General features: G+C 44.4%; 3 protein-coding genes and 1 long non-coding RNA gene across 19 annotated transcripts in view; 2 read left to right on the top strand and 2 right to left on the bottom strand.

Moving 5' to 3' along the window:
- The first annotated feature begins 747 nt into the window (after positions 1-747).
- On the top strand, positions 748-15,996 carry LOC130368032 (uncharacterized). 2 transcript variants are annotated; one of them, XR_008892263.1, is made up of 3 exons: positions 748-4,341; positions 8,739-8,834; positions 15,797-15,996. It is a non-coding gene; the product is annotated as an uncharacterized LOC130368032 (long non-coding RNA). The 2 variants fall into 2 exon arrangements; XR_008892262.1 differs by lacking the exon at positions 15,797-15,996 and adding an exon at positions 9,961-10,179.
- A 62,801-nt stretch (positions 15,997-78,797) lies between these two features.
- AEBP1 (AE binding protein 1) lies at positions 78,798-163,924 on the top strand. Of its 4 annotated transcripts, XM_056571212.1 has the most exons (22): positions 78,798-78,832; positions 79,938-80,021; positions 125,576-125,894; positions 126,690-127,490; positions 129,604-129,669; positions 129,847-129,930; positions 135,665-135,739; positions 137,327-137,398; positions 138,764-138,817; positions 138,965-139,030; positions 139,144-139,253; positions 139,585-139,724; positions 144,764-144,848; positions 148,808-148,952; positions 152,277-152,365; positions 154,877-155,000; positions 155,237-155,433; positions 157,186-157,365; positions 157,455-157,845; positions 158,033-158,172; positions 161,839-161,938; positions 163,218-163,924. In XM_056571212.1, the coding sequence occupies exons 3-22, from the start codon at positions 125,618-125,620 to the stop codon at positions 163,760-163,762; spliced, it is 3,741 nt and encodes a 1,246-aa protein (XP_056427187.1). In that variant the 5' UTR covers positions 78,798-78,832; positions 79,938-80,021; positions 125,576-125,617; the 3' UTR covers positions 163,763-163,924. The 4 variants fall into 4 exon arrangements, with proteins under 4 accessions (XP_056427187.1, XP_056427186.1, XP_056427188.1 ...); XM_056571211.1 differs by lacking the exons at positions 78,798-78,832; positions 79,938-80,021 and adding an exon at positions 81,295-81,454; XM_056571213.1 differs by lacking the exons at positions 78,798-78,832; positions 79,938-80,021 and adding an exon at positions 118,388-118,722 and having other exon boundaries at positions 126,693-127,490.
- A 3,196-nt stretch (positions 163,925-167,120) lies between these two features.
- On the bottom strand, positions 167,121-201,560 carry POLD2 (DNA polymerase delta 2, accessory subunit). The gene is made up of 11 exons (XM_056571214.1): positions 201,441-201,560; positions 195,687-195,915; positions 194,024-194,145; positions 184,501-184,624; positions 184,059-184,173; positions 181,407-181,605; positions 176,457-176,537; positions 175,224-175,381; positions 175,023-175,150; positions 168,088-168,189; positions 167,121-167,371 (listed from the first exon to the last, which is right to left on the bottom strand). The coding sequence occupies exons 1-11, from the start codon at positions 201,441-201,443 to the stop codon at positions 167,229-167,231; spliced, it is 1,404 nt and encodes a 467-aa protein (XP_056427189.1). The 5' UTR covers positions 201,444-201,560; the 3' UTR covers positions 167,121-167,228.
- Positions 201,561-241,933: 40,373 nt separating this feature from the next.
- Positions 241,934-288,358, bottom strand: part of GCK (glucokinase) — an 81,755-nt gene continuing 35,330 nt past the window's right edge. For 2 of the 12 annotated variants that reach the window (XM_056571217.1, XM_056571216.1), the window contains 10 exons: positions 276,310-276,543; positions 263,387-263,549; positions 254,532-254,686; positions 254,103-254,222; positions 253,736-253,831; positions 250,547-250,646; positions 246,526-246,709; positions 245,933-246,088; positions 244,455-244,688; positions 241,940-242,985 (listed from right to left, as the gene is read on the bottom strand). In XM_056571217.1, the coding sequence (XP_056427192.1) occupies positions 242,841-242,985; positions 244,455-244,688; positions 245,933-246,088; positions 246,526-246,709; positions 250,547-250,646; positions 253,736-253,831; positions 254,103-254,222; positions 254,532-254,686; positions 263,387-263,549; positions 276,310-276,354 (1,398 nt within the window). In that variant the 5' untranslated portion in view covers positions 276,355-276,543 and the 3' untranslated portion in view covers positions 241,940-242,840. The other 10 variants (XM_056571222.1, XM_056571218.1, XM_056571221.1 and 7 more) reach the window with 10 other exon arrangements.

Genomic DNA, 288,358 nt, shown 5'->3' on the forward strand with positions numbered 1-288,358 from the left:
TCAATTTTTTTAAATTATAAGATATATATATATATATATATATATCTATGTGTATATTAGAGAGAGAAAATAAAGTTCAATTTCTGTAATGGGGAACAGCTCTGATCTTTAAATAGACTGCGATTCCAAGACCAGTTCTAGAATTTTCCACCTTTTGTGATGATGATGATGATGATGATGATGATCCGCTCGCTTATATTCATGTCTGAGCCGTGAATATTCTTGGGAACTTCCATGCACATCTGGCTTACATCTCACTGGCCACCAGCAACCTGTAGATAAATGTTTGCTCGTCTGTGGAGGATTCCCATGGTTATCCTTGAGGAGTCCCTAGGGACCAGTTCCTAAAATGCTTCCTTCTCTGCAATGTGAATGTTTGGTGACCAGTTGACCTAGATCTACAGACCTGAAGCTTATAGTGGATTGTTGTTGTTTTAAACTAAACCACTCTAAATTTCCAAGTTGATGATCTTCTTATACCTTTATGTAAAAATATCTTTTTATTTTTTTATTTTTTTTTCACCAGTCCTTTTTTCTAATACAGAGCTCCAGATCCCCTGCATAGGTGTAGATTTAAAATATTCTATTCTGTATGCTGCAGCCACCCCTAAGAGGAAGCTTCCTGTATCTTGACAGGGCCATTGTTCAGACTTGCAGGGTCTTAAGCTTAGGACTAGTCCGGTGTTTCCCAACCAGGGTGCCTCCAGCTGTGGTAAAACTACAACTCCCAGCATGCCCGGACAGCCAAAGGCTGTCCGGGCATGCTGGAAGTTGTAGTTTTGCCACAGCTGGAGACACCCTGGTTGGGAAACACTGGACTAGGACTTGCTGTACCTTACAGATGGTGATTATCCACATTACAAATTCCAGGTTCTGGCACCACACCTATTTTTTTTTTTTTTCATGCACAAATAAAAAAGTGAAAGGTCACCTACCGTCATTTGCTTTCATCCATAAAGGTGGGGACTAAAGCGTTCCAAGGAGGGATAAGTAGCCTGGGTCCTGTAAAAGATATCGTGGAGGAGGGAAACAGGGCTTTCCAGGCGGTCAGATCTTCTGCGATCAGACACTTAACCTCTATGTGGCTACAGTTTAAAGGGGTACTGCACTGGAAAAAAATAAAATTTAAAATCAACTGGTGCCAGAAAGTTAAACAGATTTGTAAATTACTTCTATAAAAAAAAACTTAATCTTTCCAGTACTTATCAGCTGTTGTATGATCCACAGGAAGTTCTTTTCTTCTTGAATTTCTTTTCTGTCTGACCACAGGGCTCTCTGCTGACACCTCTGTCCTTTTTAGGAACTGTCCAGAGTAGTAACATATCCCCAGAGAAAACATCTCCATCTCCGGACAGTTCCTGACACGAACAGAGGTGTCAGCAGAGAGCATTGTGGTCAGACTGGAAAGAAACAAATTTCTCTGTAGTATATCTGTAGCATACAACAGCTCAGTACTGGAAGGGTTAAGATTTTTAAAGTAATTTACAGTAATTTACAAAACTGTTTACATTTATGGCAACAGTTGATTTGAAAAAAATAAATAAAAATCTCCACCGAAGTTCCCCTTTTAATTAATTAATTTATTTTTATATAAAGTTTGATGACTATCCCCTTTTTTAAAGTGTTCCTGTCATTTAACAAAAGTTTTGACATGTCACAGACACACGTCAAATGTTTTGATGGGTGTTCAGACCCCACCCCCACGATCATTTGAATGAGCAATCTGTTCTGCTAGACGGCTCCATTATAAGTCTGTGGAGCAGGGGTCTCAAACTCAAATTACCGGGGGCCACTGGAGGTAGCGGGTGGGTGAGGCTGGGCCGCATGCACCCCTCACTTATAATGCCCCCATCATGCGCCCCTCACATATAATGCCCCCATCATGCGCCCTTCACTTATAATGCCCCCATCATGCGCCCCTCACTTATAATGCCCCCATCATGCGCCCCTCACTTATAATGCCCCCATCATGCGCCCCTCACTTATAATGCCCCCATCATGCGCCCCTCACTTATAATGCCCCCATCATGCGCCCCTCACTTATAATGCCCCCATCATGCGCCCCTTACTTATAATGCCCCCATCATGCGCCCCTCACATATAATGACCCCATCATGCCTCCAGCATCATGCCTCCAGCCAGGCCCCATATAGATATGACCCCCATCTGGTAGGGCACCCCAGTAGGTACATAGGCCCCCATATAGATATGACCCCCATCTGGTAGGGCACCCCAGTAGGTACATAGGCCCCCATATAGATATGACCCCCATCAGGTAGGGCTCCCAAGTTGGTATAGAGACCCCAGATAGATATGATCCCCATCACTGATGTGGGTAATATCTATCTGGGGGCCTGTCTACCTACTGGGGAGCCCTACCTGATGATCAGGTAGGGGTTTCCAATAGATGTACAGGCCCCCAGATAGATGTTACCCCTGGCAGGTAGGGCTCCTATTTAAACAATTATGCCCCCTAAGAAGATAGGTTAGCCCCTGGTGATAAGCAGGTCCTCCCTTATTAGGCAAGTAATTAGGCAAATTAAATAGGCACTGTCAGATACAAAAACTTTTGATATGTTGTAAAGCATGTATAACCAATAAGTTTTGCAATTGCTTTCTTTAGAAAATTTTCAGTATTTCATACAGAAAAGTCCAGTCAAACAACTGCCCCCCCCCGCCTGCTTGGACACATACTAGTCCTGTTGTGTCCATGAGTCATCACCCATGTCATGGACACACTTCCTTGATTGACAGCTGTGAGCGCAGGGCTCAGAGCTGGAGGAAAAATCCTCCCACTGTCATCTTGTGTCCCGCTACTGTCCGTAAGGACAAGCTGGGGGTTGTAGTTTTGCTAATGCTAGGGGAGATGTGAGCAGACAGCATACTGAGGGAGGGGGCGGAGACCTGCACAGTGAGGCCACGCCCCCTCCCTTTGAGAGGAATTCAGACTAGTGAGCTAAATTGTAATAAAAAAATAAATAAAGGTTCTAGACACATAAAAATTAGATGCACAAGGTCAGGATTAGGTTCTGAGTGATATATAAAAAAAAATTAGTTTTTTTTGTTGGATCTGACGGGTACGCTTTAAGTTTCACAGCTACAGTATTTACATCTCCCTGCTGCAGCCTATAACGAGCCTTCTTTGCAGGGATACGCGCGTTTGGTGACTTCATCACATGCGCCGCTCAGGACTTCAGCAAGCCGGCGTCCTGCGCTGCGATGACGTCACCAATCGCGCACATCCCTCCAGGCTACATCTCCCTGCTGTTCTAGGCTGCAGCAGGGAGATATAGGTAGAGTAGCAGTGTGTGCTGACATATGTGAAGTTTTCCAGCATTTAGCGCTGCTTGCCCGAAGCAGGGCTAAATGCCTGAAGAAATCACCTGCCCGGCGCCCGGGCTGCAAAATTTAGTTGCAGGCCGGGAGTTTGAGACCCCTGCTGTGTAACCAGGACAGAGATAACAGCAAGCCAGTGAAGCACAGGGGTGTATGCTTCTCCCCGCTCATTCTAATGATCTCTAAGGGTCTGAACCCCCACTGATCGAATCCTTTGACATGTCAAAAGTTTTTTTTTTTTTTTTTTGACAGGGACACTTTTCGAGTCTTTATTTTATGTCTCTGTCTATGCAGGGGATTTGGAGCTTTGTCAGAAAAAATTAAGCTCTGACTGCTATGAAGATCTATTATATTTGATGCGCAGGATTTGAAGCTGCAGATTTCAATGCAAACTAAATAACTGAGCACCGCTTCAAATCTGCAGCATAAAATCTTCACATCAAATATGCGCAGGATACTGTACGTGTGAATAGACCCTAAAGGTGGACAGTCATTTTAAGGTGCATTTAAAAAAAGGTATTAGTTGCAGATGACATGTTGATACAATGTTAGATCAATCTCTAATTCGTAGGGCTCTGACTATCCCTAGAATAAGGGAGCGGCAAAGTCTATCCCAGTCTTTTCCAAACTATATATCTCCAGCTGTTGCAAAACTACAACTCCCAGCATGCCCGGACAGCCTTTGGCTGTCCGGGCATGTTGGGAGTTGTAGTTTTGCAACAGCTGAAGGCACCCTGGTTGGGAAGCACTGCTATAGCCCTTGCAGAGGCTGCTACCTCACCGATCCATCTCATAGCCCTGCATAGACGTTTGGGAAAGCTGGATGACAAGCTCTGGGATAATTATAACCACAGCCAACTCATTTGTCACCCAACTTTTCCAGACAGATGAAAAATTCTATTTTTATTTATCTCTTGCCCTGTCTATGGCAGCTATTCCAGATCCACTTTTCTATGCGTCCCGATGATGCCAGTAATGTCCAGCAGCAGCCGCCGCTCACCACAGGTAACCCGCACCTTCATTTGAATGTTTCGTGAGCCCATTTAGCCTGCATGGTCACCCACCAGCCATTGCATCGGGCACAGTTTGCCTTTTTATGGGCAGTTTAGCACTTTAAAGGCATCAGCAGCCATTTGGTTTTAGTCCACATAAATGGCCTATTAATATGAGGAATAATGTAGTGAATACATAATATGTGAATAGACTGGGAAGGGATAGATTTTTATTTTTTAATAATTTATTTATTTTTGTAAACGTAAGTGTAACCAAGGGGGTTCCGCCATGTGTATCTGGTGCGAGAGCGTTATACGGTTTAACCCAACACTCCATTATAATATCCTGTATTTATATATCAACCACAGCTTAAAGGGGTTAGCCAGAAAAAAACTTTTTTATATATATATATCAACTGGCTCCAGAAAGTTAAACAGATTTGTAAATTACTTCTATTAAAAAATCTTAATTCTTTCAGTACTTATGAGCTTCTGAAGTTAAGGTTGTTCTTTTCTAAGTTCTCTCTGATGACATGTGTCTTGGCGACCGCCCAGTTTAGAAGCAAATCCCCATAGCAAACCTCTTCTAAACTGGGCGGTTCCCGAGACACGTGTCATCAGAGAGCACTTAGACAGAAAAGAACAACCTAAACTTCAGAAGCTCATAAGTACTGAAAGGATTAAGATTTTTTAATAGAAGTAATTTACAAATCTGTTTAACTTTCTGGAGCCAGTTGAGATAGATATATATATATATATATATATATATATATATATATATATATATATTATTAAAAAAAAGTTTTTCCCTGGATAACCCCTTTAATAACATTCAACTACAGCAGTGTTTCCCCACCAGGGTGCCTCCAGCTGCTCCAGAGGCTGTCCGGGCATGCTGGGAGTTGTAGTTTTGCAACAGCTGGAGGCACACTGGTGGGGAAACACTGATCTACAGTGAAGCCTCTTTGAGAACACCACCGAAAGTGCATTGAAAAGGGGTCTTGTATGGGGTGGTCTTCTCAAAGAGGTGGTTTTTGGATAGGTTTTACTGCACATGATACAACCTGATGGTAGTTTTTCCTTCATATTTGCGACACACTTGGCTATATCCTTTTGGTGTAATTTTGTGACCTACGTTATAGGGTGAGTGCTACAAAAAAATCTGGAACAATCTGTATTTGTATATTAGCGATAAAATATAAATGCAGACTCTATTACAGGATATAGGTGTATAATAGTGTACGGTGGCATTCATGAGTTAAAGCTATTGTCCTCTGTTGTCTTCCACTTAAAGGGGTAGTCCAGTGGTGAAAAACTTATCCCCTATCCTAAGGATAGGGGATAAGTTTGAGATCGCGGGGGGTCCGACCGCTGGGGCCCCCTGCGATCTCTCTGTACGGGGCCCCGGCTCTCCGCCGAGATAGCGGGTGTCGACCCCCGCACGAGGCGGCGGCCGACACGCCCCCTCAATACATCTCTATGGCAGAGCCGGAGATTGCCGAAGGCAGCGCTTCGGCTCTGCCATAGAGTTGTATTGAGGGGGCGTGTCGGCCACTGCCTCGTGCGGAGGTCGACATGCCCCCTTCCCTCGGGCTGTCGGGGCTCCGTACAGGAGATCGCGGGGGGCCCCAGCGGTCGGACCCCCCGCGATCTGCAACTTATCCCCTATCCTTAGGATAGGGGATAAGTTGCTCACCACTGAATCACCACTGGACTACTCCTTTAAGGCACTCCGGGGTTTTTCAATTTTGCCGTAAATTAAGATTTCTGTATTAATTTGTATTTTGGGAATAACATTTTTGTAGTCCCTTTGCATCAGGGGTTTTCCAGGGTTATTTTATTTCAATGGGAGCTGAATACACAATGTACGGAACCAAAGCTTCCAGCTTCCGTACGTAATTTACTTCCAGCGCTGCGGCTCACCGTAACAGCTGATCAGCACCGGTGCCAGGTGTCAGCAACCAGCCATTGATGGACTCTGCTGTAGATGGTCCATTAAGATTTTTTTTCCCCTGGAAAACCCCTTTACGATAGGGTCACACGTGCCATATTTTGCTGCGTATTTTTCCTACCCATTGGAGTCGATGGGTAGCAAAATCAGCTGCAGAAAATATGCAGCAAATACAGAACGTGTGACCCTACCCTTAGGGTACGTTCACACACACACAGGATCTGCTGCATATTTTCTGCATCTGATTTTGCTACTCAATGGGTAACAAAATCGGCAGCAAGAAATATGCAGCAGATCCTGTTCATTAGGGTACGATCACTTGTATATAATCTGCTGGAGAAATTTTGCAGAGACTGGGATAGACTTTGTCAACGTCACGTTCCGGATCGATCACAATATCGCTCAATACTTTCATCGTCATTTGGTGGAGATGATATAATCCTATTGCACTTGGGTAGCTTTAAAGGAAATCTGTCAGTAGTGTCACCCGCACTATACATGTCACACAGGCTTGTAGTGCGGGTGATGCTGATTAAAACCGTATTCACATTGTGTAGATTCGCCCAGCCGTTCCGCCACAAATTGTGTTTGTCTATATATGCTAATGAGGTCCTTGGGGTATGGGCGGAGCTCTGATCCGAGCTTCGGGCACCCTGATGTCATCTTCGCTGGGCAACCTCAGCGCCCGGCTCATCAATATTCATAAACCCCTGCTCCTTCGGCCGTGTTATAGTACTGCGCATGCGCCGCTTACTGTGCAACGACATCTGCAGCTGTGAAGCAGAGGGGAACGCCGCTTCCGGGAGGACACACTAAGCGGCGCATGCGCAGTACTATAACATGGCCGAAGGAGCAGGGAGGGGGTTTATGAGTATTGATGAGCCGGGCGCATCGGCGCACGGCGAAGATGACGACAGGGTGCCCGAAGCTCGGATTAGGGCTTCGTCCATGCCCCAAGGACCTCATTAGCATATGCAGTAGTCCCTCAAGTTACAATATTAATTGGTTCCAGGACGACCATTGTATGTTGAAACCATCGTATGTTGAGACCAGAACTCTATGGAAACCTGGTAATTGGTTCTGAAGCCCCAAAATGTCATCCAAAAATAGGAAAAAAGTGAGGATTAAAGAAAAATAAGTAAATAACTAATAGAGATAAAGCAAATCCTTACATATAAAAGTAAGAAAGATCTGCTGGGAGCTGTAATCACTGTCTATTTCAGTGTTTTCCTAAAAGGGTGCCTTCAGCTGTTGCAAAACTACAACTCCCAGCATGCCCGGACAGCCAAAGGCTGTCCGGGCATGCTGGGAGTTGTAGTTTTGCAACAGCTGTAGGTACTCTCGTTGAGAAACACTGGTCTATGTAGAGGACAGAAGCTTCTTCAGGGTCCTGTACAGTACACGCAATGTCCTAAAAAAGTTAAATGGAGCCGCCCTCACCTGGTGTCCAAGCAGCTAACCATGGCATAGGTGAAAAGTAGTACAGAACATGTAATTCCTTCTTGTACTGTAGGGGGCGCTACCAGGCAGCCAGTCAGTGATGCACTTTAGGAATACAGGGGTTTCACCAGTGAAATATCCATTCTGATTGGTCGGTTCTTCCAGCCATTGACATGTTTTGTAGATTCCATAGCATTGTATGTTGAGTCTGGTTTCAAGTTACAATGGTCCAGAAAAGACCATTGTATGTTGAAACTATTGTATGTTGAGGCCATTGTAAGTTGAGGGATCACTGTATAGAAAAACGCAATTTGTGGCGGAACAGCTGAGCGAATCTACACAATGGGGGGGGGGGAGATTTATCAAAACCTGTCCAGAGGAAAAGTTGCTGTTGCCCATAGCAACCAATCAGATCGCTTCTTTCATTTTGCAGAGGCCTTTTCAAAAATGAAAGTAGTGATCTGGTTGCTATGGGCAACTGGACAACATTTCCTCTGCACAGGTTTTGATAAATCTTCCCCCAATGTGAGTACCGCTTTACAGCATCACCCGCACTACAAGCGAACAGGTTTAGTGCGGGTGACACTACTGACAGGTTTCCTTTTTAAAGGGCTGTAGTCATGAAGTTTATTCCATATTTTGGTCTAATAATCTGTGAGGCTCGGCTCGGCACTACATACCCATCCTCCAAAGAGTCTCGGCAGCTAGAAGCCAGCGGACGTCTGCCGTGTCCATGGACCTCGTGTGTGATACGGCTGATAGGCACACTGTGGATGACTGTGAATGAATGGTAGATACAATATTTTGGATATTTTGAGAATAAAATTTTTTGGAATTTTAGATGAGCCGTTGGGAAAAAAAAATTAGAGAAAATAATTTTCACGCTATGGACGTCATGTGTATGATCTTGCTGTATGTGTACTATTCTACATGGGAATGTGATGCTGTGTACTATGTGCATGTGCAACAATAAATCTGTGCATGATATTTTACACTTTTGTCTATTGTGTTTAATGCAGCACGTCTGCTAAGGTGGCCTCCAAAACTGATCCTGACTAGATGAAGACAGAAAAACTCTCTCTGGGGAAGTACTTTCATAACCTAGCCCGTAAAAGGTAGTGTAACTTTAGCTTAAAGGGTACCTTTCATCAAAAAAATCTTTTGATATATTATAGATTAATGTATGCAGAATAACTTTACAATAGCATGTTATTAAAAAATATGCTTCTTTCTATTTAATTTTCCACTTTGAAAAAATGACCACTAGGGGTCTCCCTACCAGTCCTTTTTTTTTATAGATTTCAGACTCATGCAGGAGTCCTAAATCTCAAACTGCAGCTGGAACACAGACAAACTCAGCACTGCTCACTGCCAGGGAGCAGTGCTGTGCTTGACTGTGTCCCGACTGCAGTCTGAGATTTAGGACTCCTGCATGAGTCTGAAATCTATAAAAAAAAAGGACTGGTAGGGAGACCCCTAGTGGTCATTTTTTCAAAGTGGAAAATTAAATAGAAAGAAGCATATTTTTTAATAACATGCTACTGGAAAGTTATTCTGCATACATTAATCTATAATATATCAAAAGATTTTTTGATGAAAGGTACCTTTTTTATTTATTTATTTTTTTTAGATCAACTTGTGCCAGAAACTTAAACAGATTTGTGAATTACTTCTATTTAAAAACTTAAAGGGATTATCCAGGAAAAAAACGTGTGTGTGTGTATATATATATATATATATATATATATATATAATATATATATATCAACTGGCTCCAGAAAGTTAAACAGATTTGTATATTACTTCTATTAAAAAATCATAATCCTTTCAGTACTTATGAGCTGCTGAAGTTGAGTTGTTCTTTTCTGTCTAAGTGCTCTCTGATGACATGTGTCTCGGGAACCGCCCAGTTTAGAAGCAAATCCCCATAGCAAACCTCTTCTACTCTGTGCAGTTCCCGAGACAAGCAGAGATGTCAGCAGAGAGCACTGTTGCCAGACAGAAAACAACAACTCCACTTCAGCAGCTGATAATTATTGAAAGGATTAAGATTTTTTTAATAGAACTAATTTATAAATCGGTTTAACTTTCTGGAGCCAGTTTATATTTTTACATTTTTTTTTTTCCTGGAATACCCGTTAAATTTTATTGATTTACAAAATGACCTCCCTGAGGACAGATTACCAGAACGCAGCCCTGCAATAGACAATTTTTTGACACCTAAACTTTCATTCTATCCAGTAAATTCCAGATGTGATGCCATGGACACTTTTCAATTGAGAGTTGAGGAAGATCTTAAGAATTTAAACTCCCAAAACCCTCTGAAATATAATCTCAATCGGGCACAAAGACAAGCCCTCCATGAATTAACTAACAACACCAACATCGAAATATGTCATGCTAATAAGGGAGGAGCCGTGGTTATATTAGATAAAAAATTGTATGAAAAACTAATTCTGGATTTACTTCAACCTACCACCACATATAAACCACTTACCTCCAACCCGACTGAACAAGTCATTGAAACATTGAACCAATTGTTGGAGTGAGATTAGGAGTTATCAACCAAAAACAATATGAATACTTAACACCACAAAGTGTCCTATATTTCATGGTTTCCCCAAAATTCACAAATAGTGAAAATAGGGTACTTGCTTGATCACATTTTACAACCCTTGGTAACCCGGGCCCTAGGATTTATTAAAGGGTTACTCTGGCCCTGAGACATGTTATCCCCTATCCAAATGATAGGGGATAAGATGTCTCACCACGGGGGTCCCAGCTCGGTGCCAGCTCACAAACAGCCGGGTGGTGACCACGGGGCCAGAGTATCGTGACGTCACGCCCCCTCCCATAGACTTGCATAGCGGGGGGTGACTTCACGATACTCCGACCCCGTGGTCGCCACCCGGCTATTTGTGAGCTGGCACCGCAGCATGCAACCCAAACAGGTGGGTGGCGAATACAAGATTGCGGGGATCCCCAGCGGCGGGACCCCCGCGGTGAGACAACTTATCGCCTATCCTTTGGATAAGGGGATAAGATGTCTCAGGGCTGGAGTACCCCTTTAAAGATACTAAAACACTCCATGAAGCAGTTAAATCTATACCCTGGGAGAGTAACCACAAATGGATGTCATGTGATGTGACAGTTCTATATATATGTATACCACATCACAAAGCATTAGAATCAGTTCAGTATCACATGTCTAAACTGAAATTATTCATCCACTCTTCAGCAGTATATCCTTCAAGTGTTGCATTTTGTTTTGACCCACACCTTTTTTTTTTTTTTCATTTATTGGGCATTTTTGTTTGCAATTACTCGGTTGCCCTATGGGGGCCAAATTTTCCCCTTCCCTTGCAAACCTGTTTATGTCCCACTGGGAGGAGGTCCACCTGTATGCGACTGTCAATCCTTACCACCCTATGCTCCAGTGGTACGGCCGCTATATAGACGACCTCCTCCTAGTGTGGACAGGTACCGAATCAGAGGCTTCATTGTTTCATTAATCCATCAACCACAACGCCTTTAACCTTAAATTTACATATAGTTTGCATGGTAACACCATAAACTTCCTTGATGTCACGGTGGTAAGCTTGTGGGGGTGTAGGGTATATGGGGTGTAGCTGTGCAGTAATGAAAGGGTGTAGGTTTAACCCTAAACACTCGTGACGCCAGGGTGTGGTGTTCCTCTGTATATACTTGTCCTATCGCCACCCGTCCCAAGAGCGATAGGGAGGGATAATAAATGATTGTCCACAACCGGAGGTTTCAGAAAACTGTCGGAACTTTTACTGCAGGTTTTATGCAGAATTAAACAGGCACAGTCTTTGTACAATCAGAGTCTCTTAGGATCCTGACAGTTGGTTGGGACCTTGTGAGTTTTAAGCTCAGGTGATTTATATGCGCTGTTCCGCTGCATTTAGGGGATTGAGTTTAGGTCCAGCAGTCACGCAGGGAGTTGTATTTTAATTCACGATTTGTTAAGTTGCGGTATTATCATGCTTCGGCCTGGCCTGGTCTTGTCTTTGAAAGTTGCACGGATCTCTCCTCTCTGCTAGTCCGGAACCCAAGAGAGCGAGGATTGGCTGGCAGCTCCCTTATATGGGCAGGGGCTGGCCTTGAGCTCATTGGTCCATACCATCTGTCAGTCACTTTACACAAGGGATTATGGTCTAAACATGTGACCACATACGTGACCTAGGAAGGTCCTTTAACATGCCCTAAGAGAATTAACATTAGTCACATGACCGAAGGTCCTGCAACACTATATACACTATTAAATATACACATACAAACATTGCAAAATTAAAGAAGGAAGAGGTGACTAGGGGCTATCCCACCAGGAGAACGCTACCGGAACAAAGTAACTCTGGCTTTGGGGACCAGCATACAAGGTACGGTATACTATACGGTACCGGGACACCACATCACTCTCACTGGAGACATTCATACTCATGCCATCCATACAACCATGTACCGCAAATTCACATCCGGAAACACAATACTCCATGCTACCAGTTGTTGTCACCCACACCACACTGTGAGAAATGTACCCATAGGTGAATACGTTAGTGCCGGCCGCGCCTCTTCCTCTCTGGACATCTATAACACCACTGTCAAGGATATTGATAACAGACATAGAATTCGAGGACACCAACCATCTGTTGTAACCAGAGCTAAAGCCATTGCGAATAGGAAAAGTAGAGATCGATATTTACGTACCACTGTGAATAAGACACCACCTAATGAACTAACACAAAAATTTACGTTCTCCACACCCTATTCCCCACAGTTGTTTAAAGATATTTACAATATTCTACAAAGCCCCCTTGCCAGTACTACACCAAGACGGTACAGTAGCTAAAATTCTTCAGCCAGGAGTCAGATTTGTAGCCAGAAGGGCGAAGTCCCTTAGAAACCAATTATCTCCCAGTGACTATAGAGACACAACAAGCACCACAACCTGGCTATCTACCACCGGCTTTTATAAATGTAATCCGTCTCGATGTCCTATGTGCAAATTTGTGGCCACAACTCAAACTTTCACCTCCTCTGTTAATCAACGAACCTTCCAAATGAAATCTCTCATCAGCTGTAATACCAGTCATGTCATGTATCTGGCAACTTGTCAAAAATGTCACCTACAATATGCGGGTTGCACAATCAGAAAGCTGAAGACCCGCATAGCAGAACATTTGAGGGGAAGTTTACCCTCATATTCCTTCAACAGTACCCGCACATCGTCTGGACTAAGCAAACATATCCGTGAAGTCCATGGGGGAGAGTGTTCAGATATAACTATATGTGGTATAGAGAAAGTACAGCAACCCTGCCGCGGTGGGGATTGGTCACGCCTGGTGCACTCACGGGAGGCATTTTGGATTTTGTCCTTGGACTCCCGTGCACCCGGCAGACTCAATTTCCGAAATGACCTAATGTGTGTGTGTGTGTGCGTGTATATATATATATATATATATATATATATATATATATATATATATATATATATATATATATTAATACAAAAAATGTCTGTGATTCAGTTAATTACATGTGTACATCAAGGAGACGATGAAAGAAAGGATGCACTCACCCGGAAATCTTGATAGCAGAATACCTTTATTCAGGAATTGGTACAACACATAGGCGGGTAGGTGCAGAGGAGCAACCTCGCAGCGACAGGGTGTTTCCTGCGCACAAGGCGCACTTCTTCGGTAATCGGTACAACACGTAGGCGGGTAGGTGCAGAGGAGCAACCTCGCAGCAACAGTCTGTTTCCTGCGCACAAGGCGCACTTCTTCAGGAATCGGTACAACACATAGGCGGGTAGACGCAGAAGAGCAACCTCGCAGCGACAGGCTGTTTCCTGCACACATGGCGCACTTCTTCAGGAATTGGTACAACACATAGGCGGGTAGGCGCATAGGAGCAACCTCGCAGCAACAGGGTGTTTCCTGCGCACAAGGCGCACTTCTTCGGGAATCGGTACAACACGTAGGCGGGTAGGTGCAGAGGAGCAACCTCGCAGCGACAGGCTGTTTCCTGCGCACAAGGTGCACTTCTTCAGGAATCGGTACAACACATAGGCGGGTAGACGCAGAAGAGCAACCTCGCAGCGACAGGCTGTTTCCTGCACACATGGCGCACTTCTTCAGGAATTGGTGCAACACATAGGCGGGTAGGCGCAGAGGAGCAACCTCGCAGCAACAGGGTGTTTCCTGCGCACAAGGCACACTTCTTCGGGAATCGGTACAACACATAGGCGGGTAGGTGCAGAGGAGCAACCTCGCAGCAACAGGCTGTTTCCTGCGCACAAGGCGCACTTCTTCAGGAATCGGTACAACACATAGGCGGGTAGACGCAGAAGAGCAACCTCGCAGGGACAGGCTGTTTCCTGCACACATGGCGCACTTCTTCAGGAATTGGTACAACACATAGGCGGGTAGGCGCAGAGGAGCAACCTCGCAGCAACAGGGTGTTTCCTGCGCACAAGGCGCACTTCTTCGGGAATCGGTACAACACGTAGGCGGGTAGGTGCAGAGGAGCAACCTCGCAGCGACAGGCTGTTTCCTGCGCACAAGGTGCACTTCTTCAGGAATCGGTACAACACATAGGCGGGTAGACGCAGAAGAGCAACCTCGCAGCGACAGGCTGTTTCCTGCACACATGGCGCACTTCTTCAGGAATTGGTGCAACACATAGGCGGGTAGGCGCAGAGGAGCAACCTCGCAGCAACAGGGTGTTTCCTGCGCACAAGGCACACTTCTTCGGGAATCGGTACAACACGTAGGCGGGTAGGTGCAGAGGAGCAACCTCGCAGCGACAGGCTGTTTCCTGCACACAAAGCGCACTTCTTCGGGCTGCCGAATCGTCAGCCCGAAGAAGTGCGCCTTGTGTGCAGGAAACAGCCTGTCTCTGCGAGGTTGCTCCTCTGCGCCTACCCGCCTATGTGTTATACCGATTCCTGAATAAAGGTATTCTGCTACCAAGATTCCCGGGTGAGTGCATTCTTTCTTTCCTCGTCTCCTTGATGTACATTTGTATCTATTTGCTATCGGATTGCACCCCCGGGCACCACATGAACTGTGTGAACTGTAACGGACGAATCCGTTTTGTGTAGTCGAGTTGGACAGCAGTGTTGGACTGCACTTTCTGCATATCCCAGTTAATTACATGTCCTTTTCCTTTTAGTTTATAGATTATATACTTATCAATAATTCATTTCTTTTTGTTCCCATCGTAATTTTTTTATTAGCTTGAACAACATTTTCCTCAGATCCACTAGATGTTTTATTTATTTTGCGTAGTATCCCATCAATGTATAGACACATTTTTTCAAATTTTTTTCGTACCATACGTAAGTGTAACTAATGTAAACAGTCCTTCTCTTCAGGTATGGTGTTGTTCCCACATCATATCTATAGCATTTAATTTAGTAGGCATAATTGCCAAAAGTATTACATACTCGGGTTGTTCGTTCATTTCCCCTTTTTGACTACATAATATATGCTATAGTGTTACTTTAAAGGAGTAGTCCAGTAGTGAACAAGTGGTGAATAACTTATCCCCTATCCTAAGGATAGGGGATAAGTTGCAGATCGCGGGGGGTCCGACCGCTGGGGCCCCCCGCGATCTCCTGTACGGGGCCCCGACAGCCCGCGCGAAGGGGGCGTGTCGACCCCCCGCACGAAGCGGCAGCCGACACGCCCCCTCAATACAACTCTATGGCAGAGACGAAGTGCTGCCTTCGGCAATCTCCGGCTCTGCCTTAGCGATGTATTGAGGGGGCGTGTCAGCCGCCGCTTCGTGCGGGGGTCGACACCCGCTATCTGGCCGGAGAGCCTGACCCCCGTACAGAGAGATCGCAGGGGGCCCCACTGATCTCAAACTTATCCCCTATCCTTAGGATAGGGGATAAGTTTTTCACCACTGGACTACCCCTTTAATATACATCTGTTATTAAGATACCTAATATGCCATGAGTTACACTTATAGTAACCACTTATCAAGGTATATAATCTCTTGCTTTGGCTTATCTTGCTGTATTTTATCCTCTCCCTCTGTTAAACAGCCAGTTATTTTACGATCATCACTAGGCATTCTATATGTACCGGATGGCATCATTCACACCATGCGATCTTTCGGAAGCCCCGGCTTTGTTGAGAAACACCTTTATTTTCTTAATTATTCAGCAGCTTCATCTGTTGTATCTAAGTATTCATGTGCACCTATTATCTCCCATGTGCACGTATAGATATACGTTTCACTGTAATAAATGAGCACACAAACTACTTTAATCGAAGGCCGCTCCCTAGTCATTGATATCTCCTGTGCTGAATTTACACATATGTTAATGCAGTATATATGTACATTTTTTGATCCTGGATTTTTACTGTATTCTACAGGTCTTTCATGCCGTCATTTCATTCTGCACTTTTGAAGCATATTGTACCTGTATTAGTGCGGTTACATACCACATAAATACCCTTTTGTATACTACCGCACACACACTGCTCACACTATGCTTTCTGCTTTTACCTTTTCAAATGTGGTTGTTTAGGAGAGTCCTTGTCCAGCCCGCGCTTTATTGGTGATCCTATGTCCAGCTCACGGTTTACTAATGACTCTCTCCACTACCGGAACTGTCGTCACATGCCAGTTCAATCAGATGGGATAACTCTGGCATTTGCCATATTCACCCAGGATATATAAGTGAGCACAGTCTCATTATTAATTGCCATGACTAAGGGCTTCAGTTAACCCCGAAAAGCATCGGTGTGCTTGTTTTTATCTCTGGATTCCGCATGTTTTAAGAGATTCCATTAAAGGGGTACTCCCATGGAAAACTTTTTTTTTTTTTTTTAAATCAACTGGTGCCAGAAAGTTAAACAGATTTGTAAATCAAAAAAAATTGGACGTGGAGTGGCTCCTGTTATGCTTATACCAATATAGACCTGGGCAACCCAAAATTGGCACCTATACCCAAGGTGCAAAAGGATAATGAAAATTAAACCAGAAAAAATTGGGGCTCAAAGGTCAAGGATAGTGGACACAATTGGTTGGTAAGTATAAAATATTAAGAGTTTATTAATGATCTAATATGATATAGTTAAATAGTGGTACCAGTGATTCACAGGGCCCTTGTGGTGTCATGTATACACTAAATGCATTAGTTCCATATTTTTATGCATTAGTTCCAAATCTTATATATATATATATTTTTTATATATGCATTAGTTCCATATTTTTATATACATTAGTTCCTTATCTCTATACATTAGTTCCAAGATTTTATTATTTTCAATATTTTAATATCTAATATTCAGTATCTATATATAGTCTCCAGTATAACTAATTGTAAGAGATGCTGCTAGATTAATTTCATGATGTATTGATTATTTATATTTAATACTTAGTATTTATTATACCCTATTTATTTATTGTCTTATATTTTTGGACTATTTGTTTAATTTAATCTCATCAGTTTGCTATTTATACTATTTTTATATAAATCTCACTTTTATAATATATTCTGAGTACTGATATCTCATTAGATATGTAAAAAAAAAAACTTGAGTTCATTCATGCTTTTATTTTATTTACTACTATGTTGACACTGGAAGTGACGAGTCTGGTAGAGGAGGAGTTAAACATATATAGTATCGCAACAGAACCCTATACCTTTTATATACAATATTGCTGCTGAAGAAAAAACTGAGAGTTTTGAAACGCGTCAAGCACCCCTGTAAAGGACATTGGGACCACCTTAATACCATCTTTTGCCCTGTTACCACGCTGAATTAAACAGAGGCATATACCGGCTACCCAGCCTGTCACACGCGCACCTTGCTGCCACGAGGACGCCGCCGGCATCTGCACTTACCCAGCCATTGAAGCGCTGTAGGACCATGATTGAAGACCCACCGTTACCTGATGCTGCAGGACCGAGACCGGAGGCCCATCGCCACCTAATACTGCCACTTTGGGAGACGGCCGAATCTCCGGCAGTGTTATCTCACGCTTGAGAGGTCACCTGGAAGATGGCGGACATCTAGAGGCGATCCCCGCTGTATTCCTTGCAGCAGCACCGGAGTGGTGAGAAGCAAAGTATCCATGATCATTATTACACAAGTGCTGGGTGTACGTCATTGTTCTATAGGCTGCAACATTATATTAGCTCTATGCTACTGCTTTAGAGACTGTATCCATGCCGATGATATACCTACTGAATGACATTGAACACAGTAGCCATCATCGGGCATTATCTGCTATTACATAATTAAGGACAAGCAGACTGTTACTACGGTAATCAGTAATTACTAATATCAGTTATAAAGCCTTCAATACTATCTTACCTTCCTGTATTGTGATTTTGGATCATTGCTGCGGACTATATGAACATTTCTGATTTTTAGGCAGCTCAACACTACCCAGGAGGACCTAATATTAATACTATTTTTAATTTCTATTTTTATATTTGGTATTTTAGTGATGGTCACATCTTTTTATTGAATTATTGTATTTATATTTAGTGTATACGTGATACCACAAGGGCCCTGTGAATCACTGGTACCACTATTTAACTATATCATATTAGATAATTAATAAACTCTTAATATTTTATACTTACCTACCAATTGTGTCCACTATCCTTGACCTTTGAGCCCCAATTTTTTCTGGTTTAGATTTATAAATCACTTCTATTAAAAAATCTTAACCCTTCCAGTACTTTTTAGGGGCTTTATACTAAAGAGAAATCCAAAAAAGAAATGCATTTCCTCTGATGCCATGACCACCGTGCTCTCTGCTGACCTCTGCTGTCCATTTTAGGAACTGTACAGAGTAGGAGAAAATCCCCATAGCAAACATATGCTGCTCTGGACAGTTCCTAAAATGGACAGCAGAGGTCAGCAGAGAGCACTGTGGTCATGACATCAGAGGAAATGCATTTCTTTTTTGGATTTCTCTTTAGTATACAGCCCCTAAAAAGTACTGGAAGGATTAAGATTTTTTAAGAGAAGTGATTTACAAATCTGTTTAACTTTCTGGCACCAGCTAATTATAAAAAAAAAAAAAAAAAAGTTTTCCACGGGAGTTTACTGTTAGAGAGAGCCTGTGAGTCCTGGTTGCCCCATCCACACACAGTGATTGACAAATTTCCCTGTACAAAGACTCAGGTAAGCAGGATCATTGATACAACTTTTTACATATATAGGCCATGTCCGCATGGCCGAAAATGGACGGACATTCCGCACATTTGAATGTTTCGGCGGGCGCTAGGACTGCTTGGAAATGCGCTGTTTCATAGACTGCGAAGCATTTTGGAGTGGAATCCACAGATAGAATAGACCTGTCTATTTGGGATTTACATAGAAGAAACATCTGCCACAGAAATTCTGCCGTGTGCACAGTGCTGCAGAATCCCACTGAAATCAATAAGACTGCTGCAGCCCATTTTCCGAGCGGAATGTTCCCACAGGATTCCACCGTGTGGACGTAGCCAAATACTGAATCAAATCATAGAAAGCTACATATCCCAGAGCTTAACCTTTTTTTTTATCCTCTTTTTATTGACGCCTTCAGATAGGGTCCTCCAGATAAGATCTTATGTACACAAAGTTGTTTCTATGGAAATAACCTTAAAATCTGTTGTGTGACTTTTTTTCCTTCCTTCTGACCAGTCATCGCTATAACCAGTCGTATTGCTGACTATCCATTCAAAGGACTTATGTCATCTCTGGGGTATACCGGGTTTATACATCTTATCCCCATGAAGATGCATGATCTCAGGGGTCCCGCCGCTAGGGACCCCTGTGATCTTGGTGCAGCCCCCGGCATATTTGTTTCGGGTGCTGCCTCCGAGACGGGGACCTGATGTCACGGCCATGCCCCCTAGTGACATCACGCCCCTCCATTCATGTCTATGGGAGGGGGCGTGATGGCCATCACGCCCCCTCCCATAGACCTGAATGGAGGGGGCATGGCCATGACATCACGTCCTCGTCTCAAAGGCAGCGCCCAGCACAAATATGCAGGGGGCTGCAACAAGATCGCAGGGGTCCCCAGTGGCGGGACCCTGTCTGTGCTCATGCATTTTATCCTTTAGATAGGGGATAAGATGTATAAAGCCTGAATACCCCTTTAAAGGATTTTCCCATTGTAGCAAATATGAGTCACAAATCTGAGCCGATTGGAAGATCTGGAAACATTACTGTGTATGGTACAAATTCTTCATAGTTCTACCCAGACTTAGAACATTTTCACAGAAAGTGTATCCATCATGGATATTACCATAACCAGACAATCCTGTCAGATGTTCCTCTAACAGAAAGGGTAATATTAGCTGTGTAAAACCTCAGGCCACAGACAGTCGGCCTCCGTCATGCTCTGCGGCTGAGGTTTTCTGTGTCTGACCATAATCTTGTGAAATATTCCATAAGTGCATCTGACTTTATCATTGACTCTGCATAAACCATCTAAGTTCTTTTTTTTTTTCTATTGCTGTGAGTGTAAATACTTGGCTCGGTTGTATGGGTCTCAGTTAATGGGCTTTCCAGATTTAAGGTACTAATTTCAAACAGTAATGTTCCACTAGTAGTTTTTTGGATCTTTTCTCCGGGAACCCTACTCACTCGTGTATAACCAGGGTCACTGGTGATCACCTATAAATCCTAAAGCACCAGCAATTGCTGCAGAATCTGTAGCGTTATAAAAATAAATGTTGTTATAACATCATTAAAGCTTAAAGTATACCTGCACTTTACGTTGCCTTTTCCAGGCCTCAGGAAAGAGGGAATCCTGTTTTCCTATATCTCTATAGCATAGGCTTAAGATGCAGCAGCATAGAGGACATAATAGAGCAGTACTGATCAGTCTAAACTATGAATCCAGCACTGCAGTGAGGTTTATCACTGACTAGAGCTTTAAAGGGGTACTCCGGCGAAAAACATCTTATCCCCTATCCAAAGGCGATCGTGAGGGATGAGCATAAGATGTTTTTCACCGGAGTACCCCTTTAAGCTAAGCCTTCATGTGTGTCTCTACTTTTGCCTTACTCTGCAGCTAACCTCATCCCCCCCCTCCATAGACTTGTATGGGCAGCATGTAACTATGTCTCTTGGTAAACTGATAGCCTGTCTTCTTTCCGGATAGACCTAAGCTCTTTTCCAGAGTGGATAATAAGTTTTTAACGGAGAGCAGGAAAGGAACCTAATAAGGCTATTAAAATGAATGGCACCTGCTGCTCTCCATTACAGTATCTGTTTTTGGCGGGATGCCAACAGATACCTCTGAGGAACCCAGCATAAAAGATCAGCATACAAATGAACACCTTCACAGGACACTAGCAAGCTGGAACCTTAAAGGGGAACTCTAGTACATAAGTACTTATCCCCTAGGGACCACAGGGACCTCATTTGATCTCCTGCCTGGCTCTACCCATGCACGGAGCAACCTCCGCTCCATACACAGATGACTGTCGACCACGGCACAACGTGGTGGCCAACACGCCCCTCCATATATCTCTATGAGAGAGCCGGAGATACACGATCGGTCGGACCCCCACGATCAGACACTAATCCCCTATCCTGTGGATAGGCGATAAGTACTTATGTACCGGTGATCCGCCTTAATGCTCTGGCAGGGTGTGGCTAGTGAAGCTGTCTGATGTACCATGTGATCAGCAAGGATTATGGTTGCACGCTGGGCCTTTAAGCGGCGGGAAGTAAACTAACGTGCACCCTATGGGCAGAGCCGGAAATAAGCGGCATCAGGCCAGGACTTGCAGCGCTAATACAGATGCATCCGTTTCATGTTAAACCGGCCTTAGTAGAACTTAAAGGACAGATCGGACTCCGACATCAAGCTTCACAGGGCTTTTGTTTGTAGTCTGCAGTGATGGGCAGGCATTGTTCAGCACAGGTGCTGCAGACAGATAACTGTAGTAAATTTTTAATCAAGACTGCGCACTTTTTGATGCACTGGAACAATGAAAATAAGGAAACTCTTTTTGCAATGAAGTTGCCTGTGTGAGTAGTGACTAGTTCCTTTCCCCAATAAAATATGAGAACTTTTATCCTCTGATCGGTGTCTTCTCCGAGGAGCGTCCGGCCTTACACATCTCTGCTGCACATGTGGTATTTCATTTTACTATGTTTCACCGCCAGACATACAAAAGCCTCCAGTGTTCGGCTGGGTTAATGGGAATGACATATGTTGTGTAGCTCCAGGACTCACACATATATGAGGTGAAGGTGAAACAGGGCCAGGACTCCTCTGTGTCAGATTTCATTAGGATTAATTCATTTAGAATGTATTATGACAACTGGGAACACAATCAACCTCGTTAGCAGTGTTTTCTAAACCTTGTGTCTCCAGCTGTTGTGAAACTACAACTCCCAGCAGGCCCAGACAGCCGAAGGCTGTCTGGGCCTGCTGGGAGTTGTAGTTTTGCAACAGCTGGAGGCACCCTGGGTGGGAAACACTGCCATAGACAGTCAAGAGTCCTAATGGCAGTACACATGACCACCTCTGGCTTCACATGGGCCTGCCAGACCAGTAGTCTCCAAACTGCGGACCTATAGATGTTGCAAAACTACAACTCCCAGCATGCCCAGACAGCTGATGGCAATGCATTCAGCGCGGAATTCTGACGAAAGAATGAATGTGTTCATTCTTTCGGCAGAGTCCGGAATTTAAATTTTCATGGTGGAATTGTCCGACGCGAAAATTCTGCAGCGTGCACTGTGCACCAAAATCCCATCCGACCTCAAAATACCTCCAGTATTAGGAATTGACATTTATATTGCTTATTAAACTTAAATGAACACTGTCAGATATAAAAGCGTTTTATATGTTTATGTACATTTTGGCAAAATAATAGTTTTTCTAATATACTTCTTAAAAAAAAATTTCACATTTTATTAAAGAAAACTACCTTTGAAAATCCCACCACTAGGAGTCCCCATAGCTCTTGGGACACTGATGAGTCTCACAGCAGCATGAGTGTGTCCAAGGGTCATGAACACGAGATGGCTGATTGACAAGGCTGCAGGAGGAACACAGCCTGCAGCAACACTGCTGTAACAGAGTTTTACCAAACATGTGCCTCCAGCTATTGCAAAACTACAACTCCAAGCATGCCTGGACAGTCCAAGGATGTCTGAGCATGCTGGGAGTTGTAGTTTTGCAAAGGTATAGGAATACAGCTGAAGGCAACACTGCTGCAAAAAAGCGTTATCCAAACACTGTACCTTCAACTATTCCGAAACTACAAGTCCCAGCATTACAGGACTGGCAAAGGATGACACACATGAATGACATAGGAAGATATACACTCCCCATATTGTCTTTGGTGGTAGAGTACAGGTGATCTCTAATAATCATTGTGTGTGTGTGTGTGTGTGTTCAGCAAAATCCAGAGAGGAAAGGTCTGCCAGGTTGTGAGTCAGCAGAGTGAGAGAGGGAGAGGAGTCATCACAGTGCAGGCAAGAGAAGGGCATGCCCCTCCCTTTGACAAGATGGAAAAGACAGTGAGCAGTGTTAATATGATATTTTTAGTGAAATATTGGTAAGGGTGGGTTCACACCACGTTTTGTACTTACGGTTCCCGTATATGGTTGAGAGGAGGGGGGGGCTTAATTGCGGCGCCCGCACTCAGCCGTATTTGGGAACCGTATTTAATGCATGTCTATGAGCCGACCGGAGTGAACCGCAGCCACCGGTCAGCTGCGTTTTCGGCCGTATGCGGTTTCCCGACTGCAGGCAAAAACATGGTTGACCGCGTTTTTGCCTACGGTCGGGAAACCGCATACGGCCGAAAACACAGCCGACCGGAGGCTGCGGTTCACTCCGGTTGGCTCATAGACATGCATTAAATACGGTTCCCCTATACGGCTGAGTGCGGGCGCCGCGATTAAGCCCCGCCCCCTCCTCCCAGCCGTATATGGGAACCGTAAGTACAAAACATGTACTAGAGACATAAAAATTACCTGTACTTGATCAGGACTAGGTACTGAGTAACATAAAACAGTTTTGTCATTTTTGTGGGATCTGACAGGTACGCTTATTATTAGAGGATATGGCTGCTTATTAATATATCCCCTGTGCTTTACACTGCAGCACTGTTCACACTGTCTGAGCTGAGCGGGAAGTAAGTGCATAACAAGAGGATTTCAAAAAGGCTATATGAGGGCCCGTGCACACTATGGAAATTCAGCAAGGAATATTCTCACTGCATTCCGTCAGCAGATCAGGGTTAATCTTGCGCTGAATTTGCAGAAATTAACTCCTGCAATTCAAAGTCCCATTGGCTGATGGGCTTTTCAGGGAGGATTCCACAAAAAGAATGAACATGCAAACCTGATTTGTGTCGGCGGTTCTGCTATAGTGTGCACTGAACAGCACAATCCTATTGAAATGAATGGGGTTTTGATGCAAGCGAATTAATTCAGAGAGCAAAATCCGTGTGTGCATGTGTCCTAATATAGATGCAAGTCATGGTCGACTGTCTAATGACTCAAACTGAAAGCATCGTATGGATTAATAATGTTATTACCTGGGCTGGGTGCAATTGCTGATCATGGGGGATCCGTCTGTTGGGACCCTGCGATCTCTAGAAAAGGGCCCGACTCACCTTCCAGTCCCCACCTTTTAAGATGAACTGGTGGCTACACAAAGGTGGGGGGGTCCAGAGCGCTTAGGGAGGTGAGATGGGTCCTGTTCTGGGGTTCATGGGGGTTCCAGCAGTTGGATCCACCAGCGATCAGCAACTCATCCCCTATTCACAGGATAGGACATAACCTTTTGCAAACTAGAGTTCCCCCAGACATCTTATCCCATATTCAAAGGATAAGATGTCTGATCGCGGGGGTCCCCACGATCTCTGCTGGCGCACCCCAGACATCCAGTGCACAGAGCGAACTTCGCTCTGTGCCGGATGACTGGCGATGCGGGGCGGAGGCTTGCCACGGTCACACCCCACTCGTGAGGCCATGGTCACACCCCAATTGTGACACCACGGTCATGCTCCGCTCGTGATGTGACGGCCATGCCCCTCAATGCAAGTCTATGGGAGGGGCGTGGCCGTGACGTCATGAGCGGGGCGCACCCGTGATGCCACGAGCCTTCGGCGCTGCACCTGACACTCTAAACTAACACCAGATGCAGCAGGGAGATCAGACATCTTATCCCCTATCCTTTGGATAAGGCATAATGGGGGAGATTTATCAAAACCTGTTCAGAGGAAAAGTTGCCCATAGCAACCAATCAGCTCGCTTCTTTCATTTTTAACAAGGCCTCTGCAAAATGAAAGAAGCGATCTGATTGGTTACTATGAGAAACTGGGCAACTTTTTTTTTGCACAGATTTTGATAAATTTCCTCCATTATGTCTAGGAGCAGAGTACCCCTTTAAGCCAGGTTCACATTTATTTATTTTTTCATCTGTATTGCTTAAAACTAATGGAAATGCATTTGAAAAGCCGGATGCGCTTTTGCTGCAAATTATCGTGGATTTTCAATGCAGCTTTTGCCAATTTTAACAGGGGAAACTTTTTGATATATCACTAACCGCATGGAAAAACCGCAGCGTTTTGCGATAGAAACACATTCTGTTTTTCCCCCCCTGACCACATGACAATATAAACTTCCTACCAGTGGAGCAGATTGTGTATTTCTTTATCGGTCTGGCCTCGGATCGCCTGTATCTCCTACACATTTGCTGATCTTAAAGGGGTATTCCAGGAAAAAACTTTTTTTTTATATATATCAACTGGCTCCAGAAAGTTATACAGATTTGTAAATTACTTCTATTAAAAAAATCTTAATCCTTTCAGTACTTATGAGCTTCTGAAGTTAAGGTTGTTCTTTTCTGTCTAAGTCCTCTCTGATGACACGTGTCTCGGGAACCGCCCAGTTTAGAAGCAAATCCCTATAGCAAACCTCTTCTAACTGGGCGGTTCCCGAGACACGTGTCATCAGAGAGCACTTAGACAGAAAAGAACAACCTTTACTTCAGAAGCTCATAAGTACTGAAAGGATTAAGATTTTTTAATAGAAGTAATTTACAAATCTGTTTAACTTTCTGCAGCCAGTTGATATATAAAAGTTTTTTTTCCTGGATAACCCCTTTAAGATGGTGTTATAGAAGACTGGTGTCTATGGTTTTGTTTGTTTGCTGCAGTTTTATGAAGGAGCCACGTGGGGGTGTTTAAGTACAAAAAACATCTCTTTCCTGCGTTCTGTAGTGAAAGTCTTTGCCTTTAATGTTCTTCACGAATAACATTGTGCACATGTCAGACTCCTCGGATCTGATTCTTGTTAACCCCTGCAGAGTTCATTGCACTTCCCTTACAAAAACTGACTTTATGACTAACATCCCATTCCAGGCAGAGTCATTGGAGACTAAGAAATCAACTATTTTTAATCTTTATTTGTAGCAGATCTTTTTGCCTTCTTTATTGTCTTTTCGCTGTTTTCACTTAATACGTGTAGTAAAAATTCGGCTCTGTACAGTGTAGTTTTGAGTGGTAGTGTTGCAACAGCTGGAGGCACCCTTGTCAGGAAACACTGTCATAGACGGTCAAGAGTCCTAATGGCAGTTCACATGACCACCATTTGCTTAAAATGAGCTTGCCAGATCAGTAATTTCCAAACTGCGGACCTCTAGATGTTGCAAAACTACAACTCCTAGCATGCCCAGACAGCCTTTGGCTGTCTGGGCATGCTGGGAGTTGTAGTTTTTCAACAGCTGGAGACACAAGGTTTAGAAATCATCATCAAGCATGTTATCTGCTATAATAGACCTTATTATGGTATTCATTACTTCTATTTAAAAATATTTAACCTTCCAGTACTTATAGGCTGCTGTATGCTCCTGAGGAAGTCCTTTTCTTTTTGAATTTCTCTTCAGTCTGACCACAGGGCTCTCTGCTGACACCTCTGTCCATGTCAGGAACTGTTCAGAGGGGGAGAGGTTTGCTATGGGGATTTGCTCCTACTCTGGACAGTTCCTGACATGGACAGAGGTGTCAGCAGAGAGCACTGGGGTCAGACAGAAAAGAACAACTCAACTTCCTCTGTAGCATACAGCAGCTGATAAGTACTGGAAGAATTAATATTTTTTAATAGAAGTCATTTACAAATCTGTTAGACTTTCTGCCACCAGTTGATTTAAAAAAAAAATGTTCCCACAGGAGTACCCCTTTAAGGACGTCCCCTTCTAAATCCATAGGCATTAAAGGGGTGTCCAGGCCAAATTTTTTTTATCTTCTATCAATTGGTGTCTGCTGTGTGTGTGTGTGTGGGGGGGGGGGGGATGTCTAACTACTAAGATATCTCCCCCCCCCCCCCCCCCCCCAAGTACAGGGACCAGTCTCTGATACTAGATATGTTGTTTGTATTTTTAGTTTAGATTTTTATTTAAAATGGGAAAAAGGGGGGTGATTTAGCGTTTTTATTGGAGGAGGTAGGGGTTAAGGTCTTTTTTATAAGTAATCACATGATTGTTTATACAGTTACCATTGTATTGCAATGAACAGTTAGTTTCATAATTGTACCTGTACGTCCTGGTTAGCCAAGTTAGCCAAGGGCATGCCGGTACGCCCTGTGTCCTCTTACTTCTTTATAAAATATTAATCCTTTCAAGACTTATCAGCTCCTGTATACTACAGAGGAAGTTGTATAGTTCTTTCCAGTTTGACCACAGTGCTCTCTGCTGCCACCTCTGTCCATGTAAGGAACTGTCCAGAGCATGAGCAACTGTCCAGACCATATCAAACTTATTCTGCACAGAAGATACATTTTTCTCCTGTGGCGAACCCTATAGAAAAGTTCAGAAGGCTATTGTTCATATACAGTATGGAAGATTGCTTGCTGGCACCTGTATTGGGTCTATAGAGGGTTTATGAACCCAATTAGTATATGCACGGAGAATGTGCACACTGAGCATGGTGTGAACAGAGCCTAACATTTTGCCTTCCAGAATGGAGAACAGCTGTCAGGGCATGCTGGGAGTTGTAGTTTTACAACATCTGGAGGTCCACAGTTTGGAGACCATAGGCTATGTTCACATCACATTTTCCCTGTATGCTTAGGGTTGATTACAATGGGTCATTTTTATCATTAGTTCATCTCAGTTTACATCAGTGGTGAAATGGTGAAAGCCCTTTTTTTTTTATTTATTTATTTATTTTTTTACATCCAAAAAATCCACAAATGGAACTCATAGGTTAGTTCAAAATGTTATACTGAAGTGTATGGTGACAGATGCAGATGGAAGAGTATGCTGTTCGCATCCATTATTTTGTCTGTTTAACAAACTAATCATGCTCAGAAGAAGGGGAAAGCGATCCAGCCAGGCCAGATCATGTTTTCTGCATCCCAGCCATCCAAAACTGGCAGAAAGAAGTGTGCGAGAGGTGTGTGGCATCTGTGGCTGCTGCAATAACCCATTATTGGACCCCAAATCTGTTTAAAAAAAGGTAAGTGCAATTGTTTTAAGATACAAGTTGGTTTGTGAGTGTATATATCTCCTACAGAAGGTGCATGTATGGTGGTGTGGTTATATGGTGGGGGTTCTTCTGGTAACTTAGTGGTAACCTTACTCTGGTGAACTTATGGCTCATTCACATCGCCATCGGGCTCCATTATAAAGAGCTCCATTGGAATCACAGGAGTTAAGCAGAGGGGAAAAAAAAGTGCATGTAGTCAGTTGTGCTCCGACCCGTTTGGGGCCGTTCGGCACAAAAAAATGAGCTGAACATACCCGTAACGGGATGAGCGATAACAGCAATGTGAACCTAGCCTTAGGCCGAATTAACATTATTGTTCAGCGCCAATCAGTAGTGGTCCACTAGCCAAATCCTTTCAAATTACAGGAGCTGAGCAGAGAAAAAAATTCTGCATGTCCTAATTTTTTCTCCACTCAACTCCTGTGAAACAACAGACTCGGAATCAGAAACCTAACAGACCCCATTTAAAGTAAGTGGGACCTCTAGGCACCTGGCGGTTTCCATTGTGCTCCAACCCATTCAGGGTCCATGCATCCAAAAAAAAAGCAGTGTGAACGTAGCCTCAGCCTAAAACGTGTGGTATGCTGTGCTTTTGTGACATATATGTTCAGAGAATGGACCGAATCTAGTCACTAGTTGACTACATTAATCCAGTAATTGCAATAGGCCCACGAGGTTTATTCCCCCAAGAGTATGGGGAAAATGTGAAGTAAAAATTGCCTTATAGATGACATTGGGCTTGAATGAGAAAAACATATTTTGAAAGAGAATATATTAAATAAAATAAAAAACTGCATTTGTGACATGAAGCGGCAGCCAACTATGTCTGGAAGTCTCCTCAGTATTATTCCTCATATCCGCAGCTTTCTGCTCTCCAGGATAAGATGTTACAGTCGGCCATGGAAGCCAGGTCACATTTTGGATCTACGATGTTCAGTGTAATGAGAATCAGATTGTGGAGATGCTGAGTCTTGTACAATGTTATTGTTATGTGGCGTTGGCAGATGTTATACCCAAGGGGCAGATGTTATTAACCCATTCTTGTCATGACGCCAGGGTGTGGTTTAGCCTTAACCACCCGAAGGTAATACCGCTGGTCCTGGGCTAGGCATGGGGGGCAATGAAGACACTGACGCCAAGTTACGGACAATGGAAGCCTTACTGAGGGTAGACAGGTGATACAGTCTATGCAGTACAGCCAATATTCCAAGGAGGTGACCAGTGACACAAGGGGACCATGCAGGCTTGATGGGACTTGCAGTCGTTAGACAGACTTTGGTGCAGGCCACCGTGACTAAACAGTAGACTTGACTTGATGACTGACTATTAGATGACTTTGGCTGACTTACAATTGACAGGGGGCTGCAGACTTTAGGCTTGAGGCCTCCAATGCTCCGGACACACACAGGAGTAATGTAGGAAAAGACTGGGCACTGGGTCTGTTATATCTAGTGAGGCCAGCACTGGCTTAGGCTACACACAGACATAGACTATAGTAGAGACTGCGGCTGTCTGGGTATACTGCCATTCATAGTTCTTCAACAGCTGGAGAGCCATGGGTTGGGGACCACTGGTGTAAGGGGGTTATAAGGGCGGGAAATGCAGCCGATCCCAGGAGTATGTAGGTCGTTTTATGGGGATCATGATAATTAAAACCCTACTATTTATAAGAATTGCTAATTTTTTTTAACCTTATGCTCCACCCCCCCAATTTACGGCATTTGAATCTGATAATATGGCCCTCTTTATCACACTCTAAAAGAATAGAGACTGCAGATCAGACATCCATGAACTAATACGGACCCAGACCAGACCGACCTAAACAAATAAAGACCATATCAATACACAACCCAGACCAACCCCCCTTAAAAAATACACAACCCAGACAAACCCCCCTTAAAAAATACAGACCCCAGACCAAACCACCTAAAGAAATACAGACCTTAGAAATACACAATGACAACTTACCTCTCCTTAAAGAAGATGTCCAGCGATCCCAAACTAGACAGGAAGGGGAACTAGGACAAAATAATCCCCCGAAAAGAATTGAGTTCATTTCATGTGCGCGGCCACTGCTTTATTTATACTTTTCTTGAATTTAGCACTTGAAAACGTTCAGCGGCCCCATTGACATTAAAAGGAGCTGTGACCGGAAAAGATTTTGTTCCCATTCTCTAGATCACTGGGGGGGTCCTAGTGTTCAGACCCTCACCAATCTGCTTGTTATCCAATATTCTATGGATATCTTAAATGGGAATGCCCCTTTAATACCCCTCTGATACAGACCCCAGTCTACACGTGTAGATACCTTCTCCCTGTTCCTACAGCCTTCTTCACTTGTGGACTCAAGCAATGATCAGACATTAAGGGAGAGGCGAGTACCGTATTTTTCGTCCTATAGGACGCACCGGCGTATAAGACGCACCCAATTTTTAGGGGCAAAATCTAAAAAAATTAAGATTTTTAACCCAATAGTGGTCTTCAACCTGCGGACCTCCAGATGTTGCAAAACTAGAACTCCCAGCATGCCCGGACAGCTGTTGGCTGGAGGTCCGCAGATTGAAGACCACTGCATAGGAGGTAATACTCACGTGTCCCCGCCGCTCCGGACCCGTCACCGCTGCCCTGGATGTCGCTCCATCGCTGTCGCCGTGTCCCCGTCGCTCTGGAACGTCTCTGCTGCCGGCCGGGTATCCTCGATCTCCGTCGCCGCCATCACATCGTTACGCATGCCGACGCACGTACGCGACGACGTGATGACGAGGAAGGAGAGCGCCGGCCATACAGGGGATTCCTGAACGGAGAAGACACCAAGGAGGTAGGTAAGGTCCCTCCCAGTGTCCTGTAAGCACTAACCCGGCTATTCAGTCGGGCTGTTCGGGACCGGCACGGTGAAATAGCGGCGGTCCCGAACAGCCCGACTGAACAGTCGGGTTAGTGTCACTTTCCCTTCAGACGCGGCGGTCAGCTTTGAAGGGTTAATACAGGGCATCACCGCAATCGGTGATGTCTTGTATTAGCCGCAGGTCCCGGCCGTTGATGGCCGCAGGGACCACCGCGATAGGGGTGTATTCGCCGTATAAGATGCACCGACTTTTTCCCCCCAGTTTTGGGGAAGAAAAAGTGCGTCTTATACGGCGAAAAATACGGTATAATATACACAAGACTTACCAGCTCTTCACGTAGTCAGGGTGATCTACCCTTTTGCTAGAGCCTCCAGTATATGGGAGAGTTGACAAGTTCAGTATGTTACTATTAAATGGGCACTGTCAGAATCCAAAACTTTTTATATGTTTTACATCTTGGTAAAACAACCTTTCTAATATACCGTATTTATCAGCGTATAACACGCACTTTTTAGGCAAAAATTTTTAGCCTAAAGTCTGTGTGCGTGTTATACGCCGATATACCCCCAGGAAAGGCAGGGGAGAGAGGCCGTCGCTGCCCGCTTCTCTCCCCCTGTCTTTCCTGGGGTCTAGAGCGCTGCTGTCGGCCCTTCTCTCCCCCTGGCTATCGGCGCCGCTGCCCGTTCTGTCCCCCTGACTATCGGTGCCGATAGCCAGGGGGAGAGAAGCGGTGCCGACAGCCAGGGGGAGAGAAGGGGCAGCGGCACCCATTGCCGGCGCCGCTGCCCCGTTGCCTCCCCCCATCCCCGGTGGCATAATTACCTGAGTCGGGTCCGCGCTGTTGCAGGCCTCCGGCGTGCGTCCCCGGCGTCATTACTATGCGCTGAACGGCGCAGCGCATGACGTCAGTGCGCCGCGCCGTGCATAGCAACGACGCAGGGGACGCACGCCGGAGGCCTGCAGCAGCGCGGACCCGACTCAGGTAATTATGCCACCGGGGATGGGGTAAGGCAACGGGGCAGCGGCGCCGGCAATGGGTGCCGCTGCCCCTTCTCTCCCCCTGGCTGTCGGCGCCGCTTCTCTCCCCCTGGCTATCGGCGCCGGCAATGGGGCACCGGCACCGATAGTCAGGGGGACAGAACGGGCAGCGGCGCCGATAGCCAGGGGGTGAGAAGGGCCAACAGCAGCGCTCTAGACCCCAGGAAAGGCAGGGGGAGAGAAGCGGGCAGCGACGGCCTCTCTCCCCCTGCCTTTCCTGGGGGTATATCGGGGTATACACACGCACACACGCACCCTCATTTTACCATGGATATTTGGGTAAAAAACTTTTTTTACCCAAATATCCTTGGTAAAATGAGGGTGCGTGTTATAGGCCGGTGCGTGGTATACCCCGATAAATACGGTACTTCATAAAAAAATGCATCTTATTTTTATAGAAATCATGGCTTATAAAAAGACCACTAGGGGTCATCATAGCATTCAGAACATAATCATATCCGGCTGCAGCATCATCTTCGTCCCAGCTAAAGCACAGGCAGGGACAAAGTCCAGTAAGTGAGGACGGGACTAGCACTCCTCTGTGCTCACTCCTGTCCTATCAGACTGCAGCATGAAAACAGAGAGGAGGGGGTTACAGAGCAGCCTGCAGAGATTGGACGAAGAGACCCAGAACAGCAGACTCAGGGAGGAAGTGAATGATGGTGAGTTAGGATGGGCTCAGTGCTTGTCTGGGACACACCCCTTCATAAGCAGTGGATGTCAGAATGAGTGGGCAGCAGAATGGAGGGACTTGTGAACCAAATACAGACGCTAGACACATAAAAAGACATGGGTTTTTTTTTCCGGTTGTGGTCTGATTGTTTAGACCCAAACTGAAGGCCATAATAAACAGGGAGAGGAGTGCACCACTGAGCCACAAGACTGACAGACTCCCATTGACTTACATTGTAAGTTTGTCTCACTTAGTGTGTTCTTTTCTTGGCTCATTCTAACAGTTGGTTAGGGTGATTACTCAAACCTCAACCGATCAAAACGTTTTGACATTTTTCTACAACATGTGAATAGTTTTTTAAAGTGACAGTGCCCATTTAAAAGGGGTTATCTTGGGAGCAGAAAAAGTATTACTTGTTCAGCTCCCCAGCACTCATGTTATGCTTGTGGTGGCCCAGTATGGGAGATGTTGCCCTGTACCGTTGCTGTCCTGTCAGGCAGCCTCCTTCAGTGTCCCCAGGGCCCCTTGCACCTGTTTCCCCCCTGTACATATGTTCTGCAGTGTATTATAAAATGTGTTGTATCTTTAAGAAGTTATGTCATGTGATTGATTGTTACCCAGGAGGTACCAGTGACCAGGTGATCCCAAGAGTGACCTATTAGCTCCCTGCTAGTCTCCCCCATATAAGCCCTGGGTGGAGCTTCTCTCTCTTTGAGCTCTGCTCTTCTGCTAAGCTGAGGTCCAGTGCAGTCATGTCTAGTGTGTGTGTCCAGAGTGTTGGAGGCCTCAAAGTCCAGTCCTGCAGCCACCATCAAGTCAAGTAAGCTAAAGTCACAGCTTTATGAGTAAAGTCATGACTAGGGGATAGGCTATACCGCTGTGACCCCAGTAAACCCCTTCTCAAATATACTCATACACCAGGTTGGTAGAAAAAGGCCACAGCAGCCCACTTTATTAAATAACATTTTTAACCATATAAATAACCGTGATAACATTTATAATAATTAGGTAAACATTACCCATAACTTTTTAACAGTGCAAGAAAAATAGTACAATGAAAACAATCCTACAACCACTATCCCAGAGGGAGAGGGACTTGAAGGCAGAATAATCTTCAGTCTCTTACATTACCCTTGACCGTATCTCACCTGACCCCAGGGCACCTCTTTCGGAGACCATTTTTACCTTTGTGACCGCCCCCGCAGAAATTTCCCACCACCGGCTGGGTACCGCCCCAGCTTCACCATCCTAATCTCTCCAACTCTTCTCCAGATGTCTCCCAATGCCTCCAAGTCCCCCTCCAGCCCCTGCCGCTGCGACAAAGGAACAAACCCCTCCTCCTCCAAATTAAAAGGGCGGGCGGGCAACTTCCTAGCCCTACTCTGCACTGACTAACCGCTTCCTGCCTGTGTTACTTCCTTTCCCTAAGCCACCCCCCTTTAATCCCTAGCTAACCTTTACTTGCTCTAACCTCCCCTGGTCATGGGCCCCTCCTCTCCCATGCTGTCCGATCCAGGGCTTCTGTCCCTGTCATCTGTCAAGTCAGCATGGTCTGCATTCCTTAGTCCAGTCTTACTACAAGTCCTAGCAAGCCCTTAAGGTCTCTGCGTCACAGGTCACCTCCTTGGGCGCTGGCTGAACTGTATAGACTTTACCATCTGTCTACCCTCAGTAAAGCTATCGTTGTCTGTAACTTGGCATCAGAGTCTTTATTGCCCCCTTGCTTAGCCCAGGATCCAGCAGTATACCTTCGAGTGGTTTTAGGCTAAACCACGCTCTGGCGTCACGAATACAAGGAATTAATGCTCTCTGCCCCTAGGGTATCAACATCTGCCCTCATCACACCCCGCTACCACAACTTTTTGCGTTTTACGAACAGGATACGTGTGTGTGTGCCTTATGCCACAAGTCCTCCCCTAGTCTGAACTGTGTCCAATATTGTCTGCAAAAACCGCATGCCGATGCAATTTAAGTCTGTGCCAGAAAGTGTATGGGACTTTGCAAATGAAAAGTGGTTTACTTGTGGCGCTTGTAAAATAGAGGTGGAGGTGAAGAAAAGACTGTTATATGCTACTGTGAACTATACAGAGGTAGTATCTGGAAGGGTTAAGTTGGTCCAGTGTTTCCCGCGTGCACGAGCAGTCGCAGCTCCGCCCCTTCATTAGCCAGTGGTGACACCTCTTCAATCAAGCGAGGAGGAACCAAAGAGCGTTAGACACCAGGGGAAGGGGACATGAGAAGGGGAGGAAAAGAGGGCCAAGCAGAGGTATAGGGAGGCAATCCAGTATCGCCCAACTATATCACACGTATAACATGGGGCCATGACCTACATCAGTAAAATATACAGTCTAAAACAAGAGTCGTGTTAGCAAAGCATCCCTGGAGGATCGAAATTCAGTGGCAGGGAACAGGGTATCGGTGGAGGAACACCAGACACCCCACACATGAGTGAATTTACCCGGGCAGTTCCTGTTTTTATATACCATACGTTCATACGGTAGCATAGTATTTATCAACTTTTTCCATGTAGACAGTGTGGGGGGCCTGGGATCCATCCACCTCAGTGCAATGGCTTTACGAGCCATAAAGAGGGAACCACGTAGCATTATCCTAGTATAATGCGGCCAGTGCTCTTCATCCATCACCCCAAACAAGCAAATAAGAGGTTCTCGTGGTACCGGTCTATCCAATAGTGAGGACATAAAGGACAGAACCTCCGTCCAGAAGGAACTAATATAAGGGCATGACCAAATGAGATGCCAAAAGTCAGCTCTAGGAGAGTGACATCTATGACACCAGTCGTTGAGTGTCCTACCCATACGAAACAACCTGATGGGTGTCAAATAAGAATTATGTATAATGTATAGTTGGGTAATTTTGTTATTAGCCGCAGGGGACACTAGAGTGTGAGATATCTGAATATCTTGCCAGTGCTCCTCTGTAAGACCTGGAATATGAGACCTCCAATACCCCTCAGCAACAAGAGGCAACCGATTGTGTTTCTGTTCAAGTATGTGGGAATAAAGGGCTGAGATCAGACCACTAGGGCCCTGGGATTTTAAGACCCCAATCAGTGGGTAATGGGAAATTTTGGTGACAGACGGAGGGAATTGGGTCAGGAGAGCATGACGCAACTGCAGGTATTTATAAAAAGATGTCCTAGGTAAGTCAAACGTGTCCTGTAACTGTGCAAAAGATAGGAGTGTATTGTCAGAGTAGACATGTCCAAGTTTCCTAATCCCATGAGCTTTCCAAAAAGTCGGGTCCAAGTCAGTCGTCAGTTCAGTCAAGTAAGTAGCGTCCCAGAAAGGTAGGTCTACTGCTACGTCAGTAAAAAAAACATAGTTGCTTAACTGTCCTCCACACCTGGGAGGCCAAGCGGTGTAAAGGCAGTAACCGCTGACCCCCAGTAGATGGAGCGTCCAACCACGCTCTCATATGGGTCTGATGGATATACGAGGCCAAGTGATGTTCAGAATTGGGGAGCGGTTCCGCCCGAACCCAGGATCGGAGCAACCTCAGCTGGCCGGCTAAATAATACACCTGAAAGTCCGGGAGGGCATAGCCCGCCCGAGCCCTCATGCGCTGAAGGGTAGTCAATTTCAGTTTGGAACGGGAATTACCCCATATAAAGGGGGGGAGGAGAGAATGTAAAGACTTAAAGAAGGACATTGGGATAGGGGCAGCAGCGTGCTCTAGAACATACAAGCATTTAGGGAGTATAATCATTTTAAGTAAATTAATCCGGCCAGGGACCAAGAGAGGCAAAGAACTCCAAACCCTAAGCTTATCTTTAATCATGGCCATAAGAGGATAGGAGTTTAACGTATAGTCATTAGACATGTCCCGGTGAACAATAATGCCCAGGTACTTAAACCGTTCGACCACCTGAAGGCCCGCAAAAACGGCGGGCCACCCAGGGGGCCGAAGGGGAAGCACGAAGGACTTGGACCAGTTAATCCTTAGTCCAGAGAAGTCGCCAAACCTATCTATGATCGCAATGGCCGCAGGAAGAGAGGACCGCGGCTCGTCCAAGAAGAGTACCATATTGTCGGCGTACAAACCAATGCGGTCCTCCCTTCCCCCATATGCAATACCTTTAACCCCAGGGTCCTGTCTCAATAGTATAGGCAAAGGTTCCGCCGCGACCGCATACAGCAGTGGGGAGAGGGGACAACCCTGTCGAGTGCCCCTCCCTAAAACAAAAAAGGGTGAGCAAATCCCATTCACACAAACCTGGGCTCTAGGATTGGTATATAGTATCTGAATCCATCGAATGAACCTATCTCCGAAACCAAAATGGTGTAATACAGTCAGGAGATAAGGCCACTCGACTGAATCAAAGGCCTTGGCCGCGTCCAGCGAGGCCAAGGCCCAATCCATATCCAGAGCTGTACCTAACTGCACCGCTGTCTGTACTCTAATATTATCCGTAGTGGATCTCCCTAGCATAAAGCCAGATTGATCTTCATGTATAATAGTGCGGATCATCTTGTTCAAACGCAGAGCCAGAATTTTAGTAAGGATTTTATAATCTACGTTGAGCAATGAGATAGGTCTATAAGACCCACAATCCAACGGGTCCTTGTCAGGTTTCAGGAGAACCACAATAGTGGCCTCACGTAAGGAGTCCGGCAAGGACCCGGTGACATACGCCTCCTCGTACATAGACTGTAGGCTCCGAACAATCTGGGGGAGATATTTGACATACACCTCCAGGGGAAAACCGTCCGGTCCGGCCGCCTTACCCTTAGTCATACTAGCAACTGCCTCTTCTATGTCAACAACTGTAATATCCCTGTCTAACTCAGTCCTGTCCTCCGCCGCCAGTTTGAGGAAAGTAATGTGGGAAAGAAAGTCAGTCAGTTCGTCAGTCGAGTACGTCGCCCTAGTATTATACAAGTCACCATAAAATTCAGCGAATCTAGCAGCTATATCGTCAGACTTAATGAGAACTGTGCCCGTCGGTGAAAGAACCCTAAGGACAGATGGAGGGGCCCTGTCCTGTCTGACAAGATGAGCCAACAATTTGCCAGACTGGTTGCCATGCTCGAAGTAGAACTGCCTGGAAAAGAACAGTTTACGATTCATTCTCTCTGTGAGATGGAGCATATAATCTCTGCCCGCAGCAAGCCAAGCCTCCTTATGGGCATCAGTGGAGTCCCCCACATATCTGGCCTCCAGTCTGGCGCACTGCGCGGCCAGTTCCTCCTCCCTCATGGTAGCTTCCCTTTTCAAATAGGAGATAGAGGATCTGAGACAGCCCCGTAGGTATGCCTTAAGAGTGTCCCACAAGGTCCCAGAGTCAGTGTCTGCGTCATGAGAGCCCAAAAATACCTGCAGTTGGTCGGGAATCCGATCAACCGGATCCAACAGGCGCAACCAGAAAGGGTGCACTTTCCATCTCCTATGGGGGGGAAATAGAAGGTAAAAAGAATAGTTAGTAGCATAGGGGAGTGGTCCGATATAGCTCTAACACCATAGGAGATATCGGATACCAGTCCTGCCAAGGCCGGGGTCCCATATGCATGGTCAATACGGGATAAGGAGTTGCGTCCTATGGTAAAACATGAGTATACTCTTGCTGTGGGGTGACGTGATCTGTATAAATCCAACCATCCCACCTCCTGCATTAGGGCCGAAAAAGGGCCAGAACTCCCACGAAGGGAGCCCTGTAAACCCAAATGACGGTCCAACGCAGCATCTGGAAGCAAATTAAAGTCACCCATACATAAACATTTGACACCCGGGTATGCAGCAGTGAAACTAAATGCTATGTGGAAGACCTCCATAGTAGCCGGAGGGGGGTTGTATATGCCTAGAATCACAATAGGATCATTATTTATATATGCATGAACAAAAACATATCTACCCTGTGAATCAATTTTAGTAGTAATGGGTTCCCATCTAAGGGAACGGTGAACAAGCAGGGAGACACCCCGTGAGAAGGACGTGTGGCAGGAGTGAGCCTGCCACTGAACCCACGGCCTTCCCAGGAGGTGACACCGCGACGGAACTAATTGCGTTTCTTGAAGACACAGAACAGATGGTTGAAACTTTCGTACATGTGAAAATATAAGAACACGCTTTTTAGGAGCCCCCATACCCCGGACATTCCATGACATCACCCGATAATTAGCCATCATTAGGAAAAAACAATATTAAGCACACATCCCCCCCCCTCCCCCCCAAACAACACAGAGTCTAGAGTCCCCCTGAGACATAAAGTAGAAAAAAAAGGTCGTGCGGACCCAAAAGAAAAGGAAAAAAATAAAAAAACATAACGCAAAAACATAAGAAAAAAAACATAACCAAGAGAACTGAAGTCCCATTCTCCTCCGACAGTGGTTAAACAGAACACAGTCCAGCAATCAGCAAGTCCTGTGATCCGGTAAAAGTACCAGTGCACTGATGGTATTAGGTGGCTCTATATAAGGGGATGAACCCGAGATGTTGAAAAAGAAATGGTCCCTCACCCCACCACAGGACAGCGTCAAAAAAAAATCCCCACCAGCATCCGACCAGCAGGATACCTCCAACAACGAGCAGTAAGGACATAGAACTTGTAAAGCAAGTAGGCAAATACTTAAGCATTCAGGCGCGGCGAGGCTCCTCTCCTCCTGCGCAGCCAGTCCAGGGCCTCCGCTGGGTCATTAAAGAACAGTGCCCGGTCACCCTCAGCAACTCTCAAACGGGCTGGATAGGCCATAGAATACGGAACCTGCAATTCACGTAGCCTTGCTTTCACTGTGGCAAATGTAGCCCTTTTCTTCTGTAGCTCGGCGGAAAAGTCCGGGAAGAAGGACACCTTCGCATTTTCATATGTAATCTCCCCAAGTTGTCTCGCTTGGCATAGTAGTAGTAGATCCCGATCATTACAGCTCAATATGCGTGCCAGGAATGGTCTCGGCGGTGCTCCAGGCGGCGGTGCCCGTGCCGGGACCCGGTGCGCCCTCTCCACGGTGAATGCGATGGAAAATGGAGCATTAGGGAACAGGTCACGGAACCAACGCTCCGCAAACATAGCTGGGGCCTGACCTTCCGCCCTCTCCGGGAGCCCGATAATGCGCACGTTATTTCTTCTCAACCTGTTCTCCAGGTCATCGTTTTTCTGTCGGCACAGAGTAAGTTGGGTCTCCATGGCGGTGATAGAGGCGGGGACGGGTGACACAGTATCTTCCAAGGTGGATATGCGGTCTTCGGCCTGGATCAGGCGGTTACACACATTCTGCAGATCGTGACGCAGCAGACCCACATCCACCTTCACCTCCTCCAGCTTTCCAGTGAGGGTCGTTTGGCAAGATGCTATCGCCTGAAGGAGTTGATCCGACACCTGCTTCAAGGTGAGTACTGTCTCCAGCTCCGCTGACTCCTCCACCCCAGGAGGGCCTTCCTCCAACTCCGGCTCAGCTGCTGCACATACCGCCTCGCCGGCGCCATCTTGGGCAGGGCCTCTTGCAAACTCCTGTAGCCACTCCACTGCCGATTTGTCCCGAGTCCGGTTCTGGTCAGTACGGTTAGTTCGCACCATGATGCTTTATCACCCCCGTGGCAGGTGAGAGGGTCAGGAGTACGGTCAGGATAATAAATCTCGGGTTCCAAGCGGGAGCTACCGCTACATGCGACCGCTCAGTCCGCTGTCTTGGCCCCCACCTTATTCTTCTTAAAGCGACAGCGCACTCAAAGCTCAACAAAATGTCAGAACCCAGCTCTCCAGCTCAACCAGGCGACAGCGCTGCTTCATCTCCAGCAGCCAGGATCTTGCCAGCTCTACCTGCAGTCAGCATCAACAATCCTGGTGTTCCAGTGTCTGCACTGGTATTCATGGGGAACCCTTTCCTCCCTACCTACAATGGAGACCCCTTCACCTTGAGGGATTTCAAAGAGAGGATCCAGAGTTTGTCTTTTACTCTTTCCCTCCTACTCAATAGGTGCAATTGCTCACAGGACAACTCCAGGGACCAGCATTGGAGGAAGTCCGCATCTGGCCAGCCTTCCTGTAGAGCAGATCTTTGAAGGACTGTACCAGGTATTTGAGTCACATTGTCCATCAGAGGTACGTCTCCGGCTGTATGAAAGGTGACAAAAGCCAGGTGAGACCTTGAAAGCATATGCTATAGCCCTACAGAATGCCCTAGAGACTGTCCAAAAACTAGTTTGTATAACTCCCGAGCAGGGCAAAAAGGTGTTAATGGACAGATTTATCGATGGGGCTCAAAATAAGTTGGACAAAGCCCAGCTGAGAATGTTCGCGGTCCAAAACCCCAACATGTCATTCCCCGCTTTCAAAAGACTGGCTATCCAAGTAATTTGAGTCCGGGACTGAGTTAGAGGAAGCTTGTGCGCCCCTTACACCTGTCCCAGAGCCACTAGGGGCGGTAGCCAGACCTACCACCACTGTCACCAGCCCCCGCCCCAGTGTCCTCTACTTTGCCAATCACCGCAGACTCAGATTTACAGAGTGTTAGGCAGGACATTGAACAACTGACTAAGGCTGTGAAGGAGCTTGCCACCTGGGCTGCTCCACCTGACCGTGAACCGCCCCTGCCTAGAAAACCTGTCCCTGCTCCCCGCAATTTCCATTACCACAATCCTCCGTCCATAAAACCCTCGGGGATTCAAAGACTCTTTTACCCTTACTGTAACAAATCCGGAAATTGGAAAATGCAGTGCTGGGATTTCCCCTGAGGTCGCGGACTGGTCCTCAGGAAAACAGTCATCAGGTCCAATCCCCAAACAACCTAAGTCAGTCCCTTTATGTCACCTCCTGCCCCTATGTAAAAATGGTTGTAGAAGGTGTACTGTTGGAGGCAGTGATAGATACAGGGTCACAAGTGTCTACTATACCTAAAAGTGTTTTCTATCAGTCTTGGGATGCTAGTTTATTGTGTGAGTCTGATGATGTTAACTGCAGAGTAGTTTCGGGTAATGGGCAACCAGTCCCCAGACATGGATACTGGGAGCCAACCATTCAGTTGGGAAAGCATGTACTTACTGGGCAGGGAATGATTGTAACTAATGTGACAGATAAGGGGTCTGCTGAGTTTATCTTGGGGATGAACATTATGAAGAATTGTTTTGCTGAAGTGTTAGATGCCTTGCATGCCTCTCTTCCCCATTTGTCCCCTTCAGGCCAGCGGGCTGCACAGCACCACTTGAAAGTCCTGCAGGCGGAGCATAAGTTTGCCAACAAGCAAGGTGAAATCTGCAGAGTACGAGTTCAAGACATCAGGTCGGTGACCTTACAACCCAACACGGAGACCATCATCTGGTGTCGTGCATGTCCCGTAGTGAAGAATAGGGACTATCCAGCCTTACAATACAGAAATTTAGGTGCACTACTGTGGTAGATGTATACAATGACATTGACTAATCCCTCAACACTGATGTTAAAATTAAGACATTCGCCAGTATATCCTTATATTAAGGACACACCAGAGCCCGCACACCAATGCCAAGGTTTCTCAGATGGCACGGGACCTAACGCTAACCTACCTGTGTGTGAAAAGCAAAAACCAGGGGCCAATGGGCAATTACAGCAGCACTAGGCCGACATGTAGCCTGCTCCCAGTTCCCTCCAGCGTGACTGAGCACACATACAATGGGAGGAGGGAGAGAGGCTACAAGCCCCACCCAAGTTTGCTGATTTAGGTGCATGGCCACACAGGTGCAACCCTAATGCTGCCCCTAGCAACGGACTACAAGGGCAGGATCTGCTCCCCCAGTATAAATGCACTATCAAGCCTTGTTGGAACCTGTTACGCCGAGCGCTCCGGGTCCCCGCTCCTCCCCGGAGCGCTCGCTACACTCCTCTCACTGCAGCGCTCCGGTCGGTTCCACGGACCCGGGGCGCTGCGATACCGCCTCTGGCCGGGATGCGATTCGCGATGCGGGTAACGCCCGCTCGCGATGCGCACCCCGGCTCCCGTACCTGACTCGCTCTCCGTCAGTTCTGTCCCGGCGCGCGCGGCCCCGCTCCCTAGGGCGCGCGCGCGCCGGGTCTTTGCGATTTAAAGGGCCACTGCGCCGCTGATTGGCGCAGTGGTTCCAATTAGTGTTTACACCTGTGCACTTCCCTATATCACCTCACTTCCCCTTCACTCCCTCGCCGGATCTTGTTGCCTTAGTGCCAGTGAAAGCGTTTCCTTGTGTGTTCCTAGCCTGTGTTCCAGACCTCCTGCCGTTGCCCCTGACTACGATCCTTGCTGCCTGCCCCGACCTTCTGCTACGTCCGACCTTGCTTCTGTCTACTCCCTTGTACCGCGCCTATCTTCAGCAGCCAGAGAGGTTGAGCCGTTGCTAGGGGATACGACCTGGTCACTACCGCCGCAGCAAGACCATCCCGCTTTGCGGCGGGCTCTGGTGAAAACCAGTAGTGACTTAGAACCGATCCTCTAGCACGGTCCACGCCAATCCCTCTCTGGCACAGAGGATCCACTACCTGCCAGCCGGCATCGTGACAGTAGATCCGGCCATGGATCCCGCTGAAGTTCCTCTGCCAGTTGTCGCTGACCTCACCACGGTGGTCGCCCAGCAGTCACAACAGATTGCGCAACAAGGCCAACAGCTGTCTCAACTGACTGTTATGCTACAACAGTTACTACCACAGCTCCAGCAACCATCTCCTCCGCCAGCTCCTGTACCTCCCCCGCAGCGAGTGGCCGCTTCTGGACTACGACTATCCTTGCCGGATAAATTTGATGGGGACTCTAAGTTTTGCCGTGGCTTCCTTTCCCAATGTTCATTACACTTGGAGATGATGTCGGACCAGTTCCCCACTGAAAGGTCTAAGGTGGCTTTCGTAGTCAGCCTGCTGTCTGGAAAAGCCCTGGCTTGGGCCACACCGCTCTGGGACCGCAATGACCCCGTCACTGCCTCTGTACACTCCTTCTTCTCGGAAATTCGAAGTGTCTTTGAGGAACCTGCCCGAGCCTCTTCTGCTGAGACTGCCCTGTTGAACCTGGTCCAGGGTAATTCTTCCGTTGGCGAGTATGCCGTACAATTCCGTACTCTTGCTTCTGAATTATCCTGGAACAATGAGGCCCTCTGCGCGACCTTTAAAAAAGGCCTATCCAGCAACATTAAAGATGTTCTGGCCGCACGAGAAATGCCTGCTAATCTTCATGAACTTATTCACCTAGCCACTCGCATTGACATGCGTTTTTCCGAAAGGCGTCAGGAGCTCCGCCAAGATATGGACTCTGTTCGCACGAGGCGTTTCTTCTCCTCGGCTCCTCTCTCCTCTGGTTCCCTGCAATCTGTTCCTGTGCCTCCCGCCGTGGAGGCTATGCAGGTCGACCGGTCTCGCCTGACATCTCAAGAGAGGACACGACGCCGCATGGAGAACCTCTGCCTGTACTGTGCTAGTACCGAACACTTCCTGAGGGATTGTCCTATCCGCCCTCCCCGCCTGGAAAGACGTACCCTGACTCCGCACAAAGGTGAGACAATCCTTGATGTCCACTCTGCTTCTCCACGTCTTACTGTGCCTGTGCGGATGTCTGCCTCTGCCTTCTCCTTCTCTTCTGTGGCCTTCTTGGACTCTGGATCTGCAGGAAATTTTATTTTGGCCTCTCTCGTCAACAGGTTCAACATCCCAGTGACCAGTCTCACCAGACCCCTTTACATCAATTGTATAAACAATGAAAGATTGGACTGTTCCATACGTTTCCGCACGGAGCCCCTTCTAATGAGCATCGGATCTCATCACGAGAGGATTGAACTTTTGGTCCTCCCCAATTGCACCTCGGAAATTCTCCTTGGACTTCCCTGGCTTCAACTTCATTCCCCAACCCTGGATTGGTCCACTGGGGAGATCAAGAGTTGGGGGCCCTCTTGTTCCAAGGACTGTCTAAAACCGGTTCCCAGTAACCCTTGCCGTAACTCTCTGCTTCCTCCAGTAACCGGTCTCCCTAAGGCCTATATGGACTTCGCGGATGTTTTCTGCAAAAAACAAGCAGAGACTCTACGTCCTTGCATTGACTACCGCGGACTTAATAAAATCACGGTTAAGAACCGCTACCCCTTACCCCTCATCTCTGAACTCTTTGATCGCCTCCAAGGTGCCCACATCTTTACTAAATTGGACTTAAGAGGCGCCTATAACCTCATCCGCATCAGAGAGGGGGATGAGTGGAAAACAGCATTTAACACCAGAGATGGACACTTTGAGTATCTGGTCATGCCCTTTGGCCTATGCAACGCCCCTGCTGTCTTCCAAGACTTTGTTAATGAAATTTTTCGTGATCTGTTATACTCCTGTGTTGTTGTATATCTTGATGATATCCTAATTTTTTCGGCCAATCTAGAAGAACACCGCCAGCATGTCCGTATGGTTCTTCAGAGACTTCGTGACAATCAACTCTATGCTAAAATTGAGAAATGTCTGTTTGAATGCCAATCTCTTCCTTTTCTAGGATACTTGGTCTCTGGCCAGGGACTACAAATGGATCCAGATAAACTCTCTGCCGTCTTAGATTGGCCACGCCCCTCCGGACTCCGTGCCATCCAACGTTTTTTGGGGTTCGCCAATTATTACAGGCAATTTATTCCACATTTTTCTACCATTGTGGCTCCTATTGTGGCTTTAACCAAAAAAAATGCCGATCCCAAGTCTTGGCCTCCTCAAGCGGAAGACGCCTTTAAACGACTCAAGTCTGCCTTCTCTTCGGCTCCCGTGCTCTCCAGACCTGACCCATCTAAACCCTTCCTATTGGAGGTTGATGCCTCCTCAGTGGGAGCTGGAGCTGTCCTTCTACAAAAAAACTCTTCCGGGCATGCTGTTACTTGTGGGTTTTTTTCTAGGACCTTCTCTCCGGCGGAGAGGAACTACTCCATCGGGGATCGAGAGCTTCTAGCCATTAAATTAGCACTTGAGGAATGGAGGCATCTGCTGGAGGGATCAAGATTTCCAGTTATTATTTACACCGATCACAAGAACCTCTCATACCTCGAGTCTGCCCAACGGCTGAATCCTCGTCAGGCCAGGTGGTCTCTGTTCTTTGCCCGATTTAATTTTGAAATTCACTTTCGGCCTGCTGATAAGAACATTAGGGCCGATGCTCTCTCTCGTTCCTCAGATGCTTCTGAAATTGAACTCTCTCCTCAACACATCATTCCTCCTGACTGCCTGATTTCCACTTCTCCAGCCTCCATCAGGCAAACTCCTCCAGGAAAGACCTTTGTTTCTCCACGCCAACGCCTCGGAATCCTCAAATGGGGTCACTCCTCCCATCTCGCAGGTCATGCGGGCATCAAGAAATCTGTGCAACTCATCTCTCGCTTCTATTGGTGGCCGACTCTAGAGACTGATGTGGTGGACTTTGTGCGAGCCTGCACTATCTGTGCCCGGGATAAGACTCCTCGCCAGAAGCCCGCTGGTTTTCTTCTTCCTCTGCCTGTTCCCGAACAACCTTGGTCTCTGATTGGTATGGATTTTATTACTGACTTACCCCCATCCCATGGCAACACTGTTATTTGGGTGGTCGTTGATCGATTCTCCAAAATGGCACATTTCATCCCTCTTCCTGGTCTTCCTTCAGCGCCTCAGTTGGCTAAACAATTTTTTGTACACATTTTTCGTCTTCACGGGTTGCCTACGCAGATCGTCTCGGATAGAGGCGTCCAATTTGTGTCTAAATTCTGGAGGGCTCTCTGTAAACAACTCAAGATTAAATTAAATTTTTCTTCTGCATACCATCCTCAATCCAATGGACAAGTAGAAAGAATTAACCAGATCTTGGGTGACTATTTACGACATTTTGTTTCCTCCCGCCAGGATGACTGGGCAGATCTTCTACCTTGGGCCGAATTCTCGTATAATTTCAGAATCTCTGAATCTTCCTCCAAATCCCCGTTTTTCGTGGTGTACGGCCGTCACCCTCTTCCCCCCCTCCCTACCCCCTTGCCCTCTGGTCTGCCCGCTGTGGATGAAATTTCTCGTGATCTTTCCATCATATGGAGAGAGACCCAAAATTCTCTCTTACAGGCTTCTTCACGCATGAAGAGATTCGCGGATAAGAAAAGAAGAGCTCCTCCCATTTTTTCCCCTGGAGACAAGGTATGGCTCTCCGCCAAATATGTCCGCTTCCGTGTCCCTAGCTATAAGTTGGGACCACGCTATCTTGGTCCTTTCAAGATTTTGCGCCAGATTAATCCTGTCTCTTACAAACTTCTTCTTCCTCCTTCTCTTCGTATTCCTAATGCCTTTCATGTTTCTCTTCTTAAACCACTTATCATTAACCGTTTCTCTCCCAAATCTGTTCCCCCCTCTCCTGTCTCCGGCTCCTCGGACATCTTCTCCGTCAAAGAAATTTTAGCATCTAAAAAGGTCAGAGGGAAAACCTTCTTTTTAGTGGATTGGGAGGGTTGTGGTCCTGAAGAGAGGTCCTGGGAACCTGAGGACAATATCCTGGACAAAAGTCTGGTCCTCAGGTTCTCAGGCTCCAAGAAGAGGGGGAGACCCAAGGGGGGGGGTACTGTTACGCCGAGCGCTCCGGGTCCCCGCTCCTCCCCGGAGCGCTCGCTACACTCCTCTCACTGCAGCGCTCCGGTCGGTTCCACGGACCCGGGGCGCTGCGATACCGCCTCTGGCCGGGATGCGATTCGCGATGCGGGTAACGCCCGCTCGCGATGCGCACCCCGGCTCCCGTACCTGACTCGCTCTCCGTCAGTTCTGTCCCGGCGCGCGCGGCCCCGCTCCCTAGGGCGCGCGCGCGCCGGGTCTTTGCGATTTAAAGGGCCACTGCGCCGCTGATTGGCGCAGTGGTTCCAATTAGTGTTTACACCTGTGCACTTCCCTATATCACCTCACTTCCCCTTCACTCCCTCGCCGGATCTTGTTGCCTTAGTGCCAGTGAAAGCGTTTCCTTGTGTGTTCCTAGCCTGTGTTCCAGACCTCCTGCCGTTGCCCCTGACTACGATCCTTGCTGCCTGCCCCGACCTTCTGCTACGTCCGACCTTGCTTCTGTCTACTCCCTTGTACCGCGCCTATCTTCAGCAGCCAGAGAGGTTGAGCCGTTGCTAGGGGATACGACCTGGTCACTACCGCCGCAGCAAGACCATCCCGCTTTGCGGCGGGCTCTGGTGAAAACCAGTAGTGACTTAGAACCGATCCTCTAGCACGGTCCACGCCAATCCCTCTCTGGCACAGAGGATCCACTACCTGCCAGCCGGCATCGTGACAGAACCTATGCAATTGGAAGATCATCGTCTTGTTCGAGCTGCGAGAAGCCTTGTCACTGTCACCAACGGGAAAGTCTTGGTGCAGTTAGTAAACCTGTCTGATTCTGCTACTGTCTTGCCCAAATACACTCCTGTTGCACAGCTGTACCTCCTAGAGTTGAAAGACATTGTGACAGAATGTCTGGTGTAGTGATGAGCGGCAGGGGCCATATTCGAATTCGCGATATTTTGCGAATATATTGACGATTATTCGTCCTATGTTCATGAAATTCGCATATTCGCTATGTTCATTAACTTTTTTCTCCATGCTAAAATTCGCATGGAAAATTCGCAGAAAAACTCACATGTGGAAAAAAAATTAAAAACACGAATATTCGTCATTACGAATATATAGCACTATATTCTAAATATTCGTGAAATCGCAAAGTGACAATATTCGCAATAAAAATTTGCATTACGAATATTTGTGCTCAACACTAGTCTGGTGGCCCGACAGCATGCAACTCAAGTGGCTGAAGGATCCGGTACAAGTCCTCCCGAGCCCTGGTGGGCGTAACTCCAAGTTGGAGATGATACTACCCCAAGGGACCAAGTCAGCAGAATCATTAAAGGGGTATTACAGGCAAAAACTTTTTTTTATATATCAACTGGCTCCGGAAAGTTAAACAGATTTGTAAATTACTTCTATTAAAAAATCTTAATCCTTCCAATAGTTATAAGCTTCTGAAGTTTTCTGTCTAACTGCTCAATGATGATTACACATCCCGGGAGCTGTGCATGATGGGAGAATATCCCCATAGGAGCTGGACAGCTCCCGGGACGTCAGTCATCAGAAAGCAGTTAGACAGAAAACAGCAACTCAACTTCAGAAGCTAATAACTACTGGAAGGATTAAGAATTTTTAAATAGAAGTAATTTACAAATCTGCTTAACTTTCCGGAGCCAGTTGATATATAAAAAAAAGTTTTTGCCTGGAATACCCCTTTAATGTTGCCAAGAGGTATTATGAGGCTTTTAGCAAGCACCCAACAGGCTTCGGGCAGACTTCAATGATCCAGCACCGTATCCTCAAAGGTGACAGCCCACCTATCAAGGAAAGACACGCCTGGCATGTATCAGACTGTCAAGAAGGTGCTGGCCGGCATGAAAGAGGCAGACGTGATCCAAGAGGGTCAGAGCCACTGGGCGGAACACCTTGTCCTTGTCAAGAAAAAGGACAGAACCACATACTCCTATGTGTCTACTACAGTAAATTGAACAATGTCACACACAAGGACGCTTATCCATTGCCAAGGATCAAGGAGTCACTCTCTGCCCTCGGGTCAGCTGCTTACTTCTCCACCCTAGACTTAACCAGTGCATACCGTTTGGTCTGTGCAACACCCCTGCTACATTCCAGCATTTGATGGAAAGGGGCCTGGGCCATCTCAATTTTCAATGTGTCCTATTGTACCAAGACGATGTCATTGTGTATTCCAAGTCCTACCAGGAACACCTCAGTCATCTGTCAGACGTCTTCCAAGTCCTGATCAAGTATGGGCTGAAGATCAAGCCGTCAAAGTGTCATCTGCTTAAACCTCAGCTTCACTACGTGGGTCATGTTGTCAGTGCCGAGGTAGTCCAGCCCAATCCTGAAAAGAACTGGCCTACCCCACGCACAGTGAAAGATGTCAGGAGCTTCCTGGGATTTGCCGTCTACTATCACCGCTTCATTCCCCACTTTGCCCAGATTGCAGAACCCCTCACAGCACTCTTATGGGGTATGGCGAAGGAGAACTACAATGGAAGACTACTTATTGAATAGGCCAAAGAGCAAGATACAGCATTCCGAGCTCTTAAACGTCTGCTGACAGAACCACCCATCTTGGCGTATCTAGACTACAGTCAGCCGTTTCGGCTATATACTGATGCCAGTTTTGAGGGTCTGGGAGCTGTCCTGTCCCAGGTCCAAGAGGGGCAAGAGAGATTGGTTGCTTATGCCAGTCGTGACCTGCGAGGGGCAGAGAAGAACTATTCAAATTACAGCTCATTCAAGTTGGAACTTCTCGCCATGGTATGGGCCACGACCGAAAAGTTCAAAGACTATTTGGCTGCCACACCATTTACTGTCTGCACGGATAATAACCTGTTGGCCCACCAAAACACTGCTAAGTTGAGTGCCATCGAACAGTGTTGGGCTTCAAGATTAGCCAATTACAGTTTCACCATCAAGTGCAGAAGCGGCAAGTCGAATATCAATGCCGACGTACTGTCTAGGATGACCCTCGACGAAAAAAACCCTTTCAAGCATGTGGTAAGATGTGGAGATGCCCCCATTATACCAATGGTTCATGAACCAGAAGTTTACAAGAACCCATAAGTTAGACTCTATCTGGGGGACAGAACTGTACACTGTGACAGCCATACCCTATCCAGATTCTGATGTGTACAAAGTACAAAAGCATGGATATGAGCTGCAAGTTGTTCACTGAAACCGGATCAAGTTTTGTCTAAAAGAAGATCTGCCAGTGCTCCCAGCACCATCTCTTCCAGCCGTCAGACCTGCGAGAGAGTATGTCCCAGATGAAGGGATCCATCCATCTATGGATTTCCCCATGTTTTCTCCTAGTCAGTCTGCGATCTTCTTTGTCTCACCAACCCCGGGGCCGGTCCAACGGACTCTAATCTTCACATCAGTCCCAGTCTTGTCACCGTTTGCTCCAGCTTATACCCCCGTCTCTAGAGTGCCAGCCCTGTCACCAGTCTCTCCACCAATGCTTTATCTATCTGTCTAACATTTTCTGTCCTTGTGGCCAGAGGGTTCCACTGAAATTAAATGTAAGACACATGTAGAGGCAGAGTACATTATGCAGAGGTAAAATGGTTATATAGTATCACACTACATGTTGAGTTCTGGGGAGGAGTGTTAAGAAACGAGCCCCAGCAGCCAAAGCATTGGGTAGATGGCCTCCGGCAGCCCAATCTGCAAACTTGTGTGTATTATGGTCTAAAATGTGTTCCTAGAGGAGTTACAAAGCTCGTAAATCCCACGTGTTTACCAAGCCAAAGAGCATGAATTGACATTTACAGTGCTACATGGACTAATTTCTACCTTGTTCTTTAACCTGTCCTATAATGACCCAGGAACTGTCACTAGGCCCCAGTGGCCACTTCAGTCTTTGCACTCCAGGACTGGGCGTCGAGGACGACTGTATTTAAGAGGGGGAGTTTGTGGTAGCCCAGTACGGGAGATATTGCCCCACCCTTGCTGCCCTGTCAGGCAGCCTCCTTCAGTGTCCCCAGGGCCCCTTGCACCTGTTTCCCCCTGTACATATGTTCTGCAATGTATTATATTATAAAATGTGTTGTATCTTTAAGAAGTTATGTCATGTGATTGTTACCCAGGAGGTACCAGTGACCAGGTGATCCCAAGAGTAACCTATGGGCTCCCTGCTAGTCTCCCCCATATAAGCCCTGGGTTGAGCTAGCTTGCTCTTCCCTCTTAGCTCTTGTTTCCTGCTGAGGTCCAGTGCAGTCGCCTAGTGTGTGTGTTGTGATGACTCGCTCTTGCAGACAGGTGCGGTTGCAGTATAGAGGCAAGGAAGCAGTATTTTTCAGTTCTTATTCACACTTGGCACACAACAAAACAGTTTTTAAATGTAGAACAAAGGAAAACATAACAAAAATCCACCTGTATTCCATGCCATGCGGCATCAAGCAAGCCTTTTCCAGGTCTCCAGGCAGGCTGTTCACCAGCATCCAAACTTGGAGCAAACACAGGGAAGAACTCCACCTTCAGCTCTCACTGGCAGTGTAAGCTGCAACTAGCAAATCCCCCTCAGCTGGGGAAAAAGATTGCCTTTAATGCCAACAAAAAGCAGCCTGGATTGTGGGGAATGACCCCTACCCTGCACTTGGTCTTTCCCAGTAAGAGCCGTCCCGGATTGGCCTTCCAGCCATACTACGGCCATAGTGTCAGCACAGCAGCCGCAGCACAGACTCTGAATAAATACCGGCTCTTACTTCACCAAAGCCAGGAGCCTTGGTGACACATATCGCCCATCCACCACGATACCTTTCAACTTCTCACAGTGTCCCGAGTGCTGGAAGCCTTAAAGTCAAGTCCTGCAGCCACCATCAATTCAAGTAAGCTAAAGTCGCAGCTTTATGAATCAAGTTAGTCCCTGTCATCTGTCAAGTCAGTGTGGTCTGCATTCAATTGTCCAGTCCTACTACAAGTCCCAGCAAGCCCTTAAGGTCTCTGCATCACTGGTCACCTCCTTGGACCCTGGCTGAACTGTATAGACTTTACTATCTGTCTACCCTCAGTAAAGCTATCGTTGGCGTTGGAGTCTTTTACTGCCCCTGTGCCTAGCCCAGGAGCCAGCGGTATGTATACCTTTGGGTGGTTTTAGGCTAAACCACACCCTGGCATCACAAATACAAGGGGTTAATGCTATCTGCCCCTAGGGTAACAAAATCTGCCCTCATCACACCATGCTACCACATGCACATCTCAGAATGATACCTTCTGAGACAAGAGGGTGCGGGTGCCAAGTTGTGATCATCTCATTCGGGAATAGTTTTGACCATACCTGATGATCGCAACTTGGTAGTAAGCGTTACAGAGCTGAGCAGGTAATAACTTTTCTCTTCTGGACAACCACTTTAAATGCTTTTTATTTTATGTGACATAGTATAGTTGATCCAATTCACGCACTTACACATTTACTCTGAATGACTCAAAGAGTGGTCTGCTACACTTCCAAATCCTGCAAAGTAAATGTATACATGCAGGATATGGACCAAATGCAGCAACTTGTTGACAATGTTTAGTCCATTTAAACCCAGTGGGCTTGCTGTCAATGCATAACTGGATTACGTTGGCATCTTTTTTGACCATGCAGCTTCACGGACCTCCTGCAGGCTTTACCGGAAAGCACTAAGAGGTGCTCAATTCCCACTCGAAAAGCAGAAACAATCCAACCACATATAGAAAAGTAAGGGAGGTACTAACTGTAACTTTGATTCAATCCATGGGGCAATTCCTTTATTTTTGGTGCATAAAATCAAAACATGGAGAGGACACTAGATACAAAGAAACAGGTGCGGTTACAACCGTTTCACGCCCCTCCGGGGTGCTGTAACCACATCTGTTTCCTCTTGTCTAGCGTCCCCATCACGTTTTAATTTTAAGCACCAAAAATAAAGCAATTCCTCCACGGACTGAATCAATGTAACAGTGCCTCCCTTAATTTTTTCTATATGTGGCCTAACTTTGTTGAGGAAACAGCAGTGGCCATAGATGCATGTAAAGATTAATATCTATAAAAGTAAATATTTCCAGGATAGGGCCTTGAAGGAATACTTTCTTGTTTCCTGTCTACTATAAAAAGAAGTGATCCGTAGAGCTGACATTCTACATGCCCTTACATTGTCTTTATTATATGCATGAACAGATGACACAGCCGCACTACAGACGTCCTCCTTTCTTCTTCGAGGTGGAGTACTGAGTCTAGCAGAGAACATCTGCGGGAGACTTTGCACACTTGTGGCTCAGTTTCCATCTCTCCAGACACAGACACACTGTTTAGGAATGTTAACCCTGTCAGAATGAAAGTGACGCGTCCTGCTGACTTATGCTCCATGGACTAATCCTATAGAGTAATGATTGACAACTGGGGTAGGCGACCCGCAGATCTGAATTATTGTATATACCTGTCCCAGTTTGTCAGACAGAAATTACAGATCAGATAAAACTGGGGATGAAGAATGATTATGGCGGTGAGAAGTCACACATGGATGTAGCCATACAATAGTCATATAACATGATATTTGTGAATTCAATTAATGGTTTACAAGAAGCCACAATGAAGTTTAAGTTGGGTATAATGAAAGAATTATTTTATTATTTGTACGGTGTAATGAAATAACATGTTTGCCAAATGGAGAATGTTAAAGGGGTATTCAGGCTTTAGACATTTTATCCCCTATCCAAAGGATAGGGGATAAGATGTCTGATTGTGGGGGGCCCGCCGCTGGGATCCCCCGTGATCTCCCTACAGCACCCGCATTATGTGCAGAGCTGCATCTCCAAGCTCAGAAACTGGAAGTTTTCTGGACTGGAGATGTGACATAACGCCACGCCCCCTTCATGACGTCATGCCCCCTCCATTCATGTCTATGGGAGGGGACGTAACTGCATCACACAGTTCCTCCATATAGACATGATGACATCATACAGTTCCTCCATATCTACATGATGACATCACACAGTTCCTCCATATAGACATGATGACATCATACAGTTCCTCCATATCTACATGATGACATCACACAGTTCCTCCATATAGACATGATGACATCATACAGTTCCTCCATATCTACATGATGACATCACACAGTTCCTTCATATGGACATGATGACATCATACAGTTCCTTCATATGGAAATGATGACATCACACAGTTCCTTCATATACACATGATGACATCACACAGTTCTCCATATCTACATGATGACATCACACAGTTCCTCCATATAGACATGATGACATCACACAGTTCCTCCACATGGACATGATGACATAACACAGTTCCTCCATATGGACATAATGACATCACACAGTTCCTCCATATAGACCTGATGACATCACACAGTTACTTCATATGGACATGATGACATCACACAGTTCCTCCATATAGACATGATGACATCACACAGTTCCTCCATATAGACATGATGACATCACACAGTTCCTCCACATGGACATGATGACATCACACAGTTCCTCCATATAGACATGATGACATCACACAGTTCCTCCATATGGACATGATGACATCACACAGTTCCTCCATATAGACGTGATGACATCACATAGTTCCTCCACATGGACATGATGACATCAAGCAGTTGCTGCAGATTTGTCGAATCCATGATGCTGAACTCCTGTTTCCCCACATCCCAGTGGTGATCCATAGGATGAGATCTGGTGACTGTGGAGGCCATTGGAGTCCAGTGACCTCATTGTCCTGTATGAGATGATGTGATCTGGGGCATGGTGCATTATCCTGCTGGAAGTAGCCATCTAAAGATGTGTCCTTTGTGGGATGGACATGGTCAGTAACAATACTCAGGTAGGGGCCCTAGGTGTGCCAATAAAATGTCCCCCACACCATTACACCACCAGCCTGAACACCGCTGACACAAGGCAGGATGGATCCATGCTTCATGTTGTTTACACCATATTCTGCCAGCTGAAATAGAGTCTCCTCAAACCAGACAATGGGGAGAGGAAAGACCAGACAATGTCCAGAGGAAAAGTTGCTAAGGTGTCCATAGCAACCAATCAGATCACTTCTTTCATTTTTTACAAGGCCTCTGAAAAAGATTTGATTGGTTGCTATGGGTAAATCAGCAACTTTTCCTCTGGACAGGTTTTAACCCCTTAACGACGCAGGACGTAATTGTGCGTCCTGGTGAGCTAGAACTTAACGCACCAGGACGTACATTTACGTCCTATGCATAACCGTGAACGATGCTCGCGTCATGCGCGGCAGGTCCCTGCTGCTGATAGCAGCCAGGGACCCGCCCATAATGGCGGACATCCGTGGTCACGCGGATGTCCACCATTAACCCCTCAGATACCGTGATCAATACAGATCACAGCATCTGCAGCATCGCGGTCACTAAAATGGATGATCCGATCACCCGCATCGCTGCCGCGGCGATCGGATCATCCAGCATGGCAGCCAGAGGTCCCCTCACTTGCCTCCACTGCTTTCCATGGGTCTTCTGCTCTGGTCTGCGATCGAGCAGAACAGAGCCGAAAATGACCGATAATAGTGATCAGTGCTATGTCCTATGCATAGCACTGAACATTATTAGCAATCGAAAAATTGCTATAAATAGTCCCCTATGGGGACTATTAAAGTGTAAAAATAAAAGTGAAAAAAGGAAAAAGAATTGTGAAAACCCCCCTCCCCCAATAAAAACGTAAATTGTCCCATTTTCCCTATTTCCCCCCCAAAAAGTGTAAAAAAAATATTTTATATACATATTTGGTATCGCCGTGTGTGTAAATGTCCCAACTATTAAAATAAAATGTTAGTGATACCGTACGGTGAACGGCGTGAACGTAAAAAAAAAAAAAGAAGTCCAAAATAGCTGCTTTTTTTTTATAACATTTTATTTAAAAATTTTATTAAAAAAGTATTATGTTTTATATGAGCAAATATGGTATCAATAAAAATTACAGACAGCGCAAAAATCATGGTGCAAAAAATGAGCCCTCATACCGCCGCTTATACGGAAAAATGAAAAAGTTATAGGTCTTCAAAATAGGGGGATTTTAAACGTACTAATTTATTTAAACAGTTTGCGATTTTTTTAAAGCGCAACAGTAATAGAAAAGTATGTTATCATGGGTATCATTTTAATTATATTGACCCAATGAATAAAGAACACATGTCATTTTTACAGTACATTGTACGGCATGAAAATGAATCCTTCCAAAATTTGCAATTTGCGTTTTTCTTTTTAATTTCCCCACACAAATAGTATTTTTTTGGTTGCGCCATACATTTTATGGTAAAGTGAGTGATGGCATTACAATGGACAACTGGTCGCGCAAAAAACAAGTCCTCAAAAACGTAAAAAGGCCCAAATGGGCTGAGTCCTTAAGGGGTTAATAAATCTCTCCCCCCCCCCCCCCTCTTTCAGTCTTCCATTGTCCAATTTTGATGACCTGTATAAATTGTAGCCTCAGTTTCCTGTTCTAAGGCTAGGTTCACATCACAATTTAACCATCCGATTATCGGACCGTAAAATCGGACGAAATCAGATTGCAAAAAATCCTATACAATCGTATGTCAAAATTTCATTGCTATCCGATTTTAAAATCGTTTCCAAAAATCATACAGATGAAAATTCCATCCGATTTCAAATAAAAATCTGATCCTGTTTTTAAAATTAATATGTATGGCAATGGCAAGAAAGTGAAGTGTATGTGTTTTGAAGTCTACTGCGCATGCGTACAAAAAAATTCTGATAAAATCGCACAGTCACACGATTCCATGCGGTTTACATAGACATCAATAATTTAAAAAATCGGACACGATTTCGATCAGATCTAGAATCTGGATGAAAAATCGTGGTCAACCACGATTTTACCTGTGATCTTAAATCCTGGAAAATCGGATGCGGATCAAAACTTATGCATTTGTTATCTATCATTAATGAATGGAAGTCAATGGATACGACTTGACATGCAGATTTGTACGATTTCAAAGTTAAAAATCGTGAGAAGTAGAATGGTAAAATCGCGATGTGAATGCACCCTTAGCTGCTCTCTATGGGGGAGATTTATCAAAACCTGTGCAGAGGAAAACTTACCCAGTTGCCCATAGCAACCAATCAGCTTGCTGCTTTCATTTTTATGAAGGCCTGTGAAAAATGAAAGAAGGGATCTGATTGGTTGCTATGGGCAACTGGGCAAGTTTGCCTCTGCACAGGTTTTGATAAATCTCCCACTATATATTTTAAAAGACAACTAAAAACCACTCAGTGTTATAAGCAGCTTAAATTGCGGAGGGGTAATCCAGTGAAAAACTATTTTTTTCATATCCACTGGCTCAAGAAAGTTAAACAGATTTGTAAATTACTTCTATTAAATAATCGTAATCCTTCCAGTACTTATCAACTGCTGTATACTACAGAGGAAGCTGAGTTTTCTTTTCTGTATGATCACAGTTCTCTCTGCTGACACCTCTGTCTGTCTCAGGAACTGCACAGAGAAGGAGAGGTTTGCTATGGGGATTTGCTCCTACTCTGGACAGTTCTTGACATGGACAGAGGTGTCAGCAGAGAGCACTGTGGGCAGACTGGAAAGAAAACTCAATTTTATATGTAGTATACATCAGCTGATAAGTACTGGAAAGATTAAGATTTTTTTTACCCACTTAGGGACCCAGGACGTACAGGTATGCCCTGGTATTTAAGGACCCAGGGCATATGCCCGTGGGAATTTTGGTCCCCACCGCGGACCGGGACCGGGATGACTGTGGATATCTATCAGCAGGCATGCTGTGCAAACCCCTGGGACCCCCCCATGTTGGCGATCAACGCAAATCGCCGGTCAATTCAGATCGGCGATTTGCAGCGATTCTGGGTCAATTGGGTCTCTGGTGACCCGGAAAAAAGGGTGAATGGGGCTGTCGGAGACAACCCAATTCACCCTTACCCAGCAGGAGTGAGGTGGCACAGGTGCACCTCATGGTAACGTGATTGATCGGTTGGAACCACTGACCAGTCACTGGCCTGCTGGGCAGTGGCCGGGGTGGCGATTTGGGCTGGCGGGGGTCTCTTACCTCTCCCAGGATACAGCAGGAGGTGAGGCTTGTTCACCTCCTGCTGTTGCTTAGCAATAACTCTCAGCATGCACAGCCAAAGGGCATGCTGGGAGTTGTAGGTTTGCAACAGCTGGAGTTCGAACTACAACTCCCAGCATGCCCTTTGGTAGTCTGTGCATGCTGGGGGTTCTATGAAAAAGTGTGCATCCAGCTGTTGCATAACTACAACTCCCAGCATGCACAGACTACCAAAGGGCATGCTGGGAGTGGTAGCAGTGTGCCTCCAGCTGTTGCAATACTACAACCCTCAGCAAGCTGAGTGTTGCAGTTTTGCAACAGCTGGAGACACATTGGTTGTGAAACAGAGTTTGTGTCCTAACTCAGTGCTTCGCAACCAGTGTGCCTCCAGCTGTTGCAAAACTACAACTCCCAGCATGCACTGAGAGACTGTACAGGGTACATTCACACGGGCGGATTTACAGCGAGTTTTCTGCGGCAAGTTTGAGAAGCAGCAAATTTTCCATCGCAGCTCAAACTCACTGTAAACCGCCGCCCATGTGAATGTACCCTAAAAACACTACACTACACAATATAAAAAGCAAAACACTACATATACACACCCCTTACACAGTCCCCCCCCCCCCCCCAAATAAAAAAATAATTCTTGTACGGCAGTGTTTCCAAAACGGAGCCTCCAGCTGTTGAAAAACAACAACTCCCAGTATTGCCGGACAGCCACTGACTGTCAAGGCATGCTAGGAGTTTTGCTACGGCTGGAGGCACCTTGTTTGGGAAACACTGCTGTAGAGTATTTTGGTGGCGGATGCATATCCCCAAAATAGGCCTCAAATGTGCATGGCGCTCTGTCACTTTGGAGCTCTGTCGTATTTCAAGGCAACAGTTTAGTGCCACATATGGGGTATTTCCGTACTCAGGAGAAATTTTGGGGGGCTTTTTCTCCTTTTACCCCTTATGAAAAGGTAAAGTTGGGGTCTACATGCTGGTGTTGCCCCATACTTTTAATTTTCACAAGGAGTAAAAGGAAAAAAAGACCCCCAACATTTAATGCAATTTCTCCTGAGTACAGAACTACCCCATATGTGGGTGTAAAGTGCTCTGCGGGCACACAACATGGCTCAGAAGTGAGAGCGTGCCATGTACATTTGAAGTCTAAATTGGTGATTTGCACAGGGGTGGCTGATTTTACAGCGGTTCTGACATAAATGCAAAACAATAAATACCCACATGTGACCCCATTTTGGAAACTACACCCCTCACAGAATGTAACAAGGGGTATAGTGAGCCTTAACACCCCACAGGTGTTTGACCAATTTTTGTTAAAGTTGGATGTAAAAATGAAAATACATTTTTTTTTTACTAAAATGCTGGTGTTACCCCACATTTTCATTTTCACAAGGGAGAATAGGAAAAATGCCCCCCAAAATGTAAAGTGCGGGTGAACTACAATGCTCAGAGGAGAAGGAGCGCCATTGGGCTTTTGGAGAGAGAATGTGTCCGAAATTTAAGGCCATGTGTGTTTACAAAGCCCCCATGGTGCCAGAACAGTGGACCCCCCCCCCCCCAAATGTGACCCCATTTTGGAAACTACACCCCTCACAGAATTTAATAAGGGGTGCAGTGAGCATTTACCACCCACAGGTGTCTGACAGATCTTTGGAACAGTGGTCCGTGAAAATGAAAAATTTAATTTTTCATTTGCACAGCCCATTGTTCCAAAGAGATTTTGAGTTCACCATGACCACCTCCTCCGGGAGAGAATTCCACAGTCTCACTGCTCTTACAGTAAAGAACCCCCATCTGTGCTGGTGTAGAAACCTTCTTTCCTCTAGACGTCGAGATGCCCTCTTGTTATATATACAGTCCTGGTTATGAATAGATCATGTGAGAGATCTCTGTACGGCCCCCTTATATATTTATACATAGTTATTAGGTCTCCCCTAAGCCTTCTTTTTTCAAACCCAAATAACCCTAATTCTGATAATCTTTCTGGGTACTGTAGTCCTCCCATTCCCCGTATTATTTTGGTTGCCCTTCTTTGAACCCTCTCCAGCTCCACTATATCTTTCTTGTACACTGGTGCCCAGTACTGTACACAGTATTCTATGTGTGGTCTGACTAGTGATTTGTACAGCGGTAGAATTATTTATGATTTTATTTGCCTTGGCAGCAGCTGCCCGACACTGGTCTCTACAGCTAAATTTACTGTTAACTAAGACCCCTAAGTCCTTTTCCATGTTAGCTGTTCCCAGTGTTTTTCCATTTAATACATAATCTCAGCCCGGATTTTTCTTCCCCATGTGCATTACCTTACATTTATAAGTGTTGAACCTCATCTGCCACTTCCCAGCTCAAACCTCCAACCTATCCAGATCAATTTGTAACAGTTCCCTGTCCTCTATTGTGTTTACCACTTTACAGAGTTTGGTATCATCTGCTAAGATTGTTACTTTACTATTCAACCCTTCTACAAGGTCATTAATAAATATATTATGGAAGCAAATTATTAAACTATTAAACTTAACCCCTTCATGACCCATCACGTACATTTGAGTCGCGGTTGCATGTGCCTTGGGGCGCTGTAAAGAAAATGTACGTCATGCGGTTATGAAGCAAGGTCACAAGCTGAGTTTGCTTTATAGATGGGTGAGTGATGGCTGCAATAACTCTCAATGCCATGATCAATAGTTATTGCGGCATTTGAGAAGTGCATTCACAGGAGCAGTGCCTGTAAGGTGTCCGATTAGCACCCCTGCAGCATTTTAGCTGGGTGCTGATTGGTTACCACAACTGCTGATACAGTCTGTCTCAGGCAGGCTGTACTAGCAGAGCACCAATCTAACTGACCAGTGCATGGTAATAGCATTGCATTGATCAGTATAAGCAATCTAATGATTGCCTCTAAAAGTCCCCTATGGGCACTTAAAAAGTGTAAAAAATAAATAAAATAAAAAAGCATGAAAATTTAAAACAATTTATAAAAAAAATCATATCTAGTATCTCTCTATCAATGGATGTAATGGTTATTTCAAGAAGTTTTGAGGATTTCTTGCAAAATATGATTCAGCACAGACTGGTAACTTGCTGTTGATATCCTAGATCCCTATAATGTCTAGAAAATAATAGGTTAAACCTGATGAACCTTTGTGGTTCCTGAAACTATGAGAGTGCAGGGGGCATGTAAGTGGGATATGACATCTCCTGTATGTACTGCGCCGCAGGGCTGGTGTAAATAGGTTCTTTTATTAAATTCCTGAACAGCGGGAGAAGTCGGTGTGTACAGTAGCGTACCCAGGCTTACTGGCACTACATTACTATCGGAGTCCTAGGGCACAGCTTAACCCTATTATCAGCGGCTGGCCTTTGTGAACTACAAAGGAATGTCATTTCCAAGAAGACTTTGGATATGAAATGACGAACATCAAGTATAAATGTATCTGACCATGGAGTTAGTAGCTAATTCCAAAAAACAGCAAGTTATGGAACAGTATGGAGATTCAATGGAGTGTAGACTTGAACTGACAGATGCTTTGACTAGATTCTTGCCCAGTGTTTCCCAACCAGAGTGCCCCCAGCTGTTGCAAAGTTACAACTCCCAGAATGCCCGGACAGCCAACGGCTGTCCGGGCATGCGGGGAGTTGTAGTTTTGCAACAGCTGGAGGAACCCTAGTTGGGAAACACTGATCTAGCCTGAGGTCGAAGCAGAGGTATAACAGAGGCCATGTTGGACGCTGTGGCATCTACCCTGTTTCCCCGAAAATACACCCTACCCCGAAAATAAGCCCTAGCTGGAATATAAGCCCTACCCCGAAAATAAGACCTAGGGCCAGGGGTACTCAACTGGCGGACCGTGGATGCCTGTAATGTGATGCGGACCCCCTGCCCCCCCCCCCCCTTTGGCTGGTCCCTTGGCAAGTTAAATGAGCCCGGGCAGGGACGCTGTCGCTTTAAAATGCCTGCGCGTATGCACGCCCGACGTCACGGATGTGTCCCTGCCCGGCTGCTACCAGTAAGCAGTAGAAGGAGATCCAGCCGCCGCCGCCGAGAGCTGCAGCTTCAGTTGCGGACGCTATGAAGATGGGGAAGTGCTGGTTTATTATGGCAGAGGGGTGGGGGGCACTCTAAGAGTGTGGAGGTTGATGCGGGAAGAGGGGGCTGTATCAGTGTGGAGGGTGGGGGGCTGCAGGAGGGGGGGGCTGTGGGAGGATGGAGGGCTGTATAGCAGTGTGGAGGATGGGGGCTGTGGGAGGATGGGGGGTGCGGCATCCTCCACACTGCTACAGCCCCTCATCCTCTACACTGCTACAGCCCTCATCCCCCCACAGCCCCCCATAAATAAGCCCTACCCTGAAAGGAGGGGGGGGGCTGTGGGAGGATGGAGGGCTGTATAGCAGTGTGGAGGATGGGGGCTGTGGGAGGATGGGGGGTGCGGCATCCTCCACACTGCTACAGCCCCTCATCCTCTACACTGCTACAGCCCTCATCCCCCCACAGCCCCCCATAAATAAGCCCTACCCTGAAAATAAGCCCTAGTGTGTTTTTTTGAGACTAAAATTAATATAAGACCCGGTCTTATTTTCGGAGAAACACAATAGGAAAAAAAAGAATAATGCATTTATCATACATATGTTACACTGAAAAAAAAATGGGAAAGGAAAGCTAATTGTTCATTGTTTGAGAGCCTGGTCAAAAAAAAACTACCCACTCCCAGGTGCCTCCTTATACTGACATTAAAATTGAACCCACTTATCTGAACATGGCCTCAACAGAGATGAGCGAATCAATTCAGAACAAATTGGGTTTGGTCCCAGTTCTACACAAAAAGTTGGATTTATTAGATTACGTACTTTTTGTGATTGTTTGCAGCCAGTTCACTAGTACAATGAGTGGCCTGGAGGTGAGTTATGAGGTTGTATGCCCTGTAGCTCCCACTCACTACATTCGTTGGGAATGTGTACCACCACTCAGTGTATTGTACAGGAGAAGGGACTTCTGCCTTTGACAGGAGTCCCTGCTTCTGTACCCACTTGTGTGGGCAATTGGGGGACTTCTGAAATCAGAAATTCTCCCAATTCCCCAAATAAGTTGGACCCTCCTTTGCCTTCATTCTTAGTCACATACTTTCTACAAGGTGCTGGACACATTCCTCAGAGATTTCTGTCCATATGGACATGATGACATCATACAGTTCCTCCATTTAGACATGATATCATACAGTTCCTCCCTATAGACATAATTACATCACACAGTTCCTCCATATAGACATAATGACATCACACAGTTCCTTCATATAGACATGATGACAGCACACAGTTCCTTCATATAGACATGATGACATCACACAGTTCCTCCATATAGACATGATGACATCATACAGTTCCTCCATATAGACATGATGACATCACACAGTTCCTCCATATAGACATGATGATATCATACAGTTCCTCCACATAGACATGATGACATCAGACAGTTCCTCCATATAGACATAATGACATCACACAGTTCATCCATATTGGCATGATGACATCACACAGTTCCTCCATATAGATATGATGATATCACACAGTTCCTCCATAAAGACATGATGACATCACACAGTTCCTCCATATAGATATGATGATATCACACAGTTCCTCCATATGGACATGATGACATCATACAGTTCCTCCATATAGACATGATGACATCACACAGTTCCTTCATATGGACATGATGACATCACACAGTTCCTTCATATGGACATGATGACATCACACAGTTCCTCCATATGGACATGATGACATCACACAGTTCCTCTATATGGACATGATGACATCACACCGTTCCTCCATATAGACATGATGACATCGCACAGTTCCTCCATATGGACATGATGACATCGCACAGTCCCTCCATACGGACATCATGACATCACACAGTTCCTCCATATGGACATGATAACATCACACAGTTCCTCCATATAGACATGATGACATCACACAGTTCCTCTATATGGACATGATGACATCACACAGTTCCTCTATATGGACATGATGACATCACACCGTTCCTCCATATAGACATGATGACATCGCACAGTTCCTCCATATGGACATGATGACATCACACAGTTCCTCCATATGGACATGATGACATCGCACAGTCCCTCCATACGGACATGATGACATCACACAGTTGCTGCAGATTTTTCGTCTGCACATCCATGATGAATCTCTTGTTCCACCACATCCCAGCAGTGATCTATTAGATTGAGATCTGGTGACTGTGGAAGCCAATTTTGATAAGTCTGTGTGAATTGTAGCCTCAGTTTTCTGCTCATAGCTGACAGAAGAGGCACCTGGTGTGGTCTACTGTTGCTGTATCCCATCTGCTTCAAGATTGTTGTGCGTACAGAGATGGTATTTTGCAGACCTTGATTGTAACAAATGGATATATATATATATTTTTTTTTAACATTCAATCGCTTTTATTAGAAAGACACTGCATATACAGTCACAACCATGATGGGCATACACAAAACGCCAAGTGCAGTAAACGAAGTGAGAACAGTAAACATGTACAACAACAAATGGATATTTTTAAGTTACTGTTGCCTTACTGTCATCTTGAACCAGTCTGCCAATTCCCCTCTGATATCAAAAAGGCATTTTTATCTACACAACTGCCACTCACTAGATATTTTAAATTTTTCAGTCTATTTTCTGTAAACTCCAGAGATGGTTGTGCATGACAATCCAAGTAGATTAACAGTTTCTGAAATACTCAGACCAGCCCATCTGGCACTAACAACCATGCCACATTCAAAATCCCTAAATTTCCCTTTCTTCCTCATGCTAATTCTCTGTTCCATTTTACCTGAGCTTGATTCAATATAAAAGTTGAGCTCTGATTGGTTGTTTTGGGCAGATTACAGATTAGTAAATCTGGGCTGATGTGTTTTTTCAGTAGGAAGAAGGAAAAATCCATAAAGCAGTCAGCCCCTGAAGCCCAGTCTGTCTCTTGCCCATGTATGGTCACTATATGACCAGTTTTACATGTTGACCTTAAAGGGGTTATCCAAGAAAAAACTTTTTTTTATATATCAACTGGCTTCAGAAAGTTAAACAGATTTGTAAATTACTTCTATTAAAAAATCTTTATCCTTTCAGTACTTATGAGCTTCTGAAGTTAAGGTTGTTCTTTTCTGTCTAAGTGCTCTCTGATGACATGTGTCTCGGGAAACGCCCAGTTTAGAAGCAAATCCCCATAGCAAACCTCTTCTAAACTGGGCGGTTCCCGAGACACGTGTCATCAGAGAGCACTTAGACAGAAAAGAACAACCTTAACTTCAGAAGCTCATAAGTACTGAAAGGATTCATATTTTTTAATAGAAGTAATTTACAAATCTGTTTAACTTTCTGGAGCCAGTTGAAATATAAAAAAAGTTTTTTCCTGGAATACCCCTTTAAGGGTTCATTTTATTGAAATATATAAACACTTATTAGATGATTATTGCTCAAATACAGTTATACAATGCAAACATCTGAATGTCTAAAAACAGGGACAAAAACTTGATTTTAAAAAGAGGAGGATTCCTAGCCTGTTAGTTAATAGTGGTGATTTAAGAGAGTATAATATACCCATAATTTAATGCTACTTAAATACATCCAAATTTCTTCAGATGGGTGTGAAAGATCCATATTACCTAGTTCCCTGTACACAGCTATAGAGTAACATGACAAAATGATTTTGCATACAGCCAACACTAGGGGGAGCTCACGGCTTAGGTTATTGTACATCACCCATTGAACTTAATAATAAATCTGTATGCAGTAAGAGGCAGCAGAAATAACATATGATTTTAGTTTTCATTTAGCTTCTCAGGATATGCTCAGAGGAGATGTTTCTGAGTTCTAGTAAACACCCCTAATTAATATATTAACAATCGTACACTGCGTAAATATTATAAAGAGGCCAATAGAAAATTTGATATATTCTCTGATGGGCTGGGGTAGTGAAGGGGTTAATGAAATATAGATTCCCTTGTGGTTTCAGACTGATCATATATATTTCCTTCTTTGCTTTTGCTGATCATATAGGCCAGTGCAGAGCAGGAGACAGGACAGTGCTACTATAAAAGCAGCCATACAGTTCTCTCTGCCTGGAACTGACAGTGTTTTTCTGCTCCACCTTTAGGTTACATCTGGGGGTCTTGTCTTTCGGGTTAGAACCCATGGACCTGGCAGTTGCCAAGTTCGCTGTCCCCTAAAGCCATCCCTGCTTGCTCCACAAATGATGCTGGGCTGTGATGTTGCTGAATCCCAAAGTAGTATCCCTTGTGCTGGCACCATTCTCTGGTGTAATTCTGAACTCCTTCTACCCCAGTAAGCTTTACAATGGTGAAAAGTTATGCAAGTTTGTCTGTTCATGAAGCTTTTGCTCCAAGGTTGTTTTGACTTTGCTATCTCTGAGGGACATGAGCGTCTTGCTGTTCCATCTGGCTCCAGAACAATTGCTTATGACCAAGCTTTAGTGCCTGTCCTGGTGGCAGTGCTGTTTACAGTCCATTAGGCTCTCTGGGTGAGTCTGGGGCTCAGACGCTGCCCGGGACCCTGTGTGTAGCAATCACCCCCCTCCTCCCTAGCTATGAGCAGAGCCGCTGACTCAGGCTTGGCACCAGCACCCCATCAGGAAATAAGCGGAGGAGAGGGAGAGCAACAAAGGGGAATAGAGGGAGGAGAGACGGAGAGGGTGATGGGGAGACCATACAGGGGGAGACATAGATCACAGAATCAAAAGGATGAGAGGCTGCGGAATAAAAAGAGGAAGAGGGAAATTACACTACGAATAGGAAGAACAATTTCTGAATTTACAAGTTTATATAGGGTGAGCTGTACATACTGTCCTCCGCTGAGTCTTCCAGTACAAACTAAGTACATTTATCAGTCCTACGCTGTTTTCTGCTTAACTACTTTGTCTAAAAGCCTAAACCAAGGCAGATTGGCTTATTGTTGCCCCAATTGGCACCCAGCACCTATGGCATATGCCCTACCAGGCCCCTCTTTGGTATACTTAATCACTGAAAATTTGTAATGTAAGTCTGCCACCATATACGTGTCCCAGAAACTAAACATACAGACTTAAAACGTACCTTTTATTAGTTTACCTAAGGTGACAACCTCCAACACTTCCAAAGGATTAAAGAAAAAAAACCAAATGGAAGCTCACAACATACCATCATACACAATATGTACGTTCGATACAGCAAGTAACACAGTGCGTACTAATTAATAATTGGTGTACACAAGTACAGACCTGGTATCTAAAGACTGCCTGTGGCTCAAAAAGGGACCCAAGATTGGGACAACAGGGTGGAAGGAATGGAACCTAATATACCCTACACTCATCCCTACTCTAGGCCCTAGAACCTAGGTGGAATTGTTGTCCTAATAAGGACGTTCCTGCTTCAGAACCTCCCCACCAATTGTGCAAGTTCTCCCATTTAAAAAGATGAGAGAGGCCTGTAATTTTCATCATAGGTATACCTCAGCTATGAGAGATATAATGAGAAAAAAATATCATATCAACATTGTCTGATTTTTAAAGAATTTATTTGCAAATTATGGTGGAAAATAAGTATTTGGTCAAAAACAAAAGTTCATCCTAATACTTTGTTATATACCCTTGGTTGGCAATGACAGAGGTCAAACGTTTTCTGTTAAGTCTTCATAAGGTTTTCACACACTATTGCTGGTATTTTGGCCCATTCCTCCATGCAGATCTCCTCTAATGCAGTGATGTTTTGGGGATGTCGCTGGGCAACATGTACTTTCAACTCCCTCCAAAGGTTTTCTATGGGGTTGAGATCTGGAGACTGGCTAGGCCACTCCAAGCCTTTAAATGCTTCTTACAAAGCCACTCCTTCGTTGCATTGGGCATTCCCCTTGCAGACTCTGTACAGGAGTGTACTCCACAACCTACCCGCTCTTCAGAAAATGCATAGCTGGAGGAGATAATCCCTTTGTACTGCCCTCCTGTTCACTAGAAGGATGCCCCCATCGAGGCAACCCATAAGGGTGCCAAACCCCTTAACTTTATCAAATTTGATTACTGTTGCGCAGTGGCACTCTAGGGGTGGCTCACCCTCTGGGGGGTGTTCTAACTTTTTTATGTACAGGGCCTCCAACTTTTTGGTATCTTGCTGCTGCTTCTGTTGCACCTCGAACGGCAGCCGCTTCGGCCCATATCTCTCCATACTTTGCACCCTCAGTTCCTCCAGAATGCCGGCCATCTCAACGTCTCTCTTAGCTCTTTCGGACTGGGCCGGAGAAACTGAGGGAAGGGACTTCCCTGACAGGGGAAGAAGATACTCCCTCATGTACTGAATCAAGTTAGGCTCGTCGCCAAATAGCCACTTAGGTAGCGGTGGTGACTGGGGACGTGCTGGGAGCTGCTGGACCTGGGGCACCGGCTCTGGACCAGGGGTAGATCGAGGGGTAAAGAAAGCGGCCTCGGCCGGAGTACTCACTTCTGACTCCTCTGTGTCAATCTCCGCCCAGGATCCCCAGGTCTGGTGGTGGGGTGACAGCCTCACCGGTGATGGTTCTCGTGACGACTTTGGCGTACCTTCCACCGGGGTTTCAGCCCACTCTCCATCATCCTCTGGCAATGGCCACATTCAGGTGGATGTCTTCGGCCCTGATGGAGAGCTTATGCAGGCGATCCACTAACTCTTTGAGCACTTGTGCCGCGGCCGTGGCAATCTGCCGGTCCTCTGGTGCCATCTTTGGACTCTCCGCACTAGTGGACTACTGCATCTCCGCCATCTTCTTACTCTCAGCCAGCACTTCCACAGAACAGAAGAGGTGAGGCTCTGCATCGCATCTTATACCGGGCTTATACCGCCGTCCGGAACTTTGTCATCAGCGAGGCATAGGACCGGAAGTGACTCAGCGGTGCATCCTCTTCTTCCATTGACCAGACATTTTCGTGCGCTTCTCTACCAGCAGATTAACCCTTTCAGGTACAACGGCAGACATTTTGGCGCAGAACATTGCTTTATTAAGGATCTTGCACATAATGTTTATGACTTCAGAGTTATTTTCAACAACAGATAATGGACTCCTTTTCATCTCCCCCACTATTTTACTAGCACCTTTAGTAAAACACATTGCAATTAGAACAGTCACGTACACTTTTCTGGCGCAAACTTTTTCGTATCGGCATACAATTTTTCTCGGACACAGTTCAGACTAGGGGGGAGGACTTGTGGCTTTGTGGATTTGAGGCACACACCCAAATCCTGTTTGTGATGCCAAAGATTGTAGTGAGCCACGGGGTGTGAGGTGAGGTGTAAGGGGCAGATGGTATTAACCCCTTCGTGTTTGTGACGCGAGGGCGTGGTTTGCCTATGTAACCACCCGAAGGTAGAACCGCTAGTCCTAGGTTAGGCAGGGCAAATAATAGTTCAAGGCCAGGTTAAGGTTAACGGTAACTTTTACTTAGACAGGTATTACAGTCTATACAGTTTGGCCAGGATCCCAGAGAGGTGACCAGTAACACAGGGGACCTCGCAGCTTGCTGGGACTTGCAGTTACTGGAGAGACTATAGGTGCAGGCCACCCAGACTACAATTGACTTGACTGAAGATGATGACAGCAGATAAAGATGACTTGACTTACTGACTTGTGGCTGCAATTTAGGTTGAGAGGTTGAGTCCTCCAGATATACTGGACACTGAACCTGAGACATCTGGACTGGACTTGACCTCAGCAGAAAGTGAAACACGAGAGAGATTGTAGTACCTCCCCCTCTTATAAAGGGGGGCTGAGCAAGGAGCCCATAGGCCAACTGCGGGTCACCTGGTGCTCTCTGGGTAACAGACATATGACTTAGACATGTGACAAACATTCTCTTGTTTCTAACAATCATGTGACCCACTTCAAAGGTCCTTTGCAATTAATATACAACCTATTCACATTATGGGGGAACACTGCAGAAGAGCCCTGAGGACATACAAGGACTCAACCTGACAGGACTGTAGGAACATTTCTTGTACTGGGACACAGACAACAAGATCAAACAGGAGCCAATAATACAGGTAACGGGTGGAGGACAGAGGAGACTCTCAAAGAAGAAGTTACAGGTCTGTGAGAGCCAGAAATCTTGCTTGTTTGTAGGTGACCAAATACTTATTTTCCACCATAATTTGCAAATAAATTCTTTAAAAATCAGACAATGTGATTTTATGGATTTTCTTCTCATTCTGACTCTCATAGTTGAGGTATACCTATGATGAACATTACAGGCTTTTAAGTGGGAGAAGTTGCACAATTGGTGGCTGAAAAATTACTTTTTCTCCCCCACTGTATTAGATAAAAATGCATCGCCCCCCCCCCATACAGTAGTCAATTGTGCCTATAATATTTTAACCCTCCATAGATGTTCTTGTTGCCTTTCTTCTGACCACTTTAAAATGAAATAGTTTTTTATCTCTTCTCCTCCTCACGTTCAGTCAGATTATAATTTTTCCACAGGATAGTGAACAGGAGAGGTAAGTGCTGCAATACTCAGCTTATTATTGAAGTATACAGCCAAACTATTACATAAAGCGCAGGAAACTACTCAGGAATTTGGCATCATGAATAACAATAAAGTAAAATTATTGAGCAATATTAAGTGTTTTGCAATAAGGAAACATAGAATGTGTGGGCAGATAAGAACCATTTGGCCCATCTTAGTCTGCCCAACATTCTGAATAGCCCCTGGCCCTATCTCATATGAAGGATAGCCTTACACCTATCCCATGCACGCTTAAACTCCTGATCTTGTAGATTTGTTTAAAGAGAATATTACAAGGGTCAATCATTTATGTGGCCTTCTGCTCTTACCATTTGTCGGCCATATATCCTCTGTTATCGTGGCAATACCAAGTAATCCCCCACACATTATCGCTGGCCCTACTACACAGCCTGTTTGTCCGATAATTGCTGCATGTAATAGGGTCCTAAGTGTTTAGTCTTCCTGCAGCACCTCCACAGGAGAAACTTAGCATTACACTGGGTCTATTTACATCATTAAGCTGTCTGTGTAATGAGAGGACAGGTCCTCCAGAATGTGAAACACTGTGTGGGAGATTTATCAAAACCAGTGCAGAGAAAAGTTGCCCAGTTGCCCATAGCAACCAGTGAGATCGCTTCTTTAATTTTTCAGAGGCCTTGTTAAAAATGAAAGAAGTGATCTGATTGGTTGCTATGGGCAACTGGACAACTTTTCCTCTGGACAGGTTTAGATAAATCTCCCCCTCTGTAACCACTCTCCAGTCTGACCAAGAGATGAAGATTACGTTCTATGGCCTCCAAATTCCCTTATAGGGTACATCAAAATGGATTTTTTTAATCTAGACAACCCCTTCGAGTAGTGATAAATCCATCTCTACTGTTGTCATGCTACTAGGCAAATCAGGTCATTAAATAGTTTAAGAAACCTAGTTTGGCCATATAGGTTGTTACCATTGGCATTACTTTAGCTATAGCAGCTGCTATGAGGTTTAGAGGGCCCAGTCAGATGCAAGAACAGGGGTAACTTTTATAGGGAATAACAGGGGTGGCTTTCTGCAATCTAGCCCTACTATGTAGATTCTCTTATACATGGCGCTATTATCCGTACCTTAAATAATTGCTATTATGCGGTTGTTTCCGTTTCCTGACATTATGTGTTGGGGGCTCATAAATCATAGTTATGTCACCCAGCTCTCCCAAAAACAGAAATAACTAAAACTCTGAAATTCCTGACCATTTTCATTTGAGTGAAAACATATAATATGCGGAATTCTATGCAGAACTGCAAGACATCCATATGTACCTGAATTTTTCCCCCAACTTTATATCCTGTTTAAAATAGCTCGCTCAGCAATCCTAACATATGGTCCACATTGACTGGTAATTCCTCATAGATGTGCCCTGCTGAAAATGTAATAAGAGACATAAACATGGGGATGTAAAGGTCGGCCTATGCTTCTAAATCCACACAATTTACTAAGATTGATGCCTTAAAATAATCGAGCTGAAATCTTACAGACGTAATGATGTGGAGTGTACGATGAAGCTTTACATCTGCTGGATCTGGGGGAGGTGACGATATACATTATATGTAGAGGTCTATGTAACTGCGGTTACCATCAGCGTCTCCCCCAATATAAGTAGATATTTGGCAGGCACTCTGCTGTTGCCATGTGATTTTATTTCTAGGATAGGGTCCATGCAGGGTTAATACATAAAAAAGAAACTATTGACATTACCACATAGACTATTGTTCTTGAAACATGGCATACATTCATACTCCAGGCAGGGAGTACTTCTGACATAATAATGCAGATGTATAAAACAGTGAGGACAAAGGATCATTAGCTGTGCCCATTCCATTATCCTCCATATGGGAGGCTGCACCCTTTGTCCCACCATTTACTAGGTGGGTATGTCAGCTGGAGGCCTATCGAAGACCTCCAGGGCTGGCATCACAAAGACCCTGATAAACTGTGTCTTAAAGGGGTACTCCTGGGAACTAAACTAATAGTCCATCCTTTCCATCCCATAAATCTATTTAATTGTTTAAATATCATTCATTAGCTATATAGAGTAGTTTCCCCTCTTTGATTGTCACTTAGATGAATGAAGTGAGGGAATTAAATCATCCAGCCATCCATTCTGTCTCTGTCCAAACCAAATCCCTTATTGAAAGCAGCTTCCACCCTCCTGAATGACACAGACAATGTGGTTTATCCACTGATGAGTCATGCTCTCTTTAGTGCTGAGAACTGGGAGGTGTGTGCAGCCTCAGCCAATCAGACACTGATCCTCTCTCTGCTGCTCAGAGCAGGAGGGTGGGGGCTGCTCTCAAAGAGTGAGCTGGCTGGCAGAGCAGATCTGCAATGATTGCTGGGAGATGTAGGCAAGGAGAGAGAAGAATGGCAAAGAATATCAAGCAGCCAGAGAAGACAACAGATGACATAGGAGCCACGCATATCAGTCAGGATTGTTTACAGGGAACATAACCAGGTAGTGAGATGGCCATGGAGCTCTTTTTTTATATATTTACTTCCCTGGAGTACCCCTTTAAGCTAACCATACATTTTAAATAAATGTTGGCCAAACAATTAGCTTCACTGACAGCGATCTCTCCAGATCCCTACATACATTGCATTATCTTCTCATCTTTAAATAATGAAAGAGGAGAAAGCTGAACTTAGACACCTCTAGTGGCTTATTTCTCTGAGAACAAAAGGACTTATTATGCCCAACCATTTTCTCCCTCCAGCATTGTTGGTTGGAAGAGTTGAAAGGCCCCCAAACACATGAGCTATTTGGCCAAACCAATCCAAAAGTGTTGGGTTAAGCCGACTTTAGCCTAATGTATATGACCAACTATAGCCAAGGCATAAGAAGTGCCTGTCAGTTTCCCTTACATAGTTATTCCAATGCAAAAAAAAAGTTAAAATCATTAGTAAAAGTTCCCTATTTAGAATTTTTTTTTTTAATTTGATAAAGTTTAGTGAAAATGAAAATTGTCTTTGTTCAGGCTTACTTATTGCTTACATTTGAAGTCTACAGTGGGAGGATTTACTTACGTATTCCTCTGACCAAAAGCTGGGATGTATGCCACTGTACAGCCATGCAGTAATATATATCTCCCATGGGAACCCAATATGTATAAAGCTCAGCATATGTTTTTTACTATATGCCTTTGCATGGAACAACATGGTCTACAATGCTATTTCATACAGTAGAGAAAGGTATATTCAGGGCTCAAGTCCTGCAGGAACGCATGGGAACTGAGTTCCTGCACTTCTTCCACAGCACCCTTGGGAACTCACCCAAGATTTCCACTCAAGGGCTGGTTCTGCAGGAACTTGGGTGAGTTCCCACACTTTTTTCACAGGACTTGATCCCTGGGTATAGTCACACACTTTTGGAAGATGTCAGGTGTATGGTGCCCTCTTACTATGAGTTGAGACTTGGTACTAGGAAAAGAATGTAGTTATGATACAGGCAGGCTGAAGGTGGTAGTCCTTTATCTGATATGTCACATGGCAGGGTGGTGTGGTAGCCCAGCACGGGAGATGTTGCCCCGTACACATGCTGTCCTGTCAGGCAGCCTCCTTCAGTGTCCCCAGGGCCCCTTGCACCTGTTTCCCCCCTGTACATATGTTCTGCGGTGTATTGTATTATAAAATGTGTTGTATCTTTAAGAGTTATGTCATGTGATTGTTACCCAGGAGGTACCAGTGACCAGGTGACCCCAAGAGTGACCTATGGGCTCCCTGCTAGTCTACCCCATATAAGCCCTGGGTGGAGCTTCTCTCTCTTGGAGCTTCTCTCTCTTGCTTCCTGCTAAGGTCCAGTGCAGTCGCCTAGTATGTGTGTCCAGAGTGGTGGAGACCTCAAAGTCCAGTCCTGCAGCCACCATCAATTCAAGTAAACTAAAGTCACAGCTTTATGAGTCAAGTCAAGTCAGTCCTTGTCATCTGTCAAGTCAGCGTGGTCTGCATTCAATTGTCCAGTCCTACTACAAGTCCCAGCAAGCCCTTAAGATCTCTGCATCACTGGTCACCTCCTTGGGCCCTGGCTGAACTGTATAGACTTTACCATCTGTCTACCCTCAGTAAAGTTACCGTTGTCCGTAACTTGGCGTCAGAGTCTTTATTGCCCCCTTGCCTAGCCCAGGATCCAGCAGTATACCTTCGGGTGGTTTTAGGCTAAACCATGCCCTGACATCACGAAAACAAGGGGTTAATGCCATCTGCCCCTAGGGTAACAACATCTGCCCTCATCACACCCAGCTACCACAGTGGTGTAGCTAACCCTATGTTCCCTGTGATCCCACAAGTATTTTTTTGCCGAGAAAGCTCTTCCCATATGCAAAGTACAAGAATGAGATCTCTGGATGCTAGGATTCCTTAAAACAATGTGTATAACTTTACTTAAAGGGGTTGTGCAGCCAAAAGTAAGTTATTTCCTCTCCACATGATAGGGGATAAGTGTCTGATCGCGGGGGGCCGTACCCCCACGATCTCCTAAATGGGCTTCGGCTCTCTGAGCGGAGTACGTGCAGGGGACAGCACGAGATCCATTCATTCTCTGTGGGAGCGCCAAAGAGACCCGAGTGGTGTAGTCGGACATCTCCAGCACTCTTTGATGTACGTGTAATGTCTAAGACAGATTTATGTGCACTTTGGTTCTCAAGTTCTCTGTCCTATATTACTAGACAACTGATGAGGATCTAAACAGGTTGGTTTACTGTGGTGCAAAATGTAGACTTCACTTTACTCACTCAGCAGTGTTCCTGTGACATGAGACCTGTGAGGACATATCCAAGGAAGTCCTGATACGGCAGACAGGCAGCACTAACTACAACCATAGACTGACAAAGAGATTAGTGTAATTCAGAGAGGCCCTTGTTCATCTTTCTCCTCTCTAAGGAAGGCAAAGTTCTAACGTTTGGAAATGTGGAATCTTGTAGAATGTTTTCCTTACACCGTAAACACGAACAGGAGTAGGAGCAAGGACTTTATTGTAGAGAAGACTTTACCTAGGTATAAAACACGTGGCCTAGGTTCAGGTATGCCTATCTGTAGCAAACCTAGAAGACTAGTTCTAACAGGTTTAGTCTTCTCCTGGGACAGATGTGTTGGACTGGGGATTTCTTCAGCAATGACTGGCTAGGAGTATCATGTGACCAAAGCACTAGTCTTCTGTATACAGTCGCATACAAATGCTAACCCTTTACACTCTGTGATAGCTCAGTATATGCATTCTAACAAAGTGCAATGCAGATAAACACATCTGAAAAACCCTAGTACCCCATACCTTATACATAATTAATGCATAAATCAAACCTTTGGAAACCTTTTTTTAGGATTGTACCCTGGAGCAATGGTACTGGAACACTACATGTGCTCAGCAGAATAAAAAATTCCATGAAAAAGTACCAAATAAACTTTTGTCACCAACTAAACTTTTCTAAACTAACTCAGGCTATGTTTGCTAACTTAACTATTGCTAACACCCCTCCCACCCTTAAAAAAAATTCAGAGCTTTAAAAAGTTGTGTTTAATACCTTTATTCTTGCTCACATAGTGCAACAGGAGAAAGTTGGTGTTTCCCAGCAGGCATGACATCACTGAAGCCTGCTGGGGGACCACTTCCGCCATCACATCGTTGCAGTGCTAGAAGACCTCAAGCTCTATGCATGTTTCAGTGCAGAGAAACACTTCCTGAGTTTGGTCTCCTGCCAGGCCGGGAGGAGACCAAACTCAATGTATTATTGTGGCAGGGACCAGAACAGAGCCACCTAGTGGCCATTTTTTCGATTTCATTTTAAACATATTCATGTTGATAATTTTAAAAGCAAGTGAATGGGAAAGTGTCTGCAAATTACACAAGGAATATTTAAATATTGAATGTAAAAAGGTACTCTTTAAATATTGAATGAAAAATATTTGGCATTGTAATGGTGAATGTTATTTTTCAAAGCAAAAAAAAAATGTATGGCTGTCGAAATGAGATGAGGCAAAACATCTGTGGTTTTAATGCTAAAGCTGGCTATGTCTGCAATGGGTTAACACCGCCAGTTCCACCAGGACAAACACATTCCTGTATTTTAACCTTTGCGAGCAGAATCGAATCAGTTCAGAGACAGAAGTTGACTTGTATACATATGCATTCTGTAGACCAGTGGTCTCAAACTGTGGCCCTCCAGATGTTGCAAAACTTCAACTCCCAGCCGTTGGCTGGGAGTTGAAGTTTTGCAACATCTGGAGGGCCACAGTTTGAGACCACTACTACAGGCCACTGCACACATACAGGTCTGTAGAAAGCATGGTATTTGAGATCTATAGGATGATGATTTATGACAAGGCCTGGCCTGGATGTGTCATGGAAATACCACATGGCTTTAGTTAAACATGTGTAACCTATTTTTTCCACTGAAGTCACCTGGAATTGTGTTTATATCCTGCACACTCAGGGTTTCCTGAATCGCTTTGTAGAGGGATGGGAATGTCTGTCTTGACATAGCTGGCTGCGGGAGCTGAGAGAAAGACGGAACCAGTCTGAGTCCCCGCAGCCTTTCAGTGTAATGGATCGTAGGCTATAAATGTCTCTTACACCATATGTTTAGAGCTATGGGGGGAGATTTATCAAAACCTGTCCAGAGGAAAAGTTGTCCAGTTGCTCATAGCAACCAATCAGATCGCTTCTTTCATTTTGCAGGGGCCTTGTCAAAAATGAAAGAAGCGATCTGATTGGTTGCTATGGGCAACTGGGCAACTTTTCCTCTGGACAGGTTTTGATAAATCTCCCCCATAAGGTATTACTTGGACAATAATCCCCCCCAGTGATGCAAAATGGTTGTGAAAATTGCATTCTGACTGGTAGACGTATCATAGGTTAAGCTGCCCGGGTGTAATGGTGTGTATTAGTCGTATGAGGTATGGATCTGTAATGCCAGGACCTTATCTGTGTCAGAATGGATGTACCAGCTATATACAGCTTACTGAACCACTCAGGAGCCAAGGGTATACCTATCAATGGGGCAGCCATATACCATTGCATGCCACTTGTAGTGTTTCTATTGATGTAGTAGAAGGGTTATGGGCAGTGGTATATATAGGAGGAAAGATCAAAATGGTGGGCCCATTAACCAAACCATTGTGGGCCTATAAACCAAACAGTGCAGTTCTTTGGTTAGAGAATGAGTCTAGTCAGGGCTGGGCACCCCCTTTTACCAAGAAGCCTTTAGCAGCTGCATGGTCTGTCTGTATGGTCCAAAAATCCTTGGCCATTATGCCTCCTCAGCTAGGTCTTGAGTGCGACTGCAACCACTATAGTCTCTGGTCAGGTCATTTATCTGCTATAAAGCCCATGGAGGGAGTAAGCAAGCTTAGGCTGCATTCACACTACCTTTGCAGCCTATGGCTGCCGGATCCGGCTGGGAAATTTCAAAACCGGGGGCTTCCTTATCCAAGCCGGACCGGTGACAAAACCCATTTACTTTAATGAGCCGACCGGAGTCAGACAGTGACTCCGGCCGGCTCATTTTTGCCCTATATCTGGTATTGTGACCGAACCTAAAACCGTGGTATCCTACCGTTTTAGGTCTGTCACAAAACCGGATATGGGGCAAAAATCATCCGACCAGAGTCACTGTCTGACTCCAGTCGGCTCATTAAAGTGAATGTTTTTTTTTTTGGCACCGGTCCGGCTGGGATACTGGGATACTGAGAGCTCCCGGTTATGAAATTTCCCAGCTGTAGGCTGCAAAGGTAGTGTGAATGCAGCCTTACACAGGCCTAGTCCCATCAGAATGGGCTGTATAAGCCAGTACTAATATTAGCTATAGATACCAAATCTTGCCCGTGTCCCGAACAGGCCACACTTCTAGATGGACCGATGAGCACAGTGATTCGGAACACAAATTTTTGGAACAAAACTGTTGGTCTCAACAGTTCTCTACAGGAAACCCTTATTGGTGGGTAAATGTATTTGAATTTTTACAATGATAGTATTTTATTTGATACGGTTAAAGTATCACACAAAATGTTGCATCCACTCCTGTTAATCTAAGTGTTCTGAAATATAAAATGTGAGATCAAACAAAGGTTGGGGTGAGAGGTATCTGGGTCCCTGGATATTAAAACTATTAGCCCCTTTCCAACCACTATAGTCATAATACACCTAATTTTCATGATTTTTATTGGCCCTGTATTAACCTAATGCCCAGAGAGTAAACCTACCCTTGTAATAAATTCTAAGTTTTACATTGGGTTGTGAAAAGCTACTTACTGTATCTTCTGTGCAGACGATTGTTTCGTAGGCATTCAGATATAGTAAGGCTACGAAAACTAAATAAAACCCAATCTGTCAATGGCATACAGTTCCTTCTCTCCTTAAAGGGTACTCCACTGGAAAACATTTTTCTTTAAATCAACTGGTGCCAGAAAGTTAAACAGATTTGTAAATTACTTGTATTTAAAAATCTTAATCCTTCCACTACTTATCAACTGCTGTATGCTCCACAGGAAGTTCTTAATTTTTTTTATTTCCTTTCTGTCTGACCTCAGTGCTCTCTGCTGACATCTCTGTCCATGTCAGGAACTGTCCAGAGCAGGATAGGTTTGCTATGGGGATTTGCTCCTACTCTGGACAGTTCCTAAAATGGACAGAGGTGTCAGTAGAGAGCACTGTGGTCTCACAGAAAGGAAATCGAAAAATAAAAGAACTTCCTGTTGAGAAAATAACAGCTGATAAGTACTGGAAGAATTACAATTTGTTTAATAGAAGTAGTTTACAAATCTGTTTAACTTTCTGGCAATAGTTGATTTTAAAAAAAAATTTCCAACGAAGTACCCCTTAAAGAAGTCTCATTCATACTAGACCTATGCAATTTTGGATAAAAGTTACGTCAATTCACCTTGCAAATGTCTCAGCTGTTCTGCTTTCAATGATTCCAAAAGCTAAGTTGAGATCAGCTGCTATAGGTAAATAAGAGAGATATTTTCTCTGACAGTTTTCATAAATCTGCCCCAATAAAGGAGCTTTAAAAGGTTTTTATTTATTTATTTATTTTTTATTAGAAATATTCCCCGATCACCTGAAAAGTGGAAAAACTTGACAGCAAATTTTTACATTCTCTACAGCAATCCAACAGGAGAAATGAGGTATTACATAATTTCCAATGAAATCAATGTGCTGTTTGTATAATGCAGAATGTGCAGGGTCCTCCAAATTACAATTTTTGAAGCCACTCTGGACTCTGGGTAATAGACCACTGTCCTCTACAGGTCCCTGAATTAGAGGCTTAAAATACTATAGTTATCTGAAAAAGGTGTATTGAGCCTGACAACTCCTTTAATACAGATCATTCATAGGTGAGTAGAACATTCACCTCCATGTCTTGTGGAGCTTACAATCCAATTTGACCTTTTGTACTTTTTCTAGCGAGTGTTGTGCAATTCAGCAGGAAGATAGTGGCGTATGAATAATGTTTGTCCTGCTGCCGGAGCCTTTGGCCTTTCTTGTCCCATCACGAGGTCTCATCTCATTCCAATGTGTTTATCATTTTGTGCTCAGCCAAGAAAAATTCTCCTCATGTTATCCACATTGTGGCTGATGGTTTTCAGAAAATGTTTTTAAGTGGTGACCAGATGGGTAGGACAAAATCTTCAAGACGTCCGCCAGTGTTTAACCCTCTCAACTCTAACTATGATGAATGTGAAAGTAAGAGTCCGGTTCCAGAGATGAAAGGGTTAATATAGTAAGATAGAGCGCAGACCTGAAAGACAACATTAATAATATGTTGGCGTTAAGGTTAAGTAAGGGTGATCTGTACAGTTGAAAGGAGGGATTGATGATAAATAATCTGCTATAAGATGGGGTTAATGAAGAGTTTCTGTTGTTGTGTCACACATAGTCAGTGACTAACTACCCTAAAGGTATAATAGAAATAATTTATGACAGGATAGACGGCAGAAGTATAGGGCATGATAATATCAAGTCTAAATGTTCTGCATTGATGGAAACAGAAATAAAAGAGGCAATTCACTGTGAGACAGTCTTTAGAGTGGAAGTCACATGTAATGGTAAATAAGTTCCCGTGAATTTGGTAGGAGGTGGGACTGCTTAGCCTAGGTAGAAAAAAGAGAAGTCCTTAGCACAGTGCCTGGCACTTGCTTTGGTGTCTGGTGTGCATGTGCATTTGGAGGGATCTGTTCTAGCGATCCCCTTCACCCTTGCGGCCATTGCCCCTGCGTCAGCCTCAACGGTGTATTCTGTGAGTCTGGTGCTCTTGCTCCAGTCTTTCAGTCCGTGAGTTTTCGACTCAGTATTGTGTTTGAGCGCATGAGGTGTGCATGGTCTTTTTGTTAGTTCTGTGAGTGTCTTTTTTTTTTTTTTTCCTCTTTTCCCCCTATTCTTCTTGTCTTTTTCTCTTAGGTCTCTCGATCCCGTGGCTTCTTTCATGATGCAGCTGATCTCCTGGAATGTCAAAGGTTTAAGGTCGCCCAATAAAAGAACGCAAATCCTTCGTCATCTGAAACGTCTACACCCAGATGTTGCCTTGCTACAGGAAACTCACCTGTCCGCATCGGATATGGTTCATATGGCCAGACTTTGGGTTGGGGACATGATTGGGGCCCCTGTGGTGGGCGCGAAGGCAGGTATTATAGTAGTCTTAATAGGAACTTTGGGGGAGTTGTGGTGGACAAGGAGGTGCAATACCCCTAATGGAGATAACAAGAAATTTTTTCAAGCCCTGGAGACCCGTATAGCCAATAAAATCTTCGGTGGGGATATGAATGCTGTGGCACTGGAAGATCGGAAAGGCGGGGGATTGATCGGTCCGTTGCAAGGCAGAGTGACAAAATCTATTCTACGTTTCTTGACTCCTCAGGCCTCCGGGATTCCTGGAGGTTAATGCACCCAGACAGCAGAGACTGTACCCATTACTCTCACAGTCATTCCTCTTGGTCTCGTATAGATTACTTTCTTACCTCCCCAGAGTTGTTAGCCCGTGTAGATGGATTGTAGATTCCTGACCTGATTATCGCCAATCACTCCCCATCTCTCTTTCCTTGACCAATATTTACCCAAAAGGGACAGATTTTCAATGGCGCTTCCCAGTGTATACGTCGAAAGACGACAACTTTGTTGTCTCTCTGTGAAGTGGGTGGACGGAGCATTAAAAATGGCGCTCCTCGGCCTAGGCGGTAACAGGTTGGTGTTATTTAGGCTGGGGAGGGCCAGTAACAATGGTTTTCACCCACCCTTGTAACGTCAGGCTGTTGCTGCTTGGTTGGTATCTGGTTGATACTGAAAATAGGGGGAACCCTATGTGTTTTTATTTATTTATTTATTTAAAAAAACGTGTGTGGTTCCCCCATTTTTTCATTATCAGCCAGATACCAACCAAGCAGCAACAGCCTAAAGTTACCAGGGTGGGCAAGAACCATTGTTACTGGCCCTCCCCAGCCTAAATAATGCCAGCCTGTTACCGACCAGGCCCAGGAGCGCCATTTTTGATGCTTCGATCCTGTTGTTACCAGCTCTTCCCGGCACCCCTGTGGCGGTGGGTAACGGGAAGCAATAATTGGGGGTTAGTGTCAGCTGATTTTGGGGCTAATGCTAAGCCCTGGCTTAGTAATGGATTCTGTCAACAAGACGGCTTCCACTACTAAGCCTGAAAATTCAATTATAAAAAACACAACACATTGAAAAAAATCTTTTATTTAATAAAAAACACTCCCCCACAGCCCTTGTTAACCCTTTTATTGTCATCGCAATCCGCCAAATCTGACGTAGTCCTCCGCATTCACGTATCTAAAATGAGAAGAAAACAAAAACAAATAAACTACAACCATTTCTGTGATTTCTATACTATCAAAAAGCTGGTGTGAATTTTTTATGTAAACTGGACTCTCACCCCTTTGAAAATATCATGTAAAGCAGACAATATATGTGGACACGCCCACTTTTACAAAACTGACGTGAACAGTGTAAACCGCAGCACAAATCTCTTTGAAAATGTGGTCGATACTTTTCCCGCCAACATTTTTTCGGTGCAAAATTCTTTGAGAATCTCCCCCTCTGTGTACTTTATAAAGATTTATGATTTTACTATTGTGCAGAGTTTTGATCGGCACACACTGCTGCTCCAGCACTTCTAGCTATGTGAGCAATGTACAGTGGGAAAATGCCACAGCTCTGTGAAGTGCAGTTCTGTGAGGCAGAGAAGGAGTGCACGGTAGAGCGAGGGGGGGGGGGCATTTCTATATTTGCACAAAATTTATCAAAGGACGCGCACAACTTTTAAAGGGGTAGATTTGTGTCTACAATAGACACCTAATGATAAATCTCCCCCATACTGGCTAATGTCTCAATTTTACATCAGTTTTGAGGGTAGCCAATTTCATTGTTTGCATCTACCACAGTAGTGCACCTATATTCTTGTAGTCTTGTATTATTCTATATGTTATACATCCACATCTATTTATCTGGTGTAGGATGCCATTGTGGTACTTGTGGTCGTCTGCAGGCATCCTCCATTGTATGCATATTATGCTGGGGATTGCCCATAGCAACGGACCACAAGTGCAGGATCTCTCCCTCAGCATAAATGCACAACTGCTTTGGGGTTAAGCACCTCCAGCCATCGAGACCATGTTTTTGTAGTTGTCAATAAAGACCTTCTCTACGCTGTCCTAGCTCTTTGGAAGGCTTGTGAAATCACTGTTCTGGGGTATCCCCGCGCCCTGAATCTTTGTGTGAGATCACAGGATTGTTCACTAAAATCTTGATTCCTACTACAATTTCTTTTGACACAAACAAATTGTCCAGTTGGTATGCCTCTGAGGGTGTGGTGGGGATGAAAAGATGAAAAATACAACAGGCTGTTTGTTACGTAGCTTTCCAAAACAGATTAGTTTCTAGGTGTCCATCAACTATGTTCAACTGGAGATCCAAAAAATCAATCGAAATTGAAGAAATGTTATACGTTAAGATTATATTCAAATTATTCTGGTTCAGGGAGGAAATAAATTGAATACATTCCTCCCTAGAACCCTTCCAGAAAAGCAAAATATCGTCGATAAACCTAAACCAACTCAAAACGTGTGAAATACGGCGATGGATACACGTGTGCCCCCTCCCACCAACCCAAAAAATGGTTGGCATGGGAGGGGGAACAACGCGCACCCATCGCCTTACCAGATACCTGTAAATAAAACTGTCCATCAAAAATTAAAAAAAATTGTGGCGAAGAACAAAATCCAATAACTTAACGAAAAATGAATCAAAGTTCGCATCTCCATGTACGTTTTTTCCCAGGAAGTGAGTCACGGCTTGAATCCCATCCTTGTGGGCGATATTCGAATATAATGATTCTACATCGTATGTTACTAGTAGGACATCCTTTGGAATCGTCATATCTTGAACGGTCTGTTTCAGGTGCATGGAGTCACAGATATAAGAGGGTAATGTAGTCACCAATGGCTGTAATGAAAATCAATGAATGTGCTAGCCTTCTCACACATGCTACCTATTCCTGAGATAAAAGGCCAACCCGGTGGGTCCGTAAAATTTTTATGGACCTTCAGTAGCATGTAATATGTTGCTATACGTGGATCTTTTACCTTTAGAAATTCCTGTTCCTTCTTCGTGATTATATCGAATTCTGTCACTGCATCCAATGTATGCCAGAACTTCTTCTGAAAGTAATTTGTGGGGTCCGAGGGCAATCTTTGGTGATATTTCTGGTTACTGAGTTGTCTCATTACCTCCCTGGTGTATAAGTCTATCGGCGACAAAACTACGTTTCCGCCCTTATCGGCCTCCTTGATCAGGAAGTCCTGTTTTTTAGATCCTTGATTGTCTTAGATTCTTCTTTTGCAAAAATTTTTCCTGTGACAGAATTAGAAGGAAGAAACAAGTATAGCCCTCTTCATGGTCTGAAAGAATGCTTGAACAGCAGGAAAAAGGGAGAATGGTGGAGCGGTCTTGGAAGGTATTCTACAAGGGCATAGTTTAGTTGTAGACATACCTGTTTCACTCTCTTGTAGTAGATCCATCAGGTCTTGTACGACTATTCGGTCGTCTCGTTCAAAGTTTGCCAATACAGAGGGTAGCAGTTTAAGAATGAGTTTTCTGCAAAATAAATTTGTTAGCTCAAACTTATCAAGTATATTCATAGGCGAAAATGATAATCCCCTACTAAGTACTGACTTTTCCATCTCGGTGAGGACATGCATTGAAAGATTTATTATCTGTAACTGATCTTTCTGTTCTTGAGGATAATGGAGATTATCCACATTCCCCTCTCGATCAGTTACTTTCCTCTTATATTTGGGATTGACGTCTGGTCCTCCATCTGTGTCGCTTGCTTCCATGGATTAAAAATCACTACTGCTTGCTTCCTGATTGGTGGCTTGTTCCTGATTAGTATCAGGGTTATTCCTCCTCAAAGATCTATGATTCCCTGTGTGTCTCCATCTGTAAACATCCTGTCTATCATAATCGCCTTGATCCCTGTTAAATGTGATCCTCTTACCATCCATAACCTTCCTCTCGAATGTATCCATCATGTTTTTAAGTTTTTCCTGAAAAGGTAATACCAATTTCTCCCTGTCAAAAGTCAATAATTGTTTCTCAAATTCCATTTAATTTCGCTTTGGTGCTAATCAAAAACTCTCTATCATGGGTAATCAACATATCCATCAGTTTAACAGAGCATCTAGCAAGGCCGGCCTCCCAGGTCTCTTTAAATCCTGTTGCCACCTCCCATGTTGGAAAAATTTGAACTCTCAGTCCCCTGGGAAACAGGCCCAACCTAGCATACTCTTCCAGACTTTTGATATTCCACCATATGCGTGTAATTTGTTTCTGTGTTTCCGTGATTTCCCTGGTTAATTGTGAAAATCCTTATTGGTAATCCCATCGTCATTCGGGCTAATCCCGGCCCCAACCTGAGTACTCCAAATGGCCTCTCTATCTTCCATCATGTTACTACTGAAATAGTACACTTGATCATTTCTATTATCAAATCAATAACACAATTTGTAATTGCTCCTTCCAAATTGGTAAACTATAATATAAAATAGTAACCAACATCAAAAATTTTTTCAATATGACAAGAACATACCAATATTGGGAGCTCAACCCCCAAGACACCCAAGGGACATATATCGCTTTTTAATTAGCACACATAAATTTCACATAGCATGTTCCGCAGCTGGGTGCGTGACTTCCGTGGTCTGGGCCATGTATGTGGGCCATGTAGTTTAATGGCGCGCAGGCGGGTCTGGGCCGTGGTGGTCAGGCGCGCAGGTGGGGTTCCTTCTTTACACTTTTGGTCATATATTATTTATCACACACTTTATTTACATGTAGTAAGCACATAGTCACAGTAGAAGTCCCATTGGCAGGTGGTCGTGGGGTCACACATAATAATGCATACACATCCATATACACATACAGAGATGGGATGGGTACTGGTTGATCACAATAATGTAGTGGGGTGGGGTCCCCCTGTGGTTAGCTTTAATATAATTTATATATGTATTTCTTTTTTATTATAATTAGCGTAATTCTTTCATCTATTTTGGATTCCTTCCTGATCTACTGATTTTCTAGTTCTCTTACTTCTGATTATGTTTGATGTATCCTTGTTATATTGTTATGTAGTGACAACAATGACCGGCTCAGATTAGGGTAGCCATGGATATAACAAGTATATTAAAACAGCATCCCTACACCAACAGATGAGTACTATTAGAAATAAAAGTAAAAGTATGAGAAATATGAAAAAAGGATGATATTAATGTAAGGCGACAGGAAAATGGCTGGTGCTTAACCATGGATTCCCGTTGATCATAACAAGGAAGAAAGAGTGGCCCTCTTAAAAGAGCATCTTTGGGTACACCAAGTGAGATTGGACACTGTATTAAATGCTATGGAGATAAAACTGGAACTTTTGGAAGATGGCATTCAGGATTTGAAGTTACAGTGACTCTATATGGACATCTAAGCTATTGGAGCGATCTCAAGATAATTGCTCTTGTCAACGGACCTGATATACATGCCCTATTTAGATATGGGGTGCGTCGAAAGGGAGAATTTCTGTAGGTTATTATGATATTATGCTAAGACCATTCAGACTGATGTACTGACTATTAGAAATTGTGAATACTTTAATAATGAGTATATAGGATATAAAGATATTGGCACAATGTAAATATGGTCATGATTGTATTATTGCTATTTTGTAGATAGGAGGTATGACCTTGCAGGTGTGGTTGCTTACGATACGTCCCATGTTGATAGTACAATCCAGCTTCTGGCTTATTCTATCCTATGGTACTGTTACTATTTTAAGTAGTTGTCTAACATAGAATATAACCCATGGTACTGTTTACTATTTGAAGTTGCTGTCTGGTATAGAGTTAGAGGTATAAAGGTATAAGAAAGTGATATGCGGCACATTAAGAAATAAGATGATAGTATAATTGGAGTGGCAATACTGAATTATGTATTGTGTATAAATCCCACGTGAATTTGGTGGGTGATATAGAATGGGAATAAATAGCGAATAAGTAAAGTATAAATAAAAATAACTATCCACTAATAATAAAAAACATTAGAGATATTATAAACATAAATAAGTAAAATATAGAAAAGTAAAATACTGATAAAAAGTTAAATATTAGAATACAACAAATAAAATAATAAAAAATACAAATAAAAAGAATTAAAAACAATAAATAGTAATGTTAATAGTAATAATAAAATAATTTAGATGATATGGTACAATTTCATAGGTACAGGTGTTATATATACATTTGGGGATATGTGTTATATCTGATATGTCTTGGTACAGAGTGCTATTATTATTGTGATACAGTATTGTCATGATTTGGCATATAGAGTTGTTACATAGCATACACTGGTAGTTATTTGTGTTTAATTGGTGATAATTAGACCTCTATGTGACTATTATTCTTCTTCTCTGCTGTAACAGTCAGATACCATGGGTGATAGTCTCTTTTGGGTAATGAATAACATACTGAGGTGCCAATATGTTGTATGTGATGAACAGCACATGAATTGCTAATCTATTTATATTCTATATTTGGTGCGGTTATCACATGCAGCAGGGGACAACAGCAGTAGTACGGTGCGCATGCGTATGGTACAGTACTGCTTATGGATTGGGGTGATGGACGACATCGTGAAGTGCGGGCGCATGCTCTGTTTATTCAGTCGGGGATGAGAGGCTCGCAAGATGCGTGTCACATGACATAGTCATGCATCAAGTGATGCACGGACAAGCCCAGTGCATGCGCAGTGTGGTCTTTGGATCGGAGCGCAAACCGGAAGCCAGAGCAGAAGCGCTCCGCAGGGCGGAAGTACTCTGTATACAGCGCTCACCGCCATACATGGGACGCCCCTCTACCACTTTCAGGAAGTGAGCAGGTTGTTGCAATCAGCTTATACTCACTATGTCTCCTGTCCATCTGCTCCATCTTTGCAGGCGTGGAAGGAAGCCAAGGCCCCCTTTGACCTCTGGTCAGAACGCAAATGTAGGCTTCTCTCTCTAGATTTAAGGCGGAACTGTTTCGTTATGGGAACAAGTCCGGCCGCCTCCTTGCACACCTGGCCAAAGGACTGCGACCTCCCTAATGCTTCCCTGCCTTGAGGGATGAGGCAGGGATGCTGCATTCTGACCCCAAAGTAGTTAACTCCTTATTCTGTGACTTCTATATGTCCTTCTATTCATCCTCCCCAGCGGACATGACCTGTGGAAAGAAAAAAGGAGAGACCAGAGGGAGGCGCCTCGTGTGATACCGTATGGGAGTGGAATATTACAGCAGTATGTGGTCAAAATGAATGACCCCTAGGTAGTGGCTGCTCACCTGAGAGCAAGTCAGAACTTGCATATCAACCCACAGTGGGGTTACAAAAATTCACGGAGTACTGGAACCGCTGCTAAGCCGGAGGTCACAGGAAAAGGAGGAAGACCAATCCTGATAGAGCTTGTGATGTGGAAGATGAGAAAAAGACCTCTAAAGGCGCTGCAGACTCCAATGGAATTAAACCGAAGCCAGAGATGTAGCAATGGTACAAAACACTGGGAGGTTTATTGCAATAAATAAAACAATAAAGTGGATTACGCGTTTCGGGGGAGCCACCCCCTTCTTCAGATCAGAATACATGCAGTGAGATATGCAGAGTTTAAATATGTACAAAATGGGCGCCAACCACTTAAGTGGGAGGAGCCAAACATGTTTATGTCACATGATGCAAAAAACAGAATATAATAAATGAATCTAAGAAAAACATCCAGTACACATTTAACAGTTGTATCAGACCGTTGTAAACATAAAATTACAAGAGCCATCTTAATAATACAATAAAAAATGTAAAACAAGCATACAGAACATAGATCTCCGTTGGCAGTGTCCGGACCGTCAAAGGTAAACATCCGGCGCATGCTGGATGAGCCGATGCTGATACCAGATGTAAACATCCGGACTATGCCGCGGTCCGGATGCTGTCACAGACGCCACCCCCTTACACGCACCAGTATTGTTGATAAACAGATACTGTGGTCACGGGCATCGGGCCGGACGTCATAGGACCAGAAACAGCCAACGGATACAAGGGCCACATACGCGTTACTATGAGACGATCGTCACGTGACCAGAATGAACAGATAGGTGTTCAGAGACAACGGAATTGACCGATGTTGAGCTGTCAGAGGTAATTTGGAAGAAGGTAAGATAATGTAGTGAAAATAATGGAAGTGCAAAGATGCATAAAATCAATATGTAGTGAATGGAGGAAAATAGGCTACTAGACATATATGCCATATCAATGGGGAAATTGAAAAATTCAAAATATGCGCAAATGTAGTATATAGACATCCGTGTGTGAATGAATGAATCATGTAGTGCTCACACCAATTTTTCTGGTGTAGCGCCCACATGGAATACTAGACTGTGGTACTCATAGGGTTAGAATAAGCAAAAAAGCCCAATTAAAAAGAAATATATTAAACAAGGTAAAAAATGGAAGCCAAATAGAGACAAACATATATCCCTACGTATGGATGATATATGTCCTAGCGTTATAAAACCATAATAGAAAAATATATATAAAAATATAAAAATATATAGATATATAATATCCCTTAGTGCGGATTATTATAAGCATAAGGTGATATATAAAACTGAACATGTCCGATCTGAGATAAGAAGATGTATGAAAAATATTTATAAGATATTTAAAATATTTAAAATATTTAAAAAATAGTAATAATAAATATACACAGTGATTGAACATCAAGCAGGTATCAAAGCCGTTGCACATTTCATCTCCAATGACCCCAATATGCCCGCGGCCCAAGTAGATTTTATTCTACAAGGGCTAAATTTCATTTTAACACATAATTATTTTGAATTTCTGGGCCAGCTGTACATGCAACATACAGGCACTGCCATGGGGTCAAAGGTAGCCCCCAGCTTCGCAAATCTATTTGTGGGGCTATTTGAGGAACTTTTTGTTTACACACACCCTTTGTTTATTAACTGTATATACTATCGGAGATATATCGACGATATATTCATAATCTGGAAGGGCGATAGGTCTGCACTGGATGAGTATCTTTCGTATCTTAATACCAATGACTGGTCTTTACGGTTTACACAGTCAGTTTACACCAATCATGCTGAGTTTCTAGATGTTTTGGTTTCCCATGATGACACGTCAATTTTTACAAAAACATACTTCAAGTCAGTTGACAGCAATAGTTACCTCAATTTTGATAGTAGCCATTTCAAAAAATGGCTGGTTAATGTACCTTTTGGGCAATTTAAAAGAATAAGGAGAAATTGCACAAGGGAGGAGGATTTTATCTCCCAGAGTAACATCTTAAAAACCAGGTTCAAAGCGAAAGGCTATCCTACCTCCCTTGTGCAATCTTCTTTCAGTAGAGCTCTCTCTCTCGACCAAGCTAAATGTCTACTTCCCAAGGCGGATGTTGCATCTACTAGCATCACTAATCGTTCTACAAATTTCATAACTACTTACAGTAGAGACCAAGACATCAGAAAGATTCTAACCAAGCATTGGTCCATCTTAACCGCAGACCCCTATCTCAACAGCCTTCTTCCATCTAAACCTCCCATCACATTTCGTAGAGCTCGTACCTTGCGTAATCTGATAGCTCCCAGTAAGCTGAAATCCCAGATTACATGTTCCTCCACCTTTCTTGACACTACAGGGAGCTACCGCTGCGGTATGGCACGGTGTAAATGCTGTTCCAATATTGCACATAAATGCAAAACCTTTACCTCCACTACTACGGGGGACACTTTCCCTATAAAATCACTGTTAAACTGTGGATCTCAATACATTGTATATGTATTGCAGTGCTCTTGTGGCTTGCAATACGTGGGAAGGACGATCAGATGTTTTAGGGAACGCCTCAACAAACATCGGAGCAATACAGCTCATGGTTTTCTCCTACACAGTGTTTCTCGACATCTGACTGAGAAACACAGTGGGGATTTCAACTGTATTCTGGCTACCCCCATTGAACAGATTACAAAGAGTGTGAACCAGAGATTCAATACGTTAAGGAGGAGGGAAAATTTCTGGATTCACACCCTGGGCACCCTAACACCCAGGGGTCTGAACGAAATGATAGAATGTAATCTGTAATACGCTATATTAAGAATATTTATTATTACTATTTTTTAAATATTTTAAATATTTTAAATATCTTATAAATATTTTTCATACATCTTCTTATCTCAGATCGGACATGTTCAGTTTTATATATCACCTTGTGCTTATAATAATCCGCACTAAGGGATATTATATATCTATATATTTTTATATTTTTATATATATTTTTCTATTATGGTTTTATAACGCTAGGACATATATCATCCATACGTAGGGATATATGTTTGTCTCTATTTGGCTTCCATTTTTTACCTTGTTTAATATATTTCTTTTTAATTGGGCTTTTTTGCTTATTCTAACCCTATGAGTACCACAGTCTAGTATTCCATGTGGGCGCTACACCAGAAAAATTGGTGTGAGCACTACATGATTCATTCATTCACACACGGATGTCTATATACTACATTTGCGCATATTTTGAATTTTTCAATTTCCCCATTGATATGGCATATATGTCTAGTAGCCTATTTTCCTCCATTCACTACATATTGATTTTATGCATCTTTGCACTTCCATTATTTTCACTACATTATCTTACCTTCTTCCAAATTACCTCTGACAGCTCAACATCGGTCAATTCCGTTGTCTCTGAACACCTATCTGTTCATTCTGGTCACGTGACGATCGTCTCATAGTAACGCGTATGTGGCCCTTGTATCCGTTGGCTGTTTCTGGTCCTATGACATCCGGCCCGATGCCCGTGACCACAGTATCTGTTTATCAACAATACTGGTGCGTGTAAGGGGGTGGCGTCTGTGACAGCATCCGGACCGCGGCATAGTCCGGATGTTTACATCTGGTATCAGCATCGGCTCATCCAGCATGCGCCGGATGTTTACCTTTGACGGTCCAGACACTGCCAACGGAGATCTATGTTCTGTATGCTTGTTTTACATTTTTTATTGTATTATTAAGATGGCTCTTGTAATTTTATGTTTACAACGGTCTGATACAACTGTTAAATGTGTACTGGATGTTTTTCTTAGATTCATTTATTATATTCTGTTTTTTGCATCATGTGACATAAACATGTTTGGCTCCTCCCACTTAAGTGGTTGGCGCCCATTTTGTACATATTTAAACTCTGCATATCTCACTGCATGTATTCTGATCTGAAGAAGGGGGTGGCTCCCCCGAAACGCGTAATCCACTTTATTGTTTTATTTATTGCAATAAACCTCCCAGTGTTTTGTACCATTGCTACATCTCTGGCTTCGGTTTAATTCCATTGGAGTCTGCAGCGCCTTTAGAGGTCTTTTTCTCATCTTCCACATCCCCAGCGGACATGGCATTGTGTAGATCGTTTCTGGAGTCAGGTCCGGTTGCCCTCCTTATCTGCTGAACAATGTGCTGCTCTGAATGCAGACTACTCAGAAGCTGAAATCAAGCAGGACACAAAACGTCTTCATAATGCGAAGGCCCGGATGGGTTCTCGAGGGACTTTTTTAAAGTACTGGCTGACTAGATCTTGACTCCTTTAATGTCCTACTACAATCGACTACTGCATTCGGGTACACTACACCTGCACGCCAATGTGGCCACTATTAAGCTCCTGCTGAAACCAAAGACCCCCTCCTCCCTCAATCTTACCATCCTATTTCTCTCATCAATCAGGACCTTAAACTAGCGTCTAAAATTCTGGCGGGCCGCCTAAGTGCGTTCCTTCCCTCTCTCATATTTTACAGACAACTCAGCCCATTGGGACTGAGTGAAAAGTCCACTTGTTAGCCCTCACTGCAAAATAGTAATACTTAACTTTTATTAACTTATATTTAATAAACGTGAGCTGAAAAATGTGGTATACAAACCCAGCATTACTTGCGCTTCCTATATTTTCTCTCTCCTTTTGGAGTACTCCCTCTCTCTGACCTCTGCCCTGCCGAGTCTTCTAGGCCCTGTAGCATATTTGAGTATATGCAGTTGAAACATTTCTACTCCTCTGTTTCTCGTTCTACCCGCCTACATCGGGACCTCGCTCCTTTCGAAACCTTGTGCCTCACTCCTCCTGTTCCTCCTCATACCATTGGTCTTCTTTACCAGTTATTACTAACCCGCTATTCCTCTTCCTTACCCTCATTTTGCTCCGCTTGGAGACTGAACTCAATAAACAATTTACCCCAGCACAATGGAAGAAATGTTTTCTTCTCACACACAAATCTGTCCTTGCTAACAAGGCCCAAGAGACTAATTATAAAATCCCGCTGGTACCGCACCCCGGTGATGCTGCACGGTTGGTATCCCTCAGTTTCTGAGTCATGTTGGCGTTGTGATTGGCACCTTATCCCATATTTGGTGGGCTTGTCCTTCCCTGTGCCCTTTCTGGGAGGTGGTACACAACACTGCCCGTTAGGTCACCGGTGTCTCTATACCGGATTCCCCTGAAGCGTCCTTGTTGTTTATGTTTGATGTCTCCTCTTCTTCTTATAAGAAGTCTCTCTTGTGCTATCTTCTGCCAGCTGCAAAATCAGTAATTCCTCGTAAATGGAGATTGACTGACTCTCCCACAGTAGGTGAATGGGTGGCGGAAATTAATCATCTACAACGTATGGAGGAATTGATTGCTTTGTCCCCTGCAGAGGGTGAACGCTATAACAAGACCTGGTTTGACTGGCTGTCTTTCCAAACTACCCCAGAATACTGCACTCTCCTGGCCTCTGGGAACCCCGTGGCATCCTAACCGTTCTCCCCCCTTTCTCCCTGTTGTGTCTTTGCCCTCTGTTGTCTAGTGATGTGGTTTCTAATGCTCCCACTGTCATCTGCCTACTTTCCCTTTCTTAGGTTCTTTATTTTCTTACCCCTATTTTGATGTGCTATGTAGTGGTTGAGTCCACTCTTTCACTTCTCTGTCTTTTCTATTGACAGGTGCTTACTCCTCTGTCATTTTTGCAGTATTGACATGTTTGTTGATAGCACCAATATCCTACTCCATGTGATACTATATTCAGCTTACTGTGCCTAAAGGCTGACCTGTCGATTATGGTTTTGTTATCATTACTTGAATTGAGTTGTCGCTCTCTTTGCTGTATTTGATTATTTTTGTTGTTGTTTATTTCTCTACTCAAAACAATAAAACTTTAAATTTGGGGGGGAAAAAAACAGCATCACATGCACTGTACTGTGATTATTGTATCATCGTCCAGCTGGACTGTTATTATGATCATAAACAACACACCTGCAGTGTGTGTTGTTAGCAGTGCTGATGCTGTTTGTTAAAATCATTCACATGGCCCCCCCTAACATGTTTCGTCACAGGTGTGACATCTTCAGAGGTTATGGGGCAATGACACTGAAAAACGCCACTCTCATAGGCCCATCGCAGGTTGGCGTTGTACGTAATCTGTTGGCCATTGCGAATATACACAAGGTACTGACAGTTTCGGACAGGGTGCAGCATTACCCCCAGCCAGGAGAATCGCCCATGTTACTGGAAGCCTTCTTGACGCCGAGAAGGCTTTTGACAATGTCCGGTGGGACTGGCTGGGGATGGTGTTGGACAAAGTGGGGATAGTTTGTCATTTCCATACCTTTTTAGGGGGTTTGTACTCCTCCCCTTGAGCACAGGTTCATACCTTCGGCTACCTTCCCCCCCCCTTCCCCTCTTTTTAAAGGAATGAGACAGGGGTGCCCCCTATCCCCCCTCCTTTTTAATCTGGCCCTGGAACCTCTTGCGAGGTACTTGGAGGGCTCCGATCTGTTCCGTGGTGTTTTGATTCAGCGAACGGCAGTCAAATTGAGCCTCTTTGCTGATGGCATCTTGATTTTTCTGGCTGACCCGAGAGCCCACTATGGTCCTCTGATGTCCACACCATCCCATTTTGGTTTATTCTCTGGGTACAAGATAAACCAACTCAAAAGTGAGGCTCTTTCCTTGGGTCCTGCTCGGCCATCCTCTCATTGGACGGCTATTGGTATCCCTGCTATGATTATTAAACCGCACATTACTTACTTAGGGATTAACATAGGTAAGACACCGTCCATAAGCTTTCCTTGTTTGCATTTACTTGTTTTATATGGGCCGGTAGATGCCTCAGAATCGCAGTTCAGAAATTAATTTTATGTAAGGCGGACGGAGGAGTTGGATTTCCCAACATCCGCTGTTATAACTTGGCCTGTATCTTCAGGCACGTTATGGACTGGCTCCATGAACCTAGCTTTCACTCTAACTATGACACAGAAGCAGATCTGGTCTTCCCATGGAAGCTTGTTTGCACACCCGATGTCCATGTCTCTTGATCCACATAAAGCGCTCTTTAGCTGTTAGGGATACTGTCTTGACCTGGAAAGCAGTCCACAAAGCTTTTGGTCTTTCCTTTCTTCTGTCTGAGCGCCTTGAACTCTGGGGACATCCTGAATTCCCTCAGGGATGGGAAAATAGTCTGTTTGAGAGTTGGCGCCTGAGGGGGATTCAAGTGGCGAAACAGCTTATACATGCGGAGGAGAAATGTTGGTTTCACCCACAAATTGTTAATGACCTTCTATATACCGCCCTCTCATTTCCTTTTAGGTGTCTCAGCTTCTCTCCTTCTGCAGGTCACGCCTTTGCGACCCTTCTTCTGAGGTGTCCCTTTGAAGATGTCGTAGGTCTTCAACCCCGGAAGGTGACATTGTGGTACCTCTACAGCTGTTTTAGTGGTTACTTCCTTAAGGTATCCAAGTGGGAGGTGTTTGCCAAATGGGAATCTGGAAGGTTGGGCTAAGGTCCGAGCTAATGTTATCAATGAACGCTGGAGCGAAACCTTTTTCAAACTGATGCACTTTGATTAACTGGGGTTCAATCTCCCGGCCTCCCCGGTGTTTCCTGATAAAATTACATCCTGCCCCAAATGTTCTAGCCCAGATTTCTTCCACGGAATTTGGGGATGCCCAAGAACTCGGGTGTTTTGGGGCGGAATAGTAGCTTATATTGCCAGGTACTAGAAAGTGCAGGTCCCCATGACTCCTCAGGCTCTTCTTTTCCAAGAAGAGCCTGAAGAGCCATGGCCGCTGGGCTGCGCTGTGTTCCTTGCTTCCTTCATGTTATTCTGTTGTTGCTTCCTTCATGTTATTCTGTTGGTAGCGAAACACATTCTTCTCAGAGAATGGATCCAACCCTGTATACCGGTAGTGGCTGACGTGGTTGAGGAGTTGAAATCCTTCTTAGAGGTTAACAGGTTGGACACGGACAGGCATAGGGAGAGAAATGCGAGGAAGTTCTTTGCCAAATGGCGGACGTTTATGGTTGCCCACTATGTTAGGTCACAAATAGAGGCTTTTGTTTTACCATTTAGACATACTGAATAGTATTGCCTAGCGTCAACACCTTAGGCCCATTACGCCTTTCAGATGGTGTGGGATGAAGCGGGAATCCCGCTCAGTAGCATGGTGGAGGGAAATAACGGGATCAAGTCTACCCTTCTATGGTTCTTCTTTTCTTCTGATTTCTTTATTTTTATGTTTCCTCTTATTTTCTTTATTTTTACTTTTCTTAGTAGTATTGTTTTTTTTCCGTCTGGCTGAGTGTGTATGTTTGTGTGGAGTGGAGGGAAGGGAGAGGAACTAAGTTGTTGACCATGCTGCTTTCCTTACGTATTGGTTAATGTCTGAGGCACCTTGGGTACTGCGTTACCCACTTCTGCCTATTATGTTTTTGGCATTTTTGAAATGCTTACTGTATTGCCATTTCTTATTATAAAATTGTGAAAATTAATAAACAAAGTTATAAAAATAAACAAAAAACTACATTTTCCAGCAGTCCTCACTGTGAGACCAGTAGAAAGGGGGCATGGCCTGTCATTATGCTGTAAGAAGGGGGCGTGGCTTGACAAGCTAAAATAGAAAGGAGTGGCTTTGTTGGATTATAGTAGGAATGGGGTATGGCTTGTCGATATGGGGGGGGGGGACACTGCAGGGAGGCTGCCTGACATGGCAGCAAGGGTGCGGGGTAACAACTCCCGTACTGGGCCACCACACACTCCCCCTCTTAAATACAGCCATCCTCGGCGCCCAGTCCTGGAGCGTGGACGACTGGAAGTGGCCACTGGAGCCTAGACTGACAGTTACTAGGGCATTATTGTTGGATGTCCTTCACAGGTCTGAATAAAAAGAACTGAAACGAGTCCACGTAGCATTTTTGTAAAAACGTCCATACATGCTCCTTTCAATAACGGGACATAAACATGTGGGATTCATTACCCTTATAACTACACTTTTATCACATTTAATATACTTGAGTCGGATCAGGCTACCTGAGGCTCTCTACCTGATGCCTTAGCTACTGGGGCCCCTCGGCACTAACCACTTCTCCCCAGAACTCTATACATGTTTTTATATAACATACCAGTGTTACCTTTATATGCAGCAACTCTGTCGCTCTACATGCTTTATTTATATTTTCAGGGGAACCCTCTGGCCACGAGAGTACCCTGTACTTGTGGACAGGAAAAATGTTAGACAGGTGAATTATGGACTGGAAATGTACATGTTAGATACAGTCCTAACTAGGCATTTGACTAGCTTATATAATACATTATGTAAACTGACTGAATTAGACTAGGTGTTATACTAACAACTTTGTACACAGCATTACCATTATTCCTTATACCTAGCTGGTAGTTGTCCTTGCGTCGACCTTTGAGATCTGTGCAACACAACCTCTGGAGAATCTGGAACTCTTGAGATTTTTGGAGCTCTTGGGACTACTGGAGCTGCGGCTGGCTCTCCCTCAGTGAACTCAGGAGCTTGTATTAGTTCAGGACTGGCTGGACTCAGAGTCGCTGGCAGCTGTGCTGGAGAGGATGGAGACAGGGTTGGCACTCTGGAGACGGCTGTATAGGCTGGAGCCAACGATGACAATACTGGTGTGGAGACTAATGTGGGTTGAACCAGCCCCAGGGTTGGTGAGGCACAGAAGATCGCACACTGATTTGGAGAAAACATGGGGAAATCCATAGATGGGTGGATTCCGTCACCAGAGACATACTCTTTCGCAGACCTGACAGTTGGAGGAGGCGGCGCTGGGAGCATTGGTGGATCTTCTTTGAGACATAACTTGATTCGATTCCGGTGAATGACTTGTGGCTCATACCCAGGTTTTTGCACTTCGTAGACATGAGACTCAGGATAGGGTATGGCTGATTACCATGTACAGTTCTGTCTACCAGATAGAATCTAGCTAGTTTGTCCTAGGAAACTTCCGTAGCCAGACTTTATCGCCCAATTGAAGTGGTTTGGCAGAGGCATGACGGTTATAGTCCTCTTGTTGTTGAGCCTCGCCTATCTTTTTGCTGACAATTTCTTTGGCTTCTTAGATCCTTCTCTGGTGGTCAGAGACCCATTCTAGGTAGGCTTGCGGAGAGTTGTTGAACGGGGCCTGGAGCCCAAATGTCCAGTCTTTAGGCAGCTGCCCATGTCGACCGATCATCAAGTAGAAAGGGGTATACCCCGTAGAACAATGGACTGTGTTGTTATTTATCTCCATTAATTTGGGCAGCAATCGGGGCCACTCTTCGTGTCTTGACACAGAGGCTGCTCCCAACATGTGAATAAAAACTTGATTGATGCGCTCACAGACCCCGTTCCCTTAAGGATGGTAAGCAGTAATCCGGAGTTTCTTACAGGCATGGAATTGACATAAGTCTTGGAAGAGTTGGGCCTCAAAGGCCGTTCCTCGGTCCGTTAGGACAGAGTCCGGACACCTAAGGGTTTGCACCCAATTGGAGTAGAACATCTGGGCCGCTGTCTTGGCTGTGAGATCTATGACGAGTACAACGACAACCCATTTAGAGTAATGATCCACCATGGTGAGCATAAGTATACCCGGATCGGGTAGGAGACAATTGGACGTGGTCTAGCACCAACTGCTTGGGCCTTTCAGTCTGGATGGAATGGAGGGGTGCTCTTGCGTCTTTGCGCACATTCTTGGTGACGTTACAGACTGCACATTCACTGCACCATTTCTCAATGTCACTCCGCATTTCGATCCAACAGAATCTTTGCCTGACAGTAGCTTCGGTCTTATGGACTCCAAAGTGTCCCGACTGGTCATGGTATGCGTTGAGGACCATCGCCGAGTCTCTTCGGGGAACCAGAATATGATTAAGTCAATCACCATAGACCGGATCCAAAGAATTTCGGTACAACAGTCCTTTGTGCACAAACAGTCGTTTCCTCTGTCACCACAGACGTTTCAACTCGTAGTCACACTGGGCCCGGCGTACACGGGTTGGCACTTTTTTTGCCGGAAGGTAGTCCAACAGATCCCCCATGACTTGACTTTCTTCTTGAAGAGTCTTCCAGGTGTATAGGTCTTCCTTAACCTTTTCGGACCTGGGTTCACCGTCCATGAGGGCGGTCAAAACATTCTGGTTTGTGAACCGCTGATAAAATGGGGGCATCTCCACGTCTTCCCACACGTCTTCGACAGGTGGTTCTTCGCCAGGAGTCATCAGAGACAGTAAATCGGCATTGACATTTGACTTGCCGCTTCTGTACTTGATTGTTAAACTGTAATTGGCTAGTCTTGAAGCCCATCGCTGTTCAATGGCTCCCAACTTGGCAGTGTTCAGGTGGGCCAACGGTTTATTGTCCGTGTAGACAGTAAATGGCGTGGCAGCCAAATAGTCTTTGAATTTTTTGGTCACGGCCCACACCAGAGTGGGAAGTTCCAACTTGAATGAGCTGTAATTGGCATTGTTCTTCTCTGCTCCCTGCAGGTTGCGACTGGCATAGGCAATTACTTGCTATTGTCCTTCCTGGACTTGGGACAGGACAGCTCCCAGACCCTCAAAACTGCCATCAGTATACAGCCAAAACGGCTGACTAGTCTGGATAGGCCAAGATGGTTGGCTCCATCAGCAGACGTTTCACCGTACCCCGAAAGTGGGGAAAGAAGCGGCGATAGTAGCTGGCAAATGCCAGGAAGCTCCTGACATTTTTCACCATGCACGGGGTAGGCCAGTTCTTCACAGCTTCCACCTTTTCAGGATTGGGCTGGACCCCTTCTGCACTGACAGCATGACCGAAGAAATGGACCTGAGGCTTCAGCAGGTGACACTTGGACGGTTTAATCATTAATCCATGCTTGATTAAGACTTGGAAGATGTCTGACAGATGACTGAGGTGTTCCTGGTAGGACTTGCAAGTTTATATGGAAAGAAAAAACAGACAGTGGTGGTGCTATCCTTGTGCTGTTACCAAGGGCAACGCAATAACAGTTTTCACTTTGTAAATTGCCCACGTACCTAGACGTGTTGGGCTCAGAGCTCAACACCTTTTTGCGCATAAACAGGAGTAGTTGCGTGGCAGCCAGGACCCGGTTTCGTAGACGCACGGAGTTTGCAGAGAAGAATAGGTTCCGTTGGAATGCTCGAACGGAGAGGTAAAAACGGGCTTTCCTAAGGGCACACACCGCTTAGGTAAGTTAAAACCACGGACATCAATAGTAAAATAATAAAAGCAGCTTTATTGACATATAAATGAAGTGTTTCGAGAGCGGAGCTCTCTTTATCAAGTCATGTACGTATTACTTGATGAAGAGAACTGCGCTCACGAAACGCGTTGTCTATATGTAAATAAAGCCGCTTTTATTATTTTACTATTGATGTCCGCGGTTTTAACTTACCGTAGCGGTGTGAGCCCTTAGGAAAACCTGTTTTTACCTCTCCGTTCGAGCATTCCAACGGAACCTAGTCTTCTCCTTGTAGGACTTTGAATACACAATGACATCGTCCAGGTACAATATGACACTTTGAAAATTCAGATGGCCCAGGCACCTTTCCATCAGACACTGGAACGTAGTAGGGGCATTGCACAGCCCAAACGGCATACTTTTAAACTCAAACAGTCCCATGGGTGTCACGAAGACGGGCTTCTCCCGATCCTCCATAGGCCATGGACACTTGCCAATATCTGCTGGTTAAATCCAGGGTGGTGAAGTAAGCAATTGACCCAAGGGCTGTGAGTGACTCCTCGATCCTTGGCAAAGGATAAGCGTTGTTATGTGTGACATTGTTCAGTTTCCTGTAATCAACACAGAAGCGGATTGTTCTGTCTTTCTTCTTGACCAGTGGCACCGCCCAGGGGCTCTGACTTTCTTGAATCATGTGTGCCTCTTTCATATTGGCCAGCATCTTCTTGACAGTCATATACATGCCTGGCGTGACCGGACGGTGTCTTTCCTTGACAGGTGGGCTATCACCTGTGAGGATTCGGTGCTGGATCATTGAAGTATTTCACAACAAATGCCCAGGAGGTGGTGCTGGGGTAATAATATACAAAAAATCCAAACCCCACACCTGGAAGAAATTCCAGGTGGGGGTGCAAGACCCCTTTACAGTGCACCCTCCCTTTTAAAACTTCACTTTTATTGAATTGCTTTTAAAAGTTCACAAATATCAAAATAATGAGGGAAAAGAGGTGGTTTTAAAAACCCAGCAGTTGTTGCCCTACTGTATTGATTATATATTGACATCAAACTGATTGTCTGTATATGGCCCTGAACCTGCAGTATTACAGGGCCACTAGACGAGGACATTGCTGATATTAAAACATATAGAACCTGCCTCCCCTCCTGCACTAACAGAGTCCCATACACTTTCTGGCGCAAATTTTATTTGCATCTGCATACTGAGTGACAGAGGGTACAGTCTATACAGTTCAGCCAGGCCCACGGAGGTGACCAGTGACTTCAGAGACCTTAAGGGCTTGGTTTTGGACAATTTAGTGCAGGCCATGTTGACTTGACAATAGATGACAGTGACTGACTTGACTTGACTTGACTGGAGACAGACTATGCTGTGACTTTATCTTACTTGTAGGCTTGTAGCTTGTGGCTGCAGACTTGACTTGAGGCTCCTATGACTCCAGACTCTTAGGCTCGGCTGCACCTCAGCAAAGACTCAGGAACTAAGAGAGAGAAGAGACTCCTACCAGGGCTTTTATGGGGGAGACTCTCGTGGGGTTCCATTGGTCACCCTTAAAGGGGTACTCCGCCCCTGGCATCTTATCCCCTATCCAAAGGATAGGGGATAAGATGTTAGATCGCCGCGGTCCCGCTGCTGGGGACCCCGGGGATCGCCGCTGCGGCACCCCGCCATCATTACTGCACAGAGCGAGTTCGCTCTGTGCGTAATGATGGGCGATACAGGGGCTGGAGCAGCGTGATGTCATGGCTCCGCCCCTCATGACATCACGGCCCGTCCCCTTAATGCAAGTCTATGGCAGGGGGCGTGACGGCCGCCACGCCCCCTCCCATAGACTTGTAATGACGGGGGCGGGCCGTGACGTCACGAGGGGCGGAGCCGTGACGTAACGATGCTTCGGACCCTGTATTGCCCGACATTACGTGCAGAGCGATCTCGCTCTGCGCAGTAATGATAGCGCGTGCCGCAGCAGCGATCCTCGGGGTCCCCAGCAGCGGGACCCCGGCGATCTGACATCTTATCCCCTATCCTTTGGATAGGGGATAAGATGTCTAGGGGCAGAGTACCCCTTTAAGTCACCTGGTCACTGATGCCTCCTGGGTAACAATCACATGACAACTCACATGACAAACAGTCTTAAAGTGACAACGCTTTCTTCACACATTACACAATATATTACATGGTGAACATATGTACATGGGGGGGGGGCAAATGCAAGGGGGGCCCAGGGGACACTGAAGGGAGGCTGCCTGACAGGGCAGCAAGGGTACGGGGTAACAACTTTGGTACTGGTACACCACCGATGGAACAAGGGGTTAATGACAAGATGCTCTGCAAGGAGAGCATGTGCGATTGTGAAACAAATTCGTAGCAATTTACTCTAATGACTTCCAATACTGATGAGAAATAGCCGGTCTCTTCATATTTGACTGTGGCGATACTCTGCAGGCCTTCAGGGAGTAACGTAACATTGATTGGACCGATGTGTGTTATTGCATATAACAAAGCATTGCCAGGTGCAGTCATGTGACCTAGGGCTTGAGTTATGTTTTTCTATTATTATCCTGTAGGGGCTCCCCATGGACTACTCTACACTTACGCCGCACTCTGAAGAGTCATTGTGTAAGCTGTTTACGATCCTGATCCTAATTAAAATAAGGGCTTATATCAAGCGCCAGTAAAATAATGCCCCCCCCCCAACACATTTCCTGTCTCCTGACCCTCTCCCCCCGCCATCCACTGTGAAATGGAAGCCTCCCACTCCTTTTGCAAACACTCAGTTATTATCATAGGCGCTTAGCGGACATATGGAAGATCACAGCCTGGCGGGGTGGGTGGGTTGTTGGGGGGGACTTCAAAGATGTGGAAACTTAGCTTGTGGCTCCTGCTTATCACTTACGGCAGAATTGCCCCCCCTGTGCAGTATAAAGCAAGTGCATCTATATATAATACTGAATGACAATGTAATGTCCATTTTATAGTCATGCACCAGCACAGATGTAAATGCTTACATATGGAGAATAATGTCTACATTTCACTTCTTGGTATATGTCAGTCGACTCTCTGCTCAGCGGGTGGCGGTCCAGATGTTAAACCAGTGTTTTTCATCCAGTGTGCCTCCAGCTGTTGCAAAACTACAACTCCCAGCATGCCAAAGGCTGTCCGGGCATGCTGAGAGTTGTAGTTTTGCAACAGCTGGAGGCATACTAGTTGGGAAACACTGTGTTAAAGTGTACTTGTCATATCACAGAAAAACAATAATACGTCTAGCTTTTGTATTGGGCTAACAAATCCCTCTGTTCTGCTGCTCACTCATTCTGACATCCACTGTTCAGGAAGGAGCGTGCCAGAGGCAAGAACTGAGGCCACCCTCACTCGCTATGCATTCACTTCCTCCCTGAGTCTGCTGTGATGTGCTGGGTCTCTTCATCCAATCACCCCAGGCTGCTCTGTAACCCCATCCTCTCTGTTTCCATGCTGCAGTCTGACAGCATGAAGTGAGCACAGAGGAGTGCTAGTCCCACCCTCACTTCCTAGACTTTGTCCATGCATGTGCTTAAGCTGGGTCAAAGATGATGCTGCAGCTGAACAGGATTATGTTCTGGATGGTATGGGGACTCCTAGTGTTTTTTTTTTTTGTAAGTCATATTTTGTAATATATGTTTATTTCCCCTTTCCATTACTTGAAGAGATGGGTGCCATCAGGGGCATAGATTTGGGGTGAAGAAGTAGAAGTCACAACCAGGACCGGTGACTGAGGGGGTCCAAAGATACCAATACTATACATGGCACCAGGTAGGAGGTTTCCCTGTTGCAAATTTTGCATTGAGGTTTACAGATAGACCACTGGGTACTATAGACCTGCTATTGTAATGAACAGGAGCTCCTGTGCAGCGCTAGCCCAATGGGAAATTGGGACCCAACTAGGCTAGGGACCAATCTTTCCAGTTAAGAAAAAGTTTTCCTTCAAATACAGCGCCACACCTGTCCTCAGGTTGTGTGTGGTATTACAACTCTGTCCCATTTACTTATATGGAACTAAGCAGCAATACTACACACAAACTGAAGACAAGAGTGGAGCTGTTTCAGGAAAAAAATCAGCTATGGGTTTGTAATCCTGAGAAGAAAAAAAAACTTTAAGGACCTGTGACGGACTGCCTCCGCCAAAAGTGACTTCTCCTTCCGGATGACAAGCCCCCAGCATATCACAGGCAATATCACCAGGCAGAGCTAGAGATTATTGCATCCTTGTACCCAAAGAACCAGGCAACACCAGTCTTCAGGTATAAACTCAGAACTCTTTATTGTGGAACAAGTGTCTTCTTTTATAGGAAGGACATCACAGGGGGAAGGGTCAGTAAAGACAATACAGGTGACAGGGAGTCTGGGAGATAATCCAATAAAGGTGGTTAGCTCCCCATATACAGTGCCTTGAGTGCAAAAGTTGGAGGTGTGCAGAAGTGGGACTGTGTGCAAAAAGGAGGAGCATGTGTAGAATTAGTGTATCGTACAAAAGGTGAACTGTGTGCAAAAAGTGGACCGTGTACAAAATGTGAACCATGTGCAAAAGGTGTATTGTGTAAAGGAGGTGGACAGTGTGCAAAAGGTAGACCATGTGAAAAAAGGTGTATTGTGCACAGAAAGTGGGCCGTGTGCAGAAAGTGTATGAAAACATTAAATAAAAGTATTTTAACTCTGAGCTTTAAGTCACTGGACAACATAAACTGAGGGGTACAAATAGTGATGTCCTAAAGTCCATCCAAGTAGGTAGGGTGACTCTAGGATCCGTCACAGGACCATATCTGTATTAGAAGTTCTAAAAACCATTTTCCAATATATTTTCTCTGTCAACTCCTTGTTCATGTCTCTGCTTGCAGTCATTCAGAAGAAACTTTCACATAATGAAGTGAATATAAGGTACAAAAAAAATAAGTATAATATAATGCAAACCCACGGAGGGGACCCAAAAGTGGTCAGCTTTGTGGTGATTGAGCTGTTGCGACCCCCCCTAAGGGGAGGGGACTGGGACAAATTGATTTTGCGGAAGGAGACCCAATGGATCTTCCGCCTGCAGACTCAGTTTCCCAAAGGTCTCAACGAACAATTGAGCAATGCATGTTATGTATAATATGTCCCTGACATTGTCCCCGTAGTCCTACCTATCCACTACATGGTCCCCCCATTTATCTACCCCTATTGCTACATTCATACCCAGCATATCTCCGCTATTATCCACATACAGCCACGTTTTTAGATTTGCATTGCATCAAATTCTATTCCTCTAACCATCATTACCTATGTTTTCACTTTCACTACTGACTTAGTGACTAATATTCTCTCCGTAAATATACCTACCTAAAAATACCTATGTATTATTGTTTACATTGAGTTGCTTTCTGTGTGATTGACGTGACTTATCATATTGCCCTATAGCCCCTGATGAACCCAGTGACCTGGGGGAAACGCGTTGGGCGGGCTGACTATCTTATCTAGCATAGCGGCTGACCAAGGGGTAGACCGGGGCAGGGGTAGTCCTTTTGAGGACGAGTGCCCCGACAGTTCTCTGAGCGAGCAGGTTGAGTGGGCAGTACATCTTCCCTGTTAGGGTGTAATTAGGGCCACAGCCCCATCCTACCTGGTCTCCATCAACACCCTTGTCACCCCACATTGTCATCTACTCGGGCCATTGGTTTGATTGACTCTGACTGCTGTCGCATGTTATGGCTTCTGAGCCCCTGTTGACAATTTTTCGTTGTGTTTGTGTCAGTGGGGATACTGTTTTTTATTAGCACTAATAAATGTTATGTTTTATAATGTCTTTACCCCTTCTGTGAACTGATAATATAATGCAGCAGACTATTCTGCATGTCAAAAAGCACAAATCAGGACCTAAAACTAGTGTGAACATAGCTTTAAAGTCTCCCTGTCATTTAAAGGGGTAGTCCGGAGCTCCAGCATTCTGGCATGCCCCTCTATTTATGTCTATTCATGTACATTTGGCAAAACATTAACCTTTTTTATATACAATATAAAATGTTATATAGAAATCATGTCTTAAAAAGAGACCACTAGGGGTCCCCATACCATCCAGAACACAATCCTGTCCGACTGCAGCATCATCTTTGTCCCAGCTGAAGCACGGGCTGGGACAAAGTCCAGTAAGTGAGGGCGGGACTAGCACTCCTCTGTGCTCACTCCTGTCCTATCAGACTGCAGCATGAAAACAGAGAGGAGGAGGTTACAGAGCAGCTTGCAGTGATTGGAGAAGAGATCCAGCACAGCACAGCAGACTCGGGGAGGAAGTTAATGCATGGTGAGTGAGGGCAGGCTCAGTGCTTGCCTCGGACATGCTCCTTCCTAAGCATGACTGAGCAGCAGAACAGATGCTATACGCATTAAAAATACATGTAAAGTATCTGCATGACCTAGTGAGTAACATATAGAAGCATTATTTTATTTGTGATATGACAGGTACGGTTTAATGAGGCTTTCCATGAGCCAGTATACAAGCTGCGCCCAAGCAACATGTATTACAATGGAGTGCCTGTGTGTAAGGCAGGGGTTATCCTTGATCTGAACCTAGCCTAAAAGTACTTGAGCCAGCAACAACCAGCCAGAAAAAAAATCATCTTTTTTCGTCCCTTGCTGGGATCAGCAGCCATATTAAAGGGGATGTTCACAATGAGACAATCCCTTTAAATGAATAAAATTCTGCTTGCCGGCAGCCACAAGGAAGCTTACTCTATAAATATTTAATCCCATTACACGCAGTAATAAATCTATATGTAGTAAGCTCTTAGGCTCCCCTTAGTGGTAGCAACCAGAATTTTATCATGAAAAATTAATTGGGATAAATGCTTATATTTTATTTCTTTTAAAAAGAAGTTTAATCTGTAGTGGACTTCCTGGTGAAGGATATTGCCATAACTAACGTATGAAGGATTGGTTGTTTATAACCTCCTTTAGGGCATGTGCAAAAATGTCTGCTATAGAGCAGGGGAGCGAAGACTGCTGATATCACCTGGGTATGCACTGCAGTGCCCAACAGAGGGGTGCCAGGTCATAGAGACCCAATTCTTTCCTAGGTAAGTGTAGTATTGATCTACGGCAGTGTTTCCCAACCAGGGTGCCTCCAGCTGTTGCAAAACTACAACTCCCAACATGCCCGGACAGCCAAAGGCTGTCCGGGCATGCTGGGAGTTGTAGTTTTGCAACAGCTGGAGGCATCCTGGTTGGAAAACACTGATCTAAGGTCTGGAGGTGGCAAATACAAGGCACAGAACAAGTTCTGCACTCCTCATCAATAATGGCTCAATAAGTTAGGAATCAGTTGGACTAAACGTAGGTCACGCTAGAAGTCTTCAAGATCTGGATATAGTTGACAGATGAACACTAAGTTTGGATGAGAGCAGGTCAATGCCTGAGTCAAAATCATGCTCAACATTAAAGGTCATGATCAACAACAACCCTAACCTGGTCCACCAAGAATCAAGGGTTACAAAACTATCATAATAAAGCCTTTTGGCTTTGCACCTCTTTTGGAGTCATTGTAATACACAGCACCCTTTAAAATCAATGAGCTACCATATAATAGATGCTGGGGTTGAGTCCACTAAATCTGGATCTGCGTTTGACTCTTCTTTCTGGGTCTCTGAAGGATTCCTGAATAGAGACCCCCCCTCCCCTGGACATCTGTCGTGGTCTTGGGTATTGCGGTGATAGTGTAGGGTATATTGGTGTTAACCCTTAATTGTCGTGACGCCAGGGTGAGGTTTCCTCCATGTAATGGTCCTACCGCCAACCGTCCCACAAACAGCAGGGAGAAATAACGGAATGTCCACAGCAGATTTTATGTAACTTTTCTGTATATTTTATGCAACGGCATGGAACATAACAGTCTTTTGAGAGAGAGAACCGTGGTACAGGTTCCTCACAGGTTTGCTGGGACTCCGGGATCGATGAGCTTTGATGCTAGCCACTGTGCTACTATTGTTAGGAGATTTGAGTTTCTAGTAGTCACACAGGATTCAGTAGTTTGAACTTTGATAACTCACGGTTTTGTGGCTGCTGGACTTTAGGCTTGAGGCCTAGCTTGAATTGATGCTGATGAGATGATGAGATGTGCTTTCTTTAAGTGCCAGGAACAAGAGACTAGAGTCTAGTGGCTGCAGCCCCTTATATATTAAGGGGTGGGACAAAGCTCATTGTTCAGCAGAACCTGTCAGTCCTGACCCAGTAAACTCTGGGTATCACATGACCCAAAGGTCCTTAAACCATAGTACAATTTAATTAAAAGCACATGACCTAAGGTCATATACAGAAGTATTCCTATATAACATCTTAAATATATATATATATATATATGTATATATATATTTATATATATATATATATATATATATATATATATATATATATATGTATACATTAAATACCATTTATATGAGGCGACTAGGGGTTAGCCCTACAGGAGAGCCCTATTGACAAAGAGGGACTCTGACTGAGGGGACTTTAGACAAAGGGACAGAACCAGGTCCTGTACCGGGACACCACTCATCCATATGATCTAAAAGGGAATTAGGTCATTAACTTATAGAACAAGCATATCTATTACATTATAGAGGTACTACAGTGGAAAAAATGTCTTCAAATCAACGGGTGCCATAAAGTTATACAGATTTGTAAATGATTTCAACATAAAAATCTTAATCCTTTCAGTACTTATCAGCTGCTGTATACTACAGAGAAGGTTGTGTAGTTATTTTTAGTCTGACCACAGTGCTCTCTGCTGACTCCTCTGTCCATGTCAGTAACTCTCCAGAGCAGGAGCAAATCCCCATAGCAAACCTCTCCTGCTCTGGACAGTTCCTGACATGGTCAGAGGTGTCAGCAGAGAGCACTGTGTTCAGACAGAAAATAAATTAAAAAAGAAAAGAACTGCATGTGGAGCATACAGCAGCTGATAAGTACTGGAAGGATTAAGATTTTTAAATAGAAGTAATTTACAAATCTGTGTAACTTTCTAGCACCAGTTGATTAAAAAATATATATTTCACCGGAGTACCCCTTTAAATGTCTTGAATAGAAAGATTACATGGAAAAAAATGGGCAATGGGCATGATGATGGATAGTAAAATCATTTGTGAAGGAAAGAGCACACATTCCAGGTGCAACCAGGCATCTAAATGATAAAAGACACAAGGTATTGGGATGTAGCACCAATGGACATAGCCGATAAACCACAGGTCAACAGCAAAGGAGGTGCTACTTGGGGAAATGAGACAATACAAGAGAAGAGAGTCGAGTTTAGCCAATTTAGGAGAATTACGGGGTGAATGTATTTTCTCATCATAATCTATATGCAGAGTAGCCAACATGGCAGACCAGTCCGCTCATCCCATTCACCAGTGAGCACCTTCTTTCCTTCATATTACCGCTGCAGACAAACGGACAAGTAAAGGAGCTCTCCATTGTGATGGTCCAACCAGCCTACTGGAACCCTACCACCAGGAATTGGGAAACCCTGAGATTTAGGTGAAAGAACATACCGTATTTTTCGTCCTATAGGACGCACCGGCGTATAAGACGCACCCAATTTATAGGTGCAAAATCTAAAAAAATAAAGATTTTGAACCCAATAGTGGTCTTCAACCTGCGGACCTCCAGATGTTGCAAAACTACAACTCCCAGCATGCCCGGACAGCCGTTGGCTGTCCGTGCATGCTGGGAGTTGTAGTTTTGCAACATCTGGAGGTCCGCAGATTGAAGACCACTGCATAGGAGGTAATACTCACGTGTCCCCGCCGCTCCGGACCCGTCACCGCTGCCCTGGATGTCGCTCCATCGCTGTCCCCGTCGCTCTGGAACGTCTCTGCTGCCGGCCGGGTATCCTCGCTCTCCGTCGCCGCCATCACGTCGTTACGCACGCCGACGCACGTACGCGACGACGTGATGACGAGGAAGGAGAGCGCTGGCCATACAGGGGATCCCTGAACGGAGAAGACACCGAGGAGGCAGGTAAGGTCCCTCCCGGTGTCCTGTAAGCACTAACCCGGCTATTCAGTCGGGCTGTTCGGGACCGTCGCGGTGAAATCGCGGCGGTCCCGAACTGTCCGACCGAACAGCCGGGTTAGTGTCACTTCCCCTTCAGACGCGGCAGTCAGCTTTGATCGCCGCATCTGAAGGGTTAATACAGGGCATCACCGCGATCGGTGATGTCCTGTATTAGCCGCGGGTCCCGGCCGTTGATGGCCACAGGGACCGCCGCGATAGGGGTGTATTCGCCGTATAAGACGCACCGACTTTTTCCCCCCAGTTTTGGGGAAGAAAAAGTGCGTCTTATACGGCGAAAAATACGGTATGCAGTGTTTGTCAGTATTCACTTCAGGCAAAATCACTGCTAGAATGCAGGCCGATTTTGTGTGTGTATATATATATATATATATATATATATATGTATATTTGTAGAAAATTTGGAGGGCACTGCTCTGTTACTTATTGTACTTTTATATTAAATATCGGAGTATGGTTAGCGGTGTCAGTGGCCGTTGCTGTTTGAATAGTTTTTGACTGCCGTGGTGCTGAGTGTCAAAGTATACAGTGACCACCCGACCTACGATGGCCCCGACATACGATAATTTCAACGTGCGATGGCCTCTCAGAGGCCATCGCATGTTGAAGGCAGCATCAACATACGATGCTTTTGTATGTTGGGGCCATCGCATAAACGGCTATCCTGCAGCGCAGACTGCTTCAGCTGCCACCGGATAGCCGTATACGGTGCCCCGTGTGCTCCATTGATGGTCTCCTACCTGTCCTCGAGGCTCCGGACCGTCCTCTTCGGGATTCCCTGCATCGCCGGCGCTCTCCATCGTCGTCATCATGTCACCGCTGTTACGCCGAGTGCTCCGGGTCCCCGCTCCTCCCCGGAGCGCTCGCTACACTCTCCCCGCTGCAGCGCTCCGGTCAGATCCACTGACCCGGGGCGCTGCAATTCCGCTTCCAGCCGGGATGCGATTCGCGATGCGGGTAGCGCCCGCTCGCGATGCGCACCCCGGCTCCCGTACCTGACTCGCTCTCCCTCGGTCCTGTCCCGGCGCGCGCGGCCCCGCTCCCTAGGGCGCGCGCGCGCCGGGTCTTTGCGATTTAAAGGGCCACTGCGCCGCTGATTGGCGCAGTGATTCCAATTAGTGTCTTCACCTGTGCACTTCCCTATATCACCTCACTTCCCCTGCACTTCCTTGCCGGATCTTGTTGCCATCGTGCCAGTGAAAGCGTTTCCTTGTGTGTTCCTAGCCTGTGTTCCAGACCTCCTGCCGTTGCCCCTGACTACGATCCTTGCTGCCTGCCCCGACCTTCTGCTACGTCCGACCTTGCTTCTGTCTACTCCCTTGTACCGCGCCTATCTTCAGCAGCCAGAGAGGTGAGCCGTTGCTAGTGGATACGACCTGGTCACTACCGCCGCAGCAAGACCATCCCGCTTTGCGGCGGGCTCTGGTGAAAACCAGTAGTGACTTAGAACCGATCCACTAGCACGGTCCACGCCAATCCCTCTCTGGCACAGAGGATCCACTACCTGCCAGCCGGCATCGTGACAGTAGATCCGGCCATGGATCCCGCTGAAGTTCCTCTGCCAGTTGTCGCTGACCTTACCACGGTGGTCGCCCAGCAGTCACAACAGATAGCGCAACAAGGCCAACAGCTGTCTCAACTGACCATTTTGCTACAGCAGTTACTACCACAGCTTCAGCAGTCATCTCCTCCGCCAGCTCCTGCACCTCCTCCGCAGCGAGTGGCCGCTCCTGGTCTACGCCTATCCTTGCCGGATAAATTTGATGGGGACTCTAAGTTTTGCCGTGGCTTTCTTTCCCAATGTTCCCTGCATCTGGAGATGATGTCGGACCTGTTTCCCACTGAAAGGTCTAAGGTGGCTTTCGTAGTCAGCCTTCTGTCTGGAAAAGCCCTGTCTTGGGCCACACCGCTCTGGGACCGCAATGACCCCGTCACTGCCTCTGTACACTCCTTCTTCTCGGAAATCCGAAGTGTCTTTGAGGAACCTGCCCGAGCCTCTTCTGCTGAGACTGCCCTGTTGAACCTGGTCCAGGGTAATTCTTCCGTTGGCGAGTATGCCGTACAATTCCGTACTCTTGCTTCAGAATTATCCTGGAATAATGAGGCCCTCTGCGCGACCTTTAAAAAAGGCCTATCCAGCAACATTAAAGATGTTCTGGCCGCACGAGAAATTCCTGCTAATCTACATGAACTTATTCACCTAGCCACTCGCATTGACATGCGTTTTTCCGAAAGGCGTCAGGAGCTCCGCCAAGATATGGACTCTGTTCGCACGAGGCGTTTCTTCTCCTCGGCTCCTCTCTCCTCTGGTCCCCTGCAATCCGTTCCTGTGCCTCCCGCCGTGGAGGCTATGCAGGTCGACCGGTCTCGCCTGACACCTCAAGAGAGGACACGACGCCGCATGGAGAACCTCTGCCTGTACTGTGCTAGTACCGAACACTTCCTGAGGGATTGTCCTATCCGTCCTCCCCGCCTGGAAAGACGTACGCTGACTCCGCACAAAGGTGAGACAGTCCTTGATGTCTACTCTGCTTCTCCACGTCTTACTGTGCCTGTGCGGATGTCTGCCTCTGCCTTCTCCTTCTCTACTGTGGCCTTCTTGGACTCTGGATCTGCAGGAAATTTTATTTTGGCCTCTCTCGTCAACAGGTTCAACATCCCAGTGACCAGTCTCGCCAGACCCCTTTACATCAATTGTGTAAACAATGAAAGATTGGACTGTACCATACGTTTCCGCACGGAGCCCCTTCTAATGAGCATCGGATCTCATCACGAGAGGATTGAACTTTTGGTCCTCCCCAATTGCACCTCGGAAATTCTCCTTGGACTTCCCTGGCTTCAACTTCATTCCCCAACCCTGGATTGGTCCACTGGGGAGATCAAGAGTTGGGGGCCCTCTTGTTCCAAGGACTGTCTAAAACCGGTTCCCAGTAACCCTTGCCGTGACTCTGTGGTTCCTCCAGTAACCGGTCTCCCTAAGGCCTATATGGACTTCGCGGATGTTTTCTGCAAAAAACAAGCTGAGACTCTACCTCCTCACAGGCCTTATGATTGTCCTATCGACCTCCTCCCGGGCACTACTCCACCCCGGGGCAGAATTTATCCTCTCTCTGCCCCAGAGACTCTTGCCATGTCTGAATACGTCCAGGAAAATTTAAAAAAGGGCTTTATCCGTAAATCCTCCTCTCCTGCCGGAGCCGGATTTTTCTTTGTGTCCAAAAAAGATGGCTCCCTACGTCCTTGCATTGACTACCGCGGTCTTAATAAAATCACGGTTAAGAACCGCTACCCCCTACCCCTCATCTCTGAACTCTTTGATCGCCTCCAAGGTGCCCACATCTTTACTAAACTGGACTTAAGAGGTGCCTATAACCTCATCCGCATCAGAGAGGGGGATGAGTGGAAAACGGCATTTAACACCAGAGATGGACACTTTGAGTATCTGGTCATGCCCTTTGGCCTGTGCAACGCCCCTGCTGTCTTCCAAGACTTTGTTAATGAAATTTTTCGTGATCTGTTATACTCCTGTGTTGTTGTATATCTGGACGATATCCTAATTTTTTCTGCCAATCTAGAAGAACACCGCCAGCATGTCCGTATGGTTCTTCAGAGACTTCGTGACAATCAACTCTATGCCAAAATTGAGAAATGTCTGTTTGAATGCCAATCTCTTCCTTTTCTAGGATATTTGGTCTCTGGCCAGGGACTACAAATGGATCCAGACAAACTCTCTGCCGTCTTAGATTGGCCACGCCCCTCCGGACTCCGTGCTATCCAACGCTTTTTGGGGTTCGCCAATTATTACAGGCAATTTATTCCACATTTTTCTACCGTTGTGGCTCCTATCGTGGCTTTAACCAAAAAAAATGCCGATCCCAAGTCTTGGCCTCCTCAAGCGGAAGACGCCTTTAAACGACTCAAGTCTGCCTTTTCTTCGGCTCCCGTGCTCTCCAGACCTGACCCTTCCAAACCCTTCCTATTGGAGGTTGATGCCTCCTCAGTGGGAGCTGGAGCTGTTCTTCTACAAAAAAATTCTTCCGGGCATGCTGTCACTTGTGGTTTTTTTTCTAGGACCTTCTCTCCGGCGGAGAGGAACTACTCCATCGGGGATCGAGAGCTTCTAGCCATTAAATTAGCACTTGAGGAATGGAGGCATCTGCTGGAGGGATCAAGATTTCCAGTTATTATTTACACCGACCACAAGAACCTCTCCTACCTCCAGTCTGCCCAACGGCTGAATCCTCGCCAGGCCCGGTGGTCTCTGTTCTTTGCCCGATTTAATTTTGAGATTCACTTTCGTCCTGCCGATAAGAACATTAGGGCCGATGCTCTCTCTCGTTCCTCGGATGCCTCAGAAGTTGAACTCTCTCCGCAACACATCATTCCACCTGACTGCCTGATCTCCACTTCTCCAGCCTCCATCAGGCAAACTCCTCCAGGAAAGACCTTTGTTTCTCCACGCCAACGCCTCGGAATCCTCAAATGGGGTCACTCCTCCCATCTCGCAGGTCATGTGGGCATCAAGAAATCTGTGCAACTCATCTCCCGCTTCTATTGGTGGCCGACTCTGGAGACGGATGTTGTGGACTTTGTGCGAGCCTGCACTATCTGTGCCCGGGATAAGACTCCTCGCCAGAAGCCCGCTGGTTTTCTTCATCCCCTGCCTGTCCCCGAACAGCCTTGGTCTCTGATTGGTATGGATTTTATTACTGATTTACCCCCTTCCCGTGGCAACACTGTTATTTGGGTGGTCGTTGATCGATTCTCCAAAATGACACATTTCATCCCTCTTCCTGGTCTTCCTTCAGCGCCTCAGTTGGCTAAACAATTTTTTGTACACATTTTTCGTCTTCACGGGTTGCCTACGCAGATCGTCTCGGATAGAGGCGTCCAATTCGTGTCTAAATTCTGGAGGGCTCTCTGTAAACAACTCAAGATTAAATTAAATTTTTCTTCTGCATATCATCCCCAGTCCAATGGACAAGTAGAAAGAATTAACCAGGTCTTGGGTGATTATTTGCGACATTTTGTTTCCTCCCGCCAGGATGACTGGGCAGATCTCCTTCCATGGGCCGAATTCTCGTATAACTTCAGAGTCTCTGAATCTTCCTCCAAATCCCCATTTTTCGTGGTGTACGGCCGTCACCCTCTTCCCCCCCTCCCTACCCCCTTGCCCTCTGGTCTGCCCGCTGTGGATGAAATTTCTCGTGACCTTTCCATCATATGGAGAGAGACCCAAAATTCTCTCTTACAGGCTTCATCACGCATGAAGAAGTTCGCGGATAAGAAAAGAAGAGCTCCTCCCGTTTTTTCCCCTGGAGACAAGGTATGGCTCTCCGCTAAATATGTCCGCTTCCGTGTCCCTAGCTACAAGTTGGGACCACGCTATCTTGGTCCTTTCAAAATTTTGTGTCAAATTAATCCTGTCTCTTACAAACTTCTTCTTCCTCCTTCTCTTCGTATCCCTAATGCCTTTCACGTCTCTCTTCTTAAACCACTCATCCTCAACCGTTTTTCTCCCAAATCTGTTCCTCCCACTCCTGTTTCCGGCTCCTCGGACATCTTCTCTGTCAAAGAGATCTTAGCTTCTAAAAAGGTCAGAGGGAAAACTTTTTTTTTAGTGGACTGGGAGGGTTGTGGTCCTGAAGAGAGATCCTGGGAACCTGAGGACAACATCCTAGACAAAAGTCTGCTCCTCAGGTTCTCAGGCTCTAAGAAGAGGGGGAGACCCAAGGGGGGGGTACTGTTACGCCGAGCGCTCCGGGTCCCCGCTCCTCCCCGGAGCGCTCGCTACACTCTCCCCGCTGCAGCGCTCCGGTCAGATCCACTGACCCGGGGCGCTGCAATTCCGCTTCCAGCCGGGATGCGATTCGCGATGCGGGTAGCGCCCGCTCGCGATGCGCACCCCGGCTCCCGTACCTGACTCGCTCTCCCTCGGTCCTGTCCCGGCGCGCGCGGCCCCGCTCCCTAGGGCGCGCGCGCGCCGGGTCTTTGCGATTTAAAGGGCCACTGCGCCGCTGATTGGCGCAGTGATTCCAATTAGTGTCTTCACCTGTGCACTTCCCTATATCACCTCACTTCCCCTGCACTTCCTTGCCGGATCTTGTTGCCATCGTGCCAGTGAAAGCGTTTCCTTGTGTGTTCCTAGCCTGTGTTCCAGACCTCCTGCCGTTGCCCCTGACTACGATCCTTGCTGCCTGCCCCGACCTTCTGCTACGTCCGACCTTGCTTCTGTCTACTCCCTTGTACCGCGCCTATCTTCAGCAGCCAGAGAGGTGAGCCGTTGCTAGTGGATACGACCTGGTCACTACCGCCGCAGCAAGACCATCCCGCTTTGCGGCGGGCTCTGGTGAAAACCAGTAGTGACTTAGAACCGATCCACTAGCACGGTCCACGCCAATCCCTCTCTGGCACAGAGGATCCACTACCTGCCAGCCGGCATCGTGACAACCGCGCACGCCGTCCCGCCATCCAATAGGAGCAGCGTGCGTAGTGACGTGATGGCGAGGATCCCGGGGAAGCAGAGACGTCCGGAACATCGCGGACACCACGGGGACGCGGCGACAGCAATGGAGGGCGACATCCAGGGCAACGTTGACAAGCTGTGACGGTCCGGAGCGGCAGGGACAGGTGAGTACAACTTCCTATACTTTACATTGCACAGATCCCTCAACATATGATGGTTTCAACAAACGATGGTTCATTTGGAAAGGATTACCATCGTATGTTGAGGGACCACTGTACTAGTATTCATGTACAATAACGAAAAGAGAGTTCACTCGCACTCACCGGTTCTGTGGTAGTCTGTGTTTCGGATATTTCCGTAGTGCTGGGAGACGACTGGATGAGGGTGCTCAGAGGCTAACAGCCGTTTCGGCTGTTAGCCTCTGCGCACCCTCATCCAGTCGTCTCCCAGCACTACGCAAATATCCGAAACACAGACTACCACAGGACCGGTGAGTGCGACTGAACTCTCTTTTCGTTAATATATATATATATATATATATCCATTTTATGTTGTTAAAAGAGAAAATGCAGGCAGATTTTGTATATTTATATATATATATATATATATATATATATATATATATATATATACATACATTTTATGTTGTTAAAAGAGAAAACTATTACATATACTGTCATTCCCAGCACATATAACCGTATCTCTTGCACTCTTCAGTATTTTTCAGCAGCTTCTTCCCGTCCATTCCACTTTTAATCTTTTTTATTTTCCACCCCTGTCTTGTAGGAACATTGATGTGTGGTGCTGGGAGGGTTAAGGATTTTAGAGGGGAGGCAGGGTGGAGAGGGGCTGGATTCAATTTCCTTCCAGCAGATGTCAGGTACAGACGGAGAGGGTCAGAGGAGTTGGGATAACGGCACAAAGAATTTGGATAAAAGATCAATCCTTGGAACCGTGTTTTATAAAGCCACCCGCAGATGCTACAGTGTCTTGTTGTCCCTGAACTCTGGTGGGTCTGGACAGTCTCTGCATCCTTCGCCATCAGACTCTGGTGACCATAGTACCTACAGGACCTGTGGGACAGGGACTATATAATCCTTCTAACTGTGGTGGGACCTGACCTGGGGCTTCTTGCCAGTGACCATCTCCTATTTCGCATCCTGAGGGATCACTGGATCCTTTGTAGAGGTAGGTGGACCAGTCATTCAAAAGGTAACCTTACAACTGAGGTTATGCACTGTCATATGGGGATCTGGTAATATAGCGAAATTTACAATACTTCCAAGTGTCACTTATTTGAAGAAACAGTTTTCTCTTCTAGAATCAATAGATCTGTATATTGTATTCCTGTCATTTTGTGTATACAGCAAATTTCTATGGTGATGTGTCAAGTGAGGACTTATTGAAGATGGAAATATAGTTTCTTTACAATGAACCCCAAAGATGATGTCAGATTTAGAAAACCCACTTTCAAGAACTCTTTTAGGGAACCCTATTCGATAGAGGAGATCCTGATATAAAGTGGAAAGTAGCTAGAGTACCCAGCACTTACATACTTTGCTTGATTTTAATTGTAGCTATGTAATACTAAATTTCGCCTGTGGTGGCACTGCAGGAAAATTGAACACTTGCTTAGATCACAGATGATCACTATGATCAGCTGATTGTCAGATCTTTACCTTTGAGGCTAAGCTCTCAGAACATGTGTTACACAGTTTTTGCTACTTTATCAATGAAAAAGTGGAAACAGATCACAGAGAGGAAAAGAAATAGACTATTACTTTTCCTCCTTCAATCTCTGAGATCCATTTTAACATTAGAACCTTAACCTGGTAAACTTGTACTTTGTCAGTCATTTTGGGCTCCTATGGATATATGAAGAAAAAAAAATTAAATACTCACCTCTCCTCCATGTACCTGCTTTACTCCTGGCTTCAGAGTATACGAGAATAGCACAATTACATTGGTCAGCACAGTTTAAGAAGTCAGACTAATGCTTTCCCTATACTGCCACTGCAGACTATTGGTAGTTTTAACATCAACATTGCTTGCTAAAGTACAGTCATGACTGCTAAAAGCCTGAGACCCTTACCACCCTTGACTTTTATGCCCTTATGTTTGACTCTACCTCTTTTCTTTTGTTTGTATTGTGGATTTGGTCACCATTCTTGGTTACCAGGAACTGGAGCTTTCTGGTTTCCAGTGAGAAGAATGAGTTTGGTGTCAGTGTGGGCCCTGGCAGAACCTGACACCAACATAGGATTAGTCTTGTGGTGTTGAGTGCTTTACCCCGAGGAGCTAGTAAGATGTTATAAAGAGATGGTAACAGGAAGTGTGGGGAGTGTGTGGCTCTGACCACGTGTGTAGACAGTGAAACCTGCTGCGTGTGCTGTAATAGTAGTAAGTTCAATATAGGGATATGTCGGCACTTCCGTGGAATCTGCGGTGGTGCACGAGGTAGGGTAAAGCCACAGGTAGAAGAAAGATGATACCCAGCACTCACCAGTAATGCACAGTGAAGATTTATTATGCCATAGTGTAGTACAAGGAAGAGTTTCAGTGTGGAAGCCTTCCTGAGCTGTCTGCCTATGGCAAAATAAATCTTCACTGTGCATTACTGGTGAGTGCTGGGTATCATCTTTCTTCTACCTGTAATAGTAGTAGGCCCCATCCAGCCCAAGCAAGAAGGATTAAAAAGAGAGACTGCTGAGATAAAATGATCATAAAAAGAGAACATATGCTGTTGATCCTGATGAGACTCATTGACTTTGAGTGTGTGAGTTAGTGAAACATGGGGTTAAACCCTTGATTTGTCAAAGATTCAACATTTGAGTGTCCAGAATGAAGTTATATGAGTTATCTTTTGTAACTTGGCAAGTGTTCTGCATTTTTTTATGCTTCTGTTACATTTCAACTTAAATGCACGCACGTGCTGTCCTAAAATAGATGGTGCAGTCGAATGTGTAGATTTGGGCTAAAACTATCATTGCCATCTTGGGCCTGGGACCATTTTCCTTGTAGCAGCATCAACATCAAGTTGCACATTTGAGGCCATAGGACGTAGTGGTTAATGAAACGGAGTTGCAAAGCAGCCAAAAGGAATTCATGCAAGTGCCGAGCAGTCTCACCTTTAAAGTGATTGGTGTACTCCCCAAGTGGTGTCAAGGCAGGGTAGGCTGCAGGAGTGGTTAGTCCCTTAGAAACCCAAAGTGGCATAGTAGGGCAGCCTGCCTAGCTTACGGTAACCATGGCGCAACCTGGTGGGAACTATTGCAGAGGTTGAGATCCCCAACCCTGGTTAGGGACCGCACTGTAAAGTTGTGCCACGTGTTTCCAATAAAACTGTTAATCTGCAACGTCTGTGTTGTACCGAGGAGGCCTTTTTACAAGCTGCTACTGCGTTTCTATAGAGAAAAGAATGCCAGAGCTGATATAGCTATTTAGCTTTGCTGTTGTATGTAAAGTGATGGTCACATGGAAAATGTAATTTGAAGCTGTATTCTGTCACTATGCATGTAAATTTATGCTCTATTTCCTGTAAGCATTTGGCACATTTTTTTTTTAGAAAAGACCCCCATATAGTAGTATGCTATAGAGCTCTGTGACCATAGACGACAGTGTTCATGTCTTCACTGAGTTCTGTGACCCCTTTGTGTTGTAGCCTTCAGCTCACTCACCACTCCATGAGACCCATATGACACATCGTAATGTCAGTACAAATGGAAATCCCCTTATGGTCCTTGCCAAGAGGCCTCTCTGAACTCATATGAAATTCTATCATGTATTCAGTATGCAGGCATTGTTATAATGACTTTACATTATGCTGCTAGTTAGGAATTATCTGGGTTATTTAAATTATTCTATATTTTCCCCCCCTTTTTTCAACAATTTCAACCCAGAGTAGTGAGTCAAATGGGTTCTCAATGAGTAAAATATACAGTCTATTGAACTGCTATGCACCTACAACTCTGGTATCAATAATGGAATCCCCTCACTTCATGGCTGTTCAACCACATTTTTTCTTTGTAGTGGATACATAAACCATAAATATGACACAAAACAGCTGAACATCTTGGCTTTATGAAAGTTTTCTACAAGAAATAGTAGGAAATTCGTTTATTAATGGCATATGTTTTTCCAAGTACAGGAATATTTTGGAATTATCAACCAAAAAAAAATCCCCATTGTTACCTTGTTGCCCCTCCTTGGGTTTGATACACAATAAACTGGAGAATACACTGGAGAACCAATTGCCATATCACGTGCCATTGGCATGTGTGCCAGTTGTGCCCCCAAAATACCCCACAACAATCCACCCCTCCCCCAAGGGCAGTTGTCTTGGTTGCGATGCCTTCAGGGACCAGCCGCATTATATAATCTGGGCACTTGTTATTGTTTGCTGGTTTACTATTGTGTTTGGCATCCATTGTTATGTCTGCATAGAATGACATAACTCCTCTAAATGTGTTACTTAGGGGAAACTACTTAGAGGAAATTAACACTTACTTAGGGTATGTTCACACTGTGGAAATTCCGCGAGGGGAGATTCCATCAGGTGGCCTCTGCCGAAGATACTTCAGCGATAGGAACGTGGGTCACTGCGCTGTCACCATTGATGGCTATGCAGTACTCGCGGAATTCCGCGCAAAGAATGAACATGTTCTTTCTTTGCGCAGAACAATTTCAGCGGCGGAATTGTCCACCACTGAAATTCCACAGTGTGAACAGGTCTCACAGAAGACCCATTCACACTGATGATAATGTTCACAGCGTTGAAATCCTCTGGAATTTCACAGTGTGAACATACCCTTAGAGGAAATTAACACTATAATTGATGAAATGTTGTCCTTTATTGTATTGCTGAAAAATGTTGAGTAAAAACATAAAAAAACAAACAAACAATAGTCTACATCAAGCTGGTCACAACTTTTTCAAAGCAGTTCTTAATTCAGCTACTTCTGCATTGACTGCTGAGATGAGATGATGATCTTCCCTTTTCCTTTACCTTACATATTACCCCATACCATCAATGAGTAGGGAAATGCGATTTTATTTTATTCTTTTTTCAGGTGTCATCTTGATATGTTTTAATAGACCGAAACTAGATAGAAATTGTAACACTATCTCCTTGGCCAAACACCTAAATAGAAGGTGAATATCATTGAATATCACTTTCATCCAATCCTCCACACTCCATGATCGCTTCTCTTCAGCCTCTGTAACTTCTGTGTTCTTCTATTTAGGTGTTTGTGTTGGTTTTTACTTAGCCTTTTCGTATATAAATCCTATTACATTCAGATGATTTCTTATGGTGCTGTCACAAACATTAGCCCTTATTTACTATGAGTGTTGTGTAGGTTTCTTTGTGGGTTTTAATTCCCTGCAATTTTTTTTCCACGGTATTTACTAAGGTTTCCCTACATTTTCCACTTTCTCTACATTTTGCTTTTTACACCTGCTCTAATCTGTCAGGTTTTCCTCAGCTCAAATCCACCTCATTTTCTGTGGAAACCTTAGTAAATATGTTAAGTTTTTGTGAAAATGTCGGGAACACGCCCCTTTTCGGTGATCACTCACCCTTTCCTGACAGGCACATCCCTTTTTCAGGTTTTCTTAGTAAAAGAGTCAGTCGGGTTCTTTTCAAATCTGGTGCAAATCCTGGTGCAGACAGAATTTCTGGCGCACAACCCGACAAAACATGTCGGGTTTGGAATAGTAACTGAGGGCCATTGACTTTTGTTTCATCCCATTAATTCTTACTTTTTTGTTTTTTTTGTTAAGCATTTTGTATTATCAAGAAATATTGCTTTGAGTTTTCTATACTGATTCTTTTACATCTTCCTTGGTCTACCCATATGTTTTTCTTTGATAACTTTCCCCCTTTCTTTATAAATGGGTCACACAGCTGACTGGGAACAACCAACATCTTTTGCCTTATTCTATGTTAGTTTCTCTAGAACACTCTCTTGTTGGGTTCATGTCTTCTTTAAATTGCCGAAATCCTACACCTCAGTAAGGCCTGTAAGCACTTTTCACTTTAACTGCAGACTAACTTTAACCTAAGCCGATTCCAAAACTTTTACTCTACATATTTTTTTCCTCTACTTGATCTTCAATAACATATGCCATTAATTCAGATCATTTACATTTGAGGGATGTTTTATAAAGTCAGACTGTACAACTATTAAACAAACACTGTTTTGTGTATTTGCTACAATAAAGTAAAAAACTGAGCGACCATCCCTTTAGATAAGTCTATCATTTTTGCCTGTGTGAAAAAACACAGAAGTACGCATATACAGAATGTAAGCACATTGGAGGAGTCTTATCAAAACTGATGCAAAGAAAAAGCAACTAAACTGTATCTATCAATTAAATATGGGCCCATAATATATGAGAGTCAAAAGCTGATTTTTTCTATCCGCCTTTCGCCATTGTACTTGAGAATGTACATTAATAGCATTTACCACCATGTCTGTTTGGAGGAATGCCCAAAGGGCCCTTAAGTGCGTAGCATGACATGTCATTAGAGCTTTATTAAGTGAGAGGCACTCACTTGAATGGACATTTGCTGCAATACTACACTTAATGTTTGGTCAGGAGTGGTGCAGTAGAGAACAAAAGTCATATGAAAGTGCCCGACACCCATGATGAGATGTTGATGCCATTGTGAAATACACTGACCCCCCCCCGACCTACGATGGCCCTGACATACGATCATTTCAACATACGATGGCCTCTCAGAGGCCATCGCATGTTGAAGGCAGCATCAACATACAATGCTTTTGTATGTCGGGGCCATCGCATAAATGGCTATCCGGCAGCACAGACTGCTTCAGCTGCCACCGAATAGCCATTTACGGTGCCCCGAGTGGTCCGCTGACGATCACTTACCTGTCCTCAGGGCTCTGGCGTGTCCTCTTCGGGATCCCCCTGCATCGTCGGCGCTCTCCATCGTCATCATCACGTTGCTGTGCACGCCGTCCCATCATCCAATAGGAGCGGCGTGCGCAGCGACGTGATGATGGTGATGGAGAGCAAGGATTCCGGGGAAGCAGAGGCCTTGCCGGAGCGTCGGGGACACCCCGGGGACGCGGCGACAGAGATGGTAGGCGACATCCAGGGCGGCATCGGTGACGGTCCGGAGCGGCGGGGACACGTGAGTATACCCTCCAATACCAGTGGTCTTCAATGCAGACCTCCAGATGTGGCAAAACTACAACTCCCAGCATGCCCGGACAGCCGTTGGCTATCCAGGCATGCTGGGTGTTGTAGTTTTGCAAAATCTGGAGGTCCGCAGGTTGTAGACCACTGTCCTATACTTTACATTGAACGGATTCCTCAACATACGATGGTTTCAACAAACGATGGTCCATTTGGAACGCATTACCATTGTATGTTGAGGGACCACTGTACCATTAAGGTGTGCGATGGAATAAGATTTAATTTAGGTAGTAAAGAATGATGCATTACTTGATGCCTGCTGAGATTACTGGATGTCTGTGCAACGCATGGAGGAGATAGGCCCTCTAGGGAATAAGAACACTATGCAGACATCCCTTTAGTTGACATATTTGCACACAGCAGACAGGATTCTATTGTGGAGGTCTTGGCTAAAGTGTACCTGTCACTTTAATAAACTTTTGACATGTCCGTGAGTTTTGATCAGTCTGGGTCTGAGTGTTAAGACCCCCACCGATTGCTAGAATGAGTTAGGAGAGAAAGGGCGCAGCAGAATGCTTCTCTCTCCAATCTCTGTCTATGGGACTCAGATGGTCCCTTGGACTTGCATTGTGAGACTGTGTCTGGTCACATGGTACAGAGCCAGAAGAGAACGTGCTTAGCACACACTTCTCCCGGTTCTATCTAGCAATTGGTCTTAGTCTGTACACACAGACCCCGACCGTTCTCTGACATATTCAAAGTTTCTTTAAATGATAGTGTCCATTTAAGATGACATGATGACATGATGCTTATTACAGATAAGAATTATCACAACTCAAGAAATCACTCAAATATCTAATATATTTTTTCTTTATAGGCTTCCTCCTGTTCTAGACCTTTTGCCTGCTGGGAGTGAGAGATGTGGAAGAGTGGAACATCCTTAGTGATTCTGTCCCTGCTCCTGCCGCTGCTACCCTCCCTAGGCCAAGCACAGTCAGTTCTCACTGATGATGAAATAGAAGACTTCCTGGAAGGGTTCCTCAGGGAGTTGGTCCCTGAAGAAGATGATGATGATAAAGCAGAACCCAGAAGGGAGGAAGATGAGGGGGGATTTGGAATCACTAGAAGTGGAGGCTACGAGGAAGAAGAAGAAACCCAAATAGGAAAAAAGCCAAAAGCACCTAAAGGAGGTGGAGGTGAGGAGCAAAAGTCAAAGAAACTGTTGGGCAAGGGTTCTCGAGCGATCTTTTTAGACATTGACCCATAAAATGTTTAACCCACTTTACTTTATTAGACACCCACCCATAATATATAGAAGTCCCTGCATGACCAAGGTTATCTTTGTCAGTAAGAAAAGAATAAACTATTACGAAATCAGAAAATCATTCCTGGACAATTACTTTTCTTCCTGAAGATATGACTCAGCCGGCTTCTACTCATATGTATAACAGCTTACAGAGCTGAAATCATTAAACCTCTGATTCATGGGGTTATTAGTTTTGTCTTATTTTCATTCAGTCTAAACTTGATGGATCTACAACAGTGTCTTATAGGGTTGGAGATCCCTCAACATCGCATTGCCACTCAAAGCAAATTACATCAAGGTATCCGAGCATTTGTTGTGTTTGGTTTTTCTCTATTTTACAGTATTGCGCCTGTGAAAACATACATATGGTACTAGGTTTCCCTCAACCCGTACAGGCACTGTGCACACAGCTCTGCTATGTGCATGATCCCTTAATGGAGGAAGTGGCAATCCTCTGAAAGGTGTTTCCCATTATTGTAAGGCAAGGGTAAGACAATGACTTCTTTGATGTGATGCCAAATTTCATCTTGACTTCTTGCATGAGGCTACTTTTATGCTATTTGAAACACATGACTTACTATTTTCTTAGTATTATGTTGAGACTTTTTTATTTTATACATTTTGTGGCTATAAACATTGGGATCACTCTTCATAGCTGCTTCATACTTTGATTTTTTTTTCACAGCAGACCCAGCTGTCAAAGCTAAAGAAAAACAAAAGAAAGAGAAAGCCCCAAAACCCACCAAAAAACCCAAAGAGAAGCCACCTAAGAAGGAAAAACCACCTAAACCAACTAAGAAACCTAAAGAGCCTAAAGAAAAGAAGCCAAAACCAACCAAAAAACCTAAGCCACCCAAACCCACAAAGAAGACACCAAGTAAGAAACAAGACCGGCGTCCAGAGGTAGATGAAGAAGAGGACAGGAAGAAGAAAACCAAAGAAGAAGAAGAAGAGAGATTCCAAACACCCCAAGTCCCTGATGAAGAAGAAGACAGCTATAGGACACCAGTTAGAGAAGGAGATGAACGATATAGACAACCACAGACTCCTGAAGAAGATAGATTTGGCTATAGAAGACCTCAAATTACAGAGGGAGAAGAAGCGGAGGACAGATATAAGCCACCTCGAGTCACTGACGATAAGCCACCTAGAGTCACTGACGATAAGCCACCTAGAGTCACTGACGATTATGATGAGGAAAGATACAGAAGACCCTATGTCAAAGAGGGAGGAGAGGAAGAGAGGTACAGAGCAGAAGTCCCAGAGGAGTATGATGAGGAAAGATACAGAGAACCAGATATTACAAGAGAAGGGGACAGGTACAAAACACCAGAAGTGACAAAGGAAGTAGAAGATCCTTATAGAACACCTGATGTTACTGATCAGGAAAGGTATAGAAAGCCCCCTGAGGAGGAAGAAAGGTACGGAAGACCACCAGTGACCGGCACAAAACCACACACTGGAGAAGAAGACGTATGGTCAGAAGGTAGATTTGTCAAAAATGTGATATATTAATAACATTTTAGTTAGGAGTAAAGACAAACATAGAACTTGTCTTTATTTGACCTAGTATTCACTAATGGGGACTTCTAGGCCTAGAAAACCATGGATGAACCACATCTATTCATGGGTTATATGAGGTATTACATTTCTGCGCTTCAATGGAGCTGAGCTGTGTTTGTTATTTTTATCATTAAAGAAAAATAAATAAAAAATGATCTAGCAATAGATGTGATAGACAGAGGTGTCCAAGGTCTACAACAGAGCCCCCTTCTACCAGGTACCCTATTGGTTTTGACGGTATCTCTTTATGTGGCTGGGGACCCTTGGGTCCCCTCAAGTTCCTAGGCCTGGGTGTGATCTCTATCTCTGCACTCTCTATAAGTCATCTTTTGATAATTGAATTATTAATTTGGGCGGCCATCAAAAAGTTGGTCATGGAGTTTTTTTGACCAGAGTTTTTTTTATCCAAGATTACCATTTTTGTGACTTTTTTTTTTAAGTGGGTTTTAATCTTGATGTTTTTATGTCTACATTTTTATTATGACAAGTTGTAATTCTTTCATCATGTGACTCAATGATTTCTATTGAAGAAATGGGGGGAGGGGGGGATTATTTATTTATTTTTTGCTCCCATTGACTTCTATGGGAGAGAAACGCCAAGATTTTGCCCCCATAAAAAAGGCCATAGTCTCAACAGGCAGAGATTTTGGATATCTGCCACTGAGCCCAAAACTGCAGTGGAATGCCAATCTTGCCATCGCATTTTTTCACTAAAGAAATTTTTGGCGTGTTTTGGAAAAAATTATTAATAAAAATTAAAACTTAGTATAAGGCTATGTTCACATGGCGAAATGTCTTCCAATCTCTGCCGTGTCCCACTTTCTATTGCTGGGGATCAAAATGTCAGATTGTGACAATCACTGGCCACAGCAGTGTTCCACCTCAGCCAGTGATTGGCTGAGCAGCAATGTGATGAATTGACCATAGCCTCCGTCTGTGCTGCGCTATACTTCCTAGTGCTGAGGGTCAATACGTCTCATTGGCGCTCAGTCAATCACTGACTGAGGTGGGACATTTCTGTGGTCAGTGATTGGCTGAGCCGCAATCTAATGTATTGACTAGGAAGTGGAGCATGGCAGAGACCAGGAGCAGCAATAAGTAGGCTTTTTTTTTTTTTTTAAAAGAAAAAACAAACAAGTTTCATGCAAAGTACCACATAATTAAATGTTTAAAGATATTTTAAAGGGGTATTCCCATGAACTACACTTATCCAAAGAATGGGTAAGGTGTCTGATTACCGGTGGCTCCAGCAGTTGACTGTCTCTACCAGTTGAATAGAGCAGTAGTGCACATACCTGACTGTCTCTCCATTTAAACAGGGGACACAGAACATCAATTTTTGTGATCAGTGAGGGTCCCAGACACTTATCACCTATTCTGTGTAGGTGTTGTTCTTCAGAAAACCCCTTAATATCCTTTCTTCGAGTGTTGGGGTAATATAGAACAGGCTTCGGAGCTAAGCCTGCTTCATATGAGGTGGGTGATGGCTGTTTTTTTACAGCTGGCACCTGCCAGTCCCAGAGATAACTCAGATCTCGGATGTTTAAGCCCCTAGATCAGACATAGGCAACCTTCGGTACTGCCAATGTTTTTGACTACATCTTCCTTGATGCTTTGACAGCAGTTTAGCATCATGGGTGATGTAGTCCAAAACATCTGCAGTGCTGAAGGTTGCATATGCCTCCCCCAGATGCTGGCATCTAGGTGGTTAGATGCTTTGTTCAGCTCCTGTCTGGTTCTGATTGCCCTGCATAAAGTGCAACTAACTAGTATGCAGTAAGTATAACTAGTATGCAGCAAGCTTCCAAGCTCCCCCTAGTGGTGGCTGCAAGGAACCAAAATGTTATGTTTTTAATCTGTCAATGCAGGGGGTTTGGAGCTCTGTATCAGAAAATAATATATCTTTAACCACTATAAGCTAAACTAAATAGGTCTTCAATTAGAGACACCTGTAACGCATATAAAAGGAAATAGCTATCTAAACCTGACAATTTACTAGACCTCTATGACCATAAGGTTTGTTATTTTCCCATCAGGTGTTGAAGAGGAGACTCCAACAGAAGATTACAATGAACACCTGGAGAGGGAGGACTATGATGACTGTACGGTCAATTTACCCCTTTGTGTTTTGTTCTGTTTGCTGTTTATAGCTACCCATCCATTCATTACTATATTTATTACTATAACCTATTACTATACCTTTTTTGCTTTTGTCAGCTTTTTATTGAATGTTTGTTTTTGCTTCCTTTACAATAAAATATTTTTTTTCTTCCATGCAGATGGGAACAACAGACGTCAAGAGAAGCCTCCAAAAGTACCTAAGCGTCCAGAGCGCCCTGTAGTCTATGAGAAACCTGCACCCAGTAAGAACTCTCTCATTTGTGTCCTCACTCGTTCTATACATGTCTAACTTGCCTTTTAATAATTATAAACATATGCAGCAAAACATAGTTTGTCTTCTAGCACAACTCATCTAGATAACACAATACTTTAGCTTTTGTTTTATATATTCAGAATTTAAGGATGCAACAAAGCTCTCACTATACAAGTGGCTTACTACAGGCCACTCAACAAAACTGGCAATTCTTCCAGGAGAGGCAAACAAACCTCAAGTTCCTTACAGCCTCTCAGGGCAGCCTGACTCTCAGCTAGTCTTCACTAGCTAGTGATGAGCTGTCTCCAGCACCTGTGCTGCTCTGGGCTAGTCTGAAAAACCTGAAAAGGCCCAGGAAGTAGAATGAAAGACCCCACTACTAACCTGCCTTTCATCATATAAAAATGTAGGCCCAAAAATTGGACTAAAAAAAAAGTCCCTAGCAAGCTAAATCTTGTCAGGAATTTATGTATTTGATTCCCCATAACTCACCCTGCTCCTGGATGAGATATAGGCTTCCTTGATCCTGGTGTCTATCTATGGCAGGTACCTTTGGGAAATATAATAACCCCGACCATCATTTCTGCTACTGTCTCACGCTATATAGTAAGCTTAGACATTGAAACTGAGGTCAATCTACTCATTCTGGACACATCTAACTTCTAACCTTGTAGGGAGTAAACTAGAACTTGTTCAGTCATGAGAAGAATGCATATAACTGTGTAAGGAACTATTTGAAATTTTGTTCATCTTTTTTATGAGCTTTATGGCTGATCTTATCCATGTGGTGAACCCGTATTATAAACTTTCCAATCTTGGGGAAGAAGGGAACTACTACCCATCTACTTATCTAAGATTATATAGCTGCAAGGAAAATAGTACACAGCAGTCTAGGTGTCTCAGCAGTGGGACACCCTGGGATCTGCCTTTTGTCCAGGAATCCCTGTTACAAATTGGCACTGCCCAAAGTACACAACCCTTTAAAGGGGTACTCTGCCCCTAGACATCTCATCCCCTATCGAAAGGATAGGGGATAAGATGCCTGATGACGGCAGTCCCGCCGCTGGGGACGCCTGCGATCTCCCTGCTGCATGCGCCGTTTGTTTAGAACGTCTGGTGCAGCGCTGGAGGCTTGTGATGTCATGGCCATGCCCCCTCAATGACAGTCTATGGGAGGGGGCATGACGGCCATCACACCCCCTCCCATAGACTTGCATTGAGGGGGCATGACCGTTACGTCACGAGCCTCCGCCCCCCCCCAACGCCAGTCATCCGGCATGGAGCGGTTTGCTATATGCACCGGATGTCTGGGGTGCTGCAGCCGAGATCGCGGGGGTCCCCAGACCAGACATCTTATCCCCTATCCTTTGGCCGAGTAGCCCTTTAAGTAATAAGATAAATATAACATTAAACAAAAGGGGAAAAAAAAATTTTAAGTCTTGCATTTCATATGCCAGTCTAAATAAAAAGGTAAACTGGAGTAAGATGCCCCAAATGTAGGCACAGGCTTCCTAATAAATGTGGTGCACCTACCTACTAGATTCTGCAAAGGGGCAAAATGGTGCTGTACTCAGTAAAAGAAAAAAATATAAGTAATATATATTCTTTAGCACAGCTCCAATAAATACAAGAACTTTGCACTCTTCATATGATTACAAGAATTTGAGGATGCCAAGGGAAACATAATGTAAGTTTGGCTTACTAGGGCAGATATAGATAAAGTACTTGAAGGACGTTAAGGAACTCTTAGCAAACAGCGGAGAACCCGCTCAGTATCTGCAGTTATGCCAGTATCCCAGACTAATGGGAATCTAATCTCAGTAATGACGGAGAATTTCACTTCTGACCTGAATATTCCATCCTTGGTGCCAGAAAGAAATTCTCCAACTTTTAATGAGCAAAAAATATTTCCAATGCAGAGAAAGTTGCAGTAAACTGTGTTTTCACATCCCCTATAGCGGGCACATGATCTAGCCCACCACCAGTGAAGATGAGTTGGTTTGAGGCTTCTGCTGTCAGCTGGTGACCTGCAAGGATTTCTTTTGATTTTAAAGAAGCCCTTTTTTATTTTTAAATAGTACAGCACAGGCTATTTTTAGAGAAAAATTTTTGTATGCCTTGTGCTTACCTGTTTTAGGTGATGTAGCAAGCATGGGTTTCAGCCACATTGATTCCAACTTTATTGATTTCCCCTATATTCACAATTGAGGTGTTCTATCAAGAGTTGAAGTCTTCGGGAATGTTCACGTGTTGCATTGCTAATGCATTTTTACCACATTTAAGCCCTGTTTTTTTTTTTAACAGCAATTTGTGAACACAGTCTCAGGGGAGGCGTATAACTACCATATAGCCTGATCCCATAGAGATAGCAGCAGCAGTATACAGATCTGGGTGAAGAGGGGTCTGTGAGCAGTCTGGAGGGATCTGATAGGTGATGATGTCATCTTATAGTTTACAGGAAGTCAGCTAACTCATGAAAGACCCCTTCCTCTGACCAAATCAATACTGTGATTTTCTGGGGGCCAGGCTCATGATTACATGATCGGTCTGGTCTTCTTCCTGCTTCCATCACACTGCGGTAAGCGTATCGCCACCCGCGGCGATGTCTCGCCTCAGCCGGTGATAGGCTGAGTGCAGTGTCATGTAAGCAGTCTGGCCCCCGCCATTTCCCTGCTTCCCAAGCTCCTTACATGGCAATGCGCTCAGCATATCACTGGCCAAGACATCGCTGCGGTGGCGATACGTCAGTGATATGCAGAGCATAGTGCACACGGAAGAAGACCGAAAGCAGCGCAATGTGGGAATTGGGGAACGGAGGAAGGTGAGTTAAGGCTTGTTTTTGGTTTTTTTCCAGCCTGGACACAATAGGATAAAGAAAATCAGCGCTGGAATATTCCTTTCACTTATTCTCTATCCATTTCTATGGGAGCACCAAAAAGACCTGACTACAGCACTCGGGTATCATCAGTGCTCCCATAGAAATTAATGGAGCATGTGCTGTCTACCGGTAGACGACATGCGCTCCTCACTGAGAGTCCTGTCCTGGAGATGGCGCGTGCTCTGGGGCATCGGTTGGACACCCCGCGATCAGCTACTTAATTAAATTAAGTAAATTTCCGAAGGAGTACTCCTTTAAACCATCATAAGGAGAAAAATCTGTAAAACTAATCAGACATTTTCGCTAAATTATATTATAGCTCATTGCCATTCAAGTAAATGGAGCTAATTTGCAATGCCAGACACACCCCAGGGACAATAGTGACACCATTTTTTTTTTATGTTTTTTCGATTTCAGAAACCAATTTAATCACAAACTTCCACAGATGTTATTATGGGCTTCTAAGTTGTTATTTTAAAGCATTCACTTGATATCTGCATTCTATATAGGCAATAAGAGCCAGGCTTGGCCTAGATCAACGTTTTCCAACCAGGTTGCCTCCAGCTGTTGCAAAACTACAACTCCCAGTATGCCTGGACAGCCGAAGGCTGGCAATTGTAGTTTTGCAACAGCTGGAGGCAACCTGGTTGGGAAACACTGGCCTAGACTTTTATTTCATATGGAATGATATACTATTGAATTTTCTTTAGTTATTCTAACATCCTTCCATCCTTCTTATGAGCAACATTCTAAAATGGTCTGAATGTAAAGAAAAAAATCAAAGATTCTATTAAGTAGATAAAAAAAGTTAGAAGGCCCTTTGTTTAGGACCCTCATCTATAAAGCATGAGGCCTAAACCCTATTGATCATCCGTGGGGCATCCTCAAATAGAAGGTGGGGAGCACAAGGTCTCTAACATCCACCAGCTCCATGATGTCGTCATAGAGGAAGAGGACTCCAGTGATAACCTGTAAAACTCTTGTGAACTCCATGTCCAAGAGGCTTAAAGGGGTACTCCGCTGAAAACATCCCGTATCCAAAGGGGACCCCCGCGATCTCCGCTGCGGCACCCCAGTCATCTGGTGCACGGAGCGAACTCCGGTCCGTGCCCGATGACTGGCGAACATGGCCACCACACCCCCTCCATTCGTACATTCGTACATACATGCCGTCACGCCCCCTCCCATAGACATGAATGGAGGGGTGTGGTGTCACCTTATGAACACAAAAGCTCCAAGCTTCCGTGTTCCGGACGCCGCTGCTGTTGGCCCGGAGATCGCGGGGTTCCCCAGCGGCAGGACCCCAGGTATTAGACATCTTATAAGAGAATGCAAGATTCAGCTCACCTCTCCCAGATTGGTGCTCGGACCCATGCCCGGCCAGGCACACTCCACGGGACAAACAAAAGCAGGTGGTCCAGCACGTCAAAGAATGCAGCTTTATTTAAGATAACAGCACACGTACAGGTAGATGTCAAACGCGTTTCGAGCGCATGTGCCCTTCCTCGGTGGTCACCGGGGGTCCCCTATCCCAATTTGGACATTCCCACTTAGAGGTATACTTATTTTTGTTTCCAAGGTTTAGACATTAAAGGGGTACTCCCATGCCCCAGCGTTCTGAACATCCTGTTCAGAAGCTTGGAGTGGCAGGCCGCAGTTGTGAAGTCACACCACGCCCCCTTCGTGATGTCACACCAAGTCCCCTCCATTCATGTATATGGGAGGGGGCGTGATGGCCATCACACCCCCTCCCATGGACATGAATGGAGGGGGCATGGTGTGATGTCACAAAAGGGGCGTGGCGTGACGTCACGACCGCGGTCGCCCACTCCAAGCTTCCTAACAGGATGTTCAGAAAGCTGGGGCACGGGAGTACCCCTATAATGTCTGTGTGTTGAGTTATTTTGAGGGAACACAAAATTAAATATGTACTGTCAGATGCAATAACTTTTAATATGTTATAAAGCATGCAAAAACAATATGTTTTGCAATTGCTTTCATCTGAAAATTTTCAGTATTTCATACTGAAATAGAAGGTAAAAAAACTGGCCACTAGGGGTCACCAGGCCACTAGGGGTCCTCCTGCAGTGTGCAATGGTCATCGACATGTCATGGACACCATGAGTGATTGATAGGGCTGCAGGCAGGTCCAGAGCTGCTGTGCTTGCTCCCAACCCTCTGTGAGTCACAGCAGAGTGATGGAGGGGGAGGAGTCATCACAGTGAGGAGAAGAGAGGAACACGCCCCATGCCTCTGCATGGACAGAAACCTCACTGAGCAATGACTGCAGGTAAATGAGGTACTGAGCAACATATAACAGTTTTTTTTTTGGGGGGGCGGGGGGGGGGGTCTGACACTCACTTCTTTATATTGTAGCAGAGTGTCATTAGCAATGTTGTCAAATGAAAAGATGGAATAAAATATTTACAAAAACGTGAAGCGTGGATTCACTTATGGGAGATACTGTACAAAGATTGACTCTTGCTTTGGATCATTGACTTCAATGAAAAGAGTGTAATGCTTTTTCTTTCTCCTGTGGTGGCGCTGTATTGAACACTTGCTGCTGATTTCACACATAGATTAAGGCCTATTGCTGATGGTCTCAGCAAAGAGATCCCTTCTGATCAACTTACCAGGGAAGATTAGCAAATTGTTACTGTGATAAGTTAGCAACTGCCACCATCTTGTTCCAAAAATGTCTATTTTATTACTTTAACTGAAACATATTAGATATATAAATTTTTGAACACCTGTCTACTGACAGTTTGCCAAATAACCACAATTTGCTGTATACGCCAGACAGTCAAGCTGAATTATTTTAATCTGTGATTTTTTTTCCCCATAGAGAAGCCAGTAGTTGTCACTCCTCCACCAATTCCTGAATACCCGGACCCCAGACCAGGAATTAACTACGACGACTGTAAGTATGATAGAAATTGAGTTATGGACTCTTTTTTGTACAATATTTTCTATGGTGTTTGTACAGCTTTACAACCATTTTTAAAATAGTCTTAAAGGCTATAGACAGCTCTGCATTTATCGTTGATTTGTTTATAGAATGCAAAAGGAAACAAGTTTTCTAAATAGTCTTCAACAAAAATTATTATTCATATACGTGCTTTTCTATGTTAGAGAGAGCCACAGAGAGGATGAGAAAGTTATACACCAAAAGAGTGGACAGGGGGGAGAGAATCCTTGGGGGACAGCTCACACAGTCTGAGGAGAGAGTAGAGCATACAAAAGGCAGTTTGCAGAGAAAAATCATATAGGTTGTGTTTAAGAATAGAGAAAGAACTGAGCTCACACAGCAAGCTACAGAGGTGGTAGGTGCATAAGTAAGCAACATTTTAATAAAGACCTATTGGCTAAAAGTTTTTAGCACCAAAACAAATACAAAACAAAAAACAAAAACATGCTTCTCAACGGTGTCCATAGGCATTCATAAGAAATCTACTGTTGTTTTATGAATGCTGCTGCTATACATACATATATGCTTACATGACCAAAGACTACAAATAACCTTTATCTGATCCAGGATTTTCACTAACTCACACAGTGAAAGAGCAAAGTTAGGAGTGCAATATAAGAAGGTGACCGATGCTGAAACTGAAAGTTTATTCTTCTCAAGCCACGTTCCGGCTATGTTTTTGCCGCATACGACTTAGAGTAGATATAACATTGTTTTATAGCCTTAAGATATCACTCACTATATTCTTCATAAAATTGGCTGTATACTGCATGTTTAGCGTAGAGTTTTGTTTTACTTTACATATGTTGTCCTTGTTGTTATAGATTAGGACTTTAAAGAGGATCAAATCATTTGACAATGAAATGCACCTCTTTGACATAGGGACAACGACTACTACTGCACCATAACACTGCCAATCATTGGCCCTTCTACTGTATTAGGGCCTAGGATTACTAGTGTTATGGAGTTAGGGTGCCAAAACTAGTATAAAGCCCATGGGAAGGATAACAAACAATAACCCTAAAGACTTTGTTACATTTGTTAATACGTGCAACTCAAGAGGATGTGTCATAGTCTCCTGCGCCTCTCATGTTAGAGACATTTGTTCAATCATAAGAAAATATAGGAATAATTTGGTGCCTACAAGTCACTAGGTCCTAATATATTTCTTGGAAACATTCTCCAGTCATGTTCTGTCCACCATGACACATCTTCTCTGTTCTCATCATTTATTTCTATTGCTCTGCTCTATTTTATGACTAAAATGGTGACAGCCTATGTTCAAAGGTTGAAACAGAGGTACTCTGATAATAAGTACCCTAGATGTGTAGGTTATACTATTTGTCCACGAGACACATCCTAAACAGCAGGTTCAGAGGGTGACAATAATAATGGGGCTCCCATGGGTGACCTAGATTAAACACTACAGGAGATGTTTCATGACTATTAGAAAAGATCAGACTGCAGCGTCCTTACTAAATGAGTCCTCGGACTTGTCAACACCTGTAGAATACACCTCACTTCTGTTTATCTGTGCAGATGATTATACGGTGTTCCTGAAGCCACCAGACAAGGAGGATGAGTGGACAGATGAAGACAAATACCCGACAAGTAAGTATTTTATGTTCCTGCACCATGTCTGTAGTTCTGTATGAGTGTAGGGGCACCATGTCTAACAGCCATACAGATTTGGGGCTCATGTAAAGGGCTTTATTACAACTCCATACAACCTAGAGATGTGCAATATGTCACCCATAGTGTATGGACCCTTACTGTATGTTTTATGTCAGATTGTGATCACATATGTACGTAGGTATTGCTTCTAGAAGGGGATATCTATACATGTACGGCATTCTACAGAGTATATACTACAATGCACAGTTTTCACTGCAAAGAGTGAATGTTACCGAAGTAACCAAAGTGTGAAAAAGATTTATGACAATAGTGATCGATTAGTTAACATGGCATACATTTTTATTTAGCGGATGTAAAATCTAACTTTTCAGCAGATATGGTGACTTTGTGGTTTTACTACATGTTTTTTTACTACACAAATTTGTGTCTGACCAATAGTAGTCATTCAATTACTTGTTCAATTAAAATGTTATTTTAGTTCTACAATATTTGTTTGCTGTTACTTTGAGGACAATTGTTAGCATAAATATAATGTTCACATAGTCTTACAGACATAATCTATAAGAGGAAACTACAAAGGGAAAGTAGGTTGCATTTGTTAGATCCGTTTAAAAGAAGTCCAACTTTATTTCAACATTCTTAGGCCTCGTTCACATTCCCATCGGACTCCTTTGGCAATCCAGTCAGAACGACGGGGGTTTAGTGGAGGAAAAAAATAGGTCAAGTACTACTTTTTTTTCTGCTAAATTCCTGTAAAATTACCGGATCACCATTGGACCCCATGCAAGTAAATGGGGTCCATAGGGACCCAGTAGTAGCCCTTTGCATCCGACCCGTTTCAGGGTCCAATCGGTTTAAAAAAAATAAAAAATTGCCGGGTCTATGTGAACGGCCATAAGAACCAAGTCTTAAAAACATGGCCAAAGGGTAGTGGAGGGAATCCATGGGGACTAGCTGGCGGAGAGGCTGACGGCGGATACCTACGAATGCAGACAACCACAAAACGGACATCAGCCTCTCCCCCAGCTAGTCAGACTACTGCTGACCACAAATTCTCTATCTCCCCCTTGGACATGATTTTAAGAATGTTGGACTACTTTTATACAGATCGGATGAGTGCAACCTACTTTCTCTTTGTAGTTTTCATGTTATGAAGTTTGCACATTCAGGTCTGAAATCCCCGGTCTTTTTCTGCTTGTCCTAAACCACACACGGTAAACCACCTATATTTTTGTAACAGTGCCTGCCTCAGCTTCTCTTAGCCCAGTGTTATAATCTATAAGAGTATGTGAGGGTATGATATATATAGTGGATTATATGCACCATGTTTTATGTCTACAGAGACAACTAGCAAAGAGGAACGTGAGAAAGAGGAGGAGGAGAGAAATCGGAAAGGTGAGGAGAACTTACTGTATATATCAGGTCTTCATTTTTAGAATCGGGGAACTTTTAGACTTGTGTCCACATTTCGTCCTACCTACCGATGCAGGCTGAAGTTCAGATTGGCATATATAAATTAATATTATCTATTTCCTATGTTAGACAAGAAGAAGACCCAGGAAACTTGGGATTCGGAAGAGGAGGAAGAACTTCCAAAGGAGAGAAGAAGTATGTACAAATTTTTTAATGCAGAACTGAATCTTGTAAAAAAAAAAACTCGAAACACATTAGGTTCCTCAAGTAAATTATTTTCCCATAGTAACTTTTCCCTCTTATCGCAGAGTGTCCTCCCCTTGGTCTGGAATCCCATCGGATAGATGATGATCAGATGCTTGCTTCCTCTATGTTGCGCCATGGGCTGCACGCTCAAAGAGGTCGTCTTAACATGCAAGTATGTACAAGATAGGAGAAGGATTAAGTCATTCAATAAGTGTCTGCTGCATTGATATATACTTTCCATCATCAGCAAAACAGGAATAATCTTTAGGCCTGGGCTATACTATCCAGTTGCAGCTTTAGTCCAAAGCAATGCGTTGAGTTGGATGGAGTACAGCTGTCACTCAATAATAATAATAATCATACAATAAAATCAATCTTGTAGCCTTAAAAAAAATCTGCAGTGTAGCCCTGGCCTTAGGTGTGCAGTAATAAAATTTATAAGTGTCTGTTATAATAGATATACAGTAGGTCAATACATATTTTACAACTTGTCTTATCTTTAGGCAGGCGCCAATGAAGATGACTTCTTTGATGGTGCCTGGTGTGCCGAGGATGATGGCCGATCACAGTGGTTGGAGGTGGACACTAGAAGAAGCACATTATTCACTGGTGTTATAACCCAAGGACGGGACTCTGTCCTACAGTGAGTACTTTTCTTAAATAGAAAACCTCTCCCAGAATGATCTATTTCATTTATTTGGTCCCCAAAATGTGGGGTCACATTTCTGGCTGTTTGAGCCAAGTTTTATCTGTAAAATTTCAGTGAGTCCATATGACTACAAAATATAAGACCTTAGGCGGTCTCTATGCCACCATAGGGTACCACAGACTTCTATTGGTGCTGTATTTTCATATAGTACATAAGACTCAAATTTTGTATGGACCCAATATACAGCTGTGTTCAGAAGGCCTTAGGCTCTGTTAAAATCATAATACTTGGAAGCCATAATGCTGTGCTGGATCTGTCTCATGACTGACACCAGTGGTGCTTGACAGTCTCCACTGACTTTTAATGGGGTCTGTCGGGTTCCACATACCATGGGGCAAAAAAGTATTTAGTCAGTCACCAATTGTGCACGCTCTCCAACTTAAAAAGATGAGAGAGGCCTGTAATTTTCATCATAGGTATACCTCAACTATGAGAGACATAATGAGAAAAAAAAATCTATAAAATCACATTGTCTGATTTTTAAAGAATTTATTTGCAAATTATGGTGGAAATAAGTATTTGGTCATCTACAAATAAACAAGATTTCTGGCTCTCACAGACCTGTAACTTCTTTAAGAGTCTCCTCTGTCCTCCACTCATTACCTGTATTAATGGCACCTGTTTGAACTTGTTATCAGTATAAAAGACACCTGTCCACAACCTCAAACAGTCACACTCCAAACTCCACTATAACCAAGACCAAAGAGCTGTCGAAGGACACCAGAAACAAAATTGTAGACCTGCACCAAAATTGTAGACCTGCTGGGAAGACTGAATCTGCAATAGGCAAGCAGTTTTGTGTGAAGAAATCAACTGTGGGAGCAATTATTAGAAAATGGAAGACATACAAGACCACTGATAATCTCCCTCGATCTGGGGCTCAACGCAAGATCTCACCCCGTGGTGTCAAAATGATCATGTGTGAACGGTGATCATGAGAACGGTGAGCAAAAATCCCAGAACCACATAGGGGGATCTAGTGAATGACCTGCAGAGAGGTTGGACCAAAGTAACAAAGGCTACCATCAGTAACACACTACGCCGCCAGGGACTCAAATCATGCAGTGCCAGATGTGTCCCACTGCTTAAGCCAGTGCATGTCCGGGCCCGTCTGAAGTTTGCTCGAGAGCATTTGGATGATCCAGAAGGGTATTGGAAAAATGTCATATGGTCAGATGAAACCAAAGTAGAACTTTTTGGTAAAAACTCAACTCATCATGTTGAGAGGAGAAAGAATGCCGAGTTGCATCCAAAGAACACCATGCATGGTAGTGGAAACATCATGCTTTGGGGTGGTTTTTCTGCTAAGGGACCAGGACAACTGATCAGTGTGAAGGAAAGAGTGAATGGGGCTATGAATCATGAGATTTTGAGTGAAAACCTCCTTCCATCAGCAAGGGCATTGAAGATGAAACATGGCTGGGTCATTCAGCATGACAAAGATCCCAAACACACCGCATGGGCAATGAAGGAGTGGCTTCGTAAGAAGCATTTCAAGGTCCTGGAGTGGCCTAGCCAGTCTCCATATGTCAACCCCATAGAAAACCTTTGGAGGGAGTTGAAAGTCCGTGTTGCCCAGCGACAGCCCCAAAACATCACTGCTCTAGATCTGCCTGGAGGAATGGGCTAAAATACCAGCAACAGTGTATGAAAACCTTGTGAAGACTTACAGAAAACGTTTGACCTCTGTCATTGCCAACAAAGGGTATATAACAAAGTATTGAGCTGAACTTTTGTTATTGACTAAATAATTATTTTCCACCATAATTTGCATTAATTCTTTAAAAATCAGACAATGTGAATTTATGGATTTTTTTTGTCTCATTATGTCTCCCATGTTTAGGTAGGCCTCTCTCATCTTTTTAAATGGGAGAATGTGCACAACTGGTGGCTGACTAAATACTTTTTTGCCCCACTGTAGTTGTCTGTTGTTTTAAAGAGCAAACGACAGAATCCTAACAGAGTGATGAAGACAAGTATAAAGCCGTTGTCTGAGAAAGTTAGGCAACTAGTCCTAAAGGACCTATATTGGGGATCATATTGGTTATCATTTAGATTTTCTGAAGTAGCTGTAACTAAGATATCACTCACAACCCAATATAACAAGAAAACTCAAAGATTTAAATCATGAAAACTCCATGCCCATGTTGACACAATTTCACCATCAAGGCATGTGAATGGGATATTCTGGAAAATAAAAACAGTGTCAATTGTAGGATTGTAGGTTTGACTTGATGGACCTTTTTGCACATGTGAATATGGTCTAATGTTTACTATAGCAACAAGAGTCTAACTTCAAAGAGTTTAAATGGGATTGGGAGAAATCATGAGTCCCCACCACTGTCTTTGTCACTCCCAAGGGTACCTGTGGTTTCTATGGGGGAGATCTATCACAACCTGTTGGGAGGAAAAGTTGCTGAGTTGCCCATAGCAACCAATCAGATTGCATCTTTCATTTTGTAGAGGCCTTTCAAAAATGAAAGAAGCGATCTGATTGGTTGCTATTGGCAACTCAGCAACTTTTCCTCTCGACAGGTTTTGATAAATCTCCTATGATGCTTCACCATGGGCCACCACACAGCCAGATTCTCCAGTAGCACTAGTCCATGGTGATGTTTTGCCCATACGGACATGACGTCAGTGGCTGCTATTGGAGAACAAGGCTGCATAATTGCCACCAATGAGACATATATATGGAGGTTCACTTTGATTATTTACATTAAACCATCAAGCATAGTCACGAATTACCCTATTTTACCAAACACTATCAATTTTTTTTTTTATTACAGATTATATATCTTTATTGGAAAAAAAATCACACTTTTAAAAATGAAGCGCTGTGAATTCTATTACACTATTAATAGTAACTGGCCGTGGCTATAGCCCTGCCATGGCTGTGGTGAAACATGTTGAGGGAGGCTGTGTAGAGTGTTAATAAATAAGCAGTTGTGTCTATTCTTCTATCTCCATGGACTGAATCTGCAGTGATGTCCTGAGAAATACGCTATTGTTTGGCTAGTGGCCGCAGCCAGTCACTATTAATAGTGTGTCCACCTATAAGCGCACTAGGCGCACACACATTAACCCCAAATTAGAGGTAAAGAATAAATAAATACATAGATAGTATAAAAATATTTTATTTCAGTAATATTATAAGAAAAAAATACAATACACACAAGGACAGAATGGAATTAATCAGCTTAATTAAAAGGTATGTATATATACTGTATGTAGTATGTAAAAATTACAAACGTAATAGAAATATATAAACAAAATATGTCTAAAAGTATATTATATATATATGGTTTATATTAAAAAAGTAGATGGAGGCTGCGGAGGAGTCCAAAGTAGATAATGATCTCGGATATGACAAAAGTATGTATTAGTATGTCAGTCTGTGTATACACAGGCTGCCGCATGCTAAAAAGAGCCGCAGAAATAAATATGAGCCTTCATAAACACAACAATGATTAGTGGGAAATGCAACAGTGCGCTGACTGGTCATAAAAATATAAAGTGCACAAGTGCCAAAAACCTATATAAGGCTGGGTTCACACCACGTTTTTGCAATACAGTTCCGGTATCAGGTTTTTGATTAAAAAACTGATTCCTCAAAACCTGACTAAACTGTATCAAAACGTGTGTACAAATTTTTATCTGTATACGGTTAAAAGCTGTATACGGTTTGAAAAATAATGTCTGGTTGCATCAGTTTTTTAAGAAAAAAACGTATACGTTTTTAACTTTTCACTTCATTATGAATAAAGTTTCACTTGTTTGATTTAAATTCCAAGAAAAAAAACTGTGCAAAGTCAAAAACCGTATGGTGAAAACTGGATGGAACTGTATGCACATACAGTTCTGTACAGTTCATATTGACTCCCATGTTAAAAAAAAAAAAAAAAACGTATATGGTTTAATACGGTTTTTCACCCGGACCAAAAACCATGGTAGGCCACAGTTTTCTGTCCGGAAAAAAAAAAGTAAAAAACCATATGGCTTCAAAAACGGAGACAACCGTATACATTATGGTGCATACAGTTTTGAATGGGAAGTCTATGGGAACGGTTTTCTGTACGGTTGCATACGGTTTTTTTATGAAACTGTATGCCGAAACCGTATAGCAAAATCGTGGTTTGAACCCACCCTTAAACAGGTAAAAAAAAAGTGACAGTGCAAAATCTAGTGCAAAAAATCAGATACATACATACATACATACAATCAGCAGACACATACAAAACAGGGCTCCCCAGCACTCCAACGCGTTTCGCTAAAAAAAAAAAAGCTTCATCTAGGAGTGAGTATTAAAGCGGTATTCCAGGCAAAAACTTTTTTTTTATATATCAACTGGCTCCGGAAAGTTAAACAGATTTGTAAATGACTTCTATTAAAAAATCTTAATCCTTCCAATAGTTATTAGCTTCTGAAGTTTTCTGTCTATCTGCTCAATGATGATGTCACGTCACGGGAGCTGTGCATGATGGGAGAATATCCCTTGCATGATGGGAGAATATCCCCATAGGAGCTGGACAGCTCCCGGGACGTGAGTCTTCAGAAAGCAGTTAGACAGAAAACAACAACTCAACTTCAGAAGCTAATAACTATTGGAAGGATTAAGATTTTTTAATAGAAGTAATTTACAAATCTGTTTAACTTTCCGGAGCCAGTTGATGTATAAAAAAAAGTTTTTGCCTGGAATACCCCTTTAATAGTGTGATAGAATTCACATACTATAGACACAGTGCTTCATGATTTTTTCCAATAAAGATTTATAATCAGTAATTTTAAACAATAGATAATGCAAGGCGGCATAATGTGACACCACATGAAGGCTGATGGAGGAATGATGAAGACCAACGATGAGGGACAGAGGAAGATTCCTGGAAGGATGTGTTAGCCCAGATGACATATGTTTACTTAACATTACACTTTTATCCCTACAGACATCTTAATCCATATTTTTTCCCTTATAGTGAGGATTTTGTCACCACGTTCTATGTGGGCTTCAGTAACGACAGTCAGAAATGGACCATGTACACTAATGGGTACGAGGAGATGGTGAGTACATAGCTATCTTTGTATTTAAAACTGTATTATGGAACGTGAACATTTAGGGGATCTTAACAATTGTGGGGAATTATGCTTTGCACCATTCCTCTGTTATTCCTCCTGGAAATGTATTAATAAAATGCTAACTGAGGTGTTACCAATTACTCTAATAATTGGGGATTTTAGTTGACAGTATATTTACTTGTGGCGACCAATGTCAGACAGCTGCTGCCAAGGCAAATAAAATCATGGGGGACATCAAAAGGGGCATAGATGCCCACGACAAGGAAATCATTTTACCACTGTACGAATTACTAGTCAGACCACACATAGAATACTGTGTACAGTACTGGGAACCAGTGTACAAGATATAGTGGAGCTGGAGAGGGTTCAAAGACGGGCAACCAAATGGGAGGACTACAGTACCCAGAAAGATTATTAGGGTTATCTAGTTTAGAAAAAAGACAGTTAAGGGGCGACCTAATACAGTGGGGCAAAAAAGTATTTAGTCAGCCACCAATTGTGCAAGTTCTCCCATTTAAAAAGATGAGAGAGGCCTGTAATATTCATCATAGGTATACCTCAACTATGAGAGACATGAGAATTTTTTTTTTTAATAAAAATCACAGTCTGATTTTTAAAGACTTTATTTGCTAATTATGGTGGAATATAAGTATTTGGTCACCTACAAACAAGCAAGATTATTGGCTCTCACAGACCTGTAACTTCTTCTTTAAAGGGGTACTCCGCCCCTAGACATCTTATCCCCTATCCAAAGGATAGGGGATAAGATGTCAGATCGCCGGGGTCCCGCTGCTGGGGACCCCGGGGATCGCTGCTGCAGCACCCCGCTATCATTACTGCGCAGAGCGAGATCGCTCTGCACGTAATGACGGGCAATACAGGGGCCGGAGCATAGTTATGTCACGGCTCCGCCCCTCGTGACATCACGGTCCGCCCCGTCAATACAAGTCTATGGGAAGGGGGCGTGGCGGTCGTCATGCCCCCTGCCATAGACTTGCATTAAGGGGATGGGCTGTGATGTCATGAGGGGCGGAGCCATGACGTCCCGCTGCTCCGGCTCCTGTATCACCCGTCATTACACACAGAGCGAACTCGCTCTGTGCAGTAATGATGGCGGGGTCCCCAGCAGCAGGACCGCGGCGATCTAACATCTTATCCCCTATCCAAAGGTGCCAGGGGCAGAGTACCCCTTTAAGAGTCTCCTCTGTCCTCCACTCATTACCTGTATTAATAGCTCCTGTTTGAACTTGTTATCAGTATAAAAGACACCTGTCCACAACCTCAGTCACACTGCAAACTCCATTATGGCCAAGACCCAAGAGCTGTCAAGGGACACCAGAAACAAAATTGCAGACCTGCACCAGGCTGGGAAGACTAAATATGCAATAGGCAAGCAGCTTGGTGTGAAGAAATCAACTGTGGGAGCAATTATTAGAAAATTGGAGACATACAAGACCACTGATAATCTCTCTCGATCTGGGGCTCCACGCAAGATCTGACCCAGTGGTGTCAAAATTATCACAAGAACAGAGAGCAAAAATCCCAGAACCCCATGGGGGGGACCTAGTGAATGACCTGCAGAGAGCTGGGACCAAAGTAACAAAGGCTACCATCAGTAATACACTACGGCGCCAGGGACTCAAATGATGCAGTGCCACACATGTCCCCTGCTGAAGCCAGTACATGTCTGGGCCCGTCTTCTGGATAATCCAGAAGAGTATTGGGAGAATGTCATATGGTCAGATGAAACCAAAGTAGAACTTTTAGGTAAAAACTCAACTCGTCATGTTTGGAGGAGAAAGAATACTGAGTTGCACCCAAAGAACACCATACCTACTGTGAAGCATGGGGGTGGAAACATCATGCTTTGGGGCCAGGACGACTGATCCATGTAAAGGAAAGAATGAATGGGGCCATGTATCATGAGATTTTGAGTGAAAACCTCCTCAATCAGCAAGTGCATTGAAGATGAAACGTGGCTGGGTATTTCAGCATAACAATGACCCCAAACACACCGCCCAGGCAATGAAGGAGTGGCTTCGTAAGAAGCATTTCAAGGTCCTGGAGTGGCCTAGCCAGTCTCCAGATCTCAACCCCACAGAAAACCTTTGGAGGGAGTTGAAAGTCTGTGTTGCCCAGCGACAGTCCCAAAACATCACTGCTCTAGAGGAGATCTGCATGGAGGAATGGGCCAAATTACCAGCAACAGTGTGTGAAAACCTTGTGAAGACTTATAGAAAACGTTTGACCTCTGTCATTGCCAACAAAGGGGATATAACAAAGTATTGAGATTAACTTTTGTTATTGACCAAATACTTATTTTCCACCATAATTTGCAAATAAATTCCTTAAAAATCAGACAATGTAACTTAATGGATTTTTTTTCTCATTCTGTCTCTCATAGTTGAGGTATACCGATGATGAAAATTACCGGCCTCTCTCATCTTTTTAAGTGGGAGAACTTGTACAATTGGTGGCTGACTAAATACTTTTTGCCCTACTGTAACTATGTATTAATATATCAGGGGACCGTACAGAGATCTCTTCCACGATCTATATCCCATGACCCAGGACTGTATCTATAACAAGGGGGCATCCTCTACGTCTAGGTTTCTACACCAGCACAGATGGGGGTTCTTTACTGTAAGAGCAGTGAGACTGTGGAATTCTCTGCCTGAGGAAGTGGTCATGGGGAACTCAGTAAAAAGGGATCAAGAGGGGCCTGGATATATTTCTGGAAAGTAATAACATTCTAGGTAATGGATATTAGATTTATAGAGACAAAACTTGATTCAGAGATTTATTCCGATTCCATATTTGGAGTCGGGAAGGAATTGTTTTACCTCGTGTTTTTTTTTTTTTTTTTTTACTTCCTTTGACACTCAACACTTTAGGTCATGGGCGAAACTGGATCAATCAACTGGCTCCAGAAAGTTAAACAGATTTGTAAATTACTTCTATTAAAAATCTTAATCCTTTCAGTACTTATGAGCTTCTAAAGTTAAGGTTGTTCTTTTTTGTCTAAGTGCTCTCCGATGACACCGGTCTCGGGAAACGGCAAGTTTAGAAGAGGTTTGCTATGGGGATTTGCTTCTAAACTGGGCGTTTCCCGAGACACGTGTCATCAGAGAGGACTTAGACAGAAAAGAACAACCTTAACTTCAGAAGCTCATAAGTACTGAAAGGATTAAGATTTTTAATAGAAGTAATTTACAAATCTGTTTAACTTTCTGGAGCCAGTTGATATATATAAAAAAGTTTTTGCCTGGAATACCCCTTTAACTCAGTGTTTCCCAACCAGGGTGGCTCCAGCTGTAGCCAAACTTCAACTCCCAGCATGAGTGGACAGTCAAAGGTTGTCCGGGCATGCTGGGAGTTTTATTTTGACCACAGCTGGAGGCACCCTGGTTGGGAAACACTGCCTTAACTTAAAGGAGTACTCCGGTGCACACTTTTTTCATGTTATCCCGTCCGGGCTGCAAAATAAAAGAAAACGCACTTTATCTTACCTGCCAACGAGCCCCCGGAGCTCCGGTACACTCCGGTACAGGTGCTCGGTCCCCGGGCTGTATTCTTCTTACTTCCTGTTAGTCCGGCACGTCACACTGAGCTTCAGCCTATCACCGACCGCAGCGATGTCCCGCCTCCGCTGGTGATAGGCTGAAGCTCCGTGTGACGTGCCGGGCTAACAGGAAGTAAGAAGAATACAGCCCGGGGACCGAATGCCTGTACCGGAGTGTACCGGAGCTCCGGGGGTTCGTTGGCAGGTAAGATAAAGTGCGTTTTCTTTTATTTTGCAGCCCGGACGGGATAACATGAAAAAAGTGTGCACCGGACTACTCCTTTAATAAGTCCATTTACAGATGTCCCCTTTTATAATGAATATTTACCTAATTAAGTGTTATACAGTGTATCTATAGCTATAAATATCTTCTTCTTTATAGATGTTCTATGGTAACGTGGACAAGGACACACCGGTACAGACAGATTTCCCAGAACCTGTGGTAGCAAGATTTCTCCGTATATACCCACAGACCTGGAATGGCAGCCTGTGCATGCGTATGGAGGTCTTAGGATGTCCAATTTCCAGTAAGAAAGTTCAATAAGAACTACATGCTGTTTGGGTAAACAGAACAGGGTGAACCATCAGGATAGTGGGTATATAGGGTAGATATGGATAGGGTATATATAGTTGTATTTACGGGTTGCAGACATATTTTTCAAAAAAAAGCAAAAGCAATGAGAAAGGTGAACTAAGTGACATGTCAGGGCTCCGCAACAAGTCTGCAGGAGAGTACGGTCATGTGAATAGTAATAGTAAGGCTGTGTGATGGGATTTGTTAGACTCTACTCACATTGCATTTAGTTAGATTCATATTTTTGTGTCATTTTTAATAACGTTATTTACTGTGTTGTTGTTTTTTTTTATTTGGGGGAGTTAAGAACACTTTAAAGTCTACAGCAAATTTAGCAAAATATTAAGTCATTTAAATACAGCGTTTCTCGGACGCTTTATTGAGAAAATAGGATTTTTGGACTCACCGTAAAATGTCTTTCTTGTAGCCTTCATTGGAGGATACAGCTAAGAAATGGTTTCTGTGTCCCACAATGAAGGCTACGAGAAAGAGATTTTACCGTGAGTACAATAAAATCATATTTTTGGGATAATAAGTGCCCTCCCCCAAATGCAGCATGTTGTAGGTGTAAAAATAAAATGAAAACATTACCAAAAATGCTTGTAAAAATGCCACTTAGAATGACAGGTGTTTTTTTCCAAAAATGTTGAATATTGAAATGTTGAATAACATGTGTGTATATGAAGGAGCACTTTAGTTACAGAGTGGATTCCACTTATAAAGTAAGCAGCAAATCCACCTCACTTGTAAAAAATCGTAAGAAAATTCATGGGAAGCTGTCTTCCATGCTGCCTGAACGACTAGTCATTGGTGCAGTCCCCTTTAGCCTCTGCCTGCCCCACCAGCTTTGATTGATAGATATCTCCCTATACCAAGACTGGTAGAGATCTGTCTGTCATGGTGGGTGGTTGTGGGTAGAAGCCGCTGGGGACCTGATGACTTGTGGTTCTGCAGCATGAAAGTGATGAGAGGCCCCTTTAAGATATAGATATGTTAAGATCTGTAAGAGACTGCGCAGAGAAGGATACAAGGGACAAGTAGAAGTAATGGAAGAACAGAATTATTAGTCTTCATCCCCTATGAGGCAGCATACTATTGGGTTATTTTACAGACCTGTAGGTACAATGTATACCACATATTATGTCGCCATGCAGCATTTTATTCTCACTATGCATCTAGGGATTCCATAAAAATCTTTGTGTGCCTCTGTATAGAATGTGAAGCACACTGATGTATATTATGGGCCCAGTGACTTCTATGGCTGACACACATCAAGAATATGAATATAACCATGTATGGTATATGAGCCCTTACATTCATATTAAAGGGGTCGTGCGCTGCCCTAATTTTCGGAGCTCCACTCACAGCGTCCGGAAGTTCATTACTCCGAAAAACTGTGTGCGGGCTTCCGTGTTTCGCGGTCGCGACGTCACGCCAGCCCCTCTACCAAAGTCTATGGGAAGGGGGCGTGACAGCGGTCGCGCCCTCTTTCCATAGACTTTCGTTGAGGGGGCGGGCGTGACGACACGAGGGGCCGGGTGTGATGTCGTGCCCGGCGGCTGCGAACACGGAAGCCCGCACACAGTGTTCGGAGTAATGAACTTCCGGACGCTGTGAGCGGAGCTCCGAAAGTCAGGGCAGCGCACAACCCCTTTAAAGAGGTACTCCACCCCTAGATATCTTATCCCCTATCCAAAAGGATAGGGGATAAGATGTCTTGCCTCCCGCGATCTCCGTGCAGCAACCGGCATTCTAAACAGTATGTATAGAACACTGGGTTTCTGCAGCGGGAGACGTGACATGAATAGAGGGGGCGTGGCATCACATCACGTCTCCCGCCATGGAAATCCACTGTTCTATACATACTGTTTAGAATGCCAAGTGCTGCATGGAGATCACGGTGTCAAGGGGCAGAGTACCAGAGTACAAACTGTTCCGAACGCTGGAGCCGGGAGCAAGTGACATAATAGCCACGCCCCCTCAATGCAAGTCTATGGGAGGGGGCGTGACGGCTGTCACGCCCCCTCCCATAGACTTGCAATGAGGGGGCGGGGTAGACGTCACAAGCTCCAGGCACCAGTGTTCAGAACTGTTTGTTCCATACTCTGAGCTGCCGCGTACCCCTTTAAGTAATCACAGCTTATTGAGTGAAACCTCTGGCTGCTGTGACTGGATATAAATTATGGGGCCGCCTGAGACTGTTATGCTCCAAAACAGATCACATACAGGATATTTATAGAACATATTCTGTGTCCACCAGAATTGTATGTAAAATAAAGTTCCTTCATTCAAACACCTTTACCTGCTATATTAGGGGGTATTATTATATTTTTTCTTAAAGGGGTACTCTGGTGGAAAACAAATGTTTTCAAATTAACTGGTGCCAGAAAGTTATACAGCTTTTGTAAAGGAAGTCAACTTGTTATACGTTTATATACGTTTTCATATACTCCTTTTATATTTTATACTCCATCTTGCATATCATCAGCCATGTTGTCTATAAGCCGCCATCTTGTCTGTATCTCTTTCATTATGAAATTCATTAGTAATTATAGCCAGGAAAGTTATATTCAAGGTTACTGATCTCACAAGAAAGCTTCAAGGCCATTTGGTTTGAAGCCTTGTTTCCTGCTTATGAGATGAGACATGTTTGTAACTGCGTATAATCGGGCAGTCTGCCATTCTCTCGCTCTCTCTCGTGTGCTATAAGAATCTTGGTCTCTGTAAGTAAACGTCAGAAGAGTCTGTATACAGCTTTGGAGTCTGTGTCTTTCTTCTCCTAGACCTGGTCAATTATAAGTATTGATTCGAAATTATACAACATATTGACGGAATCCATTGAATTCCCTATCACTTTGTAAATTACGTCTATTTAAAAACCTTAATCCTTCCAGTACTTATTAGCTGCTGTACGGCTCCAGAGGAAGTTGTATAGTTCTTTCCAGTCTGAACACAGTGCTGACACCTCTGTCCATGTCAGGAACTGTCCAGAGCTGGATAGGTTTGCTGTGGGGATTTTTTTCTACTCTGGGCAGTTCCTGACACGGACATAGGTGGCAGCAGAGAGAACTGTGTCAGACTGGAAAGAACTACACAATTTCCTCTGGAGCATACACCAGCTGATAAGTACTGGAAGGATTAAGATTTCTAAATAGAAGTAATTTACTAATTTGTATAACTTTCTGGCACCAGTTGATTTGAAAACATTTGTTTTCCACCGGAGTACCCCTTTAATACACTGTTCCCCTTTATAACGTTGGGTTCATTTTCCTTCTAGATGTGGTCAGTTATTACAGCCAGAATGAAGTGATCACATCAGCCGATAACTTGGATTTCAAGCATCACAATTACAAAGATATGAGGCAGGTGAGTATTTCTTCACCATTGTCACCTGCACCACCACCGCCCTGCTTTTAACTTCCTAACATCTCTCTTTTTTCCCAATATATAATTCTGCATCATTGTAACATAGGTCATAAGGTTGAAAAAAGACCAGAGTCCATCAAGTTCAACCTATAACCTATAACCCTATAACCCTACTGAGTTGATCCAGAGGAAGGCAAAAAAAAACTCATACTAGAGGTAAAAATTCCTTCCCGACTCCAATATAACATCAGAATAAATCCCTGGATCAATGTTATGTCCCTATAAATCTAGAATCCATAACCAGTAATGTTATTATTCTCCAAAAATGCATCCAGACCCCTTCTAAAATTCTTTTACAGAGTTCACCATGACCACCTCCTCCGGGAGAGAATTCCACAGTCTCACTGCTCTTACAGTAAAGAACCCCCGTCTGTGCTGGTGTAGAAACCTTCTTTCCTCTAGACGTAGAGGATGCCCCCTTGTTATAGATACAGTCCTGGGTATAAATAGATCATGGGAGAGATCTCTGTACTGTCCCCTGATATATTTATACATAGTTATTAGATCGCCCCTAAGCCTTCTTTTTTTTAAACTAAATAATCCTAATTCTGATAATCTTTCTGGGTACTGTAGTCCTCCCATTACCCTGGTCTTTGAACCCTCTCCAGCTCCACAACAGTAATCCCCCGACCTACGATGGCCCCGACATATGATAAAATCGACATACGATGGCCTCTCAGACATACGATGCTTTTATATGTCGGGGCCATCGCATTAACTGCTATCCGACAGCGCAAAATGCTTAAGCTGCTGTCGGATAGCAGTGTAATGTGCCCCAGCAGGTTCACTTACCTATCCCCGCTGCTCCGGGTCCACTTCGCGATCCTCCGGCGTCTTGCGCATCTTCTCCAGGGTCCGGGCCTTGCTTTCCGGCGTCGTTATTACGTCACTATGCACGCCGCGCCGGCGCAGCAGCGTAATAACGTCACCGGAAAGCGAGGCCCGGACCCTGCGGAAGATGCGGAAGAAGCCGGAGGATCGCAAAGAAGACACCGGATCAGCGGGACAGCATCGGGAGCCCCTGGAACAGCAGCGGGAGCAGTGAGGACCTGGTCCCGAACGACAGCGACAGGTGAGTACAGATGCCTATGCTTTACATTGCACGGATTCAACAAACGATGGGTCATTTGGAACGAATTACCATCGTATGTTGAGGGACCACTGTATATCTTTCTTGTACACTGGTGCCCAGTACTGTACACAGTATTCTATGTGTGGTCTGACTAGTGATTTGTACAGCGGTAGAATTATTTCCTTGTCGTGGGCATCTATGCCCCTATTGATGCACCCCATGATTTTATTTGCCTTGGCAGCAGCTGCCCGACACTGGTCACTACAGCTAAATGTACTGTTAACTAAGACTCCTAAGTCCTTTTCCATGTCAGTTGTCCCATGTGTTCTCCCATTTAATACATAATCCCAGCCCAGATTTTTCCTCCCCATGTGCATTACCTTACATTTATCAGTGTTGAACCTCTTCTGCCACTTCCCAGCCCAACCCTTCAACCTATCCAGATCCATTTGTAACAGTGCTCTGTCCTCTATTGTGTCTACCGCTTTACAGTTTAGTATCATCTGTAAAGATTTCTACTTTACTATTCAACCACTCTACAAGGTCATTAATGAATATATTAAATAGGACAGGACCCAAGACTGACCCCTGTGGTACCCCACTAGTAACAGTCACCCAATCAGAATAAGTACCATCAATAACCACCCTCTGTTTCCTATCACTGAGCCAGTTACTTACCCATTTACACACATTCTCCCCCAGCCCAATCCTTCTCATTTTATGCACCAACTTTTTATTTGGCACAGTATCAAATGCTTTGGAAAAATCCAGATATACAACATTCAGCGATTCCCCCTGGTCCAGTCTGGAGCTCACCTCCTCATAAAAGCTGATCAGGTTACTTTGACAGGACCGATCCCTCATAAACCCATGCCGATATGGAGTCATACATTTATTTTTATCAAGATATTCCAAAATAGCATCCCGTAGAAAACCCTCAAACAATTTACATACAACAGAGGTTAAACTAACAGGTCTATAATTCCCCGGGTCACCTTTTGACCCCTTTTTAAATATTGGCACCACATTTTCCATGCGCCAGTCCTGGAGAACAGTTCCTGTTACTATAGAGTCCTTAAATATTAAAAATAGGGGTCTATCTATTACATTACTTAGTTCCTTTAGAACACAGGGGTGAATACCATCTGGACCTGGCGATTTGTCCATTTTGATTTTTTGTATGCGGCACTGTACTTCTTCCTGGGTTAGACAGGTGACCTGTACTGGGGAGTTTACCTTATCTTGCTGTATTTCACCTGGCATTTCATTTTCCTCGGTGAATACAATAGAGAAGAATTTGTTTAATATATTTGCTTTTTCCTGATCCCCATTTATAATTTCTTCCTCATCATTTTTCCCCATCAATCTTCCTCATCCAGCTCATGAAAGTTGTAAATGACGAATGCCCGACCATCACTCGAATATATAACATTGGTAAATCAGCTAAAGGGCTTAAAATTTACGCGATGGAATTTTCAGACAATCCAGGGGAACATGAAGTAGGTAAGAGAGTCAACAAATAAATAATAAACTGATCAAACCTTGTGGCTAATTAGCGGTACTGCAACCAATTACTGCATCTTTCCCACAAATGTCGGAAATCGCAATAAAATGTACACGGTAATTAGTTGTGATAATGCTAATAAGCTACAACATGTGATTATAGCCTTAGAGTTGGAGGGGTTAACAATTGTGTTATTTGATTACAATCCTAAATACAACTGCATATGACTCAACAGGGGAACCAGAATTTCGGTATACAGCTGGACTTCATGGCAACGAAGTTCTTGGCCGGGAGTTGCTTCTTCTTCTCATGCAGTTTATGTGCAAGGAATATCGAGATGGCAACCCACGCATCACAACTCTAGTACACGAAACCAGGATTCACCTTGTGCCCTCACTAAACCCTGATGGGTATGAGATTGCAAGTCCAATGGTAAGTACATGTTTGTAGAAGCCACTCTATAAAGCAGTGCTTTCCAAACAGTGTGCCTCCAGCTGTTGCAAAACCACCACTCCCAGCATGCCTGGACAGCCAAAGGCTGTCCAGGCATGCTGAGAGTGGTAGTTTTGCAACAGCTGGAGGCACACTGTTTGGAAAACACTGCTGTCAAGGCATGATGGTCCAATTTTACTCTCATTTTAAAACATTAGCTAAGCATACACAGTTGCAAGAAAATAAGTAAATCCTTTAAATTTCTTAGATTTCTGCATAGACTACGAATAATTCCTCCTCAACACTGTGCAAATGCTATTTGCAGATACAGAAAGAGGTATCTGGAAAAATTTGGTGGAGGATGATTACTATTGGTTACCAAATTTAAGATTTAGCTTTTTCTCCCTGAACTGTTGGTGTTTACTTAGAGGTATTCTGGCTTTTAAACAATTCCTATATTGCTGGGGCAGTAGGAAAAAACAAACTATACTTACCTACGCCTGGTCCCCTTGCAGCTACCATTTCATCTGCTTTTAGTCCTTCATTGCTCCTGTCTACTCCATGCTTTAGAGATGAGTGCTCAGAGCAGGACCTGCCAGCTCAACCAATCACTGCCAACAGCTATGTCCTGTCTTGGCCTGTGATTGGCTGGGCCAGCAGGTTCTTCTGGATGCAGGCTGAAGATAGGTGCAGTGGAGGACCTTACGTAGATGAAACGGGAGCTGCAGGGGCACCTGTGGGTGATGGGGAAGAATAGCTTATCCTTCTCCAACCCCAGTAATATAGGAATTTTTTTAAGTTAGAATACCCCTTTAATGTGCACAATAAAAGACATGAACAGTACCGATTGTGCCTTAATAATTTAGTTAGATTGTGTTTGTCTATTTGTGACTTAGTTCACAACCAGGCCATATTTTATTAGTAATTATTGCAGACTTCCAGGTAATTCCAAAGGTTCACTTATTTTACCTTGCAAGTGTACAATGTGACCAACATGTTGGTCTCCTTGGTTCCTCTAAAGGTTTAAAAGGGGTAATCCAAAAGAAAAAATGAAATCAACTGGTGCCAGAAAGTTATACAGATTTGTAAATTACTTCTATTTAAAAATCTTAATCCTTCCAGTACTTATCATCTGCTGCATACTACAGAGGAAGTTGTGTAGTTCTTTCCAGTCTAACCACAATGCTCTCTGCTGCCACCTCTGCCTGTACCAGGAACTGTCCAGAGCAGAAGTTTGGAGATTTGCTTATACTCTGGCCAGTTCCTTGCAGAGGTGGCAGCAGAGAGAATTGTCAGACTGGAAAGAACTACACAACTTCCTCTGGAGCATACAGCAGCTGATAAGTACTGGAAGGATTAAGATTTTTTAAATAGAAGTCATTTACAAATCTGTATAACTTTCTGGCACCAGCTGATTCGATTTTTTTCCCTCCAGAATATCCCTTTAAAGGAACCAAGGAGACCAACATGTTGGTCACATTGTACACATACACTTGCAAGGTAAAATAAGCGAAGCTTTGGAATTACCTGGAAGTCTGCAATATTTACTTCTAAATTATTAAGGCTTTTTCCCCCCCTTTGAGTTTGCTTTTCCTTCATTCCTATCCATGGGCATTACAGCTAAAACCATACGTGAACAGGGTTTGCAACGCCAGCCACTGCCTATTGGCAAGAGAGGTGCTGTTTCTGGGGGGAAAAAATAACATCAAAAACCATTACCACAAGTGTTTACCTTCTCTCTCTCTACCACAGGGGTCAGAACTTGGGAATTGGGCCTTGGGCCACTGGACAGAAGAAGGCTATGATATTTTCACCAACTTTCCAGACCTTAACTCAGCGCTGTGGGCAGCAGAAGAAAGGAAGATGGTCCCTTACCGGTTTCCCAACAATAACCTCCCTATTCCAGAAAGCTTTTGGGCAGAAGATGCCACAGTAAGTCTTTTATATGGCAGTACAATAACAGATAAAAGATAGAATTAGGTAAATGGTGGGATAAAAACCTTCAAATCTTTCTTGCCTAGGTGGCAGTGGAGACCAAAGCTATTGTTGCTTGGATGGATAAAATTCCTTTTGTTCTGGGAGCTAATCTACAAGGTGGAGAAAAGCTGGTCTCTTATCCATATGACATGGCAAGAGCAGTGAAGGATGAAGAGGAAACACCGCCCCGGTATCGTCATCAGTTCCTCCAAGAAGAGGAAGAAGAAGAGGAGGAGTCTGTTGCTGAAGCCCCAGGAGAGGATGATGAAGGAGTGGCCAGGACACCTGACCATGCCATTTTCCGGTGGCTTGCCATCGCCTATGCTTCAGCCCATCTAACTATGGGAGAGACCATTCGTGGTAGCTGCCATGCCGATGACTTCACCAGGGGTATGGGCATTGCCAATGGAGCCAAATGGAGGCCTGTCTCTGGCAGTAAGTAATTCCTTTAATACATTTTCTGTGCAAGGAAAAGGGCATCTGGAACCTAATGTTTAGGGACACTCAAACACTAATAACTCTTTGTTAAAGCAATTCAGGGTAGGTGACAGCTAATTCTCCAAAATACTGTAGATCTATATATAAGTTATGGAATAATGTGGCTTACTCTTCATCCAACCAGGTATGAATGACTTCAGCTACCTACACAATAACTGTATGGAGCTCTCCATATACCTGGGCTGTGACAAGTTCCCACATGAAAGTGAATTGGCTGAGGAATGGGAGAATAACAAAGACTCTCTACTTACCTTTATGGAGCAGGTAAGTGAACATTGCCCCCATTTTTAGACTGACAGATGTCTGATCAGGGGGGGGTTCTCCACGATCCCCCAGTGCACCCGGCGTTCGTTTAGAGCTTTGAGTGCAGCGCCGTTGGCTCATGACATCATGGCCGCGCCACCACTCGTGATGCCCCCTCAATACAAGTCTATGGGAGGGGAGCGTGACCGCTTTGGATAGGGGATAATATGTCTAGGGGTGGAGTACACCTTTAAGAAAGTCAAATCTAGAATAGGAGAATAGGAGAGAACACAGTGAGGCCTTAGAGACTGCATGATGGGAAGCAAGAATGTTTGTGAGTCTAAGAGAAACTGTATAGTATGGGAGCTTTTGGATGTATTATGGACAGAACATAGTCTGGGGGTATAGATGGACCAAATGGTTCCTATCTGCAAATGCATTATATGTTTTCATGAGAGAAGTTCACATGTATTGAGGACTGGTTGCCTGGTGGCTTTCCTAAGGTCCATATTGATGGGTTGGAGGAAGAAAGGAGATGAAGTCTAGTTGGCTGAACCATAAACCAGTTCCTTTAAAGTGTCCCCTTTTGCAAGCCGTATAAGATATAAGTGTGCCCAAGTAGTCTTTAAAGAGTACCTGTCACCAAACGAAACTTTTAATACAATCATGGCCGTAAATGTTGGCACCCCTGAAATTTTTCTAGTAAATGAAGTATTTCTCACAGAAAAGGATTGCAGTAACACGTTTTGCTATACACATGTTTATTCCCTTTGTCTGTGTTAAAACTAAACCAAAAAAAGGGAGGGAAAAAAGAAAATTGGACATAATGTCACACTAAACTCCAAAAATGGGCTTTTACAAAATTATTGGCACCCTTTCAAAATTGTGGATAAATAAGATTGTTTCAAGCATTTGATGCTCCTTTAAACTGGGGCAAGTAACAGGTGTGGGCAATATAAAAATCACACCAGAAAGCAGATAAAAAGGAGAGAAGTTCCCTTAGTCTTTGCATTGTGTGCCACACTAAGCATGGACAACAGAAAGAGGAGAAGAGAGCTGTCTGAGGACTTGAGAACCAAAATTGTGGAACAATATCAACAATCTCAAGGTTACAAGTCCATCTCCAGAGATCTAGATTTGCCTTTGTCCATAGTGAGCAACATTATCAAGAAGTTTGCAACCCATGGCCCTGTAGCTAATCTCCCTGGGCACGGATGGAAGAGAAAAATTGATGAAAGGTGTCAACGCAGGATAGTCCGGATGGTGGATAAGCAGCCCCAAACAAGTTCCAAAGATATTCAAGCTGTCCTGTAGGCTCAGGGGGCATCAGGGTCAGCGCAAACTATCCGTCAACATTTAAATGAAATGAAACGCTATGGCAGGAGACCCAGGAGGACCCCACTGCTGACAGAGACATAACAAAAAAAAGCAAGACTACATTTTGCAAAGTAAGCCAAAATCCTTCTAGGAAAACATCTTGTGGACAGATGAGACCAAGATAGAGCTTTTTGGTAAAGCACATCATTCTACTGTTTACCGAAAATGGAATGAGGCCTACAAAGAAAAGAACACAGTACCTACAGTGAAATATGGTGGAGGTTCAATGATGTTTTGGGGTTGTTTTGGGTTTGCGTCCGATATCTTGGGTCTTCCAGCGGGACAATGACCCCGAACATACAACAAAAAGCCCCCAGAAATGGATGGCAACAAAGCGCTGGAGAGTTCTGAAGGGGCAGCAATGAGTCCAGATCTAAATCCCATTGAACACCTGTGGAGAGATCTTAAAATTGCTGTTGGGAAAAGGAGCCTTCCAATAAGAGACCTGGAGCAGTTTGCAAAGGAAGAGTGGTCCAACATTCCGGCTGAGAGGTGTAAGAAGCTTATTGATGTTATAGGAAGCGACTGATTTCAGTTATTTTTTTCCAAAGGGTGTGCAACTAAATATTAAGTTAAGGGTTCCAATAATTTTGTCCAGACCATTTTTGGAGTTTGGTGACATTATGTCCAATTTGCTTTTTTTCCCTCCCTTTTTTGGTTTAGTTCCAATACAGACAAAGGGAATAAACATGTGTATAGCAAAACGTGTTACTGCAATCCTTTTCTGGGAGAAATACTTAATTTTCTAGAAAAATGTCAGGGGTGCCAACATTTACGGCCATTACTGTATATTGTAAAAATTCTCAACCTTTGCTTTTAACGTGATTTAAAAAAAAAAAAAAAAATGGCCATAAGTAGGCTCTGTTCTGTTCCCTGTGCAAGTCAAACAGTTAGTTTGGTCTCCTCCCAGCCTGGCAGGAGACCAAACTCAGGATGTGCGTGCGAGGAATGGCGAGGCACAGCTCTCGCAGGCTTCAGTGACGCAGCGCCTCATGGGAAACGTCCATTTTCTCCTGCCGGGAGCTCACACAATGTGTGCAAGGGGAAAGGTATGATACAGAGATTTTAAAAAGCTCATAAAAACCTTTTTAAGGGCAGGTGGGGTGTTGGGAGTAGTTAGGGAGTAGTTAGTTTGGAAAATGTGGTTTGATGACAGGTAATCTATGTAATTGAGCCAGTGTTGTCAAGTTACTGTACTGTTACAGGCTAACAAAGTGGTTCTCATTAAGGGAACCTGTCATCACTTTCATAAAGCTGGGCAATTCATAGCACAGTCCATGGCAGCTTATTCTTGTCCTACCAGCCTTAATTGACAGATCTCTCCTGTTTGGGTATAGGGAGAGATCTATCAACCAACACTGGTGGAGCAGGCAGAAGCCACTGCCCCCCCCTTCAAGATTATTTACAAATGTGAAAGAACCAAGCAAGCACTTAAAAGGCGTTATCCAGGAAAAAAAACTTATACAAATCTGTTTAACTTTCTGGAGCCAGTTGAGATATATATATTACTTCTATTAAAAAATCGTAATCCTTTCAGTACTCATGAGCTGATGAAGTTGAGTTGTTCTTTTCTATCTAAGTGCTCTCTGATTACACGTGTCTCGGGAATTGTCCAGAGTAGAAGCAAATCCCCATAGCAAACCTCTTCTACTCTGTGCAGTTCCCAATACAAGCAGAGATGTCACCAAAGAGCACTGTTGCCAGACAGAAAAGAAAAACTCAACTTCAGCAGCTGATAATTATTGGAAGGATTAAGATTTTTTTAATAGAAGTAATTTACAAACCTTTTTAACTTTCTGGAACCAGTTGATATAAAAACCAAATTTTTTTTTCCTGGAATACCCCTTTAAAAGTGAGTGTAACCATCAAAGCTTCCGTGCCTCTGTGTGAGGCGAAAACTTTTATTCCACTTTTTTTTTTTTACCCCAAAAGGTGTCCGCAACATTCCAGTAGGGGGTCACCCCCCCTCTTAGAAGTTTCCATCTGTAATGATAAACATAAGGAGGGAGGTCTGTGCCTCTTGCTCACAATCCCAACTGTGGTGTTTTCCAACCAGGGTGCCTCCAGATGTTGCAAAACTACAACTCCCAGTATGCCCGGACAGCCAACGGCTGTCCGGGCATGCTGGGAGTTGCAGTTTTGCAACACCTGGAGGCACCCTGGCTGGAAAACACTACCCTATTGTAATGTGACAGCTGTTGCCTTTCTATGCAATATACGAAAAACTACTACCCTTCCTATCTACAATGTATTATGTGGCCATGTTTCCCCATCTACCTCTTAATCTGCCTACTTCACACCTTCTGACAGGTTCATCGTGGGATTAAAGGCATTGTGACAGACCGCCATGGGGAACCAATAGCTAATGCATCAATCTCTGTAGCAGAAATTCAACATGATGTCAAAACAGGTAAAGTTACTCTAATATTAGCCTATGTGTATATTGGGTATATTTTGAAACACAAAACGGTCCTCCTAGACTTTAAAACACACCTATTTTACATCATTTATACCTTTTCCATTAAATTACAATGGGAAAGCGCCGTACAGTTTACCTTATTTTACTTTACATGTGTAATTTTGTATTTTTTACTTCATTTATATGTAATCTGTGCTTACTGTATGGGCTTGCATTCTAAATAAAATAACCCAAAAAACAAAAATATACTTTATAAATTCTCAAAATTTCTATTGCATGAGATCCTAAAACACGTTTGTGTATAGAGGTGCAGTGTAATGTATAGCAAAGTAATGGTGGTCGCCTATACAGGAAATCAAGTGCTTGCTAGGAACTTGAAGCATGTCAGATTGTAGAATATGTATATTAAAGGGGTATTCCTGTAGAATTTTTATGTTTTTATACCTGATGTCGAAGCATGCAACATTGCTTACCTTCCTGCTCTAGTTCTGAAAACACCAAAAATCCATTTGTTTTGAGGGTGTTCGTTCTGTACTTCTTGGTTGGGAAGTTGCTCAGTACAATTCCCAGAATGCATTGCTTTCCCTCAGCTCTTTGTCAGTGTCCTCCCACCCAGACTACTCCCCCTACCACAGCACTCCTGCCAGTTCCCTGCCCAGGGCTGTTGCAATCTCATTTCATAGTAGACTAGTGAGGTTGCAGCAACTGCTGTAACCATTCCCTGTCTGCTCCTCTGCCTGTAGCATTGGCAGCATGCTTAAGCCAAGTACAATTAGTGATAACACTTTATTAAGCAAGTTATATACATATCTTAGTGTGATAGTCTTCTTTAATTTCAATTTGCTGATACTGGAATACCTCTTTAAATCGACAGCTATCACGCCCCCTCCCGTAGGCTTGCATTGAGGGGCGAGCGTGATGTCACACGGGGGTGCAGGCGTCCCGCTGCTGGGGACCCCGTGATCTTGAACGCGGCACCCCGTTTGTAATCAGTCCCCGGAGCGTGTTCGCTCCGGGTCTGATTAAGGGCGACCACAGGGCGGGCGGCGTGTGACGTCACGCCTGCACCCCGTGTGACGTCACGCTCCGCCCCTCAATGCAAGCCTACGTGAGGGGGCTTGATAGCTGTCGATAGGGGATACGATGTGTAAGCACCGGAGTACCTCTTTAAGGGATGTCTGGTTACAAAAACAAATAAACCAATATAAAATATCTATTTGCAGCAGCAAATAGTAAATTTGCTTATACCCCCTCTTCTTTTTTTTGACAGGGAGCGACGGTGACTACTGGCGTATTCTAAACCCAGGGGAGTATCGAGTGACTGTTCGGGCTGAAGGTTTTACACAGAGCACCAAGTCATGTACTGTTGGCTATGAAGTGGGGGCGACTCACTGTAACTTTGTTCTGGCACGTTCCAACTGGCAAAGAATCAAGGAGATCATAGCAATGAAAGGCAAGGGACCTCTCCGTCTGGCTCCCCCTGGAGGCCGTCGCCTTTCTCCATCCGCAAGGCAGCGCATGCAGAGACGACGGATGTGGTTGAATCGCCAGCGCAATCTTACCACTACTCTTCCACCCACAACCACGCCTTTTGTTCCAACCACCACTTTACCTCCCACAGAGACACCCACAACCATGCCTCCCCGTAGGTTGGAGCCCCCCACTCCTACTGAATCTCTGTGGGACACAGAAACTGAGACCTACACAGAAATATACACAGAAGTGGAGACAGAAACCTGGGAAGAGGAGGGCACTACACCTGTCGCACCATTCACCACAGCAGAGACTTACACCGTAAACTTTGGGGACTTCTGAGAGGGCCACCTCAATGGAGAAGGGTTACAAAATTTGATGTTTGAGCGTCGTAAAGGGTTACAGTTTCTACCCCAGAGGGGTCAACTCAACATGTATATATAGCTTTGATCATCTGTAAACAGAGTCCACAGTAAAGCTGTAATAAAGTAATGTGGGCCACGATTTTACATATACATATCAGTTTTTAGCTGGAATGTTGGATTCACCAGGACATAAGTAAATTTTTTATGCTAACCATAAAATCTCTTTCTCAGAGGATCCATCGGGGGATCTTGCTGCCACTAGGAGGCTGACACTAGGCATACAAAAAGTCGGCCCCTCCTGGCAGGATATACCCCGACTACTGACTGAGCTAATCAGTTTAGTCCCAAAGCAGTAGGAGAGGACAGACAGAAAAAGAAAACCAGCAGGTATCCGAGAGAACAAGACAAAAAGAACCAAATGGGTGGGTGCTGTATCCCCAATGGATCCTCCGAGAAAGGGATTTTACGGTAAGCATTAAAAAAATCCACTTTTCTCGGTCGTCTCCAATGGAGGACACGGAGACCGTGGGACGTACCAAAGCAGTCCCCGGGGTGGGAAAACCCCCCAAAACGGTGGTAAATCCTAGTGGAGAAAGGCTTCCGAGCCTGGGAGTGCAGGTCGGAGCGAACTGGAAGACGCAGGAGTACATACTCGCCCTAATCTGCCATACTCATCCAAGATGTCTTCAGCTAGCTATGGTCACCTGCATCATGTCAGGCTGAGACAGTGGGACGAGCAGGAAAGGTAGGGGGACCCGGACCAAAGGTACAACCCCAGACGCTGGCCGTTGGTGGGAAGGGGTTAACGTTAGCCGCATTAGCCGCATATGGGCGAACAGGTAGCGCCATGCTCCTGAACTCCCACCTAAAAAAGATAGAAAAAAGGAGAAAAGAACCTAAAAAACAGGCCCTAGCTAAAAAATAAAAAAAGAAGACCAGGTCTGGAGAACGCCAGACCTGTGTTTGCCTCCTACTGACACTAAGCTAAAACTGATTAGCTCAGAGTCAGTAGGTAGGGTATATCCTGCCAGGAGGGGCAGACTTTCTTTTTGTATGCCTAGTGTCAGCAAGATATACCCACGGTCTGTGTCCCCTAATGGAGATGATCGAGAAATGAACTTTTAGGTACAGGTGTTAAAGGGGTTTTCCAGGATTAGAAACTCACCCCGTTCACTTCAGAGGAAAGAGAAGATGCAACACCAGCCACAACCTATGGACAAGAGCAGACCTTATATTTCTAATACTGGACAATCTCTTTAAATAAACCATAGGAAAGTGTGTGCCTGTTCACTATTGGTTACATGAACCTGCAAGCCATTCTGGCAACTGACCACACAAATATATAGTCTTATTGATTTCCAATAAAGTTTTCACACCTTTCTCTAATAATGATAAAATACTGGATAAAGTACATGATAAAATACTTGATAATTCATATGATCTCAAGGGAGAAGAGAGTCAGGAAGGAGAGGGAGGGAGGGAGAAGAGAGAGTCAGGAAGGAGAGGGAGGGAGGGAGAAGAGAGAGTCAGGAAGGAGAGGGAGGGAGGGAGAAGAGAGAGTCAGGAAGGAGAGGGAGGGAGGGAGAAGAGAGAGTCAGGAAGGAGAGGGAGAAGAGAGAGCCAGCAGGAGAGGGAGAAGAGAGTCAGCAGGAGAGGGAGAAGAGAGAGTCAGAAGAAGAGGGAGAAGAGAGTCAGCAGGAGAGGAGAGTCAGTAGGAGAGGGAGAAGAGTCAGCAGGAGAGGAGAGTCAGCAGGAGAGGAGAGTCAGCAGGAGAAGGAGAAGAGAGTCAGCAGGAGAGGAGAGTCAGCAGGAGAGGGAGGAGAGAGAGAGTCAGCAGGAGAGGGAGGAGAGAGAGAGGGAGAAGAGAGAGAGTCAGCAGGAGAGGGAGAAGAGTCAGCAGGAGAGGGAGAAGAGTCAGCAGGAGAGGGAGAAGAGAGTCAGCAGGAGAGGGAGAAGAGAGTCAGCAGGAGAGGGAGAAGAGAGTCAGCAGGAGAGGGAGAAGAGAGTCAGCAGGAGAGGGAGAAGAGAGTCAGCAGGAGAGGGAGAAGAGAGTCAGCAGGAGAGGGAGAAGAGAGTCAGCAGGAGAGGGAGAAGAGAGTCAGCAGGAGAGGGAGAAGAGAGTCAGCAGGAGAGGGAGAAGAGAGTCAGCAGGAGAGGGAGAAGAGAGTCAGCAGGAGAGGGAGAAGAGAGTCAGCAGGAGAGAGAGGGAGAAGAGAGTCAGCAGGAGAGAGAGGGAGAAGAGAGTCAGCAGGAGTGGAAGGGAAAAGAGTCAACCTATAGCCAAGCTTTAAGAAAGAGAATGTTTTATTATCTCACTCAATGTCATATGTAAATATAAAAATACAATATACACAAAAGTAAACTAAACACATAAACCTAAGTTTACAATATGGTGCACCTGACATTAAAGATTTAATTTTGTTTTGTATCCTGTAAGGAAAACATGTTAGCAGATATCTGATTTAAAGGGGTTATCCAGGAAAACTTCATATATATCTCAACTGGCTCCAGAAAGTTAAACCGATTTGTAAATTACTTCTATTAAAAAAATCTTAATCCTTTCAGTACTTATGAGCTGCTGAAGTTGAATTGTTCTTTTCTGTCTAAGTGCTCTCTGATGACACGTGTCTCGGGAGCTGTCCAGAGTAGAAGCAAATTCCCATAGGAACTGCACAGAGCAGAAGAGGTTTGCTATGGGAAATTGCTCCAGAGACACATGTCATCAGAGAGCACTTAGACAGAAAAGAACAACTCAACTTCAGCAACTGATAATTATTGGAAGGATTAAGATTTTTTAATAGAAGTAATTTACAAATCTGTTTAACTTTCTGGAGCCAGTTGATCTTAAAAAAAATAAAATAAATTATATATATATATATATATATATATATATATATATATATATATATATGTTTTTTCCTGGAATACACCTTTAAGCACTCATGTGTTGGTAGTAGTGTCAGCACAGTGACATTTCACATAGACCCCGCAAAGGCTGTGAATTCAAGAATCCTGATTACTGCACAGGCTCATGGTGCTCTTACTTCTTAATCCACAATCATCCGTGTATCCTGATTATGATAGGACTGAAACTCATAAGATGTTCTCTCCTAGGTATATGAACCAAAGGCAAATAAGTGTCCCACAAGGAAAAGCAATGACACCTTTGACTGGCAATAACACTGTAGTAGTAATTTACAGCAGTTTTTTACTTTCTAATGCAGGGATAGGCAGCCTTTGGCACAGCAGATGTTTTGGACTACATCTCCCATGATTCTTTGGCAGAATTTTGGCTGTAAGAGGATCATGGGAGATTCAGACCAAAACATCTGCAGTGCCAAAGGTTGCCTATACCTGTCCTAATGTATCAATATCATCATCTTAGTTGCAAAGGCTCAGAGACGAATGGGTAAACTCAGTCTTTTGGAGAAGAAAATGTCAAGTCAGTCACATGACTCCTCATCCGCGCTGAACCCGGAGAAGCTTATTGGTTGGCATTGAAGGGTACGGAGGTTAACCAGGCAGGCTGTCTGTGTGCTGCTGAAGTCTGGCACGGTAATGAGAAGAACACGTTGACCTTCAGATCCTGTTGTGAACATATTAGACCATGTTACTGAACTCAGAATAAAATTATTATTAATAATAATTAAGATGCAGACACTGATGTATATATTTCACACATAGGTATTTCTTAAAACAGTAATCCGTCTGGGATGCGGTAACATTTAACACATTTATAACATTTACCACCTATCTGTTGCCAGACTAAGAGTGCATTCATACCACGTTTTAGCCATCCGGCTGCCGGTGGTAAAACAGCAGCGGAAGCGGCCGGTTTTTACATTTCCCCAGCGGCAGCCGGATGTCTAAAATATGCTGTGAGTGCACCCTTAGTCTGGCAACAGATAGGTGATAAATGTTATAAATGTGTGAAATGTTACCCCATCCCGGCCGGAGTAAGATTGTGACTCCGGTTGGCTCATTGTTTGCACCGTATCCAGTTTTGTCACCAGACTGAAAACAGTGGTATGCCGCGACTTTCCGTCCAGCAATAAAATGGATATGGTGGGAAAATGAGCCGACCAAAGTCACTAACTTACTCCGACTGGCTCTTTAAATGAACGGGAAGCGGTGCGGATCTGGCGGTGATACGGCAGCGGCCGGTTTTTAGATCTCTGCGCCGGATGGCTAAAACATGGTGGGAACTCAGCCTAACTTAGGAGTTTAACAGATCTGACAATGCAGAAGACTGGCACCCTATAGCTAACAGGGTCTATAGAGTATTAAATGTAAAATACATACCTGTCACCTCTTTGCAGCTAAACTTGGGGGCGCTTCCACAAAAATACACATGGGGACATGTGTGCAGAATGAACGGGTCTGACTTGTAGAACGGGTAGCAGCCTACAAAGATGATGCAGACAAACAGATTCACTTATAGACATCTGAAGAAATGCAGCGTACAGGACTATGCTGCTAGAGAGAGACACTGCTTCTTGCCTTGGCTCTGCACTAAATGTTACAACCATACCCATCTGCAAGAGGGCACCAATAGTCTGACTGCTTCTCACATATGACAGTAAGAATACTAATGAATTAAAACTGATGCAACTGTTGATAAATCTCAAACATTTCTTCATATAAAAAAACATAATAATATGAAAGCTATTAATGTAAAACAGAAAAAAAAATTTAAAAAAATTTTATGGTCGTGCAAAGTTCATGATCTGCAGTACATCCCCATCCTTAGACTTGTGTGCACTGCATAGGTTAAAAAGTCAACCATATGTTATGTGTAGGAGTCCTTGCAGATGCTTTCGGTCTCCATTGAATTAAGTCACTGCAAGAGGTGTCTAACTGCAGCCTGTTCCCTTCTTTCTATTGACAGCTTATGCATGCTCTTCTGAGCCAAGTGAGTATTGTGAACTTGGTTCAGCTGAGGGCTATTTAGGGTGTTTCCCAACCAGGGTGCCTCCAGCTGTTGAAAAACTACAACTCCCAGCATGCCAGAAAGCCAAAGGCTGTACGGGCATGCTGGGAGTTGTAGTTTTGCCACAGCTGGAGGCACCCTGGTTGGGAAACACTGGTGAATAGCCACCCTTACTTTAAAATAGTAAGGCAGAGCCAGCCTTTTTTCTAGCTTTGGAAAGGGAGAGGATCCTGAGCAGAGGAATCCCACCTATGATGTCCTTATGTGTTAATAGGACATAAGGAAAGGGCTTGCCTTAAAAGGGGTACTCCAGTGGAAAACAATTTTATTTTAAATTAACTGGTGCCAGAAAGTTAAACAGATTTATAAATTACTTCTATTTAAAAATCTTAATCCTTCCAGTACTTATCAGCTGCTGTATACTACAGAGAGTTATTTTCTTTTTGAATTTATTTTCTGTCTGACCACAATGCTCTCTGCTAACACCTATGTCCGTGTAAGAAACTGTCCAGAGCAGGAACAATTGCCCATAGCAAACCTCTCCTGATCCTGACAGTTCCTGACACGGACAGAGGTGTCAGCAGAGAGCACTGTGGTCAGACAGAAAAGAAATTCAAAAAAGAAAAGTACTGAAAGGATTACGATGTTTACACAGAAGTAATTTACAAATCTATCACAAAGCAAGGCAGAAAAATGGGGAGAGCACTCAAGGGGCTAGATCACCTTATACTGTGTGCGGTAATATCCTCGGTGACCTGTCATCAAAGTCTCCTGTGGGGTGCACGTACACAGGTGTAAAGCCTCCGAGCGCCACACTTCGCCAGCGCCTATGCCGTTACCCGGCATCCCGCCATCAGGCCTCCAGACCCAACAGTCTCTGCTTTGCGGTGAGTGCACCTACGTGTTCTTTGGTTGTTTCATAATTTACAAATCTGTTTAACTTTCTGGCACCAGTTGATAAAATAAAAAAAAATAAAAAAAATAAAATAAGTTTCCTCCGGAGTACCCCTTTAAAGCTACAGCCATTTTAAGGGTAGCAAAACCTAAGGCTACTAATACATTAGGATACAATGTTCCAGTGCACAGGCCTAATCACGAAATCCATACAGGGATTATACATTTAAAGAGTACCTGTCACCAAAAAGGAGATTTTTTAACACTTACCGTAAAATCTCTTTCTCGAAGGATCCATTGGGGGACACAGACCGTGTGTGTATCTTGCTGTCTCTAGGAGGTGTGACACTATGGTAATAAAAAAAAGTCAGCTCCTCCCAGCAGGATATACCCGCCTTTAGGCTCTGAGCTAGTCAGTTTAAGTTCTAGAGCAATAGGAGGAGACCAATAGGGCAAAGAAAAAAAAAAAAAAAACTGTCCGAGAACCAGAAGAAAAAACAACTGAATACACCCTCGGACAGAGAACCAAAGGAAAAATCCCAAATAGGGCGGGAGCTGTGTCCCCCCAATGGATCCTTCAAGAAAGAGATTTTACGGTAAGTGTTAAAAAATCTCCTTTGCTCTATCGGCTCCATTGGGCGACACAGACCGTGGGACGTACCAAAGCTGTCCCTTGGGTGGGCAAATAAGTAATCAGGCAGACGGCCGATCCACTGTCGCCTGCAACACTTTACGACCCAGATTAGCATCAGCCGATGCGAAAGTATGAACCCGGTAGAACCTCGAGAAAGTGTGTAAAGACGACCAGGTAGCCGCCTTGCAAATCTGCGAGGCCGAGGCTCTATTCTGGAGAGCCTAGGAAGCCCAACGGAACGTGAGAAAGGAGCCACAACCCTGAAAGAAGGAATCTTCCACTTACAGCGAAGGCTTCCGAAATGGCGGACCGAATCCACCGAAAAATGGTGGCCTTGGAAGCAGGTAGTCCCTTGCGACGATCTTCTCCAGCTTGAGTAGTAAGCGCTCCTTAAGATGAGAAGGAACCGGAAAAAAAGGGATAAGAGGACAATGTCCTCATTGAGATGAAAGGCTGAGACTACCTTAGGTAAAAGGGAAGGAGCTGGTCTGAAAACGACCTTGTCCTGGTGGATCACCAGAAACGAAGAACGGCAGGAAAGAGCTGCCAATCCAGACACCCTCCGGATGGAGGTGATAGCCACAAGAAACGCCACTTTCCAAGAAAGGAGGCGGAGAGACATCTCTCTAAGGGGCTCAACGGGTGCACCCTGGAGGGCACTCAGAACCAAAGTCAAGTCCCAAGGGGGAAAAGGTGAACGTTAAGGAGGAACAGCGCGCGCCACTCCTTGCAGGAAGGTCCGGACATGAGGATTAGAAGCCAAGGGCCGCTGGAAAAGAACAGTCAGGGCCAAAACCTGACCTTTAAAGGAACTGAGGGACAGTCCAAGTTCCAACCCCGACTGCAAAACGGAGAGAAGACGGGGAACCGCGAAGATCACCGGGGAGAAGACCTGAGCTGCACACCACCGAAAATAAGACCGCGAAGTACGGTGGTAAATTCTTGCGGAGGAGGGCTTACGAGCCCTGAGCATGGGGAGACTTGGGAAGAGAACCCGCGGGCCCTCACAACCGCGGTCTCAACCGCCACGCCGTCAAATGCAGCGACTGTAATTCGGGGTGGCAAAGAGGACCCTGAGCGAGTAGATCCGGGCGAAGCGGAAGGCGCAGAGGAGCATCGTCCAGGAGCTGGACTACGACGGCGTACTACAACCTTCGGGGCCAATCTGGAGCTACCAGAATGGCGGAGACGTCCTCTGCCTTGAGCTTTCTCAGCACTCTGGACAGGAGCGGAAGAGGGGGAAACAGATAAGCTAGGGCGAACCCCGCCCAAGGAATCACTAGGGCGTCCACGGCCAAGGCCTGAGGGTCCCGGGACTTGGACACAAACGGAAGAATTTTCCAAATGTGCCGGAACGCGAAGAGGTCCACGTCCGGAATGCTCCAGAGGCCGCAGCACTGCGTGAAGATCTCCGGATGAAGAGACCACTCGCCGGGGGTGGTTGAGGACCGACTGAGGAAGACCGCTTCCCCGTTGAGCACTCCCGGAATGTGAAAAGCCGAAATGGCCAAAACCTTGTTCTCCACCCAGGAGAGAATCTTGGTCACCTCGGCCATGGCTGCCGAGCTGCAAGTGCCGCCCTGTCGATTTATGTACGCCACGCCGCGGCATCTGCTACAGGCAGTGTAGTCGCTTTAGAGATCCGGAAGATTGGTGGATCCACAGAGGGAGGGGAAGCCACCTTAGCGACAAAGTCCTTGTCAAATGGATAACGTTCTTGAATTGTCTTGATTCCCGGAAATCTCTTGTCTGGATGTTTCCATGCGGATTCCAGAATGCCATCAAAGTCAGCGTGAGAGCTGAACCTTTTAGGTGCTGGCTGAGCACGATGAAAGGATACTTCTGGATAGATATCCGAAGATCCTGGGTCCTCCAAGTGAAAGGTGTCTCTTATGGCCGTCACCAATGAGTGCACCGTTGCAATTGAGCCCGAGCGGTCCTCTGGATCAGATGCCGGTTCGGAAGCCTCGTCCACTAGTTCACCAGGGGAATGTGAATGAGTAGAGACAGTCCTGGAGGGGGGCAACCCAGACCGGGTACGTGTCTCTGCGGCAGAGCGGCAATTCCGAGGTAGAGTGGCAATTCCGAGAACGTCCTCTGAAGGAGCAACGTTTGTGCCCAGAGGATAGGGGGGTTGGGGGGGGGGGGGGGGTTTGGGACGCGCGAGGGGAACGCTCACGTCTATCTGAAGACTCAATGGAAGAGTCAGACGAGGCACCCCCAGCACGCTTAGCGTGAAGTACGAGGAGACTGAGAGCGGGCCCTCTCCGAGGTCCTGCGCAGGGAAGACCCCTTTCAAGGCGGACACCATTACCCGGGGGGCCTCAGCCACCGAACGGGAGATTTGGGTCAAGTCAGCCCTATACTGGCTCAGGGAAGAAACCCAGGGTGGTGGAGCGGCTGAACCCACCAGGACCGAAGGGGCATCAGGGGGAACCAGGGGATCTGGTGGAGCAGGCAGGGCAAGTGGCTCGGCAGAGCCAGGCATTTTGGTACTACAGTGATTACAGGCACTTTGGTACTACAGTGTTTATATTTATAGACCAAAAAGTCTATGCATCCTGGCAGCAGCGGAGAGGAGAACAGCTCCATGCAGCTAGAGTGAGAAAGTGACGGCCAATGGTAGAGGGGGGCGTGCCCGCAGCAGAGGCACTAACTAGCTGGCCCCCCCCTGTGAGAGAAATTCACGCCCACGGCGCTGATTGGAGGCTGATGCTCGCCTCAGAAGAGCTCCGACAGCCCTGTGGGCGGAGCTAAAAACCAGGCCGAGAGGGAGCTGTAATGGCGCCCGCTCCTTGTCCCGAGCGCACATGTAATTAGCATATGCGCTCGGGCGAACAGAGCGGGCGGTTAAGATGCCGGCAGAGACTGGCGGAGAAAACGAAAGTAAGCCGGCGCTGAGAGCGCCTGGCTCGTACAAGCGCCGCGGTTGTTAGCCGCATATAAGGCGCTGGCGGCGAAAATTTAAGTAAGCCGGCCCGAACTGGCGCCGCGGCTTGCAAATAAGGCACTATTCAAACACAGAGCCAACATAACATACATGCCCCCTCAGAGTGCCACTGCTCACAATGTTAAAAATAACATACATGCCCCCTCAGAGTGCCACTGCTCCCCAGGAATAAAGTCCATTCCCAGTAATCCAGCCTAACCTTAAAAGGTGGGCCAGAAACAGGGGGTCTCCAGCAGTTGCAAGTCCGGTCCCGGGACTTGTCTTACCTGAGGAGAAAGTGGGAAAGTACTTACCTCAGTCAGAAGGACTCACCTAATGACGTCTTCAGTGAAGTCTTCATTCAGCTTTAGTTACCTGCATCACGCCTGGCTGCTATGCGCGAGCGAGGCGAGCAGGAAAAATAGGGGGACCAGGACCCATGAGGTACCACCCAGGCGCTGACCGTTGGCGAGGGGGGTTAACAGCGCATATACGCAATGTCTGTGCCCCCTTACTTGCAATGGGGAAACAGTGAACCGCAGTTCCTGAGTCCCCACCTGAAAACAGAAAAGAAAAAGGAATAAAAAACCAACACGTCCCTATACTAGGAAAACAAAAAACAGAAGACCAGATCTGGAGCAAACCAAACCCGTCCACCTCCTTCAGACACTAAGCTTAAACTGATTAGCTCAGAGCCTGAAGGCGGGTATATCCTGCTGGGAGGAGCTGACTTTTTTTTATTACCATAGTGTCACACCTCCTAAAGACAGCAAGATACACCCACGGTCTGTGTCCCCCAATGGAGCCGATAGAGAAAAAACTTTGTATATTTTGTTAATTAATTAGAAACATTATATGTGTTTAACAAAAATGTATCTTTATATATATATATATATATATATATATTTTTTTTTTTTTTCTTAAAAAAAAAACCACCACTAGGGGTCTCCCTACATGTCCCAGCGCATACAGTTCGGACTCATGCCGGCCTGGCATGAGTCCGAACGCTCAGTGCAGCCAGGATACTGAAGAGCACAGCGCAGCTCCCTGCCTGTCAATCAGGCCGCTTCACCCGGCTGACCAAATGTCAGTGTAGCGCAGGGCTGCACAGAAGAGGATCGGGACTGCCTCTCCTAAATCTGATCGAGGTCTTAATCTGTGTGAAGGAGAAGGGCGGAAGTGCGGGCTGACAGGCTTCAGATGACGTTGCACCTGCCGGGCCACGCCCCCTTCCTCCCTTGCTCACAGCAGGACCTTGAGCAGCCACAGGGGACCTAAAAAAGGTATTTATATGGGGTTCTGGGTAAAAATATAGACCGGAATAGAGTCAGCGAGAGTCAGGGACAGATGGGGGGGAGATTAGGGACAGTTTAGTTGACGATAGGTACTCTTCAACAAAATACATATTTTCACATATAAATGCATATTTTACAGAGAATATGAATGCATTAAAAGGGTAGTCCGGCAACAAACAACGTGTTCAGATTGCAGGGGGTCCTAGTGGTCAGAACCCCGCAATCTCCTGGCGGCGCCCTGGCTCTCTGACAGGAGCGCATACTACAGACGGCACAGACGCACATGCGTTCCATTCATTCTCTATTCATCTCTGGTGCTCCCATAGAAATGAATGCTACAGACGGCACGCGCTCCTTATTCCCTATCCTGTGGATAGGGGATACATTGTTTTTTGCTGAAATACCCCTATAAATAATCTGTGATGAATAATGGTCCCCATGTAAAATAAAAATGCAAAATGGTTCACTTAGAATGCCAGGAGTTATACTAATATTGTTACGTTTTATACTTTTATCATTTCCAGTGTGTTATGTATTACATTGATTCCTTCCTACCTAAGGTATCCGGAGCAGTAGGACACATGTGCCCCACTTGCAGCGTCCATTCCAGGATCTCCAGATAATCCTGCATACTGGAGTACCTGTATATATCACTGACGTTTTGACCAGCTGAGCCCAGAAACCTGTAGAAATATCAGACAGTCAGGCTGCGCTACAGAGGTCAACGATCACATGATACAGCGCTACAATAAGTACCTGACTCCATCGATGTCTGCTTCATAGGGGTTTGTAACAAGCTGAAGGGTGGAGAATGGTGCGGACTGAGGGAACATGCAGCGGTGCAGGGGCTGCTGAGGAAGGATGTAGTTTGTAGGATCAAACGCTCCGGGCATGACGTCCACAAAGACAGAGGCCTATGGATAAGGAAGAGACTTAAGTGTGACAGAAAGAGGGGGACAGATGAACATTACAATGTATTTCCCCCATAACAAGGGCTGCCATGTATATGGGATACAGCCAGCTGACAAAGACAGCAGGGGTGATCCAGGTCTGCTAAAACCAAAGATCACATGATCGCGTTCTGAACTGTATACAGTGGTCCCTCAACATATGATGGTAATCCGTTCCAAATGGACCATCGTTTGTTGAAACCATCGTCTGTTGAGGGATCCGTGCAATGTAAAGTATAGGACAGTGGTCTACAACCTGCGGACCTCCAGATGTTGAAAAACTACAACACCCAGCATGCCCGGACAGCCGTTGGCTGTCCGGGCATGCTGGGAGTTGTAGTTTTGCAGCATCTGGAGGTCCGCAGGTTGAAGACCACTGGTATAGGAGGTTGTACTCACGTGTCCCAGCCGCTCCGGACCGTCACCGCTGCCCTGGATGTCGCCTTCCATCGCTGTCGCCGCGTCCCCATGGTGTCCCCGACGCTCCGGCAAGGCCTCTGCTTCCCCGGCATCCTCGCTCTCCGTCGCCGCCATCACGTCGCTGGCGAAGCGATGACGACGACGATGGAGAGCGCCGACGATGAAGAGGATCCCAAAGAGGACGCGCCGGAGCCCCGAGGACAGGTAAGTGATCGTCAGCAAACCACACGGGGCACCGTAAACTGCTATCCGGTGGCAGCTGAAGCAGTCTGCGCTGTCGGATAGCCGTTTATGCGATGGCCCCGACATACAAAAGCATCGTATGTTGATGCTGCCTCTGAGAGGCCATCGTATGTTGAAATGATCGTATGTAGGGGCCATGGTAGGTCGGGGGGGTCACTGTATATACGTTGGTCATTGAGTGTCAAGCATTTAGCAATAAGGAAGGCAGTGCTGGTAATATCTCTGGACAGACAGCTCTCCTCGCCAGCAACTGCACGACTTCTGTGCAGCTGAAGAAATGTTTTTACAGACTTATACACAGACTAACCGAAGGCTAAAGACATTGGACGGTTCGCAAGCAGATAGCATAGAAAAAGATGCCTGTGCCAAGACTTACACTGAGCTGGAGGAGGATTTCATCAAGCATCTTCACAGCCTCCACACTCGCTGCCTGAGTCTTCTTACTAAGATACTTCGCCTGAAGAATATAGAAGATTACAGGTGAGAATATCAGACGACAACCTTACGATCCCCCCCGGGGGGAGTGATGAAGGTGTGTAGGCCTATAAAGGGCATTTTAGTGTCTTATTGTCAGCATTAATTGAGAGCTGTACACAAGGTATGGCGACTGCATCTAGGAACAGAAACGTCTGTTGTCCAATCTTTTTGGTGGTAATTAACATTGGAACATACCACCTAAAGACGTCTCAAAGTCTTTGTCCCCTGGACAACTTCAATTGATTTTAATAGAAAGTTTTTTATGCAGTCTTGACATTGATGAATGTTGGCTACCCACCATCAAGAATCTCATGACTTGGCTAACATCATACATATCATACCAAGTTAAAGGGGTTTTCAAGTCACCTCAGTATCTGAGGAAAGGGATTTGGGGAGTAATTATTTCAGAAGACTTAAAGGTAGGAAGACAATGTAATAGAGCAGCAGGAAACGCTAGCAGAATGCTTGGATGTATAGGGAGAGGTATAAGCAGTAGAAAGAGAAGTGCTCATGCCGCTGTACAGAACACTGGTGAGACCTCTCTTGGAGTATTGTGCGCAGTACTGGAGGCCGTATCTCCAGAAGGATATAGATACTATAGAGAGAGTTCAGAGAAGATACTAAACAAGTACATGGATTGCAGGATAAAACTTACCAGGAAAGGTTAAAGGACCTTAACATGTATAGAAGAAAGAAGAGACAGAGGGGATATGATAGACTTTTATATACATAAAGGGAATCAACACGGTAAAGGAGGAGAGGAGATTTAAAAGAAGAAAAACTACCACAAGAGGACATAGTATTATATTAGAGGGAAAAGGTTTCTGCAGTAATATCAGGAAGTATTACTTTACTGAGAGAGTAGTGGATACATGGAATAGTCTTCCTGCAGAAGTGGTCGCTGCAAATACAGTGAAGGAGTTTAAGCATGTATGGGATAAGTATCTATCCTTTATATAAGATAGGGCCAGGGACAATTGATAGGATTCAGATTATTGGGCAGAGTAGATGGGCCAAATGGTTCTTCTTATCTGCCGACACATTCTATGTTTCTATAATTGGTGCCAGAAAGTTAAACAGATTTGTAAATTACTTCTGTATAAAAATCCTAATCCTTCTAGTACTAATCAACTGCTGTATGCTCCACAGGAAGTTGTATAGTTCGTTCCAGTCTTGACCACAGTGCTCTCTGCTGCCACCTCTGCCCATGCCATGAACTGTCCAGAGTAGAAGTAAATCTCCATAGCGAATCTCTCCTGCTCCAAACAGTTCCTGACATGGACTTAGACGGCAGTAGAGAGCACTGTGGTCAGAATGGAAAGACTACACAACTTCCTCTGGAGCATACAGCAGCTGATAAGTACTGGAAGGATTAAGATTTTTAAATAAAAAAATAAATAAATAATGATTTGTAAATTATTTCTACTTGTCTAACTGGCACGAGTTGATCTGAAAACATTTGTTTTTCACTAGCGTTCCCCTTTAAGTAGCCAAGACCTGGGGGCCACTCACCAATGCAGAGTAAAACAAGGATTTCATAACATTCATTAGGGTTTTTGGCTAAATCTGCTGTCATGCGAAGCGCAGAGTAGACCTATAGAGAGGGCAGCACGCTATCATTAAAAGTTTTAGTCTTAAGTTCAGAAGCATGCGCATTAGACCAACAGGGGGTGTAAGTAACCATTGACGTGGAACTGTGGGTGGAAAAGAAGCTCCAGTGACACCCGATAAAACATCCGATCAATATAACGGACCTATGCTGCAATGTATATTCGTACCAGTGTTATGTTCAGCACAGGACTAGCACAACCACCATATAGATGCTGTTAAAGTATATGTTCCCATTCCCCCTCCAGAGGTCACTTGTACCTGCACAAGTCAGACATTGCTATAACTCATCTGCAGAACAGTGTAGGAGTTCAGTCTCTTGATCCTAGCAATAATCTGCCCTTAGTAATATGGAGTGATACAAAGACACATCAGTCAGAGAAGTACACAGACTTCTTGTCAGCTGTAAAATGTATGAGCTTGTGGTGATATTTCTGGGAGAACCCTTCTACTAAACAAAAATAGTCATATTATACACCTGCAAAAGTGTTTGAATAGTTTTTATGGGTCCCGGTTTTTATTGCTGCAGCTAGCAAATTATGGTTATACTTCTTACATGGATTGTGGAGATGTGCGGTTTATGGTGTGGGTAGGGGAGAAGTTGTCAATTTCTGGACAACTGCCTTAGAAGGGGTATTTCAGCTTTTGGCAAAAACGAACACTGTATGTTGCTGGGGCAAAATAAACAAATAGCCATACTTACCTTCCACTGGTCCCCTGATGTCTTCCTGATTCTGAGACAAGAGCTTCATGCAAGACCTGCTGGCCCAACCAATCACTGGCTGAGACAGGACACCACTGTGGCCAGTGATTGGCTGAGGCGGCAGTGATTGGCTGCACCAAGCTTTTGACTATGCTCCTTTTAACCCCTTAACGACGCAGGACGTAAATGTACGTCCTGGTGCGGTGGTACTTAAAGCACCAGGACATACATTTACGTCCTATACATGACCGCGAGCATCTGAGGGATGCTCGGGTCATGCGCGGCAGGTCACAGCTGCTGATTGAAGCCAGGGACCCGCCGGTAATGGCCGACATCAGCGATCGCGCGGATGTCTGCAATTAACCCCTCAGATGCCATGATCAATACAGATCACGGAATCTGCAGCGCTGCGGTCACTAAAATGGATGATCGGATCGCCCGCAGCTCTGCAGCGGAGATCCTATCATCCAAGACAGAAGACGGAGGTCCCCTCACCTACCTCAGCTGCCTTCCATGGGTCTTCTGTTCAGGTCTGAGATTGAGCAGACCAGAGCAGAAGATGACCGAAAACACTGATCAGTGCCTATGCCCTATGCATAGCACTGAACAATATTAGCAATCGAATGATTGCTATTAATAGTCCCCTATGGGGACATAAAAGGTGTAAAAATAAAAGGGAAAAAAAGGGGGGGAAAAATTGAAAAATCCCCTCCCCCAATAAAAATTTATATTGTCCCATTTTCCCCATTTCACTCCCCAAAAAGTATAAAATTTTTTTTTTTTTATAAACATATTTGGTATAGCCACATGCGTAAATGTCCGAACTATTAAAATATAATGTTAATGATACCGTTCGGTGAACGGCATGAACGTAAAAAAAAATGTTTTCAAAAAAGGCCAAAATTCCTGCTTTTTTATAATATTTTATTCCAAAATTTTTTCACGGCGCAAAAAATGAGCCCTCATCCCGACACTTATACAGAAAAATGAAAAAGTTATAAGTCTTCAAAATAGGGGGATTTTAAATGTACTAATTTGGTTAAAAGGTTAGCAATTTTTTTTAAGCGCAACGGTAATAGAAAAGTATATAATCATGGGTGTCATTTTAAATCGTATTGACCCAAAGAATAAAGAACACATGTCATTTTTACCGTAAATTGTGCGGCGTGAAAACAAAAACTTCCAAAATTTGCAAAATTGTGGTTTTCTTTTTAAATTTCCTCACACAAATAGTATTTTTTTGGTTGCGCCATACATTTTATGGTCAAGTAAGTGATGGCATTACAACGGACAACTGGTCGCGCAAAAAAACAAGCCCTCATACTAGTCTGTGGATGAAAATATAAGAGAGTTTTTTTTTTTTGAAGGCGAGGAGGAAAAAACGAAAATGTTAAAATAAAATTGTCCTTAAAGGGGTACTCCACCCCTAGATATCTTATCCCCTATCCAAAGGATAGGGGATAAGATGTCAGATCGCCGGGGTCCCACTGCTGGGGACCCCGGGGATCGCCGATGCAGCACCCCGCTATCATTACTGCGCAGAGCGAGATCGCTCTGCACGTAATGACGGGCAATACAGGGGTCGGAGCATCGGTACGTCACGGCTCCGCCCCTCGTGATGTCACGTCCCGCCCCCGTCAATACAAGTCTATGGGAAGGGGGCGTGGCGGTCGTCACGCCCCCTGCCATAGACTTGCATTAAGGTCACGGGCCGTGATGTCATGAGGGGCGGAGCCATGACGTCATGCTGCTCCGGCCCCTGTATCGCCCGTCATTACGCACAGAGCGAACTCGCTCTGTGCAGTAATGATAGCGGGGTGCTGCATCGGCGATCCCCGGGGTCCCCAGCAGCGGGACCGCGACGATCTAACATCTTATCCCCTATCCTTTGGATAGGGGATAAGATGCCAGGGGCGGAGTACCCCTTTAAGGCCAAAATGGGCTGAGTCCTTAAGGGGTTAAAAGAGGTAAGGGGATTCCATTCGGTAGGGGATAACATTTAGGATAACTGTCATTTGAACACACCACGTGGCTCCAAGTACCACATCCTTTCACTTCCTCTCCACTCAGCTAACGTGGGCGATATACAGAACTGATGCAGTTCCATAAACTTGCATTGCACTTCTCTAGCAATTCTGTATACTGCTGGCTTTAGCTGAGCAAAAGTGAAAAGACATGGCCCTTGGAGCCACATGGTGCGTTCAAATGATTGTTACCCTATTAGGGAATATCCATCTTTATTATCATACTCAGACATGGGAAGATAGCTGATAAAACGATGATACCTTTCTCTCTGCTGATTGCAATTTGCAAAGTTATAAAATCATGTTTTCCTTATAAGCTGAATTCATAGTGGCCAGGCTGAGCTTTAGCATGCATACTTGCCAAGTCTGCAGCTCTGAGCATGATATAGAGCTGACAGATTCCATATAATATTAGGGATAACTACAGTAATGCGTATATTTTTGTCTGTCAATATCATTATACCTTTGATATACAAATCGTTGAAAACCCAAATGTAGGTCTGATATCTTGTACCTTATTGAGAAAGTCCTTGCTCTGAGTGTTCTCGCTAAGAAGGTTTCCTGCCAGGATGACTCGAGATATCCGAGCGGCACAGCTCTGCTCCTCTTCTGCTCCTGCCTGCCCGGTCACCATGTCAAGAAGCAGCTGCAACCCCAAGAGGCTGTCCCCACTGCCTCCTCCGAGGCCCAGACCCGATGTCAACAGCACATACCTATAACAAAGAGACAAACAAGTGACTAAAGACTGAACGACTATACAGAAGAGGGAACTTTCAGCAAGACATCCATGGGAGAAATGTATCCCCTATCACAGGGGTGGGGGGAGAGGTGTAGGGTTTGACCACTGGGACCAACCGCCATCTCCTGGCTCTCTTCGGGAACGGGACTAGTCGACCCGTGCATGAAGCGGCACAGACACGCCCCCTCCATATATCTCTATGGGAGAGCCGAAGGCTCTCCCATAGAGATATATGGAGGGTGCGTGTCAGCTGCAGCTTCGTATGAGGATATATGGAGGGGGCGTGTCAGCTGCAGCTTCGTATGAGGATATATGGAGGGGGCGTGTCAGCTGCAGCTTCGTATGAGGATATATGGAGGGGGCGTGTCAGCTGCAGCTTCGTATGAGGATATATGGAGGGGGCGTGTCATCTGCAGCTTCGTATGAGGATATATGGAGGGGGCGTGTCAGCTGCAGCTTCGTATGAGGATATATGGAGGGGGCGTGTCAGCTGCAGCTTCGTATGAGGATATATGGAGGGGGCGTGTCAGCTGCAGCTTTGTGTGAGGATATATGGAGGGGGCGTGTCAGCTGCAGCTTCGTATGAGGATCGACATGCTCTGTTCCTGGGCTGAGCCAGGATCCCCAGCGGCCGGACCCCCTTGTGATCTAAAACTTTTATTTTAAGTTTTAACTTTTACGTTTTTGTATGTTATACTTCTACTTTAAAATAAAAAGTGGAGTATGATGGTGCACGATTTCTCTTTTAGCTGTTTTATGAATCCATGTCCATGCACCATCCCCTCAGACCATGCACTAGACATAACACTTGGAGAACATTGTAGCCTCAATTCCCCTTTTGCATTGCTCAGTTCTATACTCTAGTACTATTAGGGGGGCCTACATCACTGTGCATGTTTAAAATGTGATGTCCATTACAACCTAGCAGAGTTTGTAAAGATATGAAGGTAGACATGCCTGACTGATTCCTATGGCTGAACCCAGTCATTTTCCTTTGTGTAGTTTACTTGCATACACGGCCCCCAGTGGCTCTTGTGATCTCTTGAATGCATTATAACACTGGATCAGAGAGCCGCCTGCATGTGTGTTCAATTACATGGCTTCTCACGAGAAAGCATTTCTTTGTACTTTTCCAAAAACTGATGTCTCTTCTTCACTGGTCCACAAAATCGGGCACCGCGCCAAACCTTTCAAGACACATCACAATCTGGTGTTTATCCCCAGAAATGACAAAATGATTGTTTATCTGCTCCACACCCATCATCCATACTGAGGTCCTAATCCACCTTTCTGTAACTTTAAAGGGGTACTCCACCCTAGACATGTTAGCCTCTATCCAAACGATAGGGAGTAACATGTTTGATCGCAGGGGTCCGGCTGCTGGGACCCACTACGATCTACAGGCCGATGCTGCGGCAATACGGTCACGGAAGCCTAGGGCTTCCATGATTGTGACGCCACGCCCCCTCCATTCATGTCTATGGGAAGGGGCGTGATCTCGTTGGAGATCGCGGGGGTCCGGTGTGGTGCCGTAGAAGGTGTTTTGCCATAGAATGTGATAGGGTGACTCCACACTTTTTAGTGCTTGAGCATCACAGCCCCATCACATTCTATTGGCTGACAATCGCACACCCGCCCCCTACCATTGGTTACTGCGGGGGCTGGGGGGGGGGGGGGGGGGGTTGCGAGTGTCATGTGACATATATATTTATCCCCAAACACTGTTCATTGCAGTGCGACTTCGGCTACCACAGCAAGAGGATGTCTCCTGCTGTGATAGCCAAAGCTTCATGGGGGAATACAGCGCCCACGTGGATATCAGTGTATAAGCGCAGCGGCTGACAATTAGCCCCTTCCCTGCCATGGGGACCATGCACCTGCGGGGGGAATCAGGGGAATCTGCTATCATAATCCCCCATGGTAGGGGAATTAACAACATGTCAGCCGCAGCGCTATCATGATTCGCAGCCTGCTGTCCCCGCATCGGGGAACTAGTCATATGTGACCCGTGGGTGCTGCTCTGCTTCCCCCCACCCCCCAAAAAAAGCTGGAAGGATTAAGATTTTTAAACAGAAGTAATTTACAAATCTGCAGCAGCAGCTGATTGGAAAACATTAAAGTACTCCTTTAAGTTTTTTTTTTATTATTTTACTTTTCTTTCTACCTTGCCTGATTTAAATATGACACCAATAAAAAGAACTACAGAGGCGGCCAGAAGAAAATTGCTCAGTGTGTTTCTCCAACACATTCCAAGTCCTCGAGTTTGGCTGCAGAATAATTGTGGTTTTACATGGTCTGCTCTTTTATGAAAAATAAGACTTAAATTAAAACTCATCTGTCAGCAGAACGCTTATGGAGAAGGGAATATAGACTCTGGGTTGCTACCTAGAAAAGCAAAAAGGAGGGGGTGGGAGGTGAAGGACCCACCTGTCTTCCTCCAAATCTGGAAGAGGAGACTGTAAGGGAAGAGGAGCCAAGCAGAAATCTTCAACTGTGAATTTTCCAGCATCGCCTTCTGTACCGAGGACTGCTATCACAGCACCTAGGAGAGCACAGGGAAGATAGGGGTCATGAAGAAGACGGATAGGAAAGGGGGTGTGCAGCTGCAGTATGGAGTGTGAGACTGCATGCAATGAGAGGGGAAGGAGAGAAGAACTGAAATATAAAATACATAGAGACAAATAGTGTTTCACTATTGTGCAGGAATGGTCATCTATCTCAATGGTCATCTAATGCAGTGTTACCCAACCGGCGCGCCTCCAGCTGTTGCGAAACTACAGCAGGGTTTCCCAACAGCTGGAGGCGCCCTGTTTGGGAAACCCTACGCTAAATGTAAATGTGTTCCAGTATTGTAGTTGAAGACACCCACCAGTCACAAACATCTGCACATCGGTGGCCCCCTCCAGCCTGATCCTCTGCAGCTCGTCTTCTAGTATCAGTTCATCTGAATCACTGATATATTTATGCCTTACAGGCTGAGGCAGGAGATTGTGCTAGAGATGAAGGGAAAAGAAGAACAGTCAATGTATCTTGCAAACATTCCCCTATACCAGTGGGCCTCCAGCTGTTGCAAAACTACAACTCCCAGCATGCTCGGACAGCCAATGGCTGTCCGGGCATGCTGGGAGTTGTAGTTTTGCAACAGCTGGAGGCACACTGGTTGGGAAGCACTGCCCTATGCAACGAAGTACTATATTTGTAGGCGATTTATATGGCAGCAGTGCAGCTTTGAAGGGGGGGGGGGGAACAATCACTCAAAAATTTCATTTTGTAAGCGCTTTAAACTTTCAGTGTTTATACAGGGATTTTATGTTTGTTTTTTTTTTACAAATCTTGATTGAATTACCGTAAATGCCTCAAAGTATGAATCAGTGTAAATGCCAAGAAGTCAGTCAGGGGCTCATTGTTTAGTTAGGGCAGCGCCTCCCTCCTAAGATAAAACACTGCAGTCCTCGAAAATCCACAGTAATACTGAGCGTCTATTGCACATTGGGGGACAATTATCAAAACCTGTGTAGAGGAAGAGTGGTGCATTTGCCCATAGCAACCAGTTTTTTCTTTTATAATTAACCTGTTCAGGACCCAAGACGTATGCATACGTCCAGAGTCATTCCGGTCTCCGCCGCTCGCCGGGCAGAGATCGGAACGGCATGCCTGCTGAAATCGTTCAGCAGGCATGCCGTGCAAATGAAGAGGGGGGTCCCGGGACCCCCACACTTCGGCGATCGGCGTAGATCGCAAGCGAATTCACGCCAGCGATCTGCGCCGATTCCGGTCATTCGGGTCAATTGTGACCCGATGGACAGGTAATAAATGGTGATCGGCGGTGTAGGTTACACCGCCAATCACTTGCCGTTGCTGGGGAGAGGTGACAATACTGTCACCTCCCCAGCAACTCTGCTATTGGCCGGCGATCGTCCGGCCAATAGCAGTGCGGCAGAGGAGGGGTTAACGGCTCCTTCTCCCCGCTCTGCGCGCTTACTGAGTTCAGTCAGCGAGCAAAGCGGGAAGATAAGGACCAGGATCCCCCCTCGGAGCATCGGAGACCATCAGGAAGAAGAGGACCCCATTAGATCAGGGTGAGCTTTTTCCAGGGACAGGAATCAAAACGAAAGTAAAAGTGAAAAAACAGTAAAAAAATTTAATAAAATAAAAGTAACCCCCCCCCCCCGACAGGTCCCCAAGGGTCCGCTGTCACCTGATCCGTGTGACCCCGGGCCCTATTAGGGGTTCAGGGTGCTGCGAGTGCCACCCTTTTTTTTATTTGGCCGCAGCTTTTTTTTTTTTTTTTCTGTAAGTTTACACCAAGGACCACACACTACATAGTTCCCTGTTCCATTGCCCACCACCCCAATTCGTTTTTGGCCAGGTCCAATGAATGGTACACCATTGATACGGCGGAAATGAGGACATTTTGGGGCCTCACGCTGCATATGGGCCAGGTCAAAAAAACCAAGTGCTCGTCAGTACTGGAGCGGGGACGTCCTCTACCAGACCCCGCTTTACAGTATGGCAATGACACGGAAGCGGTTCGCAGGCGATTCGGAAATGCCTGCATTATGCCGCCCAGAGGTGATCCCGCCCATGACCGGCTTTACAAAGTCATCGATTACTTTGGGGCCAAATTTTTGGAGGCCTACGTACCGCTTAGGAAGCTCTAGGTAGATGAGTCTCTTATCAGTTTTAAGGGGAAACTCATCTTCCGCCAGTATATTCCCTCGAAGTGGGCGCGGTATGGCATGAAACTCTACAAACTTTGTGAGAGTACCTCCGGGTACACTTGCAAGTTTAGAGTATATGAGGGACGAGATTCCCGTATTGAACCCCCAGATTGTTCCCCCCTTCTGGGTGTTAGCGGGAAAATAGTTTGGGACCTTATGTACCCATTGCTGGATAAGGGTTTCCACGTATACGTGGACAACTTTTATACCAGCATCCCTCTGTTCAAATCCCTTTCCGCCAGATCCACGTCCGCTTGTGGGACCGTGCGGAAGAACCAAAGAGGCCTCCCTCTAAATTTGGTCCAGACGCCTATCCCCAAGGGTGAGTCCCATGCCCTGACCCATGATAACCTGTTGTTGGTGAAGTATAAGGATAAGAGGGATGTCCTTATGCTCACCACTATTCATGGGAACGGCAGCTCACCTGTCCCTGTGCGAGGTACCGTGGGACAGTCCTCAAACCCATTTGTATTCTGGACTACAATTGGTATATGGGGGGAGTTGATCTCTCAGATCAAGTCCTCAAGCCATATAACGCCATGCGGAAAACACGGGCATGGTAAAAAAAAAAGTTGCGGTCTACTTGGTACAGGTTGCCATGTACAACTCTTTTGTACTATCCCAGTACGCTGGCAACACAGGGACATTCCTCCAGTACCAAGAAGAAGTCCTAAGGTTCCTGATCTTTGCTGACTGGGAAAGATCAGGCCGGACTTCCCAAGGAACTGGAGTTATAGGCACCAGGATCGTCCCAGGCCAACACTTTCCAGGTGTGATCCCCCCCACTGGAAAGAAGGGACGAACCCAGAAAAAATGCAGAGTATGTTACAGGAAGGGGAGACAGAAGGACACCAAGTATCAGTGCGAGACTTGCCCAGATAATTCGGGCCTCTGCATAGGCTGCTTCAGGGAGTATCACACTTCCATGGAGCCCTAAATTTTCCCTTTTTATGTTGATTTTCCATAATTTTACCAATGTACCAAGTCCAGAGTACATTCCAAATTTTTAACCCCATAAATTGCCCCAAAAACATAAAAAAAAAAAAAAACTTGATAAGACCTCTGGGGGTGTTTTTTTTTCAAAAATGGGTCATAGGTCACTGAGTCACTATCATCGGGGACTTTTTTATGTTGCCTCAAATGCACAGCGCTCTCTCTCGACCTGAGCGGGGTGCGCATATTACGGGCCTTTGTACCCCACCTGTATACCCCAGTTACGGCCCGTTGTCCCCCATAGTGTTCCCCTATTTTAGGGCTCAGTGCTCCCCCATTAACGCTCCTTGAGGGGGGGGGGGGCCCTGACTGCACTCCCACTCCAGCAAGACCTGCTGTGCATCCGCCGTGCCATTATCATCAAAAAATAAGGTATGTTCTTACTCCAAAGAAATTTACAAATTGTGGGGGGTCTTTTCTGCTATTAACCCTTGTAAAAATGTAAAATTTTGGGGAAAACTCACCATTTTAGTGGAAAAAAACTTTTTTTTTTTACATATGCAAAAGTCATGAAACCCCTGTGGGGTATTAAGGTTTACTTTACCCCTTGTTACGTTCCTCAAGGGGTCTAGTTTCCAAAATGGTATGCCATGTGTTTTTTTTTTTTGCTGTCCTGGCACCATAGGGGCTTCCTAAATGCAACATGCCCCCCCCGAGCAAAAATATGACTCCTTCTCTTCTGAGCATTGTAGTTCACCCGTAGTGCACTTCAGGTCAACTTATGGGGTACCTCCATACTCAGAAGAGACGAGGTTACAAATCTTGTGGGGTATTTTCTGCTATTAACCCTTGCAAAAATGTGAAATTTGGGGGGAAACACACATTTTTGTGAAAAAAATAAAAAAAAATTTACATATGCAAAAGTCGTGAAACCCCTGTGGGGTATTAAAGGGTAGCTCCCATCATCCCTTTTTTTTTTTTTTTTTTTTTCTGTCCCTGCCTATTGCCCATCTATCCCTAACCACCTAACTGCCTTTACATTTTTTTTTTTTACTATATTAAAAATGCTTTTTTTTCTGCCTGGTAGTGTGCTCACTACCAGGCAGACTTCTCCAGCAGGCGTGACGTCACTGATGCCTGCTGGGGGGTCCGACTTCTGCCCTTAGTTCAACTACACAGGGTGCCTCCAGCTGTTTCACCACTGCAACTCCCAGCTTGCTCTGACATCTATTGGCTGTCAGGGCATGCTGGGAGTTGTAGTGGGGAAACAACTGTAGGCACCCTGTGGCGAAAACAGTCTCAGCCGTAGCTGCCACACATCCCGCTCCCCCAGGCCCCGCCGCGCAACCCCCCCCCACCCTTCTCCCTCCGACCACCCGAAAAAGACATGTTTGATTGACAGGCGGGAGCGAGCACCTCAGTGACTGAATTTCATATCATTGCCAGGCTTAAATGAGTCGAAATTCAGTAGTGACGTCACTGCCGAATGCATTTGGCCACTAGTAGGGCGACTCCTAGTGGCCGAATTTAAAAGCGATTTTAAACTGGTTTAAAATCACTTTTTTTAATTAAAGTATATTAGAGATATGTTGTAGTACTTAAGTACTACAACATATCAATTTTTAGATTTCATGACAGTGCCCATTTAAGGCTCACTTAATTCCTTGTTACGTTACCCAAGGGGTCTAGTTTCCAAAATGGTGTGCCATGTGTTTTTTTTTTTTTTGCTGTCCTGGCACCATAGGGGCTTCTTAAATGCGACATGCCCCCGAGCAAAATTTGCTCTCAAAAATCCAAATATGACTCCTTCTCTTCGGAGCATTGTAGTTCGCCCGTAGTGTTACAAATTTTGGGGGGTATTTTTGGCTATTACCCTTGCAAAAATGTGAAATTTCGGGGGAAACACATTTTAGTGAAAAAATATTTTTTTTTTTACATATGCAAAAGTTGTGAAACCCCTGTGGGGTATTAAAGGAGTGCTCTAGTGCAGAGTATTCCTGCTCCGTCCTGCCTGGGCTGCAAAATAAATGAAAATAAACCATCACTCACCTCCCTGGGTTCCCGCGGAGCGTCACTACAGCTGATCGGTCCTCCGGTCCAACTCCTTCATACTTCCGGGTGTAACAAAGCGTCACATGGTGCTCCGCCAATCACCGGCCGCTGTGATCTTCTGCCTCGGCCGGCGATAGGCTGAGCGCTATGTGACGCTTCGTTACACCCGGACGTATGAAGGAGATGGCCCGGAGGACCGATCAGCTGTAGTGACGCTCCGCGGGAACCCAGGGAGGTGAGTGATGGTTTATTTTCATTTATTTTGCAGCCCCGGAAGGACGGAGCAGGAATACTCTGCACTAGAGTACTCCTTTAAGGCTCACTTTATTCCTTGTTACGTTCCCCAAGGGGTCTAGTTTCCAAAATGGTATGCCATGTGTTTTTTTTTTTGCTGTCCTGGCACCATAGGAGCTTCCTAAATGCAACAAGCCCCCCCAGCAAAATTTGCTCTCAAAAAGCCAAATATGACTCCTCTTCTGAGCATTGTAGTTCGCCCGTAGTGCACTTCAGGTCAACTTATGGGGTACCTCCATACTCAGAAGAGATGGGGTTACAAATTTTGTGGGGTATTTTCTGCTATTAACCCTTGCAAAAATTTGAAATTTGGGGGGAAACACACATTTTAGTGAAAATGACATATGCAAAAGTCGTGAAACACCTGTGGAGTATTAAGGCTCACTTAATTCCTTGTTACGTTCCTCAAGGGGTCTAGTTTCCAAAATGGTATGCCATGTGTTTTTTTTTTTGCTGTTCTGGCACCATAGGGGCTTCCTAAATGCAACATGCCTCCCAAAAACCATTTCAGAAAAATGTACTCTCCACAATACCCTTGTCGCTCCTTCGCTTCGGAGCTCTCTACTGCGCCTGCCGAACAATTTACATAGACATATGAGGTATGTGCTTACTCGAGAGAAATTGGGCTACAAATATAAGTATACATTTTCTCCTTTTACCCCTTGTAAAAATTACAAGAACATAAAAAATGAAGTTTGTGAATTTTCTCCTTCACTTTGCTGCTATTCCGGTGAAACACCTAAAGGGTTAAAACGCTGACTGAATGTCATTTTGAATACTTTGGGGGTGCAGTTTTTAGAATGGGGTCATTTGTGGGGTATTTCTAAGATGAAGACCCTTCAAATCCACTTCAAACCTGAACTGGTCCCTGAAAAATAGTGAATTTGAAAATTTTGTGGAAAATTGCTGCTGAACTTTGAAGCCCTCTGGTGTCTTCCAAAAGTAAAAACATGTCAATTTTATGATGCAAACATAAAGTAGACATATTGTATATGTGAATAAAAAATTTTTTTTTGGGGAATATCCATTTTCCTTACAAGCAGAGAGCTTCAAAGTTAGAAAAATTCTACATTTTCAAATTTTTCATCAAATTTTGGGATTTTTCACCAAGAAAGGATGCAAGTTACCACAAAATGTTACCACTATGTTAAAGTAGAATATGTCACGAAAAAACAATCTCGGAATCAGAATGATAACTAAAAGCATTCCAGAAGGAAGCAAAGACAGTCCAACCAGCTCACCCCACCCGGACACATGGAGCACGGACTCCTGGCGTGGGACAACGCCGTAGGAAATGTAGAAAATGGAAGATGGAGTCCAGCTCAGTTGCAAGTAAAATCCGATTTATTAGTAGACAGAAGCAGGAACACAAGGGTTACGCGTTTCAAGCGCTACAAGCGCTCTTAGTCATAAGCATTCCAGAGTTATTAATGTTTAAATTGACAGTGGTCAGATGTTCAAAAAATGGCCGGGTCCTAAGGTGTAAAAATTTTTAAGGGGTTAAAAAAAAAAAAAAAAAAAGCCTCTGAAAAATGAAAAGAGCCATCTGACTGGTTGCTGTGGGCAACTGCACCACTTTCCTTTTGCACAGGTTTTGATAAATCCAGAGATCTTAGCGAAAACTATGTTGTTGGCCATTTCCCTGAACTCAATGGGAGAGATTTAACAAAACCTGTGTAGAGGAAGAGTGGTGCAGTTGCCCATAGCAACCAATCACATCACTTCTTTCATTTTTCACAGACCTCTTTAAAAATGAAAGAAGCGATCTGATTGGTTGCTATGGGTAACTGCACCACTCGTCCTCTGCAGAGGATTTGATAAATCTCCCCCAATGAAGCCAAACAAGAATGGTCCCTATGGGTATTCTCCGGTACGTACGCTATGTTGATATAATCTATAATATGACAAGCTCAATGTTATTTCCTTCAATAAAGCATGCAGATATAGAAATCTCCAAGCTATGAGAAAAAGGGCTCTGTCCAAGGTCCAGAGTGCTGTGGGCCCCTTCATTGTACAGGTCCCAGGTCACCAATACCCTCATATACTAAATTTAGAAATGTCTTAAAGGGGTACTCCAGTGGAAAACTTTTTTTTTTATTAAATCAACTGGTGCCAAAAAGTTAAAACAGATTTGTAAATCACTTCTAATAAAAAAAATCTTAATCCTTCCTGTACTTTTTAGGGGCTGTATACTAAAGAGAAATCCAAAAAAGAAATGCATTTCCTCTGATGTCATGACCACTGTGCTCTCTGTTGACCTCTGGGGAGTACCCCTTTAATGACACAGTTAAATAAAATAGTAAGAAAGGCCTCGTTCACACTACCGTTGGGCTCTGTTACGTGGAGCCCTGTCGGCAGTTTCGTCAAGTTTAGCGGAGAAAAATGGTGTGCTGAAATCCTGTAAAATTACTGGGTCAGTGTCGGTCCCCATGCAAATAAAGAGTTGATCGGTCCCTTAACGGGTTGGATGCAAACAGTCATGTAAACGTTGCCCAAGTATGTTTCTTTTTTTTAAAGTAATTTTATAACATAAGTAAGTACATTTACGACAATTTGCATGAAAAACATGGTAGGTGCATATAACTGCTCCCCATCATTTCAAGATGGCATTGCACCAGTTTGTAAATGGGCACAAGGTAGGCTGTCCAGGCATGCTGGTAGTTGTAGTTTTGCAATAGCTGGATGCAACCTGGTTGGGAAACACGGATATAGTGACTGACAACTAATGCTTTGCCTGCCACCTTCAGGAGGATTCTTGAACGGTTTACAAAAGGCGCCTGACGCTTCTAGGCCATACAACAATTTCTAACTCCTAAATGCTTATCATCAACCAGAAATAAATCTATTATATTGGTCATTTTATAAAGACAGCTACAAAACTCCTATAAAAAGGTAAAAACAAGGAATTGTATTCTAATTATATGATTTTTTTTTAGGCTGCGTATTGGATTTTTACACCTAAATCACTACTCCTTTTACAACTATGTTAAAAGAAACACTTTTTTTCAGGAAAGGAAATTGGTGTCTTGTAACTGGATGAAAGACATTGCTGTTGCTGCTTGTCCCGTTTCTTTCTTTTTTTTTGTCCCAGACACTGCACGGTAATGCTATTGTTGTTTTTTGAATTAAAGAGTCTGTTAAAGGGTACCTCTCAACAAAAAAAACTTTTGATATATTATAGATTAATGTATGCAGAATAACTTTACAATTGCATGTTATTAAAAAATATGCTTCTTTCTATTTAATTTTCCACTTTGAAGAAATGACCACTAGGGGTCTCCCTACCAGTCCTGGCAGCAAGCATTTCAGACTCATGCTGGAGTCCTAAACACTACGAGCTGCCAGTCTGCTTTGTTCACAAAGGAGAACACTCAGAGCTGCCAGCCTGCTTTGTTCACAGCCTGTTTGGCTGTGAACAAAGCAGGCTGGCAGCTCTGAGTGTTTAGGACTCCAGCATGAGTCAGAAATGCTTGCTGACAGGACTGATCGGGAAAAATACAATAGAAAGAAGCATATTTTTCATTAACATGCTATTGGGAAGTTATTCAACATTCATTCATCTAAAATATATCAAAAAAGTTTATTTGATGAGAGGTACCCTTTATGTCTTTACCCCCTATCCAAGTCTGATCGCGGGGGTCCCACCGCTGGGGACCCCCGCATTATTGCATGCGGCACCCACCTGTTTTTTCACCGGAACCGCTGGAGGGTCTGAGTCGCGACTACGGGAACGGAAGTCCGTGACGTCAGGACTCCGCCCCCGTGTGAAGTCATGCCTGTCCCCTCAATGCAAGTCTATGGGTGGGGGCGTCTATGGGAGGGGGCGCAATTCAGGCGTAAGCAGCATATTTAGCGACTTTTATGCGCCTTTTGATATAGACAGTGACTCTTTTTGCCTACCCGTAGAACTTTTTCTTTTTGACCATGCAGTGGTCACGTATTTATCATTAGCGACTTTTGGCAAAAGTCGCTATTTTGTGCGTAAAGGTACTTTTTTTTTTTTTTTTTTTTTTTTTAGGTGAAAAGCTACATCACCAGTAGGCGTGAGAATAATTTCTACCTTGCCCAATTCAACCTTTAACCTCTTGTGGACGACCGCGTCCCACTCCCCTTCTATGACATGCACTCAGGAGCTGACCGCGGGTCATAGCTGGGTGGTCCTGGTGGCTATCACCGCATCACGGTGGTGCCCGGCTTTAACCCCTTAGACACCGCAATCAAATTTGATTGTAGGGTCTAAAACGCAAGTAAAAAAATGTCACGTCAGTCAAACCCACCTCCCAAATAAACGTGGGAAAAATAGCTCTTCCGTAGACATTCTTTGATAAATCTGGGCCATAGACTGTAGAAAACTGGAATACAAAGAAAAGGCAAACAAGGAAAGGCCTGTACCTCTTCACTGATCTCCCGCAAGATGGACGGTTGCAGCTCCATCGATTTAAAAAGCGTTCCTACCACACAGCACCTCTCCGCCACCTGGAGCTCACATAACTTCCGCACAGCTATATCCTCACCTGGAAGTAAAAAGACAGCTTTTGGGTTTATCCATGTTCTGCCACATACACAGAGGTCTTCCCTGCAGAATAAATAGGGCCCGACTCCAGCTTACTAATTCACCAAATACATAGCTGTTAGATGTCTTGACCCCCTTACTGAACATCAATGTCTTCATCCTGGGTTAAACAGTGACAGCAGCGCATATCAAAGTATATGGTGATTTAGATGCACAGTGACTGTATTGAACACTATAAGCAGGAAAGAAAGCAAGGAATGTCCAGCGAGGATATGTTCATATCAGTATCCCCCAGAAATGTTGCCTTAAAGGGGTACTCCGGTGGAAAACATTTTTTTCTTGAAATCAACTGGTGCCAGAAAGATAAACAGATTTGTAAATTACTTCTATTTAAAAATATTAATCCTTCCAGTACTTATCAGCTACTTTATGCTCTAGAGGAAGCTGTGTAGTTTTTTTTCCAGTCTGACCACAGTGCTCTCTGCTGACACCTCTGTCTATGTCAGGAACTGTCCAGAGCAGGAAAGGTTTGCCATGGGGATTTGATCCTGACCTGGACAGATCCTGACCTGGACAGATCCTGACCTGGACAGATCCTGACCTGGACAGAGGTGTCAACAGAGAGCACTGTGGTCAGAAAGAAAAGAAGTTAAAAAAGAAAATAACTTCCTGTGGATCATACAGCAGCTGGAAGGGTTAATCTTTTTAAATAGAAGTATTTACAAATCTGTTTAACTTTCTGGCACCAGTTGATTTAAAAAAAATAATAAATTCCACCAGAGTACCGATTTAAAGCGTACCTATCAGACAAAAAAAAACTAAAAACTGTTAGATGTACCTAATCCCGATTATGTACATGTAATTTTTATGTCTGTCACCCATATTTCACAAAATATTTTGCCTGCACTGTAATGACTCCTTCCCCTCCCTCACTCTGCTGACTCACTGCTCTCAGAAGCCTGGCAGCCCTGCTCTACAACCCTTTCCCCTCTGGATTTATGCTGTACACACACACACACACACAATTATTGGAGATTGCCTGTACTCTACCACCAAAGACAATATGGTGAGTATATAACTTACATCTTCCTATGTAATTCATGTGTGTCATCCATGGGCAGTCCTGTAATGCTGGGACTTGTAGTTTTGGAATAGTTGGAGGTAAAGTGTATGGATAACTCTTTTTTTGCAACAGTGTTACCTTCAACTGTGCGCCTACAGTTTTGGAAAACTACAACTCCCAGCATGCCCAGACATCCTTTGACTGTCCAGGCATGCTTGAAGTTGTAGTTTTGCAACAGCTGGAGGCACATGTTTGGTAAAACTCTGTTACAACAGTGTTGTTGCAGGCTGTGTTTCTACTGCAGCCTTGTCAATCAGCCATCGTGTCCATGACCCTTGGACACACTCATGATCCTCATGCACCAGTGTGTCTCAAGCTGTTGGAAAAACTACAACTTCCAGCATGCCCGGACAGCCAACGTTGTAGTTTTTGAACAGCCGGAGACACACTGTATGGAAAACACTTCCTCACACACATACCCCATTTCTTCTTTGCATGCTCTATAAGAAGTGGCCTCATCTTCATTAGTCGGGTGGCATAGATGTGGGCATACTGGCGGGTGAAGGTGCGTTCCCCCAGTTTATAACTCTCTGAGCGATTGGCATACAGGGCATTGGACATTCTGGTGAAAGTGGCAGGAGCTTCAGATGGAGGTGACAGGAGTCCAGGCCCTTGACCGACAGCTAGATCTGTGAACATGATGGCGACCTGTGAAGTAAAGGAGTTCTGTGTAAATTTATTTTCTTTATTGATATATTATGATCAATGGAAAATATAATTGCTTTATCCCTTAACACAGAGGGCCATGATCTTACGCTGTGCTGCCTATATAAATCACAGCATAACAATGTAAGTGCTACCTGGAGACACCAGTGTACCCACCAAGCCCTTTGTTAGGCTGGGTTCACACCACGTTTTTGCAATTCAGTTCCCGTATCAGGTATTTGATAAAAAACGGATTCCTCAAAACCGGACTAAACTGTATCAAAACGTGTGTATACATTTTTTAACTTTTCATTCCATTATGAATAAAGTTTCACTTGTTTGATTGAAATTTCAAGAAACAAAACTGTGCAAAGTCAAAAACAGTATGGTGAAAACAGAATGGAACCGTATGCAAATACGGTTCTGTACGGTTCCCATTGACTCCCATGTTAAAAAAAAAAATAAAAAAAAAATATACGTTTCAATAAGGTTTTTCACCCGGACCAAAAACAGTGGTAAGCTATGGTTTTGGGTACGGGGGGGGAAAAAAAAAAAAGGCCAAAACCGTACAGGATACAAAATGGACACAACCGGTGGCATCTTTTGGCATACAGTTTTCAATGGAGAGTCAATGCATACGGTTTGCAATACGGTTCCGTACGGTTTTCACATTGAAAACGTATACGGAAATTTTATTACAAAGATGGGGTGTGAACCCAGAATTATAGGAGCACACCTCAAGTGTCCCTGTCATTTACCAAAACTTTTGTCACGTCCTAGAGACAAAACATTTTTGATCAGTCCAGTTCTGAGTGTTCAGTTCCCCACCAATTATTAGAATGAGCCAGGAGAAGCGTGCGGACTCAACAAATCCCTAGGTTTTTTGTCAGTCCTTTTCATTAACACCTTTCTGACCCCTGACATACATTTATGTCATGAGTTAACGTGTGGAAGTATAATGCGTGCCTGAGAGCCGGGCCTGCATCATACCTGGCAGGTACTGGCTGCTATCAGCAGCTGACACCTGACACCTGCCGGCAATGACAGACATCAAAGATCATTCCCATGTCCGTCACATAAACCGTTACGAAGCACAAACCTGGTGGTCCTGTGGTTTGGTCGCCGCCTAAGGCGAGCTGTGGCATTAGAGTGCCGCTCTCAAATCAATGTAATGCATTATTATAATTTAAACCACCCCCTTTTCCCATCCACACCCCTCTCAAAAAATAAAATAAATACCCGTACGGTCAACGGCATATTCGCAGTAAAAAGCACCAAAATTGCGGCTTTTTCAAAAAATTTCTATAAAAAGTGATCAAAAAGTCAATACTACGCAAAAGTGGCACAGTTAAAAATTAAAGCTCACCACGCAAAAACTGGGAAAAAAAATTTGGCTTCTCATTTATTTTTGATTTTTTGCTTCCTCCTAGAGGACTAACTGGTCAAGCCCTGGCTTAAGTCCTGGTCTGTCAGCAATTGTTGGCTCCATCATACAACGGATTGACATAGTGTCCGGGCTTCCATTAAAAGGGTACTCTGGTGAAAAACATATATATATTTTTTTTAAATCAACTGGTGCCAGAAAGTTAAACAGATTTGTAAATTACTTCTATTTAAAAATCTTAACTAGAGATGAGCGAACTTACAGTAAATTCGATTCGTCATGAACTTCTCGGCTCGGCGGTTGCTGACTTTTCCTGCGTAAATTAGTTCAGCTTTCAGGTGCTCCGGTGAGCTGGAAAAGATGGATACAGTCCTAGGAAAGAGTCTCCTAGGACTGTATCCACCTTTTCCAGCCCACAGGAGCACCTGAATGCTGAACTAATTTATGCAGGATAAGTCATCAACTGCCGAGCCGAGAAGTTTGTGACGAATCGAATTTACTGTAAGTTCGCTCATCTCTAATCTTAACCTTTCCAATACTTACCAGCTGCTGTATGCTCCAGAGGAAGTTTTTTTCCTATTGAATTTCTATTCTGTCTGAGCACAGTGCTCTCTGCTGACACCTCTGTCCATGTCAGGAACTGACCGGAGCAGCATATGTTTGCTATGGGGATTTGCTCCTACTCTGGACAGTTCCTGAGACAGACAAAGGTGTCAGCAGAGAGCACTGTGGTCAGACAGAAAAGAAAATCAAAAAGAAAAGAACTTCCTCTGTTGTATACAGCAGCTGATAAGTACTGGAAGGATTAAAAAAAATTAATAGAAGTAATTTACAAAATCTGTTTAACTTTCTGGCACCAGTTGATTTAACCCCTTAAAGACACAGCCCATTTTGGCCTTAAGGACACAGTCAATTTTATTTTTGCATTTTCGTTTTTTCCTCCTCACCTTCTAAAAATCATAACTCTTTTATATTTTCATCCACAGACTAATATGAGGGCTTGTTTTTTGCGCGACCAGTTGTCCTTTGTAATGACATAACTCATTTTACCATAAAATGTATGGCGAAGTTTAAAAAATACTATTTGTGTGGAGAAATTGAAAAGAAAAGCAAAATTTTGGAAGATTTTGTTTTCACGCTGTACAATCTACGGTACAAATGACATGTTTTCTTTATACTTTGGGTCAATACGATTAAATTGATACCCATGATTACCTACTTTTCTATTATTGAACCGCTTAAAAAAAACAAACACACTTTTAAACCAAATTAGTGCATTTAAAATCCCTCTATTTTGACTATCTATAACTTTTCCATTTTTCCGTATAAGCAGCGGTATGAGGGCTATTTTTTTGCGCCGTGATCTGTACTTTTTATCGATACCACATTTGCATGTATAAAACTTGCTCCATCTCAGACCAGAAGACCAGTGGAGACAGATGGAGGCAGGTGAGGGGACCTCCGTCCGCCATTATGGATGATCTGATCTCCACGGCAGCGCCACGGGCGATGCGATCATCCATTTTACAGACCGCACTGTTGCAGATGCCGTGATCTGTATTGATCACGGCATCTGAGGGGTTAATGGTGGACATCAACGCGATCGCTGATGTCCGCCATTACTGGCTGGTCCCTGTCTGCACTCTGGGGCTCCAGGGCTCCAGGACGTACATTTACGTCCTGTGTCGTTAAAGGAAAAACTGTCAGCTTTCTTCACTCGCACTAACCAGTGGTACTGGCTGGTAGTGTGGGGGACGCTGATCAGTTTGATCCTTACTGTGCCCGGATCCGCTGCGCCATTATCTTCTATTATCGGTATATTCAAATGAGGCACTAACTAGCACTCTGACGTCAGTGCTGGGCCGCAGCGCCGCCTAGCTCATCAATATTCCTCTCCCTCTTCTCCCCGCTCTGTAATGAAGAGAGAGGGGAGGAATATTAATTATCTGGGCGCCGCTGCGGCCCGGCACTGACGTCAGAGTGCCAGTTAGCACCCCATTTGAATATACCGATAGATAATGGGCGAACAGTACAGCGGATCCGGGCACGGTAAGGATCAAAATGATCAGCGTCCCCCACACTACCAGCCAGTACCACTGGTTAGTGCGGGGGAAGAAAGCTGACAGTTTTCCTTTAAGGGGTTAAAAAAATAGTTTTTTTCACCGGAGTACCCCTTTAGGACCAAGGACGTACCGGTACGTCCTTGGTCCTGCTCTCCTGATATAACGCGGGGTTACACAGTAACCCCGCGTCATATCACGGAGGGCCCGGCGTCATAGTGAAGCCGGGACCCGCCTCTAATAGCGCGCGGCGCCGCGCGCTATTAACCCTTTAGCCGCGCGCTCAGAGCTGAGCCGCGCGGCTAAAAGCGAAACCGAAAGTGGCCGGCTAGCTCAGTCGGGCTGTTCGGGATAGCCGCGGCTAATCGCGGCATCCCGAACAGCTGACAGGACAGCGGGAGGGTCCCTACCTGCCTCCTCGCTGTCCGATCGCCGGATGACTGCTCAGTGCCTGAGATCCAGGCATGAGCAGTCATGCGGCAGAATCGTTGATCACTGGTTTCGTATGAGAAACCAGTGATCAATGATAAAGATCAGTGTGTGCAGTGTTATAGGTCCCTATGGGTCCCTATAACACTGCAAAAAAAAGTGAAAAAAAAAAAGTGAATAAAGATCATTTAACTCCTCCCCTATTAAAAGTTTGAATCACCCCCCTTTTCCAATAAAAAAAAAAAACTGTGTAAATAAAAATAAACATATATGGTATCACCGCGTGCGGAAATGTCCGAATTATAAAAATATATCATTAATTAAACCGCACGGTCAATGGCGTGCGCGCAAAAAAATTCCAAAGTCCAAAATAGTGCATTTTTGGTCACTTTTTATATAATTTAAAAATGAATAAAAAGCGATCAATAAGTCCTATCAATGCAAAAATGGTACCGTTAAAAACTTCAGATCACGGCGCAAAAAATGAGCCCTCATACCGCCCCATACATGGAAAAATAAAAAAGTTATAGGGGTCAGAAGATGAAAATTTTAAACATATTAATTTTCCTGCATGTAGTTATGATTTTTTCCAGAAGTCCGACAAAATCAAACCTATATAAGTAGGGTATCATTTTAATCGTATGGACCTACAGAATAAAGATAAGGTGTCATTTTTACCGAAAAATGTACTACGTAGAAACGGAAGCCCCCAAAAATTACAAAACTGCGTTTTTTTTTTCAATTTTGTCGCACAATGATTTTTTTTCCGTTTTACTGTAGATTTTTGGCCAAAATGACTGACGTCATTACAAAGTAGAATTGGTGGCGCAAAAAATAAGCCATCATATGGATTTTTAGGTGCAAAATTGAAAGAGTTATGATTTTTTAAAGGCAAGGAGCAAAAAACGAAAATGCAAAAACGGAAAAACCCCCGGTCCTTAAGGGGTTAAGAATATAGCAACCTGGGGCTGTGTGGTTTTGCAAAACTACAGCTCCCAGCATGCCCCGACAGCCAGAGGCTGTTGGGGCATGCTGGGAGTTGTAGTTTTGCAACAGTTGGGGAGTTCCAGGATGGGAATTATTGTGTTTCCCAACCAGTGTGCCCCTAGCTGTTACAAGACTACAAGTCCCAGCATGCCCAGGCATTCTTTGGGAGTTGAAGTTTTGCAACAGCTGCAGACACACTGGGGGAGATTTATCAAAACCTGTGCAGAGGAAAAATTGACCAGTTGCCCATAGCAACCAGATTGCTTTCATTTTTCAAAAATGAAAGCAGCGATCTGATTGGTTGCTATGGACAACTGGTCAACTTTTCCTCTGCACAGGTTTTGATAAATCTCCCCTACTGTTCTGGAAAACACTGAAAAGTCAAGCAGCAGGACATCCTACAAAGCATCTAGTGCACTGCTCCCCAATCAGTACTGCCAGGGCATGCTGAGAGTTGTAGTGCCACAGCACTGATTAGTGACCACTGCACTGGCATATCCCAACAAGACAGGTAGAGGAGAATGACATGTGACACCACAAGTCCCAGCATGCCATGCTAACCACTACAATGCACAATGGGACTTCTGCTTCCACACTTATGATAGGGTATATTATCATGCTGGTACTTGTAGTACCATCACCTATAGCCATAAATCCCAATTACTCACCATCCAGCAGCTCCCGCCACTGCAGCCCTTCTTTCACCGGTCCCGCCGCGTGCGGCCGCTTACGTAATCCCCGGGCGACGTCGTCTGAAGTCGGCCATGTTGGGAAGGTCGTAAACAGCCATGAACAGAAGGGGAAGAAAGGAGGCTCATTGGCGGCCCCTTGTGGCAAGAGAGTGTAATGCACCTGAGTCATTGCCATTGAAGTGTATAGCTGCCTATGAAGCTTCATTATCTTATTACTATTATTGAAACTGCAGCATTAACTATTAGGGGGTCAGTATTCACCTTATAAAGGGGTCAGTTTATAAGGGGGGTCTTAAATGTTATGTTTACAGTTTCACATTGATCCCAAGTATGGTTAAAGTGCATCTTATCTATAATAGATAAACAAAGCTAATTTCTTCCAAACACAGCACCACACTTGTCCTCTGGTTGTGTGTGGTATTGCAGTTCAGTTCCGCTGAAGTGTTGGGTGTCCATTTTAGGACATCGTCAGTTGTCAGCCATAACTCTGTACCATGTCAGGCGAAACCGCGTCCCGCCTCCTCCCTCGTAGCAATCTCCATCATGCGTCTGTCGCAACTCCCTCCTCCCTCATCCTAAACTCCGTCATCCCTTAGACAAAAAACCTTCCTGCCGTGTAGTAGAGCTGAGTCAGTGTTGGCTTTTTGCTATACGGGTTCTGCTTTACACGCTATTCAGTGTCGGCTCTGATATACAGACTCTGTAGCACATATAGGCCCTCATTTACTATTGCAAACCTGACATGTTTTGTCGGGTTGTGCGCCAGATTCTGTCATATTGCTCCAGAAATTCTGTCTGCGCCAGATTTTGCGCCAGAATTGAAAAAAAAAACAAATAACTCATCATTGCGCCGCGCCGTGCAGCGCATAGCAACGATGCAGGGGACGCACACCGGAGGCCTGAAGCAGCGCGGACCCGACCCCGGCAACAGGTAATTATGCAACGGGGATGGGGGGAGGCAACGGGGGCAGCGGCGCCAGCAATGGGTGCCGCTGCCCCTTCTCTCCCCCTGTCTGTCGGTGCTGCTTCTCTCCCCCTGGCTATCGGCGCCGGCAATGGGGCGCCAGCACCGATAGTCAGGGGGAGAGAATGGGCAGCGGCGCCGATAGCCAGCGGGAGAGAAGCGGCGGCAGCAGGGCTCTAGACCCCAGGAAAGGCAGGGGGAGAGAAGGGCCGGCAGCAGGGCTCTAGACCCCAGGAAAGGCAGGGGGAGAGAAGGGCCGGCAGCAGGGCTCTAGACCCCAGGAAAGGCAGGGGGAGAGAAACGGGCAGCGACGGCCTCTCTCCCCTGCCTTTCCTGGGGGTGTATCGGGGTATACACATGCACAAACACGCACCCTTATTTTACCATGGATATTTGGGTAAAAAACTTTTTTTTACCCAAAAATCCTTGGTAAAATGAGGGTGTGTGTTATAGGCCGGTGTGTGGTATACCCCGATAAATACGGTATGTTTATTTTTATTTACACAGGTTTTTTTTTATGGGAAAAGGGGGGTGATTCAAACTTTTATTAGGGGAGGGGTTAAATGATCTTTATTCACTTTTTTTTCCACTTTTTTTTGGAGTGTTATAGCTCCCATAGGGACCTATAACACTGCACACACTGATCTTTTACATTGATCACTGGTTTCTCATAGGAAACCAGTGATCAATGATTCTGCAACTTGACTGCTCATGCCTGGATCTCAGGCACTGAGCAGTCATTCAGCGATCGGACAGCGAGGAGGAAGGTAGGGACCCTCCGGCTGTCTTGTTAGCTGTTCGGGATGTCGCGATTTCGCCACGGCTATCCTGAACAGCTCCCTGAGCTAACCGGCATGTTTTCACTTTCACTTTAGACGCGGCGTTCAACTTTGAATGCCACGTCTACAGGGTTAATAGCGTGCGGCACCGCGATCAATGCCGAGCGCTATTAGCCACGGGTCCTGGCCGGTTGTTAGAGGCCGGTCCCGACACGCTATGACGCTGGGCCACGCCGTGGCCACGCGTTATAGATCGGGAGCAGACTCATGACGTACCGGTACGTCATGGGTCCTTAAGAGGTTAACCCCTTAAGGACCCAGCCAATTTTCACTGTAGGACACGGATATTTTTTGCACATCTGACCACTGTCACTTTAAGCATTAATAACTCTGGGATGCTTTTACCTTTCATTCTGATTCCGAGATTGTTTTTTCGTGACATATTCTACTTTATGTTAGTGGTAAAATTTTGTCGATACTTGCATCGTTTCTTGGTGAAAATTTTCTAAATTTTATGAAAAAATTGAACATTTTGCATTTTTTTAACTTTGAAGCTCTCTGCTTATAAGGAAAATGAATATTCCAAATACATTATATATTGATTCACATATACAACATGTCTACTTTATGTTTCCATCATAAAGTTGACATGTTATTTCTTTTGGAAGACATCAGAGGGCTTCAAATTATAGTAGCAATTTTCCAAATTTTAAAATCAAAATTTTTCAGGGACCAGTTCTGTTTTGAAGTGGATTTGAAGGGCCTTCTTATTAGAAATACCCCACAAATGACCCCATTATAAAAACTGCACCCCTCAAAGTATTCAAAATGACATTCAAAAGGTTTGTTAACCCTTTAGGTGTTTTACAGGAATAGCAGCAAATTGAAGGAAAAAATTCAAAATCTTTTTACACTGGCATGTTCTTGTAGACCCAGTTATTGAATTTTTACAAGGGGTAAAAGGAGAGAAATCTTCCTAAAATGTTTAACCCAATTTCTCTCGAGTAAGAAAATACCTCATATGTGTATGTCAAGTGTTCGGCGGGCGCAGTAGAGGGCTCAAAAGGGAAGGAGTGACAGTGGGATTTTGGAGAGTGAGCTTTTCTGAAATGGTTTTTGGGGGGCATGTCACATTTCGGAAGCCCCTATGGTGCCAGAACAGCAAAAAAAAAAAACACATGGCATACTATTTTGGAAACTACACCCCTCAAGGCATGTAACAAGGGGTCCAGTGAGCCTTAGCACCCCACAGGTGTTTGACGACTTTTCGTTAAAGTTGGATGTGAAAATGATTTTTTTTTTCACTAAAATGCTAGTTTTCCCCATCCAAAATGGGGTCACATGTGGGTATTTATTTTTTTGCATTTATGTCAGAACTGCTGTAAAATCGGCCACCCCTGTGCAAATCACCAATTTAGGCCTCAAATGTACATGGTGCGCTCTCACTCCTGAGCCTAGTTGTGTGGCCGCAGAGCACTTTATGCCCACATATGGGGTATTTCTGTATTTATGGGGTATCGCGTTACAAATTTTGGGGGTCTTTTTCCTTTTAACGCTTGTGAAAATAAAAAGTATGGGGGAACACCAGCATGTTAGTGTAAATTTTTTTTTTTACACTAACAAGCTGGTGTAGACCCCAACTTTTCCTTTTCATAAGGGGTAAAAGGAGAAAAGCCCCCCAAAATTTGTAGTGCAATTTCTCCCGAGTACGGAGATACCCCATATGTGGCCCTAAACTGTTTAATTGAAATACGACAGGGCTCCGAAATGAGAGAGTGCCATGCGCATTTGAGGACTAAATTAGGGATTGCATAGGGGTGGACATAGGTGTATTCTACGCCAGTGATTCCCAAACAGGGTGCCTCCAGCTGTTGCTAAGTTCCCAGCATGCCTGGACAGTCAGTGGCTGTCCGGAAATGCTGGGAGTTGTTGTTTTGCAACAGCTGGAGGCTCAGTTTTGGAAACACTGCCATACAATATGTTTTTCATTTTTATTGGGGGGGACAGTGTAGGGGGGTGTATGTGTAGTGTTTTACCCTTTATTATGTGTTAGTGTAGTGTAGTGGATTTAGGGTACATTTGCACTGGCGTATTACGGTGAGTTTCCCGCTAGGAGTTTGCGCTGCGGTCAAAAATTTGCCACAGCCCAAACTTGAAGCACGAAACTTACTGTAAACCCGCCAGTGTGAATGTACCCTGTACGTTCACATGGGGGAGCAAACCTCCAGCTGTTTCAAAACTACAACTCCCAGTATGTACTGACAGATCGTGCAAGCTGGGAGTTGTACTTTTGCAACAGCTGGAGACACACTGGTTGAAAAACCTTCAGTTAGGTTCTGTTACCAACTCAGTATTTTCCAACCAGTCTGCCTCCAGCAGTTGCAAAACTACAACTCCCAGCATGTACTGATCGGCAAAGGGCATGCTGGGAGATGTAGTTATGCAATAGCTGGAGGTACGCAACTACAACTCCCAGCATGCCGAGACAGCTGATTGCTGTTTGGACATGCTGGGATTTGCAGTTTTGCAACAACTGGAGGGCTACAGTTTTAGAGAACACTGCAAGGTGATCTCCAAACTGTGGTCCTCCAGCTGTTGCAAAACTACAAATTCCAGCATGCCCTGACAGCAAACAGTTGTTTGGGCATGCTAGGAGTTGTAGTTTTGCAAGATCTGGAGGGCTACAGTTTAGGGACCACTATATAGTGGTCTCAAACTGTAGCCCTCCAGCTGTTGCAAAACTACAACTCCCAGCATGCCAAAACATCTGTCTGGGCATGCTGGGAGTTGTAGTTTTGCAACATCTGGAGGGCTACAGTTAGAGACCACTGTATAATGGTCTCAAACTGTACCCTCCAGATGTTGCTAGGCAACTCACCGGCTTCCGTGGGATCCAGCTACACGTCATCGCCGCCCGCCGGCCTCCGTCGCCCGCCCGGATCTGTAAGTGGATCTTCGGCGCCGGTCCCCATCGTTTCCCCGTCCTGCCCCGCCTATTGTGGGTGGGCAGGATGGGGAAAATGAAAGTTAACCCCCCGCCCCCGATCTGCTATTGGTGGTCGCGTCTAGACCACCAATAGCAGGGATAAGAGGGGTGGCAACTCTGCCACCTCACTCCTATGCCTTCAGGGGGATCGTGGGTGTCTTAGACAACCGCGATCCCCCTTATATTCCGGGTCACCGGGTCACTATAGACCCGTAATGACCCGGAATCGGGCAAATCGCAAGTGTGAATTCACTTGCGATTTGCCGCGATCGCCGGGATGCCGGGAATGATTTCAGCAGGCATCCCGGTCCGATCCCCGCCCGGTGCGTGGCGGGGGCCGGAATTCTCCATGACGTACGCGTACGTCATGGGTCCTTAAGGGGTTAAAGGGGTACTCCGGTGGAAAACTTTTTATTTTATTTATTTATTTATTTTTTTAAATCAACTGGTGCCAGAAAGTTATACTACAGAGGAAATTATTTTCTTTTTGGAACACAGAGCTTTCTGCTGACATCACGAGCATAGTGCTCTCTGCTGACATCTCTGTCCATTTTAATAACTGTCCAGAGTAGGAGAAAATCCCCATAGCAAACATATGCTGCTCTGGACAGTTCCTAAAATGGACAGAGATGTCAGCAGAGAGCACTGTGCTCGTGATGTCAGCAGAGAGCAATGTGTTCCAAAAAGAAAATAATTTCCTCTGTAGTGTTCAGCAGCTAATACGTACTGCAAGGATTAAGATTTATTTTTAATAGAACTAATTTTCAAATCTGTTCAACTTTCTGGCACCAGTTGATTTAAAGAAAAAAAGTTTTCCACCAGAGTACCCCTTTAACCCCTTAAGGACCGGAGGTTTTTCCGTTTTTGCATTTTCGTTTTTTGCTCCTTGCCTTTAAAAAATCATAACTCTTTCAATTTTGCACCTAAAAATCCATATGATGGCTTATTTTTTGCGCCACCAATTCTACTTTGTAATGACGTCAGTCATTTTGCCCAAAAATCTATGGTGAAGCGGGAAAAAAAATCATTGTGCGACAAAATTGAAAAAAAAAACGCTGTTTTGTAATTTTGGGGGCTTCCGTTTCTACGTAGTACATTTTTCGGTAAAAATGACACCTGATATGTATTCTGTAGGTCCATACGATTAAAATGATACCCTACTTATATAGGTTTGATTTTGTCGGACTTCTGGAAAAAATCATAACTACATGCAGGAAAATTAATACGTTTACAATTGTCATCTTCTGACCCCTATAACTTTTTTATTTTTCCGTGTATGGGGCGGTATGAGGGCTCATTTTTTGCGCCGTGATCTGAAGTTTTTAACGGTACCATTTTTGCATTGATAGGACTTATTGATCACTATTTTGGACTTTGGAATTTTGTTGCGCGCACGCCATTGATCGAGCGGTTTAATTAATGATATATTTTTATAATTCGGACATTTCCGCACGCGGTGATACCACATATGTTTATTTTTATTTTTATTTACACTGTGTTTTTTTTTTTATTGGAAAAGGGGGGTGATTCAAACTTTTAATAGGGGAGGAGTTAAATGATATTTATTCACTTTTTTTTTTCACTTTTTTTTTGCAGTGTTATAGGTCCCATAGGGACCTATAACACTGCACACACTGATCTTCTATGTTGATCACTGGTTTCTCATAAGAAACCAGTGATCAACGATTCTGCCGCATGACTGCTCATGCCTGTATCTCAGGCACTGAGCAGTCATTCGGCGATCGGACAGCGAGGAGGCAGGAAGGGGCCCTCCCGCTGTCCTGTCAGCTGTTCGGGATGCCGCGATTAGCCGCGGCTATCCCGAACAGCCCGACTGAGCTAGCCGGGAACTTTCACTTTCACTTTTAGCCGCGCGGCTCAGCTCTGAGCGCGCGGCTAAAGGGTTAATAGCGCGCGGCGCCGCGATCGGCGCTGAGCGCTATTAGAGGCGGGTCCCGGCTTCACTATGACGCCGGGCCCGCCATGATATGACACGGGGTTACTGTGTAACCCCGCGTTATATCAGAAGAGCAGGACCAAGGACGTACCGGTATGTCCTTGGTCCTTAAGGGGTTAAAGTCCCATTGGGAAATGTATGGTCCAGCATAACTTCCAAATGGCTGGAGATATTTTGATGAAACTTAGTACACATGTTAAAAATATATGATAGTTAAATTAACCCTAACCTACCCCCTTACGTAAAGGATGGGGTTTTTGTCTTAAAGGGGAACTCCGGTGGAAAACTTTTTTTCTCTATACATCCCCCCTCCACCACCACTCCTACCCGGTCTCGCCAGGAATACATCAGACTGTCAAGAAGATGCTGGCCGACATGAAAGAGGCAGATGTTATTCAAGAAAGTCAGAGTCCCTGGGCAGCATCACTTGTCCTGGTCAAGAAAACAGACGGAACCATCCGTTTTTGTGTTGACTACAGGAAACTGAACAATGTCGCACATAAGGACGCTTATCTTTTGCGAAGGATTGAGGAGTCGCTTATGGCCCTCAGGCCTGTTGCTTACTTCTCTACCCTGGATTTAACCAGCGAGTACTGGCAAGTGCCCATGGCCATGGAGGATCGGGAGAAGACCACCTTCGTGACACCCATGGGGTTGTTCGAGTTTAAATGTATGCTGTTTGGGCTACATTCCAGCGTCTGATGGAAAGGTGCCTGGGCCATCTGAATTTCCAAAGTGTCTAATTGTACCTGGACGATGTCATTGTGTATTCGAAGTCTTACCAGGAACACCTCAGTCATCTGTCAGGCGTCTTTCAAGTCCTGATCAAGTATTGGTTGAAGATCAAACCATCAAAGTGTCACTTGCTCAAACCTCAAGTCCATTACTTAGGCCACGTTTTCAGTGCAGAGGGAGTTTAACTGAATCCTGAAAAAGTGGATGCTGTCAAGAACTGGCCTACCCCGTGCACGGTGAAGAATGTCAGGAGCTCCCTGGGATTTGCTGGCTACTACCGCCGCTTCATCCCACACTTCACCCAAATTTCAGAACCTCTCACAGCTCTCCCACGGGGTACGGCGAAGGAAAATTACAATGGAAGACTACCTATTGAATGGACCGAAGATGCAAGAGACAGCATTCCGAGCTCTTAAACGTCTGCTGATAGAACCACCCATCTTGGCGTCTCCAGACTACAATCAGCTGTTCCGGACCTACAGACCTGCGAGGGAATATGTTCCTGGCAAAGGGATTCATCAATCCATGGATTTCCCTATGTTTTCTCCCAGTCAGCCAGCGTTTATCTGTTTGCCTCCAGCACCAGGAGTGGTCCAGCCAGCGTTAGTCAACACGCCAGTTCCTACTCTATCACCGTTGGCTCCAGATTATATACCTGTTTCCAGAGTGCCAGCAATAGCTCCGGCTTCTCCAATTCAAGTACCAGCAGTCCCGATTCCAGCAGCTACTGAACAAATTCCAGCCCCTGTGTTTGCAGAAGAAGAGCCTGCTGAAGTTTTAGAAGTGTCGTCAGTTCCTGATTCTCCAGAGGTGGTGCTGCGCAGATCCCCAAGGTCCACACAAGGTCAAATACCAGCAAGGTTTAGACAGTAAATGTACTCATGTATAAAAGTTATAATAATGTCTAGTCAGTATACAGTAGAATACTTAAAGGGGTACTCAGGTGAAAACCTTTTTTCTTTTAAATCAACTGGTGCCAGAAAGTTAAACATATTTGTAAATTACTTCTATTAAAAAATCTTAATCCTTCCTGTACTTATTAGCTGCTAAATACTACAGAGGAAATTATTTTCTTTTTGGAATTCTCTCTGATGACATCATGAGCACAGTGCTCTTTGCTGACGTCATTATAATAATTATAATAACTCTTTATTTATTGTTGTCCTTAGTGGGATTTGAACCCAAGGCCCCAGTACTGCAAGGCAACAGTGCTAACCACCTAGCCATCATGCTGCCCTTAGCATACATCTGCTATGCACGGTTGCTAAAATGGACAGCGATGTCAGCAGAGAGCACTGTGCTCGTGATGTCATCAGTGTTCCAAAAAGAAAAGAATTTCCTCTGTAGCATTCAGCAGCTAATAAGTACTGGAAGGATTAAGATTTTTTAATAGAAGTCATTTACAAATATGTTTAACTTTCTGGCACCAGTTGATTTAAAAGAAAATAGGTTTTCACCGGAGTACTCCTTTAATCCTAACTCATTTCATGTACATATAGTCAGTGATGTACATAGTGTATCTTATGTATCCAATATGGTCAAATGTCACATATCTAGTCAGTAGTATAGGAGGAGGAGGAGGCACTTCTGTTGTAGGTGGTGCACGTGGAAGAAATTAATAATTAAGAATATTGACTTGCAACCTGGTGAGTGCTGGGACTTCATGTTCTACATATCTAGTCAGGACTGTAACGAACCAGTTTATATATCCAGTCCATAATAGTCATTTAATGTCTAATGTCTATTGTTGCCTGTCCATCGTGTACAGGGTGCTCTTTCGGCCAGAGAATTCTCCTGGGGGTATAAGTAACACGTACAGTGACAGAGCTACTGTGTATATAAGTAAAATTCTCATGTGTTGTCAGAAAATGTGTATTTACGAGTCAAATGTTATGGGGGAGAAGTAGATAAAGCTGAAGGGCCCCATTAGCACAGGCATTCGGGTAGAAAGCCTCCGGTAGCTTGACTCATCTTTATTCTTCAGCAAGCAGTTACAAGTCCAAAAAGTTCCCACATGTTTACATCTTAATGTCCCAGTTCTCAAAACCCTAAAACAAAATGGAACATGTACGTATGTTAATTGCAATGCCACATGGACTCTTCATCAGTTCACAAGCCCTGTGGAGGACATTGATTCAAATGCCCTAGGAACTGTCCCTATTGTTGTTACCAGGCCTCAGTGGTCACTTCCTATTCATCCGCCCTCCAGGACTGGGCACAGAGGATGGATGTTGTTAAGAGGGGGAGTTTGTGGTGGCCCAGTAAGTTGCACCCCTGTACCCTTGCTCTCCTGTCAGGCAGACTCTATTCAGTGACCCCTGGGACCCTCTTTAGTCTGTATTCCCTAAATAGTTAACTACCACCTATGTTATTCAATGTAATGTATATAACTTGTCATATTCCTTTAAATACTGTTGTCATGTATTGTAACCAAGGAAGGTACCAGTGACCATGTGACCTACATTGTGACCTATGGGACCCCTCCAGATTCTCCCCCATATAAACCCAGGGAGGAGCTAGTTCAGTCTCTTGAGTTCCAGTCTAAGCTAAGTTGAGCTACAGCAAGGTCAAGTCCTGAGAGAGAGTGTCTAGTGTCCTGAGGAGGCCCAAAGTCTACCACACAGCCACGCATCCACAAGTCTGCTACCCCACAGGTGAACGTCAAAACCTCGTAAGCTACATACGGGGTGAAGCCTGTCAAGTCAGTCTAGTCAAGTCAGTCAAGATCAGTCTGTATCAAGTCAGCGTGGGCCTGCAGCAAATTGTCCAAATCCACTATAAGTCCCAGCGAGCCCTAAAGTCTCTGAAGTCACTGGTCACCTCCTTGGGCCTAACTGAGCTGTCAAGACAATTACACCTGTCTACCTCAGTAAAGCCGCCGTTGTTCCGTAACTTGGCATCGGAGTGATTATTTGCCACGTGCCTAGAACAGGATCCAGTGGTATACCTTCGGGTGGTGCAGAGGTTAAACCACGCCCTGGCGTCACGAACACAAGGGGTTAATGCCATCTGCCCCTAGGGTAACAACATCTGCCCTCATCACCCCCTCACCACAGTTAATCCACCACTGCGGCATTGTCACCAGATAATGTTATTAACTTCACCTGTCAGGGGTTTTTATGTTAGGGCTGATGGGTGTATGTGTAGGATTATACCCATTGAGTAGTTATGTCCCTATTTTTCAGTGACACTTCTCTAGGCTCTGGTTCTGCAGATCATCATAGCTTTCATCATACCTTTCCAGTCACCTGTCATCTTATTCCCCTCCTATCAATATATCCACATTCACTTCATGCTGTTCCTGCATAATATTGCAGCACAGAAGCAGCATAATTCCACCATATAGTTGCTATATAAAAAGGCCAGTCAACCATAAGCAGCTTATTCCAAACCTGAATTGTGTACAAAACCAAGAAAAGGCTCGTACTCAATGTTTCTCAAACAGGGTGCCTCCAGCTGTTGCAAAACTACAACTCCCAGCATGCCCGAACAGCCTTTGGCTGTCCGGGCGTGCTGGGAGTTGTAGTTTTGCATGAACTGGAGGTACACTGGTTGGGAAACATTGCTCTAACCTGGTTTTTATATGCTTCAGGAGATTTCCTGACGCATATATCAAAGGTATCTATAGTCCCTAGTCACCCAACATAGGGCAAACAAGTGTTAACTTGGCCCCCTCATTTTGCACTCCCAAGATGTAGTTTTTTGCAGTGTTTTTTTTCCATTTTACAAAAAATGTGTGTATTAGTGTTGGCCTAATACAAGTGATGTGATTCTTTCAATATTAAAGGGGTATTCCAGGATTTTTTTTATTTGACTATGCTACAGGGGCTGTAAAGTTAGTGTAGTTCATAATATAGTGTCTGTACCTGTGTTGACTGTTTTCTCACAATTCTCCTGTGATTTTCACCCCAATATTTATTTTTATCAGCATACAAAATGACTGCTGTCTCCCAGCTTGCAATGCGGTTGAGACCTGACTCACTAGTCAGCTGATGACAGGGAGCCTGTCTGCTTCAATGGGTGGAGGGATTGCTTGGTGGGAGAGGAATCAATCTGCAACTAATGCAACAGCTGTAGGCACCCTGATTGAAAACCACTCTGATTTGAATGGATGCAGCTCAATAATGTTTCAATGGGTGCGGTGGCTGATGTGTGGGGGGGAGGAAGATGGAATTGTGGGATTTGTAGTAAAAAAAAGAAAATTCAGGAAATACTAGTTCACAAAAAGCTAGCCACAGTGTTATGGTAATCTCACAACATAGCCATTTAGCCCCAAGACAAGCGCAGATCCTTCCTAAGCATGTCCATTACTGTCTGCCAGGTACATACTAAAATCACCTTATGGTGGATAACCCCTTTAAATACACATAGTCGTTTTCTATTATTCCTCCCATAGAAGTCTAAGGGAAGAAAAACACCAAGACTTCTTGAAAGAACACCAAAACCTCATCATGCATTTTCTGTCTCATATTTCCCTATTGACTCCCAGCTGACATCTGTTCACAGCGTTATTGGCCCCAAAAAACACCATACAGTGAGTATCGTAAACTACTGAGGTGCATTTATAAAAAAAAAGAAAAAACAGACACACAATGGGGGAGATTTAGCAAAACCTGTCCAAAGGAAAAGTTGCCCAGTTGCCCATAGCAACCAATCAGATCGCTTCTTTCAGTTTTGAAAAGGCCTCTGAAAAATGAAAGAAGTGATCCGATTGGTTGCTATGGGCTACTCCTCACTCTTTCTCTACAAGTTTTGATAACTCTCCCCCAATATGTAGGAGTCGAGGTAGAGTAGTGACTTGCAACTGTACTTGCGCCATATTTATTTTGTGACCTTTTTAGTTATTTCATGCCAAATAAGATTACTTGGTGCATTTAAGTCTGACAGGATTCAAGATTGGGAACAATATATAAATGTTCCCCATTTCTATGGGAGGGGGCGTAACGGCCACAACGCCCCCTCCCATATACATGAATGGAGGGGGCGTGGTGTGATGTCACCATCTCAGAAGCCCGGAGGTTTCCGAAACTTAAGACGCAGCTACGCATAGAATGCGGGCTGCTGCAGGGAGATCGTGTGGGGTCCCAGCTGCAGGCCTCCCGCGATCAGACATCTTATCCCCTATCCTTTCCATAGTGGATAAGATGTTTTTGCCCTGAATACCCCTTTAAATTAGCTTCAACTATGCTACCTATGTGAGGTCCTATGGATGTTGCCGGCGTCCTGTATATCCATTACTGCTGTCATTTTCATTGTTCTGCTTCTATGAGGTAGTAGAACAATGGAAATTTTGAAGGAGATGTGAACAAGCTCTAGGATGAGAAATAATATAGATTGAAATATCTGTCAAATACACCTCTTTGAGATAATCAACTAGCGTGTAGTTAATCACCTCAGGCTATCCTAATAGAGTGCGATCCATGTGTTATCCAGGTATCCAATTCTTCCATCTAATTTTAATGTGAGGATGCGGCAGGTCTTGTGACCGGATCGCTCAGAATTTTTTTTTTCATGTTTGTTACAAGATGTATTAGTCTACGATTAAGCCCTGTAAAGGGAGAAACGCGTCAGACATCTTGATCTGTATGTATCCTGCTGTGGAATAAATAAAGACAAGCCTTTTTACCCCATACTCTGGTGCCGGACGGAGTTCTTTTCTAGCGTAAGGAGTTGCCGGAGGCAGTGCCGGCAGTCCGCTGCACAGGTGTGAGAGGTGTCCAGCGCTGGTGAGAGCGGTATCCATATCCTTTAACCACCCAAAATTGTACAGAAAGTGGTCCTTTAGGGGGGTGGTCTTCTCAAAGAAGACATAATAAATCCATTTTGTCACAGAAAATCCAGTCTGGGTAAAGAGTAGTGTTGCTCGAGAATATTCGCAATTACGAATATTCTTTTTTTTTTTTCCACAGTACACATCACATTGATCATCCCTCTCTGCTTCCAGCTTGTGTGGTGTAAAGAAGGCTCTAATACTACTGTGTGAGACTGGCAAATTTTTGTATATGCAAATTTTTGCTTATGCAATTTTCGCATATGCAAATTTTTCGCACATGCGAATTTTCATTTATGTTTATTTTTGCGTATAAAAATTTTCGCATATGCGAAAATAGAACGCGGATATTACGAATATGCAAATTTAGCGAATATATGACGAATATACGTGAAATATCGCGAATTCGAATATGGCCTATGCCGCTCAACACTAGTAAAGAGCGGTCTTCCCATAGAAGTGGTCTTTTGGAGAGGTTTCAATGTATAACAGATCTGGGAAGATTTCATTGGTGAAGTCTTTGATCTTGGAAGATATCCAGAATCCAGCAGAAAACACGTTTTATGCTATACGGCCCTTGGTCATAGCAATGATAACATGAATTGTGGATTCCGGTTGGTATCTATGGTCAACAGGGGCACAATATCTCAGACAGGTTTTATACATGAGGGTCCACATATTGTAATATAGCACAGAAACCAACAATCCAAGATAAATAAGAAGTATACAGTAGAAAATAGAGCATTTAATTCACATATGATAAAATTATGGGCTCAGGACTCTTCCTTCTCGTCTCCATGTGTGATGATGTAACACAGAGACTTGTAGTCAATATTCCCAGCCACATCAATTGGGGTCACGGCAAACATTTGTTCCACCTGAAAAGTGACAAATATTAGAGATCTATAAGAACTGATCAAATCTGGACATTTATTCTGGTCATATACATTAAATAATTACAGGATGAATGAAACATTTCCTATTTTTGTTGGATGAACCCATGCTTAATCTAACAGAAGAAACTTGTAATGTCCATTTTTGTGTTTTTGCATTTTTCCGCTTTAGGTCCTGTTCAGACTTTGTTTTTATGTATGAACTGTTTTCTGTGCTATTCTCCCCGGCAAGGGAATAGTTAATTCTATTAGCCAATGGTAACTCGGGTGGGGCTATGTAAACCTGAGCTCTGCTGAACTCTATGCTGGTTATTAGTTTTACCTTTGCTATGTCTGTTTGTCTGAGTTTTATCCACAGTTGATTCCTGATTATGATATTGATTTTAGTCTGCTTGGTTATATGTACATCTGTCGGCTTTTAGTTCCTTGTCAAATCTTAGTCTTTGTTCACACTATAAGTCTTGCTTGTACCCGTGCTCTGTATTTAGTATTCCTGTTTGGAGTCCTGACCCATATTCCCCCATTTTATGGAGTTTGGTTTAGTAATTTTCCTGTTTGTTATCTTGATCCGTACTCTAGTGTTCCATGTATTATATTTCTGTTTCCTTCTAGACCAGTATCTTGATCACATGGTGGAGTGTGCCAGCTGGCTAGTAGTCTATTTGGCTTTGGTATTGGTATCCCTCCATTTTTGGAGTGGGGAGTCTTGTTTGTTCTTTGATCAGTGTCCAGTGTGAACAGTGTTCTATGTTTCCTGACCTGTTTAGTGTTTGACATTCAGTTCATCTGTTCATCCCCTGCATCTCCAGGTTCCTGCTGTATACTTATTCCATATCTAGTCTTGTTCATTTATTCATATCTTCCGTTTGTCTTGTTTCCGGTTTCTGAACTGTATGTTAGTACGCTATATCCTGCCCTGCTTCTATATTTATATTCTACCTGTGTTACCTGGTTGTTTGGTTGTTTTCCCGTTTGATCTGTCTCCGACTTGTACTGTATTATTTGTGTACCTTACTCTTATTGCCCTGTAACACAGGGAGGGACCGGCTCCAAGTTGTCGATCCGCTGTTTAGGGCGGATGGGCAAGTAGTCAGGAAGAATGTTTCTAAGGACAGCTTATGGCTCACTCTCCCTGTCCATCCCCGGTCATGACAAAACTAATCTCAAAGGGGTTGTCCAAGGTTACGGAAAAAGGTCTATTTGTTTTCTAGAAACAGCAACTATCTTGTCCATGGCTTGTGTCTAGCACAAGCAAAGGCAACCTTTACCACTGCAGATGTTTTGGATGACAACTCGCATGATGTATTCCAAAAACATTTGCAGTGCCGAAGGTTGCTGATACCTGCTCTAGCATTTCACCTTAGCCCCTTCACTTGAATGGAGATTAAAATGAACTGCCCATGTTACCCTCATTTGCCCTTTTTCCAGCATTGAGGTTTACGTATTTGCTTTCACAACCTGTTTCTTACGATTTTTGTCTGTATAGTGTCAGAACAATTGTGCAGGATCCTCATCTCTTGGCTACAGTGGAAAATAGATACCAGGAGTGTCCCTTGCCTTGGAGAACCTGTCCTGCACTAGACAGGCTGAATGGGCACTTCATTTCCCCTGTGGTGACCACTGGGGGTTCCAAGCATGGTGACATTCTATATATTTTCGCAGGATCTTTATAACAAGTAGGAATTGTCCAAATCTCACCTCTTCGGCTGTGAATTTGTCCGCTTGTGTCATCAGTAGATGTTTTAACCTGAAGAGTGGAAAATAATTCCAGATTAGAATATTTGTCCACTGATCATTCAGTGATAAAGTGGTTTATATAATAAGGTTGCTAGTCTAAAGCTGCCAATAGCTACTTATATGTCTGCTCGGACACGTCAACCTGCTCAAAAAGGTGACTGCTACTGTACAGTATGTATGCTCCAGAGGCCTAAAGCTTCCCAAAACTAGCAAAGTCACATACTCATCTTTGTTGACATTTCCTGTTCCATTAGGGTCCAAAAGTTTGAAAGCACTGACTATAGAGTCCTCCGGGTCTGTCCCTGAAAAGATAATAGAGTGAAATTAAAGAAACATGTATAAAGATGTTTCTTTCTCATTAGTTGTTGGTATAGCTGACTCCACACATGAATGGACACTTCTTCTTTCAGTCTCTGTCTGAACACTGCTCTCTCATCAGACAGAACAAGGCTTTGCTCATTGTTTTCGTCCCAGAGGTAGGACCCCCAGTTTTTAAATTTATGACATTCCCTATGTATCTATTTTGGAAAAGCCCCTTTAATTGATAAATAGACAATAGATCCATGCAGTTAAAGCGTTAGTAAGAAAATAAAAAAAAAAAAATGCTTAAATCAGTGTAGTAATGTGCCCTAAGACCTGTATGCATAATAATATGCATGTGTTAATATGTAAAATACCTTTTGATCTATGTATATCTGATCAGTTTTCTGAATTTCTCTCAGATGCTGGGGGTGTTTCCCCTGGAGCATGATGAGCTCCTCTTATTCCCCCTCCCCTCTCCCCTGTTATGAGGTCTGCACGAACATTTTTACATTTGGAAAGAATATTGGCTGAATTCATGCTCTATATAACTCTAATGCAGCCATGCATGCTCTATATAACTCTAATGCAGCCATGTATGCTCTATATAACTCTAATACAGCCATGTATGCTCTATATAACTCTAATACAGCCATGTGAAACTATGTGGTGCAAGGACAGAAGAAAAAACTGACAAAAAACTAAGATTTATATGTACCCTAAAGCAGCCACGTGGAACCTATATGGTGCACATACACAAGAAATAAGTTTAAAAAAATGACCAAAAAGAAATAATTTTGCATATAAATAATAGTTTAGCACCTTGTATTGCTTGTAACTGTGTATGTGAATGCTTCTCTTCTTAAAGACTGCAGGCTGTCTGGATCTTGTCTGTGCTCTCATGAACAGCATGGAGATAACCACACCTCCCTCCCCCCCTTGTCTCAGAGATTTTGCTCCTTTTTAAGAAAGGACCAAAAAGGCTGAATTTTCTGGGTTCGTTTGCAAAATTAAAAGACAGAGACCCCTAGTGGCCATTTTTTTTAAACCCGTTTTTCACATCTTTAGCAATCAAATTTTTTTATGAAGTATATTAGGAAAATGCTTTTTTTTTTTTTTTTTAAGGAAGTGTTAAATAGAAAAAAAAGTTGTTTCTAACGACAGTAACTCTTCAAAGGCAGCAAAAACATACAGAGCATTTATAAAGTATGACGGGCGTAGATGAACACAACTTGTGTCAACACTAGATTTCCTCTATGTGTCCTATAGTTTTGTGTAATCTGTTTGTCTCTACAAGATAATAATAATATCAGACAATTTATAGAAACAGAGGGCTCCATGAGAGATCCAAGGATCATTCGTGCAGCTCTTCACTCACTCTGGTTGAGCCTTGTAATAGGCTTAGATAGATGGAACTGGATTGCATGCGACGAGCATGTGTATATATGAATGAATATGTATTCACAGTAAATTACTCACGACCACAACGATCAGGTCTTCTTGCAGATTTCTAATTTTTTTGCATGATTTCTTTCCGGTCACATAAGATTTTTCTTTTCAATCATATTCAAGCTTGTATGGATGGTGAACGATAGCACCATTTACCTGTGATGGACTTGTTATATGCCTAACAACACATATTATACATAAAAGTAACCTTGTTATAGGCACCAGACATCTCTGGTGGTGGCTTATCTCCCCTGCAAAATCCCAAAAGCAGAGGATTTTGGCAAGAACATCTGTTAAAGGAGTTATCCAGGAAAACAAAATTTTTTATATATCAACCGGCTCCAGAAAGTTAAACAGATTTGTATATTACTTCTATTAAAAAATCTTAATCCTTCCAGTACTTATGAGCTTCTGAAGTGAAGGTTGTTCTTTTCTGTCTGAGAGTTCTCTGATGACACGTGTCTCGGGAAACGCCCAGTTTAGAAGCAAATTCCCATAGCAAACCTCTTCTAAACTGGACGTTTCCCGAGACACGTGTCATCAGAGAACTCTCAGACAGAAAAGAACAACCTTAACTTCAGAAGCTCATAAGTACTGGAAGGATTAAGATTTTTTAATAGAAGTAATTTACAAATCTGTTTAACTTTCTGGAGAGAGTTGATATATATAAAAAAGTTTTTTCCTGGAATACCCCTTTAATTTAATGTGTATGGTGGCGACCCATCGCTCCCAAGATGTTGGGGATGATTGGGGCACCCCTATATACATTAGATGTATTTTGCCACCTTAATGATTCTCTCCATTAGAAAAGATATGGGAAATAGTGAACATTATTGATGGACTTACCATTAAGCTTCTCTCCAAACAGTGTCAAAAACACAGTGAAGTTGATAGGCCCTTTTCCTTCCTTCAACATTTGTTCAAGTTCATCATCATTTGCATTAATTTTACCTGCGGTAAATACAATATAAGGCATCTATGGAGAATGATTTGTTTGTCACATTCACATATGTAAATGTTCACACAGAAAATGGTGAAAAAAAAAAAAGATGGTACCGTATATACTCGAGTATAAGCCGAGTTTTTCAGCACGATTTTTCGTGCTGAAAACGCCTCCCTCGGCTTGTACTCGAGTGAACTCTCCGCCTGTCAATCCCTTCATCAGTGGTCTTCAACCTGCGGACCTCCACATGTTGCAAAACTACAACTCCCAGCAAGCCCGGACAGCCGATGGCTGTCCGGGCATGCTGGGAGTTGTAGTTTTGCAACATCTGGAGGTCTGCAGTTTGAAGACCACTGATGAAGGGATTGACAGGCGGTGATGATGAAGGGGGGGGGGGGGGGAGATGATGACGAAGGCCGCAGTGGTCTTCAACCTGCGGACCTCCAAAGGTTTCAAAACTACAACTCCCAGCATGCTGGGACAGCCGATGGCTGTACGGGCATGCTGGAAGTTGTAGTTTTGCAACATCTGGAGGTCCGCAGGTTGAAGACCACTGATGAAGGGATTGACAGGTGGTGATGATGACATGGGTGGATGATGTATTTCCCACCCTAGGCTTATAGTTGAGTCAATAACTTTTCCTGGGTTTTTTGGGTAAAATTAGGGGCCTCGGCTTATATTCGGGTCGGCTTATACTCGAGTATATACGGTAAGAGTTTGCACACACAAATGTATAGGGGAGCTGTAATGGCTGCCATATTGGTTCTGACCCAGGAAATCACTATGCCATTTCATGTCCTGCTACCTTCTTGGCTTTTATAGGATCACTGCTTTACTACAATGGGCCGACCATGTGGCCTGCAAAGAAACAATGTCACTGCCACTTCGTTCTAGCAATTGGCTGGAAGTTAAGACCTTCAGTGATCAGATATTAATACATCACCAATGTTCAAATCGTCAAATTGTGGCTACAGTCTAATATGTAGGGGCAACAGCCACTTACTCACCCAGCTGCATATATGTCTCTTTGAGGTCAGACTTGCTGATAATACCATCACGGTTCTGGTCTATACAGCTAAAGGCCTAGCAATAGAAAAATACACATTATATGGCATGTTGCATTGTCATATGTTAAAGGGTACCTCTCATCAAATAAACTTTTGATATATTTTAGATTAATGAATGTTGAATAACTTTCCAATAGCATGTTAATGAAAAATATGCTTCTTTCTATTGTATTTTTCCCGAACAGTCCTGTCAGCAAGCATTTCTGACTCATGCTGGAGTCCTAAACACTCAGAGCTGCCAGCCTGCTTTGTTCACAGCCAAACAGGCTGTGAACAAAGCAGGCTGGCAGCTCTGAGTGTTCTCCTTTGTGAACAAAGCAGACTGGCAGCTCCTAGTGTTTAGGACTCCAGCATGAGTCTGAAATGCTTGCTGCCAGGACTGGTAGGGAGACCCCTAGTGGTCATTTCTTCAAAGTGGAAAATTAAATAGAAAGAAGCATATTTTTTAATAACATGCAATTGTGAAGTTATTCTGCATACATTAATCTATGATATATCAAAAGTTTTTTTGATGAGAGGTACCCTTTAATAGAAGATCTACTGGCATCTACAGACTTACTTGGGTGCACCACAATTTCCTTCCCCTGTCTATATTTGCATTAATAAAATCCTCTGTGAAACATTAGTATGTAGATTTACTATTTCGGGTCTGGGAATGCTATGTGAAAAATCAAAGCTGTGATGCTTCCTAGTTGTTTAGATATTGGAATCAAGTTCAAGATATCTAAATGAAGCCCATGATATTGGGGGAGATTTATCAAAACCTGTACAGAGTAAAAGTTGACCAGTTGCATAGCAACCAATCAGATCGCTTCTTTCCATTCTGAAAAAGCCTCTTAAATAAGAAAGAAGCGTTCCGATTGGTTGCTATGGGCAACTGGTCAACTTTTTCTTGCACAGGTTTTGATAAATCTCCCCCCATTGTCTTTATTTGTTAGAACATTCATCCAGGAAAAAAAAACTACTTTTTTTTATATATCAACTGGCTCCAGAAAGTTAAACAGATTTGTAAATGATTTCTATTAAAAAATCTTAATCCTTCCAATAATTATCAACTGCTGAAGTTGAGTAGTTCTTTTCTGTCTGACAACAGTGCTCTCTGCTGACATCTCTGTTTGTCTCGGGAACTGCACAGAGTAGAAGAGGTTTGCTATGGGGATTTGCTTCTACTCTGGACAGTTAACGTCAGAGGTGTCATCAGAGAGCACTCAGATAGAAAAGAACAACTCAACTTCATCAGCTCATAAATTCTGAAAGGATTAAGATTTTTTAATAGAAGTAATTTACAAATCTGTTTTACTTTCTGGAGCCAGTTGATAGATAAAGAAAGAAAAAAAGTTTTCCTGGATAACCCCTTTAAGAGATATTTGATGAAGCTTTAGGTCGGATTCAGGCGTTTTGTTCACCTCCTTAAATTCCTGGATCTGTGACTGCTCAAACATGGAGAAGACATTGGAGGACCCTCTCTGGGCACGTTTAGCTGCGGCCTTGCCACGTGTAACTCCTGCAGCTTTCCTGCTGGCCTACAAAATAATACATAGAAAGAGGAGTGAGGAAAATAGGCAAACTAAAGTTTAAACTGAACGGAATAGAGTTAATATATAAAAAAAAGAGGACAAGTTCACAGTTTAGTATAAACTAGCATGGATTATTAGTTACTTTAGCTTAAAGGGTACCTCTCATCAAAAAAACTTTATATATATTATAGATTAATGTATGCAGAATAACTTTACAATTGCATGTTATTAAAAAATATGCTTCTTTCTATTTAATTTTCCACTTTGAAGAAATGACCACTAGGGGTCTCCCTACCAGTCCTGGCAGCAAGCATTTCAGACTCATGCTGGAGTCCTAAACACTAGGAGCTGCCAGTCTGCTTTGTTCACAAAGGAGAACACTCAGAGCTGCCAGCCTGCTTTGTTCACAGCCTGTTTGGCTGTGAACAAAGCAGGCTGGCAGCTCTGAGTGTTTAGGACTCCAGCATGAGTCAGAAATGCTTGGTGACAGGACTGATCGGGAAAAATACAATAGAAAGAAGCATATTTTTCTTTAACATGCTATTGGAAAGTTATTCAACATTCATTAATCTAAAATATATCAAAAGTTTATTTGATGAGAGGCATCCTTTAATAGGTTCAGTACTAGATCTGTGCATATAATGCATATAAAATGGTATTCTAGTAGACACTAGGGGGGAGATTTATCATTGCCTTCCTGACATTTTATTGGCTGAAATTGTTGCGCAGTTAGTTGCGCAATTTAGATGAGATTTATTAACTGTGTATTTTTTAAAAAGGCGCAAAAATATTGCGCAAACGTTAATGAAAAATTAAATCAAATTCATGCCACCTCTGCTTTGCCTTAGAAAAATGACTACAGCAAGTTCTGAGGTGATTTTTTATTTGTGCCGTTTTGATAAATTTGGCGCACAGAAGCCAAAAACACAGAAAAAAAAAAAAAAGGCTGTGACGTGGCTGCACACATATTGATAAATCTCCCCCTACAATCCTACAATCATAAAAATAGGCATTTTAGCCCTGAGTCCATTGGTGCACACTACATGATGCCAAACAATAATATGATCTTTCATGATGAAAAGTCAATGCAGAGAGATCACTCACCGCCTGTAGTGCTTTATTCATTATTGCTTGGTGCAGTTAAAACAGCAGCAGGACCGAATCGGAAGCCACTGAAGATACCAAAGTTTGGTCTCTTCAGTGGTGTTTGATTTGGTCCTGCTGCTATGTTTTAAAGGAGATCTGCAGCGGTATATAACTTATCTGCTATCTGCAGTATAGGGGATAAGTGTTTGATCACGGAGGGTCTGGCCATTGGACCCCCTGCGATCTCCTGTACAGGGTCTCTGCCGCAGCTCTCCCGTGCAGGAGGCGTGTCCGCGACAGCATAGCACCTTTATTCCACAATGCAAAATACTTTGACTCTGACATGGTTGCTCTGGATCAAAAAACTTTGAGCACAGAATTTTTTTATCCGGTTAGATGACTAGTCCAGCACCATGCTTATAGGTTTAGCATCATAATGCATATGGCCTCATGCAGCGACCAGAGATGAGCGAACTTACAGTAAATTCGATTCGTCACGAACTTCTCGGCTCGGCAGTTTATGACTTATCCTGCATAAATTAGTTCAGCTTTCAGGTGCTCCGGTGGGCTGGAAAAGGAGGATACAGTCCTAGGAGACTCTTTCCTAGGAATGTATCCACCTTTTCCAGCCCACCAGACCACCTGAAAACTAATTTACGCAGGATAAGTCATCAACTGCAGAGCCGAGAAGTTTGTGACGAATCGAATTTACTGTAAGTACATATGAACACAGCCTTAGGGTGATTCATTACAATGGTTTAAAGGGACACAGACATATATAGTCTTCTACATTGGAAATATAATGTAATAGATAGTAAATCCTCTTTTAAATTTCCATGGTTGCAGTCCTGTGTATTAATCTGCCTATGTACATATCCTATACAAGACACATTCTCTTTTAACAACCTCAGCACGCACTTCCTTATATACACTCCAATAAAAAGTTTAGTGGACATTGACTAGCATAGTGTCATAAAGACATCTAAAGATTCCCCAGTTTAGAGGGACTTGTGTGTGACAGATCATCTTTAAAGGGGTATTCCAGGAAAAAAACTTTTTTTTTATAAATATATATATATATATATATATATATATATATATATATATATATATAAATATATATATCAACTGGCTCCAGAAAGTTAAACAGATTTGTAAATGACTTCTATTAAAAAATCGTGATCCTTCCAATAATTATCAGCTGCTGAAGTTGAGTTGTTCTTTTCAGTCTGGCAACAGTGCTCTCTGCTGACATCTCTGTTTGTCTCGGGAACTGCATACAAGAGGTTTGCTCTGGGGATTTGCTTCTACTCTGGACAGTTCCTGAGACAGGTGTCATCAGAGAGCACTTAGACTGAAAAGAACGACTCAACTTCAGCAGCACATAAGTACTGAAAGGATTAAGTTTTTTTTTTTATAGAAGTAATTTACAAATCTGTTTAACTTTCTGGAGCCAGTTGATATATGAAAGAAAGTATTTTTTTCCTGGATAACCCCTTCAGGCCTTACCATACAGTATGTTAATAAGGTTGTCCAGGCATGTCCAGGCTGTCCAGGCATGTTGGTAGTTGTAGTTTTTCAACATCTGGAGGCACCCTGGTTGGGAAACACTGCCCTAGACTTTGTTCATAGGTTATATGTCCTATGTGAATGCATAAAGTATAGCATAAAAGTATACATATGAGAAGGAATCTTATGACAGGGTCTCATGTGCAACATGCTCTTCACTGCATCCATTTAAGGCTGGGTCCACACTACGTTTTGTCCCATACGGGAGCGCATACGGCAGGGGGGAGCTAAAAGCTCGCGCTCCCGTATGTAACCGTATGCGCTCCCGTATGCCATTCACTTCAATGAGCCGACCGGAGTGAAACGTTCGGTCCGGTCGGCTCATTTTTGCGCCGTATGCGCTTTTACAACCGGACCTAAAACCGTGGTTGACCACAGTTTTAGGTCCGGTTGTAAAAGCGCATACGGCGCAAAAATGAGCCGACCGGACCGAACGTTTCACTCCGGTCGGCTCATTGAAGTGAATGACATACGGGAGCGCATACGGTCACATACGGGAGCGCGAGGTTTTAGCTCCCTCCTGCCGTATGCGCTCCCGTATGGGACAAAACGTAGTGTGGACCCAGCCTAAGGCTGTGTTCACATCACGTGTTTGCCATACTGTTTTCAATCAGTTTTTCTAAAGAAAACCGTATGGCAAAAAACGGTTTTGTCTCTGGTTTAAAAACTGTACTGCAACCGCATGTTTTTTTTTTTAACATGGATGTCAATGGAAAATGCACATGTATACAGTTACTTATGGGAAACCGTATACGGTTTTTACTTTGCACGTATGCATTTGCATCTTAAAGTCCCCACCCAACACCCCTCCCATTAAAAATGAACAAAATTATCAAAAACTTATTATTTTTTATTTTTTTTTTAAACGCACGGAACTGTATGCACTTTTAATAACAGTATACAGTTTAAAAACGCATACGGTTTACTTTTTCCCATACTGTTCAATCCGGTTTTTGCCATACTGTTTTATTTAGAAAAACGGATTGAAAACCGTATGGCAAAATCGTGATGTTAATCCAGCTTAATGCAGGTTTTTCAGAAGACCCCGCATAAATAATTCTAAACAAATGAATGTTAGGGAAAGTCATTGGAAGCCTTTATACTAGGGTTAGGGTTATGATTTAATAGAAATATATAGGTTATTGTATATAGGATATAGTCAAATATTTCTCCCATGCATAACACACGCTGGCCACTTACCATCTCTTCTGTCTTCTTTTGTCCAGTGACCCTCTGTTCACAGACCCCCACTTTTTATACCGCACTTTATCTGAACTACAGTTAAAATAGGACTACGCCAAAAGCAGAGAACCAAAGATGGCCCTGCAGAGCTACAAGAGATAAGGGGCTTAAGTGTTTAAATTCCAATCCCTCCAGCAGATATCAGCCCCTACTAATGTTCTGCATAGAAACCCCCTGGACACCTCATATGAGATATAATGGCTAATCTGTTTCCTACATACATAGCAATGTTTCATGTTTAACCTTATATTTTTATCCCACCCAGAATCTCCCAGGACAGGTTATAGCCATATCTCATAACTAATAAATTTGCGTTGCAGCCAAATATTCCTCAATAGCAGGGACGGCCCAAGGACTTTGATGTATTGTCTTTCCAATGATACACTTCAATGTCACATGCATTTCTTATCATTTATCCTCCAGTCAAATACAGCAAGGTGATGTACAATTCCCTGTAAGTCTAACACCCCCAATAGCCTCTCCAGTATCCCCCCCCCCCATGTATCCCATAGATATACATGGAGGGGGCATTTCAGCCGTCATTGGGGGATGGAATGCTCCCTTCATGCGGACTGCCAGGGTCCTGTAGAAGAGATCACGGGGGTCCCAGCAGCGGTCGGACCACCCGCGATCTATAACTTAGCCCCTATCCGAAGGATATGTTATTTTTTACTACAGTGTTCCTTTAGGCTATGTTCACACGGCAGAATATCTGTGCAAAATTCCGCATGAATATTCCACATGGACATTCCGCTGCAGCAGAGTCCCATTGATTTCAATGGGATTCTGCTGCACTGTTCACACGGCAGAATTTCCGCACAGAAATTCTGATTCCAATTTCCACAGAGAATAGACTTGTCTATTCTTTCTGTGGATGCCATAAGGAAATGCATTGCCGTCTATGAGACAGCACATTTCCTAGCGGTCCTAGCGCCTGCCGGTTAGTCAAATGTGCAGAATGTCCGCATTTGTTTTCGATACGGACATTCCGCACCTCATAAACCTAGCCATACATTTTTGAGAGCTGTCTCCTAAAAAGCTATCTCTTCTGATGTGCCCTCAGACACATACACACTCAGCTGAGCATGCATGTACTCTGAACAGGAATTTAGGTGCACTACTGTGGTAGATGTAAACAATGACATTGGCTAACCCTCAACACTGATGTAAAATTGAGACATTAGCCAGTATATCCTTATATACCTGAGCCCGCTCACCAATGCCAAGGCTTCTCAAGTGGCACGGGACCTATCGCTAAACCTACCTGTGCGTGATAAGCAAAACCAGGGGCCAGTGGGCAATTACACCAGCATTAAAGGGGTACTCCTGTGAAAAACTTTTGTCTTTTAAATCAACTGGTGCCAGAAAGTTAAACAGATTTGTAAATTACTTCTATTAAAAAATCTTAATCCTTCCTGTACTTATTAGCTGCTAAATACTACTTCGGAAATTCTTTTCTTTTTGAAACACAGAGCTGTCTGCTGACATCACGAGCACAGTGCTCTCTGCTGACATCTCTGTCCATTTTAGGAACTGTCCAGCGTAAAAAGAAATCCCCATAGCAAACATATGTTGTTCTGAACAGTTCCTAAAATGGACAGAGATGTCAGCAGAGAGCACTGTGCTCGTGATGTCAGCAGACAGCTCTGTGTTTCAAAAAGAAAATAATTTCTGCTATAGTATTCAGCAGCTAATAAGTACAGGAAGGATTAAGATTTTTTAATAGAAGTAATTTACAAATTTGTTTAACTTTCTGGCACCAGTTGATTTAAAAAAAAAAAGTTTTTCACCGGAGAACCCCTTTAAGTCCGGCTCACAGACTGCTCCCTGGTTACCTCCATGTGACTAAGCACACGTACAATGGTAGGTGGGAGAAAGGCTATAAGCCTTACCCGAGTTGGCTGATATATGGCCGGCCTCACAGGTGCAAATTAATGTTACCTATAGTGATGATACAGGCGCCATTAACACGAATTTAACAACAAAAACAACAAAGACGTGGCCTCAAATGGCAGGAGGTGCTCAACCCCTAATGCAGTTGTGCATATATATTGGTATGTCCTTCATATAAGGATATACTGGCTAATGTCTCAATTTTAACATCAGTTTTGAGGGATAACCAATGTCCTTGTTTACATCTCCCACAGTAGTGCACTTAAATTCCTGTTTTGTATTATTCTAATTGTTACACATCCACACTGTCTATCTGGTGTAGGATGCCATTGTGGTACTTGTGGTCCGCTGCAGGCATCCTCCATTGTATGCATTTTTATGCTGGGGATCGTCCCTAGCAACAGACTACAAGGGCAGGATCTGCTCCCCCAGTATATATGCACAACCGCATTAGGGGTTGAGCACCTCCAGCCATTTGAGGCCACGTCTTTGCTGTTTTTGATGTACTCTGAACAGGTAGAGGGGAAAAGTCAGATTCCAGACACCTCTGGCAGCATATACCTGGGAACAAATGGATCTGATATGTTGACATTCAACCGCCAAACTGTTTTCTTCCCCAACATCTGCCATCAGGCAAGAGTTGGATGGTTCATCCTGTCATAATCGATGGGTTTGGACAACTTTTATCTAATATATATGGGCAGATTTTGGTTTGTGTTCTTTTAATGACATTATAATATTTGTTGTTACCATTGCACCCAAAGGATACATCATCCATAAGATCTTATGCTTGGGATTTATCATAAAAGAACTAGAATTCAGGTAGAAGAAACAGACATGGTCGCACATCTACATATTGCATTTTGATCTAATTGCTTCTCAGCATAAATTTAAAAACTAACAGGTTGTTATTATACATTTTGATCAAAAGGTACAAGCCCACTCACTACGTCAAGGCCACCTAATTTGAGGGGGTCCCTAACGTCCCTAGCATAAAATGGCGTAGCACTGGGCGGCGACCACCACCGCCGGGACACCAGTGCTCACAGGGGGAACGACCCAACTGGCAGAGTGGCCCCAATGCCGCTCAAACCAGTCCATGGGTCGCACCTCCCCACAGACACGGCGCCACGGCAGCAACGGACGCCGCACAGCACCACACCAGTGTGAACAGGGTGTTAAAGCTCACTTACCATGCACTCCCAGTCAGACTGGGAGACTGCTAGAAAAGAAAAGGCCCTTGTGTAGCAGTCCTTTGCTGCCACGGCACCTTGTCTGTGGGGGGTGCGGCCCGGAGACTGGTTTGGGTGGCACTGGGGCCGCTCTGCCAGTGGGTCGTTCCCCCTGTGGGCACTGGTGTCGCGGCAGTGGTGGGCGCCATTTTTTGCTAGGGACGTTAGGGACCCACTCTAAATAGGTGGCCTTGACGTGGCGAGTGGGCTTTGTACCTTTTGATCAAAACGTATATACTAACAACCTGTTAGTTTTTGAAATTATGCTGAGAAGCAATTAGATTATAATACAAAATTGTGGATGTGCACCATGTCTGTTTTTTCTACCAGGATTCACATTGTGTATTCTACCCCCTCCTTTTTTTTGTTTTTTTTTCCACTTGGCCTGCACTCCTCCCCACCCCCTCAGACCAACCCTATATAAGTAGCAGGTAGCTACACCTGGGCCCTTTCATTTTCTAGCAGTCTCCCAGTCTGACTTGGAGCACATGGTAAGTGTGCTGTTACACCTTGTTCACACTGGTGTGGTGCTGTGCGGCGTCCGTTGCTGCCGCGGCGCCGTGTCTGTGGGGGGTGCGGCCCGGAGACTGGTTTGGGTGGCACTGGGGCCGCTCTGCCAGTGGGTCGTTCCCCCTGTGGGCACTGGTGTCGCGGCGGTGGTGGGCGCTGCCCAGTGCTACGCCATTTTCTGCTAGGGACTTTAGGCACCCACTCTTAATAGGTGGCCTTGACGTGGCGAGTGGGCTTTGTACCTCTTGATCAAAACGTATACTAACAACCTGTTAGTTTTTGAAATTATGCTGAGAAGCAATTAGATCATAATACAAAATTGTGGATGTGCAGCCATGTCTGTTTTTTCTACCAGGATTAACAATAAAAGAACTAGACACTAGTGGCAAGTGATGGTCTTGTAACACCTGCGCTCCAGCCGGACACGCCGGCCGTGAGCGCTCTCTGCTTATGTTCCCGCTGCTGGCGGGGCTGGGATTCGCATCAAGGGATGCATCCGCATGCGAATACCAGCCCATCACTCCCCTCCCTCATCTTCCGTCTCTCCGTGCCCCCGCCTCCTAGGGCGCGCGTGCCGGAGCTCTTTCACTTTAAGGGCCTGTGCTCTATTAATCAAGTGTCTACACCTGTCTCCTGTCCTTAAATATCAGCTCCTCCCTTGTTTCCCTGCAGGATCTTTGGTTTCCTTGTGCCATTGTGAAAGTCCTGTGTCCTTTTTACCGTGTACCTGTTCCTTACTACCTTACCTCCCCTGCAGCTGTGTTACCTGCCCTGACCTACTGCCATCTTGCCATGTCCTGCCAGTCTCCTTCTGTGCCCCGCCACCTCCCAGCTACCTGTGTGGATGAGTCATGCCAGGGGTAGCGACCTGGGTGTCGCCTGCCACAGCAAGACCATCCCGCTTTGCAGCAGGCTCTGGTGAAAACCAGCGGCACCTTAGACTCCACTCCCTGGCACGGCTCACTTCATCTTCCACACAGGTCCAGAGGATCCACCCCCTGACATGTCCAGTTACAGGTCTCCAGGGTCACCTCCAAATGGAGTCTTCTGCTGGACCATAGAGGTGACTGAAAGATCCTCTGGTGGGCCGGTTCAACCCAGGGTAAAGGCCTATGTAAGATGTATAGAGAACCAGATATGGTTCAAAGTGTCACAATATATGATATTTTCTTCCTTTTATTGAAATTCTCAATCTGAACACCCTGTATTGCCCTAATCCCACCACAAGCATTCATTCTTTCCTATGCGATCACACTCTAATCCAGGGGAGAACTGACAATACTCAGGGCCCCCGGGCCAAAAAAAAGCAAGGGCCCCCTGTGATGCTCTGCTGCTGGTCACACTTCTGCCCCTATTCTACCCAAATCCCTCCACCAGCCCTACACACAAAATAAACATAATGTTATATATAAGAAACACCTTAACATAGGTAAAATAATTTTCCATGACCAATAATACCAGTATACAAGGAGTAAATATATATCACCACACGAAAACTGGATAATACTGCCATACTGTACAAAATAAAACCACTATACACAGGCCAGTATACTATACAGGATCTGTATACAATATAAGTGATAATATATAGGACCATATGGTGGTAGATATCAGCTGTAGGCAGCAGGATTCCCCCACAGCAGGTGTAGGCAGCAGGATTTCCCCACAGTAGGTGTAGGCAGCAAAGTCCCCCCCCCCCCCCTCCTAATAGGTCCAGACAGCAAAGTGTTTTTCTTACCAGGCCGTCAGTCCATCCCTGTTCCAATCATAGTTAGTTAGTATTACAAATGCAGACCCATGCCCGATGCCAGCGCCATTTAGTAGGTTGATGCTTGTTTAAAAAGTACCTGAGACCAACCCAAAAATTATACATTCAGAGGGTGTAAATGTTGTACATTGAGGGGTGTATCAGCCTAATAACCCCCTGATGATATAATTCCACCCATCACCCTGTTTAAAAGGACATATGCTCATCTGTCAGCTGATCGCTGGGCCTACTACACAGGGCATTATCAGCCTATTAGTTCGATAAGTGTTCTGTCTAATAGGGCCTTTAGGCCTCCTCATGTTTGATTTTTTTATATGTCCTGTATGACTCATAGATCATTATCAGGTGAATACACAGGCTCAGTTATGAGGCTTGTGAAATACTGTCAGCTATTATTAGTTCTTCTACTTAAAGGACAACTGCAGCGGTATGACACTTATCCCCTATCCACAGGATAGGGGATAAGTGTTTGATTGCGGGGGGTCCGACCGCTGGGACCTCCCGCGATCTCCCTAACGGGGAGCCGCCATTAGCGCTCATGGTAAGGCTCATGGCTAAGGCACGTAACATCGACCTAGAGGTTGACGGTGACGCCCTGTCTCCTCCCCGTCCCCATACAGTTCTATGGGGGAGACGGGGAGGCACGAACGCTGTCTCCCCGCCTCTCCCATAGAGATGTATGGAGAAGGCGTGCCAGCTGCAATATCATGCTGCGGCCGGCACGCCCCCTGCACAGGACAGCCGCGGCCCCGTACAGGAGATCACAGGGGGTCCCAGCGGTCGGACCCCCGCGATCAAACACTTATCCCCTATCCTGTGGATAGGGGATAAGTGTTAATCACGCTGCAGATGTCCTTTAAATACCATTAACATTGCTGCTTGTGGACAGGAATGTACCAACTAAATGGATTTCATGGTGAGTGACGGAACAATAAGACCTCAGATGTGTGTCTGCAGGCTTCATGCTATGTGTAATAATTAAAGATGAGCGAATTTTTGAAAAATTCGATTTGGTTGATTCGCCGAATTTTCTGAAAAAATTTGGTTTGGTCCGAATTTATTTGCGGTGAATTGCTATTAAAAATGGCTATTTCTACAGGGCTACAGAGCACCTCAATAGGGGTGTAGAACACTTGCCGTAACACGCATAGGGAGTGTTATTCTGTATGACATGCAGATTAAAGGCGTCGCTATTAAAATCAAAGTCGCAGAGCTGCACAATGACAGAGCCTGGAGGTGGCATCAGTATGAGGAGACCATATGGCGGCAGAATGACACAGCGTGGAGGTGGCGGCAGCATGAGGAGACCATATAGTGGCTGAATGATCCAGCCAGGAGGTGGCAACAGCATGACAAGACCATAGGGCCTCACAATTGAAAAGATTAAAGATGTTTTTTAAACATTTAAATTGAAAATTTCAAATAGATGAACCTAAAAAGTTTTATTTAATGTTCCAGCAGTATGAGGAGACCACATGGCGGCACAGTGACACAGCCTGGAGGTGGCAGCAGCATGAGGAGACCATAATCTGGCAGAATGACACAGCCCGGAGTTGGTAGCAGCAAGAGGAGACCATATATTTGCTGAATGACACAGCCTGGAGGTGGCGGAAGCATGAGGAGACCATATAGTGGCTGAATGACACAGCCTGGAGTTGGCGGCAGAAGAGGAGACCATATAGTGGCTGAATGACACAGCCTGGAGTTGGCGGCAGCATGAGAACATATGGAGGCAGAATGAGACAGCCTGGAGCTGGCATCAGCATGAGGAGAACATCAGATTTGATTCTCTCATCCCTAGTGGTCATCATCAGAATCCGCATTTGGACTGTTCTTGGAAAAAAGTAGGAATTCACAAAGATTTGGTCCTTATTGACCATACATCATATACACCAACAGCAGGACAGACAAAAATTTGAGGGGGGTTGGTTGATTGGAAGATGGCGGGGTATGCTATTTAAATGTGTCGTGTCCGCATCAGAACATGGTTCTGTACAGTTCCTAAAGTCCCCTCAGGTAGAGTCCCTCAAGTCCACAGGGCTCTCCTGCAGGATCCCCCTAGGTCATTATTATTGTACAATAATTATGTATGTTTGTGGTGTCCCAGTACCGTATTGCATCCAGTACCTAGTGTAGAGGTCCCCAAAGTCAGAGTAACTCCGTTCAGGAGTTATAGCTATATTGTATAGAAATGTATAGTACTTACCTTGTTCGGCGTTGCTGGACCTTTGGTCATGTGACCATGCTAGTAACCTCTATGGTATGTTGCAGGACCTTAGGAGGTCCTTGGGTCCAGTGCTACCCACAAATCTCTGTAAAGGTGATTGACATCCGTTTGGACCAATTAGGGTTAGTCCAGCCCCTGCCCATATAAGGGAGCTGCATCCAATTATCGCTCTCTTGGGTTGCTGCTCTCGTAGATGCTGGACTAACAGGATGGTGTGCTACGCAACTTTCAAAGACACGCTAGGCCTCAAAACCTACGGCCCCAGCAGAACCAAAAATCGTGAGTCTTACTCTAATTCCTGCTAATGCTAACGTGACTACTGGACCGCAACTAATTTTCCTAAATCCAGTGGAACAGCGCAATAGACTAAAGACTGTTAAAGCTAAAGTCCCAACCATTGTCAATCTCCAAAAGGAAGCTTTTGTATTGATAAGAGACTGTTACGTTAATGAAGTGTACAGAAAATCTTCAGTAAAGTTAACGCTGTTTACAGAAGCTTTCCGGTTGTGGACAATCCATTATTACTCACTACCTCAAACCCATTATCATCTACCTCCCTATCGTTCCTGGGAAGGGCGGCGGTAGGAAAAGTTTATTGAGGAGCCCTCACCCTGGCATCACGAATAGCAAGGGTTAACAAGCACCCTTTAATACCCGCACAGCTACACTCCCCATACCCTACATCCCCCAAGCTACCACGTTTATTATAAGTATTGTACAGTGAATATAAACTATGTGCAAAGGTTATTAGGATGTTTAAACTGTATAGGATCTTCCTAAGGCCATGTGATATGTGATCACCTGATACCCAGAGTTCCAAAGGCACAGGTAACCACTGGCAACCATCTACTGATGGGCTGATATATATAAAGGGGCTGTAGTCTCCACACTAGGTATCTTTTCTCTTTTTTCCCTTGATTCCTGGACCTTAAGGCAAGCACAAGTCCAGTACAGCTAGGCCAAAGTCTACAAGTCTGCAGCCATATCTAATCTGAAAATCTTCTATGCCTACAAGTCAAGTCTCTACTGTCCCTACCAAAGTCATAATAGTAGCACAGTGGCCTGCATCATCATTATTACCACTACAAGTCCAAGCAAGCCTGAGAGGTTCCCTGTTTCCCGGTCACCTCTGTGGAAGTTGGCTATCTGTAAGAAACGTTATACTGCCTACTTCAGTAAAGCTTCAGTTGCATCAAAACCTGCTTTGGACTTTTATTTAATATATACCATTTTGGGTTGGTTGTCGGCGGTGCCCTACACCACACAACCACATCTTGGCGTCACGAACACTAGGGGTTAACAACATCTTGCCCCAGGGGTTGATACCATCTGGCCCCACCACCTACACCGCGACATCCCGTGGTCCCGCCATACACCAGTGGTCTACCACAAATGTAACCTTTAATAGTGCAAATTAAAAATGATCCCCACAGCATATAGTGTCCATATTGTGTCCAAAGAGGACTACTAAAAAAGGGTTAGGTAGATATTGATAGATCACCTGTTTGGACGCATATGGATTTGGGTTATTCCTGAAACTACACTGGTCAGTCAACACCACATTAGACCCCTAAAACAAATGTGTAGTAATAGTAAAAATATAGTTAGTAGATCTCTAATCCAGATGTTCTGGTCCTTGATGAACAGGGGTAAGTGGCAACCTGACAAGATGTTGATCCACTATAAGAGTAGCGTGTCTTACCCTGAAAGACCCTTCAAAAAGTGTAGTGGGACGACCCCTGCTCACATTGGTTCTGGCTATCGAGCAAAAAGCAAAAATAAAGACACAAAATCCAGACTGTATTTCACAATGAACTTCAATTGACTACATTTTTATTTCATGGCTTTCTCACCAGTGGTAAAATGGCTGTATCAACAACACACCACCTTATGAGGATAGCCTATTATAATATCCAACCACAAGTAATATATCAGGGGAGATAAACTAGATATTTTCCTTTATAAATCCCATCATAATAGTTTGCCTCAGGACATAAACACTGGGAGAGATAAACCAAACTGCCTGCACCATAAATCTGGTGCATTCTGACACGCTGATTGTTTCCGTTATTAAAAACACAAAATACATCCAATTGTCTATATAACAATAGGTCAACTACAACACAACATGGTATACATACAACACATGAATACGTTCTAAAAACAGCAAGAGTATAGCATAGTCTAGGGTTGGTTATTCATGAGATGAACAATATATAGAATTCTAGAACATATAAATATACAACGTATATATTGGCGATTCATACATCATAAAATGATATAAAAAATACATCCCTGAATTAGGTGTAAAGAAAACAAAAAAAAAAAAAAAACAGAAAACCGCTGTATTTTTTTGTAATATGGCAGACTGTGAAACGCTATGGAATTACAGTTTGTGCACTGACTCCATAAATTTTCATGGCGGACATTATTACATAAAGAATATTGCTGCTTTTTCTTTTTTTGTTTGTTTTATACTTATTTTAAGGCCACAATTTTCATGTAATTTTATGATGTGTGAAGCCAGCCTAAGGTCAAACTCCACCACCGTGCCAGGCAAGTCATTTCATATGCACTAACATATCTCGAACAGATATAACCTGACCCGGGTTTTGCTAATCTGTGCATTATTTAAAGGGGTATTCCAGGCAAAAACATTTTTATATATATCAACTGACTCCAGAAAGTTAAACAGATTTGTAAATTACTTCTATTAAAAAATCTTAATCCTTTCAGTACTTATGAGCTTCTGAAGTTAAGGTTCTAAGTTCTCTCTGATGACACCTGTCTCGGGAACCGCCCAGTTTAGAAGCAAATCCCCATAGCAAACCTCTTCTAAACTGGGCGTTTCCCGAGACAGGTGTCATCAGAGAGCACTTAGACAGAAAAGAACAACCATAACTTCAGAAGCTCATAAGTACTGAAAGGATTAAGATTTTTTAATAGAAGTAATTTACAAATCTGTTTAACTTTCTGGAGCCAGTTGATATATATAAAAAGTTTTTGCCTAGAATACCCCTTTAAAGGGTCTACTCAGTTTGGAACAAACTGTCCTGAATGCTGAAGCCTTGAACTCGTGATGTCATAGCCCCGCCTCCTCATCATGCGACAGCCCGCCCCCTCAATGCAAGTCTATGGGAGGGGGCGTGACAGCTGTCACGCCCCCTCCCATAGACTTGCATTGAGGGGGCACGGTGTGATGTCATGAGGGGGCGGGACTATGACATCACCAGCTCCCGACGCCGGCTCCAGCGTTTGGAACAGTTTGTTCCAAACGCTGCGCAGTGGAGTACCCCTTTAACATACAATTCTTGGTCACTTTGGTATAAAACTAACAGAAATGTTTTATTATACATTTAAAGAAAAAAATCTGATATTCCTGTATGTGATGTTCCCTGTAAACCGATCTAACTGATCTATTTTGGAACTTTTCTCAGATGAGGTATATAACATGTCTGTCTAATATGTCTCCGTAAAAAGGCACCTTCTGAACTAATCTTTCACAAATGGGTTGGCAAATCCGATCCAGCCTCTTTGTCTCTATACAATAGTGGGCCACGTGAAAGTGATCTTTCTACCTATGTAAGAAATATGGACTGCACAATCCTTAAAGGAGTTGTCTCATCAAAAATATATGGCCATACGTTTCCCCTACATGCTGGACAACCATGTAATACCATACCAAAATGGGTTAAAAATTTGGTAAATTCAAGAAGACCAAGGAGTTGGTCAGTAGGTGAATTCCGAGAAAGGAATGACTTAGGCTGCTTTTACACTATAAAATTCATCCGTTTTAACCCCTTAAGGACCGGAGGTTTTTCCGTTTTTGCATTTTCGTTTTTTGCTCCTTGCCTTTAAAAAATCATAACTCTTTCAAATTTGCACCTAAAAATCCATATGATGGCTTATTTTTTGCGCCACCAATTCTACTTTGTAATGACATCAGTCATTTTGCCCAAAAATCTACGGTGAAGTGGGAAAAAAAATCATTGTGCGACAAAATTGAAAAAAAAACGCTGTTTTGTAACTTTTGGGGGCTTCTGTTTCTACGTAGTACATTTTTCGGTAAAAATGACACCTGATATGTATTCTGTAGGTCCATACGATTAAAATGATACCCTACTTATATAGGTTTGATTTTTTCGGACTTCTGGAAAAAATCATAACTACATGCAGGAAAATTAATACGTTTAAAATTGTCATCTTCTGACCCCTATAACTTTTTTATTTTTCCGTGTATGGGGCGGTTTGAGGGCTCATTTTTTGCGCCATGATCTGAAGTTTTTAACGGTACCATTTTTGCATTGATAGGACTTATTGATCGCTTTTTATTCATTTTTAAATGATATAAAAAGTGACCAAAAATGCACTATTTTGGACTTTGGAATTTTTTTGCGCGCACGCCATTGACCGAGCGGTTTAATTAATTATATATTTTTATAATTCGGACATTTCCGCACGCGGTGATACCATATATGTTTATTTTTATTTACACTGTGTTTTTTTTTTATTGGAAAAGGGGGGTAATTCAAACTTTTAATAGGGGAGGAGTTAAATGATCTTTATTCACTTTTTTTTTCCACTTTTTTTTTTGCAGTGTTATAGGTCCCATAGGGACCTATAACACTGCACACACTGATCTTCTATGTTGATCACTGGTTTCTCATAAGAAACCAGTGATCAACGATTCTGCCGCATGACTGCTCATGCCTGGATCTCAGGCACTGAGCAGTCATTCGGCGATCGGACAGCGAGGAGGCAGGTAGGGGCCCTCCCGCTGTCCTGTCAGCTGTTCGGGATGCCGCGATTAGCCGCGGCTATCCCGAACAGCCCGACTGAGCTAGCCGGGAACTTTCACTTTCACTTTTAGCCGCGCGGCTCAGCTCTGAGCGCGCGGCTAAAGGGTTAATAGCGCGCGGCGCCGAGATCGGCGCTGCGCGCTATTAGAGGCAGGTCCCGGCTTCACTATGACGCCGGGCCCGCCGTGATATGACGCGGGGTTACTGTGTAACCCCACGTTATATCAGGAGAGCAGGACCAAGGACGTACGTCCTTGGTCCTTAAGGGGTTAAAGATCCGTTTGATGTTCAGTTATGAAAACCCTGAAAATCGGCCATTAAACGTCCATTAGAAAATGCCATTATAGTCTATGGGATTTTTACATTATCCATTTTAATCCGTTATAGTCCGTTATTAATAACAGACGTTATTTTGTGACGGTAGATAGTAACGGGAGAAATAATGCGTGTACTATTTCTTCCGTTCATTCTCCCGTCCCAAAATAACGTCCGTCATTAATAAAGGACTTTAACGGATTAAAATGGATAATGTAAAAATCCCATATAATGGCATTTTCTAACGGACGTTTAATAGCCGATTTTCAGGGTTTTCATAACGGAACATCAAACGGATCTCTAAAACGGATGAATTTTATAGTGTGAAAGCAGCCTAAACTGACAAGACATATCTAGAGAATGTCTGGGATGGTCATCAATAATTGTTTAATTAACAGGTGTCTTCTAATTAATTGTTATGTATGCAGAACACGTATATCTTGTGTATAAAGGATGGATAACTTCTAATAAATAGCACATTGCTCAGAGCATTCTGGAGAACCCAGCTTTCCTGTGTATTCTCTTATGTTCATGACTGGCCAGTCACACCTCATACCTTAAAGGAGTACGCCACTGCTCAGCATTTGGAACAAACTGTTCCGAACGCTGGAGCCGGCGGTGGGAGCTTGTGACGCCATAGCCCTGCCCCCTCATGACATCACGCCCACCTCCTCAATGCAAGTCTATGGGAGGGGGCGTGACGGCTGTCACGCCCCCTCCCATTGACTTGCATTGAGGGGGCGGGGCAGTCGTCACAAGGGTGTGGGGCTATGGCGTCACGAGCTCCCGGCACCAGCGATCGGAACAGTTTGTTCCAAACGCTGAGAAGCGGAGTACCCCTTTAAAGGGGTACTCTGGTGAAAACCTTTTTTCTTTTAAATCAACTGGTGGCAGAAAGTTAAACATATTTGTAAATTGCTTCTATTAAAAAAATCTTCATCCTTCCAGTACTTATTAGCTGCTGAATGCTACAGAGGAAATTCCTTTCTTTTTGGAACACTGATGACCACACGAACACAGTGCTCTCTGCTGACATCTCTGTCCATTTAACAACCATGCATAGCAGATGTATGCTAAGGGCAGCATGGTGGCTCAGTGGTTAGCACTGCTGCCTTGCAGTTCTGGGGACTTGGGTTCAAATCCCACTAAGGACAACAATAAATAAAGCATTATTATTATTATAATAATGTCAGCAGAGAGAACTGTGGTCGTGATGTCATCAGAGAGCATTCCAAAAAGAAAAGAATTTCCTCTGTAGTATTCAGCAGCTAATAAGTACAGGAAGGATTAAGATTTTTTAATAGAAGTAATTTACAAATATGTTTAACTTTCTGCCACCAGGTGATTTCAAAGAAAAAAGGTTTTCACCGGAGTACCCCTTTCATTTGGACCCACACATGCGACCTGTTAATGGATGATCTCCATATCACTCTCTAATATGGTGGCCCCAAATGCAGAAATGGGTTTATCGACAACTGCTTTACTTTATTAGTGTAATTTAATGTCAGGGATATGAATTTATGGAATATGGGTTTATGGGATATAGATTTATCTAGTGTATGGATATAAATTTATGGGTATATATCAGAAGAAAATGAATATGTATCACAGAACCATACAGTATGTAACACGAAGTGTCCTTATATCTGGTTATATATCTTATGTTGAGCAGCATAATCTTAAAGAGGTATTATATCAAGTCTATAAATACTAAATGAACCCAACCTTGGCTCATTACAAGGTACAATAGCTATTACTTGTATCCTACATTTTGTAGAGTTAGTTGCAGGTATGTCCTTCAGAATCATAAATCAATGTGTACTGGTTTTAAAGGGATTTTCCAGATAGCTGACCTATCCTTAGGGTAGGCCATCAATGTCTGCTTAGTGGGGATCCGTCACCCATCACCCTGACGATCAGCTTTTTCCCAGACCCTGCGCACCGGCATACACAGTGAACAAAGCCCAAAGCAGACAGCTCCATATATTGCTGATTAAGATAAACATTTTATAAAAGAAGCTCCTGAGGTTGCTATCTGAGACTGAGAATCTAGCTAAAGTTAAAGGGGTACTCTGCTGGAAAACATTATTTTATTTAATTTTTAATTAACTGGTGTCAGAAAGTTAAACAGATTTGTAAATGACTTCTATTTAAAAATCTTAATCCTTCCAGTACTTGTCAGCTGCTGTATACTACAGAGGAAGTTCTTTTCTTTTTGAATTTCTTTTCTGTCTGACCACAGTGCTCTCTGCTGACACCTCTGTCTGTGTTAGGAACTGTCAAGAGCAGGAGTGGTTTGCTATGGGGATTTGCTTCTACTCTGGACAGTTCCTGACATGGACAGAGGTGTCAGCAGAGAGCACTGTAGTCAGACAGAAAGGAAATTGAAAAAGAAAAGAACTTCTTCTGTAGTATACACCAGCTGGCAAGTACTGGAAGGATTAACATTTTTAAATAGAAGTAATTTACAAATCTGTTTAAAGGGGTACTCCGCTGCTCAGCGCTTGGAACAAACTGTTCCAAATGCTGGACTTGGGAGCTTGTGACATTATGGCCCTGCCCCCTCATGACATCAAGCCCTGCCCCCTCAATGCAAGTCTATGGGGAGGGGGGGTGACAGCCGTCACGCCCCCTCCCATAGACTTGCATTGAGGGGGTGGAGTGTGATGTCATCAGGAGCGGGGTTATGACGTCACAAGCTCCCGGCGCCGGCTCCAACGTTTGGAACAGTTTGTTCCAAACGCTGAGCAGCGGAGTACCCCTTTAACTTTCTGGCACCAGTTGAGAGTACCCCTTTAACTTCCTCTTGATTCCTCATGGGTGGGGTTATCCTCATTAAAAATCATAGGAGGGACATGCAGCCCTTCTTTCCTAATTTCCCTTAAATTAAATGCACTATTCTAACATTAACAACTACTGTAAGTCACATACATATGTACATACAATTCAGAACATTATACATCGTCTTGGTGAATGGAATCACTTTAAAGAACACTTAGATATGGCAGAACTCTTCACTTTTGCCATGTACTTTAGCTATACACCTAAAGTTCTAAACAAGGTGAGAACGAGGCATCATTTTTCCTTCTTCAGGCTTAATGTCGAGCATTGGGTTGACTGGGTTGTCAAAGTAAACTGTCTCGGTCTCTCGGAGTCCACACAAAACATGTTACCTGAGAATTCATGTGCAAGTTTATCACGTAAAATTCATAATGTGAGGACGTAACTTCTCCGGGACATGACTGTCTTGAAACCTCTTTGCTTGTCTTTGCGGGATGGCTAGCTTCATAGAGCCATATAGACACTTTAATACAAATATAACCGAGAAGCAGCAACAAACTTATTGAGTTGGAAATGTCCCATCTGGTGTGCACTTAAGATACCCAACACTGCACAAGTGTCTTTTTGGATATCTTTCTCAAAAGATCATATATGAATTGAAATGTTCTCCAAAATAGATGCTGGAGCTTTGGAAAGATGTTCTGCAACTTCTTCATATGCTGAGGGATCCATATATGTTTTTCAGGTATGTAGGACATGGATGTGATGGAGCTCTGCAGGGTCTCGGGGCTTTTGTAAGCCCATAAATCTCGAATGGTAGGAAAACATGTATTTCCAAGGTGGCTGTTGGATGACTGCTAATGCCCAATAAGGCACGCCATCTTGTGTGCTATGGCTGAGACCAGGGCTGCACCTCGCCCACTGCCTTCCTCTGATTGAATGAAAGTGACTTCACTTGCCGGTGCCAGCTTGCGAACCGTTTCGTGGAATCTCTCTTTAAAACTGGAAGTAGAAGGAGATGATGTAAAATATGTTATAGGCATATCCTTTTTTAATGTAATATCAAAGTAGGCCTGTCAGCAGGAAAACATGGGTCTAAATAAGCCTCTGGCTAGATAGAGCCAATTATCATAAATCTGGGCATAACATTTTTATTTCAATAGTCCTTTCCAGCACCAAGTCAAAATAATTTTTGTTAATATCCAAATTAAGTTTAAGTGCCCCAGCACGGCAAGAGCCCAAACAAGTTCAGCCCATCTCCTCTTAAAGGGGTACTCCTGTGGATTTTTTTTTTAAAGGGTACCTCTCATCAAATAAACTTTTGATATATTTTAGATTAATGAATGTTGAATAACTTTCCAATAGCATGTTAATGAAAAATATGCTTCTTTCTATTGTATTTTTCCCGATCAGTCCTGTCAGCAAGCATTTCTGACTCATGCTGGAGTCCTAAACACTCAGAGCTGCCAGCCTGCTTTGTTCACAGCCAAACAGGCTGTGAACAAAGCAGGCTGGCAGCTCTGAGTGTTCTCCTTTGTGAACAAAGCAGACTGGCAGCTCGTAGTGTTTAGGACTCCAGCATGAGTCTGAAATGCTTGCTGCCAGGACTGGTAGGGAGACCCCCTAGTGGTCATTTCTTCAAAGTGGAAAAGTAAATAGAAAGAAGCATATTTTTTAATAACATGCAATTGTAAAGTTATTCTGCATACATTAATCTATAATATATCAAATGTTTTTTTGATGAGAGGTACCCTTTAAATCAACTGGTGCCAGAAAGTTAAACAGGTTTGTAAATCACTTCTATAAAAAAATCTTAATCCTTCCAGTACTTTTTAGGGGCTGTATACTAAAGAGAAATCCAAAAAAAAAACTCATTTCCTCTGATGTCATAACCACAGTGCTCTCTGCTGACCTCTGCTGTCCAGAGCAGCAAATGTTTGCTATGGGGATTTTCTCCTGCCCTGCTCTGGACAGTTCCTAAAATGGACAGAGATGTCAGCAGAGAGCACTGTGGTCATGACATCAGAGGAAATGCTTTTCTTTTTTGGATTTCTCTTTAGTATACAGCCCCTAAAAAGTACTGGAAGGATTAAGATTTTGTAATAGAAGTGATTTACAAATCTGTTTAACATTCTTGCACCAGTTGATTAAAAAAAAAAAAAAAAAAAAAAGGTTTTCCACAGGAGTACCCCTTTAATTATTGCTCATGGCCCTCTAAAATAGGCCTACCCTGTTTGACTGAGTGCCGCCAGATAAAGAGGACATGGACTTGATGTACCTGGGTTCTTTCCGTGCTGGGAAAAATCCCCTGGGCACCTGAGCCTCAACAGAAAGGCTTATATCTTGGTGCTGGAAAGGACTGTGGAGATGAAAAATGTAGGCCTGGAATCCTGATGAGAATCCTTACTTGGTTATGGGCTTATTTACACCCATTTTCATGCTGGCCGGTAAGTTTTTAAGACTATGCTTACTAAGGGTGTAGTTTGTAGACAGATCCATCCACTCCAACTGTGATCTTAAGGATGTCTTCTCCCCGGTTCTTATGCATACGTTGGAGGACTCCAGCAAGGCCGGCTGCACACATGGCAGCCGCTCGTGTAGACACACTTTCGCATGCCATACGCACTGCATGACAGTCCTCCATTGTGGGCTGCAAACCCAATGTCCGCAAGATGTTGCAGGTTTGCTTAAAATCTGAAGAGTCCCTGTGAATAAGAATTTACATAAATGTGAGCTACACCCGAAAATGATGCACAATGTCAATAAACAAGTAGCTGGAGTGTCTAAAAGTGGACAACCTCTCTAATGTTTAAACGGGTACTCCACTGCCCCAGCATTTGGAACATTTTGTTCCGAACACTGAGTGCGGGCTGCGGGGGTCGTGACGTCACGGCCACGCCCCTCATGATGTCACATCACGCCCCCTCAATGCAAGTCTATGGGAGGGAGCATGGTGGCCGCCACGCCCCCTCCCATTGACTTGCATTGAGGGGTCGTGGTTGTGATAACACTACCGCCGCAGCCCGCACCCAGCGTTCTGAACAAAATGTTCTGATCACTGGGGCACTGGAGTACCCCTTTAAAGAAGCACCATAGGTTTTTTTGCCCATATCATGCACATTCAACAACACTAGTTTTATTCCAGCACAGATGCATACATGCGTTTCATTACTGTAACTGGGCCATGTGATCACCAGTCTGACCCACATAAAATCAGTGTTTAATATGTTAGTCCTGATCACTCCTGGATTAGCCGACTTCCTGTGAACTACAGGATGACATCACCACCAACCAGATCACTTCTATCTCCAGTACCCCTCCCAGCTCCATCTGTATACTGTGGCTGCTATCTACTATGTAGGATAAGAATATAGGGGAAGATTTATCAAAACCTGTCCAGAGGAAAAGTTGCTGACTTGCCCATAGCAACCAATCAGATTGCTCCTTTCATTTTTTAGAGGCCTTTTCAAAAATTAAAGAAGCGATCTGATTGGTTGCTATGGGCAATGGGGCAACTTTTCCTCTGGACAGGTTTTGATAAATCTCCCAGCCTTTTTTGAGGCTGTGTTGCATTTTAGGGGAAATTGTGGCTATTTTACCACAATTGTGCAAATCACTGTGAAAACACTTAATTTTTTATTTTCTTTAAAGATTCATGTTCAGGCCATGTTCACACAGGGGAATTTTTCAGAATGTCTGCCCAGAAAATTTCACATCACAAGGGCTGCTCGAAAATGTGCCTTCTCCATAGACACCATATAATTCACATGTCAGTCATCGGGTATTGGGATTTCCATGACGGAAATTTCGCAGCATGTACGGTACAGCAGAATCCCATAGAAAACAATGGGACTTTACTGCAACAGAATTTCGGAATGTTTCCTTTGGATTTAGTTTGGAAATTCTGCAGTGTAAACATATGTAGAAATACCAGGTTTTTCTTTATTACCCTTCTATCTGTGACACAAATTGTGTTTCAAAACTTCCTCTTGTCTTTAGTTTTTCTGAAGCTTCCCCTCCGAATACCATGTTCTCGTTCACCATCTTTATCAGGACCAGTCTGACAATCTCCCCCATGTACTTTCCTCCGATCATCTTCTCATAGCTTTTCCATGGAAGAAGTAAATAGGCGTCAAAATCCGAGCTCTTCACAGAGGACACCAATATACAGATTCCATTATTTTTTATATTGGCCTTAGACACACAAACATAAATGACTGACAATGACGATTTGTTACTATAAAGGGATAATAAACTGTCAATAAACTGATAAATATTTTCAATAAAAATCAGTCACACTGGTAGCATTTTACCAGGAAATGTCATCAATGTGGTGTTGTGACCACCACCAAGCATTAGAATGGTTTTTCCCAACCAGGATGCCTCGAGCTGTTTCAAAACTACAACTCTCAACATGCCCAGACAGCCTTCGGCTGTCTGGGCATGTTGGGAGTTGTAGTTTTGCAAATTCCGGAGGCACCCTCATTGGGAAACACTGCAGGGATCACATTGACAAGCTGGTATAATGTTGCATGTTCTTACAGTTGCTGACCAGGATTTAGGGAGCCCTCATCCACTACTCTATCATACTCCAGACGGAAGTCTTCTAGCTCGCCCGTGTCCCCGAATGCACCCCATTCTGTGTTGACACACATACGACCTTCTTCTCCTTCCACCAGCTCCACATTGTACATCTCTTCCATGTAACAGGCATTGCATCCAGTGCCTGGAGGATAAAAAAAAAAAAAAGACAGATGAAAGGTCAATATGGAAGGGTTCCGAAACACGTTGGAGGGTGAGGTGGAGGGCCTCATGAGGTTACATATATAGTTTGTATGGTTGAAAAAAAGACAGTCCATAAAGTTCAACATAAAACCCTTCTGCCTCGATCCAGAGGACGGCTGATGCCAATTGCCCCATGACAGAGAAAAAATTCCTTCCCGACTCCAATGTGGCATCAGAATAAATCCCTGGATCAACGTTCTATCCCCATAAATCTAGTATCCATAAACTGTAATACAGTAAAATCTCCCTTAGTGGATACCTCTCAATAGAGGACACCTCCCAATAGCGGACAGTTTTCTATCCCCCAGCAGAGTCCCATAAGACTTAATGTATTTGAACCCTCCGAATAGGGGACACACCAATAGGGGACAAAACACTCCCAATAGGGGACAAAAAACTCCCAATAGAGGACAAAACAAACCCAATAGGGGACAACCAGGCTTATGCGCTGGCCCTACCTTGTACACAGGGCCACCGTCGGGAGTACAACCAATACCCCAGTAAGGGGCCCAGGCTCCAAGGGAGCCCAGGCCTCCACTGCAGCCGCTGCAGAAGCCCCAGCATAGAAGCAGTAGACCACTGCTTCTGTATGTCTGCCAGCTACTTTATTTGCCCCCCCCATGCCACTTTATTCCCCTTTTGTGAATTCATTACCACATCTTTACCACCCCCTGTGCCATTTCATCCCCCCTGTGCAATTTATTTGCCCCCTTTACCCCGCCTGTGCCATTTCATCCCCCTGTGCTACTTTATTCCCCCTTGTGCCCTGTGCCAAATCATCTCCCCTCACCCCTTTTGTCACACCACTTTTCCCCTTTTCTCCTCCCTTATTGCTCTTCTTACCTGGCCATCAGGCTCAGGTGCAGGGGCTCTCAGCAGGTTTGATGTTCTTCTGACATCCTCTGCATTGCACTTAGTGGCAGGCTGTGAGCAACGGCGGCTGCCAGCAGTGAAGAGTGACACTCCTGACATCACTCGTCAGTGCTCACAGCCGCTGCTGCTGCTCTCAGTAAGGGCAGCGCAGAGGACATAAGGAAAACATCAAACCCGCTGAAAGCCCCTACACCTGAGCCTGCTGGCCAGGTAAGAAGAACCACAGGGGAAGGAGGGAAGGGGAAAAATTATGTGGACAAGGGGTGAGAGGGTGATGATTTGGCACAGGGGGAATTAAATGGCACAGGGGGTGGTAAAGAGGGGGTGATGAATTTGCACAGGGGGGGAATTAAATGGCACGGGGAGTGGTAAAGAGGGGTTGATGAATTTGCACAGAGGGTAATAAACGGGGAATGAAATGGCACAGGGGGGATCAAGGGGAAATGATGTGGCACATGGGCTAAGGAGGGAATGATTTGACACAGCACAAGGTTCAAAGGGGGAGGAATGAAGTGTCATTGAGGGATTAAGAGGGGAAATAAAATGGTGGGGGAGGGGATGAAATGGTACAGGGAGGTCATAAGGGGTGATTAAACGGCACTGGGAGATTCTACTGTAATATTGCTTTTTATCGTGTTTTATAGGTTATTACACTCTGGAGTGAGTACAGCACAGTATTTGTTCATTTAGAAAGATGTTGAGCCTTTTTTCCCCCAATAGGGGACATCTCTCAATAGTGGACATTTTTTTCCCCCCGTGAGTGCCCGCTATTGGTAGATTTTATTGTATTATATTTTTTTCTTGAAATACATCCAGGCCCCTTGAATTTGTTTATTGAGTCAGACATCACAACATCATGTGGCAGAGAGCTTCATAGTCTCACTGCTCTTACAGTAAAGAATCTCTGTCTGTGATGATGGTGAAACCTTCTTTCCTCTAGACGTAGAGGACGCCCCCTTGTCATGGTTACCGGCCTAGGTATAAAGATCTCTGTACTGTCCATTTATATATTTGTACATTGTGATCAGATCGCCCCTAAGACATCTTTTTTCTAAACTAAATAACCCCAAGTGTGATAACCTGTCTTGGTCCTATAATCCTTTTATACCATCAATTATCTTTGTCACCCTCCTCTGCACCATCTCTAGTTCAGCCATGTTCTTTTTATATACAGGAGACCAGACACTAATCCATGTGTGGTCTTACTAATGGGATTTACAGAGGCAAAACTATGTCCTTGTCACAAGCCTCTATGCCTTTCTTGATACATTCCATGACTTTGTTAGCCTTGGCAGCTGCTACCCCCAAGTCCTGTTTGGTTGTAGTTTTACCAAATGTCTTATTATTTAGCCCATAATTGTAGATGTTGTTTTTACAGCCCAAACGTATAACCTTACATTAATTCACAATAACTTCCATTCGGCATGTCTGTGCCCGCGCCTTCAGTTTCCCCAGATCCCTCTGTAATATTATGTTATCCTCCTCTGTGATCATCACCTTTCCCAGTTTAGTGTCATCTGCAAATATTGACATTTTCCTCTGTAAAACCTCTACAAGGTCATAAAAATATTGAAAAGAAGTGGACCCAGTACTGCCCTCAGTGGTCCCCACATGTAACTGTCACCTAACTAGACTAAGTTTCATTGATACCCACCCTCTGCTTCCCGTCACTGAACCAGTTGCTAACCCATTTACACATATATCCTCCCCTAATCCTGGCATTCTTATTTTAGTGATGGTAAAAAACTGAAGACAACTGATGGTTTTCAGTAGAAAAAAAGAAAGCCTGATGACAGCTAATGCACTTAAGTCGTGGTATCAGTTGTGGTCAGTTTTGATTATGAAACAACTGCGCCTGATACCTCTGATATATGTAAACGTACCCTAAAGCTCTGTTCACATTTCCTAACTTGCTTCTGTCAAAAGTACCGTATATGTTAGCATATAGTGGTATACTTCAGCCAAGTTTCCATTTTTTGTTCCCGTTTTTTTTTTTTTTGCCGAATGTCTGCCCAAAACATGCCAGCGCTAGGATAACTTGGAAATGCGCTATCTCCATAGGCTGCAATTTATAGCAGAGCGGATTCCTCAGACTCTCTGCAGAGGCTGGAATCTTAGCTTTAGGGTACGTTCACATGAGTGGACCCTTAGCGCGGATTGCGCTGCGGATCCACCGCTGAAGGACCGCTGTATGCTGCCTTTATAGGCGCCTGCTCGGAGCGGCAATCACTATGAGCAGATACACTACAATGTGCGAGTCGCCGCACGCATGCGCAGTATGCTCGCACATCGCGGCTGGTCTCGGCCTAGCTCATGGAGCAGGGGGAGCGGCCGGGATGTCTGCGAGTACTCCGCATGTGTGGCAACTCGCATATCACAGCAGTGTCTGCTTCTAGCGGCGGATTGCCGCTCCGAGCAGGCACGTCTAAAGGCACCCTGTAGGGGTCCTTCAGCGGCAGATCTGGAGCATAATATACGCTGTGGATCCGCTCGTGTGAACGTACCCTCGTGTCATTTGTTTTTTCTGTAAATTGTTTTGAAAAAAAAAAAAAGGGTGGAGACCTTTCAAACCTCCCCTGTATAAAGGTTTCCAATCCAGAAAATAAAGGTTCGGACACTCTTTTGGCATATGCTGGGTGCATGTATATATTTGGATAGTGATATGTTGACATAACTGGCACTGGCATAACCATATGGGGGCTGGGGGAGTTCTTGGGGCATAAGCCGACTGTATTCACAAATGTGTGATTAGAGCCTTAGATCACCAATCATTGTGACAGAAATCAATCCAATTACTTTATGATTTCTAAAAACAAGAAAATTGATATTTTGAGGAACAAATGTATTTTGGAAAGCAATTGTGAAAATAAGTGACTGTTACATCATCTTGTGAATGAACACTTACCTACTATCATGCCGACTTCACAATTGTGATCTTCATAGTAACAAGAGATCATTGTAGCAACAGTGTCATTTACCATAGCAACAACATCCATCTCGAAATCCTGGAGTGAACAGAGATAAAATGGTCACAACTTCAGGAGAATGTAAAATAACGTGTGTACCCATAACCTAAATTCATATGGTCAAACACGCATGCTGCTGCTTCATTTAACCTTTGTGGGGTTGATAGAGATAGCCAAGTACTGCAGCTAGAGATGAGCGAACTTACAGTGAATTCGATTCGTCACGAACTTCTCGGCTCGGCAGTTGATGACTTATCCTGCATAAATTAGTTCAGCTTTCAGGTGCTCCCGTGGGCTGGAAAAGGTAGGTACAGTCCTAGGAAAGAGTCTCCTAGGACTGTATCCACCTTTTCCAGCCCACGGGATCACCTGAAAGCTGAACTAATTTATGCAGGATAAGTCATCAACTGCCGAGCCGAGAAGATCGTGACGAATCGAATTTACTGTAAGTTCACTCATCTCTAACTGCAGCCATAGGGGCAATACACATGCTCAACTGGCTTTCCGTTTACATGGGGGGCACGAGACCCCCTTACTTGTGATCTGTGGAGGTCCCAAGGGTTATGCACCCAATAATCAGACAATTGTCAGCTAATTTGTTAATAGGGACAACCCCTTTAAAAAGGATTGATGTCACCACCCTTTGTAATAAATATGATATTCTGTTAAAGGATATGAACTCATCTAAAATGAAGCACGTTTGCATAATATCTTGTTAGAAAATAATCTACGATCATGTGTCTATAGTCCCTCTGCAAGTCTATGAGTTTGAATGATTATAAGCTACAAACAAACCCCAAGTAGTCTGAGCCTGGAGTCTAACATTTATTTGAAAGATTAAGGTCCCTTTAAACGGGCCAATTACTGGCTCAATGAACGATCAGTAAAAGAGCCAGCGATCAGCCAATGAACAAGAATATTCTTGATCACATCTTTTGTGGGACCATTAAAATATTTGTCATTGGACGCGCATCGACCTTTGTAAATGGGGGATGTGCGGCCGCCAATGATAAGGTTAAAGGGGTATTCTAGTGAAAAAAATTCCTATTAACTGGCTCCAGAGATTTAAACATATTTGTAAATTACTTCTATTGAAAAATCTTAATCCTACCAGTACTTATCAGCTGCTGAAGTTGAGTTGTTCTTTTCTGTCTGACCACAGTGCTCTCTGCTGAAACCTTTGTCTGTCTCAGGAATTGTCCAGAGTAGGAGCAAATCCCCATAGTAAACCTTTCCTGCTCTGGACAGTTCCTGAGACAGACAGAGGTGTCAGCAGAGAGCACTTTGGTCAGACCGAAAAGAACAACTCAACTTCAGCAGCTGATAAGTACTGGTAGGATTAAGATTTTTCAGTAGAAGTTATTTACAAACCTGTTTATCTTTCTGGAGCCAGTTGATATGAAAAAAAAAATTTTTTTCACTAGAATACCCCTTTAACTTCATCATTGGCGGCCGCACATCACCCATTTACAAAGGTCGATGCGCGGCCAATAAAAAATATTTTAATGGTCCCACAAAAGATGTGATCAAGAATATTCTTGTTCATTGGCTGATCGCTGGCTCTTTTACTGATCGTTCATTGAGCCTGTAATTTGCCCATTTAAAGGGGCCTTAATCTTTCAAATATATGTTAGACTCCAGGCTCAGACTACATGGGGTTTGTTTGTAGCCTATAACCATTCAAACTCATAGACTTGCAGAGGGACTATAGACACATGATAGTAGATTATTTTCTAACATTTTTCACTAGAATACCCCTTTAAATCGCCGGATGGTTTATTCGGCCCAGCAGGTAATTAATTGAGCCATGTGAAGGCTTATTGAACAAGTGCCGATCATAGAGATCAGCTTTCAGTCTCGGGCCCCAGATGGTCCATGTAAAAGGAACAATGGATTTGTTTAAAGACTGGGTTGGGTTTGTTTAAAGACTGGGTTGGGTTTGTTTAAAGACTGGGTTGGGTTTGTTTAAAGACTGGACATTTGAGACAAATAACTATGTGTACGAGCTGTAGACACAAAATGGTAGAACATCAAGATTATTGACAAAGTTATATCATTAATTTACATATACTGGATCAAGGAGAAATAGGTTCACAGGTGGACATTCATAGGGACAGTCGAGTAGGTAAGGCTTGGGAGGTGAAGAATTGCTGGGACTTTGTCCAGGCTTGTGATGCTCAAGGTGAAGCTCCATACATGAACATCAGACTGCATACAGTGGTCCCTCAACATACGATGGTAATCCGTTCCAAATGGACCATCGTTTGTTGAAACCCTCGTATGTTGAGGGATCCGTGCAATGTAAAGTATAGGACAGTGGTCTACAACCTGCGGACCTCCAGATGTTGCAAAACTACAACACCCAGCATGCCCGGACAGCCGTTGGCTGTCCGGGCATGCTGGGAGTTGTAGTTTTGCAACATCTGGAGGTCCGCAGGCAGAGGCGGCTCTCTAATTAGGGGTCTGTTTTAGGCCTCGCGCTAAAAGGGGCCTCGCGGCCGCCTAAATCGTGTAGTTAGAGCAGTGCTTTCCCTCCCCGTGGCAGCAGGGGAAGGGAAGTTTGTGTGCGCTGGCCTGAGGCTGTAACAGGACCTGCGATGATGTCACCGTCATGTGATCAGTCACATGGAGGAGGAGTCACATGATCAGCACTGTACAGGCGTTCAATCGCTGCAACATCTGGAGGTCCGCAGGTTGAAGACCACTGGTATTGGAGGTTATACTCACGTGTCCCCGCCGCTCCGGACCGTCACCGCTGCCCTGGTTGTCGCAGTCCATCGCTGTCGCCGCGTCCCCGGGGTGTCCCCGACGCTTCCCTGGCATCCTCGCTCTCCGTCGCCGCCATCACATCGCTATGCACGCCACTCCTATTGGATGACGGGACGGCGTGCGCAGCGACATGATGACGACGATGGAGAGCGTCGACGATGCAGGGGATCCCGAAGAGGACTAAACGGCTATCCGGTGGCAGCTGAAGCAGTCTGCGATGGCCCCGACATACAAAAGCATCGTATGTTGAAATGATCGTATGTTGGGGCCATCGTAGGTCGGGGGGTCACTGTAAGTTTTGACAATTATTGCTCTTACATTAAGGACCTGACAGTCCATCACAAGGACCAACAGCTCACCCCTCGTCTCTTGATGGCATCTCTCAGCAGTCCAACAACATTGTTCCCCTCAGCTCCAGAAGCTTTGAATCCTTTGGTCCAGTTCAAGAGGATTCCCTAGAGAGAAAATATAGAAAGCTTGATCATATATGCTAGTGATGTCTTTAGGTACCATGGGGGGAGATTTATTAAAAACTGTGGAGAGGAAAAGTTAAACAGTTGCCCACAGCAACCAATCAGATCACTTCTTTGATTTTTCAGAGGCCTTGTTAAAAATAGAAGAAGCAATCTGATTGGATGCTATGGACAACTGGTCATCTTTTCTTCTCCACAGGTTTTGATAAATCTCCCCATGCGCCCACATGTCATGCACAATCACACATTTCACCTTGTCAATTTCCTCATGTCGGACTGGGAAGGAGAAAGTAAATCCAAGGGGCAGTTTCCTGTGTTTCATGTTTTGTTGGTCTAGATAATGCGAAATACATTCAGCAATGTAGTCAAACAGCTGGAAAAAAAATCACTCGATCAGTTTATAAGGGAATGACAAAAAACACTCCTCCTATTACTTCAGTACTTTGGTTTTCCGTGAACTTAAAGGGGTTATTCAGGAATAGAACAACAGAGCTAATTTCTTTCAAAAAACGCTCCCTGTCTGTCTCCAGGTTGGGTGTGGTTTCGCAGCTCAGCTCCAATGAAATGAATGGAGCCAAGTTGTCATACCACAAACAACCTAGGGACAGACGTGGAGCTGTTTTTGAAAGAAATTAGCTCTGTTTTTCTATTCCTGGGTAGCCCCTTCAACCCAATATCTCACCATCTCTGCAGTCCCTGTCATGGCGTCCACAGGAATCGAATACATGTTATGTTTGGTCTCGACTTTCCACTGTCCATCCAGATCCTCCCCAACTTTAACCAACATTACTCGGAAATTGGTGCCACCGAGATCCAAGGCCAAGAAATCTCCAACTTCTAAAGGAGTCAGATTGAAGGAACGAGTCAGAATCATGTTGAGACTTGCAAAAGGCATAATGTTGAAATTAATGTAAGTAAGGCCGGGTTCACACCACGTTTTTGCAATTCAGTTCCCGTATACGTTTTCAATATGAAAACCGTACGGAACCGTATTGAAAACCGTATGCATTGACTCTCCATTGAAAACCGTATGCCAAACAATGCATCAGGTTGTGTCCATTTTGCATCTTGTACAGTTTTGTCCGTTTTTTTCCTGTACCCAAAACTGTAGCCTACCACGGTTTTGGGTCCGGGTGAAAACCGTATGGAAACCGTATACGTTTTTTTTTAACATAGGAGTCAATGGGAACCGTATGTGCATATGGTTCCATCCGGTTTTCACCATACGGTTTTTGAAACCGAAAGTTTTTTTTCTTGGAATTTCAATTAAACAAGTAAAACTTTATTCATAATGGAGTGAAAAGTTTAAAATGTATACGTTTTTTTTTCTTAAAAACGGATGCAACCGGAAATCATTTTTCAAACCGTATACAAGTTAAAATTAGTACACACGTTTGATACAGTTTAGTCCAGTTTTGAGGAATCCGTTTTTCATCAAAAACCTGATACAGGAACTGTATTACAAAAACGTGGTGTGAACCCAGTCTAAGCAATATATCAACACTAGCTAACAACAGTGTAGTTCTAGCTGGTGGGAGGATGAAACTCAAGCGGGGCCTTGGTACCTAAAGAGGCCAAAATTTTACATAAAAGACCAGTTTTTAAAATTTCATATGGTAGGTGGGGACCCTGTTTCAGGTTTTGCATAGGGGCCCAGAAACTTCAGGTTGCTCATCTGGTTACAGGTAACAACCTATGACAAGGTCCAGTCATACATACTGTAGTCACAATCCCCAGACCCTACGGCAAGTGAGACATTTCTGTTCTATTACCACCAGCACAATAGCGATCCAAGGTATTATTCTATTACTATATGACCCGTCTTCACCTTTTATTTTTTTTTATTAATGGCCTATTTTCAGTATAGGCCATAAATATCTGATCAAAGGGGGTCTAACATCCAGCATCCCACCAGTCAGAGGTTTACCAGTACCATGATTAAATAGACTGTCAATGGAGCTAGAAGCAGACAGTTCCATTAAAGGGGTATTTCAGGAAAAAACTTTTCTTTTTTAATATCAACTGGCTCCAGAAAGTTAACAGATTTGTAAGTTACTTCTATTAAAAAAATCTTAATCCTTGCAATAATTATCAGCTGCTGAAGTTGAGTTGTTGTTTTCTGTCTGGCAACAGTGCTCTCTGCTGACATCTCTGCTTGTCTTGGGAACTGCACAGAGTAGAAGAGGTTTGCTATGGGGATTTGCTTCTATACTGAGCAGTTCCCGAGACAGGTGTCATCAGAGAGCACTTAGACAGAAAAGAACAACTCAACTTCAGAAGCTCATAAGTACTGAAAGGATGAAGATTTTTTAATAGAAGTAATTTACAAATCGGTTTAACTTTCTGGAGCCAGTTGATATATAAAAAAAAAAATCGTTTTTTCCTGGATAACCCCTTTAAGTGGCCAGACTGGATTACTGAAGCTCAGCCTCCACTGAAGTTATTGAGCTGAAGTAACATCAATTTCCTGGAGTAAAATTGTAAGCCTATTTTTGCAGCCCTTATTTTGCGAATGCATTTTTCATTTGCGTCTGTATTTTTTCCTTATGTTACTTTTCATCTATGGCTTTAAATTTAAGGTGCATTTTAATTAAAAATGATCCCTGGTCAACTAGCCAAAGCTACATCATTATAAAATCAATGCCCCAAACATTTCTGCACCATGCACTTTTGTTGAGCTAAAAATGTATTCCATGTGTAAACAATCAAAAAAATTATTGCATAAAAAATAGTTGCATGTCACTTATTTTTGCAAATGTAAAAAATATGATTGCTTTTTATACAATTTTTTTCGCGCTGAAACGTAAAGGGGTACTCCAATGAAAACCAATTTTTTAAATCAGCTGGTGCCAGAACATTAAACAGATTTGTAAATGACTTCTATTTAAAAATCTTAATCCTTCCAGTACTTATCAGCTGCTGTATGCTCCACAGGAAGTTCTTTTCTTTTTGAATTTATTTTCTGCCTGACCACAGTGCTCTCTGCTGACACCTTGTCAGGAATTGTCCAGAGTACAAGCAAATCCCCATAGCAAACCTATCCTGCTCTTGACAGTTCCTGAGACAGACAAAGGTGTCAGCAGAGAGCACTGTGGTCAGACAGAAAATAAATTGAAAAAGAAAAGAACTTCCTGTGGACCATACAGCAGCTGATAAGTACTGGAAGGATTAAGATTATTAAACTGAAGTAATTTACAAATCTGTTTAATGTTCTGGCACCAGTTGATTTAAAAAAAGAAAAATTCCCTTTTTTTTCACCGGAGTACGCCGTTAAGTGCTGCAGTTATTCCTCTCTATCTCATATCTTGCAGCACAAGTATTGGGCCCACTCAGAGACTGAATGTGGTAGTAATTTTGTTTGCACTTTATTAAGAAATTAAAGGGGTACTCCGGTGAAAACCTTTTTTCTTTTAAATCAACTGGTGCCAGAAAGTTAAACAGATTTGTAAATTACTTCTATTAAAAAATCGTAATCCTTCCTGTACTTATTAGCTGCTGAATACTACAGAGGAAATTCTTTTCTTTTTGGAATTCTCTCTGATGATATCATGAGCACAGTGCTCTTTGCTGACGTCATTATAATAATAATAACGCTTTATTTATTGTTGTCCTTAGCAGGATTTGAACCCACAGCCCCAGCACTGCAGCAGTGCTAACCACTGAGCCACCATGCTGCCCTTAGCATACATCTGCTATGCACGGTTGCTAAAATGGACAGAGATGTCAGCAGAGAGCACTGTGCTCGTGATGTCAGCAGTGTTCCAAAAACAAAGGAATTTCCTCTGTAGCTTTAAGCAGCTAATAAGTACTGGAAGGATTAAGATTTTTTTAATAGAAATAATTTACAAATCTGTTTAAATTTCTGGCACCAGTTGATTTAAAAGAAAAAAGGTTTTCACCGGAGTACCCCTTTAATACATTTTTTTATAATTATCCTATTGTTATCTTTATGCATGTTAAATGTGTTACTGTACCTGGCAGTGTGAAGCCTGTTATTTTAGGATCGAGAAAAGCTGGAGAAAAAATAGTGCTTGCACCATCTTTTTCTCTGGTTTTTCTCTCCAAAAATAATCTGCTATTGAATACAATGGGGTCCATCGGGACCCGTTATTTGCCTGTATGCTCCGGCAAAATTACGGCCGGCAAACTACAAAAAAAATATAAAAAGAGGGAGTTTGACAGCCGAATTTGCCAGAGCATACCGGCAGTGTGAAAGGGGCCTTACTGTGCAACACATAAAAAGTTTTTTTCGTGACAGGTACTCTAACATTTCTACCGCAGTCACCCTGTGACACCATATAGGCTGACATGACTGGCCGCCCCCTTTAGCACGGCTGGGCACTTTCAATGTGAGTAAATAAAAGATTTGCTCAGAAGTGAGTATGGCTCCTGATGCCGTTGCGCTGGGGGTGAAGGACAGGGGCACATCACTGTGTCGCTGTTTGAACAAGGACTATGTTTGCTTTCAGACTGGTGACAAACCCTGTGTCCAGTGTTCAATATGCATATCAGATCTCCTGAAAGCTAAAGTCCATGTGGTGACATGTCCAACAGTCGAGGACATCACCAGTGTATATACCCAGCTGGGGCCCCCAGGCCCTATATAAGCTGCTTTTTAAACCTTAAGGGTACGTTCACCCGCGCTGATTTTTTAGCGGGTTTTCCGCTGCGTATTTGAAAGTGGGCGGGCTCTTCTCGGCTGTCCGCAGCAGATTTTCCGTGGCGGAACGTACACCGCGGAAAATCCGCCGCAAGCCCCATTGAAGTCAGTAGGAAAACCCGCTAAAAAATCCGGGCGTGTGAATGTATCCTAAGGGTACGTTAACACATACAGTGGTCCCTCAACATACGATGGTAATCCGTTCCAAATGGACGTGTTGAAACCATCGTATGTTGAGGGATCCGTGCAATGTAAAGTATAGGACAGTGGTCTACAACCTGCGGACCTCCAGATGTTGCAAAACTACAACACCCAGAATGCCCGGACAGCCCTTGGCTGTCTGGGCATGCTAGGAGTTGTAGTTTTACAACATCTGGAGGTCCGCAGGTTGAAGACCACTGTTAGAGGAAGTTGTACTCACCTGTCCCCGCCGCTCCGGACCGTCACCGCTCGTCACCGCTGCCCTGGATGTCGCCTTCCATCGCTGTCGTCGTGTCCCCGGGGTGTCCCCGGCGCTCCGGCAAGGCCTCTGCTTCCCCGGCATCCTCGCTCTCCGTCGCCGCCATCACGTCGCTACGCACGCCGCTCCTATTGGATGACGGGGCGGCGTGTGCAGCGACGTGATGATGACAATGGAGAGCCCCGACAATGCAGGGGATCCCGAAGAGGACGCGCCGGAGCCCCGAGGACAGGTAAGTGATCGTCAGCGGACCACACAGGGCACCGTAAACGGCTATTCAGTGGCAGCTGAAGCAGTCTGTGCTGCCGGATAGCCATTTATGTGATGGCCCAGACATACAAAAGCATCGTATGTTGATGCTGCCTTCAACATGTGATGGTCTCTGAGAGGCCAACGCATGTTGAAATTATCATATGTCGGGGCCATCGTAGGTCGGGGGATCACTGTACAGGATCCTGCGTAGATTTGATGTGCAGGATTTGTAACTGCAGATTAGAAGCTGTGCTCAGTCATTAGGTTTACATTGAAATCTGCCCATCAAATCTGCATACCTGTTAACGTACCCCAAAGCTTTTTTAGTGGAGAAATATTGATAACCTCTCAATGACATGTAATGTTTGAGATTATGGAGATGTTAGGGAGTGGAAGTTGAAATGGGTTCAGCAGCTAAGCCCATACTGTCTGTTATCTACAGCTGAGACTCGCCGTCACCCCCCAGGTCTGCCATGTTTTCTGACATGTGACTATTTCTATTATATAGACTTGTAATTAATACACTGCCATGCAGAAATATTGCAGTTGCATTATGCTGTCGATTGCACCCCCTAGTGGTGAAGTACCTTACTGAGGCTTAAAAATAAAGTAAAAAAACTTTTCCTGTTTATAATGTAAAAAAAAAAAAAAATACAAAAATAAACATAGTTGATCACTTCATGTGCCACGTTGAGAGGGCAGAGGTATCCTATTTATTGAATAAGAGGGCTGCTTAGAATTAAGGGGTCACAGTAGTAACTATGAAGAGAAGCTAAAATCACCACACTTCAGTTGTGCAGCTAGAACCAGGATCTGTATTCTGCTTATCGTACAGTCAAATACCACGGAACAGTGGATTACAATTTGAAGATGTCTACGCATTTTAAGTGACTTGACAAAGGGGCTATACACCTCGAAACGCGCTGTCCATTAGATATTTGAACATGGGTTTGCTTGACTATTGGTCCTTAGTGAGTGAGTTGTCTCAGGGCAAAGCTATCACAACACCTCTTAATGGGTACAGACCCTAAACTAGGGAACCCCAGCCCCGTCCACCCTACAAAAGAAGAAAAAAAAACTTTATTTGGACTTTAAAAAAAAAGGAAAAAAATAAATAAAAAAATAAGGTAGTACAGAAATAAAACCAATAATGATTAAAGGGGAACTCCGGTGGCAAGAAAATGTTTTCAAATCAACTGGCTCCAAAAAGTTAAACAGATTTGTATATCACTTCTATTTAGGGTGCGTTCCCACAGGGCGTATACGCAGCGTATTTGACGCTGCGCAAAATTTATGGCAGCAGCGGGAAATACGCTGCGTATTCCTTGCTCACTATACACACAGGGCTTTCCGGCGGCAGCCCTATGTGTGTAGTGAGTTTTGGAGGCGGGGCCGCGCGTCACAGTCACGCCGGCACACGGCCCCGCCTCCAAAACTCACTACACACATAGGGCTGCTGCCGGAAAGCCCTGTGTGTATAGTGAGCAAGGGATACGCAGCGTATTTCCCGCTGCTGCCATAAATTTTGTGCAGCGTCAAATACGCTGCGTATACGCCCTGTGGGAACGCACCCTTAAAAAATTGTAACCCTTCCAGTACTTATAAGCTGCTGTATACTATAGATATACTACAGAGAAATTTGTGAAGTTCTTTCCAGTCTGACCACAGTGCTCTCTGCTGCCACCTCTGTCCGTGTCAGGAACTGTCCAGAGCAGGAGAGGTTTGCTATGGGGATATGCTTCTAATCTGGACAGTTCCTGACATGGACAGAGGTGTCAGCAGAGAGCGCTGTGGTCAGACTGGAAAGAACTTCACAAATTTATCTGTAGTATATCTGTAGTACACAGCAGATGATAAGTACTGGAAGGGTTAAGATTTTTAAATAGAAGTAATTTACAAATCTGTATAACTTTCTGGAGCCAGTTGATTTGAAAACATGTGTTTTCCTCTTGTTTCCACTGGAGGTCCCCTTTAAATGACCAGTCCACACACTGCTGACAACTGCTGACTTGACTCTATATTGTGACACAGGTTACCTGTTCAGATGTGTACCCCATAGTTAGTCTCTATAGAGTAGTGTTTCCCAACCAGGGTGCCTCCAGCTGTTGCAAAACTACAACTCCCAGCATGCCCGGACAGCCGCTGGCTGTCCGGGCATGCTGGGAGTTGTAGTTTTGCAACAGCTGGAGGCACCCTGGTTGGGAAACACTGCTATAGAGCTTCATCGCTTTCATAGGTGTTCTTGCAACTGGACACAGCTGTCAGATTACTGCGCACTTCTCTTTCAGGTAGACTCATGGACAGACAGGGCCGCCATCAGGGGGGTACAGCCGGTACACCAGTAAAGGGCCCGGTGCACCCCTGTGACTGGGCCAGTGGGTGAAGAGGGTGGGGGGTGCCCGTGGATTCGGGACACCCGAATTCCCGAGCCGTAGCACTCAGCACTGAGTGCGCCGTGTTGAACGTGCTCTCGTCTCTGTCCTGTCACTCCAGCTCGGGCTTCCTGTGCGGCAGCGGCTCTGCAGAGGCTGTTCGCACAGGAAGCCTAAAGATAAGCCAAGCTGCAAGGGGACAAGGCAGAGGTGAGTGGTGTTTTTTTTTTTTTTTTTCCATGGAGCTGTGTGGAAAGGGGAGAGGCTTTATTATGTATGGGTGCAAAGTGAGAGGTCATTATTGTAAATGGAGGCCATGTGTGCGGGGGCATTATTATGTGAGGGGACATTATAATGTATGGATGCAATGTAAGGGGGCATTAAAATATATAGGGGCAATATAGTGGGGCACTATTATGTAGGGGGTCATTTTAATGTATGGGGGGGGGGCATTAAAATGTATGGGGGCACTGTGAAGGGGCATTATAATATATGGGGGCACTGTGAGGGGGCATTATAATGTATGGGGGCACTGCGATGGGGCATTATAATGTATGGGAGCACTGCAAGGGGGCATTATAATGTATGGGGGCACTGCGATGGGGCATTATAATGTATGGGGGCACTGTGAGGGGGCATTATAATGTATGGGGGCACTGCAAGGGGGCATTATTATGTATGGGCACACTGCAAGGGGGCATTATAATGTATGGGGGCACTGCAAGGGGGCATTATAATGTATGGGGGCACTGCGAGGAGGCATTCAAGTATATGGGGGCAATGTAGTGGGGCACTATTATGTAAGGGGCCATTATAATGTATGGGGCAATGTGACGGGGCCATTATAATGTATGGGTGCAAAGTGAGAGGTCATTATTGTATATGGAGGCCATGTGTGGGGGGCATTATTATGTGAGGGGACATTATAATGTACGGATGCAATGTAAGGGGGCATTAAAATATATGGGGGCAATGTAGTGGGGCACTATTATTGAAAAGGGGGCATTATAATGTATGGGGGCACTGTGAGGGGGCATTATAATGTATGGGGGCACTGCAAGGGGGCATTATAATGTATGGGGCACTGCAAGGAGGCATTATAATGTATGGGGCACTGTGAGGGGGCATTATAATGTATGGGGCACTGCAAGGAGGCATTATAATGTATGGGGCACTGTGAGGGGGCATTATAATGTATGGGGCACTGTGAGGGGGCATTATAATGTATGGGGCACTGCAAGGAGGCATTATAATGTATGGGGCACTGTGAGGGGGCATTATAATGTATGGGGCACTGTGAGGGGGCATTATAATGTATGGGGGCACTGTGAGGGGGCATTATAATGTATGGGGGCACTGTGAGGGGGCATTATAATGTATGGGGGCACTGCAAGGAGGCATTATAATGTATGGGGGCACTGCAAGGAGGCATTATAATGTATGGGGGCACTGCAAGGGGGCATTAAAATGTATGGGGGCACTGCAAGGGGGCATTATAATGTATGGGGGCACTGCACCGAGGAGGCATTAGGGGGCCCAGACTACAAGCTGTGTATGGGGCCCCAAAATTTCTGATGGCAGCCCTGTGGACAGATCATGGTCCTAGTAATGCCTGTTTTGTTTTTGTTGTGGTTCATCAAGTATAATGGGCTATACTTATGCTTGGATGCAAAATGAGACAATTTGTTGATGTTTCTGCATCTGGTGTAGATTTTTTGTTTAGGATTCTGCATCATTCATTCTTTCTAGGTTGTGTATGTCTATATTGTATCACACTGTCCTATGCCTCTTACCAGAACCATCAGGTGTGGAGCGCACGTAAGTGGGTAACATTTTTACACTGGCCTCCTCATTCGTTTCCAGGTGAAGGCCTCTTTCCATTTCTGCCTGCATTCTGCTCATAAGGACCTGCAAGTCTTCTTCATGAAGCTTAAATTCAGACAGTATCTGCTCCACCTAACAAGAGTAAAGGACAATGTCAAAAACTGGATCAGAAAGGTCTATACGTTTAAGCATCTTTTGCAAAAGCGCCAGTTCAATATGAAGGCTATATTTTGACTAGTAAGAGCAGATAAATGGGAACCTGTATTTGGGGCAACAACATTTAGGTGACGAGAGTAAAAGGGGAGGGAAGTTTATATTCCTTTTCACTTTGTTTTTGTCACTTGGTAACTAGGGTCCAGTAGTAAGTAGAGATGAGCGAACTTACAGTAAATTCGATTCGTCACGAACTTCTCGGCTCGGCAGTTGATGACTTATCCTGCGTAGATTAGTTCAGCCTTCAGGTGCTCCGGAGGGCTGGAAAAGGTGGATACAGTCCTAGGAAAGAGTCTCCTAGGACTGTATCCACCTTTTCCAGCCCACGGGAGCACCTGAAAGCTGAACTCATTTATGCAGGATAAGTCATCAACTACCGAGCCGAGAAGTTTGTGACAAATCGAATTTACTGTAAGTTCGCTCATCTCTAGTAGTAAGGTATAAGCATGACCACAGAAAGGCAAAATTAACCCAAAACATGCGTTGAAGCTTCTGGGACAAAATGTAAAATGCATAATAAATCCTTTGGGCCTCTAGACAAAAATGGTGACATCTCAAACACAAACACCAGGTACTGTCCAAGGGCCGATTCACTGAGGAAACAACTTTGCACTTCTTCTGGCAGCGCCTGTTTGCCCGGGCCCTGCTAAATGCCCTGGAATACGAACTTAGAAACTATATAGGGGGAGATTTATCAAAACTTATGTATAGGAAGAGTGATGCAGTTGCCCATGGCAACCAATCAGATCACTTCTTTCATTTTTAAAGAGACCTGTGAAAAATATAAGAAGCAATCTGATTGGTTGCCATGGGCAGTTACACCACTCTTCCTCTACACAGGTTTTAATAAATTTCCCCCTATGTTCCCAGGAGTAGCCTAACACATTTTTGATGCTTTAACGACTATATGGGAGATTTATCAAAAGCTGTGCAATAAAAAGTTGCCCAGTTGCCATAGCAACCAATTAGATTGCTTAATTCATTTTGCAGTGACCTTGTTAAAAATGAAAGAAGCAATCTGATTGGTTGCTATGGGAAACTTTCCCTCTGGACAGGTTTTGATAAATCTCCTCCTATTATAAACTTGGATAGGATGTCCATCCAGGACTGTCCGCAACCTGCTGAGGAACTATTCCATCAGGGACAGTGTGGACATCGAGGAGGAAGAGGATTAACATCCCTCCCTCCCTTGTGTTCTTGTCTTTCAATAAAGCTTTGGGCCTGTGATCTCCACTCCCTACCTCCTCTTTTCCCAACCCCCTTCCCCTATCGCAGTCCCCTGTACTTTGTTGTTTGATGTTGTACACACTGTTGTTTTTTTAAAGCATTTTTTTAATGTATGCAGAAATGTTAGTTTAGCATGTAGTATGATGTATAGCAGTGGTCTTCAACCTGCGGACCTCCAGATGTTTCAAAACTACAACTCCCAGCATGCCCGGACAGCCAACGGCTGTCCGGGCATGCTGGGAGTTGTAGTTTTGCAACATCTGGAGGTCTGCAGGTTGGAGACCACTGATGTATATCATAGAGAACCTGTGCTGTATATTGTGCTGTAATGCTATGCATGGTAAATGTATTATTTTCTGTATATGTGATTGACAATTGATTGGAAATTAAGTTATTTTCAATCGTAAACTGAACTTGTATGTGTAGATAGTATGTATGTGTATGTATAGACCCATTAGAGGGACATTTATATTAAATCTCTCTCTCTCTCTCTCTCTCTCTCTCTCTGTCTCTCTTCTCTCTCTCCTCTCTCTCCCCCCCCCCTCTCCCTCTTCCCCTCTCTCTCCTCTCTCTCTCCCCCCCCCTCTCCCTCTTCCCTCTCTCTCTCCCCCCTCTATCTCTCTCCCCCCTCTATCTCTCTCCCCCCCTCTATCTCTCTCCCCCCTCTATCTCTCTCCCCCCTCTATCTCTCTCCCCCCTCTCTCTCTCTCCTTCTCCCCCTCTCTCTCTCTCCTTCTCCCCCTCTCTCTCTCTCCTTCTCCCCCCCTCTCTCTCTCTCCCCCTCCCCCTCTCTCTCTCTCCCCCTCCCCCTCTCTCTCTCCCCCTCTCTCTCTCTTCTCTCTCTCCCTCCTCTCTCTCTCTCTCTCCTTCTCCCCCCTCTCTCTCTCTCCCCCCTCCCCCTCTCTCTCTCCTCCCCTCTCTCTCTCCTCCCCCTCTCTCTCTCCTCCCCCTCTCTCTCTCTTCCCTCTCTCTCTCCCCCCCCCCTCTCTCTCTCTCTCTCCCCTCTCTCACCCCCCTCTCTCTCTCCTTCTCCCCCTCTCTCTCCCTCTCTCTTCTCCCCCTCTCTCTCCCCCTCTCTCTTCTCTCTCTCCCTCCTCTCTCTCCCCCCTCTCTTTCTACTCTCTGCTGACAGATTCCCTTTAATTTCTTTTCAGGTCTCAGGCACACAACATTTGCACTGAGCATGTACAAGAGAACAAAAAGTCCCTAGGTTCCATTTATGAACCTCCAGTACCCTGAATGCTGTTGTATGGTGTCTCCATGAGGCACTTTACTCTCCCGAAAGAAGCAGAGTTTTTAGGGCAAAAACTCTCTAAAATTGTGTGCGGAGAGCTAAATCACATTCATATTGAATCAGTGAAAAAAAACAGGCTATGGCGTCATGTTATGGTTCTAAGGGATCTGTAATAGGTCTCTGTGCACGAGAACAACCACCATGAAGAGCACACAGACATTTCATATCCAACATGGCTGTGTAAACAAGGATTTCTTCACTGAATTGCTTTTCCTATCTGATCCACCTCTTCTGAATATATGATGAAATGTGGTGGCAAAAGCCTCTTATGTCATCCAAGTGAAATAGCATGTCAGTAATGTACAGCTGGCATAGACTGGGCAATCTAGTAGTGGTTCATTGTTTCTTGCATTTTAAGTCAAATGTTTACAGATTTGTTTCTGTTGCCTATTTGACCAAGAGCACACAAGGCCATGGTCTGATTATGATTGTTGCCATGTTGCCTTATTCATATTGCCTCTTTTGGGCATTGTTGTACCCAGCTGTATTTTGTGTTTGGACCCGGGCATATATATATATATATACATACCGTATATACTCGAGTATAAGCTGACCCGAATACAAGCCGAGGCCCCTAATTTTACCCCAAAAGCCCAGGAAAAGTTATTGACTCGACTATAAGCCTAGGGTGGGAAATACAGCATCCCCCCCCGTCATCATCACCGCCTGTCAATCCCTTCATCAGTGGTCTTCAACCTGCGGACCTCCAGATGTTGCAAAACTACAACTACCAGCATGCCCGGACAGCCATCCATGCTGGACGGGCCATCCATGCTGCAGGGACCGTCCGTTGGGTATGGTTAGCCGTTGCGGGCTGTCCATTTTCACCGGGGGGGGGCCTCTTCTCCGCGCTTCAGGCCCGGAGTAGTGACGTTGCCTTGACGACAACGCACATGGACGTTGCGCATAAACGTCCCTGTGCGCCGTCATCAAGGCAACGTCACTACTCTGGGGCCGGGCCCGAAGCGCGGAGAAGAGGCCCCCCGGTGAAAATGGACAGCCCGCAACGACTAACCATACCCAACGGACGGTCCCTGCAGCATAGATGGCCCAGAGCTCACCCTAACTTCCCGCTGAGGGGAGGTGAGTACAAAAGGGGGGGGGGGGGGGCTGGATGATGACGAAGGCCGCAATGGTCTTCAACCTGCAGACCTCCAGAGGTTTCAAAACTACAACACCCATGCTGGGAGTTGTAGTTTTTCAACATCTGGAGGTCCGCAGGTTGAAGACCACTGATGAAGGGATTCACAGGCGGAGAGTTCACTCGAGTATAAGCCGAGGGGGGGCGTTTTCAGCACGAAAAATCGTGCTGTAAAACTTAGCTTATACTCGAGTATATACGGTATCTTACCATAGCCCAAGGTTTCTAGTTTGGGACTAGTATTGGTGACCTCACTTTATGTATGAAATCACTAATCAATAAAGCAATGCAACAATTGACAATTTTACCCAAGAGCCAAGTGCTAATCCCTATTAGTGTCTATGGAGGGTAGATATCCCTGGGTAGAATTGGCAACATCACCCAATAACCCAATGTTTAGCCACATTGTTGTCTATGGACAGTAGAGTAGCACTTGAAGATTTGACAATGTCAGAGCCCAGTGTTGAGCCCCATTGTTATCTATGGAGAGTAGAATTGACAACCCAATAGCCTGACACTGTTGTCTATGGAAGGTAGAATAGCCAGATTAGAATTTACGACATCACCTAATAGTCCAGTGTTAAGCCCCATTGTTGCCTATGGAGAATAGAATTTATAACATTAAAAACTCATCCAATAGCCCAATACTGAGCCCCATTGTTGTCTATGAAGAGTAGAATATTTAGGTTAGAATGGTCAACTTCACCTAAGTACCCAGTGTTGAGCCCCAAAGTTGTCTACAGATGATAGAATTATATTTCAATTGTGTGCAGTACTATTGCCCAAGCTTAGTCTGTTTCCTAAGTATGTTCTCTTATTGTGTAAGTGGTTGTTGGCAATGAATAGAGAGAAAAGTGTACAGTGAAACTTCTTATACACTATACCTAGTCATATGAGACAGTGCAAAGCAATATTGTTAAACCTCTTTGACCAGTCACTCACTTCAGCTGACCATGGGCAAATAGACATAAGGTTATATGACCAATAATAACCACCATTAAGTCTAAGATGCAAACATCGCTTATGTGACCCACCATTTACCAATTGTCCCCTCACCCGTTTTTACCTGAAGACTTACATCTGAATCTGAATGCACAATCTGATCCATGTTTCCTTGCAGCAGATTTCAGGACATGGAAAGGTGCAGAAGGGTACAGCTAGGTGTGTGCCTGTCAAATTCCTGGATGTCTCTGTTCCTGATTATGTCTGGTGACATAGACGAGCATGTTGGTATTTTGGTCTTACATAGTCATTTGCTATTCCAGTATATATTCTCCAAGGATTATCCATTTAACCTCCATATTGTGCACTAACCAATCTACTACGTGCTGCTAGCCTACTGCTACTATATCCTAAGAGCTATGGCCAACTTACAGTTCAGCTTGGTTTTCTATGTATGATGTAACTTAAAGGGCAAAAGAGGAGGAGAATAGTGGGAAAGAAAGGGGTGGTCACGTTTGGAGAAGTGTATAGTAAGAGAAATGACAGGCGGATCAGCAGAGGATTGGCCAATAAAGGAAACTTATCAAAGAGGCTTGCACCCTTCATGTATGTCCTTCATTAGAAGACGTGGTGTGAGGCAGTGCAGGAGTTAATCAGTAACTCTCTCAGTTAATAGAAGATTTGTCCTTCTCTTGCAGAACTCATTGAGCACACAATCCAGCCCACATACATACACATTTATGTAACTCGTCCCTCCCTAATACACTCACATGTGAACTTGTCCATAAGGACAATATTGACCCTTAAACTTTGCAAGTCTCACTGTAGCAGTGCTAGTGTGGTGTCCCAGCACCAAAGGCTGTCCTTTGGCTTCAGATTGCTTCGGGCAGACCTGCGGGACCGGTGTTGGGACCACTGAAAGACTTATTGTTATATTAATTATGTTTCAGCACTTTGCCAAGAGTAAATATATTTTTATAATTATTTTGTTGTTATTCTTATGTATGTTATTTTTGTGTTACTATGCCTTTAAGCAGAGGAGCATTGTACCCCATGTGACCCTGCCTGCCAATGGGAACCTCTAAATTCTGGTCCATATGGTGTAGTGGGGGGAGGAGTTGGCCAAGTCTAAGAACAGACTAGCCTGAGCATCAGTGTGGTAAAGGTGTAGGGTGTGTTGTGTGCTCTCAGGGAAGGCCCAGATCAAATCACTTTATCCGAGCATTCTGCAAGGATCACCAGTATGGTGGAAGTTCATGCCCTGGTGGAGGAAGCTACAAGACCTTGACCGAACCCTATCTACCAGGATCAATCTTCAAGTCTCTCAAGTCAGTATCAATTTATTGGGTTAAAGCAACACAAGTCCCAGCAAGGCAACAGGGCTCCCAAGGGGTTATGCTGCATCCTCTCACTCTGCCCGATACTGTCTGTGTAATACCATCTGTACCCTGCTCAGTAAAGACAGTTATCCGTAACCTGATGTCGGTGTGTTCATTTACTCACCGTGTCTGGCCCAGGAGAAGCTTTCTCCAACCTTGGACCGTGTATAGGCTAACGGTGCCCTGGCATCACGAATTGATAAGGTATTTCCTTACACCCCCGTGGCTACCACACTAGGCTACATAATGCTACTGTAGGCACTGGGCAATGGACTCAATGTAACAGATACATTGCTGATAACCCATTCGGATGCCACATCTATGGCTTTGCTCACATTTCTTTTAAGACATGTCTGTGTCTGGAAGGTTTCCCAATGAATACATCAGGGTGCAACACATCCCACTGTATAAGCATACTTGCGTAAGGTCAGCGTAACGTAACTTTAGTACTTATGTGCCCAAAAAAGAGAAAGAGGGGGCCCAACAGCAAAGATCAAACTGCCCCCTTCATTCTGGTGCTGGATTTTACCATCCTGGAAAGACGGTCCTGGTGTCCCTCTAGAGAGGGAAGTGCTGCACACATTCTCACCACCTCTTCGCAAATAGAATAGGACAATCAGATGGGTCTTCTGTATTCAAGGGCCTCAACTTTTCGAAGGCCTCTATGGGTCATACACCCCTGCTTAGACTATATTGTACAGAAGTGTATTCTTTTAGTATGTCTAGGAAAAGCTTCACTCCTTGTCTAAGTCACCTGAGTTTACAGTTTACATAACTACATGTATAGAAATGGGTAAAGGAAGTTCTACTTGCTAAACAATACACTCCTTATCAGGCTACACAGACTACTTTAAAGGGGAACTCCGATACTTAACTACGTTGTGCCCTATCCATAAGATAGGGGATACGTGTCTGATTGCAGGCAGTCCAATCACTAGGACTATAAAAGTAAGACCACATGTCTGACTACAAGGTGTGGAGCAGTGTGGTTTTGCCAAGAAATCTGATGTATACACTGAATGGGTGCACTAGTCCCAACTGGCCAGTCTGGCTAGCTGCTACCCACACTAGGACCATTCTTGGGAATGGACCTGGTACCCTCTAACAGCAGAAGTCCAGCTTCTACTTCTGATTTTGGCCCAAAGGCAAACTGGTTGGATAGCAAAGCAGGACAGCAGGTTTGTGGGTCCAAGACATACATTTTTCATAAAGGACATTTTTTCTTAAAAAAGTTTGACTGTTTTAAGAAAGTCATTCTATCACCCAATCAGCCTTTTTTCTGTACTGTAGTAGTCAATCCACCCCATTGAATACTCTGGTTATCCTTCTGTGGTGTCCCAGTACCAGAGTGCGTCCTGTCAGGTAAACATTGCTTCAGGTGCCTGTGATATTCCCTGCTGCTCAGGTGATGGTGTGATATTCATTGTAATATTTGCTCTGTTAAGTTATATTATGTTACACTGTACCTTTATGGAATGTACTGGATGTCAGTGAGGAGCTATGATACAGAGTACCCATGTGACCCTGATTGCTCAAATTGACCTACATATAGTGTGTGTGGGGGGAGCTATTCAGTCTAAGTTTAGCTGTGAGATGTAAGTTTAGTAAGTTTAGTTGTGAGTCGATTCCAAGTGAAGCCTAAAGAAAACCTCTTAACAAATCAACCCCGCCATTCTGCAAGTGTTCCCCGCACAGGAGTTGGTGAGTTCATACCTTGGCGGTGTAAATTGGACCTTAGCAGAATCCTAGTCAGCGTGGGATATCTCCAAGTCTCAAATCTTTCATATCTAATAGTAAGTCAATTCAAGTGGGTGAAAAGCACCATAAGTCCCACCAAGGCCACAGGGCTCCCACGGGTTACCCTGCATCCCTTCTACTCCCCTCTGTACTGCGAGTATTGTACTATCTGCTCCTGCCTCAGTAAAAAGACAGTTATCCGTAACCTGGCATTGGTGTGTTTATTGCCCAGCGCCTGACCCAGGAGAAGCTGTTGTGACACTGTGGCACGGGAAGGGTGTATTTCCCTAACTAACCCTGGAGAAACCTCCACCTGTGGCCTAATTAATGAGGTAGCAGAAAGGGGAAGTGTGTTTAAATGAAGTCAGACAGAATAGTTGGTGCTCTCCCCAGAAGACAGCAAGGTGGCTGTAGGGGGGAGGCAGGGGTCCTGGTGAAGAACACACAGCCCGGGCTGTGAGTGGCCCCAACAGTGAAGTGGACAAGACAAGGAGTCTTAACACACACAGCAAGAGGTTGCAAATGCTGTGTGTGAACAGTGAGTGAAATGTTGCAGCAGGCATAAGTTTAACTGGCTGGGAAAAACCCACCAGTTGATAGTCAGGGCACCCTGGATTGTTTAGTTAGTGACTAGAAGGTCTAGGGTTTTGTTTGTTCCTGTCTTATGTTTTTATTTATCCTGCAGCCTGTCTAATAAAGCTGTCGAGGGGCCGGACTTGCATTAAGTACTGTTGTTTGCCTGCTGATTGAAGTGGAAATGTGTCCTGTGGCGGTGTCAAGGACAATCCCAGAGCTATTTCCAGGTAGAAATCCTTACAATGTCTACACCTCGGACCATGTAGGTTAACGGTGCCCTGGCATCATGATTTGACAAGTATATATTGTACCCTGTGTCACCACACTTCTTTCAACCCCCTCCAGCTCCATTATGTCTTTCTATGTACACTGATGCCAAAAACTGTACACAATATTAAGTGTGTGGTCTGACTAGCGGTTTGTACCATGGTAGAACTATGATTTTGTCATGGGCATTTTTGCCCGTTTAATGCCCCCCATAATCCTATTTGCCATGGCAGCAGCTTCCTGACACTGTTGGTTAAATCTTTCAGCATTCTGCTGCACAGACATTCTTTCCCTGAGTTGATTTATAGCAGTTTCCCCAACCTGTGGCTCTAAAGCTGTTTAAAAAGTACAATTCCCATCAGGCAACTGTGAGGGAATGATTTGAGTTGTAGATCTGCAACAGCTGGAGAGCTACAAGTTGGGGAACAATTTTCTATAATGACAGAGACTGAAATAGGAACAGGAAGTTAAAGGAAAACTGTCACATGTTTTGTCCCGCACTATCCACAGGTACCTGTGGATAGTGCGGGAGACGATGAACAATTTGAGTCCTACCTTGCCCGGATCTGCTGCGCCGTTTGCCCGTTACAGGTCTTTTTCTGTGTATTAAAATTAGCACTTAACTGGCAAAGGCGGGGTTACTGCCTTCAACTGCCAGTGTGTTGTAACCGCCGACCTGTCCGCAGCACCGCCCAGCTAATGAATATTCATACCTTACTATGTTGTCTCATATTGGCCGAGTCCCGGACGCTACTGCGCATGTGCGGGATTTCTAACTACACCCGGAAGCGGTCTTCAGCGCTGCTTCATTCGTCCGGAGCAGCACTGAAGTAAGGGTGTAGGCAGTTTGAGACACGGCCGATATGAGACAACATAGTAAGGCAATATATGAATATTCATTAGCCGGGCGGTGCTGCGGGCAGGGCGGCGGTTACAACACAGTGGCAGTTGAAGGCAGTAACCCCGCCTTTGCCAGTTAAGTGCTCATTTTAATACACAGAAAAAGACCTGTAACAGGCAAACGGCGCAGCGGATCCGGGCAAGGTAGGACTCAAATTGTTCAGCATCTCCCGCACTATCCACAGGTACCTGTGGATAGTGCAGGACAAAACATGTGACAGTTTTTCTCTAAATACAACAATGGCTGATATAACTTCCTGGCTGCTGACAGTGGAGAAAGGAGCATGGATCAGGTAAGTGCGTTGTGTTTTAATATGAGGCTGGCATATGGGTACTACAATGAATATGGCACTAGGGTAATTACTATGGATACTGAGCATTTTAATGGCATAATCATCTTCTCTCGTGACCCAATGATGAATGATCTAAGACAAGAAATTAGGAAAGGTACAAATAACGTCAGAAAACTCAGGGCATCGTCACCTGCCCCAACCCCTGGCTTATTACATTGAAAAGTCAATAAACAAAGAGATTGTACACACTTATCCTCCCCCCCCCCTTACTGCGCTAAGAGAGTGCCTCTGCCTCCCTGCACTATTGCGTACACAGATGTTTAGGAATGGGTGAGTGCTTGTGCGTATATGTTGATGTGTCCCAGGAGCAGATGGCTGTTTTGCCTGTTATCTCCTCTAATAGTCCCCTTGGTTGTAGGGCGATCCTATTAATCAGAATGTTATGGCAGCACAGAGGTGTTTACCTGACATCTTATGCACATGCCAAGATCAAAGGTCAAGCAGGACGACCGTGTACATGACTGCACTAAGACCTATATGTTACATATAAAGAAATCACAAACTGACGTGGACATTGGATGCATCCAAAGAGGCTAACATACCTCGGACCATGGACAAACATATAAGTGGCTCAAATTGCAAAACTTAAATTTAAAGAGGAACCAGGGATTGAAGAGAATCATTAAAGGGATACTCCGGTGGAAATATTTTTATTTATTTTTTTCAAATTAACTGGTGCCAGAAAGTTAAACAGATTTGTAAATTATTTCCATTTAAAAATATTAATCCTTCCAGTACTTATCAGCTGCTGTATACTACAGATATACTGCAGAGAAATGTGTTAAGTTCTTTTCTGTCTGACCACAGTGCTCTCTGCTGACACCTCTGTCCTTGTAAAGAACTTTCCAGAGCAGGAGAGGTTTGCTATGGGGATTTGCTTCTAATATACACAGTTCTTGACATGAACAGAGGTGTCAGCAGAGAGCACCGTGGACAGACTGAAAAGAACTACACAATTTTCTCTGTAGTATTCAGCAGCTGATATGTACTGGGAGGATTAAGATTTTTTCATAGAAGTGATTTACAGATCTGTTTGTGGCACCAGTTGATTTGAAAACATTTGTTTTCCACTTGTTTACACCGGAGTTCCCCTTGAAAGTGTCATGACAGGCCCCACTCCTGCAGTGAGCTGCTCAGTAGAACATTGTTGTCAATGTGTAAAAGGGAAAAAGCCAGTGGTGAATGTGAAGGTTATAAAAGGAGGGGATATTTGAAAGTATGTGGAGTGTGGCTGTGACCATATGCACAGTCAGAGAGATCTACTTCAAGTACCTTAGTAACTATAGGTCTGATTTAGCCCCTGCAAATGGGGATGGTCTGATTTAGCCCCTGCAAATGGGGATGCTTTTTCATCCGGACCCATGAAGCATTATAGCTGGGGTCCATGTGACAGTTTTGCATGCGGGCCCAGCATCTTCAAGTTACTCCACTGGGCAGGAGAGAATCATCAGGTCAGTGGACAAAGAGGGCATCGATAGTTGGAACCTCAGTGGACCTCACTTTATTTACTCAAAACATGATGTATGAAAATGGGATTTTTCAATCAAATAACACCTTAAAGGTCTGCCATGCCATAACTACAGTATAATATCTACTATATTACAAAACATGTATTGATAAATATGTATTTTCTCATTAATATACACATTGTAGAAAATATATATATATATATATAGATAGTTATTAGATAAATATATACTGGAATATATTAGAAATAAATAATTAGATAGGAGATAGATATATAGATAGATAGATAGATAGATAGATAAAAGATGATCTGCTGCAATCTACCAGGATGATGAAGATTAAACAAGGATGGACCTTTCAGCAAGACAATGATCCCAAACACACAACCAAGGAAGCCAATCACCTGACCTAAATCCCATTGAAAATCTATGGAAAGAACTGAAGATCAGAGGCCCATGGAAACTTCAAGATTTGAAAATTGTTTGTGTGGAAGAATTGGCCAAAAATCCCACTAGCGCAAGGCATGCAACTAGTTTCTCAATACCGGAGGCGTCATGAAGCTGTCATTACCAACTAGGGATTTTGTACAAAGTATTAAATAAATATCAGTAGGCATGTTCAATACTTTTGAGAAAGAGAGATAGATAGATTTATCATACATGTACCAGTTGGATTTCTAAAGTGGTGTGTGCAAGGACAATGTGCTATATCTTACAGAACCAGTGGAGGGAGCTATAGAGAGATGTTCCCTCTTGTGCAAGAAAGGAATTACCAGTCATTACTTCATTATAATTGAATAGGAGTTATATTATAACACTGTAGAATCTATAAAATATGGATGTAATATATCTCTGCTATAGAGTTGCTGTGCAGACAGAAAACTGCAAAGAATGTCTCTATGGCCGAGCAGCTTGGTTAATGGTTAAAAGAAACACTCACAGCTGGAAAACCCGCCATCCTGTGCTGCCTTATTGTAACTCATAGCAAGACCAACTATCAGGCAGTGTCATAGGGCTGTACCTAGGGCTGTACAGAGCTGACACTGTATATTGCCTATAACAGTAGCAGGAGGCGTAGCGCTCTTTGTGGATGTCTGCATGTGCAGGGGGACAATGTGCATTTACTGTAAGTGCAGCCAATTCTGCTATTTATTAGGGAACTGCAGTTTATGCCACTATTCACCATTTTTTTCCCAGACTCCAAAATATACTGACTGGTTATTCTGTTTCCTATATTGTCCATACCAGGTGTATGGATGAGATAGGTCATTAAATTGTGACAAGGGAAGATGTGAGACATGACAAGCTCTGTACTGCTCCATGAAATATGTTAGCAACATAAGACGTTATGTAACCACATTGTGAAGAATAAGAAACAATAAAGTAGTGTGTCTTACCTTCTGCATCTGGGTGACCTCCATTCTGACCTTGTTATCCAGCATGAGGACCAAGAAGTTCTATTGCACAGTTCTTGAAGTCTCTGTCCCTGGTGCTGATATCTGTGCACTGTCCCAATCTTCTGTCCTCCTAGTACTGTGGGGTTAATGGAGGTTGTTGCCAGGTGTCTGCTCAGCACCCAATGGTTCCTTCCTCCGCTACCTGTTGCCTCCTACTGCCTAAGCCACACCTCACTGTACAGCAGACAAAATAATATCTCACACATAGCATAATACCATAAAGTACATACACCAAACAGACCCATAAGCTTGGTAGGTAGGTCCCAATATGGCTACAGAGACAGTCCGAGTCCCCGCTCTTGTTCTTACAACCTACCGGCTGCATGGTAGACTCTCTATATATAGAGGCACAAGGCTCATTGAACCATGAAATGGGTTTCTTCAAATTTTAACTCGGCGTACACTTCACAGCTCCAACCTATAGATACACAGTAGAGGTGATAGGAACAACCTGACGAGATGGATAAACACAGCTTAAAGGGTAACTCCGGTGAAAAACTTTTTTTTTTCAATCAACTGGTGCCAGAAAGTTAAACAGATTTGTAAATTACTTCTATTAAACAATCTTAATCCTTCCTGTACTTATTAGCTGCTGAATACTACAGCGGAAATTCTTTTCTTTTTGAAACACAGAGCTCTCTGCTGACATCACGAGCACAGTGCTCTCTGCTGACACCTCTGTCCATTTTAGAAACTGTCCAGAACAGCATATGTTTGCTATGGGGATTTCCTTTTACTCTGGACAAAAGAATGTCCATTGTAGTATTCAGCAGCTAATAAGTACAGGAAGGAAAGATTTTTTAATAGAAGTAATTTACAAATCTGTTTAACTTTCTGGCACCAGTTGATTTAAAGAAAAAAAAAATTTTTTCACTGGTGTACCCCTTTAAGTGTATTCTGAAGATCACGTCAAAGTTTTTGGAGATTCCCTAATATAATGTTATTATTGCACTTGTTCCATATCTTTTCCACATCTTTAAGACCCTCTGCTATAACGTAAAGTAGTGAGTGCACAACTTGTATAACAGTGTTTAATGTTGTGTCCCCTCAAAAGAACACACAGACATTAATGTCAAAACCTTGGCAACAAAAGTAAGTACATCCCTAAGGGGGAATGTCCCACTTGGACCCAGTTAGCCATTTTCTCTTACCAATGTCATGTGACGTATTAGTGTTGCAAGCTCTCAGGTGTGAATGGAGAGCTCCAAAGGATAGGGGATAAGATGCCTGATCGCAGGGGTCCTGCCGCTGGGGACCCCCGTGATCTTTCACGCTGCACCCCGTTACCATCAGCTTCCGGAGCATGTTCGAGTATTGTGACGACACGGCTCCGCCCCCGTGTGATGTAACGCTCCGCCACCTCAATGCAAGCCATTTTTTAAATAAAATAATGTAATAAAAATAATCATATGTGGTACCGCCATGTGCGTAAATATCTAAACTATTAAATATAAGGTTTGCTAAACCGCACATTCGATGGCGTACACATAAGAAAATACCAAAGTCCAAAATTGTACATTTTTGGTCACTTCATATACCATAAAATATTAATACAAAGCGATCAAAAAGTCCCATGAAAACAAAAATGATACCGATAAAAACTACAGACCACAGTGCAAAAAATTTGCCCTCATATAGCCCCATACACCAAAAAAAAACAACCGTTTAAACATACTAATTTTGGTGCATGTATTTAGGATTTTTTAAAGTAGTTAAATAAAATAAAACCTACAATAATTGGGTATCCTTTTAACCGTACAGACCTATAGAATAAAGATAAGGTGTCATATTTACAGAAAAGTGCACTGCGTAGAAACGGGAGCCCCCAAAAGTTGCAAAATGGCGTGTTTTTTTTAAATTTCATCCCACAAGTAATTTTATTTCACCACAGATTAGGTTATAAAAGTGATGTCAGTACACAGAACAATTAGTGACGCAAACAACAAGCCCTTATATGGGTCTGTAGGTGCAAAATTGAACTCGTTATGATTTTTAGAAGAAAAAAATAAAGTCCTTCAGGTGAAAAAGGGGTTAAATGGGTACTCTCATTAAAGTTAATTTTTTTGTTATAAAGATTATGCAAAAATAAACATGTTTCTAATATATGTTAATTTAAAAAAAATCTTGTTTTTATTGTTTTTTTCACATTATAAAACCTGGCCACTAGGTGTCACCCTATATGGCTCAGGAAGCATTTTCACCCCCTTACGTTGAGCACGTTCAGACCACTGCTGGCTCGTTCACAGCTCACTCTCTGCCTGTATATGAAACAGGCAGAGAGCGAGCACAGCGCTCGTTTGCGTGGGGCACGCAAAATTTGAATCTCGCCGCCACCCTTCATATGCCTTTTCACACTGCAGCACTCGCACTGCAGCCTCTCATTCTGTAGACATAGAGAGGGAGACGAGAGAGGAGACGCCTCGCGCAAAATTTGAATATCCCCGCCCCCCTTCATATGCCTCTTCTCACTGCAGGAAGACGGGCGGAAGCGATCCCCGGCCAGGCTTCAGATGACGTCATGCCGGCCGGGGCCGCCCACTTCCTGCCCTCTGGAGACTGCTCAACTCTGAGCTACCGAAGCTGTTTGAAAAAAGGTATTTTTAGGGGGAAATTGAATTAAATAAATACAAGGATAGACGTAGGTAGTGTCAGGGACTGATGGGGAGGGGGATTAGGGAAATTTATGTTAGTGATAGCTACTCTTTAATGGCTGTGTTGAGTTATTTTGAGAAGACACAACATTAAACACTGCTTAGGGTGCATGCACACCACGTTTTTGAAATACAGTTGCCGTATACGGTTTCAAGTAAAAAACCGCATGGAACCGTATTGAAAATCGTATGCATTGACTTAACATTGTAAACCGTATGTCAAACGCAACATACGGTTTAGTCCGTTTTGCGTCTTATACGGTTTTGTACGGTTTTTCACCCGTACTTCAAACCGTAGTTTACCTGGTTTTTTGGTACGGGTGAAAAACTGTATTAAACCATATACGTTTTTTTTTTAACATGGGAGTCAACGGGAACCGTTCAGAACTGTGTGTGCGTACGGTTCCATCCGGTTTTCACCATACAGTTTTTGACTTTGCACAGTTATTTTTCTTGGAATTTCAATCAAACAAGTGAAACTTTATTTAAAATGGAGTGAAAAGTTAAAAACGTATATGTTTTTTTCTTAAAAAACTGATGAAACTGGACATCATTTTTCAAACCGTATACAGTTTTTAACCGTATATGGGTTAAAATTTGTACACACGTTTTGATACAGTTTAGTCCGGTTTTGAGGAATCCGTTTTTCATCAAAAACCTGATACGGGAACTGCATTGCAAAAACGTGGTGTGCATGCAGCCTTATACAGGCTGTGCACTCACTACTTTACAATGTAGCAGTGTTGTCCCGTGAAATAATAAAATATTTAGAATAATGTTAGGGTGCAATCCCTTTTGTGAGATACTATATTACAGTTGCAATTTTGCATCTTTATTATGGTCACACATCCCTGTCTGACCGCTGGTCTGATGACTAAAAATAGCAAGTGTCATGTAGGGTCATCAGGCAAAAAGGCAATACGCCTATGTAAAATTGACATTAGGGATGGGGTGGGTGTGGAAAGAGGCAACTCTAAGGAAGCAATCTATAGATCAAAAATGTCCATTCTTGTGCACGTTTTGGATTAGTGAAAAAGGTTTAATATTGTTCAGAAACAGTGTCTGGTATTGAAGTGTTAAACTAAATGTAAAAAGGCTGCAGTACCAAACACAACCAATAGAAATGAGCAGCAATGTTTTTAGAAAAAAAAGGAAAACATTTCTTCTAATGCTGGACAACCCCGTTAAAGGGGTTCTCCGGTGGAAAACTTTTTTTTTTTTAAATCAACTGGTGCCAGAAAGTTAAACAGATTTGTAAATTACTTCTATTAAAAAATCTTAATCCTTCCAGTACTTTTTAGCTGCTGAATACTACAGAGGAAATTCTTTTCTTTTTGGAACACAGAGCTCTCTGCTGACATCACGAGCACAGTGCTCTCTGCTGACATCTCTGTCCATTTTAAGAACTGTCCAGAGTAGGAGAAAATCCCCACACCAAACATATGCTGCTCTGGACAGTTCCTAAAATGGACAGAGATGTCAGCAGAGAGCATTGTGCTCGTGATGTCAGCAGAGAGCTCTGTGTTCCAAAAAAAAAAATAATTTCCTCTGTAGTATTCGACAGCTAATAAGTACTGGAAATTTTAAGATTTTTTAATAGAAGTAATTTACAAATCTGTTTAACTTTTTGGCACCAGTTGATTTAAAAAAAAAAAAATTCTACCGTAGCCCCCCTTTAAGATCCCTGCACATGTGAACACTCTGAAGGTTATCATTTTAATAGCTGTACTAATATTCTGGAGCATGTAACCTAACAACAGTATTTGCAGTGAACTACTGACGTCACTGACCCATGATCACAGCGCAGAGTGTAAATAACATGTCATGAATGAGTAATGCCGCTTTACTGTAAGTGGTAGCTGACTTCTCCGAAGGGTCTGAGGTAAGTACTTGTGTACACAGCGCAATGTCTTCATATCTTCAGAAGTGACCGCCCCATTAGAGTACATGTTATTTGCACTGTTAGCCGGGCAATAGCAAACTTCCGTGGTTGTGTAGAAGAGTAACATGCCATCTGTGACCCCAGCGATCTTGTGGATTTTCCAGGATTGGCTACACTTACACTCAACAGATCACATGTCCCAGATCGCTTTAATAATGACATTAGGGAATTGCATAATAAGCACCTACAAAACATAATGTCCCATACATTATTGCCAGGCCAGCACCAGATCTAACCTGATCTGTCACCAATCCAGCTTCTCTAACCCCTGACAATCCATTGCTATTGCCTGGGACTGGCCAGATGTAGCATTACTTGCAATTCATTCAAATGAATAGGCCAACCATGTAATGCAAGGATAGGCCTGATCTCCCAGACCCACTCTTTGGGAGTGACTTTAGTTTTAGCTCATAGAGAGGGTTCTGGTGGAGGAAAGGGTACATAGGGACAGGAGTTGTCTTTGAGACAATGGCCCTGATTTACTATTGTAAACCCGACATGTTTTGTCGGATTGTGCGCCAGATTCTGGGAGCATTGAGACAGAAATTCCGTCTGCGCCAGAATTTGCGCCAAAATTGGAAAAAACCTGACTAATTCTCCATTTTACTGAGAAAACCTGAAAAGGGGTGTGGTCATCGGGGAAAGTGGGCGTGACCGAAAAGGGGAGTGTCCTCGATATTTTCACAAAAAAACCAAAATATTTACTAAGGTTTCCACAGAAAATGTATTGTATTTGAGCTGAGGAAAACCCGACAGATCAGAGCATGTGTATAAAAAAAAAAGCAAAATGTACAGTGGGGATCAAACGTTTGGGCACCCCAGGTAAAAAATTTTATTAATGTGCATAAAGAAGCCAAGGAAAGATGGAAAAATCTCTAAAAGGCATCAAATTACAGATTAGGCATTCTTATATGTCAACAAAAGTTAGATTTTATTTCCATCATTTACACTTACAAAATAACAGAAAACAAAAAAATTTAGTCTGCAAAAGTTTGGGCACCCTGCAGAATTTATAGCATGCACTGCCCCCTTTGCAAAGCTGAGACCTGCCAGTGTCATGGATTGTTCTCAATCATCATCTGGGAAGACCAGGTGATGTCAGTCTCAAAGGTTTTAAATGCCCAGACTCATCTGACCTTGCCCCAACAATCAGCACCATGGGTTCTTCTAAGCAGTTGTCTACAAAAAACAATTCAAAACCCACATTTGACTGCACAATCCCTCCAGAAAGATCTCTTCTACGTCCTCACCACAAAAATCAGCGTTTGAACTTTGCAAATGAACATATAGACAAGCCTGATGCATTTTGGAAACAAGTTCTGTGGACCGATGAGGTTAAAATTGAACTTTTGGGAAGAAGGGGAACAGAATTTAATGAAAAGAACCTCTGTCCAACTGTTAAGCATGGGGGTGGATCAATCACGCTTTGGGGTTGTATTGCAGCCAGTGGCACGGGGAACATCTCACGAGTAGAAGGAAAAATGGATTCAATAAAATTTCAGCAAATTTTGGATGCTAACTTGATGCCATCTGTGAAAAAGCTGAAGTTAAAGAGAGGATGGCTTCTACAAATGGATAATGATCCTAAACACATCTCGAAATCCACAGGGGATTACATCAAGAGGCGTAAACTGAAAGTTTTGCCATGGCCTTCACAATCTCCTGACCTCAACATAATTGAAAATCTATGGATAGACCTTAAAAGAGCAGTGCGTGACAGACAGCCCAGAAGATGTGATACTTGCCAAAGGGGGCTGTTACGCCGAGCGCTCCGGGTCCCCGCTCCTCCCCGGAGCGCTCGCTACACTCTCCTCACTGCAGCGCTCCGGTCAGATCCACTGACCCGGGGCGCTGCGATACCACCTCCAGCCGGGATGCGATTCGCGATGCGGGTAGCGCCCGCTCGCGATGCGCACCCCGGCTCCCGTACCTGACTCGCTCTCCGTCGGTCCTGTCCCGGCGCGCGCGGCCCCGCTCCCTAGGGCGCGCGCGCGCCGGGTCTTTGCGATTTAAAGGGCCACTGCGCCGCTGATTGGCGCAGTGGTTCCAATTAGTGTTTTCACCTGTGCACTTCCCTATATCACCTCACTTCCCCTGCACTCCCTTGCCGGATCTTGTTGCCATCGTGCCAGTGAAAGCGTTCCTTGTGTGTTCCTAGCCTGTGTTCCAGACCTCCTGCCGTTGCCCCTGACTACGATCCTTGCTGCCTGCCCCGACCTTCTGCTACGTCTGACCTTGCTTCTGTCTACTCCCTTGTACCGCGCCTATCTTCAGCAGCCAGAGAGGTTGAGCCGTTGCTAGTGGATACGACCTGGTCACTACCGCCGCAGCAAGACCATCCCGCTTTGCGGCGGGCTCTGGTGAAAACCAGTAGTGACTTAGAACCGATCCACTAGCACGGTCCACGCCAATCCCTCTCTGGCACAGAGGATCCACTACCTGCCAGCCGGCATCGTGACAGTAGATCCGGCCATGGATCCCGCTGAAGTTCCTCTGCCAGTTGTCGCTGACCTCACCACGGTGGTCGCCCAGCAGTCACAACAGATAGCGCAACAAGGCCAACAGCTGTCTCAACTGACCGTTATGCTACAGCAGTTACTACCACAGCTTCAGCAATCATCTCCTCCGCCAGCTCCTGCACCTCCTCCGCAGCGCGTGGCCGCTTCTGGTCTACGACTATCCTTGCCGGATAAATTTGATGGGGACTCTAAGTTTTGCCGTGGCTTTCTTTCCCAATGTTCCCTGCACTTGGAGATGATGTCGGACCAGTTTCCCACTGAAAGGTCTAAGGTGGCTTTCGTGGTCAGCCTTCTGTCTGGAAAAGCCCTGTCTTGGGCCACACCGCTCTGGGACCGCAATGACCCCGTCACTGCCTCTGTACACTCCTTCTTCTCGGAAATTCGAAGTGTCTTTGAGGAACCTGCCCGAGCCTCTTCTGCTGAGACTGCCCTGTTGAACCTAGTCCAGGGTAATTCTTCCGTTGGCGAGTATGCCGTACAATTCCGTACTCTTGCTTCAGAATTATCCTGGAATAATGAGGCCCTCTGCGCGACCTTTAAAAAAGGCCTATCCAGCAACATTAAAGATGTTCTGGCCGCACGAGAAATCCCTGCTAACCTACATGAACTCATTCACCTTGCCACTCGCATTGACATGCGTTTTTCCGAAAGGCGTCAGGAGCTCCGCCAGGATATGGACTCTGTTCGCACGAGGCGTTTCTTCTCCCCGGCTCCTCTCTCCTCTGGTCCCCTGCAATCTGTTCCTGTGCCTCCCACCGAGGAGGCTATGCAGGTCGACCGGTCTCGCCTGACACCTCAAGAGAAGACACGACGCCGCATGAAGAATCTCTGCCTGTACTGTGCCAGTACCGAACACTTCCTGAAGGATTGTCCTATCCGTCCTCCTCGCCTGGAAAGACGTACGCTGACTCCGCACAAAGGTGAGACAGTCCTTGATGTCTACTCTGCTTCTCCACGTCTTACTGTGCCTGTGCGGATATCTGCCTCTGCCTTCTCCTTCTCTACTATGGCCTTCTTGGACTCCGGATCTGCAGGAAATTTTATTTTGGCCTCCCTCGTCAACAGGTTCAACATCCCGGTGACCAGTCTCGCCAGACCCCTCTATATCAATTGTGTAAACAATGAAAGATTGGACTGTACCATACGTTTCCGCACGGAGCCCCTTCTAATGTGCATCGGATCTCATCACGAGAGGATTGAACTTTTGGTCCTCCCCAATTGCACTTCTGAAATTCTCCTTGGACTTCCCTGGCTTCAACTTCATTCCCCAACCCTGGATTGGTCCACTGGGGAGATCAAGAGTTGGGGGCCCTCTTGTTCCAAGGACTGCCTAAAACCGGTTCCCAGTAACCCTTGCCGTGACTCTGTGGTTCCTCCTGTAACCGGTCTCCCTAAGGCCTATATGGACTTTGCGGATGTTTTTTGCAAAAAACAAGCTGAGACTCTACCTCCTCACAGGCCTTATGATTGTCCTATCGACCTCCTCCCGGGCACTACTCCACCCCGGGGCAGAATTTATCCTCTGTCCGCCCCAGAGACTCTTGCCATGTCTGTATACGTCCAGGAAAATTTAAAAAAGGGCTTTATCCGTAAATCCTCCTCTCCTGCCGGAGCCGGATTTTTCTTTGTGTCCAAAAAAGATGGCTCTCTACGTCCTTGCATTGACTACCGCGGTCTTAATAAAATCACGGTTAAGAACCGCTACCCCCTACCCCTCATCTCTGAACTCTTTGATCGCCTCCAAGGTGCCCACATCTTTACCAAACTGGACTTAAGAGGTGCTTATAATCTCATCCGCATCAGAGAGGGGGATGAATGGAAGACGGCATTTAACACTAGAGATGGACACTTTGAGTATCTGGTCATGCCCTTTGGCCTGTGCAACGCCCCTGCCGTCTTCCAAGACTTTGTTAATGAAATTTTTCGTGATCTCTTATACTCCTGTGTTGTTGTATATCTAGACGATATCCTGATTTTTTCTGCCAATCTAGAAGAACACCGCCAGCATGTCCGTATGGTTCTTCAGAGACTTCGTGACAATCAACTCTATGCCAAAATAGAGAAATGTCTGTTTGAATGCCAATCTCTTCCTTTCCTAGGATACTTGGTCTCTGGCCAGGGACTACAAATGGATCCAGACAAACTCTCTGCCGTCTTAGATTGGCCACGCCCCTCCGGACTCCGTGCTATCCAACGTTTTTTGGGGTTCGCCAATTATTACAGGCAATTTATTCCACATTTTTCTACCGTGGTGGCTCCTATCGTGGCTTTAACCAAAAAAAATGCTGATCCCAAGTCTTGGCCTCCTCAAGCGGAAGACGCCTTTAAACGGCTCAAGTCTGCCTTTTCTTCGGCTCCTGTGCTCTCCAGACCTGACCCATCTAAACCCTTCCTATTGGAGGTTGATGCCTCCTCAGTGGGAGCTGGAGCTGTCCTTCTACAAAAAAATTCTTCCGGGCATGCTGTTACTTGTGGGTTTTTTTCTAGGACCTTCTCTCCGGCGGAGAGGAACTACTCCATCGGGGATCGAGAGCTTCTAGCCATTAAATTAGCACTTGAGGAATGGAGGCATCTGCTGGAGGGATCAAGATTTCCAGTTATTATTTACACCGATCACAAGAACCTCTCCTACCTCCAGTCTGCCCAACGGCTGAATCCTCGCCAGGCCAGGTGGTCTCTGTTCTTTGCCCGATTTAATTTTGAAATCCACTTTCGGCCTGCCGATAAGAACATTAGGGCCGATGCTCTCTCTCGTTCCTCGGATGCTTCTGAAGTTGAACTCTCTCCGCAACACATCATTCCTCCTGACTGCCTGATTTCCACTTCTCCAGCCTCCATCAGGCAAACTCCTCCAGGAAAGACCTTCGTTTCTCCACGCCAACGCCTCGGAATCCTCAAATGGGGTCACTCCTCCCATCTCGCAGGTCATGCGGGCATCAAGAAATCTGTGCAACTCATCTCTCGCTTCTATTGGTGGCCGACTCTGGAGACGGATGTTGTGGACTTTGTGCGAGCCTGCACTATCTGTGCCCGGGATAAGACTCCTCGCCAGAAGCCCGCTGGTTTTCTTCATCCTCTGCCTGTCCCCGAACAGCCTTGGTCTCTGATTGGTATGGATTTTATTACTGACTTACCCCCTTCCCGTGGCAACACTGTTATTTGGGTGGTCGTTGATCGATTCTCCAAAATGGCACATTTCATCCCTCTTCCTGGTCTTCCTTCAGCGCCTCAGTTGGCTAAACAATTTTTTGTACACATTTTTCGTCTTCACGGGTTGCCTACGCAGATCGTCTCGGATAGAGGCGTCCAATTCGTGTCTAAATTCTGGAGGGCTCTCTGTAAACAACTCAAGATTAAATTACATTTTTCTTCTGCATATCATCCTCAATCCAATGGACAAGTAGAAAGAATTAACCAGGTCTTGGGTGATTATTTACGACATTTTGTTTCCTCCCGCCAGGATGACTGGGCAGATCTTCTACCATGGGCCGAATTCTCGTATAACTTCAGAGTCTCTGAATCTTCCTCCAAATCCCCATTTTTCGTGGTGTACGGCCGTCACCCTCTTCCCCCCCTCCCTACCCCCTTGCCCTCTGGTCTGCCCGCTGTGGATGAAATTTCTCGTGATCTTTCCATCATATGGAGAGAGACCCAAAATTCTCTCTTACAGGCTTCATCACGCATGAAGAAATTTGCGGATAAGAAAAGAAGAGCTCCTCCCATTTTTTCCCCTGGAGACAAGGTATGGCTCTCCGCTAAATATGTCCGCTTCCGTGTCCCTAGCTACAAGTTGGGACCACGCTATCTTGGTCCTTTCAAAATTTTGTGCCAGATTAATCCTGTCTCTTACAAACTTCTTCTTCCTCCTTCTCTTCGTATTCCTAATGCCTTTCACGTTTCTCTTCTTAAACCACTTATCATCAACCGTTTCTCTCCCATATCTGTTCCCCCCACTCCTGTTTCCGGCTCCTCGGACATCTTCTCCGTCAAAGAGATTCTGGCATCTAAAAAGGTCAGAGGCAAAACCTTTTTTTTAGTCGATTGGGAGGGTTGTGGTCCAGAAGAGAGATCCTGGGAACCTGAGGACAATATCCTAGACAAAAGTCTGCTCCTCAGGTTCTCAGGATCTAAGAAGAGGGGGAGACCCAAGGGGGGGGGGTACTGTTACGCCGAGCGCTCCGGGTCCCCGCTCCTCCCCGGAGCGCTCGCTACACTCTCCTCACTGCAGCGCTCCGGTCAGATCCACTGACCCGGGGCGCTGCGATACCACCTCCAGCCGGGATGCGATTCGCGATGCGGGTAGCGCCCGCTCGCGATGCGCACCCCGGCTCCCGTACCTGACTCGCTCTCCGTCGGTCCTGTCCCGGCGCGCGCGGCCCCGCTCCCTAGGGCGCACGCGCGCCGGGTCTTTGCGATTTAAAGGGCCATTGCGCCGCTGATTGGCGCAGTGGTTCCAATTAGTGTTTTCACCTGTGCACTTCCCTATATCACCTCACTTCCCCTGCACTCCCTTGCCGGATCTTGTTGCCATCGTGCCAGTGAAAGCGTTCCTTGTGTGTTCCTAGCCTGTGTTCCAGACCTCCTGCCGTTGCCCCTGACTACGATCCTTGCTGCCTGCCCCGACCTTCTGCTACGTCCGACCTTGCTTCTGTCTACTCCCTTGTACCGCGCCTATCTTCAGCAGCCAGAGAGGTTGAGCCATTGCTAGTGGATACGACCTGGTCACTACCGCCGCAGCAAGACCATCCCGCTTTGCGGCGGGCTCTGGTGAAAACCAGTAGTGACTCAGAACCGATCCACTAGCACGGTCCACGCCAATCCCTCTCTGGCACAGAGGACCCACTACCTGCCAGCCGGCATCGTGACAGGGGCAGTAC

The sequence above is a fragment of the Hyla sarda genome, chromosome 4, assembly GCF_029499605.1.
Source record: "Hyla sarda isolate aHylSar1 chromosome 4, aHylSar1.hap1, whole genome shotgun sequence".
Lineage (NCBI taxonomy): Eukaryota > Metazoa > Chordata > Amphibia > Anura > Hylidae > Hyla > Hyla sarda.

Coding starts and splice junctions, on each gene's coding strand:
- AEBP1 (XM_056571212.1), top strand. CDS start 125,618: ATGTGGAAGAGTGGAACATCCTTAGTGATTCTGTCCCTGCTCCTGCCG. Junction 139,031..139,143: donor ACTTCCAAAGGAGAGAAGAA/GTATGTACAAAT, acceptor CTCTTATCGCAG/AGTGTCCTCCCCTTGGTCTG. Junction 144,849..148,807: donor CTAATGGGTACGAGGAGATG/GTGAGTACATAG, acceptor TCTTCTTTATAG/ATGTTCTATGGTAACGTGGA.
- POLD2 (XM_056571214.1), bottom strand. Junction 175,151..175,223: donor GCAGACATCGATGGAGTCAG/GTACTTATTGTA, acceptor ATATTTCTACAG/GTTTCTGGGCTCAGCTGGTC. Junction 167,372..168,087: donor TAGCTGCAAAGAGGTGACAG/GTATGTATTTTA, acceptor TGTTCACAACAG/GATCTGAAGGTCAACGTGTT.